Genomic DNA, 234,953 nt, shown 5'->3' with positions numbered 1-234,953 from the left:
TAGCGGTTTGATTGGCCAGCCGTTATCTCTTCTGCGTTATTGATTCATTATTTGTTGCCAAATTTTAACTTTCCCTTTTTATTTTTAAATCAAATCAATCCATTCAGAAATATTTCCTTTGATTATAAAATTGGATCACTTTGGCGGCACCCTCCAGCCTCCATACATCAATGCCGACATTCAACAGCGTAGTTGTCTTGGTTGGAGCGAACATTGCTTCCTGTAGGCGGAGCGGAGTGGCCCTCGGGCCGTCGGGTCACGATGTCACTCAGCTTCACCCCGAGTGTTTGTGTTACATGTTGCTGCTCGCGGAGTCGGTTCTTCGTCTGAATAACCCAATAGTTATTTAGCTGTGGATGTGGTCCTAGTTGGCCCACATTTACCCTCTTTCTGTGGAAATGTGGCTGCTGAGTTTTTCCAAAGGATCTGATGTGGTCGTGATCAGAGTTCCTGCTCGGCGACTTGTGACAAATGTGGGCCAATTTGGTTTTCTTCTCCGTCTCTGGGCAAACCATCAATCAGGTTTTTCTATGCTTCCAAACATCTGAAAAAAAAAAAACAACTTCAAAAACTTCTAGCAGAATAAATGTTTTATAATTCAACATTGGACCGCGGCTATATCTCTCCCTCTTCCCTCCGTGTCTTCCTTACTGTGTCTCCCATCCCCTTGTTAGTCTTATGGGATTCATTTTCTGTCTGTTTATACTTTCTCTCTCTATTCGTCACCAGTCTCTCTTTCAGTCCGTCTCTCTGCTGTTTGCTCCATTTCTCCTTGACATTTCTCACTCCATCTCATTCAGTGCATCTCTCTCTCTCCACTTCCCCTCGTCGCACCGATCCCTCTTTCACCCTGATTAGAAATGCAGATGAGATGAAACCTCTGTCGCTCTCCAGGGTTTTGATTTTTACACCTCTTTAACAACAGTCTCTCCATCCAGCTCACACTCTCTCTTCCTCTTTCTCCACCTCTCTCATCTCCAACTCGTGGAGATGAGAGAAAAGAAAGATGTGGTGTCAACTGGCTCTGGATCTGTGTGGCTTTCTCTAACTCGCTCTCTCTCAGGGTCCATTTGACCCAGTTTTCTCAACCGCGTATGCATGTGTGCTCGTGTCTCCCATGGATCATTTGGTAATGTGGCCTTGTCACAACTTAAGCCATTGTTTTCCCTAATTGACTCAGCTGTGTGTGTCTGTGTGTGGGGGAAAAAACCCAGCACAAGATATTCTTTATTTGGTTGTAGTTCACACCACTTGTACACTCCTGCTGTTTCGGAGATAGCACATTTCGTGGTGTTACCCCCGGCTCCGACTTGAACGTGTCACAGCTTGAGGGTTGCTCCACATAACAAAAATTTCAGACAGAAAAATTTAGCAGGGAACTGGAGGGAAGTAAGCAGCGTGTTCTCCCCAGAGTCTACCACGGGCGACAAGTTTTCTCGTCTTCATTGTAATCAGTGCTGATGTTTACAGCCGCTCCAAACACCCAAACTCCTCTGCTCCTTTTTTAATTTAAACACAGCAGTTGGGTGTATTCTCTCTCTAACCCCAAATTACAGCTTTTTACTCAAAATTATACACGGATTGTTTATGAAGACATCAGCTTGCTCTTTTACTTCCTCATGCGCTCAAAAGTTGTTTTTCTGCTATATCACCATCCTCTGATAATAGAAAATGCAAATGAGTCATTGATTGTGTGCCAATTCCATCCAATTTTAACCCAAAATATTTATTATTGATATGTTTACTATCATTTTCACCTATTTTTAATATAAAAGGGTACTGCAGAGATTTACTGAATCTCATACATACAGGGATCTTTAGTTCATGGTACAGGTCTGTAAAAGAAAAAGAAATGCTGGATCCTACATATCCCATAATGCAACTCTGTAGCATCTCTCATTCTATACATAACATTCAACCATCCAATAGTACATGTAAAAAATACAAGATCCTGAAATTTTGCACTGACATTCTTGGGATCTCGGTGATCTTTCCATTTTAATGTTTCACTCTTCAGTTATCCTGTCGAGTTTCTCAACATCCACACAACAGATTGTCACAAAATTATGACTTTGGTGATCAACGGCAGATGTCAGAAAACCGTGCCTTCTCACATGAAATGTATCACTCCGACACATTTAGACGTGAAATTCCCTCTGACATAGAGTTGATTTCCAAGAATTGAGATCTCAGTATTTCCTGGGAATTCTCACCAAAATCTGTTCCTGTTTCCCAGGGAACGACTTGGACATATTGAAACTTATGACGTTAAGAGGATACACTGAAAAACAGAGGCAACTAGTAGACTTTTATTTTTTTATGATTAATGTTCAGCAGATATGTGATTTAAAATGATCTTTAATCTTTAACCCTTCTCTGACCTTGGTTGCTCTGGGATGCGCAAAGTCCATTTCAGGTATTTCATGCACGGAATTGACTGCGTGCCAAAGCAGGAAACAGCAGACTAGTTTGACCGGTTACCTGCTGCACTGCTTATGAAACAGTCAGTATGCGTTTGCAACAGTGTCACGCACGTCCGATGTATACGCTTAGTGCTGCCGTTTGTGGTTATGCATTTACTGGGTCTTAATCTTTCTGGTTTACCACCAACTTTTTCAGCTGCAGGACCCTTTCCCCAACCATTTCCCAGCACACAGCTCAGCTCTGGAAAGGAGCTCAGCAGCTGTTTCCCTACAGGAGCATACAGCAGGCGTACTTGCTTGGGTGTGTCTGCAGTCAAGCAAATTCTACGTGATGATGAGCCCCTTCGAACCCAAACCGCAGAAACACCCAGAGCGTGTCCTTCCAACGCTCGGGATGCAGGCAGAGCGATTGGCCCTGCGGTGAGATCTCACTGACAGTGTCCATGTGGACGTGTTGCCCATCACCAGCAGCAGGAGGTCCACTTCAATTAACTTCCAACTCTGCAGCATGGAGAGGTGCAACAGACACTCTGCTCCCTCACACCAACTCTCATTTCTTCAGTTCCCCCGCAGGAGCTACAGCGTCTTCCATCCTGGCTGTCACTGGCGCAGCAGCTCCAAGTCATATGGAGCTGCTGCAAAGTGTTTTAAGATAATACGATGAAGTATTTACACAGGTTAAGACCCCTCAGCTCTTTAACTCGAGGCTGGGCTTGTGTGTATTTTTGTATGTGTGTCTGAAGCTTACCATTTCATAAGAGGTGTGTCTATAGTCTGGGTTTTATCAACCAATTTCCAGAGTCCTGAACACACAAATAATGAGAGCAGAGCAGCTTAAGCAGATTTTATTATTCTATTTTACAGAATAATAAAGTTCACAGCATCTAAAGGTATCAGTTACTGCTGTAGGAAAAGAGGGCCCCAAGGCCTATGGTAATCCTGCTTTGGGCCCCCAAATCTCCAGGACCAGGAAAGTAAATAAGAGTTTATTAAAACAACAACTAGTCTGATTGAAATGAAATGTATTGAGCACATTAATGCCCTCCAACAACCTTTCCCTCCAGTGCCCCCCTTTTGTTTAATTTTGTACAAAACATGTAGAAGACTGAGGGCAAAGTTCCATGACTCTTGCGATGGATATTCATACTTCATTTTGTGCCACCATTAGACCACGCCCCTGAGAGGGTGAACCCTGTTGACCCCAAGGTCTTTCCTCGCAACACGACAACCATGACCCATTTCCATGACTATTTGTTCACCAGACTTACACAACACATTGGCCTCTCATTGGTTGTTGCGTACCTGTGTGTCACGGATGGATGACAGAGAGAGTTTCCTTCATGAGCTGCATTTGGAAATGACCGTACCCGATTCTGAGGTGACAGGCAGAGCCGTTGATGTACCTGCACGCTGACGTAGATGTACATTTCATCTGCAAGTTAACCCCAAGTCACCGGAGTGAGGTGAAATGTAAAAGGACAGAAGCAAGGACAACGGACTGATCACATGTTGGGTATACGTCCTACCTACAGCACACTTTTTTTTTATTATGAAAGCAGCAGCAGTCAAATGTTGGCCTGGGAGAGCTGGGAGGGATTGTTAACTGACCCCCCCCAGAGTAAATGTTAATGTGTGTGAGAGAGAGCATGTGCTCAGGAATGCAGCGATGAATTGTCAACACCTTCCCCTCACCATGGAAACTATGTCAACACATGGGTGGGGGGATGGAGAGAGAAAGGGTGAGAGAGAGAGAGAGAGTGTATATATGGGATGTGGGGTGGCAGTGTGTGTGTGTCTGTGATTTATTATTAGGTAGAGGATATTTGACCTCACTTCTTCATAGATCTCTCTCTTGTGCTTTCACTCTCAATCTCTCTCTCTCTCTCTCTCTCTCTCTCTCTCTCTCACACACACACACACACACACACACACACACACACACACACACACACACACACACACACACACACACACACACACAGATGGACTTCAGAGCAGTTAGATCATTTTCAGAGTCACTTTCATCTCCTGCAGACTTTCATTCAGTTGATTTATAAAACATTCAAACACAGAAGCAGTAAGAGAGTAATACACACTCAGAGGGTGGGTCTTTCAGGAAGGCAACAACAAACAACATACATGTAATTTATCTTTTGTAATTTAGCTTATTTCCCAAACTGCCATAGCGGTGTTTTACAGATGCTAAATTAAACTTGCAAATTATGCCTCATTCTGAAATATCAGCCTCCACCTGGGATGAGCCGTCACCGGGCTGCAGCACGCACTCGCTCACCCTGCAGCGGTACCACCCTGCAGACACTCTGACCCTCCGGCGTGTCCTCTCCTTGTATGGTGCTGTGTCTTCAGCGTGGCACCGCTCCAGCTCTTCACCAGCCGCACATCCACATAATGCACGCACATCCAAGTATACACAAATAACTGGTTACTGTAAGTGTGACTCCACATTGTCTCTCTGCTCCTCTCCCTCTTCCCCCTCCTCTGTGGCATGATGCCAGTTAATATCTCCCCTGAAAGACCAGGCTGCAGCAACTGCTGTGCTCTGATGCTGCAGATACTGTTTACGTGTGATTCCAGATGGTAAAAAAAAAAAAAAAAAACCTCGGGGCTTGATGATGGTTTTACCATGAGGGAACGGTAGGAAGCCATATTAGGCAGCCAAAAGCCAAGGACCACTAAAAGGATCTCGTAATAAATATCCGTTACATGTACCTTCAAAATTATATACACAGATGAATCAAAGGAGGTTGATGTGGTAGAGGAGTTTTGGGGCTCCATATTAAATCTATTATAAAAGTGGATTATTATTATTATTAATGCATTGAAGTGTAAGTTGCATTTTAAAACAGTTGGATGAGGTGAAGGATTAAAGTGCACAGTCCCTTACCAATATGAAAGGTCTTATTGCAAAGACAAACACTCAGAGAAGAGCCATCGTGGAGGTAAAGAGTGGCTCCATGTTAGCTTTAGCCCCCCAAACCACAAAATCTGCTCCTCTGCACTCAAGTGTTGAAAATTTTTATGATCACAGCTCTTAAAATAGGCACAAAACAGCGATGATGGGTGCTCTAGACGCACACACTAATCACTAACAATGTGTATTGACATCATAGCTGTAATTCATGGCTGCGGGGATCTGAGCTAATGCTCCATGAGGGAGCATTAAAGCAAAAAGGGATGAGGGAAGTCAGAGAGACTTCGACATGTCTGTGTGTTTGAAGTTGTTTGAAGCTGTCAGGGCGCTACCACTGCAGTCGCTTTCTGCAGACTTTGGCTGCCCGTGCTCAGCTTCTTCACACTTCACACACGCACTCAGTGGGAACACATTTGAAGTCATGTCTTTTAACAATGCCCACAACAACCACACAGCCTGTGTGCACACTTACTGCTCGAATATGTGTACAGTTAAATGGAATTACCTTAAAATGATCCTGTTTAGATCCACGTCCACGTGATTATTCTGTCACTCCTGTTTTTGAAGGTCGACAAAACACAAAAGCAGAATGAAGTGAGTGATTTGAGCTGGCAGCCCAGAGGCAAACTGCGTCCATATCAGCTTACTGAGTTGTAAACTCGTGAAGCCCCAGCTCGGCCTTGTAATTTTCCGCCCGGACATAACCTCGATCACTTTAAAAGGCTCACAACTCATCGACCAGCACGTCCGGGCCTGGATTTACACAGAGCGTCACATTTGAAGTTTATAGGAAAGTCTCTGTTTTATTGGGGTCCATGCAGCAGTGCAGAGGTGTCGAACCGCTGCACTGAGGTCAGCATGGGGACATGAACTCATCACATCACTCATCACCTCCATGTGTGCTTTGAGCCCTCGTCCACTGACACACAGAACAGCCATTAATGGACATCTAACCTCCTGAAATTTAGTCTTGATGTATCAACACTGCAGGTGATCCGAGGCAGAGATGACGTTGTGTACATACAGTGATAGGAAAAGCCAAACCAAGTTGCTCTACTGCATACAAAGCATAAAACTGAAAGTAATATTGTGCACTTTCATATTAAAGGCACTGTGTATAGGATTTTAAAATGTCATACTTTGGCACTGAGAGCTGCAGCCTAATATTTTCCTTATTTGATCACTTGCTTGCTGTGAGCGAGCACAGTCTGCAAAGGCACCACAGTGAGAGTTAAGACATTAATTCTGAATCTGAAAACACAGATAAAACATACTCTCCCTCTCTCCCTCCCTCTCTCTCTGTACTCACTCCCTGCGCTCCTGCTAATGTCACAAACATTAGTTATGATGCGTGGTTGCAAACATCATTTGCGCTTGCTTTTGTGAAACGGTTCTTTGAAATGGAAATTCAATACAGAGTCTATACACTTTATGTACACTTTATTTTCACCATTAAGATCAAGTATTAGTCCAATAAATCACACTCCACTAGCTCACGGCTGATTTAAATAATCAACCATCTCGCCATATTTACGTTACAGACTGTTGCCTCTATCTGATCTCACAGGAATTGGGTTATATAAAAATCAGCCTTGATGCCGCCTTAGTCAGGTCAATTACTGACAAGTCGCTGTATTAATTGTAAGAATTATGGCTCATCAGAAGCAATGGAGGAAGTAGCAGGATGTAGCAGTTGCAGGATGCTGAGCCTCCACAGGGGGAGGATGTCAGGGCGGTAGCATTGGTCAATACAGCACTGGACTTCAACATGGCAGATCCCTCTGAATTTTTTTTTCTCCTCATTTGGAGGATGTGTTGTTCCCCTTTGATACAAAGGAGATTTCATCTGTGGTGCTCAAGGCACCGAAAAATTCGATTTAAAAGACATAACAGCAACTTGTCTTTCAGATAACCATCAATATATTAATGTTTGTGACCTTGCATGACCCAGATCTGCTGCCTCCGACACGTTTGTACAGCAGAGCGACGATGTGGGTCAAGTCATCTTGGAAGTGTGATGCGGTGTTTGTGTGCAAACACAGCCGACGCACCATCAATCACAGCATTTTCACGGTCACGGAAACCCTGAGAGCAGGGGAGTGGGGAGGACGGCGAGCGGAAAACATGTCACACTTCAAACACAATCACCAACCATTAAATACTGTGTGTCATCACACACACACACACACACTCCCTGTTCATGCATCACAGCGTACAGGGACGTCGGTCTTCTGCATATACAAACACATTCAGGCTCATGCATTAAGAAAATCTCATATCGTTCAAGTGTAACTTTATTGTCAAAACTACTGCAAACAGGTTATTTAAAGCTTTTTTACAAGTTTAATTCCAAACATTTTTGCAGCTGCACTTAATTTTATGACTCTGCTTTTAGCCCCATATTGTGTCTCTCATCAATACATCCTAGTTACAGCACAGCAACAACAATCAACACGGTTCTGCAGGTATTTCCACAGGCCACAATGACTCTGTTAGCTGGAGCCGGATACTGTAATTTCAAATATGATCTTATAATTTATTTCATGCTCATTAATAGTTTTTGAAGGTTTTGGAAATGCAAACCGTTGGATATGCTAATATTGGCTATGTAGCATATGTAACAAATAGCTCCTTAAATATAATAAAGCAAAAGTGAGTAATAGGTTGGACCCTAAAAATCAACTAGACTTGCACAATTAACTTTGGCACAGTCCTGAGCCCATTGTCTGTTTCACCAGTCACATTGTTTATACAAACTTTTCCTCCTCAGTGTAAAAACCTTCCAGTATCTCAGTTCATTTTAAATTTCTGGTGTTTCCTGTCACGATTTTTTTCATGCACTATTTGAAAAGAGTGCCGTGTTTTCACCTCATATCGAGACGATGTGAGTGTTAAAAACATCCGCACTGCAAAGAGAAGAAGAAAATGCATGAAGATATTATTTGAATACATTACAACACTTATATTCCCCACTGAATGTTTAGTTTTTTTTTTTTGGGAGGCTGCTCAGCTATACTTCCTTCATTTGCTCCAGTTTACACCTCACAGAACAGTTTATATGTATTACCATTCACACACAGTGTCAGATCCCATCATTATCATGCTGACCCTTCATTATTCTGGCTGTTATGATGCTCTGTGGATGCTCATATCCAGCCAGAGGCAAACTTACATTAACCTCTTTTCCACTAAGAGACACAGGCGGCCACTTGGGTTGTTTGACCCAGTCCGGCTTCTTCACATGATGAAGAGAGCAGGGTCCAGTCAAAAGTGAGTATCAGGGCGCCGCCTTGTGTACAGGCATCTTCCCGTCCACGTCGTTTATAAAAATGTAATTCTCAGCAGAAATTAAGTACTCCCTTGAAAAATATGTGTTTGTGTCACTGGGTGTCAGATTTATTTAACCCCACGGCCAGCTCTGCAATCTGATTGGTCGGTTGACATGAATGTCTGCAGGTTGTTAACATGAGAGTCTTTATCACCTCCCACATGAACACAGTATGATTCTAAGAGCCGTGTTTCCCATGTGTGGGAAAAGCAACTTAAGTCACTGAACTAAAGTATTTGTTGAACAAATCAGTGAACACATTTCAGAACTCAAGGCACACACTCTTCTCCATGCTGAAAGGAAGGTTATAGTAGTTCAATAATGTCAGCTCAACATGAATCTCAAGGACTGAATTAAAAATTTAAAAAACTGAGTTGAATGTTCTCCAGTTTGAAAAATGCCTGCATCTGTCGGCTGTTCAAACACAGATCAGAGAGCCTCTGCAGCATTTAATGAACCAATTTCAGCAGCCCTTTGTGTGAACTTAACCCTGGCTCAAACTGTATGGATGTTTTAAGAATCAGTGGATGTCTGTGTGGCTGTTCCCCCTCTTGGTTGAGTGTATTGATGTGCTAAAATGTGCTAATTAGTGCTGAGCGCAAAGTACAGCTGAGGCCAATATATTGGATGAATTTAAGTTTGATCGGATGATGATGCCAGGTGAAAAGTTTTTGCTTAACTTCACTCTGAACAAAATAACAACATGCTGGTGGTGCTAAATGTAAGGACAGGGGATGAGTCTCTTTGGAGATCATTAAAATTTAAAGGCGGGCCATCCAATATTTGTCGAGATATTTCACACTGGACCACAGTGGTTGGCCCACCAGCCAGCTGACATAGCTGCCAGAGCGCGGCCACCAGCCTGGCTACCAATACGCCAAAGTCCATTAAACCCACCTCAGAGACAGTACCAGCTCAGTGATATAGCTTTTTAAAGAATAGCTTGTCACTGACACAGTCTTCTTCTGCAAAACATCCAAAACAGAGGTAATGCATATAATTTAAACCAAAGACCATCCCTGTCTTTGTAGCAGCTCAATGTGCTGAAACTTTCTGTTAATGTTCCTGAAAGAACTGCATCGGGCATGACAATACTACAGCAATAGAAAAAAATAGTCTAACTCATTTGAAAAAGCCAACCTTAAAAATGTATGTCAGTGGCTTGTTGGCTGCAAATGATCAAGTGCAGCTTGGTGAATTGGCATGGATGGATTTTTTCTTTTGGGCCCCCCACACCAGAATAAAAGTCAAGCTGTGCCTCAGGGTACCAGATTCGCCGACCTCCTTTCTCCCACTAACATACATTCTCTGTGTCTGTGCTGCTTGAACTCCTCCTGTTCTCCTGGGTCATCTCCTCCAACACTGCACCAATACTGCCTACAGCTGCATTTCAAATGAAAGAGCAGCATTTCTTTTTTTTTCTTTTTCAGCATGCATCTGCTGTAACTGTGGGGCTTTATTCACCCCTTCAAGTCAGTTTGGGACAGTAGGCAATTTTGTTTGAAGACAGAGGTGGAAGAACAGCCTTATTATCAGACTTTATTGTTATTTTTCCAGATGGCACAGAAGTTGTACTAGTTGTAGCTAGTAACTGTGAACTTTGTCACAACAATTTAAGACATATCATACTTACATCATACAGTTTCAGTTTGCCACCTCCTTCTTGCTGCCCATAACTTTATTGTGAATATTGTGAAGATTGTTGTGAGATATTAGACACATACTGGTTTGAAACTCACAAGGCTGTTTTGATTTTATTTGTGCCTGCTGTAACCTGTGGCTGCATCCCTCCATTAATGACACCTTATGATTACTGATACTTAAGTGTGAGATTTGCTTTTGTTAACCATGTTCTTAGTAAATTGAACACGGCCTTCACTCAACAGTGAGGGCAAAGCAAGACATGTCATGATGCTTATTCCCTCTGTGATCAGTCCCTACAGGTCTGTGGACAAAGAGGAGAGATGTTAATGAATCTGCAGGGAGCATTGTGGTTTATACTGACTGCTCTCAATTCAAAGTTTTCATGTGGGTTATAATAAGAAGAGCCAGAGCCACTTCCTCCACAGTTCAGCCTTTCTCACCCTTATTTAACAGGCCGTGTATTTACAGCAATAGCCTGGGGCGGTAACTGCACGCACTCTCAAGTGGAGGCCGCCCAGTATAACCAGTCTTAGATACTGGCAGCTGAAGATTTGCTACAATTTTATCAATTTCCTGAAGGACCAGAGGGCATGTTCCAAACATAACTTTACCCTCAGTGATGCCGAGAGACTGGGGCGTCCATCCCAAAGCTCCCAGCGCCCGCTGCATTTCACTGGATATGAATCATTCAGACGCTGAACGCCAGCTTAATGTCTCCCTGTGGTGTGACTCACTAAAAGGTATTTCTACCGGGTGCTACGCTTAAAGGTTCTTCAGGAGCAAACTTCCACATTTAAACACATGTAGATATATGTACACCATATTAAAAGGCAAATCTGTTGGCAGAATGCTCCATCATTATTTTTCTATATATTATATTATTGTAACTAATATGACAACATGTTTGGCAGCATTTCAGTGTTGTTGCTGGTCTGGACTGTTGGGTAGTTGTACATGCACTAATGCAATGCACCATAATTTATATACAGATATAGGTTTTGCATAGAAAGTAGAATCTTAATTTGAAAAGTAAATAGAAACTATAGATGTCAATTGAATGTGGTAGGCTATTTCTCTAATCAATGTAGTGGAGAGGAAATTTAAAGCAGCAGCAATTGCACCTACTTAATTAAAGTTGTGCTTAAAGCAACATTGTGAACTTCTGAAAGATGAGAAAGCATTAAGTCGAACACATATGCTATAAAACACAACTTTCCTCAGCTCACTTGGGGTTTGGGACTTGGGTTTCAACCTTGTGTGAGGATAATTCGTTCTAGTTTTATGATACTGTAAACAATTGGCATCAGTTTCATCCACTGGAGAACATTCATTTAGCCTTTAAGCTATTGTAGCCTCGAAGATTCAGTACTGACTTAAAAAGGTTATGTGCCCATTTTCGATATTCAGTACTACATCAGTGCAGATGTGTGATTTAATGATGGGCTTTGAAGTGAAGTTGTGTACAAAATGAAAATACTTACTCCTGAAGTCTGGCAGAATTTGTCAAACTTTAAGTGATGATTTCATTTGTTTTAAGTTAAGTTTACAGTGTGTCTGAATCTATGTTTCTGCTAATGCCTGTAATAGTGATGAATGATGTATGGATGTTAAAATGTTCCACATTAGAGCCTGTCTGTTTATAGTAAAGTCAATATGTGTATTACCGAGAAGAAGCTTAACGGTGTGGCCCAGAGCTGCGGAGGAATTGATTCTGTTCATGAATAATAACGTGAGTTTGCAGCAGGAACAGGAGTTCATGGAGTTTGATGTGCGGCCTTGACATTTTACTTTCTCTTTATGTCCTCGATCTTTAATCCATGAATGTGAATGTGACTGCCCATACAGTCCACTGAGGCTGTGAGGTTATTTAAGTCCACGCACATTCAGAGTGACTGAGGTCAGGTTCTCTGCACACAGCAGCTGACTGCCCTTCATCACTCAGAGGGTCTAAATTACTGTCTGAACCCAGGACTCACTGGATTAACCTTCTACATATAAACACACACACTCACACATGGTGGGGTATCGGTCAGTGTTGTCATAAAGGCAGCTTGTTGGGTTTGCTCTTATCAATCCAAAGTGGGTGGCTCAGAAAGCCAAATAGGAGGGGAGGACAGTTCTACATTTCTGTGTTTTTTTTTTTTAGATGTTTTCCTTTCATCTCTATTTTTGCCTTGCATTTTCCATTTTAGATTATTTTTTACTTAAAACTGCATCAGCGTTTCTTTATTTGTTGGCCCCTTAGTTGCAGCAGAACAAGCCAAAGCAGCTTAGATAATATCACATTCTAAAGATAATATCACATTCTAAATATCACATTATATCAAGGAACATTAGCATTCACTTGACATTGTGTTTCTGTCTATGTGATGAATGTTAATCCAGTATTTGCCTGTGTTGGATCCATTCAGCCTTGATCAATATATCTGCTAATATAGACACTAGCTTGGCCTGTCTTTTGTTTGATGCTGACCAGTGCACAGTGGGTTTATGAAAATGTTTTTTTACCGGAAACAGCTGCTGGAAAACCAAAACCAAAACCAAAACAGTGTGCCGAAAGATACTAAAATGCAGACCTGGGAGATAATCGTCACCTTTTCTGTTTTCATTGGATGTTTTCAACAAAAAATTCTTCTTTTCTTTGGAAACTTAACACTGTGCTGAACATCTCTGTAGTAGAGTCAGAGATAATGTATTAACTATTTTATTTTTATTCATTCATTCTCCATTAATTTTCCTTGTGGGTGAAATTATCATCCATATATTTGAGCTGCTGGGTCATTAAAAAAGACATATTTCTACAACACAATTTGTTACCAGCAACAGCACAAGAGGAAAGACAAAAATCAGCCCTGCTGTGTAAAAATGTTAATGATTTAGAATAGGAATGAGCTTTTTATTGTATTTGCTCATAAAGGATTTCATTTCTAATTAAATTGCCACAGTATGAGCTGATGTGTTGAGACCCACATAACCACCTATTATTATTCTGAAGCTGAAATCAGACTCTGTTTGTGCTCCACCTGATGGGTCCCTCCTGCCAAGTTACATGGAAACAATCAGTACCAGAGCCACGCTGCCTGACAACAGGAGCTCCACAAGGCTCCGTCCTGGGACCCCTCCTTTTATCCCACTGAACATGAATACTTTGTGCTGTCAAGGCTCCTTTCTTCTGCCTAGGGCCCCAAAAATATTTGGGCTGGCCCCGATGAGGACATTTTCTGTTGGAAGTCTTAGAATCTCATATCTCTTCTAACACAACTGCATTTATCTGGGCACTGCACAAACTTACAGCATGAAGCGCAACTCCCATCTTCAAACACAAGTATGACCGATACTGGGAGCTTTTCTTTGTCATTCAGATGGTTTTATAATCTGCTTTTAATGAATCACAGTGTCCTTCAAGAAAAATGTTACCAAGTTAAATACATGTAAGCACACACACACACACACACACACAAGTTACATAAGAGTCCTGAGTGCTGGTTCACTGCATCAGTTATTACTTCAAAGAAAGAGAAAAAACAAAGAAAGAGGGAAAGGGAGAGGATGGGGTTTATTCCTCGTCATTCATCTGTCAAGTTTTCAATCTCGTTCTCCCGCGCTCTCTCTCTCGAAAAAGCTGAGCCAGCGTTTGGTGTCAGCATGTTTGCAAGTCTGTGTGTGTCAGTTTGTTCGTGTGTGAGCGGCTCAAATGTCCCCCAGACAATAAGACGCCCTCATTTAAAGAGAGAGAGAGCGAGACGGAGAGAAGGAGAAATCAAGGAATGAAGAGAGAGAGAGAGAGCCTCCCTCTCTCTCTCTGTCCATCTCCTTCTCTCTGTTTCTTTTCTTTCTCTGTGACTTTACATTGGACTGAATTCTAGACAAAACCCCTAATCCCACAGAAGAGAATAAGAATTAGAGAGGAAGTGAGATCAAGATTTGGTTTAACATTTAATCAAGGTTTTTTTTTTTTTTTTCTCAACCACATTCCCAAGTAAAAGCAATGCCAAAACATACAGCTCTTTTTATCCTATTGTATTCTACTTCCCATCAATCTTAAGGCCTGGTCACGCTATCAAATTTGTCTTTGTGTCTTCAAAAAATATGTGGGTCTGTAAACTTGGTGATGTGATGACTACTCGCAGGACTAGTTGGTGAACTCTTGTACCTGGTATGCAGCAATTTGCCTGTGTTCTCATATCTCAGCAATTATTTTAATGAGCACAGTGTAACCATAACTGATGCAAAACTTTGAAAACAGGACCCAAGTTGCAATAAACGGGCGTTATCATTTAAACATGCTGATCTCCGTACTGCACCGTCTTTATTCGCAGCTCTCAGATCAGCTCCAGCCACACTCAGCTAAAAGTGTGTCCTGAATCAGGGCTGCTGTGGCCATAAACATGTGACAGCCTCTTGAGTGTTTCTGTCTGAGGCCAGACAGCTGAAGATTAGAAAGAACCTTAATTTGAGTTAGTTCCAGTTTGTTGATGAGACCAAAACACTAACAGCTGGGTCCAGAGAGCTTCCTGGAAAACCTTTTCATACAGTATCCCTTATTTGGAGTGTCTCAATTATGTCCTTAAAGGATTCTGTAGAGAACTGGGAAAATATCTGCATATGAATCGAGGGAGGACAGTCAGAAACATTTGTATGACATTCTGCATCAAAGTATCTGAAAATATTGAAAAATGTTCATATTAACGGATTTTGTCTATTAAACTACAGTGCCCATAATTTGAGAGATTTGGGGACGTGAACAGGAAGTTGTCATAGAGTCAGTTACTTAGCTGTCTGCTACAACTTGATATTTGTTTACATTTTAACAAATTAGCATCATTAGAGGTATGCCGAATTAGCTAACAGCAGTTCCTGTTTGCGACCCACTCATGAATGCACAGGTAATGATCACTGGATTCCTTTGTTACCGAAGAAAACTTTAAAAAGTGATGATTCCCAGGCAAGTTCTGGAGTTTAAGGAACGTGTTTTCTTCTGTGGCTTCTAAGTGGATTCAGTTTACGTATGTTCAGTCACACTGAATCTAAAAACATGTGCATTATGGTTGTTTGTTCAGATTTAACTGACTCAGAGATGGAGGGAGGATTGTGACGCACCAGGGGTTTTAAATTACCTTAATTGCCTCCATGAGCTGTGCAACAGCAGGTTACCAAAGGAAACAAAAGCTGTTGACCTACAGTTTAACCGAGATTCGGCTGCACAGTATCTTTTTCATCTTTTTGCTCATCTGATATGCTACATTACCAACACTTGCAACTAATAATTGATTTGAGTTCAGTGAGAAATCGCTTTGTTCTTTGGATTTTATTTAAAAAAAAAAAACCTTTCTGTTGCAACCTAAGCATATCTCTCTCTTTTTCTCTGCCTCTTTAAATTTCGCTGTCTCTCTGACACACACGAGCTCACAGAGGAATCCTCAGACTGTCTGCTTCACGCTGTCAGGGGTGTGTTTGCTGAGGTCACAAAGTCATGTGTGTTCCTCAAGTTTCTCAGCCGCCTCTCCTCCACACACACACACACACACACACACACATGCACAGTGTGAAGCACGACACGCACCCCCTGCACTCACGTATCACTGTAGCAACAGATGTGAATGTACAGTTATTGCCATAGCAACATCAGACTGTGCATATGCATTAAGATTTCAGGGGTACTTTTGTTGTTGATACTTTTAATATAACATTTTTAAGTGTTTTTTGTGCAATGCTGCCAATGATTCAGTGGTTTCGTCTTCAGATGTGAAGATTTGGTGGGTTTCTTACTCTTCTATGATAATAAACAGAGTTTCTGGTGGCTTTGGACAAGCGTTCAGAAGATGTCACCTTGGGCTCTGGGAAACTGTGATGAGTATTTTTTCACTACTCTCTGACATTTTATAAACCATTAGTAGAGTAATTAATCTTCAGATTAATGAATAATGACAATAAATGATAATAAAAACATAATCTGGGCTGAAAATTCCCTCATGTATTTGAGGATAAGAAATAATTATGTAATATGATTAGAAAGAAACTGTGACATACATACATGCAGTATTTATCCAAAGATGTAGCATAGCATTGAGGTAAATTGGACATTATACAAAAATATACATAAACATACCCTCCTTCTTGTCAACATTGTTACAGAATATATTTTTCACATTACAGCTGAGGAACCTAACTTTCCATGTGTGATCACCATTCACTGAATTTACCCTCAGAAAACGCACAGATGCACAGTCTCAATGTAAGGCCTCCGTCTCCCATCAGTGTGACTGTTGGTGCTGGTGTTTTTCAAAAATTCAATCATATTTTTCATTAACCCCAGGGGAATCACCCCCCACCCCACACACCCACACACCCACACACATACACACACATGCACACTTCCTGATGATGATAAACATGCTGGAAGTGATTTTTCCTTCTGCCTTTCATTCCTTCCACCATCTGCCACCGCCAGCAACTCTGAACGCCGCAGCTCTGTTTGTGTCAGAGGAAGAATAGCGCCCTCCTCCTCCTCCTCCTCCTTCTCCTCCTCCTCCTCCTTCCTCTTCGTCAGTGTGCTGTAGGGAAATCTCTTTTTAAGCCCTGCAGATTCGGATATAGTGGCGCTAGGGCCCCTATTGACCCCCCCATCTCCTCCCAATCTGTGCACTGTATGTTGTCTGTCAGTAGCCATCAGACATGACTGCTTCATATACATTGTATTTTGCCCAGAAACTGGCCCACACTCCTTTTCTGGGATATTATTTGCTCATTATATCAACTGAATAAAAGGTTTTAAGATGAAGCCCCTTTACAAGACAGAGCCTTAAAGAAATGGGTCAACATTTTGGCAAACATGCTTATGTGTTTATTAGTGAGCTTTAGATTTAGCTAGTCGACAGATTTGCTTTGGATAGAGCCAGGGTAGCTGATTTCCATGTTTCCAGTTATTATGCTAAGCTACGCAGGGTGTCAGTCTTCTCACTTTGCTCTCAGCATGAAAGCAAATAAGCACTGATCCTAAAATGTCCTGATTGTTTTTAATTGATACTGTTCCTGAAAGAATAATTATTATTTTATGTAATATTTATTTGAATAGGGTCAAGTATTATAATATTGCTGAACCAGCGCCGGACACCACAGCATTTATAGCCTTTTACCAGCATTTATTATTGTCATCTGTGTTTATTTATGTATTTATGGAGATACATGTGTTAATTGGGATGATTTAAAAGGACTAATTGGTGTTCAAAGGATAAAAATGCTCATGTTTGTGTTGTAATTAGATACAGCTATTACAGTTGTACTAACTCACAAACTTATTTCAAGAGGACATTAATACAACGCTGGAGTCCACTCCAACAGAAAAACAATGAAACTACAATACAAATAAATCTATATAAAAACCTTTTCCTTGAGAAATAGATAAGTAAAAAGGGAATTGACTATATATATATATATATATACATGAACATCTCAGGATGTGGTGTGATTGGGTGAGACTGGTGTAACTTTTTAATATGTAATCTTGTTGAAGCCTGAGCAACATTAACAGCTTCAGAAATTCTGATTTAAAGCCAAAACGTCATGTTTAGCTGTTTGTCTGTGTCTGTCAATCAGTTGAACACAGGAACACAGAAGTGTCGTGCAACTCGCGGAGATGCTGAGGGATGAGATTAAATATAGTCTGGGAAAATTGTCTTTTATCTAATGTTTTTGGTTTTTTTCCTCAGCAGGGATACCCGTTTGTGTGGATTTGATTGACAGTGTGGGTTTTTGAAATTTTCAAGTCGGTATTTCACCACAAAAATGGTCCATTAAAATTTGACGGGTAAAGAAAAGAGCCTCGCTTCTCTTTCTTAGTCTTTGTGAAGAGAGATTTTAAGTTTGAAGAAAAGTGGGAAAGCAGAAAACAGTTTAGAGCAGTGATACAAGAACCAGAGATGAAGACTTGATAGAGGCTGAATTTGATATTTGATTTGATTCTGCTCGAAAATTGAGCATTTCATATCTCATATCCAAATATTTACATTGCTATAATACAGTAAGACCGTTTTATTATCACAGTGAGTGATGTAAAACTGTTCAAGGGCAGAGTCACTTCAGAGACATAAAACAGGAGCAGTCAGAGCAGAGCCAGTGGTGCTGTTTGTTCAGAAGAAGAGTGGCGCCATCTACAGCCTAAGACTGGAAACATCACATAGTTCCTCAGAAGATCAATAGCTCATGTGTACATCTGTAAATGAAAGAGAAAGGTGTCTTATTTGGATCAGAGCAGCTTCAGCGCTTCAAGGCATATGTTCTCCAGGTTTCTAGATCCTTTGCCGAACACCATCCCTGCCAGAGATGAAATGAAATGAGAGAAATGTTATTGCTCTGCTGTGGAGACGGGTGTCTGATGCTAACGGAGGCCAGGTGAAGCTGATGTCCACTAATCAGTGACCAGCAAAATTCACCTTGTGCTGCAACACGCACAGATGTTGCTCTGGATGAAGGTGAACAAATCCCTGCAGCAGCTCTTTGCTACATTTACTTGTGTCCAGCTTAATCTGGGGCACTTATATTCCAAATTTGTATTCATGTTCACATTCGTTGATGTTTTCTAGTGTTATGCTGTTGTATGGAGCTGGGATTTGCCTTGAGGGGGGGGGGGGGGGGGGGGGGGCAGTAAAATGTCTCATTGTATTTTCCTCCTCCTACAGTGGCAGGAGATCTGCCTTACAGCATCAACCGGTGGCTAAACAGAGCAACAGCAGCAATGTACGTCAAGGAGCATCAGAAGGCGAGGGCCCCGGTGATGTGAGGCCCCTGGGCACCAGCCTAATTATCACAGTGAGTAATACACACAAGCTTATCACCGCCCTCCTTCTGAGCCTGAACATTTGCTTTGAAAGTGCAAAGATGGCTCCGTTGATGCCACATTAACATCACTGCACCTGTTGCAAATGCTGTAAAACAACCGTCATAAAATTTGCTGTGTCTTTTAGCTTGTAGCTATTTCTTCCAATTTTTCCAATTTATGCAAAACAAATACATTGAACGTGACGTGAATGGAGAGTGAAAAACTCCTGCACCTCAAACTAGCTATTTTATCGTATTTCCTGTATTCATAATAGTTTTTAGGTCATTGATTAATTATCCACTTTTCAATCTTGGTTTTATTGTGTTGTTGTGATCTGACAAAAGCAGAAGTCATCGTGACTGTCTGCCCCCAGCGGCCCTCCACCTCAGCTTCAGTCAGTTTACGGCTTAAAGTTTATTAAAAGTGCAAAATCATTGTGTGTGTGCAGAAACAGCTCTTTCCTGTCACAGTAACACCTTATTACCCATTACACCCCTGACTCTGTAATGGGTAATAAGGTGTTCGTGGTCAATATGCACACAGCCACACACACACACACACACACACACACACACACACATACACATGCACACACACTAAGAAAGAAAATATTTTGCATGCATGTATGTGGGAGCTCAATAACATGAAGTCATGCAGGCGTAAATGCAAAGTTGCTTGTATACTTACAATCACACCCACACATACACAAAACAACACTCCTGCAGACACTTGTATCAGCACCGAGTCAGGCAGTGTCCACGTTCTCATAACTCACACATTGTCTAAACATGTGGGTTTATGAGTAACAGTGTGTGTTTGTGTGTCTCAGTATTTGGTGTGTGTGTGTGTGTGTGCGTGTGCAAATCTATACACACTGCATGCGTCTGCGTGCTGGATGCATGTGAGTTCCAACAAGCTGCATCGTGCAACAATACCCAACTTGTAGGTCATTACAACAAAGTGACAGGATGTTTGGTTTGTTGTTCGGGTCATGTGCTTAAACTAATAGACTGGAGCACAACAACATGACGAGTACAGTAACCAGTGCATCATGGGACAGTAAAAGCGGACACGATGCCACGCAGGATTATTAGAATTAAGAATAATAGGGAGTGACGAAGATTTAAGGAGTTATGTGCTAAAATCCAGTGGCTTTATTTACAATCTTGTCACAGCTAAACCGGCTTCTCCTGTTCACATATTTTAAATGAAATGTGTGGCTTATATTTGAGGTAGTCTGCGTATGAGATAGAAATACTTAATACAAGATGCTGTGGATATTTAATTGAGCTATTCAACAAATTCATCCCAGTCAGAACTGAATGCAATAACAGTGAAGTTCATGGCAGTTTTCCTTGTGCCAGCATCGAGTGGCTCTTCGAGTTACTGCAGCTGAAAACACATTTCTGACCATTTGACATGTTGCACTGAGCAGCTTGAAACTCTAAATCCACTCACCGTTGGAAATGGTGAAGTGGTGTTAAGAAAAGCACCTGAGCTCTCCTGTGATTTTTTTTTTTTTTTCTTTTGCTACAGAAATCAAAAAGTGGTTTGTGGTTTTCATAGGAACGGGGCATGTTGAATATATGTGTGTGTGTGTGTGTTTTAAGACTCACAGTTTAACCTTTAGTGTCATCTCACCTCACCTCAACACTGTCAACAATTCAGACGTGCCCAGTTCCTATGAAAACCGCAAACTACATGTTTTTTCTTTAGAAATCATCATCACACATTTCTATTTTTATTATATAAAATGGCAACACAATCATTTGCATATTATGCTTTTATTTATTTATTTATTTATTTATTTAAGAGCCTATCAAAGATGGCTGTTATTTCCATATTTGTCACCTTTTTTAATCTATATTCCTAAAAGGCCATGTGAACTTTATCCGTGCTCAGTGAGACATCCTTCACATTCAGTTAACTTCACCTGCACATCATCATCATCATCATCATCATCATCTGTGTGCTGCTGCTGCTGCTGCTGCTGCTGTGGGCGGGAGCTCCAGTCCCTCTTATTAGGCTGAGGACCCTGCAGCGATCAGCACTCCGGGTAAAAACCGGTCCGGCGGTGAACTCCTCACTTCAGACACAAACCGCGGGAGGAAACGTTTGAGAGGAAGCAGCGCGGCAGGTAAGCGTCAAGTCACTGAAAGGCTGAGCTTTTAAAATAGCGATAGACTGTGAGACGGGCGTGTTTCTAGTATTGAAATAGGTTGTTTATTATTATTATTATTATTATTATTATTATTATCAATTTGCTCATGTCCACAGGCACACCTCACTTCGCCATAGCCAATTGGCACACACTAAAAACTTATTGCAATATTATTAGAATATCACAGGAGTCACTGTGCAACACAACTGAATAATGATATAGATGGATATTATAGGGTTGTGTGTTAATTATGAAGTACCACAGAAAAGTACCTGAAGTGTTACAGAAATTCTAGATAAATCACATGAATTGTAAGAGTGTAACCTGAAATACAGAAACCGCATGATATTTGGTGCAGGTGCTTGTTTGACAGAGGTCTGCTAATAGAACTGACAAACCCTCTGTGTACCCAGCATTCCCTTCCAGACGTCTGTTAGCCTTGTATTCATTATTTAAGCTCAATATTGACTCTACTGCAAGTGGCATCTTATACTGGAAACTTACCGTTTTCCCTGGTGAGGAAGTTTCACTGATGCCATTGTTGCCATTCGTTGACACTGGTGGAACATTTTGCTGCTGCCTACACAGAGCTAAAATAAAGTGAATGGGGGGGGGGGGCTGTGTGGAGAGACTGTGATTTTCCGAAGACTGGTTGTCCTCCACAGACCAGGGCGCTCCACTCAGCAATAAGCATGGGAAACAAACACAAACACCAGCTCTGATGCAGGACCCTCATACTACAGTCCTGTAACACGGCTAGTGATAGCACTGCTGACAGAAACTGCAGCTTGTAATTACTAGAGAGCAGCTGAGATGTTCTAATTCAAATATCACTACACCAGCTTGTTACTTACACTTTAAAATAAATAGTATTGAGCTATTGGCCAAGGGTTCTTATAAAACCCGTTCCCCTTTAACGGCTCCGTTCTTGGTGACATCCAAGGTGCCCTGTCACTCTTAAAGGACAGCTTGGCAGAAAGGGTTAAGTGCTGACTGCTCCTCTTCTCTTAAACTGAGAACAAACAGCTGTCTGTCACTCCCAGCTTCCTCCACCCTCTGAAGAGGCCACAGACATGAGGGGAAAGTGGGCTTCATGAAAGTCTCTGCTGTGCAGGTGCATCGGAAAGACGGGACAGAAAAGAAAAGAAACATGTTTTCTGTGTTGACACAGCTTGCAGGGGTCTTGCTATAACCAGGGGTTGCATTAGTCAAGACTTTTCCTGTTATTTATCAAATTTTAATAGCATTCATTGCAGTATTATTATAAAAATAAACATAATTCAAAGGGAATGCTATAATAAATTTTAAATGTTTTTTTTTTTCAAAATAAGAGTTTCCCATGGACAACCTGTACAGTATTATTGAATTCTAAGAGCAAGGACACTTTTTTAAGTTAAAGGCCAAGTATCAATAAACCAATAAGGTTAAGTTTGTAACGGTGTAATGTGCAAACATGGTTCAACAGCTGAACACCACGAAAACTCTTCAGGTTTCAGGTTCACTCCATTGCCAGGGAATAAACATGAACCTAGTGTGATGTTGTTGCTTGTTGTGCGGCTTTTTGCAGTGTTATAAGGAAATTCAAATGCTGAAAAAGTCCACCCTCTTTTGACAGCTTATCTGCACTGGCTGTATGTACTAATCTTCTGTTGTAGTCTTAAGGTTAGTTTAAATCATTAATATACTACAGTGTTTCCCATTCATATTATATTTGCATTGCTTTGGAGTTAAGTTACATTTTATGTGTACGTTTCTGTGTGTTGCAGGATCCAGATGACTTTTTTCTCGTCTCTTGTGGCGCCCTCACACCTTCCCGTTATGACTGTGACAATGGGCAGATAAATGTATGTGATTAATTTGTTGCCCAGCTTCACCTACAAAGCACTGACTGGCCACTGTTTGACACCCAGGTCACATTTAAAAAGCAACTTCAATAACTGGAAAGAATATCTGCCCTTGCTTGTTATATGTGGTTTCAAAGTTAGGTACAAAGTGTGGAGATTATCAAGAAACAACAGTACTACCCTTCAAATAACTCAGAAGTTCACACAGTTTTGTTTAATAGCAACAAAAGTGTTCAAACATGGCCACTACTGCCACCATGGAAGTGGCAGACATCATTGTTGTAGTGATCTACTTCATCCTGGTGCTAGGGATTGGCTTTCTGGCTATGTGGAAAGCCAATCGGAGCACAGTGAGCGGCTACTTCCTCGCTGGTCGCTCCATGAACTGGGCGGCTGTAGGAGCCTCTCTATTTGTGAGCAACATAGGAAGTGAGCATTTTATTGGACTTGCTGGATCTGGTGCTGCTAGTGGGTTCAGCGTGGCTGCATGGGAGTTCAATGCCCTATTATTACTCCAGTTGTTAGGCTGGGTGTTTATCCCTGTCTATATTATGTCTGGAGTTTACACCATGCCAGAGTACCTGTCTAAACGGTACGGAGGGAGGCGGCTGAAGGTGTATTTTGCCGCGCTATCTCTCATCCTCTACATCTTCACCAAGTTATCCGTGGACCTCTATTCCGGTGCCTTGTTTATCAAGGAATCTTTAGGCTGGAACCTCTATTTGTCAATCATCCTGCTCATCACCATGACTGCTTTGCTGACAGTCACTGGAGGTCTGGTTGCCGTCATCTACACGGATACTCTCCAAGCATTCCTCATGATCGCGGGAGCCCTCTGTCTTACAGGCATCAGCCTCTTCAAAGTGGGAGGATTTGAAGGTCCTTTGTGCACTGAAGTTATACCATTTATATCATGTTATTTATCAAAGTACAATTTAATGTGCATTTGTTCCCTACGGTAAACCATGTCCTGCCATGTCCTTTTAAGCAATGAAGATCAAGTACATGGATGCCACTTCAAACATCACTGCCAACCTGACGTATTCTGAATCCTGCTACAGCCACCTCAACCCAAAGCCAGATGCGCTGAAGATCCTTCGAGGCCCAAGGGATCCAGACCTGCCCTGGCCTGGTTTTTTGCTTGGCCAGACTCCTGCCTCTATTTGGTACTTGTCTAAGTGTTTCCATGTAGATGTAATTTTTAACTGGTTCAGGTCTGTGTAGATTTATATACATGAATTTTCATGGTCCACAAAAGATATATCCTAAATCACCAGGTCTTTCTTGTTGTGCCAATATCTACTGTATGGACAGAGGGGTGCATTAACCTAAATGCTAACATCAACATGCTAATATTCTCACAGTGACAATGCTGGTACAATGGATTTCCAGTTACTAATTAGCAAAACATATCACTCAAAACGACAATGGTCAATCTCATTGTGGCACTAGTGAAAAAGTCAGGGGATCACCAAAGTCAGATTGATTCAACCTCAGGGGACCATGGATGTGTGTCTGTACCAAAATTTGTAATAATCCATCCAGTAGATTTTAAGATATTTCACTGGATTAAAGAAAACAATGAGCTGTCGGCGGTACCTGGTACTTTGTGGTCGACTAGTTGCCAACTCTAATAATCCTGACTGTGTGTTCCAGGTACTGGTGTACTGATCAAGTGATTGTACAGCGGGTTCTGGCAGCAAAGAACATCGCCCACGCCAAAGGCTCCACCATCATGGCTGGCTTCCTGAAAATCCTACCTATGTTTATCATCGTCATCCCAGGTAGCAACATTGATTGTTTTTTTGAGTGAATATCACTTAAAATCCTGACTGCAGACTCACTAAATACCTGATTTATTTATCATCATGATCCCAGGGATGATTTCCAGGATTTTATTTACTGATGAGTTGGCGTGTATCAGCCCGGAGCACTGCATGGATGTGTGTGGGTCTGCGGCCGGCTGTAGCAACGTGGCTTACCCGCGGCTCGTCATGTCGGTGATGCCTGTTGGTCTCCGTGGCCTGATGATGGCTGTCATGATCGCAGCTCTAATGAGCGACTTGGACTCCATCTTCAACTCAGCGAGCACCATCTTCACGCTGGATATTTACAAGATGCTACGGAAGCAGGTGTCGCCCAGAGAGCTGGTGATAGTCGGCAGACTGTTTGTGGTTTTTATGGTGATCATCAGCATTGCCTGGGTGCCAGTCATCATTGAGATGCAGGGGGGCCAGATGTTCTACTACATCCAAGAAGTATCAGATTATCTGACTCCACCCATAGCTGCTCTCTTCTTGCTTGGCGTCCTGTGCCGGCGTTGCAATGAAACGGGTGCCTTTTGGGGTGGGATGGTAGGGTTTGCCCTCGGAGCACTGCGTCTGGTGCTGGCGTTTGTTTACCGTGAACCGCACTGCAGCCAGCCTGATGAGCGTCCGTCTTTCATCAAAGACGTCCATTTTATGTATGTGGCGGCCATCTTGTTTTGGGTGTCAGCTTTGGTGACTGTTGGTGTGAGTCTCTGCACTCCTCCCCCCGCAAAAGAACAAATCAGAACAACTACTCTGTGGGGGTTAAACAAGAGAAAGAGGCTGAAACAGCAAGGAAAAGACAAAGCTGATGAAGACACCAACACTCTAAAGCCTCTTAACCATAGACCATTAAATGGAAACAGTGAGCTTGGTAAAGAAATGTGTCAAGAACACCCAAACAAGTTTCATAGCATTGAGGCCAATCATGAAAATCCCCAACCAAGCAATGGTCATGCGATCACAGCCACTAACACAGAAATCCCGCATCCAGTTCAGAACGGTTGCTATGCACCGATAACGGATCCCAACATGGTTGAAGAAGGAGAAGGGAGAGGAGTGAGGGATGGGGAGGAAGAGGAGGGCTGCTTTGGAGGAGGAGAAGTGGAGGATGGGAGATGTGTGAAGGTTTTACAGTGGTTCTGTGGTATCCAGGAGAAACCATCCAAAGCTCAGGTCATCACAGTTCAGGAACAGGAGAAGATTGTGGATGAGCTTCTCTATGAAACTCCACGAACCAGAATCATCCTGAACATAGGACTGGTGCTGATTTGCTCTATTGGGATCTTTCTGTTTATCTATTTCTCTGTATAGGCTCCATTAATTCCAGGCAAGAATAGTCTGCAGTTGAGTTTTTCTCAACTTTTCTCAAGCAGAGTATGGTGAACAGGAATACTGCTGTTTTGATTTGCTTCCTGTAGGAGAGGCCTGTGATGAAGGCAGTCTTTAACTAGATAGCCTATTGATGAGTTTCACTTTATGAAATAATGTATTTCTCTTTATGTAGGAGACTAAAGAGATGAGTGGAAATGTTTGGTGGCAGTATGGAACCAATAATTGGTGTAATGGTGGTGCGAGTTAACACCCAGTAAACACCCAGGAAAACCTGAGCGCGCCATCCACCATCTGCTGTGGTTAATCGTGCAATGTCGTCATTCCTTTGCTTGGTCTAGACAATCCACATGTCTGAATTGCAGCCCAAAACTGGCAAGCAAAGCATCCACTCAGATAAAAGTAACCGAAGGGGCTTTGGTATGGTCAGCTGGTCAGGCTACACCAACCAACTTCACTTTTATGGTGGAGACTTCAGGAAAATGTTAGATTATAGCACTTCTTTTTGTACGAGAACATACTGTGGTATTTTCCCTGTTACCTACACAACAAAAACATCATGTTACATATTTTGTTTGTTAAAGAAATACACAAAAACAGGATTGTCCCACTGGCATACAGTAGGCCTGTTATACAGAGCAACGCTTCCCTAAAATTGAAGGATATGGAGATCAAGTCATGGAAATGACAGCAAATAGAAACAAATTGAGACCCTTGTGATAACAAATTACAATTAAAAATTTGCCACTTGCAATGAACAGTTAAACATGAATCTTCAAAGCTAATGCTAATATTCCTGAATATTTCAGTCACATTTTACAGTTTTATGCAGGAAAGTAGTATGATAGTAATATGATAAAACAGCACTGTTTTGAATTTGCAAAGACCCCACATGTCAGCATTCAGCATGGTGTCACTGCTGGTAGTGTGCAGTATGCTAAGTGTTAGCACAGACAGGGGTGTATGGATTTTTTTGTGTCATTATTTAACACAAATTTAGGGATAAGAATGTCTTTGTGTATTTTCAAACATATGACACACTGTTCATGACACTGGTAAAATCACAACTGAATTTACATTTTATTGTGACATATGTCCTTTTGTTGTGTATCGATACAGTAATATAGTCTTGAATTTGTCCCCATGGGGATGTTTTCATGATATGGAAATTCATAGTGAATGTGAAATCTGCAGCGACTTTGCCTTAATTGTCATTTTGCTGGAAATGTGTAACATATCCTTTTATGTTTTCTTTTTCTTTTTTTAAAACATGCTCTAAGATGCACACAAGGATATCTTGTGAAAATTATCTTTTAATATAATTTTGTCATTTGTTTTGTTTGTTACTTTGTATAACTCAAATTGTGTCTTCCACTCAAGTAGTTTAAAGTTTTAGCAATGTTATTATGAATGATGTCATTATGTCTATTTGTAAGAACTGATTACAGATGTGAAGGGAAGGACTTTGCAATTAGAACCTATTCTATGCAAGAGAAACTGACTACATCGAGCCAAATAACATGACTGGCATTTCTGAATGTGGCTGTTGTGGATTTTCTCAGGAACAATCTGAGGTGTCTTCCCACATTTGAGTTCTTACACCATCTGTTTTGCACAATAAAACGAAGGATGAAACTACCAAGATCAGTCTCCTTTGAAGTCTGTCCAATCTAGTGTCTCAGTCCCTGCTGCTCACCTTGTTTACACCAAGAGTAAAGTTTCTATGGCTGCGAAGTGTCTGTACACTTTATGGGATTACTTTGCTTCAAAAGTTAGTTTTGAAGGGCATGAGATTAGAAATATGCTCTTGCTAACTAATTATCCTTTTATGTAATCGTTCTTTGTTGAACTTGACACCATTCAGCACTCACATGTCATCTTCTACTGGAAAACAAACATCAGACCAAACTGGTTGCTCTGCTCCGTTTAAAGGCCTCCACCAGGATCTGTGCATGAGGGCTATTGTATGTTAACAGTGTGCAGTGTTCAGAAACTACGTGCTCTGAGCTAATGTGCTCGACAGAGAATGAAAAAAATAAATAAAGTTTTTGTTTTTGTATTTTATAAGAGGGACATCCAGTAGTGCCACCAACTTAAACTCCAATCTGTAATTCTAGGGTCATGGAGTGTGCATTACTTTCCATATAGCTAGAGAGTGTCTGTAAATATCAAGTTTCAAGTATTGTGATTTAGTAACTCACTGGTAATGTAACTTGTAATATATAAGCTACAATAGGAAGGAAATAATTTCAAAGTAAAACTTGTGCTTCACAACAGAAGACATGAGGGAAGGACATATTGTGACAGACTTCACTCACCCTATTAAAAGGCATCATAACAAGGAAACATGCCACCACTCAGTCAGTGAAGAGGTCATTGACAACAGCCACAGCTGCAGTGGAAAGTTACAGACTGGAAGTGGAAAGTTACAAGGTAGACCCAGCCCACACAAGCTCACTGCAAAAAAATAAGAAGAAAGGTTAGAGTTTTTTATGTCTTTAATGTCTTCAAGTTCATAATCAATACTGGCTGCTGTTTTCAGGAAATGTAACTTTCTCTGAAAAAAAACCAAAACAGGAAACCTTCAGGCTGAATAAAGGTGCAAAAGGAATCAAAGCAGCTTTTAATTGTGCTGAAATAAGTAGTAAGAAAATAAATACTCTAACAAAATTCAAATACTTGGAAAATATGATAAGCAAAGGTATGTAAATGAGAGTTTAAATGCGTCTGTTAGGTATTTGCAGGCCCAGTAGTTTTGATAAATTATTCATGTCATTTGATCATTTTACCTTTATTTTTTTAAGTATAAATTCAACTGTGGAAATGTTCTATTCAAGTGACCCAGTAGGCCATGACAGTAACCTATAATGCACCATACCAGGACCCTAAAAATGAGCAGCTAAAGTGAACTCAGCCATCATTCATTTTATTATTTATATCAGTGCTTTTCCTGATGTTGGTGTATGATCATATATCGCAGACGAGTGTTGACAATCATGGCTAATCACACCTGCTCCCTTCATCCACTCTTGTTCCAAGATATTTCTTGTGCCACTCTGCCTTTATTGGATGGCAAAATGAGAAACACACAGGAAACATGGGAGGGAGACAGAGGGATTTGACACGCCGCAAATGTCCCTGCCAGCAATAACACAGGGCTAGCAAGGGCCCAACAACAAATTTTTGCCCTGGGGCTTTCTGACAACTTAATCCAGCCATGCTGGTAGCCTGGTCCTGTTGGATATCAGGAGAGGATGGCTGCCAGCTGACAGGCCTGAGGGAGTAAATTATGGAACTGCGTGGACCGTTTCCAGTACGTGTTATGTTAAATCATAACAAACTAGTGTGATGTGTGCAAGGGTGCAGAAGTTTGTGTGATTACTTTGCAATATATTTAGCATTTTAGCTTTCAACTTTGGTGATGTTTGACACACAAATCCGGGCTTTTGGGCATTAACAGAACATCTTGACAGTGCATAGTGTCGATGGAGAGTCCAAACTGCAGTAAGCGTTCAAATTATCTACAGTATATTGAATCTAAATGAACCTGCTCTTCTCAATGAGAACCCAGTAGAGCTTCTCTCTTTATTTCCAGTTAGATATGAATGAAATTTCTGATGTGATTGAGCACCTATACTGATATTTAGATAAGATGCATGATGAAGTTTGAGTCATTTTTCATGGACCTACGTAAACTGTGTAATCTAAATATTAATTTGCTCCTCAACAGCAGCTTATATTCAATTCGACTGAGCCACTGAATACGCATCCTGTGTTTGTGTGTGTGTGTGTGTGAGGGCTTGTTGTACTATATTCATGGGAACCAACTATACTTGTGTGGTCTGATGGCTTTGTGGTGATGTATAAAATTAGTAAGACAACGGGAACTGACTATAAACCACAAAAAACATGTATGTATGTGTGTGGAAAATGTTTATGGGTCACAATCTAAGCCCTGTAACCTCCTCAGAATTCTCTCACTACCACCTACTACTACGGTCAGCCAGTTGTTGACACAAATGCCAAAAGTAGAAATATTGCACACATTGTACTGCATCTAGGAAAACTGTGCAAACAAGCATCAGAGTGAGAGTTCTGGAGATGTGTCAGCACAACACAGCTTCCCCTTGAGCACAGTTAACCCACTTGATTTAAAAAAAAAAAAGGGGGGGGGATTAGCAGAGGATGAGATATCCTGACATTTAGCCCCAAAAACACTGGATACCACATTTTCCCATAATGCAACCTAGCTATCAGCCACCAGCATCATGAAGAAAGTTGGAGATGAATTAATTTCCATATGTCTATTAAAGCTGAGGTCATTTTAACCTAAAATAAGTCAGATTTGCACTGCTTTTTACCTGAGCTACATTATATGGATCAGAGGTTTTTGCATTTATACTTGGTATGAATAAGCATCCTTGTTATCTCAATTACACCCACTTTGTAAGAAGATCTGATATGCAAATCTGGTCTTGCCAGCCCGATCATAATTTGTTTGCTATACGTTCTGCCTGTATTTAAACCTCCATTAACACGTGTTTTACCTTTTCCAGATAAGATACAGATTGCGTGTTAATACCAGGTGTCAATGGGATCTTAGTGACACATACAAAGTGGTCCAGGTTAGAACTGAATATGTCATTCAGTGTAGAGGAAATGCAAGAGAGGAAGGAAATTCGCATTCAGAACCTTTTTACCTTAAGGTCTAAGTGTGACGTAGATGCAGTGTTACTTGAGGTTGATTAGATCATTTTTATCATCCATCTTAATAGTTCCTGGCAGTTGTCAAAATATGATGTGAACATGGATTTGTACATTCACCTCATGTACTTTTGGACTTGTCAAACATGCCAGCGGTCCCCTGAGCTGTGATCTTCTGAGACACAGGTATGCACGAACTCTGAGAGGCCTTTTATGCATGTGTGCGCTTGCCGTCAAACATGCCATGTGAACTGAATGTGAGCGTGTAGAGACAAAGACGGTGAAAAGAGGGGCGGGAAAGCAAATAAATAAATAACACAAGATTTAATCAGCAGAAGCAATTTTCATATTAGTCAGAAATATCCCTCTTTACGGTGGTTTCCTGTGATATGGAAACTATAATGGTGAAGTTTCAAATTTGACCTGTTTCCTGTTTGTGTTGTTTCCCAGAAAACACCTTGTAATTTTACTAAGAATTACACATCATGTATCATGCATTGCGTAAGGCCACCTACAGTTCCCATGATCCTGCTCAACATCCACTGCTACAACTATTATTACTGTTATTTTTATTATTAGTAGTAGTAGCAGTTGTGGTAGTATTATTATACATCTCTATGTGCAACTTGCAAGTGGTGAGTGGTAACTGTCATTACCTATTTCATCCACAAGTGGGAAGTCTTACTCCAAACCCACTGAACACCATTGAAAGTACCACTGAGTTCCCATTCATAAAGTAAATCATGCTGTGCAATAGATGGCTGCAACATGCTAGAAAAGCCTCAATCCACGTTTAGTGCAGACCCTAAATACTGTTAAACAACTATTAAACCACCAAAATGTTTCCAGATAGAAGTCCAATTTAAGAAACAATCAATATAATCAGCATTGACACTTTATTCCTTGCATTTGCTTAAATAGTATGAAGAGAGAGGAGCTGATGTCACTGGTAGCAAAGCACCCATATGCTCCAACACCAAAACACACACAAGCAAAAGAAAGGTTACAGTGCACCGAATTTCCACCACCATATGCCCGTAAGGCCTGTCTGAAAAATGGAGCTAAACTTTGAAAATATAACAACATATAGTTATAACAAAAGACTGGGGCCACCAGCACAGACGCCAACCAACCAAAATCACAAAAGAACCGAAAAGGAAACAAATAACAGCAAGGGAGCAGAGTTAAAGTACAAATCAAATGCTAAACAAACAAAACGATGATGCTGGCAAAGCAAAAATTACCAGCAAATCAGCAGTGATACAGTCTGGAAGAAGAAAACCACACCTGAGGGTAAGATATAATCCCTTGAGTCACTATCCTAAGCTAGTGCACTCTTCTCGTTTTCTCTTTTTAATATTTGTCTCTCAGGGTGAATTTCTGACAAAGACACTACCTGAATACAAAGCTGTTTTGCTGCTAGGAGTGATATATAAGTATGAATGAAATATGAATTCCAACTTTTTATGACCTTACTGACTGAACTGTATGAGGTGCCATCTAATAAACTCTGCTCTGTCAAGACCGGGATGGATTTTCGTTTACAAAAGTGGGCTATATGTTTGTTCAGCTCATCCTCACTGCCGTCTGGAATGTGTACACTTTTTCACATTAGTCCACTAAAATCTTTCTGTTGGATGTCTCCTATTAATAGACAGTTTACCTTTAAGTACTGTGGTAAGCACAGGTTTCCTGTCAACTTTGTCACAAGCCTGTTTAAGACTAGATCTCTTAAGCACATCATATTCATTACAAAGCAAACATTGCATGAATGGTGTATTGTATTATACAATGTATTATATTAAAATCTGACTGTAGCAGTAAGGGAACTCAGTGAAATGGATGTGTGAATTCTCATATATTTGTATATCAATGTATTAAAAAAGTTATTGAACAAAAATAATATGTCCTATCAATAATAATCAATAATACATATCAAAAACAATATCTGCACTGTTCTCATCTTTCGATATCGCGATAAATTTTGATTAAAATCTCGCGGGATCTGGATTAAAGATGAGTTAAGTCAAGTTAGCTAATGTTAGCACACGGAGATCCTGAAGTAAGTGAGTTGAAATTAAAGGTCGTTAATATTTTATTTACTTTATGTTGAGCATATATGACATGATTATAGCCAACCATAACTTTATGTGGAATGTGTAACATATGGTTAAGAATATATGCACTAACGTGTAATAGTTTCCCTTTAAATTGACTCGTCTTTTTAAGTTTTGGGCACTAAGACGAGCACAACAGAGTCACATTTGCTTAAGATGTTAGATTTTCGTTTAATACGACTATGGTTTATGTTATATTTGGTACATATCAACCAAAATATTACATTCACTCGTGTTTGTTGAGTGGCTTTTATTTTGGCACTACCGGATGTGATTTGTCCGTTTGCTCCAGGCTAACTTGACTAGCACATAACGGCTTCATCTCAGCTTCAGCTGGAGAGCTAATCGACATCAGCTGAGTTTGCATGAAGTGCAGTCCCTGCAGCTACAATACAGGAATTTATCATCACGTTAAATTCAACAATAGCGTTTTATAAAGTTGCTTATAACTGCTGTAAGCCAATGAAATAACTGTCATCTGTCGTAACCACAGAAACAGGGCAGAGGCAAAGGAGAAATAACATTACATCAAACCCGGCAAACAAAGAGGTCCTTTTTTCAACGACAACATTTTTCCTCCATATTCTATAGTTATGAGTCATGTGGCCGTCGAAAATGCCCACGGTCTAGAGCAGCAGGTAAGCCGCCTCAGTTTAATGTGTCTTGCAGCCTCAGTTGATGTAAAGTGTTATAACGGCGGGGGTAAATGTTAGCTTGCCGGCTAGCCGCTAACCAGATGCTATCGTGCTAGCTGGCGTTGGGTGCGCTTCAATTACGAACAGACAAGCTGCGGAGCGGGGAGCGGGCCGCACGACGTGGAAACCTTTTGGTTACCCTGCCACCTCAATATTGTATTATAGCTGTGTGTGTTACCTCCTGAGAGTTGTCCAAATGATTTAAAAAAAACCTGTGATGTTGTGGTAGCAAGCTTAGACTCCGGATAAGCTGGTAATTATACCGGGGAGCTTAATAACAAATGACGTCGGAGTGGCTCCGTCGGCTCTCCCGTGTGTGCATATGAAACGCACCTATCAACTATTATCTTCACTGCGTTTGTGTTGCAGCTTGATACAGTAATAAAATGGAGGTATGCGGGGATGGAGCTAGCGGGACTGACACACAAACAATGCGGCGTTTGACAGTGCATCCCACCGGCTGTCGGATGATACGCAGTGCTGCACGGTTTTCATGCTAGCCTTGACTGTGTCCCGCTTAAAAATGCTCATTTTATCTGCGTCACCAGCAACGTAGTTTATCTGTGTCTGACGGGCCAGACAGTTGGATGGCAACAGAAAAGTACTTTATGTTCTCAGTTGATATTTAGGAAATGTATAACTGGCAAAACGAGAGTTGGATGCACAACACTGACCGTATTTAAACAATTTAAACAGCCTCTGTCTTGGTTAGGATGGTTAAAAAAAACCTGCACTAGCATGGTTATCATGCAGAAATTAATTAACATTAGCTTAGTTCACTAAATGTTGCTGCTTTGTGGAAGAGCTTCTCAACCCAATGAAAGCATAAACTCCAAGTTGTTTCCTCAGTAGCAGTTAGGTTGCTAGAAGCTGGGTGCTCCTGCATCAAATCCTTTGCTTATCATCACTTTGCTATCCCTTGTTGTGAAGTATCAGCTGTTTGCTCACAGAACCCCAGTAGGATTTCTGTGTATTGAAGTTCAGACAGTTTCCAAACTAGTGTGCAGAGTTGTCTGGTACTGAAATGTGGAAAAAAAAAAAGCCAGAACCATTTCAGTGTCCTTTTACTTTGAATCTGGACTGTTCAATTTCTGTCTAGTGCTTGTAAGCAAAAACTTTCACACTGCTTATTATGACTGATAAACAAAAAAATATAGTTTTTTGCTGTAGTTTTCAAATAGGAAGCAGATTTTGGTGTCATCTGCTGTATACAGAGGTTTTCTGTAGCCTCAAACACAAGCAGAAACCTGACAGCTCCTACAGTGAAGACAATGGTTGATATTTTCCATCATCGAAACCTTTTACAGTGCAGTTTGGTGATCTGTAAGGGTTCAAAGCATTTTATACACATGACGGTGTGGGCCATGACTCAGTGAGCTCTTGTTTCAACTCACATTAAGTTAGTTTCCATCCATCTGTTTTTATGTTCATTTTTAATTTGCAGGGGGAAAAAAATCTTGCATGCAAGCAAGGAAATTTGGAGAAACAAAAGAAATACTCAATTTTTTGGGAAAAATTAACAGGGATGTTTTTGCAGTTCAGTGGAATAAAAGTGTCTGTATAGATGAAGAATTAGGGTAGACAGTTTGTTCTGCTGAAGATAACTCAGTGTATGTGGTATGTTTCTCTGACTGTTGGTCTCTGTTTCTCTAGCTTGCTGTCCTAGACTTGAGTGCAGCAGACGGACAAGGTGGAGGCACTAACAGTAAGCAGCCAAAAATGTTTTTGGTGGAAGCGTTAGAACTTTTCACTTTCTCTTACTAATTAATGTGCACGGACACTCACAAAGCTGAACATTTTACCTCCACAAATAAACCTTGGTAACAAGACCGGGGATATCATGAAGAGCAAATGAGAAAATGTTCCATGGAGAAAAAATTGTGAAGGACTGGAAAGTTGGGAGAATGCAAAACTGTTTCAAAAATGAAAACTATTGACTGATTATTTCAGTTCAGTACAATTTAAATGCATTTTTTGAGGCAGGACTAGATGATGACTTTTTGACTTTTTGTCTTCGGAGTTGCACCATAGATGACTGAAGGCAGCTTATCTATGGGTGCTTAAAGTGTTTAGATTAAAATCATCCTTTTACATTCAGTAACATTAAGTTGAGGAAGACCTGTATTTATAAGTCAGGTCTCCTGTGTCTCTCATAGTTGAATTCAGAACAGGACTTAGACTCTATAAAGATGCATGTTTGCAGTCATTTCCTGTTGTGCTTTTTCATTTTGTAGTTTCACAACCTGTAGTTGCCACAGCCACTCAGAATTAGGGTAGTTTTGGTGGCTTTGTGTCTTTATTCAAATTTTATATTATTATACATTCAGATTCTGAGACCTCTAAGGAAGGAAACTCAGTTACTGATGTTGTCTCTGTCTACAGGGCGATACATTCCTCCACATTTACGGAACAAAGACGCTTCCAAAAATGGTGAGTGGGGTCAAGTTAAAGCTGTCCTGTGGAGTTTTCCTGAAGACAATAAAATATAAGAATAAATAGGACAGTTATAGGACAGTTATATTTAATTTTAGCGATATTCACCAAACAACATTGTGTGAATCCTTATATTTTCTTCCTCATTGAAAAGCCAGTTTTGTGAATAATTTAGATCGTGCTCTGTTTCATCCCGGTTTATTAGCTTCCAGTTGTCCTCTTCTCTTTCTCTGATGGTACGGTGCTTCACACATTACAGCCAAAGTGTGAAACTGGTGGCAGGTTGTGAGCAAAAACATGGCTCTCTACATTGCTCATTGTGCCACTAGTGGTCAAAAACTCCACAAGGCACCTTTATTAACTGTATCTGTTAATGATAAAAACCACAACTGAAACACTTTCTTCCCATCCAGCAGGAAATGCCTTTGCTGCTGGTCGACAAGGTGTCTACGCCATGGCGCCTCCAGCCAACTGTAAGTTCATCATTTAGCTGTGTGCAGTCTTGTTGTTGTGGCAAATGAGCAGCAGCTGCCAAAGCAAGTGACCATACTGAAAACTATAATATGTCAAGCAGGTATTAATTAGCAGGGGGTCAGAACTTTTACAGTTTCAGGCATAGAAAGATTGCAAATACAACTTTTGAGTTTCACAATAGAGTTGACCCATTTTTAAAGTGGTATCTTACTGATGTCACTGTTAAAAGTGAAAGGGGTAATAAGTAATCTGTAATAAGTAATCTTGATCAATCTATTATTGGTAAGCAACAAGAACTGAAACTTTATCAGCAGTGATGAGTGATAACCCTGCAGATCAGCTGTTCTGTGACTCTGGGATCATCTTGTGTCCTTTCTCCCTCTGCAGATGGTTGGGATGGGGGGCGCAACAACTTTGTCAATGGCTACCATGACAACCGGATGACGGGCAACTCATTTAACCGGGGCCCACCTCGTATGGAGCGGGGCCGAGGTGGCGTCGGAGGAGGTGGTTACCGCGGCAACAGGGGAGGGTCCTTCAACCCCATCAACCCAGCGCAGCCAATGGGATTTGGTGGCTATGAAAACAAAGGTGGGATTTAGCACCGCCTTGTCCAACTTAACTTTCTCCCAGTGTGTAAATCTGCTCTATAACATACTTGGCTTGTGTTTAAGGGAAAAAATCTGCTCCTAAAATGATATTCATTTTTGAGACACAAGTCTGTGGATCTTAGTGCACATGATCTTTTTATTTCAAGAGGAAACTAGAGCAGAAATAATATGTAGAAGAAGGGTTCTTGTTTAAGTGAAAGAAATCTATAATGTGAACTATAGCAATTAAGTCAAAAGTTAAAAAAAAAATTACAACAACTACAACTAACCTTTCCTACAATATTTTTTAATGTCATTATAAAGGATTTGAGTCATATTGACATATGGATAGTCTTTACTGAACATGCAAAAATGTGTAATGTGTATCCAAAACTAGAACCAAAGGGAGGATTAAAATGCTACTGATGCTGCTTTGTGGAGCTGCTCTGGAACATTTGTTGATATGAAAGTCAGGAATTAAAACTCGGTGCCAGAAACACATCAAAATGTTTCACAGTAAACATCACCCATGTGTCTGTCCAAGGACCAGCTGTAGTTGTCTTCACTCCCTGCTGAAGACTGTTGTAATAATTCTGAATGTGTGAAATTGTCTTTTACTTTTGTGTCCATTCTCCTGTCAGATGCCAGCGGCTGGAACACAAACAAGGATGCCTACAGCAGTTTTGGAAACAATCGAGGAAAGTCTGCATTCTTCAATGACAGAGGCAATGCTAATAGAGGGAGGTAAGAGACACAGAGGCAGAGTGAATAACTCCTGTTAAAAGATTTTATTCTTATGTGACTGAACTGAAACAACTTCAGGTGCCATAGAAATCCCCATGTTTAATATCAAAGCAAAGGAGTCCACCTATGTCTTTGTTATATGCTCAGGTTCGAGCATGGTGGATTTGGTGGTGGAGGAGGAGGAGGAAACAGCCGCTGGGTGGAGGAGTCCAGAGATGATGGAGACTGGTCCAAACCAACATCACGTAATGAACGCCTTGAACAGTGAGTCTGTGCTTTTGCTTGTCATGACAGATGTAGTCCAGATAGGGGAAGTGATAGGGGTCATTGATTAGGAACAATATTAAATGAATAATGAAAGTTCCATCTCGATATTTCAGCTGGTCATGGGCGTTGACATTAGACATGGAAATTGTGCAGTTAGTCAGTATCATTAACAAGGGAAAAAAATCAGTCATTAGTAAAACTATGTTTTTTTTTAAGGCCGCTAGAAGCTGTGTGTATTCCTAAACTTACAAAATATGAGAATTATCAAAATGCTGCCGTCAAATAATTCAAGATTAATGAGTGAGTCTCCTTTATCTGAGTGAGTCTCCTTTATCTTAAAAAAAAAAAAAACACACAAGTTGCCTTCAAATGTCAGACATGTCATGGATTTTTATTTCTTTATGTGGAATTATTGCAAAGCATTAAACTCCATAAACCTCTAACCTGCGTTGTTTCTCCTTTTGTTGCTCCTCTGTAGTGAGCTGTTCTCTGGCAGTAACACTGGGATTAACTTTGAGAAATACGATGACATTCCTGTGGAGGCCACAGGACAGAACAGCCCTCACCACATTGAGAGTGTGAGTTACTGTTGTTAACCAGAAACCTTACAATGTGCATGATAACTTGTCACTGCGGTTTTTATAAATGTTTGTGTGTGTGTAGTTCCAGGATGTGGACATGGGTGAGATTATCATGGGTAACATAGCTCTGAGTCGCTACACCAGACCAACGCCTGTCCAGAAATATGCCATTCCTATTATCAAGTCAAAGAGAGACCTCATGGCCTGTGCACAGACAGGTAGACCATACACACACACATACATACATACAGTACATCACCTCTCCAGACACAAAACACACAATATACTGATGTTAGAGCATGTGAAGTGGACAGACAGTTTGATTTTGTGCCTGTAGGTTCTGGGAAGACTGCAGCCTTCCTGCTGCCGATTCTCAGCCAAATCTACACTGATGGACCAGGAGAAGCTCTTAATGCAGTAAAAGCTTCTGGACAGGTGAGCAAAAAATCTAAGCCCCTGAATAAAGGCACTTTATTTCCTCATTGTTCCTAAATGGACTAAAAGGAATGGATCAATTTCAAGGTGGAGAGCCTCTTTATTGAACTACAGTGAGTTGTCAATAAAGTATAATTTTTTTAGATCAGGTAGATTATTGTTAGGTATTCCCTGGTCAAACAAAAACGAGAACAAGCTTTTTTGGTAGATGATAGTAGACAGTACACAGAACTGCACAAGACAGTGGGTAGTTCCCCCTGAAGAGCATCCACCTTCTAATCTAGACATCTGCTACCACACATTGTTAGTGAGTGAACATGTAGTGCCACAGACAAACCACAGCTTTGTTTGTTTGTCATTGTCGGTCACTGATATTCTTGCTGACAAGGAGCAAAACCACTTTAGCTATAGAGAACAGTTGCTTTTGTCTATTTCAGAGATGCTACACTGCAGAAGTTTCACTACAGAATTAAAGCAAAGCTATGAGTCAGAGTATATTGTCTTTAATCATCTGTTAAATATACTTTCTCTAGGTTTCTGGATGGCTTAAGTGCTGAGAATAACAGTTTTCCTACCATTATGGACTATTGTCATTACAATATTTTTAAAAATACAACACAGGTTGACTCATTCACACATTAGCAAGAAGAAAAGTAAAACATTCATGATCACAGATGAAGCGAGTGTCCTGAAGTAATCCTCCACATTTTTTTGATTGATCGTGCTGTGCACCATACAAAGTGACATTGGACCTGAACTGCAATTTTCTCATCCTCCCATAACCACCTGACAATGTAACAGTGTTTGGCCACTTACCAAAATGTTTGTTTGGTTGGATGTCTGTAGCCACCATTCAGCTGACTGAGTTACCATAGCAAGTCGATTCCTCTCTCACTCTCGGTCCTCTCACATAGTCATTTTCTGTGACATTTTTCAGACTTTAGTCTTTTTGAGCTCATCATCTATGACACCTATAATTTTTGTTGTTTGAAAGATTTTCTCCTTGGTGCATTTCTGCAGTAAAGCTATCAAGAGATACGATGAACTTGTTTTCACTTGTCATGAATTTATTTCCTCTGTGGCAGTGAAACACATTACACCAGCCTTCAGAGACCCCTGCAGGTTAAACCGGACTAATGAAACACTTTTAAGGCAGATTAACTCTGAAAGACTCCATGTAGACGGACTTGAAAACACCCACTAGTCTAGCAACGTCAATAAAGCTACAAATAATCACAATGTAACACTCTGTAAAAGACCGTAGACCAGGTATTCTCTCAATTTAGAAAGAAGCAGCAAAAAAGCTCACATTAAAGTTGGCCATGGTGTCCATCCTGTGAATTCTTGGTTTCACAGAACTAACGTTTTGCTTGTGGTGTTGTTACTCTATTACAGGAGAACGGGAAGTATGGACGTCGTAAGCAGTACCCCATCTCTCTGGTACTGGCTCCAACCAGAGAACTGGCATTGCAAATATATGATGAAGCCAGGAAGGTATATACAAACATACAAAAATACATGCAAAAAAAGATTGGAAAACATTTACTCATGTACTTCTTCTTCCTTCTTGTTTTGTTAATAGTTTTCCTACCGGTCCAGAGTGCGTCCCTGTGTTGTGTATGGAGGAGCAGATATTGGTCAGCAGATCAGAGATCTGGAGAGAGGCTGCCACCTGCTGGTGGCCACACCAGGAAGACTGGTGGACATGATGGAGAGGGGCAAGATCGGACTGGACTACTGCAAGTAAGACATGGACAGGAGGAGGGAGTGATGGATAAATTGTAGTGTTTTTTTTACACATTGTTTTGGTTAAATGTTATCATTGGTCTTTTGGAAAAAGTTATATTTTATGTTTTTGTATTTTTATAAAGATGAGAATCTTGTTTTGAATGCTACAACCTTTTCCTCTTCCTTTGTGTCATCTTCACTTCAGCTACCTGGTCCTGGATGAGGCAGATCGGATGTTGGACATGGGCTTTGAACCACAGATAAGACGCATCGTCGAACAAGACACCATGCCGCATAAGGGCATCCGACAAACAATGATGTTCAGTGCTACCTTTCCCAAAGAGATCCAGGTTTGTTTGCAGTGACTCCAGTCCCTAGTTTAGCTCCTTAGATAAGTTCCTCTGGTTCCATAGTACCTTTCCATAGTTTTTGGTTGAAAAATGCTCTCATTAAGAGAAAAACAGATTTCTCCTCGTTAAAACAAGACTTGCGTTAGGATCAATGGGATGTGAATTTGAAACAGTAAAATTGCTGCACTTTTTGCCAGTCCAGTGCTGAACATCGTTCCCTTTGCAGATCCTGGCCAGGGATTTCCTGGAGGAGTACATTTTCCTGGCAGTGGGCAGGGTGGGTTCCACCTCAGAGAACATCACTCAGAAAGTGGTGTGGGTGGAAGAGAGCGATAAGAGGTCTTTCCTCCTGGACCTGCTCAGTGCTACAGGTGAGACAGTCACACAGGGATAACTCAAAACCTTCAGAGGTGCATCTGTGTCAAGCTGCAAACACACATATATACACAGCGCAGTTTTATTTCCCCTGTGTTTTTGCCATTGTCATATTGTCGTCTTCACATCTCAGCCAGTACATTACTACATGTCTCATGTTTAGCTCAGTGTAATTCCCATCAACACCTTGTCTGTCATCCATTTTGAAACATTTGGAAAAGCCTTGAACATTCACATAGTTATGTTTAGTTTTTCCTTTAATGAAAAAAACTTTTAAACCAGATAGTATTAAAAGGGGTTTCAAAATCCTAAACTTGCTGCCCAGATAAAGTCTGTCCACATTTTCTGTCTTTCTGGGGATTAGCAAGAGGCCTTGAGCAAGAAACATCTAGCAAGTTTTATAGATGACATTTCATCCAGTTATATTTTTTTTCTTGGCCTGAGGAAATCAATGGTGAGAATGTTCTATAAGACAAAATGTTATTCATACCACGAAGGGTTCAACAAATATTTTATTTTCCTTCAGTTTATAGTAAAAAGCTTTTAAAGACACATATGTGGTGTGGAAAATCAGCCTTTTTTCTCCCAGTAGTGAAACAGAATTTGTGAGCTGAGGCGAACGTTTGGTCCATCAGGAATATTAAACGTACAGAGTTGGTTTTTTTACTGGTGACTGAGTGCAGTTTACATGTTGGTGGTTTGGTGTGGTTTTATCCCAAGTCATCCCCAGCGAGGTACAGGACAATACTGGAGACAACATAGAGAAACCTGGTAAGATCCTCAATCAAGAAACCTCTATTTGTCATTCCATATTTTTAAATAATTTTGCTTGCCTTTTAATATTCTTCTCTGTGGTGGAGAATCCTGTGTTTAGTCTGTTATTTTTGGTTCTGTGTACCATTTCATGAGTCAGGTTTGCTCAGCTTAAACCAAACATGCCTGTTGTGTTTTCAAGAGTTTTTTTGGCATCTCTATGTACTGTATGTTGCCGTGGTGTCTTCAAGTCAGACCCAAATCCTTGATGGAGAGAGTCTGGTCATTCTGTAGTCTCACAAGTTAACACGTGGATTTATATGTTGGGCAATGGCCCTCACTTAATAATCAGGTGGTAATGTCATTGGAGCGGAAGCATTGAGAAATAACTGACCAAACTCTTTCCATCAGTGGCCCCAGTCACAGTGCTGCTATGTTAGCTATTTATTCTTGTACATTATTTTATTAATTCTTTTTGTTTTTAGTCACGCTGCACCCCCTGCTGCCTGTTGCACTATTCCATTTGTAGAGGAACATTATTGCAATGTGATATGAACTATTAACTACTTAAGGTGCATGTTGTTAAGATTTATGTATCACACCACCGACTGAAACAGCCCTACCAGTAGACGTATAACCTGCGAGTGGGGCTGAAAGAGTATGCTCAGTGACTGATATGATTTTATACACTGAAGGATTTACATTTCAAGATTGTCATTGTGATTTCTTTTTAAAAAATTAATGAAAGAAATGAAATGTGTCACAAAGCTACTTGCAAACTGACATCAGTATTTTGAGTATAGGGTTTGATGCTTGTTCTTTCAGGTATGGTTCTTTTACTGATACCCAGCATCTGACATTGATATCCATGGTGCCACCATCTATTACTTACGAGTCAAATCCACAACATGTAGTGAAATGGGAATGCTAATTAATCTTCCCTAAAAATGATTCCTAATTATTTTTCTTTTCTACTACTGTGGATTAAAAGTTAAGAGAAAAATTCAACCCACTTTTCCTCATTTATAAAATGTAATGGCTACAGCTTTGCTGTCTTCAAAATCTAAGGTTTGAGCACAGAAGAGTTACGCATCCACCACGATTATCTAATCACCTTTGACGATTAACCTTAAGGTGTCTTTTCTCTCGGTTGACCAGGTAAGGACTCGTTGACTCTGGTTTTTGTGGAGACCAAAAAAGGTGCCGATGCCTTGGAGGACTTCCTGTATCGGGAGGGTTACGCCTGCACTAGTATCCATGGTGACCGCTCCCAGAGAGACCGAGAGGAAGCTCTGAGCCAGTTCAGATCAGGAAAATGCCCCATTCTGGTGGCCACAGCGGTCAGTAAAAGTAAAATTCTGTTATGAACATTGATCATATTATAATATATAATCAGATATTATTAGATGTCTTCATGAAAATAGGAAACTTACTATAGCACATACTGTTTGTTACACACACATAATATCAGCAGAAAATATTGACTATTGATATTGTTTCTGCTCTTGTATTGTGTACTCAGGTAGCAGCTCGGGGTCTGGACATCTCCAATGTGAAACATGTTATTAACTTTGACCTGCCCAGCGACATTGAGGAGTACGTCCACCGTATTGGACGCACAGGACGAGTCGGAAACCTGGGTAAGACCATAAGTAATGTCAGTGGAAATACCCCATGACATATGACATGATCAAAAACGAGGAAAGTCTTCATGCTTTTTGAGCCACACCTCACAAAAAGCTGGGATTTACTTGTAAGATTACTTAATACTTTTTCACCTGTAGGACTGGCCACATCGTTCTTCAATGATAAGAATGGAAACATCACTAAAGACCTGCTGGACATCCTAGTAGAGGCCAAACAGGAAGTTCCCTCATGGCTTGAGAGCCTGGCCTATGAACACCAGCATAAGAGCAGCAACAGAGGACGCTCTAAGAGGTAAACATATGTCCTCAATTGTGTTAATGTGTGTTTTCTGCCAATATTTATGCCATTTAAGCAGCTAAAGTCATCAAGTTCTTCCATCAATAGAAATAATGTATTTGATCTCATCACCAGGTTCTCTGGAGGCTTTGGAGCACGTGATTATCGGCAGACAGCTGCTGGAGCCAACACTGGAGGCTTTGGAGGACGTGGAGGTCGCAACCAGACAGGACATGGAGGAACCCGTGGCTTTGGAGGAGGTGAGGATGTGTTTTTGTGATATAACTAGTTTGTTTAATAATGTTATACTTTATGTATTGTTGCTCTTCTTGTGCCAAGAATTTTTGTTTAACAGCTTAAGAAAGTTGTTGAGATATTTAACAACCAAAGCGCAGAATTACAGGATAGTTGAGCTTTAAAGGTTCCTTGTACCAACTTTGAACTGGGAAAGACTCATTTCTGGTGTTTGTGTGTAACCTTTGTTTAGTTAACGTTGAGTTTTCTTCACTCTCAGGTGGTTTCGGTAACTTCTACACCAGTGACGGCTACGGAGGCAACTACTCACACTCTCAAGTTGACTGGTGGGGCAATTAGGTTCCTCCTTCCTCCATCCCCTCTTCACTCATCCCTTTTTCTTCTTCTCACTTATCCTCTTTCCTTTCCCCACACTGTTGTCTGAACTCCATCTGTCTCCACCCTTCCATTAACCCCAAGAACCCATTTGCATGTTATTAAACTATTTACTTGTTTATATAGCCCTCCTTCCATCCCTATGCTATAAGATCTTTTAATTCTTAGATTTTTCTGGTCTTTTTCATCTCCACCCTCATCTTTACAGTTCGCCAAACTTTCTTTTTGATTTCTTAACTCCTGATAAATCTCACCTCTTAAAATAGGCGACAATTTAAAAGGATTCTTCAATTTTAGTTGGTTATTTTTTTAACACTGGCCACAGACTTACTTCCAGCTAGCAACATCCCTTGGTTTCAGTGAGGACTTTTTAAACTATTTGCCCTCTTTGACGTGTCTGAAGAAAAATAACCAATTGAATTGAAAGTACTAGGTGTTCTTTTAACCCCTTAAGATAGATGCACACAAAATATTTACAGTCTGTGGACTCCAAAACAGCTGTAGAAGACCAGGGGATATATCCATTTGTTTCCTTTAGATTTGATTTTTGGCTTCATTGTGTTTTTGTCTGTACTCACCCAAAGCCAGCCAGGCTTCCTGTGTACCCTCAAACGTCATCTTTGTATGTAACGCATGGCCATGTTGTAAATCACTGGCCAAAAATTTTTCTAAAATATTGCACAGAATTGGGCAAGGCGTCAGATCTGAGCAAAATATGTCTGCATATAAATTTCAAATAATGGGAACTGGCTGAGGTCTCCTTCACTTACATGACAGATTCTTAAAAGGGGCCACAGAAACAGCAAAATGTTTTTTTATTTTTTCACCTTTGAAAAACATTGAAGTCTTGATTTACCGAAGTCTGAGAAAGATGTCCGACAAGGGGCTGGGACGCTGGCAGACGTTGCCCATTAGCAATGATGCCAGCAAACAGAGTCTTTGGACTTGTGGTTGTTAATATCACAACTGCAAACAGCATTTCTTTGTATGAAACAAAACATAATGGAGGATCATTTGTTTCTGTACTGTGCCTTTCAGAATTTGAACTTTGTCTCTTATTTCCATTGTTTTTATTGCCACAATACGTAACTGGCTATAAGTATTGGCCAACTGTGACTGAAAAAATGTGTATTTAATGTCATGTATGGGTTCAAACATGTTCTCCTTTATTTCTATTTGGAAGGAAACAAACTAGGCTTGAACTAAATCAAACCTTGGCAAAAAAAAAAAAACCTAAACAAAAACTGTGATGAGGAACCTCATTACTGTTCCTTATCTATTTATTGGAGTTCAAATTCATCAGAAGGTCTCTGATGAGCTGATTCCCATCAGCATATTATCACTGTGACCATATTTCTAGACTTTTTTTAAATACACCTTCATCCAAAGCTAAAATTGGTTAAAAACATTACATTTCTTATTAAAAAATGGAAGTTGTATTAATACCAAAACAGACCTTATTGCTTAAAAAGGCTGTAAACAGATAATAGCAGTGGTTTTATGCTTTTGGGAAAGCGAGTCCTGCTCACTGACCTGTATGTCACATTTATAGCTCTGGTTTGAGCTTGAGCTTGGGTTTCTCAAAACCATTTTGTCACTAATTGTTGGGTTACTTGATGCCAGACGCAGAGTCACTGAGAGAGAATTTGTTGTAGCCGAGCAGCAGCAGCTATCTTATGTTGCTTTTCCCTCTCCTACTATTCAGATATGTGGTTGTAAATGTAGAGATGTTCCTCATAACTTACTGTAGTGAGAGGTCAAAGTCTGATGCCACTGTCAAGTTATTTTAGATTTACAGTAATTGCCAAAATGGTTCAATTTGCATCTTTCTACACGTTAGATTTGCATGTCGCAGTCTTTAAGTCTTTGGTGTCTCCCTGTGAGCATTGTGAATTACTGAAATGTTGTTTCCATAGCATAGTAATATCTAACAATGCAGTTATAAAAAATATTGGGTCTCTTGCACTCTTGACCACAAATGCCAAAGCAATGACATTTTTGAGATGTAAAAATTAGAACCACTACATTGCTGCTGCTGAAAGCAATGATTACCAGATTTTAGCAGTGGCCATGGCTCTGGCTGTTCAGCTAACTCTTAGTGTCACCATGCTCTTGGGAAACTGGCTCTGCTTCCACTACAAACATTGAAACCCTTGTTTGCCAAAAGCTTCTTTCAAGGGGGTACACAACCAAAAGGCTATAAGAGTTCAAAACTTTCTTGCTCACTCTATCCTGGAGAGTTACATGAAGAGTCTTCTCTAAAATAAGTCATTCCAGTTTATTTGTTAGGTCTTAAAGATTTGTTGAGGTCAGGGATAAAAGTAAAGAATTGGATAAGTTAGCCTAACCCATTTCACAGCAGAGACAGCTGGGGCTTCTGGAGGACTTAAGGCAACACCTCTATAGCCATGTCCTGTCTTTCTGTACTATGAGCAGATGTGAACAGGCACAGTTCCTACCATCGGTACTTAGCTCCTGTTTAAGATCGCAGGTGCTTCCTTTCCTATCCTTATACTCCATTGAACAGATATGAGTCTTATCATTTTCTTTTCCTCTCTTGTAATGAAGTCCATTTCTCCAAGTGCAATTTTTCAGAGTTATCATCTGACAAAGAAAGCACAGAAATTGCAACACATCAGTGGCGTATCATGTGCCTCACAGCCCCTGCATACATGTTTTTTTTTCCTCTACGCAAGCTTCACACCAGCAGCATCTTGGTCATTGCTGACTGTTCTTTTCTTTACTAGCACCAGAGTGCAACAGCTGTACTCTGACTCCTACTTAAAAAGATGGCTCAGCATAGTACAGCAAGATATAGGACAGATAAAGTGTGCTAGAGGGCAAGTGGCAAAACAAAACTGAAAGATTTGGCTACAAGATTGCATGAATTTCCTTGATGTAATCAATGCCAAAGACCTCGTTAGCCCTACTTTGCTCTGCTGTGGAACCAGGCTACAAGGGGCAGTTGACCTGCACCCTGGATGTTCACGTTTCACTCCTGTTTGAGCGTGTAGTATAAGTCCAATCCCCCACTGTGTCAATCAGTAGCAGAATAAGCCAAAAAAAAAAAAGCTCTGTTGCTGCCTGGTGGGGATAAATGTTAATTTTCATCAGGGTCTTAATTTGTTTTGTTTACATGAATAACTTTGGTGAAATGAAAATATTGATTAAATGTAAATAGTTCATCTCTTTAAAACTGAAAGAGAAGAATCTCCACAGAAAAAGAATGTGAATTAAAAGTGAAACAACACTTGATGTGTGGAAGATTACGTTTGATCACTCGACATTGGACCACGCAGTGTCTGGGAAGCTCAGTCAGTGGGCAATTTGAACAAGCCCGGCAGATTTATTCTTTGGAGATAGTACTTACAGAAAATACTTGTGTTTATACGTAAATAAACCAATAGGCGGAATTAATTTACCAATTAATGATCACAAGGCAGATTCCCTCAAATTGCCCACTGGCTTTGACAAATGACAGTGCTGGACCAGGACAACAAAACATATGCAAGTGTTGTTGTTTTTTTGGTCAAGGAGTTAAAAATGCCAAGCAGATAAATCTACAGCAGGCTTTAGTTATGTTGAAACTCTCTTTTTCCGTCTTCTATGATTTTTAGACAAATTTTTAATCAGAAGTCACGTTCGTATTAATCTAGTTCCCTCGATTACAGGTGATTAGGAGGTTTAGGAGACTAGTTGGCTTTAACACTAGTTTCAGGCTGAGTGATGCAGGAGGATTGAGGATTCAAGCAGACAGCAGGTCATGTACAAAACCGATGAACTAGATTTTAGCTTCTTGTTATCTCGGTGCAAAGACACCAGTCCCTTGTGTCAGAATTTGTAGTGGGAGAAATAAGTTCAGTGATACCTCCCACTAAACGTTTAAAGACAGTTGTCGCGTTAGGGTGAAAAAAATGAAGCTACTAGTAGAGAGCAGACACAACACACTCCACCACGTCAAACTTCCAAATTAGTTCACGTTTTCTTTTTGCTACTGTTGAATGTGGTTCAACTGTCAGATGAACCGTGATTGTAGCACAACACATTGCGTTCTCACTATGGTTCAGCTGGCCGTCGAATACAGGCTAAACTACGATGAGCGCTGGTTAAATTAAGTTGTTGACCAGAACTGTGTTTGAGGTGTCCCAATAAATGATTTTAGCACCTGCTAACCAAACCTCATGATATGAGTAACACACTTCAGTTTCTCCTGCAGCGATGATCTTAGATTTCTTACAAAAACTGTTAAGTTTGAAGGAATAAGCAGCAGGAAGATAGAAATCAGTAACATGACAATATGTTGCAAATAACAATGCAAATGACAATCAATTTTGAAGGATTTGCTTAGTTTAAAACTCACTTCACACATCAACAGAAGTCTTTAAGTTGCACTTTTCTTTGATAGTCTTGTGGACACCTTGAAATGCAGAGCCTTTCCTAACCAGCTGTCTTGTGGGCAGTTATTTGATAACTCTCTGGCCTCCATGTCGGAGGAGACTGAAGCTCATTACCTTGCAGTTGAAGCGACACACTCCTTACTGTTACATTAGCCAATAGTGTCCCTAAATCCCCATATTGTTGATGTTTTGGAGCTGTTTGGAGTCAGGACATCTGGACGCTGTGAGCACTGGTGCAAAATCAGGGTCTACCTTTTTAAATATTGACTGAATAACACAAGTTTAGCGCTCGACTGACACTGTCACATATTCCACGTGTGAGAGGGGATATTGTCAGCATTTGTTACTTGAATCCATGGCTGTTGCCAACCATGAACGTAATATGCAGCTAGTGTAGTCTCTTGTGTTTAATAAAAATGCTAAGCATACCTTTCAGAAGAATACATAGTGTCAGAGACGAAACACTTGAATGAATCTGGTTCAGTGTGTAGACTTTGCTGTGCCTTCTAACAGCCACTAGGGGGCAGATAGAGAACCCATGAAAAAAATGAAGGAGTGACTGAGCATTTTACATGCAGTGATACAGACGATAGGAACTGTTGTTTTGATACAAGCTCTGAGAATATTGTTGAATGCTGGTAGTGTAGATAGGAATTTTAAATTTTTGAGTTATACAGCAGGGAGTCATGGAAGGTGAAACTTCAGTTTACCTCACTTTTCATCTTGTTTATAGAGCAATCTTGTCAAGTAGTGATGTTCATAGTATGCACATAAATATGCAATGTATTTAGGTCTTTTTCTAGGGAAGACAGATTATATCTATCAGCTGTAATTACTTTTGAACTGTGTTGGAGCAACACTTAACTACCACTGTGCCCCAAAACCCTACCCTCATTAAAATGCCCCACCTCCAGGGCACTGAACTTCTACAGTAAGTGCAATAGAGATAAGTTACTTGTGGCTTGCTTTCACTTTGCCGTCACCAAGATTCATGAGTTTTGTTAGGGCTGTTTTCTGTCTGTGCTCTGTTTGTATTAAAGCACAAACTGACACAAGTGAAATCAGCTCAGATTCTGACATGTGCGCGGTGCCTTGAAATGACTGAATCACTGATTCACTAAAGACTGAAACCTGGTAGTTAGGGCTGGGTATTTTTCAATAGAGATGTAAAATCCAAACAAAAGTTAATGCATTATGCAGCAGTGGGTATGTGTGTGACATCACCACAGTCGTTCACACACACACAGCGTAACGGTGCAACAAAATGAAAAACACAATTAAAACATTGCTTCAAACATCGTGACAGCGTTTAACTGATGTTGTCACGCAAACAGATTCAGTAACATTTCAGGCAGAAGTTTTTACTGACTGATTTTTTTGTTTTTCTTAATGTAGTCACTATTTTGTGTCGTTAATGTTACTTGTTTGAGTTAATTTGTCCATCTTGACTTCCTTTTGTCAAATGGACCCCTCCCAGGTCCGTTGAGCAGTAGAGCTCTATGGATTTGAATATAGTTGACCTACTACTTTGGTCCAGACTGGAATTTGTTCTAGGATGAATCCTAATGACCCCTGTAGCATTTGTTTGGACCATCGGTCGTACTAAGTAGAAGTACAGCATGCTCAGTTTTATTTCCTGTCAAAAAAAAAAACCTCAATTGCAGCACTTTAGTTTTTGGTTTTTGAATATTTTCAAAACCTTTTGATGCCTTAAATTCTAGGGTGATACCCAGCCCTAATGGAGCAGATAGTGAAGTTGCTTACACTGTATACTGCATTACCACGGCAACAGATACACTGACAGTGTCACCATGGCAAATGATTCTGCGTCACGACGGAAACTTACTTACCAGCAGGAGTATTTTGATCGTCAGTGAACAATTAATGGTGCTATGCTCCCATTGCTGCGGCCTGCAGGCCCCTCTGTTGTAGAAAGACCCCAAGTTTTACAGGAAATACTTCAGTTACTTAGTTTAACCTTCAGCTAAAGTCTTCTGTAGCACATGTCCTTCAAAACCTCCGAGAGGTGTGTATGAGTGAGCGAGAGTGACTGAAGTGTAGCGCAGCCAAGTGTCAAAAAGAGAGGTTTGTCCATAGAATAGTGTGTGTGTGTGTGTGTGGACAGGTTCTTCCAGATATAAACAGTTTTTTTAACTTTAGTTAGTTTTTTGTTTTTAGTTGTTTTTTTTTTTTTTTCTGGGACCAGGTGGAGATCTAGTTAACAGCAACCGTAGGATTCAGCTGTTCGCACACAGAGTTCTCAAGTCTACTTTCGCTGCTAGTTTGTGTAATTTATCAAGCGTTTTTGAGAAATATTTATTTTTATAAGCCTAATACAAAAGTTGATATTTTACAAAGTGACTTGACCAAAAGACAGTAAACAAAAACACTGGCACTTGAATGTTGAATGTCATTGGTATGAGTGAAAATTTCTATTTTTCTGGGGTAGTGTGAGCTTTTTAATGTTAAAGATGCAGCGTGTAGGGATTTCTCTCTGGATATGTCACTGTAACAAGCTTTGATAATAACAAATGTAAAAAGGTTTTAAAAGTCCAAACCCAAAAATAACAATACTCTCACTGGTGCCAAAACACTAAAAATCCCAATACACCAGTTCTCTGCTAAAGGCCAGTACAAAGGTACTCACACCACATGCACATCTTTTTTTCTGCCTCTTACCACATGTATGTAGTCCAGCCCTGAAAACAGTGCAGTAGCGCTTCTTCTTACGCTACACATTTTTTGTTTGAACTGGTTTTTGTCCCAGAAAAGTCACGTTCCCCTACAGGATGAAGTGAAACATTTTGAATACTTTGGTTCATGACTTAATACCCACAACACTTTGCAGCTCAGCATTTCGCCCAAAGCACTGCTGCACTGTGTATCCCACAGAGTTGCTAGCATGGCACTAGGCTCTTAGTCTTATCATACATCTTCACTATAAAGAATCTTCTAACAGAAAAATATGTCATTTTGTTTTGTGATATCCACATATATTGTGGTTCACTGTAGTCTGGAAATTCAGTTTAGAAATCATTTGTACATAGAATAATTATTTGGGATTGGCTGTTTTTGGCTAATACAATAAAATAATTTTAAAATGTAATTGTACATTATCATATTAATGCCACAATTGCATTGATCCAATACCGCCATAAAGAGGGTCTGCGGATTAAGAGGGTTATGTACCACAATATAAAGTGGGAAAATCTGACAGTGGATAATTTTCGTTTTATTGCCTGTTGAAAAAATATTATCACTTCCTGTTTCTTGAAACAAAGGAATATTTTGGTTTAAAGTTGCATTCAACTTGTACTTCTCATTTGCTGTTGTTAAATGTTTTATTTTTGATGCAAAGTTTGAGAAAATCCGTCGGCGAGCACATCCGATGAGCATAACTGGGCTCTTCTGTCATTTCCAATGATATTAGAAGATGTGCACGTGGTGTCAGCTGTATTACAGTTAAAATGACTGTGACATATTAAGAGAAATATCCTACACGGGTTACCTTTAAAGTCACATTGGACTCAGTATCAGATCCATAAACCTGTTTGTGTGACAGGTTCCATTGACAATAATGAAAATCAACCATAAACAGCCATTTTTAATTGGCAAACAAAATTTGAGACAATATCACCATGTATGCCAAGGTTTGGATAAAAAAAATAAAAATAACAAAATGTTACGATCAAACACCATTTTGTAAAAAAAACCAAACAAACATGCAGTACAAAAAACAAGTGTCCAGATTCTCTCCAAGTCAATTGTTGTTTTTGTTTTTTTCTTTTCATTTGAGTCTTTACACTTTTCCTTCCCGTTAATACCCTTGATGTGAATGTCTGGCAAGTGGCGACCTTTAAAGTCTTCATAACACAGAATTAACTGTGGTTCTATTGCTATGTTGTTGTGATTTGCATATTTTCAGGCGTCAGTGTGTTAATGCTGTCACAGGGGAGCTACTGGCCAATCAGAAATGAGGATCCATCCTGCTGTCTTTTACATTGGAGTGACGTTCTTTTTTTTTTTTTGGTTTGTTTTTTTAATCACAACTTGCAGCTGATCCATGACTTTTCATCTGTCTCGCATGAAAACAATAATGTAATGAGATCCACTTTGCACAGACACTCAGCTATTCTCGGACAAATCTATTTGTCCACTGACAGTAGCCTCAGTGGACCAGAAGGCAATGGAGCCAAAGCAAAGTCACGATCATTGACAGATCAAACACATAGCGCACAGGTAAATAATCACATTTTACAGCTAAGGTTTTGTGACAATAAGTTCATGGCTCTTCTGCAGTTGTTTGTCAAACGGCACTCTGGGAAACAACATACACAAAAATACAAACACTTTGCGGCTTTATTTCACTTTCAGTATGAATAACTTTAGGTATGATTGCTGTTTAGAAACCGAGCTGAAATGAAATAGAGCCCAGTGTTGTCACCATTCATACTGATTGGCCAGACCCCCTTAATGTGGACACACAGCAGCACCGGCCTGGTAGTTAGTATTTGCTTTATGTATTAGTTTAGCAGTTGTGCACGAAGAGGAGCACTGCACGAAGAAAAAAAAACTGTGCATATATTCTGATTTTACCACAAATAAAGGTTTGGATTTGCAAATGTAACCGGTGTTTTGAGCTGTTTCTTCTTCTGTGTATGTGTGTTTCTGGTGTAGGGTTGTTTGATAACAGCATGGACAGAACCAGGTATTAAATATTAACTTTATTTGTAGTTAAATACATTCTACAGCATCATATGATAAAAAAAAAACATACAGACTGTGCAGTGTAAAAACACACCTGCCTGAGATGACTGGACATTGAATTAGCTGCTGTTCCCTTCTCAACCTTTTATTATAAGGCTGCTGTTACAACAAAGAAAAGTATAAAATGCCATAAAAGGTTCAACATCATGAATTTAAAATGTGAAGTTGCACCTTCAGTACAGCTGCTAAAAGTTGCAACACGTGCTGGATGTTAGCAGGAGCTGGGAAAATCTCGTGTCCTTCAGTACATTTGCAGTTTCACAGATGGTGTACAGTAGTGGAAAAAAAATATATAAAAATAGCTGCAGCCTTTACAAATGCAGCTGAGAAATGCCATTTTATAATCCACTTCACGCTGTGTTAATAGTTTAATGGAGCTCTTCGGTTTCTACATACTTCCAACGATTATGTTTAAACATCTAAACAATTAACAAAAACTGAACAAGCCCAGGTTGAGCAAAATAAGACCACTTATCAGCTGAATCAGTAATTAATATCAAGATAAAGTGCATTCATTTCCAGGTGAAAGTTTGCTTTGGTTGAAGGGAGGCTCTGCCTTCCTGTTGGCGGGCACTTCAGGGCCTGCTGGTCCAACGATCATTCAGAGACAGCTGAGAATAATGAAGTAGCAGCGTTCAGTAGTTGTTATTTGAGGATCTGTGCCACATAAATATCGTGATTTTTTTTTTTTTTTTTTTCATTATCACTGCATTTTGACTCTGTTCAGTCGGCATCCTTTCAGTCGAGATGCAGGGCACAGCTGAGCCCATTCATTTGTCGGGAGCTTTTTCAAGCTTGCTTCTGATTTGTCCTTGGTCCTCGCTCGCATCTGCCCAGAAGTCTGGGTTGTCTTGGTACCATTTGACTGTAAGACGGAATTAATATTCCACATTATAGTACGTCATGTAAAAATGTCTTGCATCTATTTATTTTTGGGTTAAAACATGAACCTACTGTGGATTTGGTCTTTAATGTAAGTGTGTGTGTGTGTTACTGTACCAGTCTGTCTGATGCCTTCAGCCCAGGACACCTCAGCTCTCCAGCCCAGCTGCTGCAGCTTCTCACATTTGATGGGGTAGCGCAGGTCGACCCGCGGCCTATAGAGCGTCAGCAGATTCAGATGTGTCTCTTGGTGTTATGTGAATGTGTTAGCATACTGTTAACATCTATAATTATTATTATTTTGCAAGAGTGAAAGGATGCGGCTATTTCCTGGAAGCATTACCTACCACTGCCTGGTAAATACTGAACTCAGAAAAGATGTGTACGTTCATTTTTGACTTTCTTGACGTACCTGTCAGGCACAAACTCAAGCCAGTCGTTCACCTCGGAGTCTGGCACACTCTTGACCTAAATAAAAAACAGACACAGTTTTAATAATTGTTTAATTAATAATTTTCTTAAAATTTGTTATCTCTCACTAAATGTTTGAATAGGAAAAAACTAAACACACCATCCTAATGAGCTCCCTGGCCAGTTGCATGATGGGAATCTCACAGCTTGTCCCCACATTGTAGATTTCACCCACAATCCCTTTCTCTAGAACCAGCAGGAAGGCACTGATGGCATCATTGACAAACAAGAAATGGCGCGATTTAGGAAGGGTTCCCTGAATGGTGCTGCGGTAAAGAGGAGAAAGAGAAACTGAAGTTGCTCTGCTGTGTTTTTCTCTAAATGAACCACATCAAACAAATACTACAGCTGAATTACAACTACAAGGTTTCTCAGGAAAACCTTTCAAAAATAAAAGCCAAGCAAACCCACCATTTCTTATTCATTTGCAAGAGGGTGAGAAACCTTGGAATGACCTGAAAGATAAAGATGAACATTTAATAATTGAGAAAAATTAAATCTAGCAGCAGTTGTTAGTCAGGATATTGTACCTTTTCGGTGTACTGCCTTGGTCCGTAGATGTTGTTGCTCCTGGTAATCATGATTGGAAACTGGAAACACAGACAGAGCAGGATTTAACATATAAAGAACCATGAGGAACAAAACTTCTTTCACTGTATCTGATTTTTTTAAAGTAGATTCAGAGTTGTGATAGAGTTATAATATATGTTTATTAAGGCCTTTGATTTATATAATGTCATTTACAAACTAAACCCCTGCCTTTGTGTGTGTGTGTGTGTACCTTATATTTGTCCCAGTAGGATCTGACCAGACACTCCGCAGCTGCTTTGGTGGCAGAATACGGGTTAGAGGGCCTCACTGGACTGTTCTCATCAAACACCTACAGGGAATAAAACACCCACTAATTAGATCAATAAATGACCCGTACACTCCACACATCCACCCAGCTCCTCGCTGACCTCATCCAGACTGGCTCCGTACACTTCATCTGTGCTGACGTAGATGAAGCGTTGAGGCTGGTGTCGGGCCTGTTGGGCAGCTCCCAGTAACACTCTGGTTCCATCGATGTTAACCCGCTGGAAACTAGACGGAGACTCGAAGGATGACTCTGAGGGAACAAATGACACAGCGCTTGGGAATTAAGAAACAGGGACGTCAGCCTGGTACCCAGCCTAACCTGTGTGTCAACAACTGCTGCCTACCGACGTGTGTTTTGGCTGCAAGGTGGAAGATCACATCGACGTTTGCTGTGTTAAAAATGTGGTTTACCAACCACGAGTTACACACATCTCCCTGTTGAAGAAAGCATTGGATTCAAATAGTTATAGCATTAGTTATCATTATAGTACAAATGTCACTGACTACTTTTGATAGAGTTTATCTGTAGTTGTAAAACATGATTATACAGCAGCTCTCACTCTGATAAAGGTGTAGTTGGCTCTGTCTTGAATGCTCTCCAGACTCCTGGGGCTGCAGCAGTAATCCAACTGGAAAAGATCAGACAAAGAGAATCACACTGACAACCTCACACATGAGGCCAACCCACTTTTTAGTTTCACAGATTAAAGAATTTAATCAATTACGGGACAGTCATTCAGCACTGAAACATATATGTCTTTATAACCTTTCATTCACACAGAAAGTAGAGACTTACATTATCCAGGTTAATAATTCTCCAGTCAGGGTGTCTGTTGACCAGTGAGCACACAAGATGGGATCCACTGGGAAGAGAGAGATGCTGTGCTGTGATTAAGTTTTAAAAAACTAGTAATTACCACTTAAAGTCAAAACCTGCATACTGGTTATTACAAACACCTCCCTAGAATAAACATGAATAATAAACATAAATATATTCATGAGAGGGGGGCAGGTTTTGTTGCTTTAGGAAGCTACAATTAACATGATGCGAATTATTTCCAATGTCTCTGAATTGATCATGAGCTCACATGAATCCAGAGCCCCCGGTCACCAGAACAGTCTTGTTCAAATCCATCCTCCGCTTTAATGTGTAATGTCAGTGCGCAGACATGGTCACAGTGTTGTTACTGTTTCACACCCAGTCGTGAAGCCCGCTGGTTGTCTTCCTGCGAGCACAGGACTTCTCTGTCTTCCTCCCGTGAAGCGGATTCGTTGTGTAGTGTGTGCGACAGTGGCGGGCTGTTTTACGGCAGTGTTGACACGTTGAAAATGGGCGGGGCGTTTAGCGCAAGTCCACCAGTTTCTGCTCTCTAATTGGTCATCTTCCGTGACGTGTTCAAGTAAGTGCGTTTTGATTGGCTGGATCTCCGATCAATCAAACTGTCAACGGCGCCGACCGGGCTGGGCAACGGCGTCAAATTAGCTATAATCAACATGTAACGTCCGGAAAGTCTTTTCAAAATAAGAGTGTTCTGCTTTTTTTCAAAGCACTATTACTAATATGTTTCATGTTTTACACCTGTTATTTAAGGTTGTTTGTCTTTGGTCAAGTCACATATTACTGTTTAAAACATTAAATATACTGAACCACGGTGTTAAAGTGTAGCAAAGTACATTTTAAAAATAATTTTAAAGTCACTTCAGTGTCTTAATGTTTTTGTGTCATTCTGTAATCAATAAATATACTTTCTACATAATTACTCCACAAATGTAACACGTATGAAGCTTTTATTTGAGGGCGGAAACACCTAACTTCCGGTCGTAACCCTAGCTAACTTCGAGTAACTTGACGCAGCTGTTTGACTTCTGGCTTCGTGGCTCATTGAATGGAAAAGCTGGCGTTTATTTGTGGATAGCGGTGATTTGCACGGGGGGGAAAATGTCGTATGTGCTGGTCACACTCGTGGCTGCGGCTCTGCTCAGCTCGGAGGCTTCGGGGAAAACCGTGACGGGACTTTTTAAGAGCGAAGCGGCGAGACAGCGGAGCGGCCAGTTCATCACTACATTCATGTACCGAGGTAACGATGCTGCAAACGTGTCACCTCAGCAGGGATTGTATTATCTGCTCACTGTAATATAGCCTGAAGACACTGTGTTGGTGCAATGTTCTGTTTTTGTTTGGTTTTATTTGTCACTGATGAATGGTGTGTCATCAATGCTTCATCATGAGCAGCAGCACTTTAAACAACAACTCTCTTTATTTGGGATTAATAGCTCATTTTCAGTGATTTGCCCCTGTCTGCTTCATGTGAGGTCAGAGGTCAGCTTCAGCAGGCTGCCTCTGAAGCCACTAAGGCCACAATGTGCAGGTTAGAGAGGAGCCACATGGTGTGTAGGTCCAATTAAATCTCACATCATTTCATTTTTTTTATTAGTAGTAATAGTAGGAGGCAAATGCTGTCACAATGTCCAGTTAATTTGATTTATTTAGGCCAATATCCCAGCGGCACAGCTAACAGATGGATGGATCAGTACCATAAGAGAAATGGTAGGAAACACCTGTCATGTTTGTTTCCCCACGACCCACCGATGCGACTCCCTTCTCCTGCCTCTGTCTTTCTGCAGGCGACAATGGTCTGTTGGTGTGCCGGCTGGACAACTCCGCCCTGGCCACAGAGAAGGAGTCCAGACTGCTGTTGTATCAGGATATGGATTCAGACCTGGACAACCTGAGCTGCACTGAGAGGCTCGCCAAAGCCCACTTCACCAGTAAGGACCAGCGAATACCAAGCGCTGACTTCTGATATGATGGATGAATTGCAGCTGTATAGATTCATTCTTCTTATCCCTCTGCTCCACATCTGCTTCAGTTTCCCTCAGTCAGGAAGAATTCAACCAGACGATCCCTCGTCAGTCCTCCCCTACAGCCTGGCAGGCCCTGTATGCTGACAGATACACCTGTCAGGTAATGTAACCGTTTTTATTTGTTATGCTGTTTTATACCTGAGTTAAACCAGAGATGGGGGGCTACATATGAGCATTATTGACTAGATGCTGAGAGCAGTCATTTATCCTCTCTTGTCCCTCCAGGAGAGTGCAGTGATTCCTTCTCACGCCGATCTCAGTTTTACCTTGTTGCTCTTCAACGCCGACTCGGCGGGAAATCCTCTGGAGCACTTCAGTGCAGAGGAGGCAGGTGAGGCATCCCGAAACCAAATAAAAGATGAGATTTTCTTCATAAATTTGAGCTTGGAGTTGCAGGATTGTGTCTATTTTCTGTCTAAGTAAAGATACCCCCCCCCCTCCCCGCAGTGCTTTATGCTTGTGTGGTTAAAAAAAGATGTTCGTGTTAAATATTTAAAGGACAGAAAGTACGTAATGGCCAAAAGCTGTGTCGAATCTTTGAGAGTGTTTCAGAATTGCACATATGTGACATTATAAACTGTGATATAACTACATGCTTTGATTTGTAGAGGTTGTAGGGATTGGTCCTGGGGGATCTGCATCGTCCAAAATGTTTCCTCTTGACTCGTTTCACTCTCTCTTACTCAGGTCTCCACAGTTTTTACTTCCTCCTGCTGCTGGCCTACTTCATCGCCTGCTGCATCTACTTCCAGCCTCTGTACCAGGCTCTGAGGAAAGGAGGTCCCATGAACACCGTCCTGAAAGTGCTCACCATGGCGCTGGCATTACAGGGCTGCTCCGCTCTCTGCAACTACATCCACCTGGCCAGGTAGGTCCAGCAGACGTTGGACTGCAGCTGCAGTTGGATCAGACTGTTGAATGCAGGTTTTCTCTGGGACCTCAGGAGCTGCTGACACTTTATATTACATGTCGGTGAATAAAAATATGAAATAAAGTCGCAGTGTTGTCTTTTCCCTCGTCCTGTGCTCTGCAGGTATTCTCGGGATGGTGTTGGTATTCCTCTGATGGGCAGCCTGGCTGAGTGTAAGTTCTTTTCACTTAAACATGTCTTTTCTTTCCATCTATATTTATATATGCTTCTTATTCTATGTACCCACCTTTCCTGTCCCTGTGCAGTCTGGGATATGGTGTCCCAGGTGTCCATGCTGTACATGTTACTGAGCCTGTGCATGGGCTGGACTCTGAGTCGAGGCAGGAAGCCTCAGTCCAGACCTCTGCAGTGGGAACAGTCTCCAGCCTCCACTGCCGTCGCTGTCGGTGGAGTCGTTGCACAGGTACGAAGGATTACACCAGGTATGAGTCACCTGACCACACCAGAGCTACCTGAGAGTGAATCCGTGTCATTTTCAGGCAGTGCTGCTGCTGTGGGAGCAGTATTCAGAGTCAGAGAGCGAACATCACAGCTACCACGCCCAGCAGAGCCTGGCGGGCGTCCTCCTCATCGTTCTGAGAGTGGGCCTGGCCCTCCTGCTGGCCTCCGTCCTCTACCAGATCATCTCCACTGAAAGGAGCACCCTGAAGAGGGACTTCTACCTCACCTTCGCCAAGGTAAACTACACAAAAGCACACAGGCCTGCAGCCTCCAGACGGACACAAATTCACCCCCAGCTCCTCATGTGGTGACGCGGCCTTTGTTGCAGGGATGCTTCCTGTGGTTCCTCTGTCACCCCGTCCTCGTCCTCATGTCTGCTATCTTCAACGAGCACCAGAGGGAGAAGGTTTGGACTCACGAGCAAACAACATTTTAGCAAAGCACAGCCATGAAGTGCCATGTGGTTGCCCTTTGGCACCTTATTGAAGGTCTACAGAAAGGTTCAGGTAAATGATGGCGTCTGTAACGCTCCACCTCGTCTTCCTTCTCTGTAGGTGGTGACTATCGGTGTGATCCTCTGCCAGTCCATCTCCATGGTGATCCTCTACCAGCTCTTCCTGTCTCGCTCTCTCTACTGGGAGGTCTCCTCTCTCTCCTCTGTGTCCCTGCCGCTCACCATGTCCAGGGCGAACCAAAGGGGGCGCTACTGAGCAAATCCACCGCCACGCTTTACCCGATCTGCGTCTCCCCCCTGAACCTCCCACCCTGTCGGAGGAGGGAGCACGGAGAAGCAAAGAAGACGAGGAGAGCTGTGACACCGCGGGGACTGCTCTCCTTTGCTGTGAACTGTTTCCTGGGAGCATAATCACCACTAGTACGTAAGTTACCAGGAAACAAAAGCACAGGTCAGAGAATGACCCGAGGACAATATTTACAGCAACGCCCTACCTCTAGTGACAGCTGATTTTTGACTGGACATTGCTGAGCAGAAGGACAGGTTGTTTATTGAAGGATCACCAAGAGAACAGACAGGTGGTGACCATGACATGCTGGATGTCCTCACTAAGACACAAGGACGGATGAAGACGGATAGATTGGCGACATCGGGATTTTTAGGATGCGTCTGCTGTTGAGGTAGAGGACAGGTGCAGAGGGTAGAGATGGTTGTTTGGACCTCGAGGAGACAGGATCATCATCTGGTGAGGTTTGTCATGTTCACGGCAACTTCTCTGAAAAACTGGACACAGATCTTTTAACCCAAAGAGAGAGATGGTTGAGGAAGATTTCAGAAAGACACAAAGAAAAAAGTTTCTTCTGTCTTAAAGGATACGGCTGGTTTTATTCTCTGTTTTTCTTATTGTCAGCTGATCCCAAGAAAAGAGCAAAACCAACAATGCAACTCTCTCAAATGATTTCTGACTTTCCTGCCTGGTCTGTGCAAATGTGTAGCTCCCATATGTAACCTAAAAAAAAAATAATAAAGGCTGAGTAATTTCCTAAAACAGCTGGGCGCTGTAGCTTTTAGCAAACATTCCTCAGACAGGAATAAATAGTGCATTTGTTGGGGACTAGTTTCAGCTGCGGATTAATACACATTTGGTCGTCAAGGGAGAGTTTATAGTTTCAAAAGCTGAACGAGTGTTTGTCATAATAAAGGAACAGATCAGGCCGTGCTGTCCGTTGTTCATTTTAATAGATTTTGGAGAATAATGGAGGAATAAGTTGAATCAGGCTCTGATACACTGTAGGATCATTTCATTGTCGGTTTTGTTCCTCTCGTTGGATTTCATGACAATTAGACTGACTGTGGATAAACAGACACCTGGATGGATAAAAGGTGGCAAATGCACAAGCTGGGACAGATGGATAAAGCATGTTACTGCTTAGACAGGTGAAAAAATGGGTTTTTAAATGGCTTAATATTAAGGATTGGTTTATTTTTGTTTTTGCATAGCCAAAGCGATGAATATGAGCCAAAAGATTGGTGTGTGTGTGTGTGTGTGTGTGTGTGTGTGTGTGTGTGTGTGTGTGTGTTCCCTGTGCTCACACATCGAGCTGTACTTTAAGTTATTTCCTCACCCTCGACATGAATTTATGAGCTGACAGCATGTGAGAACCGAACCTTTGAAATCATATAAGCTGCATGACTATTTTTTATGTTTAATGTAAAAAGCAGATCGGGACGAAACCAAAGTCAGGTCAAAAGATTCCAGTGTATAAATACGTTCCAGTGATGAACCCAGATACACATCTGCATTGTTTCTTTCTCAGATGATTCAGCTGTGGACACACTGTGACTTACGACTGTCGCAGTGAGGCTCAATAAAACTGACTCTTTATTAACGTCCTATAATATCCCAGTGGGAACAGGCCCGTATTTTCATTTAGGGAGCCGACACACTTCATCTGATGGAAATATGAGCATAGAGGCTGACACTCGCGCTGGAAACACAGAAAAATCCTCATATTGTAGAAAATGAAAGCCTCAAATTTTACTCATGATTAATTAATAATTAATTTTAAAAAAAGCAAATGATTAATTTTCTGTCAATGGATAAATTGACTAATTGTTTCCTATTTTTTCTGCTTAGTGTTTTCAGTTCCTTCAACTTGGAGGTACAGTCTGTGGCCCCACATGGTCCACGTCTCTTGTTTAATTTGTTAAAAAAAAAAAAAAAAAATTATTACACTTATGCATTGTTTCTCACCATACTGCAGTGTGTGTATCCTTTGACAGGATTGCCCCCCCCCCCCCCTCACGCTTGTGCAAAACAAAATATGGACCCACTCTTGCAAACATTCCTCAATACTGGTCAATAATTCCACACTTTCACCCGTAAATATTCAATGGAAAACAAAAAAAAATACATAAAAGAGCGCACACAAGCTGATTCTATTATAATATGTTTAAATATACTGTATGCTATAATCCTGTAATAAGTTATTGAATGTTTTCAACATGCTGAGCCATTGGGCTGACACAAATTAATTTAATCCGCATTAGTTTTGACATAATACTTGAATATTTTTCTTTGTGGTTTGTTATTCATAAAATGTGCAATCTGATCTCTTCCATTAGCTCCTGTTGTAGATTGGTTCGCATTGAAACTGAACGTGTTTCTTCTATATGTGGATGCAAGAGATTTCATACTGTGTATTTTATTTTGTCCCATAATGACAGTCGTATTCTAATTAGACAACAACAAAATATGAGGCCTCTGGTTGTATTTTGTGCTCTATATTTTATAATATTTCATCTTTAGATTGTTGCATTTCCATTTCTTTTTTTCCCTTGAGTTTCCATATGTTACATGTGTTTATTTTCTGTAACCTGTGGAAATACTGGCTCTGTGATCATGACAGCTGTAACAAGGTAAATGTAATAAAATGCATTTTAAAGAAAACCAGCAAACCCTGAACACTTATATCGTGACTTATGTCCTTAATGGTGCGGGGTCAACGAATGTGACTGTTGGATTGTTTGGTTAGTTACAGGATCAGCACATAAAACACCACAGTCGTCGGGACATTTGCTAAAAATACTGTTTTTCTTTTGGGATTTTATGCCCAGATCAGCCCTGATCTCAACATCCTGGAGTCAGTCTGGGATCACATGAAGAGACATAAGACACCGAGACTCTCTGAATCCACAGAAGAAATGTGGCAAGTTCTCCAAGATGCTGGAGCAACTTTGCACCCTGGAGAACAGCACAAGTTTAAAGGCAAAAGGGTGGTCGCTTCAGGCTTTTTCTGCTCACTGCACTTTGTATGAGATTCATTAATAAGTCAAAACTCTTTATTATTTGTGAAAGCATCCTCACTTTTAGTGCCTAAAACCTCTGCACAGTACTGTATTATATCTTCCATTTGTGAATAAAAAAAGCAACATAACTCTGCATCCCATCCATCTTGTCTAAAGGGGGAACCGTGTTGATTTAAAAAAAAAAAAAAAACATTTACATAATAATTTTGATGTAAAATATGTGTAGGAGAAATAAATTAAAGATCGTCACGAACAGGATTCGAACCTGTGCGGGGAAACCCCATTGGATTTCGAGTCCAACGCCTTAACCTCTCGGCCACCGTGACTACGTACGTTGCTTACGTAGAGCGGAAGTTTATATTATTATACCTCGATGCGTGTGAAAAGACAGTTAAATGTTCTTAAATGAGACTGAAGAGAAAAGAAAAAAGAGCCGAAAGTAGGAAAGGAGGTAGGTGTGGATTCTGAGGTAAAACCGTACAAGATAAATATCAACTCATTTCACGTTATTGCGATAAATTAACCGTTTTTATCAGACTTTATTTGGTTTGTATGCTAAGTAGGATGTGTGGTCCCTGAAACATGATTGGCTGCTGCCGCTGCTGGAGGCGGGGCCATGAGTTCGCTGGCTGAGTTCTGATTGGAGCGCCACCTAGTGGTGAAGCCCACCAATCACACAGTTGCAATTTGGAACCGAGGGTACAAAAGCCTGGCTAGCTTGTCGGCCTGTTCAGTTCATAAATACAGCCTGTTGAGGTACCTTTGGTTGTTCTCCAGCTTGTGTTGTTTGATGAATTAAGTCGCTAAACTTTGTATGTTATTATCTATATTATATTACAGACTATTTTAGTTCCACCAGGAACATGGTAGCTGTTTGGCTGTTATCTATGAAGGCATGAGTTTTATATTACACTGCATTAATAAACTGACCATGTACATTATTTTTTATTTTATTTTTAAGAAATACATTTTTAAAACGCCTGTCAAGAAAATGTTCTTTTTTTTTTTCTTTGCAACAGGCTCCAAAACATGCCAGTAAATAGTGAAAATGATAAAGTAGCCCTATGGGAAGGCCTAAATATATTTACTGGACTACTGGAAGTTTCAAGCAGGTGCCAGTCCGTCTTATACAAGACTGTCATGGGTAATGATGCATTCCAGATCTACAGGGAAAATCTGCTCACACAGGCAATAAGAAAACTTTTAAGAAATTAATTAAATTTTAAAACACAGTTCACGTCATCTTTAATACCTATATTCATATATATCAAGCTGAAGTGCGAAGTATTTTAATGCTAATTAAGGTCGAGCAACACTAATAAGAGAGACATTTGAGTGAGGGGTTGTTTTCCCTGTGAGCTTTGAACGCAGCACGGACTACGTCAAACAGTAACTGCATTTTGATTGGTCCTTCACGACAAGCCCCGCCTTATAAGATAGTCATAGCGCTCTGGCTGTTACAGTGAAAGCGAGAAGTCAACAATACAGAAGATAAAATGATCAACTGGAAGGTAAATAAGCCAAACTGTGACCTTTAAAGAGTTCAGTGGAAGGTTTTATTATTACTGTGCAGTTGCTGCTTCATTTTTGGCGTTTATTTTTTTCCATTATGTGTCTCAACCGTCTCTAGCATAATGCTAACGTTACTACAGCTGGCGTTACCTATTATACAGCTAACTTTGCATGAAGCTACATGGTGCAGTAAAGGGAAGGTTAAACAGTGCATGTGTTTGTCATGGCGTGTTTCTGTTTTGTTTGAGTATCCTTGAATTGTCAGATAATGCCTCAGATTCAGTTCAGGGCTCCCTGACAATGAAAAAGCGTATAATAGTGTAATATTAACCCTAGAAAGAGGATACAAGTGTTCTGTGGTGATTAGGGTTTTATTTCGATTAGTATATACCGAAACTTCATTAATAAAGTATCAACTTTATTAATGAAGTTGACCTGCTACAACTACAAGCCCATAATGCACATGGTGCGCAGCTGCTTCTCTCTCTCACACACTACCTCCCCTTTCTGTGACCAAATTAACTCCCACCTCCCATCTAGACAGCTGAGGCCTCTGGTGGATTAGAGGGGGGGTCTTCTCCAGGGTCCCTGCCTCTTCCAGAGCTTTCTTTCCCCTTCCTTCATTTCCTGTTGTGCAGTCACAACTTTGTCATCTGATCTTCCCTATCTAGGACTTTTCTGTGTCCTGAAGGTCTTATATCTGGAAGACAAATTGGACCACTATGAAATCAGAGCTAGTCTCAAGGCAGAAAATGCAAAGTCCACCTCAAACCTAAACTCTGTCTATCCTCAGGCTTTGGACAATGTTCCCGTCCTCCTGTACATCCTGGCCCTGAAGACGCTGCTGCTATGTTTGGCGTTCGCTGGGGTGAAGATCTACCAAAGTAAGAAAGCGGAGGAGGCCCTGAAGAAGCAGCAGGCCGAGAAGAGGAGGCTGGCCCGGCAGACGCAGGAGCTAATCGACAACTTGAAGGAAGACTGAGCAGAGGAGAGAAGCTGCTGCACACAGGTACAGCACTGCACCTGTGTAACAAAGAATATTTGATCAATTGATGTGAACTCCTTGCACTGTGAAAAGTTGCATTAATATGAATATTTAATGTACAATAAGTATAAATTAGACTCGACTTCGTGGTCATAGTGGTCACTTCCAAAGAGAACGCCCCTCTCAGAAAAATCTGAAGTTAATCAGTTGTATTGATATGTTATATCTCACAGTTTTCCTTTTATCTTCTTCAGGGAAACAGTCTACTGACCTGAGCGACAAGCCACTTTCTCCAAAATGAGCCAGATGTCTGATTGTCGGCAACAGGAGGGCTTTCCTGTTACTGTTCACCAGTCAGTTTTACCTCTCATGCGCATATGTCTGACTAAACCTGATTTTTATGAGATAAAATCACAGCAGGACTCCTGAGGTGAGACTGATCCGACCTCAGTCAAAGAAACGCAGCAGGCTCAGCATCAAGCTTGTCATTTGCCAAACACTCACTTCATTCTTGGCTCTGCTTCTCCAAACATCATCTGCCTTGTTCATGCTCATATCTGTGATTCAACTCCTCAGCTGAGGCTGTCATCCAGACTCAGAAAACAACCGTAACACTTGAATATATTTCACTTTGTGCACCACCATTACTATAAGGACTACTAACAAGGTAGTCTGTCAAATTTGCTTATTTATATAAATACAGCATGGTGTTTATTCTGTAATATTCCTTTTAAATCATGAACCAGCTTTTTGTCTAAGTTTTGTAATTATATTAAATAGTTTGTTCCACATGCTGCGATCCCAATGAATACTCATTTTCTGTCATTCAGCAAAAAAAACAAAACAAAACATATGATCAAATCTACAACCAAGGTGCTCTATCTTCTTTTGCAGTGCTGCATCTTTCCTCTGGGTGCTGGACTTCAATATCCACCTGAACTTAAAAGAGAGGCACTGGACAGAGGCTCAAAGGAAAGAGTCAAAAGGTCTAACAAAATCTTAGCAAATATGACTAGTTTGATAGCTCAAAGAGATAGATCTCTACTCTGTTGTTGGAGGTCCTGGGTTCAAATCCCACAGAGGGATGCAACTTTTAAACTTCATGGAACAGCACTCAAAGGAAACAGTCAAAAGGTCTAACAAAGTCTTGGCAACTATGGCTAGCTTGATAGCTCAAAGGGATAGACCTCTACCCTGTTGTTGGAGGTCCTGGGTTCAAATCCCACAGACAGCTGTGTCTTTTAAACTTCATGGGACAGCACTCAAAGGAAGGAGTGAAAAGGTCTAACAAAGTGTTAGAAACTATGGCTTGTTTGATAGCTCAAAGGGATAGACCTCTACCCTGTTGTTGGAGGTCCTGGGTTCAAATCCCACACAAACATATGACTTTTAAACTTCACAGTTTAAGTCCCACACCCAGAGAGTAGCTTCAAATACAAACCCAAAACTTCTCCTTTCAGGGAGGAACATGTGGTATAATGGTTTCGTTCCTCCCCACAATGTGGTCGCATGGGCGACAACCCCGTAGTCCCCGGTTCGATTCCAGCTAGTGTCCAAATGACAAAAACCCAATTCGGCAGTAGGGAATGGGTGAGGGGGCCGTGTCCCCTCCCCGAGGTTTGGAGAGATGAAAGCCCAGGGTTATATTACACAAAACAATATTAACCATCTAACTGTTTTACTAAAATAAATAGCAAACAAAGTTGTGCAGCCCCTCCACTTCAAGGCCCCCGCAGCAGGGGGTGTGTGTGCATGTGCGTGTTGGTAAGATACAAAATATTTGAAATGTTGACTTGTTGCTTAAAGGCCTGAGATAGGCGGCTTTAAGCAACAAGTCAACATTTCAAATATTTTGTATCTTACGTCCCAGCTGAAGCGCAGGAAGGCCGTCTCCTCCGTCCGTCTGTGGAGCGTCTGTGGTTCCCTCCAGGCACTGGACTGGTGCAGCATCTGAGTTAACGTACAACAAAGCTGACAGTCAAAAAGTGAACAATAATAAACTTTTGCACAATTTATAGCTGATAGTGAAATGTGGAGGTGAAAAATAGCATATTGTTGTGGATTTGGACTGACCTGAAGACTCCTTGTCAATGTGCCATTGTTCTGCAGCCATCTACAAAGCAAAAGAGAAAATAAGTGTTAATAAATTTCTTTTGGTGTTTTTTTTGAAGATTTTTGCAAAAAAAGTTGAATTTATGTTTTACTGTTGTGTAGTTTGAATAAAATGTACACAATGATGTGTGATATAGTGAGATAAGAAATAAAAGTAATATTAATGAGTAAACAGTAAAAGAAAAAACTAAACAGTGAGCCCTTGTGTCCTGTGTCTCACAGGTGGGATGTACATGTGTTTTTTTTAGACTTGAATGTGTTTTCTCATTTTAAAAGATGATTTGACATTTTCATAAGTGCACCTACAGCGCACTGTTGTTTATGCAGTTTAAGTGGAGGACATGATAGTTGCAATAATTAGTCTGTCTATGATGATATGTGTAGGGGACAGGGTTGATGCTCATACTGTCCTGATGCCACTGTGTGTAAAGTATGAGATAAAAGAGCCTTCCCCTTGCTATGTGACATGCACAATATGAGGATGAAACATAGAAACAGAGTAGAAGCTGAGAGGAGGAATACAAATGTGTGTCCACCTGCATGAATTTCCATCAGAGCTTGATGGGCTAACCCAAACCCTAAACGACAACAAAAGGAAGCAAAATGACAACAAAGAGACACAGACGACAAGAAAGAAGCACAAAAGGACAACAAACAGAAGCAAAGTGACAACAAAGAAGCACAAACAACAACAGAGAAGCACAAACGACAACAGAGAAGCACAAACGACAACAAACAGAAGCAAAGTGACTAAAATTTGATGCAAAATGACAATCAACAGATGCAAATTCACGAGCAATAAGAACTTAATAATGCACTGAATGTTGTTTCTAATGATCTTTGCAGACACAAAGAGCTCTCTTCATTCAAAGGCAGAAAAATAAGTAAAATGCCAGGATGCTAAATACAGAGTGATTACACAGAGATAGTTTTAATGTTGAAAGATGTGTCCGCTGGAGCAAAACTCACCTGTCATAGCTGAAAGCTGAACCCCCGTTTTTGTGTTCACCTTGTGTTGATTGATATCAGCGTGGACTGCGATGTTTTGGGCTCCATGGATGATATTTTCCAAAGTAAATAGTTCCTTCAGAAAACGTGTTTGTCTGAGAAGGCAAACACAGACAGCAACAGAGGGAGGAGGGGTCATCAGTGCACAATCAGCACACCTGAGGAGTTCTTCTTCTTCTGTGTGTTTGTTGGCGGCTGAGTGTATGTGAAAAGGTGGATATCGCCACCCAGTGTGTCAGAGTGTGCAGTGTCATGGCTTTAGATCAAGTGAATACTGAAGAAAAAGAATAAAAATAGCAAAAATATATTATTCCTAATACTGATACTGATGATGATGGTTACACCCTATTCCCTAATGCTGCCTGTATTATAAGACCTAGCAATCCCCTTGTGATTCCTCCTCTCTGCTTCTAAACTGTCTCTTACAGAAGACCTTTGTATCTTTGACTTTAACCAACAACAAATATTTTGTATCTTACATGGGAGCCTAAGCACAGGAACGGTGTCTTCTCTGTAGGTCTGTAGAACGCCTCTGGTCCCCTCCAGGCACTGGACTGGTGCAGCATCTGTGTGAACACCGCCTGAGAACCTGAGGCTGTCATTTCAATGAAATACCCAAAGTTTTTTCCAAAAAAATCCAGCCCTGCTGGCTCAAGGGGTTAAGTGCCTCACAGGGTAATTGAAGGACAAGGGTTCAAATCCCATCTGACTCAATCATTTTTGAAGGCCAGAACCCAGAGGGTAGTCTTCAGATTCCTCAAAGAAGCAGCTTCCAAAGAACTGATGTGATGGTTCACAGGGTTAGTGCTGTGCTTTGGAGTTTTGAGGTTGTGTGTTTGATTCTCAGTTAGGTTTTAAGTCAAACAAGCAGAGAAAAAGACTCACAACTTTACAATGAGACCTTTTCAATGCACCAACCCCAGTGGCTTATGGTGTTAGTGGGCTACTCTAGGAAATCACAGGTTATAAGTTCAAGTCCTGCTTACTTTTATTGCTTTAAACAGCCAACACCCAAGGACAGACTTGAAACCTTTAAAAAAGGTCATGTGGTTGTGTTAACCCCAGTGGCTCAGAGTGGTAGCGTGTTACACTGGAAAGTTGGAGTTTGTTGAGTTGTGGGTTAGCCATCAGTTTTTGATGCCCATAACTGGAAACCTTTAAGAATGAAAGTATAAAAGTGAATTTTGAAGTCCAATGCTCAATGAAAACATTCAAGGGCTCCAAGAAATAGTATTCACAGCTCTGGCTGTGAAAAGACTACCTAGTAGATCTGACTATGCAAGTTCAATTCTTAAAATGTTTAGTGACATTTTAAGTCCATACTGTGTAGTGTGTACTTTTCCTGTCACTTATCAGCTTTATGACCACAAGATCTCCAAGTCCTAAAAGACCAGATTGAAAAGTTTTGTTGAAAACACCGAGTCTGAGTGAATCTAACTGTTGTAGATACAAGCTGGTACCAAGAGAACATCTGCAACTTAGCTCTGTCCCTGCTTCAAAACTTTTTCTTACAGAAGATTTTGGTATCTTTGACTTCAACCAACAACTAATTATTTCAAATATTTTGTATCTTACATTAGAGCCTAAGCACAGGAACGGTGTCTTCTCCGTTGGTCTGTAGAACGCCTCTGGTCCCCTCCAGGCACCGGACTGGTGCAGCATCTGTGTTAACACCACCTGAGAGCTTGAGGCTGTCGGTTCAATGAAATGGCCAAAATTTTTTGGGAAAAACTCCAGCCCTGGTGGCTCAAGGTGTTAAGTGCCTCACAGGGTAACTGGAGGCCAAGGGTTCAAATCCCATCTGACTCAACTGTTTTTGAAGGCTAGAACCCAGAAGGTAGTCTTCAGATTGCTCAAAGAAGCAGCGTTCAAAAGCGTGATATGGTGGCTCACAGGATCAATGCTATGCTTTAGAGTTTTGAGGTTGTGTGTTTGATTCTCAGTTAGGTTTTAAGTCAAACAACCAGAGAAAAAAGACTCAAAACCTTACAATGAGACCTTCTCAATGTACTAATCCATGTGGCTTATGGTGTTAGTGGGCTACTTCAGAAATTTAAGGGTTATAAGTTCAAATCTTGCTTATTATTACATTTGGCATCCAACACCTAAGGACAGAGTTGATACCTTTAAAAAAGAGTGCATTGTTGTGTTAACCCCAGTGGTTCAGAGTGGTAGTGTGTTACACAAGAGAGTTGAAGGTTGTTGGTTCAACTCTTGGATAACATCATTTTTTGATGTCCAAAACTGGAAACCTTTTAAAAAAGACTTTTTATTTCTTAATTTGAACTAGTTCCAGAGCTCAGAGTGTTTGGGGGCTATTTTAGAACATTGGAAGTAACCTGTTGGCTGGTTTGCTCCAATACCTAGATGATAGAAAATGTCAAAGATCATTCTTTCTCATATCCAGCTTGGTAGCTCAAGGAGATAGAGTGCTCTTCTCCCGATCCTAAGGTTGGAGATTCAAATCCCACAGAGGGATATAACTTTTAAACTTCATGGGACAGCGCTCAAAGGAAAGAGTCAAATTGTCGAACAAAGGCTTGGCAACTACGGCTAGCTTGATAGCTCAAAGGGATAGACCTCCACCCTGTTGTTTGAGGTTATGGGCTCAAATCCCACACAAAGATGCAACTTTTAAACTTCATGGGACAGCACTCAAAGGAAAGAGTCAAATTGTCTGACAAAGTCTTGGCAACTATGGCTAGCTTGATAGCTCAAAGGGATAGATCTCCACCTGGTTGTTGGAGGTCCTGGGTTCAAATCCCACACAAAGATGCAACTTTTAAACTTCATGGGACAGCGCTCAAAGGAAAGAGTCAAATTGTCTGACAAAGTCTTGGCAACTATGGCTAGCTTGATAGCTCAAAGGGATAGACCTCTACCCTGTTGTTGGAGGTCCTGGGTTCAAATCCCACAGAAAGCTGTGTCTTTTAAACTTCATGGGACAGCACTCAAAGGAAGGAGTGAAAAGGTCTAACAAAGTGTTAGAAACTATGGCTAGTTTGATAGCTCAAAGGGATAGACCTCTACCCTGTTGTTGGAGGTCCTGGGTTCAAATCCCACAGAGGGATGTGACTTTTAAACTTCATGGGACAGCACTCAAAGGAAAGAGTCAAATTGTCTAACAAAGTCATGACAACTATGGCTACCTTGATAGCTCAAAGGGATAGACCTCCAACCTGTTGTTGGAGGTCCTGGGTTCAAATCCCACAGAAAGCTGTGTCTTTTAAACTTCATGGGACAGCGCTCAAAGGAAAGAGTCAAATTGTCTAACAAAGTCTTGGCAACTATGGCTAGCTTGATAGCTCAAAGGGATAGACCTCCACCTGGTTGTTGGAGGTCCTGGGTTCAAATCCCACACAAACATGCAACTTTTAAACTTCATGGGACAGCGCTCAAAGGAAAGAGTCAAATTGTCTGACAAAGTCTTGGCAACTATGGCTAGCTTGATAGCTCAAAGGGATAGACCTCTAACCTGTTGTTAGAGGTCCTGGGTTCAAATCCCACAGAGGGATGTGACTTTTAAACTTCATGGGACAGCACTCAAAGGAAAGAGTCAAATTGTCTAACAAAGTCTCGACAACTATGGCTAGCTTGATAGCTCAAAGGGATAGACCTCCAACCTGTTGTTGGAGGTCCTGGGTTCAAATCCCACACAAAGCTGTGTCTTTTAAACTTCATGGGACAGCACTCAAAGGAAGGAGTGAAAAGGTCTAACAAAGTGTTAGAAACTATGGCTTGTTTGATAGCTCAAAGGGATAGACCTCTACCCTGTTGTTGGAGGTCTTGGGTTCAAATCCCACACAAAGCTGTGTCTTTTAAACTTCATGGGACAGCACTCAAAGGAAGGAGTGAAAAGGTCTAACAAAGTGTTAGAAACTATGGCTTGTTTGATAGCTCAAAGGGATAGACCTCTACCCTGTTGTTGGAGGTCTTGGGTTCAAATCCCACACAAACATATGACTTTTAAACTTCACAGTTTAAGTCCCACACCCAGAGAGTAGCTTCAAATACAAACCCAAAACTTCTCCTTTCAGGGAGGAACATGTGGTATAATGGTTTCGTTCCTCCCCACAATGTGGTCGCATGGGCGACAACCCCGTAGTCCCCGGTTCGATTCCAGCTAGTGTCCAAATGACAAAAACCCAATTCGGCAGTAGGGAATGGGTGAGGGGGCCGTGTCCCCTCCCCGAGGTTTGGAGAGATGAAAGCCCAGGGTTATATTACACAAAACAATATTAACCATCTAACTGTTTTACTAAAATAAATAGCAAACAAAGTTGTGCAGCCCCTCCACTTCAAGGCCCCCGCAGCAGGGGGGGGGGGGGGGGGGCGTGTGCGTGTTGGTAAGATACAAAATATTTGAAATGTTGACTTGTTGCTTAAAGGCCTGAGATAGGCGGCTTTAAGCAACAAGTCAACATTTCAAATATTTTGTATCTTACGTCCCAGCTGAAGCGCAGGAAGGCCGTCTCCTCCGTCCGTCTGTGGAGCGTCTGTGGTTCCCTCCAGGCACTGGACTGGTGCAGCATCTGAGTTAACGTACAACAAAGCTGACAGTCAAAAGGTGAACAATAATAAACTTTTGCACAATTTATAGCTGATAGTGAAATGTTGAGGTGAAAAATAGCATATTGTTGTGGATTTGGACTGACCTGAAGACTCCTTGTCAATGTGCCATTGTTCTGCAGCCATCTACAAAGCAAAAGAGAAAATAAGTGTGAATAATATAAATTGTATCCACTCTTTTTTTTTCATCACTTTTGGAAAAAAAGTTGAATTTCTGTTGTGTAGTTTGAATAAAATGTACACAATGATTTGTGATATAGTGAGATAAGAAATAAAAGTAATATTAATGAGTAAACAGTAAAAGAAAAAACTAAACAGTGAGCCCTTGTGTCCTGTGTCTCACAGGTGGGATGTACATGTGTTTTTTTAGACTTGAATGTGTTTTCTCATTTCAAAACATTATTTGACATTTTCATAAGTGCACCTACAGCGCACTGTTAGTTATGCTCCAACATGTTTAAGTGGAGGACATGATAGTTGCAATAATTAGTCTGTCTATGATGATATGTGTAGGGGACAGGGTTGATGCTCATACTGTCCTGATGCCACTGTGTGTAAAGTATGAGATAAAAGAGCCTTCCCCTTGCTATGTGACATGCACAATATGAGGATGAAACATAGAGTAGAAGCTGAGAGGAGGAATAAAAATGCAAATGTATGATTTCCAGGTGGTAGTGTGTCCACCTGCATTAATTCCCATAACAGCTTGTTGGGCCAACACAAGAAGCGATGAGGCTGGAGCTGAGTCAGGCTGTGGAATTAGTAACTGCATAGAGATGCAAAATGAGCATTAATAGAGGCAGAGTGACTACAAAGATGTAAAACAACCACAAAGGGTGGCAGAATGACAAGAAAGTAGCACAAAACGACAACAAGCAGAAGCAAAATGACTACACAGAAGCACAAACAACAACAAGCAGAAGCAAAATGACTACACAGAAGCACAAACAACAACAAACAGAAGCAAAACGACTTCAAAGCTGAGTCAGGCTGTGGAATTAGTAACTGCATAGAGATGCAAAATGAGCATTAATAGAGGCAGAGTGACTACAAAGATGTAAATCAACCACAAAGGCTGGCAGAATGACAAGAAAGTAGCACAAAACGACAACAAGCAGAAGCAAAATGACTACAAAGAAGCACAAACAACAACAAGCAGAAGCAGAATGACTACACAGAAGCACAAACAACAACAACAAACAGAAGCAAAACGACTACAAAGAAGCACAAACAACAACAGAGAAGCACAAACGACAACAAACAGAAGCACTGTGACTAAAATTTGATGCAAAATGACAATCAACAGATGCAAATTCACGAGCAGTTTTAAGTGAATAATGTAGTGAATGTTGTTCCTAATGATCTTTGCAGACACAAAGAGCTCTCTTCATTCAAAGGCAGAAAAATAAGTAAAATGCCAGGATGCTAAATACAAAGTGATTACACAGAGATAGTTTTAATGTTGAAAGATGTGTCCGCTGGAGCAAAACTCACCTGTCATAGCTGAAAGCTGAACCCCCGTTTTTGTGTTCACCTTGTGTTGATTGATATCAGCGTGGACTGCGATGTTTTGGGCTCCATGGATGATATTTTCCAAAGTAAATAGTTCCTTCAGAAAACGTGTTTGTCTGAGAAGGCAAACACAGACAGCAACAGAGGGAGGAGGGGTCATCAGTGCACAATCAGCACACCTGAGGAGTTCTTCTTCTTCTGTGTGTTTGTTGGCGGCTGAGTGTATGTGAAAAGGTGGATATCGCCACCCAGTGTGTCAGAGTGTGTAGTGTCATGGCTTTAGATCAAGTGAATACTGAAGAAAAAGAATAAAAATAGCAAAAATATATTATTCCTAATACTGATACTGATGATGATGGTTACACCCTATTCCCTAATGCTGCCTGTATTATAAGACCTAGCAATCCCCTTGTGATTCCTCCTCTCTGCTTCTAAACTGTCTCTTACAGAAGATTTTGGTATCTTTGACTTTAACCAACAACAAATATTTTGTATCTTACATGGGAGCCTAAGCACAGGAACGGTGTCTTCTCTGTAGGTCTGTCGAACGCCTCTGGTCCCCTCCAGGCACTGGACTGGTGCAGCATCTGTGTGAACACCGCCTGAGAACCTGAGGCTGTCATTTCAATGAAATACCCAAAGTTTTTTCCAAAAAAATCCAGCCCTGCTGGCTCAAGGGGTTAAGTACCTCACAGGGTAATTGAAGGACAAGGGTTCAAATCCCATCTGACTCAATCATTTTTGAAGGCCAGAACCCAGAGGGTAGTCTTCAGATTGCTCAAAGAAGCAGCTTCCAAAGAACTGATGTGATGGTTCACAGGGTTAGTGCTGTGCTTTGGAGTTTTGAGGTTGTGTGTTTGATTCTCAGTTAGGTTTTAAGTCAAACAAGCAGAGAAAAAGACTCACAACTTTACAATGAGACTTTTTCAATGCACCAACCCCAGTGGCTTATGGTGTTAGTGGGCTACTCTAGGAAATCACAGGTTATAAGTTCAAGTCCTGCTTACTTTTATTGCTTTAAACAGCCAACACCCAAGGACAGACTTGAAACCTTTAAAAAAGGTCATGTGGTTGTGTTAACCCCAGTGGCTCAGAGTGGTAGCGTGTTACACTGGAAAGTTGGAGTTTGTTGAGTTGTGGGTTAGCCATCAGTTTTTGATGCCCATAACTGGAAACCTTTAAGAATGAAAGTATAAAAGTGAATTTTGAAGTCCAATGCTCAATGAAAACATTCAAGGGCTCCAAGAAATAGTATTCACAGCTCTGGCTGTGAAAAGACTACCTAGTAGATCTGACTATGCAAGTTCAATTCTTAAAATGTTTAGTGACATTTTAAGTCCATACTGTGTAGTGTGTACTTTTCCTGTCACTTATCAGCTTTATGACCACAAGATCTCCAAGTCCTAAAAGACCAGATTGAAAAGTTTTGTTGAAAACACCGAGTCTGAGTGAATCTAACTGTTGTAGATACAAGCTGGTACCAAGAGAACATCTGCAACTTAGCTCTGTCCCTGCTTCAAAACTTTTTCTTACAGAAGATTTTGGTATCTTTGACTTCAACCAACAACTAATTATTTCAAATATTTTGTATCTTACATTAGAGCCTAAGCACAGGAACGGTGTCTTCTCCGTTGGTCTGTAGAACGCCTCTGGTCCCCTCCAGGCACCGGACTGGTGCAGCATCTGTGTTAACACCACCTGAGAGCTTGAGGCTGTCGGTTCAATGAAATGGCCAAAATTTTTTGGGAAAAACTCCAGCCCTGGTGGCTCAAGGTGTTAAGTGCCTCACAGGGTAACTGGAGGCCAAGGGTTCAAATCCCATCTGACTCAACCATTTTTGAAGGCTAGAACCCAGAAGGTAGTCTTCAGATTGCTCAAAGAAGCAGCGTTCAAAAGAGTGATATGGTGGCTCACAGGATCAATGCTATGCTTTAGAGTTTTGAGGTTGTGGGTTCAATTCTCAGTTAGGTTTTAAGTCAAACAACCAGAGAAAAAAGACTCAAAACCTTACAATGAGACCTTCTCAATGTACTAATCCATGTGGCTTATGGTGTTAGTGGGCTACTTCAGAAATTTAAGGGTTATAAGTTCAAATCTTGCTTATTATTACATTTGGCATCCAACACCTAAGGACAGAGTTGATACCTTTAAAAAAGAGTGTGCTGTTGTGTTAACCCCAGTGGTTCAGAGTGGTAGTGTGTTACACAAGAGAGTTGAAGGTTGTTGGTTCAACTCTTGGATAACATCATTTTTTGATGTCCAAAACTGGAAACCTTTTAAAAAAGACTTTTTATTTCTTAATTTGAACTAGTTCCAGAGCTCAGAGTGTTTAGGGGCTATTTTAGAACATTGGAAGTAACCTGTTGGCTGGTTTGCTCCAATACCTAGATGATAGAAAATGTCAAAGATCATTCTTTCTCATATCCAGCTTGGTAGCTCAAGGAGATAGAGTGCTCTTCTCCTGATCCTAAGGTTGGAGATTCAAATCCCACAGAGGGATACAACTTTTAAACTTCATGGGACAGCGCTCAAAAGAAAGAGTCAAATTGTCTAACAAAGTCTTGACAACTATGGCTAGTTTGATAGCTCAAAGGGATAGACCTCCAACCTGTTGTTGGAGGTCCTGGGTTCAAATCCCACAAAAGGATGTGACTTTTAAACTTCATGGGACAGCGCTCAAAGGAAAGAGTCAAATTGTCGAACAAAGGCTTGGCAACTATGGCTAGTTTGATAGCTCAAAGGGATAGACCTCCCCTCTGTTGTTGGAGGTCCTGGGTTCAAATCCCACAGAAAGCTGTGTCTTTTAAACTTCATGGGACAGCACTCAAAGGAAGGAGTGAAAAGGTCTAACAAAGTGTTAGAAACTATGGCTTGTTTGATAGCTCAAAGGGATAGACCTCTACCCTGTTGTTGGAGGTCTTGGGTTCAAATCCCACACAAACATAAGACTTTTAAACCTCACAGTTTAAGTCCCACACCCAGAGAGTAGCTTCAAATACAAACCCAAAACTTCTCCTTTCAGGGAGGAACATGTGGTATAATGGTTTCGTTCCTCCCCACAATGTGGTCGCATGGGCGACAACCCCGTAGTCCCCGGTTCGATTCCAGCTAGTGTCCAAATGACAAAAACCCAATTCGGCAGTAGGGAATGGGTGAGGGGGCCGTGTCCCCTCCCCGAGGTTTGGAGAGATGAAAGCCCAGGGTTATATTACACAAAACAATATTAACCATCTAACTGTTTTACTAAAATAAATATCAAACAAAGTTGTGCAGCCCCTCCACTTCAAGGCCCCCGCAGCAGGGGGGGGGGGGGGGGGGGGGGCCTGTGCGTGTTGGTAAGATACAAAATATTTGAAATGTTGACTTGTTGCTTAAAGGCCTGAGATAGGCGGCTTTAAGCAACAAGTCAACATTTCAAATATTTTGTATCTTACGTCCCAGCTGAAGCGCAGGAACGCCGTCTCCTCCGTCCGTCTGTGGAGCGTCTGTGGTCCCCTCCAGGCACTGGACTGGTGCAGCATCTGAGTTAACGTACAACAAAGCTGACAGTCAAAAGGTGAACAATAATAAACTTTTGCACAATTTATAGCTGATAGTGAAATGTTGAGGTGAAAAATAGCATATTGTTGTGGATTTGGACTGACCTGAAGACTCCTTGTCAATGTGCCATTGTTCTGCAGCCATCTACAAAGCAAAAGAGAAAATAAGTGTTAACAATATAAATTGTATCCACTCTTTTTTTTTCATCATTTTTGGAAAAAAAGTTGAATTTCTGTTGTGTAGTTTGAATAAAATGTACACAATGATTTGTGATATAGTGAGATAAGAAATAAAAGTAATATTAATGAGTAAACAGTAAAAGAAAAAACTAAACAGTGAGCCCTTGTGTCCTGTGTCTCACAGGTGGGATGTACATGTGTTTTTTTTAGACTTGAATGTGTTTTCTCATTTTAAAAGATGATTTGACATTTTCATAAGTGCACCTACAGCGCACTGTTAGTTATGCTCCAACATGTTTAAGTGGAGGACATGATAGTTGCAATAATTAGTCTGTCTATGATGATATGTGTAGGGGACAGGGTTGATGCTCATACTGTCCTGATGCCACTGTGTGTAAAGTATGAGATAAAAGAGCCTTCCCCTTGCTATGTGACATGCACAATATGAGGATGAAACATAGAGTAGAAGCTGAGAGGAGGAATAGAAATGCAAATGTATGATTTCCAGGTGGTAGTGTGTCCACCTGCATTAATTCCCATAACAGCTTGTTGGGCCAACACAAGAAGCGATGAGGCTGGAGCTGAGTCAGGCTGTGGAATTAGTAACTGCATAGAGATGCAAAATGAGCATTAATAGAGGCAGAGTGACTACAAAGATGTAAAACAACCACAAAGGGTGGCAGAATGACAAGAAAGTAGCACAAAACGACAACAAGCAGAAGCAAAATGACTACAAAGAAGCACAAACAACAACAAGCAGAAGCAAAATGACTACACAGAAGCACAAACAACAACAACAAACAGAAGCAAAACGACTTCAAAGCTGAGTCAGGCTGTGGAATTAGTAACTGCATAGAGATGCAAAATGAGCATTAATAGAGGCAGAGTGACTACAAAGATGTAAATCAACCACAAAGGCTGGCAGAATGACAAGAAAGTAGCACAAAACGACAACAAGCAGAAGCAAAATGACTACAAAGAAGCACAAACAACAAGGAAGAAGCACAAAATGACAACAAACAAGCAAAATGACTACAAAGAAGCACAAACGACAAGGAAGAAGCACAAATGACAACAAATAAGCACAAAACAACAACAAACAGAAGCAAAATGCTAAAATGCCAACATGCTAAATACAAAGTGATTACATAGAGATAGTTTTAATGTTGAAAGATGTGTCCACTGGACCAAAACTCACCCGTCATAGCTGAAAGCTGAACCCCCCCCCCCGTTGAATCCATCTAGCGAGTGTGCTTTTCTCCGTCCTCTTGGATTTTTTAATGACGTCCAGAAGCTGATTCCCAACAGCAACAAGAAGGTGAGCATCATTGTCAGACCTGGTAAATGGAGACATTGTGGATTATTTTCTAGTGAATATAAGATCAGGTAATTGCATGCAAGTTATCAAGATACACTGAGCTAAAAACAGGGACTGAAAGGATAAATCCAGGGTTGAATGCCCAGTGAAATAGAGGAATGCAGTTTATGATAAAAACGTAAGCAAGCTGCTGCAGCCAAACTTCCTGTCTACCACTTAACCCCCCCCCCTTCAAAAAAAAGACTGGGACCAGAGCAGCTCAAAGCCAACTTAAGGTCAGAGGCCGCAGATTTAATTATGTGTTTTCTCCAAACATGCAGACATAACCAGAGTCACAAGTATTGTGTTAACACAGCTCTGAGTCAATAAACTCACAATACAAAACTGTCCTTGACATATTTCTGTTCACAGTAGTTCCCTTGTCTTCATTGATATCAGCGTGGACTGAGATTTTTTGGGCTCCACGGATGATATTTTTCAAACTAAATTGTTCCTTCAGAAAATGTCTTTGTCCAAGAAGGCAAACACGGACAGCAACAGAGGGAGGAGGGGTCATCAGTGCACAATCAGCACACCTGAAGGGTTGAGGCAGAGCGCGCGCGCACACACACACACACACACAGAGGATGCAATATACTCAAGGATAGCATTAAGCAGAGTACATTTGCAATAGATTATCAAACTGTTAGATCCTGAGGCCAAAAAACTCCTCACAATAACAATAAAACCACATGAATTCCTTTTTTTTAAAAGACAGACAACAAATTCAAGCGGAACAACAAAGTGATGCACTTCACTGTGAGAGTACCAAGAGCATGAATCCATGGAGTGGAAGGAAAGCACACAGATGCTGCTGCAGATGCTGCAAATGTCTTGCATGATCCCAACTTCAATTTCCAGCAAATGTTTTGCAACATGTTTGGCAGGCTGCCGTCAGAGGGAGGATGGGTCCAGGACGGAGGCGGACTACAAATCCCTCCTGGTTTTATGGGAAGGGGCTGTAGCTCTCAATTTTAACTACAAAGAGGACAGTTTTCCAGATTGAAGGTGGGTAAGTTGTCACTTCTTGTTTTTTACCCTGTATCTTAACTGTATATGTGTACAGAGGTAGAAACAGGGTAGATAAAATTCTATTGTTTGTCTCCCAGCTGCAGAATGAAATGTGTGGTTTTTGTTTTTTTATGTGGAATAGACTTGTAATGGATTATTTTTACACTGTTGTATTGCTGCTTTACTTATAGAAAAGATTTGAATATGTTTTCCATCACTGTCTGATGAGTTTGTAAAACTATCTGACCAGACTGTTATGTTATGTCTTTGAGGAACATCTTCCATAGTGCAGTGGTACAAACCCTGCAGCCACAATGTTCCTGGTTTGATTCCCACAAGGTTTTTTTGTTGTTGCATTGGACCTGTTGCTCCATGACCAATCTCTCAGGAGTAAGAAAAGCTGAACAGTTTACAGGAAATAGGTGGAGTGGATATGTCGTTCCCACACATATAAACTGGACTCATGCCACTGCAACTAATTATATTGCACAAGCACTGTTTTCTGCACAACCACAAAATATCGTGGTGTTTGTCTCTTGAGACACCGAGAGATGGAGACATATATGATGTCCACTCCTTGACTCTTTCTCAGTATAATGGAGGCAATGAAGAGCCTAAAGCTGGGTTTCCTGAGCAGGCTGATCTTCAAATGGCAATCACAGGCAACCCTTGTTGGTAACTTTCACTACATTTCCTTCATTTTTAACATTGCAATATTCAGTGTTTTTGGATTAATATGAATCATAATGGAGATCTATTTCTCTCAGGTAAAGCGATGCTGCCTGTGCTGCTGCTCGTCAGACTGGTGACACTGGGAGCTGCGGTGCAGGCAGCCTGGCTGGATGATGAGAAGGAGTTTATTTGTAACAGCCGTCAGCCAGGCTGTGACGTGTACTGTTTCAATGAGGCCACACCTCTCTCTGCTGCACGTCTGTGGACACTACAGGTGGAGCCATTTATCAACTTTTTGACTTTTTTATTATGTATTTCATATTCACATAAAAGATCTGTTTTTGTTTCAATCTAATGATGTCAAATTTACCCTTTTTTGAAAGATTCCAAAATCTAACATGGCGGTGAAAACTGTAGCTCGAGTTCAACCCTAATGTAAATGTGGATTTTGAAACTTGGCAACACTGTTGGAGATTGAAATGTTTGGTGAAAGTCTGAACCCCATGGTCTTAGGAGGCTAGTTAAGTTTTAATCTTTTTATATACAGTGTATGGTTTCAATGCTGTGGCTTCATACCTGATCCTGTAGCTCGACCTGTTCTGGGGTTAATCCTGAGTCAATCACTAAGATTTAAAGTTAGAATCTGCTGAAGATTGAAAACCCACTGCCACTATATTGACCCCATGACTCACCCTGTTTGGCAGCCTGAAGGTTGTGGGTTCAATCCTCAGTCTGTCAGTTTCAAAAGCCGTTACTCGGAGCACACAGAGAAGATCTCTGAGTGTGAAGGGGCCCAGTGATGTGATGGTCGGCACGGTCTGCAGTTGCATCTGAGGATGAGAGGTGGCTGGTTTGATTCCCTCCCCTCCATCAGCTCCTGAAAGTAGACAGTTACAGTTAAACCATATCAAGGCTCTATCAACTAAAAACCAAACAACAAACCAAGCTATTACAATTTGTATATCATTCACCACGCAACCCTCTGGGACACGTGAAGCAAGGTTATAAGTACCACAGGTAAATGTTGTTGCTGTGTCCCCTTCTGTCCTCAGAGCATTTAAACCTCTCCTCTGTGTGGCAGCTTTTAAAACTGACTGACAGATTGAGGATGAAATCCATCAGGGTAACTGTCCAACATGAGACTGAGATTTAAATTAGGTTCATATGAACAAAAATCTTCCTCTTTTCCCTCACCTTTTGTACTGTACATACTAAACAATGTGCTAAGGAATTATAATAATTTTATAAATAATTTCTCCTCAGCTGCTTCTGGTTTTGGCTTCTGGTCTTGTTTTCCTCTGCTACCTGATCCACCTCACCAACCAGGAAATCCAGGTGAGGAAACGACTTATGTCAAATGGAAGGACAGTAATGTCTAAAACTCGCGGATGAAGCTGAGATGATGATGTTTGACAGGCACATACACATACAGTCAAATATTACATGATTACATTCAACAGTCTCTCTGTTCCCTTTAAGGTGAGGACAAGAGATGGAGAGGTCAAAGGTCACATTCTGGGGGTGTACCTGGCCTGCATGGCTTTTGTCATACTGGTAGAGGTGAGACATACACACACAGACACACACACTTACAAAACAAGTTAACATTAAAATGGAGTAATAAAGGAAAATAAAGACTCTTAGCAATTGCTTTTGTAGCAGTGATAAATTTGAAATTAAGCCACTACACTGCTTAGAAGTACTTTACTAAAAGAGGTTACTATTGTATACAAAAATGAAAAAAATAAATAAAATGATTTGAACAACATACAGAATATCAGAAGGTTTGATTTTGGGATTTAAATGCTTTTCCAGATGTTCTACTTTGATTAGAAGCTTAATTTCTCTCAAGATCATTTATGTGGCCTAGGCTGTGCACAAAAAGCACTTTGCTTTTGAGTTGGCTAATTTAGCTATTTGTTGTTTTGATAAATAAAAGACTAGAAAACATAATTAACTTTAAACTTTACTGTTCTTGACTTCAGGTTTTTTGTAGTTGTTGCTTTCTGCATTTGTAGAGCAGTGCAGATGATGTTAATGATTAATAATGATGTTAATAATTGTTGTTTATAAGTACAGAATTTGATCAAAATAACAAATTAAATATGATGTTAAAGTGACATTGTCATGTTAAGTAAATCCAAACAATGTTCTAATTTAATGTAAAAGGGGGCAGATATGATTGGCACAAGAGAGAAAACATCTGCCTTTAACATTTAAAAATCATTTTAGTTATCAAGTTGCTTCACATCCAACAGCAAGATAAACTTTAATGGATTATGCTTCCATTGCAGGTTGGATTTGTCGTGGCACAGACACTACTCTATGGTTTCTGGGTAGATACTCAGTATGTATGTCGAGTGTCTGCATGTATTGCCACGACAGAGTGTACCATTCCCCATGCATGGGAGAAGACAGTGTTCCTGGTTATAATGTTTACAGCATCCTGCGTCTCCCTCCTGCTGAGTGTGGTGGAGGTGGTTTGTGTGTTGCTGAGAGCCAGGGCGAGACACGGACAGGAAGATGGTGCAAAGGGCCTTCAGTCAGGGTCAGAGGTCGAGGAGAGTTGGTGTTTCCTGAGTCAGCTGCTGGCCCTGTGGCATTCCCATGCTGGTCTCTTAGGTACTGAAAGGAAATAACAAGCAAAACAATGTGTTTAATACAATCAATGAGTTAATAACAACACATAAAAGATGACAATAAATGTAATTAAGAATATTAAGATCCAAATAAAAAGTGAAAATGTTTAACTTCACCACAAAACAATCAGCATAGAGATCAAGTGCAGTAAATTTACATAATATCCAGAATGTGCAATGCAATACAAATGTAATACAATTATGTACATAAAGGGCAACATGCATGAAGACCAAGTACAATGAGTTTACGTTGTCTCTCACTTCAACACTTAATATCTAAGACTAAGACTCAAAGGGTTTGTTTGTCACATGCTCATACAGTTGTAGTGAGAGGCGAGGGGCACAAAAATCTAAATGATCAAATAATTATCATGCTAAACATAACCTCATTCAGCTTTTGATATTTATATGTAGTGGTATATGCAGTATGACTCTGTTTCTGTCTCTCAGGTAAAACCGTCCTCCCAGTGCTGCAGTTGATCCGGCTTGTTATTGTCGGGGCAGCGGTGCAGCCAGTCTGGCATGGAGACTTAGGAGACTTTGTTTGTGACACTGAGCAACCAGGCTGCAAACAAGCTGCGTTTAATGAAATCTTTCCCTTCTCCTTGCGAAATTATTGGACACTGCAGGTATCAGTGTTTTTCAGAACAATTTTTCAGACCAAAAACAATGAAGTAAAGCTTTGTTCTCTTTTAGTACTATAACATATTTCTATGCATATTCAAACTCTGCTGTTCTGTAGTTTCATGAAACATTTTCTGTATACAAAAGCTTTGTTCAGATTGTATTTATTATTATTTACTTCATTTCCAGGTGCTTCTTGTTTTGGCTCCTGGTCTGATTTTCTTCTGCTACTTGGTATACATCATCTTCATGGAAGAAAAGGTGAATAACATTAGATGTTTGTTAGAGTAATACCCTCAAATAAAATCAGTGGTTGGTGTGAAACCTGATAAAGTTTAATCTCAAATGAAAGTAGCCTGTGTCCTCTGTAAACCCTCTGATCAACTCAAACATGGTTTTCTTGTAAGACCATGTGGACCTTTTCTGTTGCTGCTGTTTACTTAAATTTTTATCTGCCTGTTAATGAACCATCTGTGGTTTTACTCTAACTGTGAGGATGTTCTTCTCTCTGCTGCTTTCCTGCCAGAGCGGCCCTGGAATGTGGGTTAAAGGTCATATACTGGGGGCGTATTTGGGCCTGTTGACAGCTGTTGTTCTGCTGGAGGTGAATCTGTGCACACAACACAATGTACACAACTGTAATTAATTTGCATTATTCAACTAGTTCAGGTGATTTTGACTAGATCACATGATACATTTATCCCACATTTTACATGTACCCATATTTTTATAAGTAACAAGATACTTAAATGTAAATCCCATAAGAAACAAAAACCAACTAGAACTGCAAGCAGTACAAGCCCCCCACGCAGGTTGTCCCCCATGCCCCACAGGCTCCGACATTTTCTTGGACAAAGATTTGCCATAATAATATTTGTTTTTAGGTTGTTAAAAATATTTTTGTGCTCATAATTCTTGTGATAACTTTTAATCAGGCACGTGTGGAGATGTTATGTGCAAATTTTCAGGCAGATCAGGCTTAAACTGTAGGAGGAGTTCAAAAAAGTAAGTTTTGCATATGTAACGACTTGTCAAAAAAACTAAATGGAGGAAGTGGGCGTGTCCTGTCATACAATTCAGCCCCATTCAGGGAATGCAATGAGTTTTTTGAACATATCACCAAAAATGTGGGAGAAAAATGCGTTTACCTTGATTATGGTGCCCCCTGGTGACACACAGTTGTAATTTTTTTTGCTTTTGAGTAACATTGACTAGACTAGAATCTAAATTGTCTATTTCAAAGAAATTAAGATATATATCTATGACCAGTTTTTAAAGTGAAATACATAACATAGTGAGCCTAAAAACAGGGCCTGACTTTGTAATATTTATAACTTTTCAATGTGTGTATGTGAACATGAACCTGTATATATAATAAATGTGTTGTTGGCATTAAGTGTCACAATAACAGCATGTTTATGCTCTGCATTTCTCTATCTCCAGGTGGGATTTGCAGTGGGACAGGCTTCGATTTTCGGTGTCTCTGTGTCTACCTCCTCTACCTCCACAGTGTGTGCCAGCAGAGTTGTATGTCACACTTCCCAGGCAGCAGAGAAGACCGTGTTCATGGTCATCATGTTCTCTGTGGCGTGTCTGTCAGGCCTGCTGACCCTGGTGGAGATGGTGAGTTCACTGTCCTAAAAACATGAAATTATGCACTTTGATCAAGATTTCTGTGTATTGCAACAAAGTCTCAGGTTAAGAGGAGGAAAAGGAGCACAACCTCACATTAAAAGATACCCTTGCATAGAAACTGTGGAGCTCATAGTTTTTCTAATGTATATCACACAACTGAGTTAATTCTTCTCTTTGAACTAGTAAATGATTAGTACAAATTAAAACAAAGACACATAGCTTCAGGGGAATTAAAAAAAGCATGCTAAACTTTTTGATTCCTATCCAATAGTACATGGTGTTGAAGCATGAGAGGCCGTGGAGAAAGAGCCAAAACAAGATGTCAGAGGCCTCAGGCTTCCAGATGTTGCCCGTCAAGGAGAAAGCAGAAACTAAGGAGGACAATGAAAGCAACACTAAACTCAACATCTAAAATTCACTAACATGGACTGTGGGTGGTCCCTCTCTTGTGGCATGACATCAGACACATCAGCTTTGATTTTTACTCTCTTTACACTTAATACTGAATGTGCTCTGAGATGTCCAGCACTCACTGCCAAATTTATTTAGGGGCAAAAAGACACATTTTTTTAAATGTGTATGTGGTTGTTATACTAATACTCATTACAGAAGCTTATTTTTGCTGTTGTCTGGCTCACCTGCCTTTATATGGATTTTTTCAGTAAGAAAGCCAAAGACAACAAATGTAGATTTCTCAGTGGATTAAAACAATTTTCACAAATGCAAATAAAGATTTAAAATTTGCACCTCACTATAAATATCAAGTCTTTCAATAATCAAAGCAAATGGCAGAATCGCAGTGACAATTCTGCTTATACTGATCTGTATGAACTTGTGTGGATGTTGTAAATAAAGAACTAAAGAAAATGTGCATTCATGACTTTATTATTTTAATTAGCTCATATGACATTTCAAAGTCAATGTCAAGAAGAGGCTAAATGAAAAATCAACACGTTAAGTGCATTGACAGACAAATAAATTGTCTACAAAATAAACTTTATTTTTCTCAAACATACAGCATCCAGTGTGAAGACCTTAAAGCTCCAGGATCCCACACACATGCACATCTCAAACCGCACTTTAAAGCGTGATCAAGTAAACAAACAGCAGCAGCAGCCACACTGAAATATTTAATTATTCCTTCATCAGCTTGATATGTTCGGCACTTTTCTCAAGGCCACTCTGGACAACACATGTAGCAGATAATGGACACATCAGCTTTTCCAGTGACCAGATGAGAGTTTGGATTTGCAGGACACCCTGTAACCACAACATCATCTGCTACTCCAGAATAAATAAGTTGCTCCTGTTCGGATAATTGAGATGTAAGCAAAACAGTTAATTACAATAAACACTCAGGATCCGTCTCCAGTTTGGAGGCAAAAGGGCAGACAGGATGACAGCCGGTATCTTCTAGCAGCAGACTGGTCTGGTATAGCTTGGAGTCGAGTAGATCGGCCTGTACCTGAGTTTGGACTAGCCTGGACTGGCCTGGCATAGCCTGGTCCACTCATGACAAATGGAGGCATCGGGTCAGACCCATCAACGCTCTCCACAGGAGAAGAAGTGGATCCAGCCTGTGCAAGGTGTCGTCTGTCCTGGACTGACTTCTGCTCTTGCCCTGCATCATCCAGTGGTCTAAAGGAGCAGCTGATGCTCGTCTGTGATTGGCCAGCTTCTGTTTCTGACTGTTGGACTGAGGTCACCAGCCAGTGGTGCTGACTGTGTTCACTGGTCTGACAATGTGACGGGTGCACAGGAGAGTAGCTGTCAGAGGTGGAGCTGAAAAGGACAGAGAAGCCATATTTTACAAGTCTTAGTTTTAACATTGCAGAATGTGGAGCCAAAATAAATGTTTACAATGACAAATAATTTTTATTAGTAATGTATACTAGTGATTCTTCTTCACAAATTCAGCTTTCCTGTCTGTGTGCATGTTTCCTCAAACACCTTTCCAATTGCAATTTTACATTATGTTGCATCATGAACGAATACATCAGCAATTCAGGCAGCAGCTACAGTGAAGCAGAACTACAAAGATGGCTACTGAAGTCACAAGTGTGTCAAATATCAACAGTAAATACCTACTTTGAAGAGATCTAACAATCTCCACATTAATTTGTATAAATGACAAACACTTGATAATGTAATTTGACAGGGGAAAAGTCCCTACTGAGGTAAATAAGTCTGCAGTCACTATTTGACAATTTACAGCATTTTTTTCTCCAAGTTAAACTCACCTGTTGAATGATGTCTGAAGCGAAGAGGAAGGGGATGAGTAGGGAGGACAGTGGCGTTTATGTGGGCTCGTCATGGTCACATAGTCATCTTGAGGCAAGACAGATGAAGTGCGGCTGACTTGCGGGGACATCATCATGTACCCCACTGCTTCCTCCTCCTCTCCCAGCTCCCAGCCCTCCATCCTGCAGGCTGCATCACTGCAGTGCTTCATCTTCATTTCCATGTAGCTGGTCGCCTCAGGCACAGGGCTCTGCTGGGGTCTGAAAGGGCTGAGACCTGAGGTGAGACTCCGAGTAGATTCAGGCTCTGTTTTGTTTGGTTCGCGGGGCTCTAGGTAACACTGCACTGGACTTGTCTGGATGCCAGTGTTTCTGGGGGCCAGAAGAGAACTAGGTGGCCTCACATTAACCAGCTTGTCTCTGTAGTTGGGTCTGGTGCGTTTTGAGACCAGAAGTGCTTGAGGCAGATTGTGGTTGGAGGTTGGTGACCGGCTGAAGTCAGGAAGAGCTCTTAGTGCCCGTACTGTCTCCCGAACTACCTCATGAATGTGCTGAGCAATTCCTGGGTTTCCTGTACAGAACAGACATAATGAGAAGGGGTCACAGTACAATGGTATGGCAGTACTAAGATCAATACAGCCTTTATTCTTAATTACCTTGGTCTCTTGCTTCCATCCAGATCTCTCCAGGACCATCAGGTGCTGACCTGCCAAGCTCCAAGAAGAACGAGCCATCCAAGTGGCCAAAGCGGCGAACACTCAATAAAGGTATAGTAACCGACGGCAAATCACTGCACGCGCCCATTCTGACCAAGATGAGTGAGGTAGCTGTGAGGCAGAGCCGGGTCTCTCCTGTGAGGGACTTGGAACGGCCCAGACCTCTGGGCTTCACTGAGACCGGCCAGACCTTAGACGAAGGTGAAGGGTACAGGAGCAAAAATCGGGCAGGGATATTTCTATTTCTAATCAAGGGCTGGCGCTGGAAAATGTCTTATTTTAATTTAGAATTGTAGTTATTTTTAAGTATTAAATTCTGTTGTGAGAGAGCAAACACTTCCTGGAAGTATAAGTTGAGGCAAAATACTGTATTTAGATGAGCAAATGAGCTCAGTATCAGAAGAAACTCAAACCTTCAATTTCTTTTTTACTTTTGGTGGTTTTAGTGATAATAAAAATGTAGTTTAGATTGTAACTCAAATGTGTCATTTTAAGAAACACACTTTAAATAAACTTCAATTCACTTTTCTTAAATTTATATCAGTGTTTTGTTTGTGACACAAGAAATGTAATCTGGTCTAACCTCTTTGAAGAAAGCAGCAGGGGGCAGAGTGCAATACCCATCATCCTCTTCATCAAACCCTTCTCCATGCTCTTCATCCTTCTGCTCTTCCTCCATCAGTTTCTTGATGGCCAGATACCACTCCTCTTGTTCCTGTTGGTCCTCCACCACCAGCACCATGGTCTGATCCTTGGCATACAACGCCACTGTGTGGCCTTTCTTGGAACTGCCAGTCCTGCTCACACCAAGACAGCACCTCAGGTAAATCACCCTGAGGAGGAGGAATTAATTGAATTCATTAGACTGTAATGTCTCCTCGGTTACCTTAAATAGTATTATTAAAGTACCATTAGACATTAGTACCTTTGACATTAGACAAAGCAACTTAAACTTCAGGGTGTCCAACAAAGTACTTAGGACAATGATCATTAATTATAGATAAGAATTTATCAACATTCGGATGATGATGAATTAATGTGAAGCCCCACTTAAACCCTTTACCCAGTTTAAAGATTTTACTTTTACCAACCCTTGCTTGCTTGACCCAAACAGCACAGCTTTACCAGAAGACTTCTCCATTGCTGTGAACTTCTCCTGGTTCTTGTACCACTCAAGTCTGCTTGGCCCAGTGTGGCTTCCTGCTCTCAGGACAAAATATCTTCGGTGGTTTCGCTCCAGTTTCCCCAGGTAACCTTGTTTCACCACATCGCTCTGTGGCCCAGAGGAGTTTATGAGGACACCAGCCAGAGGGACCAGAGGGTCAGAAGTCTGGGTAGTACAGAAGAGTTCTTCGTAGAAAGGAGATGAAGGAAGTTCACTCATCTGCATCCCAATATGATGGTCTCCAGAGTCCTCATCCTGCTCCATTTGATGATCATTCATCCAGGGAGGCCGCAGGGGAGATTCAACTAGCAACCATGTTTGGGTGGAGCTGCAGCAGGGAGACGGCAGAGGGGAGCTGGAAGCACGTGGCGATCTCCTTAGGTTGTCACACTTGTCACGTCCTTCAGCCATCTCATTCACTTCAAGATGAAAACCTGCCACATGCACACAGAGGAAGAAGAATTAGAAACTGGCCTGAAGATGCATGAGAGGTTCAACCAAAATGAAAAAGCAGAGATTGAAACTCCTTCTCCTCAAAGTCTAAGTTAACATACTGTCTGTGTACTATGGCTTTATTATTGTTTAGTTGCTCTTGTGCTTTTTTAATTTTACCTCAGTGATTACTGAAGTATTGTAGTGCAGCTTGTCAGTGCTATTCAAAGTGCAATAACCCATTCTTTCAAATTACCCATTGTAAGGATAGAGTATATTTCCACTAAAAAGTTTAATCAGTCAAACTTTATTGTCTCTTGGCACAAAGACAGACAGACATCACTTTGATCTGCATACCCAGAAGAAAACATAATCATAAATCTACATCTATAACAACAATAATAATAAATATAAATGATATAAATATAAGAAGAAGAAGATGGAGGTGCAGATACCTCAAGATTAATATACAATAAAATACAAATAAAATATTTAGAAAAATATTAGTTAAACAGACCAAATTTAATATTAAGTACCAACTTTTTAAATTTAATGTTTGTGAGTTTTATTTTATCACCTTAGACTCTGGGGAAGATTATAAAAACAGGATGCTTCAATGCAGCTCTCCATAATAAACTACACCGTCTTATTAAACTAATTAGCACTAGCTAATAGCCTGTAGCTTGCTAACGTTAGCTAGGTCGGGTTTTCCAAAAGTTTCGACTAATTTGCTTGATAAAAACTTACCTGTGGCGGTCAAGTATAAACATTACACCCGGAAACACACACAGTGTCGACTGCTTTTCATTTCAGGCAGCCTGTAGACGGCGAACAATGATTTCCAAACTCATTTTCGACAACTTTCCCGTTTTTAGTGACAGTTTAGCCGCTCAGGTGCATCAGCTGCCAATCACTGAGGCGTTCAGGATCCCCTCGTAAAACTCAACTCTCCGTCATAGAAATGTTGGACAAGTCGCTCATTCAAGTTATTGGGAAGGAAATAAAGACACAAAAATAAACCTGCTATGAAAAAAAACTTGATATTTACAGTTCAGAGTACAGAATAATTTTATTTAAAATAAGCAATTATGTGACATGTAAGCAGAACTATTACATACAGTATTTACAGTAGTTGCAGTATTTTGCACTGCATAAGAATGCAACCAAATGCAACAGACTTATTAATTAATTTAATACAACTCTACAACTTATAGCCCAGATATGATATGTCTGCCAAAATCTGTGCAAAACTAAATGCACTGACATGAATGTCATATCTGCTCGTAAGGATTACAGCAGCAGTTCTTCCTGTTGAAATAATCGCAGTTACGGGTGGAACCGGTTTGTTGCGTTTCAACATCAGTAACTTCTCATTGTGAACACAACTGCTGTCAGAGCCTGGATGAGCTTCAAGCAACAGGATGTCTCTCCTCCAGGGTGTCCTCTCTCTGGTCCTCTGCTGGGCTGGCCTCTGTCAGGCCCTATTTGTGGTCAGTACGGGACTGGTTGCGGTGGTTGCAGTTTGGACAGTGAAGTTGTTGGTCCGTCATGCCTGGTACACACACAGACTGTCTTGTTTCAGCAAGCCACCTGCAGGCTCTTGGCTGATGGGCCACATGGGCCAGGTAGGACACACACACACACACACACCAAGGCTGGAGAAACACACACTAACATGCATGAATAGCCGAATTTGTCAGTTCCTATGTTGTGGTAAAATTTGCCATATTTATGATCTGTAAATGTTGCCAAATTGTAATTATGGTGAAAGGACACATCAGGAAATCTAACTGTAGATTTCTCACTGTAATACAGGAAGTTCACTCTGTTACTCAATATTATTACTACATTTCCTCCTTGGGATAAATCCTTTAAATATTGTGTGGGAAATTAGAAAATCTACCACAACTTACTTTACTCACATTTTAATTTAAAAGACAGCACTTATCCAACTTTATAGGACCTTTAGATTTCTTTAAATTAAAACCTCAGAACCAATTGTAATCTTTTGTTTTAGGATAAAACACAACTGATATTTTTTGTGCCTCAGATGCAGAGCACGGAGGAGGGCCTCCTCCAGGTGGATGACCTGGTGCACACGTACAAACACTCCTGCTGCTGGTTCCTCGGTCCTTTCTATCACCTGGTCAGAGTCTTCCACCCTGACTACGTCAAACCTCTACTAATGGCACCTGGTAGAGTTACACACTATCAGTAAAATTAAACGTGATGTATTTGCACAATTGCTGAAAACAAATACACTTTTTTTCACACCAGTGGAAGTGTTAATGGAGCTACCTCAATATTAAAACCGCATTTCCCAAAGCTTCTATTAATGCTTAATGCTCTTTTCTCTTTCCAATACATCCTCACTCCTTTATTCCTTCAAGCCAGCATTACAGTGAAAGATGAGCTCATCTATGGCCATCTGCGTCCATGGCTTGGTGAGTCCAATAGCTCATGTTGCTTCGATGTTTTTTTTTTTTTTTATTTATTTGTCAGGGACCATGTACAATAGACATTAAACTCAGTTGAGAAAAGATGTATTGCACCAGATTTGAGCTTATTAGCTAATTTCCATCTGCAAGTAGCTTTCAGAAGAATTTTCAACATGTCAGCTGTGATCAGCATCGCTTCCACGTTTCATAACTCAAGAGGATGACAAAGCCAAGTTGAGTAATTTCAAAGTCTATGGTAACCAAACTAGGTTTTTTTCTTTGATGAAGGTCAGGTTTCACATCATTGAATAAGGATTCAGGAAGTGATTATAATTTTCTGTCATCATCATTTCCAAACAATGTCTCTCTTATTTCCCAGGACAGAGCCTGTTGATAAGCAACGGGGCGGTGTGGTCTCGCAGGAGGCGGCTGCTGACTCCAGCTTTTCATTTTGATATTCTGAAGAACTACGTCGTCATGTTTAACACCTCAGCTAACACCATGCATGTGAGACACACACAGCCACAGAATACACACAACTGCTGTCATGTACAAATAAGTTACAGATTCAGTTACATATGCTTTCTGTTGTCTGGTCGATACTGATGTTGTACATTTGTGACAGTGTAAAATGTGTGCATCTCTATGTTTGCACTGGTGGATTCATTACAATTATTTATTTCATTTTGTTCATCCTCATATTTCAAGAGCGAGCTATGCACAAGAGGAAAGATTTACAGCGCATTAAGCATGGCTAAAGCATTCAAAACCAGGGGTTCAAGGCTTAGTTTGAGCATACAGTAATTTAAATGTCCTGTGACCTGATTTTATAATATATAATTAATTATTAGTAATTAATATAGTTAGATGTGACCAGGGAGTACTGGGGGTTTCACAGTTTTAGCTGATATGGGTCCAGCAGCTCTCTCACCGTGTTTCTGTGTCTTTCAGGATAAATGGCGCCGCCTTCTGGCAGAGGGCAAGACCAATTTTGAGATGTTTGACCACATTACTCTGATGACACTGGACAGCTTACTGAAATGTGCCTTTAGCTACAACAGCAACTGTCAGGAGTGAGGACCCTACATTTGACCGCTTTCCACTCGCAGATTCAACTTGTGTTGTATTTTACTATTTTTAAAAAATGCTCTCTCTCTCCAGGTCTACCAGTGAGTACGTGTCAGCCATAGTGGAGCTCAGTGACCTGATAATAGATCGTCGCCAAAAGATTTTACACCACTGGGACTGCATTTACTGGAGAACACAGCAGGGAAAACAATTCAAAAAGGCCTTAAGTGTTGTACACAGGTACGGTACATGCACAGGTGTGACCTATCTTATTTCACTGCTTTATATTTTATCATACAGAAAGATATATTGCATCTTATCATAACATAAGGAATACAGCATGTTATACACATGATAGTAGCACAGTGTTATAGTATTCTGTAGGAACATATTGTAATGTCTAATGTTCTGTAGTAACATATGGTATGGTGTCATTTTCTATTAAATCCTATAGTGATGTGTATTTTATTCTCTGATGTTCTGTGTTTGGGTAAAACCTGGTGTTCGCAGTTTCACACGGGAAGTGGTTCAGAAGCGCCGTGCCCTCATTAGCCAACAGAAGGAGACAGAAGCTGATTCCACCAAAGCACCTCAGAGGAGGAAAGATTTTGTGGACATCATACTGCTGTCAAAGGTCTGACAGATGAAGAAAGAAGCGTGAATGAATGAGAAATAAAGATGCAGAGCTTTAAAATATGTAGGACTGTAAATTACTTCTGTATTACTGATGTACTTTGTTTAAGAAGACGTGTGTGTGTGTGTGTGTGTGTGTGTGTGTGTGTGTGTGTGTGTGTGTGTGTGTGTTGCAGGATGAGGACGGACAAGGCCTAACAGATGAGGAGATACAGGCAGAGGCCAACACCTTCATGTTTGCCGGTAAAGCAAGAATGTACTGAGTGTACTGATCTGTTTGTTCCATTGGTCTAAAAATGTTCATATAACTAAAAAATATAAATCACAATTTGATTTGACACTTAAAAATTAAAATAAATTCCTCCTACTTTTTCCACAGGTCACGATACAACAGCCAGTGCGATTTGCTGGACGCTGTATAATTTGGCACGCCATGCCGACTATCAGGAAAAATGCAGGCAGGAAGTGATGGATCTAATGGAGGGACGAGACAGACATGACATAGAGTGGTCAGAAAACACACACGACTTTTATTTCCTTTGCCCTTTAACAGGTGGAAATCTTGACGCTCAAAATTTTTTATGTTTGAATAAGGCAGAAACGAAGTATTTAGGTGTGAATATGTAAGTGCGTGCATTCACTTATCTCTTTCTTTGAAGGGAGGATCTGACCAACCTGACCTTCACCACCATGTGCATCAGAGAAAGCCTGAGACTCCACTCTCCTGTGCAGGCTGTAACAAGGAAATACACCCAGGACATGGTGCTGCCGGGCCATCGGACAGTACCAAAGGGTGAGAGGAAGAGACTCTTGTCTTACCTCTTTTTTTATTTAATGTCATAAACCCACTTCAAACCACTTGCAGTGCCTTAGTTGCGGAAAATGTTTTTTGGGGGGATTCCCACTGGAGAAAATTTTACAATTTCCCATCTCCCACTGGGAAGTGAAACACCTGATCAGGGTATTTTGTCGGGCTGTGATAACCTTCAAGAGTTAAGCAGTGAAGATAAACTGAGTGGTTCTCTCTTCCTATAAACCTCCCGCAGGTACTATTTGCTTGGTCAGTATTTATGGAACACACCACAACCCCACTGTCTGGACAAACCCAAATGTAAGAAACTAAAAATACTCTTAGTTTCATTTTCACTTTCACACAGCTCTGCCATATTTAACATGTATGATTTACTGTCTTCTAGGAGTTCGAGCCTGAGCGTTTTGACCCAACCAACACAGAAAGCCGGTCCTCTCATGGCTTCATCCCCTTTTCTTCAGGCCCCAGGTACAATGTCCTCACTTGACATTTAGGACCAAGCCAAATAAAACCGGACACAGCTGAGAATGTGTTGGTAAAGAAGTGAATCTGTGTGTGTTCACAGGAACTGCATCGGTCAGAAATTCGCTCTGGCAGAGCTCCGGGTCGTTGTGGCGCTGACCCTGCTCAGGTTTCGTCTGACCCCGGGGGTGAACCCTGAGCTCGGGTCCAGCCCTGGAGGCGTTCGACGTCTCCCCCAGCTCGTCCTGCGTGCTGAGGGAGGCCTGTGGCTGCAGCTGGAGCCTCTGACTACACCCAACATGGCAGAACCGCAGTCGGATTGACCCAACAAGACGACTCCTTCGCCTGTTTTATGATATAACAACAAAACCCAAAAGCTCTGGCCTCACGCCATGGAGTTTAATATGCTCTTGTCGCTGTATTTATGCCCACTTTATTGTTTCTAGATGCATTTGCAACCTTTGTTTTCTACAAAGTTCTTTGTTAGGCCACATGTTTCTTTTATCAGTTTAAAATTGAATGAAGTTTTGCAATAACAGAATAGATTTGGGTCAGAATTGGAAAATCAATATCTTGTCCATGCATTACTGTATAAATAAAATAGAGAAAAGCTCAGGTTGTTCCAAACCTCTTCTATTAAATTATAATGGAGGCTCTTCAAACCTTTTTGAATATGTAGTGTCTGAATATTTATGTCAATGTGATATTTCACTTTTTCGACTTGAATAAATTTGCAAAAAAAATCTAAAATGATGTTTTCACTTTGTCATCATGGGGTGCTGACTGTAGTGAGCTGAATTTTCCAGTTGGTGGTGAGAGATATCAGTGGGGTGGGGACTGAACTGGTTCAGTGGGTTTCAATTACTTTCACTTTGGAGCTTCCTCTGTCTGTCGCCTCCGCCTCTCACAGTAGACTAACTTTTTAAGATAGCATAGTTAGGCTGTATTTTTTTTTTTTTTTAGCTTTTAAATAAAAATGACTTGACATGTTTACACGGCTTCAGAGCAGAAGCAGTTTGGATTTGCCCTCCTACCGAGGAAGAGGAAAGATGTGGCCGACTGTGTGGCTGGCCATGTTGGCTGGTTGGTCCTGTTTTCCTCCGACTGTCAAGTCCCAACAGCCCGGTAAGTTCACCCCAGCCTCTGGTTTAACATCTAATCTCTAACTTTTATATGAGGTGTGGAAAAATACCGGTTTGCGGGTTGTATTGTTGTTGCTGTGCAGGATGTGTCGCAGCATTGTGAGTTTCCACACTTGTGGCCCCACCCTGTGCAAATCTGCATTCACACAAAATGTTTTTCTGAAAGTTATGTTCAGGGAGGTGATGTCTACTGTCAACATAATCACCAAAAACGTCATATTAACGAGATCCTGATCTCACAAATACGTGGTGATGTAATGCAATATACGAATAGGACAGGAAAAGGAGCGCTTCAGAACTTCATTGGGATTCATCAGGTTTTTAAGTTTTCTTCAGTATCAAAGTGCTTCACTGATAGTTTTCAGTAAATCCAAGGGTGCATAGCTAAAAGGAACTGTTAATGGCAAATTCGGCCTGCTTAATTTTCCTGAACTCACTGAATCCATGGAAACATTATACTTCCTGTTTCTTGGGGAAGTCTACATCCGTCCTCACAAGTGAAGACTTTGATCATTTCATGTAGCATTCTCCAAAATATTTTGTTGTAAAAAATATTATGTTGATAATTAAGCTCATGTTCATTGCAGAAATATGTAGAACAGACAAAAAACCCTCTCATGATAATAATAATCATAATAATAATAATAATAATAATACCATCCTCCTTACTCATTTTCATTCATATCCCCCAGTGTCTCAAATCAAGGAGGAAATAAAGAAAGATTAAATCAGCCTTCTCAAATAGTAATGATCAATAACAACATTAAAGTTTTCTCGAAATCAGGATCTTGTAAACATGAGATCTGGAGAACAAAAGAAAATGAGAATAACAGTATGGAATAAAGTGAAATTGAATAGGAAATATTTTTGAAATAAGTAGATGAGTACAAGAAAGAAGTAACAATGGCTTAAGTAGATTGGCATACAGAATATTGTAACAAATACTTGTGAATTAGTTTAGAGTTAAATCTAAAACCTTTCCTAAAGCAATCACCTATAATAAGACCAGAGTGCAGTGAATAAAATGCCAATTTAAAAGGTGTTTAGATAAATAAAAATGACACACTGAGCTTCTTTCTTTTTGTCCTTGCAGCAATTACACGCTACGTAAAGGTGGGTGATAACGTTGTCCTCGAACCAAACGTCACCGTGACTCAGCCCATAACCAGCATCAAGTGGAAGGATGGTCCTAACATTGCCATCCTGTGGGAAGACTCTGACCCAGAGCCCGTTATTTATCGTCATTTTAAAGGTACTGACCCTGGTTCACCTTTTTCTGTCTATGGGTGTTTTTTTTTTCTCCAAGGTTAAAGCTACATGGTATAATAGTTAAATTTTTAATGATTTGTGAGACTACTGTAACACGCTCCACGTTTGTTTAAAGGGTGCTCCAGCCTGAACATTTCAAGTGGGGTGGTGACAATCACAGGAGTGACGCGGGATTTCAGCGTAGCCTACACACCAGAAATCAACGACATTAAGGGCACTCAGATTGATCTCAGAGTCATATGTAAGTGGATAAATTACACACAGTTCAGTGATCAAGTTTAGCAGCATGGAGACTTGTCACCTTGACCTTTTCTCATTTTCCCCTTCAATGACAACAGCTCCCGTCCCTGTACCCACCGTTACTCAATCGTGTGATGAGGCGTTGACCAGCTGTACCTTGACCTGTGAAGGCAACACCGCAGACGCTGAAGCCGTCACCTATAAATGGAAGTCCGATAACACAGAGTTGGCAGTTTCATCCAAGGAGCACCATATTAAAAAGGTGTCGTTGATATTTTGTATGAGAAGTTTTGTCTGTGTCTGTGTTTTGTCTGTGTCTGCGTTTTGTCTGTGTCTGTGGACACATAGGAAAAATTATGATGGGCCATTTCACTATTTTCTTTAAATAGCAAACGATTAAGTGAGAAAATAAGCATAAGAACAGCCCTGGCTTCCATTATAATCTGCTCTTATCATTGACTCTGGTTGTTGGGAAATCTGAACATGCTGAAGGCAAAGGCACAAAGTCAACAAACTCTTTGCATGGGATTGATAACACTTACTGTTTCACACATCTCTCAGGAGGAAAGTGAAAAAATAGGGGAGTTCAGCTGTGAGCTGAGTAATCCGGTCAGTTTGGAGACCAGCAAACCCATCAACAACCCTTTCATCAGTGAGTTATCGTGAAACATTCCTGTTATATCCTAGAGAAAAATACACACAACCACAATACATCATGGCAAAAAAGACTTTAAGGTGTAAGTGTTTCCTCTTATTGCTATTGTTGTCATTTTACAGCACTGAAGTCGGGTCTGAACATTAACTCGGGACTCACAGTCTTCATCTGTCTGCTGACGCTTGTAGTCCTGCTGGTTCTTATACACAGATGGAAAGCAGGGATGTGGTTCTTCAATAAAGGTGAGAAAGCAATTTTAAAACCACAACACAGCATTCCCTCATGCCGCGCTGAGTAGATACAGACGTATGTGATGTGTTTGTTAACAACTGGAAGTGTGTTTGCTTTTGCTGAATATCTGCTAACGTGTTCGCTGCTGTAATTCTCCCCCTGCAGAATCCCTGCCTTGGGAAGCAGGTCAGTAACTCAAGTTATTTATACCTTTTAAATTCAGAGTGTTGCTGACAGATGTAACAGTGGACTCTGTTTCTTCTCTTTGTGTCTTCCTTTTTGTCTAACATAACATGACAGACTTCTGGAGAAGGAATGCAAACCCACGTAAGTTGAAGTCACAGCTCGTTTTCTTAATTTTTGTCCCAATTTTTTTTTTTAATGGTAATTAAAAGTAGAAATCTATATGTCCATATCATTCATTCAGGGAGAGATGCTGTTGGATCTAATGGCGTCACGGCTCATCAAGAGCAGAGACAAGGAGACGGTAAGATAGAAAACAGTCACCTGCTTCTATCAGTCAATACTGTGCATATATATATCACATATATGCACAGAATTTAATTACAGTTCAGGTACACATTCAGGTGTGTGACTCTTCTTCTTTCCTTGTGTCATTTGGCAGAGGAAACACCGATGACAGATGCCAAACAACGCTAAGTCAGGACCCGTCTGGAGTAAAAGAAGACGGTCCAGAGTGAAGCTGAAACGATTTTACGAAATCCACAAATGCAGGAAGCACGTATCTAAACAACACCCCGGAGTCTGGGATCAGTCTGTTTCACCGCAGAGTGTTTTTTCTTGCAGTATATGTGTCTGTGCTGTGTTTACAGTACATGCATTACTGGAAATCCCATAATAGTCGTATCGGCGCTGAAGAAAAATGCAAAGTTGTCCTCAGCTACTTTCAAAAAGTATGTTTTTGACATTTTATCACGGCTTTTTAAGCCACACAAGCGACCAAATGTCAGAATCAAGTCATGTTCAAGACTCCTCTTTTATGCCACATGTTGCTGGGGAACAGATTTAATCAGATGTATTGAAAAAAAAAAGAAAAGTTTTTGCCGCTTGTTTTAAACAGAACACATCAGCTATCACCTGCACCTACTTTAAGTCACATGCATTAAAACAGCATTTAAATGACATAATAAAGCAAATCAGAATAAAATAGACAAAAAGACTGCAGTGCAGAGATGAGTAACCCAGATTTTCAAACCAGGAAACCCAGTTAAGTGTGCCTTCCTGTGACGGACAGCATATCTGACACTAACTGGTACCTCGAGCTCATTAAATCAACGGCTGAGAATGATCTGAGGCGGGCCCGGTGCGGATTCATGCGGCCTCACGGCACAAGAGTACAGCTCGGACTTTGTGGGGAGGAACTGGACGGACAACACGTGGGGGGGAAAAGGGACGCCATTGTCTGGTCTGGGCCGCCAGCACAACCAACAATCCAGGCTTTGTACAGGACTTTACTGCTGACTGACTCCTCAGCAACAGCATGTGTGTGTGTGTGTGTGTGTGTGTGTGTGTGTGTGTGTTGTGTGTGTGTGAAGCATGCAAAAATGTTACATTTTAAGCTCAAACGAAGTCAATCAATTATTTTTTCTCATTTTCTTTGAATGTTCAATATTACCTGAAACAGTTAGAAAACTGATCTCATTTAACTCTTCGTCTTTACTGTTGAAAAGTTTTGTCCGTATTTATCTTTTAATTGTCGAGGGCACATTTTGAAATGTTCAGTTCTTCTGCTTCACTGCCTTCAAAAGAGTCTTGTCCTTAGTTTTTTTTTTCTTGTAGTTTTAAAGAAGTTACACTTGACAGTTTCAAGTATTAGACATGTTTAATGATCTAAGCATTATCATATGCTAACAGATTATTTTTTGAACTGACAAAGGAGCACTAATGAATTGAAAGTCTTTGCAGACAAAGGGCACTGAGTTATTCACACACTGTGAGCTGGTTATTTTTAGTGGTTTGTTGCAGTGTTGATGTAAATGTCTAAGTGTTTTTATAAGGGCTATATTTAATAAAACCGACAAAAACCCACACATCAGCCTCTGTTGACCTGGTTTTAATTGACATGTCTCCAGTCTTTTTTTTTTTCTTTTCTCTTTTTTTTTACAACAGTAAGATAAACTTTATTTAAAATGAGATGGTCTGACATTGAACCACATGAGGGCAGCAAGTTCACACAATTTGCTCACTGTTAACGGACCGAGTCATGTGTTTTCAAGATTTCATCACTGTCGTGAAGCGGCCCGTGTGAAAAAGCAGCTCACAGTGTTTCTCTCATAAACAGCCTCTGTGCAGAAGAATTGTTGTTGGTTTGCTCGTAGCATTTTGTTTGTGTTATCTGCAGATACATGGTGTGTTTTAGTGGCAACAGGCAGGTGGAGGCTACATGAGCAGAACAGAACAAGTTTGTTACAAAGGGAAACCAGAGCCTCAGTGCTTTCACATTGCTGTTGTGCATGTAAGGCCTGTGGATCGTTATTTTATGTATGTTCTCTCCCCTTGCAAGCTTAGCAGACAGGCCAGGTGCTTATTGTATATATATTCTCAAAGTCCATGATATTACTGGTTAAAGGTAGTTTTAATTTGATTTAAGGTTAAACAATAGGAGTAAAAACTGGCTTCTCTTCCTGAGCGATCCTTGTGTTTTCTATGATGTGAAGTGGCTCAAACCTCTGCAGATTCAGGGTTGAAATATTCATAGACGGTTAATTTAACACTGAATATGTTAATGCAACACTGAATGTTGTGAGCTGCTGAGTCATTGCTTACTCAAAGGACTACGGCTCTAGGCCAAGACGGCCGACTCTCCCACAGCAAACAAGGAGACATAACTTTAACTCAGATGGCTCCACTTTGCTTACAGTCTCCCATGTTTCCTTCCTGTGAGATCCGTCGATCCTAAACCACAACCAGTTTTCACCAAGAAGGGGAAACCACATCTTGCTAATGTCAGATTTCATCACATCTCTGAGCTCAGCTGTAGAAACAGTGGAGAGAAAAAACAGCTGAACTCCTGCCAAGAAATGCAGAAAAACAAATAAGAATCACAAAGCTCTTGATCTTCATGCTGTGAGCATGACTGCAGCTGCCCAAACAGCTCTCATGGACATGTTGCATCTACAATCCAAGTCAGTCTAGTAAATCAGACGGTTATTATGATTATTATTAACTCTGATTTCTTGTATAATTCTATGCTGAACAGATAACTCATTAAAAAACCTATATAAATGTAGTTAGAAGGATTTCAGCTGCAAAAACCCTTGAAATCAACAATTTATCAGCACAATTCAATATCAAGGAAAAGATGAATAATATACACATAGGATTCTATATAGGATTGTTGTAAAATACATTGATAGTTTTTCCTCTTCTTTCCTCTAAACCATTTCAAATCAAGCAATCTGAGATGGGAACATCACAAATAAGAGACACAAAAACAGACAAGGAGTCACAGGAAAACATTTGCCTTCAAAGGGCCACCGAGCAAGACACTTAGAGGGTTTCGGTAAATTGTTAATGATGAACAACAAAGTGTGGTTTACTCCAGAGTCCAGAAAAATGATCGAGGAGCTCCATATCCAGCAAAGGTAATTTATTTGAGAATACAAAATAAACATCTGATTAAAGTCAGTTGTCCTTTGTACAGCATTCAGACAGGTTCACAGTTACGTCATTTCTCAACTATTTCAATTACAATTTTAAAAAAAAATTCATTCTGAATGTAAAATGTAATCAAACTCAAAACTCTGTTAACATGACAAATAGAAACTACTACTCTAAGTACCTCCAGATCTCTACACTTGACTACTGTTTCTGTGGAAAGTAACTTTATGGACATTTCTTTAAAAAAAAAACAAAACAAACAAAAAAAACAAACTATTGAATTTTTGTAGAACCTGTCGCATCAAATAACACTACATTCCTATGTTTTCTACAGTGCTTCCAGCAGATTCAGTATGAATATACAAGCAGCTGTGCTTTGACCCAAAATGAAGACAACCTGGTTTTAGGAGTTGGAGCCCTTCTTGGTGTTTGATTGGCGCTCAGACAAACTCATGAGCAACAGGCAGAGAATTAGCAGCAAGATTTTTGCCTGAAATTTAGCTTAACACAGAAATATCTCATAGTTAAATAACCAAATTAAATTATATGTATTTAGAATAATAGCCAAATAAGCATATATCTTTGTAATGATGTCTATTAACATTAACACATTGTTTAAATGTATGATATAAGAATAATTTCAAATACCCTGATGCTGCTGCTTCTACATTACACATGGTCTTCAAAGAGCAACTTTAACTGTATCGAAACAACAATTAAATCATTTTTTTAAAAACCACATCACAACTGCACCGATCTGCAGTTTTTAGCTTCAGATAATAAACTGACACAATGGCTCATTCATAATCTGATTTTACAACAATGTGATGTGAAAATTTTATAATCAAGACAAAAAAAAAAATATAAAAAGCAATTACACTGATGTGGTCAATTTCTCTTCAAATGGCACTAACACACAGTAATCGTAACATTAAGTGCAATAGGAGTGTCGATTATAAATCTAGTGATGGCATCTGTCGAGCCACGAAATGCAGCATATTCTAAAGCTTAGACAGTGACCGTGAACCTTTGATCGAAGAGCAAACCGCCAACAGTTCACTGTGTTAAACCTGCAAATTCTCCGTATTTGATTCCTGTACAGAAAAGCTAAATATTGGCCATTACATTAATGGTCCCTCACTGTATGCAAGATGTTTTTCCACAATACTGAAGTATAGTGCCACTTAGTGCTTTACATTTAAAAAAGATGTAAGATTTCATCACCTTCTAACAGTTACAACAAATCACATCTGATCCTGAAAAACAAAAACAAAACACTCCCAAGACGTCAGACACAAGATGCCTGCAGCCTGTCAGGCTCGTGTCGAGCAGATGAGGCACTTCTGTAATTAATGCTCAGCAGCAAACACTGAACGAACCTCTGAATCAACAACAGAGGGTTAAAACGATTGATCCTGCTGAGTCTGAGGAGTTTAACCCTAACCCTAACACTTGGGTCTAGATTAAGATAACGTGGATGGAGAATAGTTTAAGGCGAGACACGTTTCTTGACGTTATGCTCTGGCATTTTTGCCGTTGGACAGAGGTTCTGCCTCCGAATTTACTGCCACGAGACTGAGCTCTGTGGGCGTGGCCTGGTCCTTGGCCCCACCTCCTGCGCTGGGCTGGTTTCTACAGTGACGGATGATGACCACAGCAGCACCAACAAAGTAGGCGACAGTAAGAATAATGAAGTAAATGAAGTAAACCAGGAACTGTAAAAGGAAAAAAAAAGAAATATATCTTCAGGCAAATATTAAATAAATATAATTAAAACATAGACAGGACAGTAATTATACTGACTGGGAGAACACTAAGCTAACTATCACAAGATGACTGGTAAAAGCTCTACTTTGCTGTGACAACAATCTTTTCTGAGCCTCACTGGACAAACCTGATTCTTGCTGTGTTGTCATCATTCAGGTTTCCATCCAAATTTTACCCAAATTTCCAGAAAACCAGCAAAAGAAAACACAAAATAATTTGGCTTTCTATCCACTACCTCACGTAACTATTAGAAGTTGTCCAGTCAGGTTTCATTAAATCACATCAGGAGAAGAGTGCGACATAATTAAACCTCAAGTGATGGAAAACAATGTAGAAATCATGATGGAAATATGGCGTTTGTTTTCTCACAAGCTTCAATCATGTCACTTTTTTATGCTAGTCTTGAAAAACTCTATTAGAAAACATTATTATCCAATATACTGTCCATCTTTAACAAACTCACACAGTGAAATGTTTGTCTTTTCCTGTGCCTGACAGTGGGGCCAAATATAGGAATTTTTGGGGTCACTTCTTTAGGCTGCGTGTTGTTTTGTTTTCTGAATAAGTCTTAAAAGCACTGGAAGCCTCAGAGCTCTCTCGTTTCTTTATTGTTCCCTGAAGAATCAGATTTTTTGCAGCAGATCTTATGACTCAACAAGGCAGGAAAGTCACAGGTGAAGCTAATCAGCACAGTCCACATTAACGATGGCCCCGGTTCAGCAATGACTGCAGTTAAAGCAGTAATTAGTGTTAATCATTACACCTGTGTCTGTCTGCTGTAAAAATGATCTATTCAACGTTCACTCTGTATGTTCCCCCTTGTTAAAAACATAATTTCTTTCCATGTAAATCCCTTTGAAAATGGGATATATGTGTACAGGCATAATCGTGGGATGAAATACATCCAGGGGAGGACACAGCCACTTGCACACTGTATCTTCAAAGGTATGAAATGACTGTTTTACCTGAGAGTGCACATCCAATGCCAGGCCCCTCTTGTCAGAAAATATCAGGCTGATGATGCTCTTCAGTATGGTCCCCAAGAAGGTGTTGATGCCGAATACCAGCGCACACAGCTCCTTGGTGAGTGACGAGGCTATCTGGAAACTGCAGAGAGACAATTAAAAAAAAAAAAATTAAAGTCACCACAGACCAATTTATATCTGTTGCAACTACACAATCACATGCTGAAACAGTTGGACTGAAACTTAGCACATCAGTAGGTAAATAACTAAGTGCTTGCAACAGGTTAGGTATGTGTTTACAGCTCCTACAGGGTTATGTAGGAGTTAAGTTTAGGAACTTTTGTCCTTCAAGTTTGTGAACTAATTTCGGTTCCCCTTTTTTCACAGTCACGTCTCCTGATCTGTTAATGCTGTAATCACACAATAACTATGGATTTTGCTGAGCCTCTGATCCTATTCATAGAGGATGCAACTTTTTTTTTTTTAGCACTCACGTGGCAATGGGAACCAGGAACTGGTAGAAGGCTCTGAAGAGGACGTAGGCGGTGTAGCAGACCCAAATGTTGCCTGTGGTGCGCATGAGGAGCAGCAGACCCGCCTGCAGCGCCGTGATGATACCGATGACCAGCTCAGACCAGACGTTCCACCGAATTTTAACAAAGCCCGCCGTGAAGGAAGCCATTGCACCTGGATAAAGAAACACATCACTCACTGCTCCATACTGATAGAAGTTGAGAAATTCTACAACTTGATCTGGGTTGCTTAAAACAAGAGACTTGTACAGAGATACTGTGTCAAACAGGCACTTAAACACAACTCTGCAAATAATAATGCCATTTTTCCACTGTTAAAGTACCAACTTGGGTGTAGAAGCTTGTTTTGATTTGCTTTTAATGTAACAATATCCAGATTTCTTTAAATCAGTGAATCAGAGGTCAATCTGTTCTCCTGTCATCAATGTATAACTAACAGCTAAGTAACCAAGACTATGACGAGAACATTTTTTGTCTGTTCATTTACCTACTATCAGTTTTTGGACGTAGCATTTACTGCACTGTCTAGGTTATTTAAACAAGTTGCAACCTTTGTGCTTTACAGCTGATTAAAGGGCAATTATGACTAAACATGATGTAATCACTTCAGAGTAAGGGTTTGATATTGATTATACAACCACATAATGCTGTTTGCATTGTTCACAATTTTTGTTTATGCGCAATTATGATGCTCTTCTCAGACCTGTATCTCTGGTTCTGACCCAGTTTTGAGATTTTGGTGCATAACATTAACACCATAAACTGTCAATGAAGTGTTCAGTTAATCATTATTCCTATTTTCATATTAGAACCAATTATCAATTTTATGTCCTGAATAATGCATCGAACTGCAAAACTCAAAATCTGACTCCTAAGAGGAATCAGGTGTCCTTGTCCTGACCTGAATTTCAGTTGGGCACTCGGCCTCAAAACTGATGCAATATTGGATTTTTTTTCATCACAATATATTCAGAAAAAAAAGCAGCACTCCAGGTTTAAAGCAGGGGAGTCACAGGTGGAACTAATAATATTATTGATGGCTCTGATCCAGCAGTTACTGCAATGAAACAGAGTAATTAATAATGAGAGTTATATCTGTGTTAAATGCAGTAAATAAAGTAAAGTAAATAAAATGAAGTGGTTCTTTCACTTATTTTCTTTTTTACACAGGTAGAGTGCTCACTATTCTGTTAATGCAAAGCTAAACACGTCCTTTTGGCCTTGAACTGGAATGCTTTTGATATTTTGATGTTGTTGAGGACAGACGAGTTGTCCCCTTTATTTGAATCTAAATTTAGCAACCATGTGAATAAAACCATGGAGGACACTGAAACTAACACCCAACAACTGTGTGTGCTAAATTAGCACAGAGCATAAAACAGAGATTAGACTTCGAAAACCCAGTGCTGTTCTTATAAAACCGAGATTCTGTATCTCTAAAAATGTCTCACTCAGTAAGGTAGAAGCTGCCTCCACTCCCCCGTTGTAAACATTCTTGTTCTCAGCGGCCGGGTAGACATTGTACCACAGGATGTGGACGTAGAACAACACCAGGTAGTACCCGGTGGAGTTGAACACCCACCAAATGGACCAGAGCCTCAGGTTCGGCCTCCTGATCACGTTTCTCACCTCCAGCAGCATCTGCACAAAGACAGAATCCTTCCAGCGAGATGCAGAGCACACAGGGGCAGCAGAGGACTCCCCGCTCTCTTTCGGTTTCATTTTGTCCAGTTCTGATTTGGTGGCTCCTGATGCAGCCAGTTCCTTTTGCTCCTGATTCCTCATCTGGTTGAAAAACAGGGAGCGTTTAGGCCACGGCAGACACACTGCGAGCAGCAGACCAAAGCTGACGAAACCCAAAGATATAGCGTTGAGGTTGTAGAAGCTGATGTTGCCCAGAGACATGCAGAGCTGACCCAGCACCGAGCTGGTGAACACCCCCAAGAGGACTGAGGTGCGCGAGTATCCGGCCACGCGCTGGTAGAGCACCGGGCTGACCAGGGAAAAGATGTAGGAGGAGTAGGCCACGCGGCAGGCCATGGTGATGCCGTAGAAGAACTCCATCATCTGCATCTCAAGAAGGCTGGTGCCCAGGAGCAGGATGAGCCAAATGGAAACCTGACTGATGCCCTGGACAATCAGGACCGGCTTGTAGCGCAGAAGATCAGTCAGCAGGAAGGCTGGCACCAGCACGGCCATGTAGGAGTACGTCAGCACAGGAGTGATCTCATTGGTCACCTGGAAATGACAATAAAGCCCAAATCAAGATGAGAGATCAGTGAGGTGGATGAAAGCTCTACTCTCGTCTATGATGTTGGATAATCAGAGTCCCAAACATGACTGGGAGATAATCAGCACAGTCACAACTCAGTTTAATAACATTCAAGGGCCTATATCAACTATTATAACCACCTCTTGATGTACATCTGTTTGATTGTTTAATAAACTAGTTTGTATACACAAGCCTTATTATAATATTAATACACCTAATGTACAGAATACTGAGGGGTATTAAGGCAAACTTATCATTATCATGATTAAGAAACAGATGATGACAAACAAGTTTAAACTACTAAGAGCAGCTCTGTTGTCGTCCTCATCTTCTAGTGACCTCACTTATTTTCCTGGCTGATGACCTTTGGTACTGATGATTGTAAACGTTACCATGAGCAATTTGGTGGCATGATCAGTAAATCTGAACTCTTATCTCTTAATTCCTAAATAATTAACTCGGGCTGCATGATAGAGAAGTAAATAAACATCACAGCAACCAGGAGCTCTTAGGTATCAACATACAACATAGGGCGGTGTGACATGACCGTAATAAATTAGTATTATTTAATTTACTGTGCTTCACAGTGATGCTCAGCTGCCAATAACACTTATTTCCATTATTGAATAATCTACTGATTTTTTTCACGCATAGTCATTTTTGTATGTAAAAAGTCAGGAAACTGTGAAAAATTTCCATCAGTTTCTCAGAGTCCAAGATAATAAAGAGTCTTCAAATGTCATGTTTTGTCAATTGAATATCACCAAGGGAAGCTCTGAGCATGTAGTTGTGTATGATGTAGATGATGAAGGATGGTTTAAATCGGGGGAAACTTATTCCCTGCAGTCAGGTACAAGCAGGAATTTGTGGATTATGTCAATAACACTGCTTCAACTATAAACAGACATTGAGGTGAAGGATGTGCTCAACAGAACACATCTGTCAGCAAGAAGCAGCTCAGATACTACACTGATATAAAGAGTGTTTTTCCACTCACACCATCATAGCCAGTTTGACAAACAGGTAACAAACTCTTGGTACGTGGTTATGATTGATTCAGGAAGAAAAAAGGCAAAGTAGTGATCCCATGCCATTCTACTAATCCTTTACCTTCCATTCCTTGATTATAAACTTTCACCAACCTACCACATTGACCCAGTTCTGAAGAATGTGAACTTTGACCTCAGAGGGAGGGGATCAGCAAACTCCCCACAGGGCCTTCATTAATTCTACTGTGTAATGACTGCTTAACTGCACAGAGGAAAAGGTTAAAGAGTCTTAGAGAGTTTAGCTTTTAGTCTGTACTTTTGTGGATGACTGAGATGTCCTCTCTTTCACTATTGACTTTGGAGATATTCTAAATGTGGCTGAACTAGTTTTCTTTTCTTTCACACATAGACAAACATACCTGTACGAACACCAACACTGTGGACACTACTAACCTGTTTCCTGGTGAAGTTCTTCTCAGGGCTGAGCAGATACGGTGTAATGAAGGGCTCCCCGGGCTTTATCGATGACATAAACCCATAGAAACACAAGAATATCACGGCCCACTTCCACTTTCTGGGCTGCCCAGCTTCCCCTGGGAGACCCTCGGAGACAGATGGGGGCTCAGAAGCAGAGACAGCCATCTCTACATCTCCATCTTCTACGTGTCCATCAGTGTTTTCAGATGCAAGCACTTTCATGTCGAGCTCGTTCTCGTCTTCTGACCTGTCCCCACTCGCTGTTGCGTCATCTTCTACCATTTTGTTGGCTGGTTTGTGGACCACACAGTGATACAAACTGTAGCTTTTTTTTTTTGTTGTGTCAAATCAGCATGCGAGGACTTGTTTTGACCAAAAATGCTGCCAACTTCCTCCTTAAATGAACAAACAAAATGTAGAAACCCGACTGTTTGAGTTGAAAACTTCAGTCAATCTCAGGTTTCCCTTCAACTCGTCCACTTCTCCACGCCAGAGAAGACTGAAATACTGAAAATCAACCATTTAACAGGGTGACAACAAGGTAGTTAAAATGCTACATGCTGTGGTTTGCATGTAAGAGAAAATGTTGACCTTTGCTTCATTCCACTCTGTGACATTGTCTGACAGCAAGCTACCCAGCAGCTGAGTCTGGTGTCATTGTTGACCTGAAATGATAACAATGTTAGTTAGTCAGACTGTTTTGACACTGTGCAGACACTGCAGCCAACATAACAGCACAGCTGCGATTAAAACACAGATCGTAACATGTTGATGTAACTCAAACAGGGCTGCAACTAAATCTTATTCTCATTATCAATGTATGTAAATGTAAATGTAAATAAAACAGTGAACATGGCTCCCAGAGTACTTGTTTTGTCTGACCTGCAACTATTCTGATCAATACATTTTTTAACACGCAAGCAAAAATGCCAAATATTCACTGTCTCATCAGATGTAAAGATTTGCTGCTTTCTTTGGTACATACAACAGAAACAGCTGTTTGCTATTTTCTGGCATTTGATCAACAAAACAATTTATGAGCTTATTGAGAACATATCTGGCATATTAATCAATAATTAACTAATCATGTTTACTATGATATTTGGATAAGATTATTTATTAGTTATTTTGTTTGTTTTGTTTGAGCAACAGCCCAAAAGATATTTAGTTTAGCGTAATATAAAACTGAGAAAAACACAACATCTTCCCATTTCAGAGGCTCAATACAGCAATTATTTGGGAGACATGCTTGAAATTTAAAATCTTCATTATCTGATTCATTAATTGAATTATTGTTGCAGCTCTAATGACAAGCACATATTCATATTGGAGGTGCCAGTGAATTTTTGGCATTTAATGATTATGATTATCCAAAGTGCTACCAATTAAAGTTTCTGTCGATAGATAGACAGAATAGTTGACTATTTATTTCAGCTCGAAAGTCAGACATGTAAGATTGTATCTGCTGGGACACATGATGCACCCCATTTATGTTTTCAGTTAAATTTATAATTATAATTCAATTAAAGTGGTGGTACTTCCTAATGAGTTACATAAAAGTGAAAACTAGACAAAGGAATGAAGCTCAGTTATGTGCCAGGAGAAATGCAAACAAGTTACACAAGCCCTTCAGTGGGTAACACTGTGTTAGCATACCAATGCTCCACAAACCAGCACACAGAGGCATAAAAGCCCGACTTTCTGTTACCTTAGCTGCTAATGTGCTAACAATTGCTCTGTGTGTGTTGTCTGTGGACAACGAATCACTTCAGCTCACAATTTATTTATAATTTATTATAATTTATTTATTTAGGCACGAAGTTACAGCTAGCTAGCAAGGTGGCCAACGATATTTCAGTATAAAAACTACATATTCCTGCAGTTTTTTCCTGGCACAAATTCATCACATAATATTTAAAGCGAGCAAATTGACAGCCACTTTAACACAACAACAAGCTGGCTTTCCGTTAAGAAAGCATAATTTACTTATTTGTCGTATTTAGGTATATAAAATCGAGTTAACGCTTCTTACCTCATGAGCTACATATAACGCCGCAGAGCCAACCAACTGCTTTATTTTTCACCGTGTTGATTTCTGGGAAATGAAGTTCCACTGTCTATTTTCTGCGACAAAGCCGGAAAAACTTTATTTAACCTGAGACTTGGAACAAAAAATTGACAAATTTTTAGCTTGTTTTTTTTTTTTATAGAGATTGAGATCGATTTACTAAGATGGCCCAAGGTAAAGACAGGAGAGTTCTCACAACTGATTTTTTTTTCTTATTTTATTTCACATATTTAGTTTTAGTATGAGCTTTGTGACTCAGCTTCGCTATCTGCTGGACAAATACTGCTACAGCGTATTTGTACAAATACACAAAAACACTAACTAATAATAATTATAATAATAAACAGATAAATAAACTAATAATTATTATTATTATTGTTATAATTACTATGTATTCCATGTATTGCTATATTATTACTATTATTACTATAATATAGTAATACATGGACCATACAGCTGGTCCACAATGTTGCAGTTGTTTGCTGTATAAATATGACATTTGTTAGAATTTTTACTTTACACAAAATGTAAATTTCAATCATATTTTGTATCCGTGTTCAGGTGACTACTGTATAGCTACATATATAAGTATTAACACTGAAAAAGTTGATTTCAAAACAATCTCACCACCCTAGGCGTTATTAGTTGTCCTGGGGTTTTTGATCATACCACATGAGAAGCCTGTGAATATAGACCAACCACATATCTGCAGGAATAAATCACTTCAGGGAAGCTTGCAAAGCTTTTTACTTTGACTGAGAAAGACAGCAATATATACAGACTTTACAGGTATGAATTCAAACCATATATAAATAAACAGAGACATAGAACATAGGTCTGCTGTATATACATTGCATACAAAGCATACAGATCCACAATATATGTCACCATTCAAAGGCTGATGCACTCTTAAGCAACAAAAACATTTAATGAAAATATATTAAACACAGACTTGATCAAATCAAAGGCTTTAAACACAAGTTTTCAATGGTGGATATAGGCCTACTATATGTAGATGACAGTGAGCTCAATAGATGGCAGCAGTGTATCATATAATCCAAAGGTAGAATGAAAGAGACAGCAATGTAGGTATACTGAAATATCATATACAGGGCTATCAAACATTATTGAATTTCAAATGGAAATTTGGGACCTATACTGATTTTATTTTAAACCTCATAAGTAACCTACCATTTTCCCTGGCTGGTTTGTTCAGCTCCATGACGCTGGCTGTGTCTTGAAGATCAATTTATCATCTATTGCACTGGCTGAAGGGAGAATTTACAGTAGTCTATGTGGAGACTAAACCTTGTACATAACTTTATTTTTCAAGAGTGGGATTTGAGAGAGCATCTTTCTTTCTGGACTAAGACGCCTTATTAAATATGAAGGTACTGTGTACATAAAAAAAAAAAAAAAAGGTTTCAGAGAACAGCTCCTTTTCCTTCTGAAGTCTGAGATGTCGACCTGCTGTACCTTGACCCTGACATCCTATCCTGTCTGAGTTTCCTCTGTAAAAGCAGCCCCATATTTTTCCTGAACTTCTCTCCCACGAATGCATAGAGCACAGGGTTGATGCAGCTGTGGAGCAGAGCCACACCGTTGGTTGCAACCAAAGCCACGTTCACTGACCTCCTCACAGCACAGTCAAACGGGAGCATATCAGTCCTCAGGATTGTGTCTGCTATCATGGTTAGATGGTATGGCGACCAGCAAAGCACAAACGCGATCACCACGGCTATGATGACCTTCATGGCCCGGTGCTTCTGGAAACCACGAGTACGCAGCAGCCTTGCAATGGTGATACAGTAGCAGGTAATCATGACAGTCAGAGGGAGCAAAAAGCCAAAGATATGGCGGAATATACGAGTGGCAAACCTCCAGGAGGTGGCACTGCCGATGTCAAAGTTTTCAGAGCAAAGCATCCTGTCTGAGTCGCTGTCGAGCTTGGCAACTTCGTTGAAAAGTGCAGGAAGACTTAGGGCCCCGCCAAGGACCCAGACTGCTGCACAGATGAGCCAGCTGCACATCCTCTGCCGACTCCTGAGAGTCTCACTGGCGTGCACAATCACAAGGTAACGATCGATGCTGATACAGGCCAGGAAGATGATGCTGGTGTAGAAGTTTGCATCAAAAATGAGGTTGAGAAACTTGCACATGAAGTCTCCAAAGAGCCATCCCTTGACCACTGCTACGGCCCAGAATGGGAGGGTAAGGGCAATCAGACCATCTGCTATGGTCAGGTGAAACAAGTACACATCCGATGGAGTCAGGGGCTGTCTGCTGGTGCCGATCACCAACCCCACCAACACGTTTCCTGGTATTGCCAGTAAAAAGATGACTATGAGGGCAAGACACAGGGTCAGAGCTGCTGCAGGCTCCAGTGGTTTTGTCTCACATGGCAATGTCTTTGGATCAATGATGAGTGTTTGATTGATGGAGCTGGTTTCATTCAGTTGGTAAAAGAAATCGTCAGTGAAGACATAGGTGATCGCCATGACTATGGATGGAAAAGAGGTCAATAACAGTACACTATCAGTGATTCGGCTTCTGCCATGTTTACAGTGTTTCAGATTTTAAGTTGCAGTAAGCAAGTACAATTTGAAACCTGTATTTTCTCCTTTGTTGTTCAGTGTTGACATTGTAAAAAAAAAAAAAAATTAAAAAAAAAAAAAATCTGGACAAAATTATAAACAAAAGAAAGATCCTGAATTATTTTTTATCATCATGAGCTGCTGGTCATACCAGACCATGTAAGACTGCAGCAGCAAAATCACTCAGTGTCTTAACTTGAGCAAGGCTGCATTTTATTGTTTATGAATTCAGTTTTTTATTTGAATAAAGAAGACTGGGTTATTTCATTTTTCAAACGTTACATAGTCTCACTTTAATACTCACAAATTTATCCCCCTAGTTTTCACCTATAGGAATAAACTAGTTCAGATACTCACCTCCTGCAGTGGCTTGGTCTTAGCTTTCAAAGATGAAATTCAGCTTGACAAACAAGGTTCTGCTGAAGAACATCCTTTTATGAGTGACAAAATATGGGGTTTTTTGATGGAGAGATGACCCAATTTCCTGCTTGCATCCTCAGTATGTTACTGCACGAATCTGTGTCGTCAAATACAGCAACAGGACTTTCTGAGACGCTTTTGCACATCACAGTAGGAAAAGTACAGGTGTAAAAGACTAAAAACTAAAGATGGCTGGGTTTCATTTAACTGCCTCGGCTTCGGGGTCCTGTTATTGTTCATGCCGGTTCACGGTCACATTATCCTGATTTACACATATTTAACACCTTTGCTTTTTCTGCTTTTTCTGACAAGTCAAAATGTCTGCTGTGAAAAACACCTATCTTGTCACCTTATGATTGAAAGATTGAAAAAAAACAAGAAGATGCCATAAGACAAAAGGAAGATAGTATTTCCTGAATATATCTGTGATCATTTGCTTTATAAAATCACAATATGTAACCTTATTATTAGGAGATAAAAACCTGAGTAATTTCTTTTTAAAATAGAAGTTAGGCCCACTCATTAAGGAGTTAGACACATTATTACATTTACAGATTCAGTTTATTCATCCATAAAAACGTGGAAATAACAGTACTTTCATCCTAATCAACCAACACTGATTCACAAAACAACTAATAAATACCCATCAATTAAAAACATAAATGAAAACAACATGAAAATATATCCCATAATATATTTTTAAGGCAAAATTTGCACAAACTTCACACTCAGTATGTCTCTAATTAGTTTATTCCAAAATAAAACACCCAAGCCCTGAAAGAAAGAGATTTCTAAATGATCAGAATAGTAAATAATCCTTAATGGCCCTTATACGCAATATTTCACATATAAAGTAATTTATACACTCAACTAAGTATCTTTCTGTCCTAAATACATATTTTGGAATAACTAGTTGTAACTCATGCTAACACGATGCCTTACACACTGTGGTCTGACCCCGTTGGATGAACTCATTGGGCAATCAGTGGTGTGCTGTAAGGTGCATTTACAAATCAACTGGTCAGGATGTCAGCTGTGACACTTTCTGGAACTTAAATGCCGTAATGTTCTCGCTCTGGCTGTTGCAAAAGTCTGATGTTGTTCCCCCGATTTGATCCCACACTGTGTCTACTATTAACCTCTGAAACAAGTCCGTTTTTTTTCATTTCTTATTAATGAATAAAATTGCAATCGTTCTAAACCTGCTTGATGAGGAGGAGCAGGAAGAGGAAGGTGGGGAATGAGAGCTGTTTTTTATGAGTTATTTTGTATGTGTTTATTTCTACAATTAGTTGACTAGATCACTGTCATTTCTGAGGTTTTGTTGAGCCAAGTCTGTATTTATGTGCGTTACATGCATGATGAATGACAACCCCATGTCTGTAATGACAGTTGAGTCCCTCTTCCCTCCCTCCCCTCTGTCTCCATAAATCACTCCATTTGAGTTTTGTTAGGTAAAACGTGCAATAATCAACATAGCAGTGTGTTGCATCGCTGCCATCGCTCCTACAACTGTCACATATCTGTAAGCAAATGGAGCTCTAATGACAGCTCTGTCCCGCTGCCAGCCTCCATCAGGAAGCAGGGCAGCCCCCTAACCAGAATGGCCTGTTTTTAGTTTCTGGTTACTTTGGCAAACACTGGGTCAACAGTGTGTGCGTGTGTGCGTGTGTGTTTGTGTGTGTCCACATGTACACAATTGGGGACTTCATATTTCAGTTGAGCGAAGACACGTAACTGCTATGGTTGAGGTTATTAAAAAGTGAGAAATATGAGCAGAAGGAAAGTAATCTGACTAAAAGATGATGATAATAACAGCATGAAACAGAAGGAAACATAGTTGCATCTCTTCTCTCTTGCTCTTTTGTTTGAGTCTCAGGTAAAAAGAAGAGGATTCATGACTTGAATTATACAATTTCTCTACAAACATATCCAGCATCCCTGTTCTGATCTTGTACCATACTTTGAAGACAATTATCCATGAGACATCTGAAACTAAATAATCATGAAAAAAACATTTGGATTAGAAATAAAAAAGGGTCAAAACAACACAAATTGCATGAGCGTTATTGTTATTATCTAGAACTATACATAAAGTCAGATGTCGTACAGTTCCTGAAAGAATCCAACCAAGCTGGAATCCACTCTGACCACTGGGACCTGCATGTTTGTTATGCCACCTGCTCCACATCTGAATTTCGCCTCGTGAACATACCAGATTGTGTACTTTATCTCTCTTTCAACAGCACATATAAACAATGATGTGACGCCAGACCTGGCAGAGACCTTATCTTCTTGGGAATCTCAGATACAGTCCCCTTCTCTGGAAGTGCTTGATTGGCATCAGGGTTATATTTCATCCTCTTCCAATGAAGAGGAAAGACAGACTGTCCTTTTCATTCCATAAAAGAGCCGAGGTCAGAGGCTGTAAACATTGTATACAACTCCATCATCTCATCTAATGTTACACTGGAAACTGGAGATGATTCCCGTTCACATTTCCAACTATGTCTGGAATTTAGTTTATGTTGGGAGTGTGACAGTATCCACGCATCTTTCCATAAGATAGCACTTTTTATGAGTTTCACTGTTTTACAAGGCACTTACAATGTGACATTATTTGCTGTCACCACCTCAATGTCCACTCAGCTCTGTTTTCTATCAGTTTTGTTTTCTATATGGATACAAGATACAATTTTATGACATCTTTCCTCTTTTCTGATATTGGCTTTGTCAACTGCAACAGTAAAGTGACACATACATTAATGCATTTATTATTAGAAATCAATAATATTATTATTCTGCAATCTACAATTCCACATAGTAAGTGCTCTAACTTTTGGTATTTTCTATGACAAACAAATGCCATTGTATTCATCTCTGTTGTTTAGTGGTGACAGCTATCTCACAGATTAACATCTTACAGCCTCAGCAGTGGCATCTTCACGGTTAAATAATCAGATGGCATTAAGTGGATAAATAAACTTTTTTTTTGTTTGTTGATTTTGTAATTTGGGTGAAGGATTCCTTTGAAATAGTCTTTGGCTCAGTGCTGCAAAATTCCAGTTGGCGTCCTCAATAAGAAAAGCTTTTATTTCTAATAATTGCACAGAGCTCCTATCTGGATTGGTGCACATATATAAATACATATGTTGTTGTTTCATGAATAAAAAATGAAAACAGCCTCTGAATTCTGCACTGGAAATGCAAGCATCTGAGCTGAGACCCACTATTATTGTCCCTCAAAGTAAAAGACAAGGAAAATAACCATAAGAGAGAAGAACACAAAGGAGGGAGGAAGCAAAGAGAAGTGGTTCATTCTTCAAAGCACACAAAGGCATGCTTTGAATACATGAGATCAGATCTTCCTTAAGGCAGTTATTTTTCTGTGGCCCTCTGTTCCTTCAGTTTCACATCAAGAATGGAATCTGACATGGCCACTAATCTCTTGTCACAATATACTTCACTTCACAAGAAGGAACACCTGATCAGGTTTAGTTTTACCAGAGCTCACACCGGGTAATAAGACCAAGCCTGAACGGCACTGGCCACATTTGATCTACCGTTTATTTGTGTTGCTCCAGCAAAAATCCATCAAATAAAACAAATAAATGCAAAGATAATTTCACCTAAATTATATTTTTTATTATTCATTCATATTCAAATGTCTTGTTTTGTCAAATCAACAATACAAACCCAAAGATACGGATTTTTTTTTTATTTATTTAAAACAGAAAAAAGCAGCAAAGCCTCACATCCTCAATCTTAAACAATTGATTGATTATACTGTTGATTAATCTTTTAATCAATTATTAAATCTCTTCTGAAAATGTAAAAAGGTTAAAAATGTTACTAATACTAATAAGAAATTGAACACTGCATTAATACATGAGCTGTTGTCTGTCACCTGTTGGGACTGAATTCTGGCTTTGTCCCTTCATTAATGTTTTCATTATTAGTATTATTATTATTATTATTATTATTATTATTATTGGTGTAAACACTTTTATTGCATTCTTGAACATTCTTCTTTCCCCAAACCACTGAACAGAAAAGTTCAAAATTACTGGATAATGAGCTGTGACCTGTCAGTAAAAACATCCTGTATTGTGTTCGCATTGACAGCATCTACTGCTCACAATTATTTTGACATACCTTGTAATTTGACTGACGCCTGTATTTTGTTTTACTGCCACTTATCTCATCATGTGAAAGGCAAATATATGTCTTTGTTGCTGTCTTTCTGTCTTGTTTAACAGATGAGAAACACAGTTATCTATCTGTATCAGGACATCTAATATGAATAAACCTTACACACTCAGTAGGCAGTTTGACAATGGTCCAAATCCATTTTTTATTTTTTATTTTTGGGCAATTAGTTGCATAACCAATAATACAAATTCCAAGAATACAAAAAAAAAAAAGTTTTGCTTCGTTCAACTAATGGTACAAAACCCCAAAATATTAAATTTACAATTATAGAAGGATTATAGAAGAAAACCATCAATATTTATAATTTGGAAGATGGAACCTGTTGGGATTTTAGCTTTAAAAAAACTTTAACAATTTATTCATTATCAAATTAGTTGCAGGTTAATTAATTCACTTTAATTTTATTTCACTTTATTTGTGGATAATCCCTTATTTAAAAAAATGCAATTAATCAAATTGCTAAAACACAACTGATAAACCATTGGCTTTGGGGGCCTCTAAGGACCTGGAGCACCAGGGCAGGTGTCTGCTTTGCTTGCAGTTTGCAGTTTGCTCTGATTTGGGATTCACTCTAATTATTTTACAAACTGTGGGGAAGCTTGTGAACACCCACAACCAACCCTTAAAAGCTTATCTTGTAATGTAAATTTGAATATTTGCCTCTGAATTATAGTGGAGTAAATTAGCATAAAATGGAAATACTCAAATAAAGTACCTTGAGTAAACATATTATATTCCACTCCTCCAGAATTGTCATTGCGAATTTCTTACAGGCAATATCGCGGGCGTCCTCTGCTTATCGGGGTCCTGAGTGTAAAATACGCGGAAGCGACAGGCGGAAGAAGCCTCGACGGAAACGGTTTAGTCTGTCAAGGGAGGAAAAATTTGCAGAAATTGACACAAAGAGGTTAATCCCACCTCATAGCTCCATCTGATCATTCCCCCCTTTTCCTCGACACCTGCGGCCCGCTGCGATGATCCTGTTAGAAATCAATAACCGTATTATAGAGGAGACGCTGACGTTGAAGTTCGACGGCGCATCCAACGGGTGAGAAATCATTGTTACACCTGGCTAGCAATGCTAACGCTAGCTAGCTTCCCCTTTAGCGTTTCACCGAAGATGACGGCTGCATTAAATGTAGCAGCTGCTCAACGACTACAGCTTTGCATACGTCTGCTAGGTGGTCTTTTATTTTGGGGGTAAGGATAAAATAAAGATAAATACAGAGTGAGTTAGCTCACCCAGCCGCTGTGACTGGTTTGCCTGAAGCTGGGGTGTGTCTGCACGGCCGGTGTTGTGCCAAAAAATGTCACCCCAATAAATTAAAGCTGCCCTGGTGGAAATGAAATACCAAAACATTCCAGCTTATTTTGCAATCGATGCCCTTCCTAATATTAATGGAAATACTTTGAATAGTTTTATGATTGTAAACCGTAAATAGTCGCTGGCCGAGCGCAGTAGAGCTAATGTTTGTAGCTAATTTATTAAATAACGGAAGAATTCATGTCAAAGCACAAACGACTCTTTATTAAAGACATTTCACCCGCATCTGGAGAGGTATTAAAGCAGCTTTCAACGACAGGAAAACGCACGAAAAACACATTTTTAAAGAGTTTTAGACACAATAATATAAAAGAAACCGCTCGTTTCCGTCATTTACCACTCTCTTGCAACATAAGGATACTTATATCACATTGAACTTGGTGTCTCACCTAAAAAAAAAAATCTGATTTATTTGCTTTGCATAGAAGCAAGCTCAGTGGCTACTTGTGAGCGAACCATCGGCCCTCTCCCCAGCTTCCGCATTCCGGTATTCAAGCTGAGTCAAGTCTGTCCACAGCTGAGCTGCAGCTGCCTGGAGCAGGCATACTATGCAGCCTGGACAAGTTGCTGCAGCATCCACCTTAGATAAGGGTTATTTGTTACTGTGCATCCCCCAAATAGTGTTTTGCTCCTTAAAAAAAGACCACATTGTCAAGGTGTTTAAATAAAAGTAGAAAATACCAGTGTTTTGGACATAAAGATTAATATTAACAAACATAGACTGTCTTAGCTTTAAAGCTGCAACTAACACTTATTAAGTTATTTTACTGATTACTTGACCTGTTGGTCTATAAAATGCCAGAACAGTTTTTGATAACTGTTTATGTAAATTGATGGGCTTAACAAATTTGACTATTCTCTTTATGCCTCATGAATATCTTAACTTTGTCTTCTTGCAGAACCAAACCAGAGGCCGTCGATGTGACGTTTGCAGGTGAGACTATATGGCATCTTATGCAACAGCTTGCTACATGCTGTGTGTCGCTTCTGTGAAAGCCCTTGTTTAGGTCTGACCACACAAGTTGCTAAACAGCATGGTTGTATACATTGAGTTATGCGAGGGCAGCACATTGTCAGTGGAGTGCCCATTGTAGTTTAGATCATTCCTTTAAAATCAGTAGTTCACGTGTTTGACAGCTGGGTAGTTGTGCATCAAGAAACCTGCATCACAGCTGTCCTTTGGTGGTTTCCTGTAATTTTGTGCAGCAGCTTATTGTATTTTGCAAAATATCCTGCTAGTGCTTTTTGTAACACTTGTGGAAAGAGGTGTATCAGCTGTTGTGGTCAGTAGCTTTATGTGTGGGTTAGCACAACCTCATCAGCACGTTTGTGGCATGTTACAGCAAATATTTCTGCTTGATCAACATCTTAAACAGACAATCAAAACTGTGCCATATCTTTCAAACACTGTGAATACCATGTATGTGCCTCTTTCTGCTTTCATCCTCCCAGTCACCTTCCTATGATGCAATTGACCTGTTGCACATGTTCAGCCCTGCCAGTAATCGCTGCTAAATGACACAAAGTGTTAGTTCTCACATGTGAAATTAACTGAAATAATCTTATGTTCCAGCATGAATTGAGGTTACTCATTAAAGGTGGCGCATTCGTCCAAGTTCAAAATGTGTCAGTGCATCAAGTTGTTAGTATTATTTTAGTGGATTGCCACATTTTCTATGTTCAGAAGCTGCAAGTAAAGGGTCAGGAGTTTGTCTGGTACCAATCACCCAGTGCTCCTCTCTGCTGCAGATTTCGATGGCGTCTTGTACCACATCTCCAACCCGAATGGGGACAAGACCAAAGTGATGGTCAGCATCTCCCTGAAGTTCTACAAGGAGCTGCAGGAGCATGGAGCTGATGAGGTACACCACGTGCACACACACACACACACACACACACACACACAGATGAAGAGGAAGAGGGAGAGGGAGGAACATAAACAAAATGTCTGGAAAATGTTTCTCTGAGCCTGCCTAGACACAAATGGGGCCTCACCAGCAGTCAGTTCTTTCACATCCTTAAACACATGTGCACCTGCTCAAAATTCACATCTAAAATAACCCAGGGTGTCTGCAAGTCCTGGAAAAACCCTGAAATCTCTGAAACTTGAGTGTAAAACAGTTTAAAATGCAGTTGTGGCTTTCTGACACATTGTTCCTCTGGTGCAAAAATAAACCAGCGATCTTCCGAGAGGTCAGCAGTTGCTTTTCATGGCTTACTTTTGATTTCAGCAGTGATATTCCTTTGAGCTGCAGGTGAGCCGTTAAAAACTGCAGCCACCCTGCAAACAAAGACTGCAACTGCTGCAGAAACATTGTCATTAATGAGTCATGGATGCATTTAAGTTGGTGTCAGTCTTATTTTAAAAAGTATCCCAAAAAAAATCTGAATGAGGTCATGATTGGTGTCTGAACACACACGCACACACACACACACACACACACACACACACACACACCTCTCTACCATAAAGAGCCTTGTTGCCATGTAAGGAAGAAAGCGGCTGCTGAGGCTTCTGGTAGAAACAGGAAGTGAGTTTGTGTGACTCACCCCAGGCGAGGAAGTGCTGACTGCGAGCAGCAGCCACTGTGTATGAGCGTCTTGGCTGCCGTCCAGCTGACTTCCTCATTGTTCCTTAAAAACTCCAGAGCGGAGGGATAAGCAAGCAGTCAGTTACTGTGCCTGTGAGGAGTCTAGTTGGGAAGCACTGGAGCGTTTGAAGCGTGTGTGTCAAGGGTTTGTTTATCCTCACACACTGCTCAGATTAAAATCAGGAAGAACATAGTACACTACAGTTTACTGATCTATACGTGTACATTATCATCATTCCTCAGCTTGATTTGCATAGTCGACCTCAGCTCATTCCACAATGACAGGTATCCATTACAGAGGGGGCCCCTGTGTTATGAATGTAACCCCTTCATTTAGCTCCTGACAACACACCTCCTTCCTGCTACATCTTGTCTTTTGTTGCACGGCGAGTTTGTTTAGCTCTCTCTCTCGCTCTCTCTCTCTGCTTTTGTTGCTGTTGACATTTATGCGCCTTTCTTCTCTTCTCTCAAACCACCTGCTGAGTCTCGGAGGATTCCCACAGGCTATGAAAATCACTCGAGTGTTGGCAATTTTGAGAATCAAAGTGTGGATTTGAAAGTACCTGTTCTATATTTTTCAATCAAAAGCATGTAAATCATCAGTCTCCTCAACTATCTGGGGACCTAGCATCAAAGTAGCAGCACCAAGGCCTATTTAAAAGCTTGGTCTTGCATAATATACATGATTCTAAGTGATTTTCCGAATATTTGAAAAGATTTTCCTGTATTAATGATTTTTTTTCTTTCCTGTGACCTGAGATTTTTCATTTTTCTTTAAGCTTTGTTTCTTGCTTCTTCTGTGAAGTGCTTCTTTTGAAAACTGCATTTAGAGAAGTGCAATCTGAATAAAGATCACATTTTTTAATTTCAGCTGCTCAAGAGGGTCTATGGGAATTTCCTGGTCTCACCAGAGTCTGGTAAGTTCTCAGAAAGTTACTCATCTTCTTTTTACAAATCAGTGACAGCCTCTGAATTATGGTTTGAGACTATTAGACACATCAGCTCAGATTTAAGATTTTAAGACCAACAGGAACCTCTGATACAGTATGTAAAACTTAGTTCTGCTGCCATGAAGCAGTCTTAAATGTCAACTTTGTTCCTCATTTCGAGAGCATTTATGTATTAGAGCAGTGTTGAGTAGTTTGTGGCGGCTCACATGCTCCTATAATAGAAAAGTGTGAAAGTAAATATGGCAGCTGATAATAATCTGTAACCCTCATCGCTCCGTCTTCCTCCCAGGCTACAACGTGTCCCTCCTCTACGACCTGGACGCACTACCAGCCAATAAAGATGAGGTTGTCCACCAGGCAGGGATGCTCAAGAGGAACTGCTTCGCCTCAGTGTTTGAAAAGTACTTCAAGTTCCAGGAAGAGGGCAAAGAGGGCGAGAAGAGGGCCGTGGTCCACTACAGAGACGATGAGTCCATGTACGTGTGGGGGAGAGTTTGACAGCTTTCAGTTTCAGATGTCTCATAAAGGAAAGGGGGAGGAGCTTGGTTTTTAAAGAGTCTAATTCCTTAATGGGGCTTTAGTTTCTGGTCTGGTTGTGAGAAACCTTTTAAAATGCAGAAAAAGTTTAAAGAAAGGTTTTGAAAATTATACAAAAGATATTACATAATATTATTATTATATATAAAGAGAGATTAAACTGGGATATGTGACAAAATTTGCTGGAGCAGGTCTCCAAGTATGGGGAAAATTCATTGGGTTCTACTCTGAACGACAAAGAAAACATATGTTGGGTCTTGTTACCATTTTTTATGTCAATCCTCTTTCCGCTGGCGGTGAGTAACCTCTGACACGTCGGGCGTGTTGCGTTGTGTCTTCTCAGGTATTTGGAGGCCAAGAAGGACAGAGTGACGGTTGTGTTCAGCACAGTATTCAAAGATGACGACGACGTCATCATCGGCAAAGTCTTCATGCAGGTTTGTGAGGCCAGATGACCGTAGAAGTCAGTCATCTTTTTTTAGTATACTTAGTTATCCAGTGTGTGCACAAAACCTGCTCAGAATTATGCCACATAAATGTCATATTGTTCAGACTTTAATTACAGGTAGCTGAGTGTGGAAAAAAAGCTCTAATGTCTGACATCTAGTTGTTATTCTGAATCTAAGATACGCTCACTCTTTTTTTTTTTTTTTTTTTTTTTCGGTGTAGGAGTTCAAAGAGGGTCGGCGAGCCAGCCACACGGCCCCGCAGGTGCTGTTCAGCCACAGGGAGCCGCCGCTGGAGCTGAAGGACACAGACGCCGCCGTCGGGGACAACATTGGATACATCACCTTCGGTCAGCATCCACCGAGTTCAAACATGTCCGCCATACATCTCCCTCTACCTTTTCCCCTTTCGCACAGCTGCACCGGTTACATGATTGTTGTTGTGACTCTTTTTTCCTTTCAGTCCTGTTCCCCCGTCACACCAATGCCAATGCCAGAGACAACACCATCAACCTCATCCACACCTTCAGGGACTACCTGCACTACCACATAAAGTGCTCCAAGGTCGGTTCAATGAACTCACTCATGAGCTTTTTCAAATGGAGTCTGCCGAGCAAATGCACAACAGAAACAAACCATTTATTTCCTGAAATTCAAATCATACTTTTTCTTTTTTTTCTTGTCATGAGAAATGCTTGTTTTTGGAGTATTTATAGCTTCCGCTCTTGTTTTTTAGGGATATTTTGAGGCTCTAGTCTGAGCTCTAAGTTCTAATGAGAAGTTTTGGCCTCAGTTACTGGTTTCTTAGGTCCTCCATAGCTGAATCAATATTAAGAAAGCGCCAGATGAACAGGCGTCAGGCTGAAAGTCTGCTTTAATTACAGTCATTAGTCGTCTCCTGTAATAGTTGGTTCCATTCTTCATTGTAGTAAAGCGCCGTCGCCTCAATATAAAGTCCAGTCACAGGCGAGATCAAAGGAAGGCACCGATTCAGGACGACTTGTTCTACCACCCTCAGTGATCATACAGGTTTTCAGGGCCGTGTGTGGGCGTTTGTGTGCAAATGACACACAAAATTTTTGGCATTTCAGAGGCATTATGTAGTTTTGTAAGCATCTGGTGCCCTGACTACAGATAATGGAACTGGATGCTTTTGCCCCAGACCAGGGGAGTCAGTGTGGGCAACATGAGAGATGGATTTATGGCCAGGTGTAGTTAGGCTAAGCTTGAAAATTGTGGGAATTCTCAAAATATATCATCACTATGTGACCCATGTCTCTGCTCCGCACCGTGTTTAAGGTTCTGCATCTGACTATGTCGAAGCCAACGGAGCCCGTCATTATCTTGCCTCCCTTTTAAGATGCAGCCCACGATAAGATGAAGACTTATGATTGGTGTTTTGCACCTGTGAATACCTGATGAGAATCTCCATCATTCATGTCTACGTGTCTTTGCTGCAGGCCTACATTCACACACGCATGAGGGCCAAGACGTCAGACTTCCTCAAGGTGCTGAACCGCGCTCGGCCCGACGCAGAGAAGAAGGAGATGAAGACCATCTCGTAAGTAGCCTCTGCGCTCCTCGTCTTACTGTTTGATGGAAGAAGAGCAAGATAAGCATCTGTGCTGTTAAGAAACAACAATCAAATAAGTGTTTTGTTTTGTTTTTTTCATGCCATGAAAAAATTTTAGTATTTCGATTCCAACTTTTAGTTTATTGTATAGATCCTTAACCAAAATGTTTAGGCCTCCTCGCTGCCTGTTTCTCTGCTCAGATCTTAAATGAAGACCCACAGCAGTTTTCATGAATCATGCAGGGTCTTCGTGGGAGATGATTCATGAATGGTTTTCAAAGCCGAATACAACCAGAGTCAGTCTGGAGATACATTATCTCTTGATGGAAGTGTTTTGGTTTTTTTTTTCTGCCTTTATGGGTTGACTGCAGTCCGCAGCTTTGTATCATTGTGTGTTTTTGAGGTGTGTGGCAGTGAGTCAGGAATTTAAACAGCTCTCCATTTGGCTAAAAGCTCCTAACAGAAACAAACACACTGTTAGCCTCGCAGCTTCTCTGAAATAATTGGGGAATGTATACTGTCCTAGCACAGAAAGTCTTTGTTCTGCAGTTAATGTGTAACTGGAATAAGCAGGTAACCCCCACGGCTGCCATCTTTGTGAGTTTCAAAGAAGGATTAAAATGTCACGAGTCAAAAGTTTAAAAAAAACAAACTTCACAAACTAGAGATCAAAGAAATTCTTAAGGATATAGAAGCAGAGTGGAAGTGTCAATCACACTGTTAAACCCCATTGGAGAGAAATGCATACCACAAATATCCTGCAATTATCAGTTTCAGGTTCACTCACCAATATTTTCCGGTTGCTATCAGCGCACTCAGAACTGCAGTCCAAAAACAACAAACATACAGTCATTTGTTGGCTGTTTGACACATTTTTTTTTTAAGAGGTAAATGAGAAGATTAACACCACTCATGTGTGGTAACTATGAAGCTACAGTCAGCAGCCGGTTAGCTTAGCATAAAGGCTGGAAACAGCATTTTAGATATAGTTAAAGCAGCTAATAAAGCTGGATGTTGTTGTGATGTCCATCTAAGTCTTGGATTTCTTTTTTTTTTTTCCTCCTCAGTGGAAAGACCTTCTCCCGCTGAGGCTGACCCCCCCCCCAATCAGAGAAATCCAAACCCCCGTGGACACGCTCAAACGCGCCACACTGAGACTCAACGCCACATCAGACAGGACTCCAGGATGCCTCGAAATGCCCCCGCCCAGCCCCAAAAATGTGTCCAGTCCAGTGTCCAGTTTCTTTTTTTGAATAATAATGATGGCTGTACTTAGGGAAAGCCAAGGCTCAAGATAAATGGAAAAAAGGGCATTCCTTGCTTTGCATAGTTAAAGAGAATTATTAGTCCTATATAAATATATATATGAAAAAATTTTTGATACGATATCTTTTACTCCATTTGGTACTCTTGCTTGCCCCTCAACCCTCACCATGCAATATACATGTACTGGATGATTTCAATCGCCCCCTTCCTCCCTCCCTCCCTGTGCTTTCATGTCGTCTGTACCATTGTCATTTGAAAAAAATAAATCACTCTTACAAAAAAAGCATCTCTCTGGCAGTGATGTGTCTGTGTTGACTGTGTTACGTCTCTGTTGTCTCTAACATTTCCTTTTTTTACATTTTTTTTATTTTATCAATCGATATTTGTTTCATATGTTTCAGGCTTTTTCTCTTTCAACAGGTTTGGTCAAGTTTACACTCATGCATCATACTCAGATTAACAGAAGCTGTTTGACTTATCTGCTCACTTCCTGTCTAACTCTCATTCGCTCTGTCTCACAGGTTGCTGGGAGGCATGTTATCTGCAGATGGGCAATGGTAGCTTAAATTTTTACTGGTTTTTGTGACAATAAATATACGACACAATGGGGCTAAAACAAGTTATTGAATAATTGATTTGTTGACTGAGAGAAAATGATCATTTTAAGTCATTTTTCAAGCAAAAATGCCAAACATTTGATGTTTTTAGTTTCTCAAATGTGATCATTTTTAATTCTATAAAGCAAAAAGGGGCCGAGAAAATAATCGTCAGATGAACAGAAAATGAAAAATAATCATTGCTTACGGCCTCACAACAATCTGTTGAAAAGGAGCCTTATTTATTTATTTGCCAAACACAACTACAATTATATGTGTATTTTATTTTATCACATCGTAATTTCTGCTTTTTCAAAGTCAAGTGTTAAAAAGCCAAAAAACGACAGATAATTTTCTGTTGGAATCAAATGTATTTATTTACTGATGCCTGAGAAAATACACTTGAAAAACCTCATTTCAGGTTTGACAGCAACAACAGGAGAAGGTTTAATATGATACTTGGCAGAAAGAGCAGGAAAAAAAAAAAAGCTTTTAAAGATCAAGCTTTGGCGACTTCACCCTCATTCTTGGGCTTTTCGCCTTCCTTCTCAGAATCAGAGGAGGAAGAGGAAGATGAGGAAGAAGAGGAGGAGGAGGATGAGGAGGAGGAAGAGGATGAACCCTTCTTAGTTTTGGTCTTGGGTTTTTTCTTTTTAATGGCGCCGTTGTTTGGCTCATTTTGAGCTGCCGCATCATCGGCAGGATCTACTATCATGGTCATGATGTCTAACTCCACCACTTTAAGGGGTTTGTCTTCTTCATCAGTGGCGTCCTCAAGGGGGGCGAATTCATTAGGGGGGGCGCTGTCTTGCTTCAGAAGGGCTTCTTCTTTCACTTCCTCCTGCTGCTCGGGCACCTTGTTGTTAGACTTTTGCTGATCTGGAAACAAGAAGATGAATCCGATTTTACAGGTTTCACTCATATCAGTGTTTTATCATCCTTCAGCTTTCCTTACAGCTGCAGGTGCCTCTGCTGGGGCCAACAAGTGGCCACAGTTTGTTTAAAACACAAGACAAATGATTGATATTTTCTGTTTTTGGATTGGTTTTCTTGTCAAAATCATTATATTTATGATTATAAGTGTGTAGTGTTAGAATTGGGTGTGATTGCATGCAGTTACTGGGTGCAATGTGACAACAACGCTTTAGTGCAGTTTAGTGAAGCGACTAACTGTGAAGGAACAGTTCACCATTATGTGAAATATGCAGAATTGCTGGATGAGAAGATTAATTCCACTGGCATGTTAGAAAAACAGGGACAGAGCCAGCATGGCTATGTTCAATAATCACTAAGTCTGTATTTACCATACAGACACGAGTGTGGTATCAATCTTCTCATCGAACTCCTGGTAGGAAAGCCAACACACGTATTTCACATAACTATTCCTTCAATCAGAAGTGATGTGAGGGTTAAAGGTCAAGCTGATCGCCACACGCACCGCTGCTAAGTCTCCTGCTGATTTGGTCCACAACTTACCGCTGCACACCGCATCCTCTAAAGAAAACTCCATGCTGTCAGGGAAGAAGAGGATAAGCAGACTAACGTACAGAGTGGGAAACAGGTTCACCATGTTCAGGATGTGTTTATGCTATTCTTTTAAATCCTCTGAAGAACTTATAGTTTGACATTTTTCAGTTAGGTGGGAAAATGCTAGAGTTAACAGCCGTGGAGAGAGACTGAAAACACTGGGAAACAGCATAAAAGCATTAGTGGTGTCAATCTTCTCATCTGATTTATGGACTGGAGACAACCCATCTCTATTATATGACAAAAAAGACAAGAGAGGAAAATAGGATAAACCTCTGACATCATACACAACCATCCTGAAGTTTATCTGACCATCCTCACCTTTCAGCATCAGCGGTCATCCCATTGATCAGTTGCTGGTAGCTATTGATTTCCGACTCCAGCTTCATCTTGACACACAGCAGGTTCTTGTTGGTTTCTACCTGGTTCTCCACCTGAGACCTCACCTTCTCCAGCTCTGATGCCAGGTCCAGTATCACCTTGTTGAGAGGGGCCAGCTGTTGACCGTACTCAACTTCGGTGTTTCTCACCGTGTCCTCCAGATTTCGGATCTGAAAGGAAAACGTAAGGTGATTTTTGGCTTCCCGTTCTTTTTTGGGATCTTACCATGAAATCTCTTCATGCTTGGATAATAGACCACAGGGACCTGAGAAGACCTTAAAACAACACAAAATCACTCTGACTTCTCAGGAGCCATGACCCATGCAAGAGCAAGTCCAGGCGCCTTGTCAAACTGCAGTGAGACAGGTCAAGAATTTGCCTGGTGTAGAGCAGCAGGTTTACAGTATAATGACAGGGTAGTCAGGAATGCTTGTGAAAACGCCAGGTCGACTGACAGCCCTGTGGGTGGTTATATCAGTCCTGACATGATAAAAGAAAGATTTTGGTGAATATTTTGTTCTGTAAACCTCCTGAAGGTTTGCTTCAGGGGTTTTAGGACTTTGCTCAAGACCTGAGTGAACCTACTGTATCTCAGATGTCACTGAGTTATGCAAAAGCTGCAGTGCGATTATGTAAAAACAAGGGCTTCTGTGTCAAAACAAGGCATTTCCAAACTTGCCTTGAGAATGAGGTTGTGGTTCCAGGTAGTTTCACTTTGTTGTTTTATTTTATGGCAGTGTGACAAGTGTTTACGTGTGTGTGGTTACCGTGCTCTGCACAGTCTGGATCTTAATTTCCAGAATTTGCTTCTGTTTGAGCAGATCCTTGAGCTCCGTCTTTCCAGAGGACAAGACCTCGACGTTTTGGGCCTCCACCACCTTGATGTTTTCAAACTGGAGAGGGAAAAACAAGATGAAAATGGTGAGGAGAGGGAGGAGAGAGAAAGAGAAGAAAAAACAAAGGAAGCAAGAGTCCTGCAGGTAATGTGTGTACCTTGCTCTGGTACCACTCGTCAGTCTCCCTCAGGTTCTTCCTCGCCAGTTCATCGTACTGGCCGCGGATCTTGATGAGCATCTCGTTCAGGTTGGAGTTCTTGGAGTCAACCTCCACCTTCACCTCGGACTCCTTGATCTTCTCACGCAGGACATCCACCTCCTACAAGAGTCACAGTTACAACGTCGCCTCAGATGTCACACAATGCATTTTCGGTGATCTTAAAGTGTGTGTTTCTGCGATTTGTGTGTTGGTTTCCAGCCTCACATCCTTGTGTTCCTGCCTGACGCGAGCGAGCTCGTCCTTCACCAGTTCAGTCTCTTTCTTCGTCTGCTCGCAGTTCAGCTTGGTGTCCTCGATGGTCTTCTTCAGAATCTCCAGGTCTTTTTCTAACTCCTTGCGGGCCTTTGTCTCCTCGTCCAGCCTGCAAACATGAGGGAGGAACCCAACAATGATCCACACAAACACGACTGAGTGTTTCATTTTCATCTAAATTGTCATCTGAATAAACCATAAAGGTTATGCCTATATTGCCAAACTATGTTTCATTTCCTGAGCCTCATTTTTCAAAATAATGTTTTTTGTTTGTTTTGTTAATTTTTTTTTTTTTTTTTTGGTGCAGACTGCATGAAACTCACTTGTTCTTGAAGTCATCATTGGCCAGTTTGGTGTTGTCAATCTGAAGCAGCAGCTTGGCATTGTCCATGGTGATGTCTTTGATCTAAGGAGAAAAATGCTTGATATATATGACCAGGAATATTTTAAGACTTAGTTTCATTATTTAAATATATTTGTTATATTTTAGGAGCAAATGCATGAATGAAAAAATATATAAATATTCTGCAGTGTGAAATGTGAAAGTCCCAAAGTTATTTCATTCCATGTTTTTCTGAATAAATCTGATGACAGACCTTGTTCTTGAGGTCATCCAGGGGTTTCTCGGTCTCATCCCAGTCGCGTCCCTCAGGCGCCTTCCTCTTGGCCAAAATCTCATCAATCTGCTTCTCCAGATTGTCGTTCTCCTCCTTCAGCTGCTTCACCCTGTCCAGGTAGCCGGACAGCCGATCATTCAGACCCCGCAGTGTGTGCTTGTCGTCCGCGGGGGCTGCAGGAGGGGCTGGGGAAGCGGCAGGTGCTGGTGCGGGAGCGGGAGCCGGCGAGGAGTCCTTGTCCGGCTCGTTGCGCATCACGTTACGCAGCCCCTCCAGGCTGGACACGGACGCCCTGGAGCCTCTTCCCCCGGCTCCACCAAACATGCTGGCTGCGGTGTTTGAAGGCATGGTTGTAGTTGGAGGAGAGTGAGCTGACGGTGCACACAGAGTACTTTACAGCTTAGAGAGTCGCCTGATGGATGCAAAGGACACAGGTGGGTTTTATACCTGGTTTTTACGCACGAATCCGCCCCCAGATCCAATTGGCTCCTGGTGCCCGGCACCACTCCTGGACAAACTGGTCCAGAGTCGAAATTCAAGTATTTCATGTTGACTTTTTCATTTTTCTCACTGTAATATTGCACTTGTCCTCTTTTCATTGGTCGCAAGCAGAGTAGCGGAGGGGTGATGGGTGGTCCTTGTCTACCTTAAAAGCAGGTGATCTGGAGGGCTGTGGGTGCCTTCACCGCTCACCTGTCCGGCTCCTAGACTTCGTGTTGCAGTTCCGAGCTTCAATATGTCTAAACCAAGAGATTACAGCAGCCAGTCCTACTCCCCCGGCAGCACGGGACCCACCAAAAGCCAGCCGACCAACAACAAACTGGACTCCAAGGGCAAATCCAGGGAGAAGGACGACATGGTTGGACTCAATGACAAGTTCGTCCAGTTAATTGACAAGGTTTGTAAATTACATCATTATTTTTTCTGCAAGGGTCTGGTTAAATCAGTTAATAATAATAATAATAATAATAGTAATAATAATTTTTTTCATGTTGTAGTTTTGGTCTATTGACTTTTTTTTATTCACTCATTTGAACCAATATTCGATATTCAGCTCAAGATCAAAGTCAAAGCAAACCCTGTCTTGCTTTGCTGTCTTGCTGTCTGCCCTTATTTATACAGATCCTGGAGCAGGTTTCCTTCGACTAATTCTGTAACCTGGGGCCATGGATTGTGTTTTTCTGTGCCCCACAGCCTGTAAACTATGTTGGTGGTGCATGTAGGACGCCCTCTTGTGGAGAATTAGAAAACTTAAAGTTAAGGGTCATCACTCAGGAACTATAACCAGAAATATCTGAGGGTTTAAGGGACACTGCTACTTTCAGACTAAAACTAACAGAACTATATACATTTGATATATAGACTGAACACTTCTCCTCAATCTCTTTATTCCTTTTTTTCCCAACAAACATGATAATAGGCTACACATACATGTTTTGAATGTGAAGTAACATCCTCGCCTGTTATTATCAACATGAACCACATAATAATAAGGTGTAAAACTTGGCATCCAGCTACAGCAGATATGACATTCCTCCGATTTTGCGGCTTATTTTCTCCCACACGTTCTCCTTTATGTTTACTTCCCCCTCTGCCTTCGTCTCTCCGTGCCTCAGGTGAAACACCTGGAGGACGAGAACAAAAAGCTCGACACCAAGCTGAAGATCCTCAAGGAGCAGGAGGACTACGAGGGGAACGTCGACGACATCGTGAAGCAGCTGCAGAACGAGCTGGAGCAGCAGATCGAACGCTTGCTCCGCGACCAAGACAAGCTGCAGGCCGAGCTGCTCAAGAACCAGGAGGAGGTGGAGGACACCAAGCAGAGGTCAGCAGCTTCACACTAGACCTCCATCGAGTTTGAATCTGTTGTTTCTACACTTCTTGTTTAATAAAAAAACATCATTATCATCACAAATTAAACTTTCACCCTTTGTTTTTGGTCGCAGGTATGAGGATGAGTTGCACAAGAAAGCTGAACTGGAGAATGATTTTGTCGTCACCAAAAAGGTACTGTGAGCTTCTTCTTCTGCTTATTTATTCGGCCATTTAGAGACATAATAGAAACTCTTTCAATGAATTTCAGTGATGTTCAATATGTTGTTGTGCTGCGTTTAACGTGTGTGTAACAGGATGTAGACGAAGGTCACTTGGAGGCAGTGAATCTGGTCCTGGAGCTGGAGGACCTGATGGGAAAGCTGGACTTCCTCAGGGTTGGCTATGATGAGGTAATGATTCAGTCGTCTCGACTGACATCACAATAATAAGAGACGCTGTAACACCGCAGTGTCCAGCTTCTGCCTCTGCACATCCCACCAACTCTTCTCCTCATGTCTGCCCCCTGCAGGAGATCAAGGAGCTGGAGTCGCAAATCCAGAACAAGACTGTGATCATACCCGACAACAGCAAACGGACCCTGGACATGGACGAGATCATCCAGAACGTCAAGATTCAGTACGCCAAGATGGCTGCCCGCACCAGGGACGAGGCCGAGCAGTGGAACCAGAGAAAGGTCAGAAGGAGAACACTGAATAGATATAACCGATTTTAGATCTTAAACCAGCGCTGCACATTCAAAGAGAGTATTTTAGAGTATTTATTCCACATCCTAGCCCCCCTTTAAAGTGTTATTTCATTTTATTTTTGTACATTATGTGAGGCCAGATACTGTTCTCACATTATTCACCTTTTGCCCCCGCTCAGATGGATGCCATGGTGTTAAACGCAGGACAACGTGAGCAGGAAGTGCGTGATTTAAAGAGGGACATCTCAGACATGGTGCGGCTTATCCAGAGGCTCACTGGGGAGCTGGAAGCTCTCATCAGGAAGGTTTGGATCACATAGATGCACACTCACATATTTAACGCCCTCTCCATCCAACCAGTCTCTGATCATCTCGTCTTCTTCTTCGTCTTCTCTTCTGCAGGAAGAGTCCCTGAAGAAGGAAATCAGAGAGGTTAGGACAGACGGCGACGACAAGCTGGAGAAGGCCCGGGAGGACATCGCCAAGCTGGAGGAGGCCCTGAGGCGGGCTAAGCAGGACTTGGCTGGACAGATCCGCGAGCACCAAGAGCTGATGAACCTGAAGCTGGCCCTGGACATCGAGATCGCCACCTACCGCAAGCTGCTGGAGGGCGAGGAGGAGAGGTATGCCAGCAGAGGGGATGCAGGGGGATGATCACATGGATGCTTTTATTTGATGTATTCACTCCACTGATGCTTTCACTAACAACTGTCTCTGCTTCATCTCTGTGAAGGATGAGGGACCTCATGCGCAACGCAGGTGAGAACATTTCTTTTACTTTTCCTGAAATCAGCAGCCATAAAAACTCTTCTGATGTGGGTTATTTTGCTGCACGTTGGTGTATTTTTCTTTATTTCACTAATTCCTGACATAAAGTTTGGTCAAAATATATCAAATGAGCAAAAACAGTGGTAACCAACCTTTTTTTTAAAACATGTTTCATATGGATTTTATGTGAAAAACCTAGAACGACGTCTGAAAAACAAGTAAAATAAAGATAATACAGTGTAGGTGACGTAGAGGTAGACAAGGAAAGTGGAGAGGCAAAAAAGATTCCTATAATTATAAATAAAATTGTAAGAAAAATCTGATTCAAAAGAATAATAAAAATGGACACACTAGCAAAAACAAAATCAAAACCTGCATCCATTTCATTCATGCCAGATTTCTCATGACTGCTTCCTGTTTTGTGTCCCACTAAAATCAAACCTCTCTTTCGCTCAGATTTCTAAAAACAAACCAACCAATCCAAGTCCTTACTTGCACGCAGACGTTCACCTGCCGTCCCTGCGGGGGCCGCCAGAACCCACCGTCGTCACGGCAACCACCTTTATCCCGGCAGACACCGTTATCCCGCCAGCGTACCCCACCTCCAAGAAACGCCTGCTGATCCGGGTGGAAGTGGAGGCAGGCAGAGTGGTGTCGGAAAGCTCCCAGTACACTGACTAAGAGTGTGCACCAACTTTACAGTATATCCGCATAATGTGAATTCATAAACTTCAAATTAAGTTAAATTTATTACTTTTAATGCAATAATTAGTCTTTTGAGTGCTTTCTGGTAACAACAGCTTCTCGGCAGGTTGAACGTTGTTTTTTTTTTTGTGCTTTAAGTTTGAGACTTTTGGTTGTTTATGTTGAGCAGTGTTTTTTCGAAAGGGTTTTCTTATCTTGTGGTGTTCCTGGTACCATCAGTGTGTTTTTCGGCTTTTCTTCAGCTGTTTCTCTCCTTACTGTGTGAGCTAAAGAGGGTTTTTGTCTTGGTGAAGCAGAAAACCATCTGTAAAGGTTCTGTTGATCCACTTCTTGTTCGTATCGGGGAGGAAATACACAGAGATAATGTTCCCTGGGAATCACAAGAGGTCACGTTAAGGGGGACTGCGTGCCTGAAGTGGCTTTTCATGTTCTGTATACAAAGACACCCATCAATAAAGACAAGTCTTTGTTGTCTGTGCTTCACTGATGCTTTACTGTAAAGTTCTCTCAAATGTATCTGAACCTTCATGTGAACCTCAAGTAATCATGAGAAAATCAGAAGACATTACAAAAGTGGGTGACAAGTATTTGCAATGGAAAACACTTTTTAAATAAAGCGACACAACCTGCACTATGTCTGCTCTCTTTTTCTTTCAAAAAACACATACACAGATTAGCAATTAGCATTTTGGGTAATATGCATGTTTGTTTCCTTGCTGAGTGATTGATACAACCCATGTTTGTAGAGTAAATATTGGCTTAGCTTATCTTAGCGTAAAGCCTGGAGAGAGAGGGAAACAGATTGTGCAGAGGTTTGCTACTTGATGCAGGAGCTGGAGCCCAACAGTCTCATAGTGTCTTAGTTTTTCCCTCCTCCTCCTCCTCCTCTTCTCCCGGTTCCTGTCTGTCTTCCTGACACACACACATACATGATATTTGGATATGGAAAACATACTGTTACATGGCTTAGCAATGCAACAGAAGCAAGAGACGTATAGATGGTGTACCCTGACCACGTGATGATATCCCATATCTCCTAATGTCCGCAATAGTTCAGACCTTGTTTGGCCTTTAATTTGATTAAAGTCTGCTTTTCCTCCTCAGCTCATTTGCTGTCTGTCTCCGCCCCACCCACGTACTGTATGCACACATTTAAAAGCACATTTTGTTTGCGGAAACAAAAAGCACGACATATATTCAGTGTTTATTCAAGTCTCAAATAAAATCCCATTTCCTGTGAACGGACCGTCCTCAGCAAATGAGACCTGCAGTCTTATTGCCGTCTGCTTCGAACATTCCTGCAACATTTCATCTAAATATGGCAGAAACTGGAAACTCAAAGCAAACTTTCAATTCTTTCTAAAGGCCTAATCTCCTCATGTCTTGTAGATATATTAGGAACTGTGGATGCATCCCTCTCCCCTCTTCAGCTTGCATACCACTTTGTAGATAAACACTGGCGAGGGAAGTAGGAGTAAACATTGCAGGCAGGAGGGTGACAGATGGAGAAAATCTACGACCAGTTATAGTACTGATGCGAGAGCAGGCAGCACTATGAGAAATGAGGATACACTGTGCGTCTTTGAACTATATTTATAGCATGTGCAGCACTCATACATGGGTCGTTTGATATATCCTTCCTTCATGATGAAATTTGCATTTCAGCTTTCACATTCAGCTTGTTGTTCTGCTTTTTTGAAATTAGCTCAGTGAGAAATTTGACAGTGGAGGATGTGGAAAATGTTTTTGTTGATCTGATAGACAGATACATTTCAACACCAACTTATAGGCCTATTTTGAAATGAATGTGACGATGGAAAACTTAAAGCCATTCAGAGAGCAAAGTCTGTAGTGAATGCTTTTCGGTAGCCGTGTAGAATATCTATTACAGACTCCATCCTGTAAATTTCTAAATGATTAAAATGATGTCCATTACTTATTCTTCATCTTATATGTCTCCTGAAACAGTACTATTGTTAGCTGAAGTATGAAATGAGTAAACTTTCAGCAATGAAGACAAAATATTTATCTCCAAACCCAGTGCAGTAGTGGTAAAACAACAGTTGGCCATTTTTTAATGGCATGGATACAAATGGCAACAAATGTCAAACAACATACGCCAGACTTCAGAGAAAAAAGTGTTTAAATTTATAGTAAATGATCTGGATCTGCCGCAAAATTGAGTGATTTCCTCCCTTGTCCGTGCCCCATCCCTCCAACAATTTTGGTGCAGATCAGTTCATTGCTTTATCCATAATCCTGCTCATAAATAAACAGACACAGGTGAAAACAACCTCCTTGGAGGAGATAAATATTCAGTTTCAACAGTTTTTTTTCTCAGACTGCTGCCTCCTCTGATTCCTGAGACCTCCGCCACCACCTGTCTCTGAGTTTCCGGAGAAGTTTGTTTGCTGGTTCTGTGTACTGCTTGTTGGCCAGGCCGAGCACCAGCGGCACCACGGCCATGCTTCCGATTCCAGTGCAAGACAGCACGATGTGAGTGGTGGAGCTCCACTTGGTGTCACTGATCAGGAACGCTATGCAGACGTGCATGTAAATGAGGTAGGGAACCCAGCACGCGAGAAAGGTCAGCGACACGGCCACCACGCAGCGAGTGTACCGCAGGTTCAGCCTCTGCTCCCGGTCTGAGGCCTGACTTCCCCGCTCCACCGAACGATGGAGGCGACAAATGTCCTTGAGCTGGCCTCGGGTGATCCACAGAACACGGCCAGTCATGCCAGCAATGGTAAGAATAGCAGGTAGGACAAGTCCATACACCTCCAAGTAGATAAAAGCATTGGGGAATACTCGCCTGTACGAGCAGCAGGTGGTTCCATTAGTTGAACAGTTTGAAAGTGGAGGAAACCTTTGGCTGCTTGAACAACAGCAGCCGTTCCAATCTGGTCCTGCCCAGTTATTCCACCCAAAAGCAGGTAGACATGCATACAGAAGCGGCGGCACCCACACCACGAGCAATGCTAGAGGAAAACTGCGGTGCATCCACAGGTTATTATAATGCAGGGGGTCTACGATGCAGATGAAGCGCTCATAGTGGACCATTACAAGGTTGAAAAGAAACGCCAAGAAGAGGAAATTCGGGAAAACGTGAGCCACCAAACAGGAACTAAAACTCAACTCCCGGTTTAGGCCCATTAATGGTATGAAGGGCAGCGCCACGCCCGTGCACATGTCGGCCACTAGCAGGCTGAGGAAGAAGTAGTTGGGCGTGTTGTGGAGCTGGCGGTTACAGGCGATGCCCAGGATGATGACGAGGTTGGCCAGGATGATGGAGGTGGACAGCGGTATGGTGATGGTGTAGATGAGCTGCTCCCCGGAGAGAAAAGCGTAGGAGTCGTTGTAGTCCATCGTAGGTGAAATCTGGAGACTTCCTCCCATTTGAAACCCGGCTCCTCTCCCATCAAGGTACAGCTACCCTGCAGAGAAGGTCAAACCTAGTTAAAGTAGTGGTACAGGTAGGATTAGGGCTTGGTTTATGGAAGCCACATGTATCATGTCAAGGCAAATGAGAGCAATTCCTATTTGATTGAACTAGTTTAATACTATTACTCAACAAGCTTAAACATTCTTGCAGAGGAAATGCAATGAATTGACTAATACAATGTGTCATGCCACAGTTATGGGAAGCTCTAGGGAGTCAGTTTAAGCTCAAGTATGTTAACTTCAAGTTAAAGTAACATTGAGTCAGTGGATTTCAAGCTACGTAATGATTTCAGGAATCAGCTGAAAGTGGCTATCGTTGGTAATAAATGAAGAAAGACCCGGATTGTTGACAGAAAGGGAGCACGCTCCCAGGGAGAGAGTAATGCTCAGTCTCAAAAACGAACGGTTTTTGACCAGATGTCAGACGGTGGAAAGAAGGAGATTTTAGATGGTATATTCTCAATTCACGTAGAGAAATAAGAAAGGGAGTGTCAAGGTCAAGGAATTATAATCTACATGACTCAAGTTCATCCAGGAACCTATTCAGAAAAAGGACACGCTGTAGAAAGATGAAAGTGACCACATTCCACTTAGACTAAAGTTGGAGAGATGGAGGTGGAAGAAATGGAGGAAGGAAATCAAGGAATATTTCTATTTCATTTTAGAAATACACATCGTCAATGGTGGATGCTTATTTGCAATTTTTGTGGCAAGAGCAGACTGATTCAGGGACTAAGTTTTAGCCTTGTACTCTCTAAGCCGTCTCTTTGTATGACAGAGAGATTTGCAGGCAGCCAGTAAAGAAAGACGTTAACACCAACAACTGCAGCTTGCAATGCCGCTTCTTCCTGTCTCCCCTTGACCACTGAAACAGAGTTAACCTCTTTGTTAGCTAACAGCCGAGAGCGCATGTTAATGGACGTGAGGCTGCTGTCATTCAATAATTCATCAGCTGGGACTCTGGAGTTACACCTCCCTTTGTATCTATTATATTCTAGAAAGTGATACATGTCCTCAAGATAATTTAACACTGTTTATAGTGGTTTATAGTCAGTGGGGTAAATGTTCACAGACTCTCACCGTAAACTATAGCATATAACACCTATATATTACACAGTTTTATGTCTATATGTTTTATGATGCTCCTTTATTACATCTCCCTTTTTATGTCAGTGTAAGTTCTTCAAAATAAATGTCTACCGTAACTCTTCAAAATCTGCAACAGTGCAACAATCAATTTTGAACCAACCATCCACATTATATATGATAATAACATTAAAAATGAATATTGTAACTTGTCAGTATTTCCAATGTGCATGTACATGTGAACAACACGCACCAATTTGCGAGCAAACAAGCTCAATGAAGGGAATTTTATGGTATCAAAGTCCTGTCACAGTTTCAGCAAAGACTGTCTTTTATAAGGTGAATACACAGAAACAAATTGGTTTTTCAACACAACAGCTTAAATGCAGCCTGGCGTAATTTATTTATTTATTTATTTATTTCTTATGTCAGATTTATCTGTAGCTTTGAGGGCTTTTTCTTAAATTGATTTTGAAGCCATTTCCCAGAGTTTTCTTCAAATAAGAGGTGCCTGTAAAAAAAAAAAAAAAAGACAGTTTTGACGAAATAAAATGGTGTTTCAAAGTACACCTTGTTGAAATAACATGTAATCCTGCAATCTGATCACTATCAATGATATGATTAAAAGGATATCAGCAGTAATACATGATAATAAGTTCATTTATTTATGAACTTTTTGAAACAAAAAGCAACAAACTGGTAATATTTTTACCTTCTGGGGATGAATGGTCCAGACATGTATCCTTTGCCAAAGGAAACTCAAATAATATAGAGTTTCTTACGACTCTCCTGATAACTTCAAGCCTGTTCCCCGGCATGCCATATCCACAGCCAGGAGCACTAACAAGGTGCAGAACGATACAATAAAATACAGGAGCTTCTTTATCCTTTCAGATCCTATCGGTCCAGCAGCCGTTTCACAACCTCACCGCAAACAGAGCAGCCAAGTGTCCGGCTGTTCTGCTCAGATACTTTAAAGGGGAAGTGCAAACTGCAGGAGGAGGAGGAGGAGGAGGAGGGAGGAGGACAGAACAGTCATACTGTACGTCTGTCTTTTCCTAAGGTAGGTTGCCAGTCATGCTGGGGATGTGGCCATTGACCTACTAACTCATTTTTTGCACTCTGTCGTTTTCTCTTACATCCGTTGGCCCCTTTTCTCGCCACAGTCCAGGACTGAAGTGCACAACCATGAATGGAAAAGGATGGAGAGCCGTTATCACCACAGCCTAAGAATGATAAGAACATTCCAGGTTAACATCAGTAGGCAAGGCATGTGGTTTGTCTTCACACCCTCCATCATGGCCCCCAGACGCTTCAAGAAAGCTCCTGCAGCATGTATCATAGATATTTATGATCTTCAACCAAAGGCTCGGTCAGATAATCAAGGAATGGCCATACGCAGTCTTCATCTCACAGGAAAGCATGTCTAAATTGAACAATAAAAATGTCTCTAAATCCTCAAAGCTAGAAATTAGGGTTGTAATTGCTTTTTCTTTTTTTCTTTTTTAGCCTTTTTGTGTGAAATATATGTTTTTTTTTGGTTGTATAACTATATAAATAAATAAGGAAACAAATGGATGAACAGAAATGAACTGTTATTTTACAATAATAGCCGAGCTGCTGTTTTTATTGCTGCTTACACTCAACCTTAGAGCCGCCTTTCATGTAATCGTGTTACATTTACTGTATGTTCTTTTCTGCTGTTAAAAGTCATTTCAGTAAATATGATGGCGCCAATGTACTTGACACTTTCTGTAAAGCGTGAGTCTCGGCCAAACCATACCCCCATGCAGGTTAAAACAAATCAAAGATGTATTCGCTCCTTTCATTTGGCCCTGTACTGCCCTAAACATATGCAAACAATATGTGTATGTCTGAATTCATAACAGCTGTCATGCACGTCTCATATTTAAACACAGCGTTGGATGGAAGGCCGGTGGTGACCTGCTTTGTTAGCCAAACACGGAAGACTCCTTCACTGATAGTTTGGAGCAGACCTGGTGCTGGCAGAGATGGACGAGCTCCAGTAAGATAATGGTTTTAAACAGAAACGTTCCTGAGCCGGAGAGCGTCTGGAAAGACACTACACAGGGAGGACAGGCTGGACATGAAACCACAACATCTTCACATTACAAAGGAGGAGATGGAGCATCTTAGCTTCCCTGGAACACCAGGCCCTGCACAACAGTAAATCAATGATCTAATCTGGTATATTTTTATACACAATGGAAAAATGAAATGTGATATGATTGATTAAAGGTGCAGGGAGTCATCTGCAGACTTCAGCTTGCAAAAGAATAGATACAATTTACACGTCTCTAAAATGGTTTCAACTAAAACGGAACTTTTTTTGAACTTTCTTCTATGTTGCAGGACTTTTGTATTAGACTCCATTAGCTTCAGCGACGTGTGCTTAATAAACTGGCAGCGTTTAATATTTCAAGTGTTTCAGGTCTTGTCTTTGTCTTTGAACAACAACAAAAAAAACTTCCACTGTTCATAATTTACTGCATTCGCTTTCAATGCTGACACTTGGATTTTTACTGACACAAGGTTTAAAATGTTTAGGCTTCAAAATTTTGGCACACATTAATTTTATATAGAAAAAAAATTGCATTTTGTGGTTTATTTAATGTAATGACATTTTGTGATCAGTAATTGTCCTGATCTCTGCACATGCTGTTTTCTCTCGTCTCAGTTTTCATGAAACAGATGTGTTGTTAATGTGTTTGTCGCTTGCCTCCTCTTCCTCCAGACGTGTTTACCTTGGCAGCGGCACCTGTCTCTCTCCGCTCAGCCGATTTGTTTGGCATCTGTTGTCAGCGGCCTGCAGAGAATATGAGTTGAAATTTAATAGATCAGGCTTTAGCCTCGTCAAGGTCTAAAGGTGATACTCCTTCAGGCCACTCCTAGCCTTTGTCTCCACTCAGGCTGACCTTTGAGGCTGAACACACTGCCGTGACAAATGAGGAAAATATCCTGCAGGTGTTATTTTCCCCTGATTGCCAGCTGAGCTCCTGTCCAGCTGTGTTGCTGCTGAAACACTGTTGGGTGATACACGTGTTTTACTGTGTGTCAGTTTTAAACCGCATATTTGCTCTCAAACTGCCGATTTCAGGAAAACATTGACTTCGTAAAAGGGTCAGTGAAGAAGAAATGTAGAATAATCCAACTGTGGAGTCACCTTGTTAAAATGACTCCGGACGAGAACTGAAATTTCATCGTCTGAAAAACAACCTATAAGACCGAGCAATGCTCACACAAAGTCTTCAAGATATGCAAAACCATGTTTGTGCATGCAAGCGTCTTACTGCCTGTTTGTGTGCGTTCGTGAGTTGTGCATGTACACATGTGCACCGTCGGGCACATACAATGACTGCGTGTGCTGAGAATCCAGGTATCCAAGGAAGAAGCACTTGTGCACAGGATACCAACTGACAGTTGTTTTTCCTGACTGTGGCGGACGGCCGAGAGGAGAGGAACCAGACGGCAGAAAAAAAAAAAACAAAACAACAATAGAGTTAGAGGAATAGAACAGGCTTTGGCCTTTAGAAAAATTGTAAGGAGGAGCTGGAAGGACTGTTGCAGTGGTGTTCGGAAGCCATAGGTTAGACTGAATCACAGGCAGTTTCCTTTGTTAAGTCAGCTTGGTTAAGTCTGGTCTTTATCAGGGTCTGAGTAACCAATCAAAGCTGCGACTGCTCATCCCTGAATCTCATATCCATTAATACGAGTAATTATACACTGGACTGTGAAGTATGCTTTGCAGTGAATCACTGCTGAGGTGTTTTTTTTTTCCACCAGAAGCAAACCAGTAATGTGCACCAGTGATGTGACCTTTACATTTAACAGGTTCTCTTCCTTAAGCACACACAGATACCAATGTATACGTGGGAAACGCAGTAATATGAACGCGCAGTGCATTCTGTATTAGTGCTCTGACGTAGCAACAAGCGACAAAGTGGCTGATGAGCTCATGCATTTCCTGATAATTTGAAACAAGGGTCAGAGCAGTAAAAGTCATGATGGGCTTTCTACCCACTCATAGAAAGTTTCCCAGATAGATCTCAAGAAGCAGTAATGAAGGAAAAACCATAAACACATCACTGACCACTCATTTCAAAGTAAAGGTCAGCCCAGTGTTTTGATGAACTGATTCATGCGATCAGGTTAGAGGTGAACATTTGAAAAGCTCTATGAAACTGACAGTAATCTCTGCATTACAGCTCTTCTGTTCTTAAAGCTCAAGGAAATTTCATATTATTTTACTGCATTTTGTCAGTTTTGGGCAGACATATTCAAAAAAAGATGCACATACATACTGTCTTAAGCATTTTATGTGTTTTCTTCGCCTGTGAAACTCAATTATACCTAAAAAAAAAAAAAAAAAACCAGGGCAGAGGACCGATCAAACTAATGTTTTCCAAACATGATCATGTTAAAAATATGTCTCTGGTTGGTCCATTTTAAAGGTTATTACCCAAAGTAGACAGATATAGTCATTGTAGAGAGGACACAGAACTATTTGGGCGTGCGTCAGCAAGTAATACTGTACTCACAACTCCCACAGTGGCAATTTCCTATCTTTAATCATATCTACGCTGTGGTTTTCGGAACATCTGCTTCCTTAAGGGTCCTGTCATCTCCAAACTGACTCATTTCCTTTCCTTACTCATATCTGATAAAACAGATAAAACCAGATCTGAGTTAAAACCGAATCAAATGATAGTCTAAACAAACCAAGACACCACTTGAATTCAGAAAGCTGTTGCACCAGGATGCATCTTTTTCCCAGCTTCCCACGTCACTATGATACACATAATGACCACTTTTGTCTGGAAGCATGAGCTAAACGGATATACACAGACAAAAATAGTATAAAAGTATACATTGTTTTCTCAGATTTTGACTGTAAGTGTTTTAATGGACATTAGTGAGAAACAACACAGGCCTTGGTTGAAAATGAATTTTAATAGTTACCTAGAAGGAGGTATATTATTTATTATTTTGTATTTACACTTAAGTTTACATGAACATTTAGTGAGATAATTTGACCGAACGATCTGTCCGAAAGCTGGAAGACCACACATGCCCTCAAAAGGAAAAACCGGGACTATGAGAAATGTAGTCCTGACATTTAGCGAAACAAAAAAATCCAATTATGGGAAAAAAAATAATCATCAAGACCAAAGGAAATTTTTATCTCGAAAACATTTTAGAGGACAGAACATTAAGTGCGATGTCGAAGACAGGACACTATAATGTATCATTCACTGTTTAGTCTCTTACAGAAACAGAGATACTTAAAAAGAAATGAGAACAGTTTGTTTTAAAGAATCACACTGGAAACTTCTGTGAAGACAAGAAGTTCTGCTCTCTGTCATTCAAACCAGACTATAAACTCCTCTTTTCTCTCAGTTACTTTGCTTAAATTGGCTTTAACGTCTGCCAATTAAGCTCCATTGAAGTACCGATGAACGCAGAAAGCAGCCCTGCTAAAGCAGGTCAGATAAGATGGTGAGACCACACAAGAGAGATTCTGAAATCCTGAAGAGAAGGGAAACATGTTCTCCGGTCAAAGAGAACAAAAAGTCTGATCAAGCCTATGTCTCTGCTGTTTCTCCAAAAATATTTCCGCTCTTCTTCTTCTTCTTCTCTTCCAGCTCGGTTTACCGGTCAGGTCTTTGGAGGCAGAAGACTTTCGCCTGATTGTCTCCTGAGGCGGTTATTGCGAGAGACGCCTCCCTGATAGGAGAGATTGAGAGAGACAGCCAGGATGAGATGAAGAGAGAAATCATATCAATCAAAGCATCAGACCTGCTGAAGTGTCCTTCAGCAAAGCATCTCGGTCTCTGCCGCTGCACAGTTTGACCTCAGGGAAATGTGGCGGGCGATAACCCATCTGTCGTACCTGTTTATGGCGAAGTCGAGGATCTCGGCAGTGTGGCCGCGGTACTCGGACACCATGTTGCCAGAACGAGCGTCCCATAAGCGCAGGGCTCCATCTAAACTGCAGGTGGACACCACAGAAGAAGACTCCTCCCACTGCAGGTGCACGATGCCAGCCTGGAGGAACAGGGAGAGTTTTAGGTGACAACAGCAGCAATCAACAGTTGACATTTCTATTTCTAAACCCATATTTCCTGACAGTCTCCATCTTATTTTTAGCATCTTTTGTCATCATTTACCTGGTTTGAAATGAAGCTAACAATGCTAACGTTGACTAGAGACTTGTATTAGTGGCTTGAAAGTGCAGGATCTTTGTGGCTTCAGCCCAAATATGGACACAGAATTTTTATTTTTTTCCCCATTTCTAGAATTGATTTATGATTTGTGTGTTAGTTTTTCTTCATGTCTCACTTCATTTCTCACGAAGCTGAGGACTGAGGGAAACTTGCGCCACACTGTCCACTGATCAGCAACTTGCTTCCTTAACGGGATGTTCTCCTTCAGGTGTCTCTGTATGTTTATGCTAAACGCAACATTAACTCAACTGGACCTCCCTGACGGCACCAGAAGTGGTTGCTAGGAGATTTGTGATATAACTGCAAAGCCCCCGTGAAGTATATATAGTTAAGACAAGTGAGAATGCATGGCGGCGTGCATGGGGAACTAAACTAAACATGCATGTGCACATAAACCCTCCCTCTTTCTGCTGCCGGTTACCTCGTGTTGGCACCTGTGCCTCAGGACCTGTGTCGAGAGGTCATATATGGCCAGAGTCCCGTCTAGGTACGCCACAGCTACGAGAGGCAGGCTGGAGAGGACAGGAGACAGGAAAACGTTTCAGGAACTGAAGCAGAGCTGAGAAACTGATAAGATTCAAACCTAAGATTTGTACAGCTGTACGAGTTCATATTTTTAGCCTACCAGGTCAGTTTTTCTTATCAAGGGATTCAAATAAAACAGCAAACACTTGCTCCTCTTGCCCTGATCTAGAGCTAATGACACTTGAGCTACACATCTACGAACAGCTTTTATAAGCACTAAATTGCCTTTTTTATACTCTGAATTGTGATGAAGCATTACAGATGCTTGGTTTAGAAAAATACAGCCTTGTTCATCACACACCAACGCTTCAGGACTTCAGGAAATAAAATAGGTGACAGATGAGTTCCTGATTCAAGTTCCTAATTCAGCTGTGATCTACATAACCATTAATTCTGTTAAATCAGACATACAGCTAGGAGCCCAGACGAGGTTAGGCTTATTTTGTCAGACCAAAAATTCAGCATTTGATTTGTGGTCATACGAGGCAGAAAAAAAGTGGAAAAACAAAGTAGCTGTATGAAGACCTTGTGTTTTCTGAAGAAACTGTGCAGGTCTTCTTAACTACGCTGGGCTGACTTTACACAACTCACATGTTACAGAATCCCACAGATTCGACAGAGTTGGAGTCTTCCTCGTCCTTCGATCCTTTCGCTTTGCCTCCCTCCACAGAGAATGCTCCAACCACCTTCACACACACACACACACACACACACACACACACACACACACACACACACACACACACAATACAACAAAGAAGATATTGTCTTAAAAAGAATACAAAACCAACAGGACAATGATTCCAGGGTGCAACATTTGTCAGGGCTAATCCTACTGTAGCACTAATATATATATATGTTGATATCGTGTTTGCGGAGCTGTGATTTCGTTTTACTATATTCTCTGCTTTGCTATATGTTTAATCATTTGTGTGTAATAAGCAAACGTGTCTTAGTCTTTATCATACTAATTATAATAATCCCTAAATACACCTGCATAATATGCAACACAAGCCTGTATTTCCTCTCATTGTGTTGTCATGACACCCACCTTGCCCGTGGTGGTGTTGATGAGCTTGGCGCAGCCGTCCACTGAACCCGTCAGCACCAGAGAGCCGTCCTTGTTGCACGCCAGGCAGGTCAGCGCCCCCTGGTGTCCTTCCTGACCTGTCAAAGACAAAACATTTCCCCCACTTACAGACATGTGTTGAACATGATGATCAGTATATGCACATCAGAACGCTTTATATTGTCTAACCGCTTTAATGTCAGAGTTAAAGACCGTGATATTTGGGACATAACCTCTTGTGTGGTCTCTCTATGAAGTCACCTACATGATAGAAACCTACCTAAAGCATCAGATGTAAAAGTAACAGCAGGATGAGGCTACAGGGTAGAGATGCCAGACTCACCTTTGATGACGTGGATGGCGTTGCCCTGCTTCAAATCCCACACACGGACTGTCCCATCCTCATAACCCACTACAGCCCGTTTACCTGCGGCCAAATAAAAACATATACACACTTAAATACACACAGAAGGTTAAACTACCCTATTTCTAATTACACATTTAACACATTGTTCTGGATTTTAAATGTTGCTATGTGGCCTTTAATGGTACTTTTAACTCCTGTGAAGAATCCCTGTGACTTTAGGTCTTGTTTCCTCATCTCTCACCGTCAGGCAGGACTTTTCCGCTGGTGGCCTGGCATGCAGAACTCTGGAAGGTTTTACAGTCTCCTGAAGGGATCTTCCACATCCACACGTTGCCGTCGTCTGTTCCCGCCAGCAGCACCGGAGCGCAGGGATGCCACTCCAACCACTGAGGAGGAAGCAGGGCAGACGGCCACGAATTAAAAGCTACTTTACACACCGATCACATCCCTCTGATTTCCACTGCTGTTTTCTACCAATGGCAAACGAGCTGGTCTTGTAATTATGATGGGTTGTGTGCCTTGTTTAAGAGCAACTCAGCAGTCGTGGTTGAGTAAAGGGAGAAATGTCTGATCACTCACTTCCACCGTGAGACCACAAATTCTCAGCCTGAGCGGTCATCCTCTCTTGTTTCCTCATAAATTCCTTCAGTCCCAATAAAAGACTTTACAAGTGCTTACAGATGCACAAACTAAACAGACACACATTCAGGCTGATGCAGTGTTTTTGGATTAGACTCTTAAACACACGGTCCCTGCACCGAAGCCCTTTACCTCCAGATCTCCCACTTCGAAAGACCAGATCTCCTCTTTGGTTTCCACTTTCCAAACTTTAATCATGCCGCTCATGTCACCGGAAGCCACCAGCTTGGAGTCGTGGCTGAACACGGCACATGTCACAGAGTCTTTGTGACCTGTGGAGAATAAAGGAGAAGTCATAGGAAAACTTTAAAAGCTGCTTATTTTGATGAAAAAACAGGTTCAGTTTTCTAGCACAGATTAACCCTTACAGTTCAGATTATGTTCCCACTCTTATCAAACAGCACCACAGAAGGCTTGGCAGAGGGCTGAGTGTTTCATTAAGATGGCTAAGTATGAAATGTGTATCTTAATATCTACATCTGCTATTTTGATACTTGACTACTTTGCTGTGGAAACGGCAACTTGTTCTCTTAATCCTCTTTTACATCAAGGTAGCTTTGGGCTTTGGAGTGATGGTTAGAGTTATACTCCATGTACACTTTGTCTAACCACAGGCTTCAGTCTGCCATGAACACTCACCTGTGCACTCCATCAGGACCTCTCCATCGCTCACCCTCCAAACATAGGCCTTGTCATCCTGTCCTCCTGTCACAGCCAAACTATTTGTCACAGGATCCAAACTCACGCAAAACACTGAGCCTGGACAAAAGAAGGGAGGACCAAATCAAACTTTTGGCAGACTGAAGTTGTTTGATAGTAGCAGCACAAATGTGATACACGCTTTTACCAGTGTGTTTGGAGAAGGTGAGCTCGCTGTCATCCTGCTCTGACTCAGCTTCCATCTCATCCTCCGTCTCCCAGCCTTCATTGTCATCATCATCTGCGTTTCCAGCATCTTCAAAGTCAACGTCCTCCAAGTCATTAGCCAAATCATCTTATAGAGACAGAGAAAGACAGAAAATTAATCAACACTGAGTGGAAAGTGGTGATTATAGCGTCCCTTCAGCTGGAAAACAAATCATCAGCTACGCCCTGAACTTCTCTAAGAAATGAAATGTCAATTATGGATCAAGTTGATTGACCTTTTCTGTCTAATTACAGTTACCAAAAACAAATATAAACAACACAGGCACTGGTTATCACAGGTGAACATTGCCAAAGGTGATCACAGGAGTTGTACACAATTTTTCTACCCACCAGGGCCTTGCTCTGCCTCGTTTAGGTCGATTACTTCAATAATTTCCTCATCTCCGTGGAGCTCAATCGCATTTTCCTCCGTGTTGTCCATGCTGTTAGCGGGCTACAAGCTAGTAAAACAACCGAAAAGCAACCGTGCGAGAAAACCTAGCTAACCGGACTTTAGGCTACCACACTTTCAGCTACTTACAGAGTCAAGACGTGGAGTGAATAGTTAAACAAATGTCGCTTTTAATGTTTTGTGAATTTACGTGAGGAGTAGTTACATGTCAGAGCAACTGCCTCTCCATGTTTTCTTCACATGTTGCGGCAGCTGGGAGACACAGACGCACAATGATGACGACAGAAACATAGTTCCGCCTTTGCCGTTGTTTACCGTTGGGTCCACAAGATGGCGGTCTTATACAAAAAAGAGCACATCACGAAGAGCTCAAAAATACGGTATGACCAGTTTTAAAGTGTGTTTTAATAGCTGGAGCTGATGTCTAAAGATGCTTCAACCTCTCATAGCTTTTTTGTCATTAATAGTAAACTAAAATATTTTTGTATAAACCTTTTGTTTTCTAGGTCTCATATAAAAAACCGCTAATACTATTACATGGTGGAGGTAAAAAGTAGGAATACCACGGTGTAGAAATGCTACAAGTAAAAGTTCTACATTCAAAACTGTATTTTAGTAAATGTATGAACGTATTAACATCAAAATATACTAAAAATACCAGGAGTAAAAGTAAAAAAATGATGTGGAAGCATCACTAACGCTGCACTTCGTAAAGGTGGAGCTAATTTTAACTTCTGTAATACATCATACTTTATTAGTTGATCATATTTTGTAATTATAGTCTGCAAAGGAACTAAAGAAGTCAAATAAATGTAGTGGAGTAAAATGAACCATATCTTCCTCTGAAATGCAGTTGGTTTATGAGCATAAAGTAACATAACTATGTAAAGTAGGGCCAACAAGTATAGACAGCATCAACATCATCATACAGATGATGTTTTGGGTGTTTTTTCGTGCTGGTTTATTTTTGTATTTTCTCCAGGAAGCAAAAGTCCTTACATGTGCAAGAATGCCTTGGTCAGTTACTCTCTCCTGAAATATAATCATGAAGAGTTCCTCATTGTGTGTAACACGCTCCTCTCTGTCTGATTGTGATCATTCTTTTCTCCTACAAAGTGATTATGTTCTGCTCATTCTTGTTATAACAGATATTTGGCATCGTTCCCTTCCACTCATTCATTCCCTGCATGTTTAACACTCATGCTCATTCATTTCTCTGCAGTGAGCTGTTGACTGATTCAGTTCAGACACTTATGAATCATCATTATCCGGCTTCACCACTGATCAGTATAGTGTCACAAAACTGTAATTTACATGTCTTTTATTACAGGAGCAAAGGTGGAGCAACGCACTGTGTTGTTTCAAACTTGAAAAGATGTACCTGCTTTGACGCCTTCCATTTTCGTTCCATTATTGAGACCACTGGAGTCCATAAATCACAGTAAGTGTACAGCAAGGAAGCAAATAAGGAGAGATTTCATACACAGCTAGTGTTATATTTTTGAGTGCTCTACTTAAATTTAATTATTTTTTATTTCACTTCATCTTTAAGTGCTACTACATCCCATGAATAAAAAAACGTTCTGCTTGGTCAATGAAACTGATGCTATCTTTGAATTTTAACCTGCAATTGTCTAATTTATATAAATTAAGAAAATAGTTACAATAAGTTCAGTTCTTTGCTCTTCTACTACTGTCTGACCTTTGACCTCTGTGTGCAGAGGGAATAAAAGGGGAAGGCACAGATCTGACAGCCCATACAGTTGTTCATATCAATATATGTATTCATTAAACTGCAGTAATCCACTGAAATAACAATAAGCTAAGCAGTAATAAATTTTAAAAGTAGCTCTCCTCTCTTTTTAACCCCTCCATCAAACATCCCCAGGCCAGAGATATTTTACAAACACTTAACACAGTTTGTCTACATCAGGTTCTTTGGTTGAGATTTTATGTCTCTCGCTATATGCTGCTGGCTGGGCTCACAGACTGCATGCCCAAATAAGTTTTACTGGCTGCTGGGGCCCTCCATTTCAAACCTTCCCTGGAAAAATACAACCATCTCATGATGTGGTGAGATGTGGAAACATCAGGGTGTACGTTATTTAGGCGTTTTAAATCTGCAGTGAGTGAGAGATTTATAAACTCTCCGTTTGGTCATGAGAAACGCTGGAAGAGGCTGTTGAACTTTAACTCTGGAAAGTTAGATGACATTAGTTACGATGCTGGTTACAGCCGCTTTATTTCATCAATCTATTTCTGCAGTCCATCGTTTTTTCTGGCTGTTGTGCTGGCAAAGGACTTCATTCAGCTCCTAGTCACATAAGTTAAATTTGGGCATATGAATCACGTTTTGTGACATTTTTACTAGAGTGGGTAGCCGTTGATTTTGCAGGATGATACAAACTGATCCAAGAGCTGATATTTTCCCATATAATTAAATTAAGTCATTTTCATACCAAAACATGGCAAGTAGTCACTGTTTTCCCTAGAAAAAGCCTTTCATACAGAAGTTAGTCCATCATGAGACACTCACAGTCATTAAAACCCAGACTTAGGAAATTCTTTCAGGCTTAGCAGCTCCTTAAGGCAGTGTGGTCCACAAATAAAATTCAGAAAATGTCTCCAAAAATAAAAATAAAAATTGACTGGTCACATCAAAGATTGTCAACATGGCTGAATAAAGACAGAGAAGGCGCCTTAATCTTCCTCACAGAGCATTGACTGTATATACGGTCTCTGGTTGGGAGTTACGGGAAAAAGCATACAGTATGTAACCGTGAACATGAGTTGGTTTGACCTTGTGATTCAGTCCTCAACCATGAAATGTAACGAAACCTCACTCACGGGTAAAAGTAAATTATTTCACCCCTCTCAGTTAATTAGTTTGTCTTTTCCTGTGTTCTTAGAAAATCTTGTGAGGTTTTAAACTGTATTTCCATAAAATTTTGGTCACAGATTGTTTGAATTAGCAGGTTTTTGGTTGTGAACTTTCCGGACTCTAACGTTAGCAGTGGTGCAAATTCACTCAAGTGCTGTACTTGCACCACATTGTTCTACTTTACACTTCCACTTCACCACACTTCTGTGGGAAATATTGTAGTTTTTACTCCACTACATTGATCTAGAAGCCAGTGGTTTACAATCTTTTTGGCTCCTTTTTCTTACTCAAAGAAGTAAAACTATCCAATACTTCCAGCAGATATAAAATTAATCCAGATTTGCTTTAACCTATTGCACATTTTAAGATGATAAGAACGATGCCTGTGGGCGTAGCAGCTAAGCACTGGTGGAGGTTTTCTTGTTCCGAGAGCTTTCCAGTTCGGTTTTGTCTTAGTCTTCTCAATCTGCCTATTTTTACCCAGGCGCTCTGGAAAAGCACATTGGGTGGGCTTCTCTCTGCCGTCATCAGGAGAGCAGAGACCAGGGGCGACCCGTCATAACAACATTTCTCGGTTTATCACTCCTGCAAGCTGGTTTGTGTCTGAAAAGCAGGACACTCCAGGGTGCTGCTACTTTATAGGCACACACACATGGAAACACACACTATGCCTGACCAGGACATGGGGGCATATTCATCTACTTTGCCTGTGTGTGTGCTGCACATGCACCTTTAAACACGCTCTCACACACACACACACACACATGCACGTACACACAAACAGTATCAGTAATAAGGCCTGGGAGCTGTTGCTGTGTGAGAGGTAATTACTCCATGCAGCTCAGCGAGGCTTTGATGGAAAGTTTTAGACTAACTGGCTCGACTGTAAGAAGCCTTGACTCTGCTTCTTTTTAACAAGAACTCTTTATGGCTCCTTTTTGCTCTCTTTTCTCTCTTAAACACTACAGTTTCATGGCACCCTGGAAAGGTTTTATGTCTCGTTTCTAAATAAGCGCAAACTAACATTGTAGAAAAGGGCTTAATTCACATAATCCCATTGATTCATTTTGGAGGCTGTTACTGCACGGTTCCATCACATGCTGTCAAATGCACTGTGAGATGTTTAGACATGTTTTCTTTCTTGGTGGCAAAGCAAAGCCTCTTTATGACGCTGAGGTCTGCCTCCTTTGTCTGCACACTGCATCTAACTCATGTGGGACGGTGTTGGGTGAGACGACAGCTTCCCTTCTGAAACCACTAACAGCCAGTTCTGTGTGTATTGCAAGTGGTCTGGTCCACAGCCTGTGTGTGATGTGTCTGCTGTGGTAGCAGAACGGTAGTTTGCGCAGGCCCTACACGCTCGCCTGTTGACTTTCTAGCCTGATTTGTGCTCCTCTTCCAGCCGCTGGCCAAAAACATGGGGTATTTTTGGAACATCATTACTCAGGATCCGTGTTTTTAGCCAGAGCCATGTAAGGTACTTTGGCACAGATGCTTTTAAAGGCATCATACTCCAAATAAGAAGACTTATATGAAACTCACAATGGCAATAAACCTGAAGTGGAAGGAGGTGATGGCTACTCCACTGGATGCAGAATAGTTAAACTAACATAATCAGCGATTTGGCAAACCCGAGTGATGTTCACTGAATTGCAAATGTGCTGCTCCGGGCAATATAAGCCAATCTAATCCCTGCTTTGACATCACTGCTCTGGACACACTCACTCACACACACACATATACACACATTTGAGTGTTTTATGCATGTCTGCGTCAGCAAAAGCCCTTAGAGAAAACAATACAGATGCAGATGTCCAAGAGCAATTTGTGCTCCCTGACAGCACGAGTAAAAAGTCTCTGAAACAGTGACGTAGATAAAATCTTTCTGAAAATAATGAGAGAATTGTTTAAGTTGCTTATCAATTTGCAATTTATCTGCAAAGAATCATAGAAACATAAGTCTTCACATTAAGAACATATTTCATAACTTTTTATTGGTTACATTTGCCAAGAAACAGCAACAATTAACAACAAAGTGTTTAGTTTTTATTTATTTATTTATTTTTTAGCCACATTAGCACTGTCCACCACTGTAGACTGAAATATCTCTACAACTAGTGCATTGATTGGCATTAAATTTACTGCAGACACTACTTGTACTCATAGGATGAATCCTAAAAACTTTGGTGATCCACTGACCTTTTCTCTTGCATAAACATGAGGTTGACATTTGTGGTTTATAAGTGCTGATTTTGTACAGTGCAGAATTCAGCACAGATATTCTTCCTGTTCCCCTCAGGATGAATTACAACAAGTTTGTTGATCCCTTAGCTTTTCATCTGGTCAAAAATGTTGACTCTGTTCAATAAAAAATTCCCATCAGCCTCAGCTGTACTTCCTGTTTGGTACTAATGAACTGCGGTTAGCATGCTAACAGGCTCAACATTATACGTAACATTAGTATGGTAGCATACTGTAATTGACATTGTGAGCATGTTAGCATGCTGATGTTAGCATATAGCTTAAAGTTCTGCTGTTCATAAAAGTTGCTAACATGTTATGTTCTATTAGCCTTTGTCTTTTCTGACAAGTTTTCAGTGCAGGTTTGGTAGTTTGCATTTAGTCACTGTCATAGCTTTAGCATTTTTGCTAAAGGAGGAAATAGTTTTAAAGGTAGAAATGATTAGTTTTGAGGGCAGGTCCTCACAATCTAAACCAAAATAAGCACTAGAAACAACATCATGAATTCTGTTTTTTGAAGTGGTATTCCCCCATTAAATTATTTAAAATGAATGGATGTAAACAGAAGGAATTTAAAGGGCCCATGCCCTCTCAGATGTGTTTTTTTAATGTTTGTATTTATACACAGCAAACACAGAGGAAGACGGTTTGCAGTCACACAGCTCTGAGGTTTTAGCCCTAAAGAGCTTACTCAAGCACAACATCAGATGCCTCCAAGACAGACTGCCTTACGTAACCGATGCTCCGTAACTCATCCACAGAAATTATAATCCTCTGTTGCTATGGATACGGCTGTCCCAGCCGGCTTCCCTTGTACTCTAAATGAGGAGCGACCTCGATTAATAAATCCAAGTTGTCGGCAAGCAGCACAAAGCTAGGACCGATTTGAGAATCATTTTAAAAGAGAGGTCTCTTGGTGTTAGTGACAGCGGTGACAGTGACAGACAGAAGGTCAGGGCTCATGAAAGCAGCAAAGCATCTGCCCTGCTGAGGCGTCCTTGAGCAAGATGAGGAATTGCTGGTGGACTCTGACCTCTGATGGTATTTGCCTTCATGCAGCAGGAATTTAAAGTAATGACTAAAAGGTGACTGTCTTGAATAAACGGTTGACATAGATAGAAAGTGAAAGTAACATTTTCCTCTCAGCTAACAAAAATATTTCAAATGATGCTGAGGAGGAACTTTATGTGTTCATTGTTTGTCAAAGCTTTTTTTTCCCCCTTTGCTGAATGGCACCCTGGCATAAATGTGGGCAGTGATGAAGCTCAGTCATGTTTCAACAACTTCCTCTCTTTGGTGTGTTGGTTCATCCAGGGCCAGAATCTAATCCTTCCTAAATTTCACTGTGAACTTCACTGAGCCGTCAAAGGAGCCTGGGGGTATGAAAGAGAGGAACCAGAGAGAGCAGCCTTAACTCATAGTAGAGCTGTGTCGTCTGACTACACTTCGTGAATAATACCTCTGTGTCCTCATGCAGATGTAGCTGATATACAAACTGGTTAGCATATTCCAGTAATCAAGTCAGCTAAACCAGGCAGTGCTGTTGCACTTTTGCCTGTGGGTGGCTGCTGAGATGCAAAATCAAATATAAAGTAATGGAAATAAAAGCATATTGGATTAGAGAAGGCAGTGGGGAAGGCGTTTCATGTTGCAATGAGCGAGAATTGGATAAAAATGTTTGTTTCATTTTGCCATTACTGGTTATGGAAAATGTTGAATAATGGAAGGAAGATTAGCAAGGTTATAGATCTGAGGCAGCAAACTGCTCTCAGTCATTGATAATTACATCACAAATGCTGTAATGTGAAATGTGCATTATTTTATTGGTTAATAACATAATTATTTTGTTGTTGGGCTTATCACTGGCTTCTATAAATACACATCTATAGATTAATATCAGTTTTACATTGCAGTACATTTGCAATAAAATCACTGCAGGAGCTTTTGTCATGACAGGAGATTTAACACATCATATAGGTGTTTTTGGTGAAACTGATACAAAAATCAATTTTAGAGTACATAATATAAGATATATAATCTATTGGACTACTGCAGGAATATTCTGGCAATGTAATGACAATGCAGCAGATAAACCCATCATAAATTAGGATAAGATTATAACAAACACATCACTGACACACACAGACCATCTGTAAATGATGTGTAACTATGTTATGGGGATCTAAAAGTTGGGGAAAAGTTGTAATGAACTCACTATTAACACAAAATACAGGATAATATGAATAATGTGGCATGATTTAAACAAGAGATAAAATCCAGTAAATTAGGATAGATGTTTTATAAACTCGCTATGTAGTTGCACTATAATAACACTATAATGATGCCGGAAAAATTTATTATTGTGCACCTCAGACATACATGCTACTATATGGATATAACAGAGCAATTACAGGAGATTGAAAACACCATAAAGTGTGATAAAGTTATTAAAAAATGAAGTATTGACAACATTAGACTCAGGAACTGCATGTTGGGATATTACAGTAATATTTCTGACAATACAGACCACGCCCAGAGTCTTTTTTTCCTTATAAATGACACTGCCATAATCACAACCTTTCACACACACACACACACACACACATATCCCGCTGCATGCTAGTAGATCATCACATTTTCATCGGGCTAACCCCGCCTCTGGTAAATGCAGGGGCGCTCCATGTGACGCTGCTGGGGCTGTAACAAAAATCCAGTATGGCGGAATCTGTCAGGAGATGATTTTTTTTTTTTGCTCCCCCCCCCCCTTACACCTCCTGGCGCTGAGAAAAACCCCACAGTCTAACATGGGAGAGAAATAAAAGCCCTGTGGGACACATGCAGGGACGGCTGGCCTGCTCCTGGCCCTCGTAGGTGAGCTGCTGGTGTGTTCGAGTCCTCTCGGGATGAATGTGTAGCCGAGCTGCGCCGCTTTGATGTTGATATTCAGGCAGGGATGCGATGCACAGACAGGATTCATCAAAACAATGTCCGGCTGAAGTTTTCACTCCGCTCCGCTTCCACTTCGGCTTCCCGGTTGTTTTTTCACGGCTGCTGTTAAACCCGAGCCGTGCCTAAATCTGGTAGGAGTGATTTCACATCTTAAAACCATGCAGCTAAGATTTTCCGGACGGTTTATTGCACTGTAGCGGGCGGGAAGTGTGCGGGGGGGGGGGGAATGGACGGGCGATGTTTATTATGCCGATTGTTGCTGAGCTATTTTTAGTGCACAGCCGAGCCTTGGGCTTTAATGCAACATACACTTTGTCAACACGTCCCTGTAGCCGTATAGACGTGTTATAGACGAGAAAAATGCGTAAAACGAAGGTACAGGCCTGCGTAAGTGTGTGTTTGAGTGTGTGTGAATGGTTCGGGATGGGCGGTGGTAATTCTCTGCATGCGTCAATCCTTTTTTTTTTTTGTGAATGGGGGCGTACGGGTTGTTGGAGCTGTTAAAGCTACATCAAAACAGCATATTAGAGCCGCTTTAAAGTGTGGCTAAGCTCACGAAACGCTTTGCAGCAGCAAATATTAGTCAGACATGCTCTGTTTTTGTCGGTAGGTGTGTTTGGGAGTTTGAGTTTGGGCTGGAGTGCAGGGTGAGGCTAACTGAGTGTACCCACCTTTTTTGAGACAGTCATTTAGCAGCCAGTGTTGTAATTAATGCAAGTTGTTTGCTTATAGGATGTTACTTGATGCATGGGTGGAGAAATACAGCTATCTTTTTTTATTCTCCACTGTAACTCTGGTTTAAACCTATTTTCCAAGTCTGTGTTTTTATTATTTCTTCACTTTGGGCTTCAGGGCTTGTCTCCCCAGATCTGTCACCCTGCATCAAGCAAGCTCATTTTAGGGACAATGGCCTAGGACCCCCCCCCCCCCCCCCCCCACACACACACACTCACCCCTCCTGAGACAGATGAGATGCCCTGGGAGAATGGTGTTGCATGAAGCCCCCCTGGAGTGTCAGCTACACACGCGTTCATAACCTCCACCCGCCCCTCCTTGCCTTGCTTTTCCATCACAAAGCGCAGGAGTGCGTGCACTGTGCAGTGACCGACTTTTTTTAGGGCAATTTGTCCTGCGGCTGTACTGTCTGGCTCTCTTGTCTTGAGACCCACCCCCCTAAATGCGCGCACACACACACACACACACACGCACTCACACACACACACACACACACACACACACATGCATCCATCCTGCTACTGAGGACCTCTGAGACCTCTGCCAACACACACACAAGGGCGTGAGCAAGCACACTACCCCCCATGCCTACGCCGCGCCCCCTCCCCACCCATCCACCCACCTCGTCCTCGGGCAGTTTTACCCCTTTCTATTTGTGGTGGTAAAGTCGACTTGATGCTTTGGGCTCAAGCCGTGATTACATCTGACACTCCTGCTCCAGGCTCAAGGAATTCAGGCTATCCTCTGAAAACAAAGAAAAGAACAATCATTTATTTCCAGAAACAACAAATCGACCAATCACTTACTTCCAAAAACAAAGAAAAGAGCATCTGTTCCTAAAACAAACAGAAGAACCAGAGGTTTCTGTTGTGTCAAATTCATGTTCATGAAACTAATGGGACTTTTCCACCCATGTCTAGAGTGAAAGTAATACATCTTACTTTTTCCATATTATTTCTTAATCTTGGAGCACCCTAGTCAAAAAGAAACTATGTCTGGAACAAGCAATTTATTGCCCTATTGGTTTACAGCTTCATGCAGTGTAAGCACGAGGTCGAACTTGAGGTCGCGTTTAGTTTTCGATGGTGGCCTTGGATAAGCGTGGAAACTGTATTTTACTGTTTTTAAAAAGCGGTATTCTATAATTGGCCAGAAAGAAAAAAACATAAATATACACCTTAAAAATGTTAAAGAAAATAAATACTCAGTTTTAAGTGATACTTTCTACTGTCTAATCTCATAGGATGATGTTTAAAGTCTGTGGTTTCTTATTTTGGTACACAGTTTCCATTTAAATAATCTATTTTTGTGTCTGTATTGAAAAACTATTTTATCAAGTATAATGCTTGGTTTTACACATTTAAAACTGAAATGTAATTTCTTTGATGGACTTGAAACTGCCAGAGTTCTTCAAACAATTACAGACGGCCAAGCCATGTTGGCTCTGTGCTGTAAGTGGAATCCAAGACTTCAGTCAACAGTTGTCTCCAAATTAATGTCACTGAAAAATCAATACTATAAATGGAAACTCGAGCTGTGTGTGCGAGACATTAATAGGGACACACCTATCCAGCCTTTTCTGTCCTGATACAGATTCTGATCCTTCAGCTCAGGCAGTGACACAACCTGATATCTTTTTCACAAATTTAAAATCTACATTCTTCTTTTTATGAAATGAAACCATTAAAAATAAAAGCCTTCAAATATCAGATGAAAACTGGTATTACCACATAAGAAACTAGAGATTATTCTTTAAGAAACTAGAGGTTATTCTTTCAAGAAAAATAATGATATGGTGCTTTTTATTCCTCTCTGTTAGGTTGGTACTGGTGCAAGACATCGAGCTGCGGCTCTGATTGGAGTAACCAAATCAAAAGCCTCATGGGGATTGGCTGCTGCTGGACGTCTGCTTCCTGTTTCCAGCCTTAAGGGATTCTTGAGGGAGCGTCCTGAGTGTTGGATCAGCCTGAAAACACACACACACACACACACACACACACACACACACACACACACACACACACACCCATCATCCACATCCAGAGTTTTGGCAGGATAAATCCTGTAAATCACATCTGCATTTACACAAACACACACACACACAAACACACATCTCCTCTGCAATACACAAACTGAGCTGGGTGCTCACTCGCTCTACTGCGTGACTGTACCTGACTGACCAGTCAGCGATGACATCACACACCCACCAAGGTAAGAGCTTTGTCACTGCTATTACACATGTTTGTTTTGAACCAAGTGAAAATTAAAAAGACACAGTTCGGATAAAGGTACAATATCATAGTTTTTTGGCGTCATTTAAAGTCTTATGTAACCTCAAATAGCAAAGGTTAGACCGATGCACCCAGCTGATATCCACAGTTTAGAAAAAAAAGGTCTAAATCTACTGTTTGGTTACATTTGGGTTGTTCATTCATGTTTTTGGAAGGTGGAGTTCGTCTTCTTAATTTAAGAAGCAGCTAATTGTAGTGAAGATTTTTTGCATCCCAGGATGTTTTAAATTCTGGGGGAAACTAACTGCTTGTGGGAAGTCGACACAAAAATGATCCAAGTGAAAGTTTCAGTGCACATCTACCAGTGTAGGATAAAAATATAAGAGATTAAGTTGAAAAAAAAAATCAATTTTCTTGTAAGGAGGGTTTTAAAAGCAACAGAGAGGCAGACAGTCTGAAATTTTAGCAGCATCTTCTCGGCGTCTGCACCGAAGAAACAGCGATCCATCACTGCTGCATGCTGGGAATCTTCAATGGAGTTGGTAACTGTCGTGTGGAGTAATGAGAATTTAGCTCCTCAGTACAGTCACATTAAGGGAAATCTCTGTGCTGCTACATCTGCCGCGCTGATATATATGAAGATTTTGATTAGGAACACAGACAGATAGCTGCTCACTAAAATGCAATAAAACATTTTAATCTGGGCTTATGGCTGTTAATTTGCCTGATTCAATATGAAAGTGCTCCAGAGGGCGAGGGGGGAAAAAAAAAAAGCCCACAACACCCACTCATTAAGAGAGTCTGCTTTCCTCTTTGACACCTAATCAAGCTCAGTTTAGAAGCTTTGGCTCCTGTTTTAGCGAGCTGATAAATAATTCGGTAAGCAGCTAGCAGATGAAAAGGTTAGCTTCCTGTCTAGGTCGTTGTGGTACCTGACAGTGTCGACCATGTTTGCTTTGTACACCTGGGAGTGTGTGCACTATAAATACCACAGCCGAGCTAACCACCGGGTCCCAAGGGATATGAACGGGCTGCAACCTCAGTCGGCGCCCTCAGCCCTCCAACATCTCCATCACTGACACACTGAAGTGGGTGGTGGGGATATATGTGACTCTGGTGCACACGTGTATGCCGTTTACTGCAGACCTACCTCCCAGAGATGACATCTTGCCGTGGTGTCAGCTCACTTTACCAAGCCTATTATATTGTTAGATCAACCTTGGATTAGTGCGGCTCAGCAGCAGTCATTAGATAGCCCTTTCTAATTCCTCCACACATTCACTCGGCTCCATCACAGCCAACGCTGGCAAATGAGTTTTGACGCTGACATCCGCACAGTGACATGTTAAATAGTCAAAAATAAGCGTTGATGCTCTTTTAGTTTTCTGGGAAACTTCCATTCTTTGTCTTGAGTGTAGAAGAATAAAAGAAAATAAAACCAGTCAGAGAAATTTGAATAAATATATACAATATATATAATATATACTATAAAATATCCAATTGAGCTAATTTGCTAATTTGCTATTTAATTTTCAGGTTATATATTTTTAGAAATGTCTCAAAAATAAAATTCAACCAGACATCCAGATTTTGAACTCATTTAGTAATACATTTTATTTAGTATTTATTTACATACAGTTCTCTTGGGTGCACATGGTTTTGAAAGGTTTTGAGATATATTTATTATGTTTAAATTCAAGGCTGTTAATTTGTTTCTGGGCTGTCAGTTTTTAGAAATGTCTTAAAAATGATATCAAACTGTTCATGCAGACGGTCACAGTTATCCCCTAATTTCTTTCTGAGCTCATTAAACAGAAGTATTTTAATTAAGGGGGTCTTGAAAGCTTTGAGAAGTCCTAAGATAGAGTTATGATATCTAAAATTATGGCTGTGAATGGACTTGAAGTTGGAGTAGTTTACATCATTAAGTTTTAATTTATTAGTCTTACACTTCTATGAAGGGGACTCTCAAGGAAATGGTTAAAATTGAAGCTGCAGAGATTGAAATATCCTGACTTCTAGTCTCTAGTGTGGATCCAGCACTGGACCCCACATTTCCCTCAAAGTGTAAACTGAACTTCATGTGCGAAAATGGCAGATCAATAACTGCTTTTATTTTCTATAATTTTGTGCAATAAAACAGTTCCTCTATCATTATTTTATCACAATACGATTGTGTTGGAACAGTGATATTGAATCAATGCCCAGGTCTGAACACAGCCAAGGCAGGAAACTTCATTCTTTTCTGCCCATTGGCTGCAGCAGCCGGCAGCAGATAAACTAACCAGCTCCTGTCAAAATATAACAAGATTTAGCCATTTTTAAATTCCCACCCTGCTCTCTGCTGCCTCTCATCCCCACAGTTGGCTTCCCACTGGAGGGGCCTACCCAGGATCTCCCTCATGTTAACTCACCTCTCACCAAAACAAGACTAGCTGTGATCTTTTCGTGTGAGTCCGGGAGAGACTACTCATACCTGCAGCTGCTGTTTCTCACTGTCTTGTTTGCCTCTGAAAAGCCTTCAGAGGAGACAATCTCGGCCCTCAGAGCGCTGCCAAGTGTGGGCGTCAATTTGAGGTGTTGCTTCTCTTGTTTGAATGACAGCTTAGAGACAGTCTTGTTGGATGTCGGCGCACAGAGAGAGACAGAAACAGGCAGCCAAGACGCATTTAAAGACATGAAATGTGAAGAATGTGCAGCATTCTGGCCTTGTGGCGCTTGTCAGGCTCGTCCTGTGGCTTCTTTTTTCACTGAAATGTTGATGGTGGGGAAGTGAGAATGTGCAGGGTGAGGAATCTGTTCTGTTTTATGAAATGCCTCAGTTTGATTTTTCTCTCATAACTGTCCTTTTCAGAAATAGATATGAAGACATTGATCCATTGGCTTCAGGTTGCATCAGGATCGTCTGCTACTGCCACTGTTAAATTGAATTTGTTTTACATTGAGTGCAATTAGACAACATTGGCTTTGTTCTCAGGGTGAACAATGAAACTTTCAGATCCACAGCTTTGTTGTACTCTGTATTTGCAGTGTAATTCAAAGCTGCCAACTTTTTTTTTTTTTCTGAGCTTGCTTTGCACTTATTTCCAATCATCTCCCAGAGTGTGTGTGTCTGTGTTCACCCTCATGCAGCAGCTCTGGCGGGTGTTTTGCGAGCGTGCCTGCCTGCTTGTGTGCCATTTTTGTAATCTGTAAATGAGCTTACCAGCACGCGTGTTTTTGATCCAGGACTTACTCATTTTCTTTATTACAGCAGCAGTGGGATTTTTAGATTAAATATCATTTACCATAAATCTCTTCCTAGAAAAGTGAAATGCTTTGTCGGGTTTATGGTTCCCAGAACAAAAGGGGGTCAGGCTGATAAGGCCTGCACATTAGTCTTTTTGCGGGTGTTTCTGCAAAGAGCCGTGACAGAGTGTTTGCACAGGAGTGATTACTCTGTGTACCGAAAGCTTTAGCATATTAGCCGACGGCATTTGTTTTACGCTTGTGCTTAGCATTGAGCTAACATGTCGTCCATATTTGGTTGAACAGGGTGGTTTCCGTCTGATTTGCACTCGTCGATAGCAGTTAGGCCAAATATGGAGTTAAAAACTAACGCAGGCTTCAGCGCATAAACAGATTTAAATCATAAGCAAAAATTGTAGGCTAACGATCAGTCGAAGAACCCAGAAATTTATATTAAGTGCTCAAATCACGGTAGCTTAGAAGCCAAATAACACATTTGTTGTGTTTCTCTGGTTACCACCAGTTTAATTTTTGTTCGTTCTTGTTTGGTCAGTATCTTTTGTAAAAGTACTGCACTCATATAGCTCTTTTCTTCTCTTGTCGAACACTCAAAGCGTTTTACACTATGGGCCACATTCACACACACTCATACATTGATGGGACAGTCATCAGAGGAAATTTTGGGGTTTAGTATCCTGCCCAAGAGGACCGGGGGAGCTGGTTCATCTTGAGCTTTTTTCTCATAATTTTCTGGGGCACTTCTGTGGTTGTTGTCTCATGCTGAGGACCCTTATCAGTTCCTGTGATACTCTTGGTTTCTGCCTATCCAGATAGAAAGGGAGACTGCGGCAGACCACATTTGTGTGGGTTTAGACCACATCCAAGCAAAAAAGAAGGACAGTGACAAGAACAAATGCAAGCTAATAACATACAGATGGCTGGATGTTAAGGAGAATCTAAGGAAATAAGCGTGGAAACATAATGAATGCGGGCGCTTCCATACGGGACACAAGTCACGAATGATTGAATAAAAAGGAAAATGGTTTGAATCATCTGCTTTGACCAGATCTCGACTCAAGTGAAAACCTCTGGGAGATGTCAGAGCGACATGTCAGACAGCGCTCTCCACCACCATCATCAAAAGGCAACAATGGCGTCCATCTCTTCCACAGTTCAGAGACTTGGACAATCAGTGACGATGACCACTCAAGCTGTTATAGTGTGTTATTAAGACACTTTAGAGCCACACACACAGTGGTTCAGGACACACCACTGTCTCATTAACCAGCATCAATGATTGTTAACTCAACCAACAATTTGAACGCATTTGCTCCTCAGATCGATTACATTGACGACTTGATTGCTACTTCTGTCCGTTCGCCCTTCAAGTGATATCCCATGACGTGGCAAATCTCTGTTGCACTTTTATGTTGTATTTCCTTTTAATCAAAAATTTTTTTTAACTTGATTGCACACGATTCTTTATTGTGAACCACACAGAGACCCACTTCCTGTCAGATGCTCTGCTGTGAGTGTGGTGCAACTGTGAGTGAAAATGAACAGATAAGTTTGAAAAGAGCATCCGGCGTCCTGAGGTGTTAGTGTCTTCTTAAAGAGGGAAGGTGATGCCACTCGCTGCCAAGGATTTGTTTTTTATCTGCCTTAGTCAGAAGTGCACCGGCTTTCCAGGAAAGTCTGCAGTGTTTACCACTGGAGCAAGAACTGGGTCTGCACATGAGTCATACACACACACACACACAGAGGCCAGTAAGTGGTTGGTAAGTAAGTGCCAGGTATAGTAAGTGATTATTTGTGAATGAGAGATTTGAACTGTACAATATTATATGCAAAAAATTTAAAAATTAACATCTTCCACGAACACAAATCAAAAGCATGTCTACAGCAGGATATAAACTGCACTCAGATGAGATTTTTACTGCTTTATTTTGCTGTGTCTGTGTGGGTGTGAGCACCTTTTATGGCTCTGAACTGGTGAACTTGACACAGTGCTCCTTTTCCTCGAAGGCTCAGCAGTATCTAGGTTACAAGCGCAACAGCTTCTATATGGCTTTGAAGCACAACAAAAACAGTGAGGGAAATAAAATAAAGTAAAATAAACACTAATGAGCTGGGTCAGGATCTTCCATCATTTTAGCTTGAACCCAAGATTAGATAAGACATTTCATGCCTTCATCACCTGTAGATCACCTGCATATACAGATTTATGACTTATTCAAACGTGTCAAGTTTTGTTTGTATTAGTCAAGATTTGATTGACGCACGCAGGAAATACAGTTATTTTTGTGCACCTGACAGTCTCCATGATAATATTTTAATTACCTGCAGTTTCTTTACTCTGTTGGTTTTGGTTTCTTAGCACAAATACAAATACAAAATATAGAGTATGAGCTGACACTCACGCTTGTATGGCCACATGTTTTTAAGAGTTTATTTCCTGGTCAGTGATTTGACGGTAAGATATGAAAACACAAACTCGCACCAGTGCATATGCAAATAGTGAGTATACAACCGTTCAAAGGCAGAGAGCAGTAACTACGTTTAGACAAAGAATGGTTAAAGGTTATAAGGTTGGGTGGCCAGCCGTGCAACAGACAGATAATTATCTAATATGTGCTTTAAAGTGCATATAGCTACTATATGACTAAAGGCCAAATATATGCATTTTGTTTATTGGCCTCTAAAGAAAATTGTCATGGACATAGATCCTAAGTCCACGCTGCCTCTGCACAATCTTCATGGTGAAGGAAAACATAATGTGTATTTTCAACTTTTCTGTCCATTTGAGTAAATCTATTAGATGCGACTTTCTCACCAGCTAACGCTAGCGCTATCTTAACGTAGCCTTTGATTTCGCTGTTTGGCAACTTCTTGGCTATAAGTCATGGCAAACTTAAGTGGTAAAACATGTCAAAAATTAAATTCTGGTCTTAACTCATGTCTTCATGTTTCACAGACCTATTCAGTTCAATTCAAACCTTTATTTATACAGGGAAAGCCATTGAGAACAAGCGCTCTTTTTCAAGGACACCCTGAAACAAAATATACAATATAAGAAATAATAACCCAGAATAATACCACTCTCATGTCTGTATGGTATGGTATGACTACTGATTATTGTCTGTGTGTGTAATTGTGACTTCACTTTTAATGTCTGATCAGTACAGAGTTTTGGCAGGGATGTCAAGGGACTGCCGCTGACGTAAACAGTACTAAAGACAGGGTAGTGACACACGTGTATGTTCCCTGATGTTAGGTTGCTTCCCTTGCTGTTGTGGGAAAATTGACATAAGGGACTGAGAACGTACTGCACAGTAGCAGCATGCATTTACTGACAAATAGACACAGTTTTTAACTGATGACACCTTTAAGAGTTGTGTCTCATACTGTAGGTGTCATAGTGTTAAACGCTCGCACCCTGATGGTCTTGGATTGAATTCTCTGCTCCTGCTGTGTTGTGCCCGCCTGTTGTCACTGTCCTATCTAAAGTGTTGATTAAAAAAAAATCCCATAGGCAGTGTCTAGCTTTCTCTCTCCGGGTTCTCATACTTTAAAGGTAATTGTTGTCGTGATGAAAATCTAATCTTGTAGGTTTATTAGGGCAAGTTCTAATAAAACTCAGGCTCCCGCACTATTACCCTGCTGCTTGTATTTACTTTTATAATAAATGGTAGAGACTGAAAAACATTTTCTCTCAGGGATGTATTTTTTTTTCTCTTTAGGATTTTGAATTGTCATTTTTGCCAACCAGCAGCTTTGGATGCTAATCTCCCCAGAATAATTTGATGGCCCATTTTTGCCTCATGTGGACCATCTCTGGGTCTGAAGCCTATCTTTGATAAACATTGCAGCACAGTACACACACAGATCTCTGGATGGCTATAAGTCTATATTATGGATTTACTTTTTATTACACCTGCCAGATACCATTAACAGGGCAGCAGTGGCGAAGAGATTTAAGGAACAGACCTGGGACAGGAAGATCACTGGCTGGTGAATGAGGAGCACATTCCCTTTCCCCAGTAAGAGTAAGTGAGGAAACTGAGGTGCCCTTGAGCAAGACACGTAATTCATAACTGGTCCAATAGAGCTGCCACAGTAAGGCGGTGTTGTTGTGTTGCACATGCCAGATATACTGTGAAAAACGAAGCTTCCTAATCAGTCATCTTTTCAAAAGTTTAGAATAAAGTAAAATAAAAGTAAAAGCCTCTCTGCAGTGGTTGTATATAGAGATGTGAATATGAGGCCAAAGTGTATAGGTGGTTCGTGCATTAAATCTACATTTCTCTCATCCTACTTTCAATTCTAGACCCATTCAGCGACCCCTTTTCATCCTCCTCTCCAAATGCATGCAATCACACATCAGGCTGCTTAAATCCAGGGGTGAAGGGGTTAAAAGCTTTCACTGCAATAAAGAGGGCCCGGCTTATCCCTGAGTCTATTTTTAGAATGCACACACACAAGATATGTGCACGTGCATTCATGGCGAACAAACAATCATTATTTTTGGTCTCCCGTGTTGATTCTCCTCTCTACGATTGAGCGGCTTGTCGCCATGTGTTGTGCAGCTAAAAATGGAGCGCGGGACGAGTGCGTGCATGACACAACTGCTGCCTCTTTTGTGCGGCGGTCATTGTGATACGAGCATGAGCCTCATCAAGGGTAATTTTCAAGCCGTACTGTCACGTTTGCCTGCTGTCCACTTGTGCTGACATGTTGTTTCTATGCTACACAACCACATTACGAAATTGTGGCAGATTGCAAAATGCACTTGAGCGGCGTGTTCCCACAGTGCCGCACCCTCCCTCCCTTTGCCGAACCCGGTGAACAGCGATGAGTTTCCTGCCAGCCAGGCAGTTCGTCAGTTCTGACCACCCATGTGCCACCAACTTGGCCGAACATGACCAACAATCCATCCCAGAACAAAACCAGGGGTCTCTTGTGCAACGTCTGACACCCCACATGCGTGAGCTCTGCTTTGTCCTTGTGCAAATAGGGTGCAGCACCCACCTCGTCTCACTGCACCCACCCCCCTCGAAAAACAAACACCTAATCATGGCTTTCGTGCTGGGTGGATGTCCTGGTATGCTAGGAAAACTGTTTTAATTGGTAGTAGGACAGAGACAGCAAAGAGGGAACATAAGCTAATGAAAGGAATGGGACGCATCTTTTGTCCCTGTGTCTTTTGTGCCGTCCCAGCTGAGAAACTGGATACACTGTGTTCTGCCAACGAGCTGTCAGTGGCAATTACGGTTTACACTGCTGCCTCAGAGCCCTATCCTTGTGCCTTTTGACATGGCACTCCACAGGGCTTGACAAGAAGCACGGATGTTTGGCTTGGGCATCAACCGTTATGCAAGTGGATCAAAGTATGATCTGTGCTGGGACTTGAAACATACGAACGCTTGAAAAAGTGAAGAAGAATATAACAAGTATTAAACGGTGCACCTGTTACTCTGTATGCATAGTAGCTGCAGAGCAATTGTCATCTCACATATTGTGGGTGTTTGTTGTTGTAAGGCATTAGGCCCAGCAACCAAGGCTTTACAGTTGCATCACAAATCTCCTAGCAACCAAGTGTAGCACCATCATGGATGTCCATTAAGAATGGACTGTGTGGAAATAATAAAAATAAAAATATATGAAACCTCTTTGGATAAAGAGAGAGCGTACATGAAAAGTGCCACATGCAGGTCAGGTCAATAATTCATGCATCTGTGTATTTCCTATATTTTTGCTACACAGGGTGACAATTTATCCCAGAATGCACTGGGAAAAGGTCAGGGAAGCATCCCTCACAGATCTACTTGTATGCCCAGAATGCATTTCTATGAACTTGGTCTTCAATAGCTTTGGACTTCCAATATGGCTGCAAGAAAGTGTTGCAACAGCCTTTACATAGTTTTCTGGCATAGTTTAATAATGTTGCATGGTCACTACCAGCATCCGTCATGTTGTGCACTGAAATCTTATCAAAAGATTTAGTTTATTTAAACGGCAAGAACACACCATTCAGAAGTCTCATTGTTAAAGTTGTAATTCAGCTTCACTGGTCTGTCTTATATAAATAAAATTGTGTTCTTTAATCAGGGACAAAAGGAATCAGTATAGTAGAGGGTGTTTAGTTTCCACAAACTTGTTCAAGTCCCATCAAACAAATTAAAGGTGTCAGGGTCTCTGTAGGTTTCATCCACTTCCAGTTTGCTTTGACTGTCTTCTCTTAATCAAGCTGCAGCTTACGCCCATAAATTTGCTGCTTTTTGAACAGTAGTTCTAAACTTGCACTCCTTAAATTTTGAATGAGCTAACAAATCACAGAGAGACCTTATCCAACAGTCACAGTCATATTAAATTCATAAATCTGAGCTGCAGATATAACACAGACATTACCATCACCAACACTTAAATTCTGAAGTTTATTCCCATGCATCTTAGTTTTTGTGACTTAGTGAACACATTTCTAGCTCCAACCTCTCTGCAGTTTTCCACTGGTCTGCTGACCTCATGACTTAAATAAGTTTTGGACATGCAACAGACACCCACAGTCTAATTACCAATTCCCAACTAATTTGTGATTTTATATCAAATGACTGCATTCACCAAGAAGCACAAAGAAGCACAAAGACACCACGCCAAATTACATTACCGCTGTGTTTCTACGAGTCTACAAGCATGAAATGAGGGTCAGATGGTTGTTTCCCAACTGTTCGTGGGATGCAAACTGGTGGCGGCCCACACAGGGGTCACCCATTCTCTGTTATCAGTCGCCATGACGTCAACCGGTGCCCTCGGGAAGCAAATTTGCGACCCAGAGGAAAAGGCTCTTCAAGGAGAGGCGTGTTTGATTAATCGTATTGTTCCTGTCTGGATCACCTTGCTCACTGGAGTCACCCTGGACGAAGCAGCCAGAACGGAAGTGCACTGAATGTAATGAGGCTGGAGCATCCTTCCTCTGTTTCTCTGTCACTGTCTCTCTTTGTCAACGCCACAGTAGCACAGACAGACATCTCATTCTCATTCTCCAACATAACAAAGGCCTCTGTCAACATACAGTGTGCACTCCAGGGTCAAGCTCGCCTGTCCCTCTGTGCTTTCACAAAACTACATTTAGCAATGCAGCGGACAGAGCTCTCTGTCATTTCTTTAGCTCATTACTCCTGCATCCTTCCCCCATTTACAGCACCGATCACAACATGCATGTTTTTGACGAGCGGTAGCTGCATTAGCTTGAGTTGACTGACTCTCTGCCTGAGGCTAGCCGAAGCTATTTATAGCTCTCCGTCTCCCAATGCGTGCCCAGTGGGACCGAGAAGAGAGGAGGATGGAGAGAAAGAGAGAAAGAAGGGGAGGGAGGGAAGAGGGAGCTGGAGGGAGGAGGGGGCTGCTGGGTAACTAGGCTACATTCAAGATTGATGGACCCTGTTGCCAAGGTATAGGGCACTTCTCCTCTGCAAGTGTGTGGTGCTTGTGTATGTGGTTTGTTGCTTCATTACGATGCTGTCCGTCTCAGTCGTGTACACCTGTGCTCCCTCCACGAGCGTCTCAGGTATCACCGGTGCGGTTTGGACTGAAAGCGTACGCACTTTGTGTAACTAACCACAGATAAAGACGTCCGTCCATCCCCTAATAGCCCACACTTAAGTCCCAGATGTAAAGCTGCTACCAGCGATTTGTGCAAAAACAGGCGTAGAATTACTCCAAGCCACAGGTGTCATCACACACAGATGCACCTCATTTCCATTGCAAAATGCAGCAGCGTGTGTGCCATTTGAATAGGCTCATCAAGAGATATCAACTATCATTGATGTGGATCTGTTTGTTTTGGAGAGACAGGGACGTGTGAGGCGGTGTGACCACCTGTCTGTGTTTGCAGTATTTCCTCACCTTTTACATAAAGCCTGACGCCGCGTACGTATGTGAGACCGCAGATTTGACCTGTGCACCCCCCCTCCCCGTGCCTTGCAAAAGTTTGAATCCGAATTTGAATGGCACCTGTTTTGAGGTTTGTTTTTTAAAATCACAAAACGCCAGGCAGGCAGCGATATCTGGCAGCCGCTGGTGAGAGGATTTAGGCAAATAAACCTGTGTGTGTTGAGATTCGTTTGAACAGGACCAAACGTGACGAGTCCACACCCAAGTCCTCACAGAGACTGGTGCATCGGGGGCGCAGCCATTCATGCAAGGTAGTGTGAGACGAATACACACACACATAATCAGCGTGTGATGCATCCTCCAGCTTCATGGCTAATTAAGTGTGTGTGTGTGCCTTTGCCAGTCTGGTCCAGGGAGAATTCCAGAAATAGATCACGCACAGTGAGACGCTCTACTGTTTTCGTCTCTTTTATTCCTCCAAAGGGATTTTACATGGGTTTTTATCTCCCATCCAAAGGAATAATTGCGTGTTTGTGTGCTTCAGATGTCTTTAAGCCTTGTGCACAGAATATATATGGCTCAGGTGCTTATGGGTACTAAAAATACATTCATATATCGAGAATGTGTGTGTCAGTAGTCTCAGATTTGTGTGCAGTCGCGATGCATGTCAATTCCTCCTCCCTTTTTTTTCGCCGTTTCGTTGTTTTTTCCTCCATCTTTCCATCGCCGCCTCCTCCTCCTCCTCCTCCTCCTCTCTCTCCCCTCCTTACCTCTGTCTTCCCCCTCTCCCCCGATACGTCCTCCTCCTCCTCCTCCTCTTCCTCCTCCTCCTCCTCCTCCTCCTCCTCCACCAACCCTCTCTGTCGCTCTGCTTTTTATAGCCATGTCTTCCCAGGGCTCGGCAGCTACAAAAGCCTTTTCATGTTGCCACTATAATTACAGCCTACACACTTGCACACACACACCCACGGACACGCATGCATACATACACACACACACACACACACAGGAGAGGAGCGCAGCAACACCACTGTGTCTTTGTGTCTGCATGTGCGTGCGCGTTGTGTGTGTGTGCGTGCTCCGCATGTGCTGTTATACACAAAAGGGTGAGCTATTTTTACCTCTCTCCCTCCCTCTCCTCCTCTCTCCGCTAACCCCCCCACCACCACCCCACCATCCCTCTCTGCCACTGCTGCCAGCCACATTTGCTATGCTGAGCACAGGCAGTATCAGTCGAGCCCCAACATCCCTCCTCTCGCACACTGAACTCACACACAAGCACACACGAGCCGATGAAGGCTGCTCCCTCGGCATCCCTCCGATCTCCAGCGTATGTTAGAGCACCTCCGCAGCCAAGCGTCTCCGCAAAAAAATCACAGCCATGGATCAGGCGGTCGCTCAGGTGGCAGTAGCGGCGCCGCGGCATGCACTCGCCGCCGTGCAGATGACCTGAAGCCCGCTCTTCTTGGACTTAACTGCCTGGTTAGCAGGTTTGTTGCTGGAAGCCTGTCTCAATGTTGCGGACCATATTTGAAGCGGAGTGTTCTCTCTCTCCCACAGAGGGGATCCTGGGAAAGGAGCAGCCGCTGGAGGTTCTGAAGACATCGGCGCTCAACCACATCCCAACAGGTTGGTCTGTGTGTGTCTGTGTGTGTTTGTTTGGACGTGTGTTTGTGTGTGTGCATGCATGAGCTTCTATAAACCAAAGCCTGTGTGAGTGCACCTACGTGATTTCACTATTAACCACATCCTGTGCGACTTTGCATGCATAGGTGTTCTTCCTTGGATGTGTCCAGTTGCCGTCCAATTATAATTTAATTGTTTTTGAAATGACCTCACTTCAAACTGCTCTTTTGCAGCAGCAAAAGTAAAACATGCTTTATGCAATTGATAGTTTATAGGTTTCTAGAAGTCTTGAGTTTAGTCCATGCTGGCCCGTTTGTTCAGTTTATGCACTTATCTCACAGTGCCATTTTGTTGAATGGGAATCCAGCGCCCTGAACGTAGACGCTCTGTTTGTGAGCTTATGTGAAACTGTTGTTGGATGTCTCAAGAGGAACGGCTTCCAAAAATACACAGCAGAGCAAGCTACTGTGCATCTCGGTGATGCGTTCGCTGCAAGTTCCTGACACAGTTAAACAGTCCCAAAACAAATCAGAGCTTTTTTTTTTTTTTTTTTTGAGCTGCCTCTTGGGCATTGAAAATATTGAGAAAATGGGTTTTCGTCTCTGAATCCCCAACTGCTGCAAGTATTGTCTCTTGTGTTAGAGCACAATCAAAACATCACCAAGTCCTGTTCTGTATTTACAGCAGCTTCCTCTATCTCCAGTGAAAATGGAGATACAAATCATAGGGAAAGAGGAAGAGGAAGGAGCAGAGATGAAGCAGCACAGAGGGAGGTGAGAGTATAGAAATGAAAGGGGCAGATGGAAGATGAGGTAATCTGAAGGAGAAATGAGTCTGAAGTAATATATGCATAATGCATTATCTGATTTCATAATGGGGGAGCTTAAATGGTTCATTTTATACCACAGAGAACAATTTGGATTTTCCCCTTAAAAAATAATGAAAATAGTAAAAGGATGATTCATAATTTACTCCCTATGCTGCTCTGTAGAGTTGTATGATTTCACAGAGCAGCACTAAGCAGGTAGGTGCAGTCAGCTCAGCCAGCCTGTTGCTGTAGGAGGACAAAAAAAAAACGAAAAAACAACTAAGTTTCATCTTTACTTTGACCCAGCACATCTCTCTCTTGTCCTAAACCTTCACAGGCTTCACACGTTCTCTCATGTTGTTGTTGGGGTTATTTTCTGCGTGCCTCCGGCTAGGCTGATAAAATATTGAAATTCACTGGAGTGACTTCATCACATATTCTCGAAATCTGTTGTCTTGGATACGGAGCTGCCGGGGCCTCCACGTTGGTAGCGTGTGTGTGACCCGCGCCGTTTGGATCTGCCTCCTCGCAGGATGAGGAGAGTGCACCTGTCTAAGAGCATTTGCGGTGCACTCTCCGACGCAGCCTGGAGTATTTTTCTCATAGAAAATGCGAAATGGTGTTGTTATATTGTTAAAGTCCTGAAAGCTTTGTCGTCTAACCTGAGTGTAATCAGATGCTGGTGGATGCACTGAAGCAGACACTAGCAGTGCTTTTTTTTTTTTTTTTTAAAGGATGCAAAGCAGTGGTTGTTGCACCTGCAGGTCAAGTTACATGACTCAAAGTAAACTCCTGTGTGTTGGGTTCACTCAAAGCAGCACTGCCTGTTTTAAAGTGAACTTCAACTTTTGTTGTGATTCAATCAACTTTTGTTGTGATTCATGTCACCAATAATTTGACCTCATGCCAGAAGCTTAAATTATAGCTGAAACAATAAATATATCAGATAGAAAATTAATCAGCAACTATTCTGTTAATTGAATAATCTTTAAAGTCATTCTCCAGTTCCGGCTTCTTATCTGTGACGACTTCCTGTTTTCCTTGTCTTATGTAATCATAAACAAAGTATTTTTGGGTTGTGACAAGTCAAGCTATTGCAAGATGTCAACATGGGTTTTAGGAAGTCTCGGACATGTTTTGCTATTTTCCAAGCAAACGATTAATCGATTGATTGAGAAAATAGCTGGCAGATTAACTAATAAAGAGAATAATGGTTAGTTGCAGCCCCTGCCTAAATAGATATTTCTATTTGACATAGTGCAGAAATGTTTAGTTGGAAAATTGTTGGTGGACTAACAATCAAAAATGAATCAACAACCATTTTGGTTTAAAAAAAAAAAAGTATGTCATTGTAAATGGAATATTTCAATATTTTGGACTGTTATCAGACAGAACAAGCAGTTTTTCACTATTTTCTTTCTTAAAAAAATAGTTCTCTGTATTGAATTTTCCAAGTTATCTACAAAATAAAACCTTAACAGAAAAAGATGTAAAAGTATGTCTGCAATCTGAAAAACCAGCTCTCCTACTACAACAAAACATTACAAAATTACAAAATAAGAGTAAGGAAATAATATGTTGATACAGTTGATCCAGCTCTTATCTTACACATACAGGCAGATATGAGGCATTGTTAGTGTTGCAATTTTTTCATCTTAATTTTTCTAGGAATTGAAAACTGCCGTTATTATTAATTATGAACAGATTGGTTGATCTATACTCTATAATATATACTGAGGATGTTATCACTGCTTTGCATAAAAAGTGTTCATTATCCGTGATATCAGGATTGACCCAGGCAGTGATACGTGACACAAGTCCTGGTCCAGCGTCCTGCATCCTGAGATGCACGTACTGCACCTCACCCTTGACACGTCGTCCCCCTATGTGTCTCGTGTGTTATGTCTCTGCCCCACATTCACCCATCTCCTTCCTCTTAAGCTGCGATGCTGCAGACCGCTCTATGATGTCATTGAGACCGCGACAAGCCTGAGCTTGCTTTTGGCAGAAAGAAGACTCGCTGCACCTCGACACTTCCCTCCGTCACACCCTCCCTGTACCTTTCCTTCTCCTGTCAGAACTACGTCTTGTTTTTTTTGTTTTTTTTTGTTTTGTTTTTTTAAAGAGGTCACCGTGCCATTTTGGAGCGAGATTACAATCAGTCCTTGCCTATAACCAAGAAGAGTCTTATCGTCTTCAAGAGTTTGAGCATCTATGGAGACAAAATTCAGAGCAGCTGAGAGAGTCGTAAGGTAGGCTGATGTTCACCCAACCCACCCTCTGAGACCAATCCGCAAGCCGACTGCTGCGTTTTTCTACCATCAACAGATGTGCTACTTGTTGCCTCTCATCTCGCCCTGCTGCTAAATTCACTGTGAAAACCTTTACAGAATATTTCCTCCTTCGTTTTTTAAAAAAAAGATCTCAGGCACATTTCACTAAGGCCAGTCTAAACAGCTCTGCTCGGCTCAGTATGACATCTATTAAGCCTAACGAGTGTGGAGCTCAGGCAGTCAGACCGTGGGATATACACTCGGTGAACCGAGTCTCAAATCAGAGACGCCAGTCCTCTGCATTGTCTGGTATAAATAGATCTGCAATTGGAGCCAGAAGAGTTGTTGAGGGTGCCCAAGGGGATGTAAACAGATTGTGATTTGTTGCGGGGAGATGGAGGGAAGAAAGGTGGGAGGGAGCTACTGAGTGGAGAAGGACGCTGAGAAGGGCTGGAGGATAGGGCGAGAAGAAGGAGAATGGAGGGTAGAGACACCGGGAACCTGCTGAAAGAGAAGGTGGTGAAGCGGTTCACAGGAGAGAAAATAGTTCCATGTTGGAATAACCTGTAGTAATGCCATGAAAGGACAGTCCTACGGACACTTCTGCTCTGACATGTTTAGATTATGCCACCGTGGAGATTCCCCCTCATGCTTAAAAAATGTTCCGTATCAAACTTGAGGAAACTGTAAATGCTCAAAGGAAAGAAGAGAACAGGGAAAGAAATGCAAGGTCTTTACTCTTTGACGTCTGTGCTGAATCAGGCCTCAGATGCTAGAGAAAAACTTCCTTTAGAGAAAACACCACTAGAATTGGAATGAAATCTTCGCTCTTGTCAAACTTGCGCTGATCCAGGTGAAGTTGGCAGTTGTGTAAGAGACCCGGAAGCTCCTCTGCTCTCGCCCGAGACGGCACGTTGGTCTTTGTTTTGCTTTTCTCCGATTGCCCCATATTGTCCTCTATCAGTCACACATCAGTAAACTGAGGTACGTGTTTGACGTCACTGCTTGTATACAAAGATGTGCTGATATCAGAGTTTATCTTAGTCCAGTGGCAGCCAACATAGTCTGATGGGTTTCTCATTGGCCATCAATGCTCTTTAATACCTGCCTGTATGTGCACCACCGTGCATGTTTCTGGTCAGTTATGTGTTTGTAATGAACTGTTGTGCATTTTATTGAGCTTGACCTGTTACAGGGCTGCAACTAATTAATAATTTTACCAATTTCTCATAAAGTGATTGGTCTGAAAATGTCTCAAAGTGACATTCAGATGCTTAAATGTGTCCAACCGACAGTCCAAAACCAAAAGACATTCAGTTTACTATCATTTAAGGCAAGAAAAATCATCAGAAAATCATCCCTTTTGAGAATTGTCAATCAACTAATGAATGAACCAAGTTGCTATTTCAGCTCTAACTTGATATAGATCCAAAATGCAGATAACCTACTATTGCCAAAGACTTTCTTGAAATCTATACAGCAAAAGATTGTAACTGTAAAAGTTTGCAGGATTAGAAGTTTTTAGAAGTTAAGTTTTTTTTTAATTTTATTTGCACACACATATACAGCAGCATAAAACCAGATGATATACATAAAAACAGATGTGACAGGAGAAGGTGAGAAAAGGGATTAAAAAAAAGGCTAAACTTATAAATACAACATGAAAATACAAAAAGAAGGCAATAAAAACGCAAAGGGAACAGAAGAGTTCAAATCAGCAGACAATAATCACAGGCAATAAAAAGAAAAAGATACATATGCAAATGTAGAAACCTCCTTGACCCTTAACACGTCCATCCAATTGTGCACATGCATGCACACACATAAACAATTACACAGAACGTCTGTGAATTAAAAGCAGCAAGCTGTCCAAATAAGAGCCCTGTACAGGACTTGGATAAAACAGCAAAGACGACAATGAATCAGGACATTAATGTGTTTAAAAAGTAACAATAGCAAGTAATAATCCTTAATACTAAATACTTAATACTAATGGCTAATTAACATTATGATCCCCCAGAATTTAAACATCCGAGGAGCCTCCCTGCGGGGAAAGTCCTTACTCGGCTTCACCTGAAACCATTTTGTGGTTTTATTTGTTTGGGAGATGCTGGCAAATTCCAGGCCAGGAATTTGAGCACACAGTATTAAACCGCACGAGAGAAAGAGAGCGAGAGAGAGGGAGAGAGAGAGAGAGAGGTGGTTATTATGCTGTAAGTAGAGGAGGGAGGAGGGGGGGCATGCAGCCGAATGGGACGTCTGCAAGTGAGTTGGAGAAGGAGGCAGAGACATTTGAAGCACTACAAACCGGCGTGGAGGGTTTTCCTTGGCTTTAGAAGCAAGGAAAGCAGGTCGAGCGGGGAAAAGAGCAGAGAGGGTAAGGAGAGGGAGAGACAGAGCGAGTGAGAGAGTGTGCTGTGTGTGTGTGCGTGTGTGTGTGACGTTGGTTCCTGGAAAAGCAGAGGGCTGCAGAATAAACAGGCTGCATGCCTGAGACTGCCCTGTGATGTCACCACTGGGCAAACGAGGGACGAGGGGAGGAGAGAGAAAGGAGTAGAGAGCGAGAGCGAGAGAGAGAGAGAGAGGGAGGGAAGGAGAGAAAGAGAGAGAGACGCCCATCAGGTTAAAACAGGAGAGGGGATGAACGAACAGCCAAAAGTGACGGAGGTGGAGAGCAAGAAGAGAAGTCAGATGAACAAGAAAGGGAGCATACTGTCATTCCCTGGAAGAGACTGAAGGAAGAAGGGAGGAGGAGGAGGTGCAGTGATAAGGAGGAGAGGACGAGGAGAGAAGGCTGCTGAAAAAAAGGAAGAGGAGGAGGAGGAGAGCACTGATGGGTAACGACAGCACACATTCCCACCTCTTTCTCTCTCTTTGTATCTCCCTCTTTTGTGTGGTGAGCAATTAGCGCTGCCGGTGTGACAGAGATGCCATATGAGGTGTGTTTCTGCATTTGCGTGTGTCACTATCAATAAGTGTGTGAGGTTTGTTTGTGTTTGTGTCAGGGACTCAATATCTGTGGAGGAACATTTTGTACAAGGGGAGTGTGTGTGCACGCGTTTGTGTGTATGAGTTATGGATTTGCGTTAGCCAAGATTGGAGCCGCAGTGCTTTGACAAGTGCAGTTTTCAGTCATAATCACATCCCTCCTCTCCTGTCTTTCTTTCTTTCCACTGCTAATATAGAAATTAGCTCGCTCCAGTGTTAGTGAAATTGAAGATTATATAAAAAAAAGGGCAAAAACATTGAAAATTAAGCCTTTTATCACCTGGATGTCACTGGTTACAGTGTATGTTTACCTTTGACGTCAGTTTGCAACTGACCCTGAAGACTTAATATGGAGTCTCCACTGCTTTCAGCCAAGACTCCTTAATAGTCAGGAAGACATTGACTCAGGTTCTCACCCTGAAGTGGCTCAAACACATCCAGATAAAACCATGACATAACTACAAGAACTTTTTTGGCAAAACAAAGAAGAGCAACGTCCAAAAATTGAAACATCACTGTAAATAAGAAGTTTCGATTCGTTTTCAGATCCGACGGAAATTCACTGACGCAAATACAGACTGATTCACGATTGGAGGAGTTAGTCTTTTCCTAACAAGCCCTCTCTCTCTCCTTCTCTTCTCATCTCATCAGCTGGCACACCGTTACCGTTGTCGCTTGTCTGAAATGAAAAAGGCCAGAAAATGTCCCAAAAAAATGAGTGCGTAGCTGCATTTAATTAAATATCGAGAACCTTGTTAGACCGATTCAAAAATGGCAAAAATCTTGTAGCTCCTTTTCTCTGAGAGAGATTGACAGTGGAAGAAAGGAGACTGAGGTAAAAAGGGGAATGAACGAAGAAGGCTTATGATGGGGAAATGTCAAACCTCGCGTCCTGCGGCTCGAAACAAATAAGACTAATTTCCACTTTGGACGGGTTGTAAGCAGATTACTGACTCATATGTTGTTGTCATCCCACTCATGACAGCAGTCCTTAAGGACCTGTTGCATGTTGTTGCTCTGTTCTCCCGTGGCATGGATGACAATTGGTGCAAGGGTGCGTTTCACCTGCAGCACGAAAACACAAAAGAGGAAGTGGAACAGCGCCAAACAATAAGGGATAATGTGGCTGCCGTTAGTCTGCACAAAGAATGATGTGCAGAAGACGAAGGAAAAAAAAAAAAGCTCTTTCCAAGCTTCTTCTATGAGTGCTTTATGGCTTTATTTTTCAAACGTGGCACATCTGAGAGAGTGATGTATCGTTGATCAAATCTGGAGAGAGTGCGTCTCTTTTGGGGCCTGACAAATGCCGGATATTTGGTTCCCGTCTCGAAAGTTAAAGTAGAAATGAAAATATATCAGCAGTGCTCCAATAATGATGCTTCTAGGAAGAGAAATACGTCTGATTCTTGTCTGACACCCCTCAAATCAGTCAGTTGCAGTGGGCCTGAGTAGCTGTTTGACAAGTAAAGTGTATTTATGATCACCGGAGCCTTCTTAAAGGTTTTTTCACACTTCACTTTATGTGATTTTGTTCAAGGCCTGAGTGCAACTCTGACAACCTAAAAATAATCATGAGATATCTCTCTCTGGGTTTTAGCCGTCTGCGGCTCAAGTGTAAATTCACCACTTGATAATACTCGCAATGCATTTCCTCATGTAAGTGGCTGCATAAGTGTATCTGTGCGTTCGTTTGTGGCTCTGTAACCCTGCTATTAAGTGTGCAGAGTGGTGGCGTGTTTGCCTCTTTATTAACACAAAGTTCCAGGCAAGTATCTCTGGCTCTTGCTGCACTCTCAGTAAACATGTAGGTAAATAATCAGCCAATCGACTCCTATTTATTCAGATTTAATGGGGAGGAAGCTGCGTGATTGGAAGGCTTCCTGTGCAGTGATTTGTGGGTGGCTGGTCCGACTCAAGGCCTGCACCTCGCCGGGTCAATGCAATCTTTGTCAACTGTTGCCGGGCTTCATTTGTAACTGCAGCATCAGTCATAGGTAGAATGTATGCAGCAGTTTGTTTTTTTTCTTCTTGGTGTATACAGAGGAGATGAGGAAAAAAGGCGTCAATGCTCTGTTATCACTTCTTTCACAAGGAGGTCAAAGGTTGGGGTTAGCTGCTGAAAAACACTGGTATGCTTTCAAAAAGCAAAGATAGTCACCAACATTGGGACTTACTGCTGCTGCTGTGAGCACAAAACCACCTTTAAGTATAAGCTAATACAGAGAACTGATTGATTACTTTTGACAGATATTAAAGATCCAGACCTTTTGTTTGGGACCGCTGGTCAAATAACAATCAATACTTCTCAATTACAGGCATCTATCATCTCACACATGGCTATAAAGGTTTTTTTTTTATTATTGAGTGAAACTCTACTAATTTGATTTATCACCCTGCTATATGATATTCATGGTTTAGGTGAGCCTGTTGGTTGAGTTTTGATTTGAAAGCACATTTTCAGTAATTTCACTACATGTCATGTTTCTAAATGTGCAATGTTGTAATTCTTTCACTGGTATTACAGAAAAGCTTTAGAAAATAAATCACAAAGCTGTGAATCACTGTCAAAACCACTTGGTGCCTCAGAATTGGCTTTTTTTCACCTTTTATTTTTAATCCTCTAATTCTGTATCTCTGAGCAGGTACACACATTAAATAACAGTTTGAAGAGCTTTGATTTAACCCCTTTCAGCTGCACAGTGTCTCCCCTTGCAGTTTTACTAACTGTGCAAACACCAGTGTGCCATGGAGGATCAATGTGACGCACATGGACGTGTTGCAGTGATTTCCTTTGGCCTTGCACCTTGTTTTCATCCTTGTTTTTGCATCTAAATGTAGCTGAACATAGGAGATTTAGCTCTTTGATCACCAGTTGATCAAATAAGTCACTAAATTTCTAAAAAAATGTGATGATTATCTGTCCTTCAGTATTTTAAAAAGCTGTGTTGAGGTGACAGTAATGAAATTCTGAGTTTTCTTCACTTTGACGTCTGTCGAACCAAGAATCAACTTGCTGCCGTTGAGTTGACATGACCACCTGTCAGGATCAAACCATTTAAACTAACAAGATGAAAAGGACCCAAGCACCTTCCACAAACTGTCCCGTGTGATTAAAACCTCCATTCAAACGTCTTTCTTCCTCTCTCTCAGTGGACATCAACTCGGCGCTGCCCCTGCGTCTCCCTCCGGCCGCCATCCCCATGGACCTGCGTGTGGACCATCACCAGCAACAGCAGCAGCAGCAGGTGTCCTCGCTCTCCCCGCCCGGTCAGCAGTCGCCCGGCCCCCTCGGAGGCACGGGCCAGGCCGGCGGGGGCGTGGTGGCGGCCTCGGTGCGCGAGCAGCAGCTGCAGCAGGAGCTGCTGGCCCTGAAGCAGAAGCAGCAGATCCAGCGGCAGATCCTCATCGCAGAGTTCCAGCGGCAGCACGAGCAGCTGTCCCGCCAGCACGAGGCTCAGCTCCAGGAACACATTAAGGTATCTCACTTATAACTCTGAAGGGTTAGGTTAGGTAAGGTTGTTCAAACTCAAATTATTCCTGTGACCAGACTCCTCAAATATATCATTAACCATTAAAGCTGCAACAAATACAATTAAAGCTGTGCAAAAGAACAAGAGTACAATTTTATTTAAGTCCTCCAAGAAACAACAATCTATAATCAGCCCAGGAGGAGACTTGTCTCCCAAACCTATTTAAAATTTTACTAAACAAAGCAGACACAGCTCTTAATTTAGCCTCGGCCAAAGGATTCTTCATTAACAGACTAAACTCAGAGCAGCTCCGTCAGCTTCACATCCTTCACATCGCTTCGTTCTGAGCAGAGAACAACGAGCCATTTTATTTACCTCAGGGATGGATAACAGCACTTTAAGGATATGTTTAGATTCAGAGAAAAGTGTGAAACTCGGACTTTTGTAACACTGCTGGTGTTGCATAACTAAACCTCTGTGCACCAGACCTCTTGTAGCCTCACTTTAAACATGAGCATCCAGGAACACATAAGAAGCAGGAAAACGGAGGGACAGCGGATCGTATTTGCTTTTCAGAGAATAAACTTTGAGTCTTTACGTGTCGAACAGTACGTGACATATAACAGATCGAGCTCGGATCTCGCGCCCGTACCGTAGTGACCTGGAAATACAAAGTGAATCTAGATCAGCACGCCCACACTCTGAAGCTTTAATACATCGGGGCCCATGAGAGCAGCGCAGCGCTCCTGTGGGGCTGAAATGTCATATAAAAATATTCCAGTGTTTGTTCTTTTTCGCTGTAACATGAATTGTAACACACATCTGAACGACTTCATTCTTCAGAATAAAGGTGATGGAGGGAGCCGGAGATTCACTAATGATTTTTAGTTCTCATGTGTAAGTTGGTTCAAAGAGGAGGTCTGTCTTTCCTCACTTTTTCTTTTCTTCATTTTTTCACTCTCTGTCTTCCTTGTCTTCGTCTGTCCTTCTTTCTTCTTTTTCTTTTTTCTTCTTTCTCTTCTCTCCTTTCTTCCTCCTTTTCTTATATCCTGTCGCACCTTTTTATCTTTTTTCCTTTCCTGCTTCTTCCCTCCCTTCCTTCCTTATGTCCTTATGACTTCCTTCTGTTCCTTCTTAGCTCTCTCCCTCTCTCCATTATTTCTTCTTTTCCCCCTCCATGTTCTTTCCTTACTTCCTTCTCTTCTCTTCTCTTCTCTTCTCTTCTCTTCTCTTCTCTTCTCTTCTCTTCTCTTCTCTTCTCTTCTCTTCCTTTCTTTCTTTCTTTCTTTCTTTCTTTCTTTCTTTGTCAGTGTCTTCTTGTCTGTTTGTTATCATTAGTCTTTTCCTTCTTCATCTCTTCCTTCCTGTCTTTGCCCCTTCCTTCCTTCCACCCTTCTTTCCTTCCATCCTTCCTTCCTGTCTCATTTCCTCTCTTCCTGTCTTTGTGTTGTCTTTTTCCTTCCACCTCAGGGTGTTTGTTTGACACCTCTGTTAGCACCTCTGAAGAGCATCTGTCGTAAATCAAAATCTATACAGGAAATAATTGCGGATGCTTCTGGTCTGACACACTCCTGCAGGTGAACAGTATTAAGACTCGTTGTTTGCTGCTTTTCCTCTTGTGCGATTGTTGTTGTTTCCACTGTCGGGTCGTTTTGTGATGCTGAGGGATGAAGGATGCTGTCTGCGGGGCTGTCTGGCCTGTGGTGGGGCTGCAGGACCACTCAGGTGGAGGCCAGTGACGCACAGCCTGAGCAGGGAGGCCTGGCCTCAATCAGCCCCATTCACAGCCCCTGTGTACACACACACACACGCATTAAAACATACACATCCTCTCAAATGTCAGCAAACACACTGTCACACATGCCCAGTTTGATTCCACATTAGGGGCAGCAACACTTGCACATTCAAATATCTGCACACACACTTTTTTTTTTGCATGTTAACAACAGGAAGCTCATGAAGTGAGAGATATCCTGATGCTCTTGAGAGGATTAGTCAAAAAGGAAAAAGGGAAAGTTTGTGTGTAGATCTCTGGTCTATTGAGCCACAGGGATTTTGGGTGTGTGTGTCTGTGTGTGTGTGGGTGGGGAGGTTACTTTGAGCCTTCCCACCTACTCAATCCCCGATCCCTAACCTTGATTGAAAGGCAAAAAAAAAAAAAAGGATTGAGGCTTCAGGCTGGAAGTGGGCCAGCCACAGAGCCGATGGTGCTTTTCTCACGCCTCACCTTCCTCTCACCTTCAGCCACTAATTTATTCACAGACTCGTCTCAAACATTTGATTCACCCTCACGGCAAACACAAGCGCATGTCCCGGCTACTGAGTGTCTATTTACAGGGTTTTAAAACGCCATCAGAAGTTGATTACCTGCAGTTACAGTAACTGATCAAATATTGCCATTGGGTGTGCGATGGTGAGGGGGTGAGGAGGGCCGCGTGTCGATTCCTTGGCACGTCAGAGAGAGGTCATTATGTGGCTGGCTGAGTGAAAACACAGACAGCTTGCCTATTTATTGTATATTACAGAGACATTAAAGAGTAATTGAGACTCTTGATTCGGTGCCTCAGGTCCTCCAAATGCATTAAAGCTCCAAAGATGGTGAAAGCATGTTTCACTGGGCATTTAACTGATGCTCTCACCCTCAGTGACTCACACTGAGTTCTGGGTCTCATTCAAGGACACTTCAGTGGATTTTATTTTTTATTTTCACTTTTATTTTTGACCTTTTGGTGACAGGACAAACCATCAAGTGTGTTTCTTCAGTACAAAGGCCTGAGGATGGAAGATCTTCACATTTAAAGCATTTAACAGATGCTCGTCTCTCTCTTTTCTGGAGTGACGAGGATGTGAGCAGATTGGATTGTGTGTCTTGCTAAAGCCTCATCCCCAGTTAAAGAGTTTATATTTATTTAAAAGCTTAAGCTTGTGGCCTCAGGTTTTTATAGTATTGCAATGGTTTGATTTTATTGCTTGAAACACCTGTTGGACTTAATTATTCCTGACGGTGACTGAAGCAGACCAGGAGTGGAATGTAAAGCACCTGCTCAAGGATGAGAAATGAATGAGTTGATTGCATTTATAAGGGAAAACAAAAGTGCCCTTTGTCGGGTGATGGTATCTTATGTTCCAGCTAATAGAGCTTAAGAAGTGGTTTGCAAAAACTTTTAAAATGCACTCGACTCTGTCAGGAACGTGCAGTTGGAAGTATTTATCAGGCGGTCATCTTCCTCACAGTCTGTCTGAATGCATACAAGGCTGCGAGCATCAGACGTTACTGACGTGATCCTGATGTTTCCTCCCACAGCAGCAGCAGGAGCTGCTGGCATTGAAGCACCAGCAGGAGCTGCTGGAGCACCAGAGGAAGATGGAGAACCATCGTCTGGAGCAGGAGCTGGAGAAACAGCAGAGGGAGCAGAAACTGCTGCTGCTGAAGAACAAGGAGAGAGGACAAGAGAGTAAGTTAAATATCAAACCTGTTTTCTTCTCACTTATGAGAGAACTTACTCAAGTCCAAATATGACCTGAAAACACATTTATGGCTGAAATTTAACATCTTAAAAATGCTACATACAGAGCAGCATGAAAGAAAATCGGAATAGCATCCACTTTCACTCTTGTGCACAGAAATCTAGACACTTGTAAGTTCCACTGTGACTGTTAAACATCAGGTTTTAAATCTGAAACTGCTTCTTCATGTGAATATTTTTGGGACCCCCGGACACTGCTGATGATAGACAAAAATGTTAGCTTCCTGTCTTGACAATCAGCCTGTTTGGTTGCATGTTTGCATGGGGTCTGAACAGCTCCAAGTCTAGAAACAGCCGTTGAGATCAGGATTCACAGAGTGTGTTTCTGTGCATGCAAACGTGTGTGTGTGTGTGTGTGTGTGTGTTTGCATGTCTGTGTATTTCCATTTTACTTGGAGAACCTGTGTATTTACTGTGGTGAGTTGTATTAGCCGGTGGCCTTGGCGGTGGCTAAGCTGAGTTATTACCGCTGCCTGCTGGATGTCTCTCAACAGTTCATTGAAAGAGAGTGGACAGGAGTCCTTGAGAGCAGTTTACACACTATATGGAAAGTGGTTACAGATCGAGGCTGCCTCCGTGCAGTCCGGTGAATGTGTGTGAGAGAGAGGCAGAGAGGGATTTCATCTCATGTGTACATGCGCAGTCTCTTGCATGGTTTTCATGTCTTTTTCCTGTGTTCTGGTCCCACTCCTCTGGTTGTGATGATCCAGCTCCAGGCCTTTCAGAAAGCCTAAGATTCATTATGGGATGAGGGTATAGCTGCAACAAATAATTACTTTCAATATCAATTAATTATTAATTGTTTCAGGACATAGTGAATCATCATAATTTCCTAAAGCCTGAAGGTGACATCTTGAAACTGCTTTTGTCGCCCAAAACCCAAATGTATTTGATTTACCATTATATAAAACAAGAAGATGTTTGGTCAAAATCGTTGAAGATTGATTTTCTGCCAGTCGACTAATTGATTAATTGACTAATCGTTCATGCTCCAGCAGTGGACATCATCATGTGCTGCACTTGTAAGAATTTAGATTCAACAAATCAACTTTAAATGGACTCTACGTCTTACTTTTGAGTCATTTCCATAATTAGTCGTCTCAAACTGCAAGATTATGGTAGAATCAGTGCATGCTGGGACAAGCAGGTGGCCCAGACATTTCATGTGTAATCGTAAATGTTGAATCCAGACAGGGACATATCATCCTGTAGCTCTGGCCTTTCATGTCCTGCTGTCTATGATGTAATAATGGAAAAAATGCCTCAAAAAAAAGATCTATGTTTCTCTCAAATTATTAAAAACCTCTTAAACCTGACTGAACCGCTGGTGGGTCATTACAGATCCATGCAGTGCAGCCAAACTGAGTGGAAATCAAAGGCAAATGTTCACTAAAATACCAAACATGTCAATTAAGCATTTTGGGGGGACTGTGTCTAAAAATATACATAAAATAATAATCTAGAAGATTTCCATTTGAACATCATGCAACCTCAATGAATAGTTGGACCAAGGTAAATATATGCAGGACATGATAAACAGTCAGACACAGAGGAACAGCAGGATTTGTTTCAAACTGAAAGAAAAATAAAAAGGGGAAACTGACTGCTAAGATAAAAATGAATCGTTTTTGGTATAATTGTGGCAAGACATTTTAATCTTTGCTGCAGACTACAACATAACATGTGCCAGCTTGGCCTATTTTTCACACTCCGGCGCAGACTTTCTACAAGGTCTTCATAATCACTTGATGCGGCCAATTTGTGATGCTAGTTGGAAATTTTTCTCCCAGCTTATAACAGAACAAACGTTCACTCTCAATATAATAATGTTGTTATATTTCCTTATCAGGTGCCGTAGCCAGTACGGAGGTGAAGATGCGTCTCCAGGAGTTCGTCCTGAACAAGAAGAAGGCGCTGGCCCAGCGGAGCCTCAACCAGGGAGGCCTCCCCAACGACGCTCCCTACTGGTACCGGTGAGGAACAGAGTCAGACAAGTGGAATAGCTGCATATAGCTCTACGTGGCGATCACAGGATGCAGCTAACCCAGCCAGTGTTATGTGTTATACAGTAAAGCAGAGACCTGATGGCCTGTTTTGACATCATCACCTGTCTCACATGGAAAAATCTATATCAACTCTGGCAGTTTGCGAGATGGAAAACAATTAAATATAAGTTTGGAGGGTATATCTCCCTCTGACAGCAGATGAATAATGTATTGGACTGTGTCTTAATCCATCAGCAAGCTTCCCCTCTCCCTCACCTGCCACACTATATGAGCCTGACTGAGAGATGGAACAAGCAGGGTTGTAAAACAAAGATGGGACTACACGTGCACGCTCACACACATACAGTACACGTGAGAGCAGGATATTGGAACCTGATGATAGGGGCTCTTACACTGAAGGCTTGGCCTTGAATGTTTATTGTAGCATCTCTGGAGCCCTTTGCAGGTGTGTACACTTGCTGTTTCCTCTTTGCTGTGGTAGTCGCCCGTCACATACATTCACTGTCTGTAGGGTAACCGACACGGTCCTGCAAACCTAAGAATTCATTATGCAAATTAAAATGTCAACTTTTGTTTTTTAATTAACAAACAAAAATAATCCATCACAAGTAAAGGTCCTGCATTCAAAATATTACTAAAGTAAAAGTACAGAAATATTATCAGTGAGAGTAGAAGTACTCATTATTTCATGATGTTATACTGTAAACTGTATATTCTAGTATTATTATTACAGATATATTAATATGTGAGCAGCATTTTGTTGGAGGTGGCTGTGGTGCTACTTGAACAGCTAGTTTAAAAATCAGAACTGCAGTATTATGAAGCCATTTTTGTCTCTAGCGGGGTCCTAAATGTTATTTTTAATTGAAACAACCTTCTTTAAAAAAACAAGAAAGAACAACAGCATGAGAAGCAGAGTTAGAATTATGTAAAAACTTAATTTAGAAAATTCTTTTAACACTTTTTATGAGAAAATAGTACTCAATTCCACACTAAAATGAACTTATTGAGTTTTCACAAGGATATAAACAGAACATCAACACAAAAAAATTAATAACAGTGGAGTTTTATGGAAATATTTCAATAATTTATGACTATTTTAATTAGGCCTTCATTTAGTTGGTGTTGGTGTATAAATTTTTCCATTTCTTTTTAAGTGTATTCTCAAAAGATATGTCAACTTCTCCATTTATTATAGCTGCTGCATAAATGTAGTAGAGGACAAAAAAACAGTATTACCCTCTGAAATGTACAGTGCAAAGTTCACTACTTGAGTTAATATTCTGGTTTGGAACATCAGCTTACACAGCCATAAAATATTTAAACATTGAAGCTGAGAGCTTGGCATAATTTCCAAATTATGTTCTGCATGATTATATTTTTCATTTTGACACAATAAGAGCACTAAAACCATAAAATGCAAACACATAACCAAATAAATAACGTTACATAATCTTGATGTGTGACCCAGTGAAACACCCACAAGTGTTGACTTTCAGCAGCTCAGTGATACACAGCGTCTCTTTCTATTTCCCGTCTCCCTCCTTTTCTGAGCCTTTCTCTCCCTAATGTAAATTTTTCTCCACTCGCTGGACTCTCAGCCCCCTCACTTTTTCAGGAGATGAGCGTGTGTACATCCGCTTGTCAGGAACATGCATTTGGGCCGAGGCCAGCTCGGCTTAACTTTGCCTACAAACACCACCTTATTCTGTAGGCAGCGAACAGATGGCTGCACATGTCTGCAGCCCTTCCAGGGCATTTGCACAATGCTTTAATCATACAGATCTATGACAGCCATGAAGTTAGTTACTTTGTTGGGATTATCACTCATTCAGTCACATGTTCACACAGTCATCAGTGTCTGGCCTTGTTTCTCATGATTTAGTGACATTGGTGGCATCTTTAACACTGTGTGTGTTTGTTCTACAGCAAAACCCAGCACAGCTCTCTGGACCAGAGCTCGCCTCCACAGACTGGTGTTTCCACCTACAACCACCCAGTGCTCGGCGTCTACAACCCCCGGGATGACTTCCCACTGCGAAAAACTGGTATATCACACACAAACATGCTTACACCCTTAGTTTTGGCAGTGCAGACAACAGTGCTGTCTATGTACAGGCTCACATTTAGAGAAGATTACACACACACACACACACACATTTTGGAACTGTAATGTCCAGTAGCTGCTATGCAGACTCACGTCGAGCATAATTTAGATGGCATCAGAGCTGTGCACCATTAATCACATCCACATTAGGCTGTCAGGGTCTCCGAGCAGCCCCCACATGAGAGTGTTAGAGAGCATGTAAGCGTAGGTGGTTGAAGAGTTCAGCAGAATGAGAGTTCAATAGAGTGAGAGAGATTTTTACCATTTTAGCACCTGATGTTTCATTAGATTTTAATAGTTCCTTCACCTCAGGGGTTGTTTTGAATCAGATGTTGTTCTGCAGTGTCTGAAGAAACCTGTGCTTATTGCTGACAGTCTTAATAATCACAATATGATCTTTTTTAAGCCACGATTTAGAACAGGCAGCTCAGATTCTTTTCAGGTTGTTTAAGGTTGTCACTGATATTTGGACCTTTCTGCTGCCTTTAATTTATTTGATAATTGCATATCAAAACTAAGTGGCTCTGACAGATTTTACTTGCGGGCTAGGTCAATTGGGAACATCTCCTCCTGCAGTGCAACAATTAGTTTTGGGGTTCCCCAGGGCTCGATTCTTAGCCCTTTATTGTTTGCAATTTATGTGCTACCTCTGGGTCAAGAAATTCACAACAGCAATATTTCTTCTCACTGTAATGGTGATGAGACACACAGTAAACCCATCAGACCTCTCCTCTGTGTACTCACTCATAACCTTGCAGACAACAAGGCAGTAGTTTACTGGTGTTAAATGCTGATAGGTTTTAGTCTTTGTGCATAAAGCAAATAGGCTCCGGTCCAACTGGGCTTACACTGCAAACAGAAAGCCAAAACTCTTGGGGGGATTTTTTTTATTGAATTTAAATTTCACAAAACATTTCACATAACAAATCTGTCAACTCTCGACATCTTTCCAAGAAATTAATTGACCTCTTTCAGCTCACAGCTGGCTCATTCAGCCGGTTTCTGGTCCAGCTGTAACAGCAGGCCATACGTAGATTTTTGAGTAGTTTTTGACCCAAATTTCACAAAACATTTTCAGCCATCTGCGTTCAGTATTTGCAATACTAGAAAGCTAGTCGGCAGGGTAATCACAACGAAATTTAAGCATATTTTGTCAATTTTGGCCACCTTATACCGATTACCTGCATCCTTAGTAGTTTAAATTAGTTAATTCTGCTTTAACTTCCTTGTTGGTTATTATGTGCGGTTCATTATGTATAATAAACCTAATTGTCCTTTGTTCTTCTTGCTTTGTAAACTTGTTTTTGGAAAAGCTATTGAAATAAAGATTATTAGAAGACTGCACTTGAACACAGAGGAGGTTTTTAGAAAGAGTCGTTTCTTTTTAATGGGTGACAAACCCTGTCAAAAGTCATTACAAGTGCTGAAACTCTGCAGAGCGCACCGCTGGAAAAATAGTTTCCTCGTGGTTTACAATCTAACGTTTTCAGGCTTCAGCGCTCAAAGTACAGAAGCCCTCACAGAGTAAAACCAGCTGTTTGCAGTGTCTTTTCGTCAGGTGTGTGTGTGTGCAGCTTTGTGTGTGTCTGTAAAGTGTGAGTGGTGTGTGTGGTGGTGTAGCCGTGAAGCGGCGGTCGTCTTACAGTCCAATTATTCACTTAGTGCGGCGGCAGGCGGCTACAGCCAGCGCTCCAGCCCTGTTGACTCTGAGCCTTCAGGCTGCTGGATACGACAGCAGATAGACCACAGTTGACACTGGCCCACACAGCCACATTCCACCCTGGGAGAGCTGAAGAAGGAGAAGAAGAAGAAAAAGGGAGGGAGGGAGAGAGAAAGGAGGAGAAATAGAGGAGTGAAGACAAGGCGAGATGATGAGGTGAAAGAAGAAGAGCAGGGAGATGGAGAGAGAAAGATTAGTGGAGAAGCTTTTGGTGGCATCACTGACATTTAAAAGACCTCAACACACTTTTTTCCTCGTCAAGAAAAATATTTGCGGTGAAGGATGGAGGGAGTGTTCAAAAGCGGAGAAATGGGAGATGAGAGCACAGAAAGTGAGGGCTGGGTTTCAACTTAATCCAGCAAACGGCACAGCGATGCCACACTCCTAAAAAAAAAAACTGCCTCACGTCGAGTAAAGAAAAAAGGCGGGAAGATGGCAGGGGGTGAAAAGATCGTCCCTGGAGTGTCAGCCCGTCTCTTGATTTCTATAAGGCTGAGGATTGTGCTCGGCTGCAGAGAGAGGAGGGGACCTGTGCCACCCTGATATTTGCCCACAGCGATGACGTGCTTTGCGGGGTTTACTTATGGTAATGCCAGCTAGGGAGAGGTTAGAGGCCCTTTTATATCACCGCCTGGCCATAAAGTAGAAGACTGGCACCCAGGGCTCCCAGCAACGGTCAAAGGTAGCAACAGCACTCTTTTGTGCATATGCCATCTCCCCTTTTACATTTCGAAAACTTAATGCAGCTGATACTCTCGTTCACAAAAGAATAAGCTACAAATTGTTTATGACCAATAATGTAAAGGTCTTAAAGTGGGAATCCTAAAGATTTCAGCCCTGGTGACTGTGGTTACCGTGGTAACCGTGGTAACAGCTACAGAAGGGCAATCGGTGTTTGTTTACAGTGCAGCCGTACAAACTCATGACGTTTTAATAAAGATGTCAGTCAAAAATACTTGTTTTGCATTTATAGACATAATTGCGTAATTGAGTATAAATACATTAAATGGCTATTTCTGAATATTGCTTATAAGTCTAATGATGCTTTTTATTACAAGTTGTGTGACAATAACTTCCTGAAAACCTGAGCATCAGCATTCTTCTTATACATTACTAGTTTAGGGGTGAGAGAGCATCACATAAACATACAGTATGGCTTGTGTGACGCATGTTCTCAAGTTGTGGGAAAGTTTGAGGCCCTGTGGTTCACTGTGCTCTTTGATAGGGGCTGAGCAAGGCATACTGTTCCTGTCTTTTCACTGATGAGCAAACGTGTTTTTGTGGCCTAACTGGGGCACCCCGTCCTTCACATGGACACAATGGCACATAGGCAGACTGGTGCTGTACAGTGCAGTTGATAACCAGACTGCGCTGCTCGCCCATGAATAGAAAGCACCATGTTGCTGTCTGAATACAGGATGCCACTCGCTGAATACACAGCCTTTCTCCTCTGTTCTGAGGCCCATTTTAACAGGGCAACAATGCACCATTTGTGCATTGATATCATTTGTTTTTGTATACTCTCATGCTTCCCTAAGATGTATAACAAAAGCTTTAAATTTTTAGGAAAAAGTAAAAAAAAAAATACCAGTATCTTTTTAGCACTATGTATAATTCACAAATATAAACTATGTCAGTGGTCATGCAAGTTGTCACGCAATCTCTTTAAATGTAATTGTTAATGTGTATTTTTGCCGCTGCATTTCTCAAAGAGCAGAGAAAACCTCTTTTTACAGGTATTTGCTTTTCCTCCGCTGATTCTACTCGGCTTTGACTACACCTTTATTTTAGATCCTGTCATTCTGGATCATTCACCTTTTGAAATTTGCTTTCACTCTGTAGGAACCAGAAACCTAATTACTGCTTCAACAGGCTAATTACTGTCCTTTTTTTTTTTTTTTCTCGTGCAGTGCTTTTGTTTAGTATTCCTGGCTAACAGACGCTGTCCTCAGATCTAATTCTGACAAAACAAGTCCTGTCATGAGTCTTTGAAGCTGTAAATGACGTGCCGTGGCTTTGTACGGTTTGTTACATCATTTCAAATCATCATGGTCATATTCAGGCTCGATCATGACTAGAAAATGCGTAACTAAACTTTTCCCTTGAAGTATTTAAACAAAATCAGATTAAAAGAGTCTCTTGTCATTCTTGAAAATAAGCTTAACCACAGAGGACATTTGGCTCTGGCTCACCTTCATGGACGTAGCCTCAGCTTTTATTCAATGTACCGAGTGGAGGGATGGTCAATAAGGGATGATTTCTCAAACTTTTCAAGCAGCAGTGTTTTATTTTAAAATCCAAGAGCATCGTTTCACAGAAGCAGATGGCAGTAACTACAACAACAGTGAAGAAGCTGAGAAAAAAGGGTTTTGAAGTTTGAAGGCTACTTAGCTAAAAGTGTTTTACGTCTGCGTAAGTTGGAAAACCTTGAAGCTTGAAATGTTTCTTTTTTTTTTAGGATGAATAAAGCAGTAACTGTCAGCTAACAGCAGATACCATACTCTGTGTTTGGAGCTGGACGTGTTTATCTGAGTTACTTTTTCTCCATTGAGATTATATTTAGCTCCTGTCTTGTTTATGTGGCATAAAAGACGTAATTAAATGTTGGAGCATCAAAATTGATTTTCCAATAACAGAAAGTAGGTTGGGAAGAGTTAGTAGATTAGCTTCAGCTTATGCTAGTTCTGGAGTGCTGTGATTTTTATCTTTGTTTTCTGGCTCCTGCAAATTCGACGTGCTGTTTCTTTTTTTAAATCAAAAGTTACACATTTTTATACTTGACATTTTATATCCATTGACCAAATATTTAGTTTATCTGTTTTGGCTTTTTTTTTTTTTTGGGAGATATTTTCCGTTACACCCTGCTGAAATAGATTTTTGAAGCCTTTGCAGTTTTTCTTTTGCAGAATACTTAAATTTTCATTGCTACCAAAGATCTAAAAATCTGATCCAGGAACAGGAAACCTCAGAAATTCTAATTAGAAATAAATTGGCTCCACAAACTCCCATCAACATAAACTGGTTTGCCTCCATCTGGACTCAGCTCACCCTCCCACTTTGTACCTTCACACTTTATAATTCACACTTCACTCATTTCCACACATTTATTTTTACCTGACACTTAATGGGAACGAGTTCATTTTTGATAATTGTTTCCTAAAAGGAGTTTGCTCTGGGGACAGTGGATTTTCAGTGTTTGTCCCTGTACCTTCAGTCAAATAAAAGAGACAGAGGACCAGATTAATCTGGTTGTGTAATAATCGCGGTTAGTTGTGTTCCACTTTTGGATTTAGCTCCCCTTTGATGATTAAAAATTAGATAATGAATAGTGAAATTATCTAACACTGCTGATTGGCAGGGCAGAGTAAACAGAGCATTAGCCATCGTGGCCGAAGCCAAGGTGACATGCTGTTTTCCTCGCCCTGTCTCCATTCACAAGTCTGTGACAGCGATTACAAAAGACCAAAAGGCCTCTAGGCAATCAGACATTGCTCCCAAATTAGAGCTAATTGCTTTTTAGCTGCAAGAAATCATCTGAATAGGAGGCAGGAATGACAGATCAATGAACGGCTCCCAGTTTAAGCCGAAAGCCTGTGAGACTGTAGCTCAGGTAACTCTCCCACCCTTTTGATTGATCTGTCCAAAGCTGCACAGCCGCCAGTTATCTGTTTAGCATCACAGACGCTGACAGGGGGTGCTGGCGTCTGGAGCTGGAGTTGGCAAGAAGAACAAAAATTGCCCAGTTTGAATTCGTAGAAACGGATGAAGATGTTGAAGTTTAATGCTTTAATGAAACACTGCGGTTCAAGGTGCCGCCCAGAGGAGTGAACTCAAAACAGACCCGTGTTTGACCTTTCCCAGGATACAACAAGAGCCAGTGACACAACAGATAATCAGACACAAGTTGATGGAACAACAAATGACAATAAATTGGCTTTACTCTCTACTCTGACTTCTTAGACTTAAAAACACCGGGCAATGCGTATATATAGATCAAATGATGCATAAACAGTGCTATAAATGATGGGAAAGAAAGAATTACCACAGTGTAGCTATTTTTTTATACCTTGTGTCCTTCATTAAGGTATTTGTGCTCATCTTACGACATGGGATTAGAGCTGGATTCTACAAGGTAGCAGTTGGGCTACCAGAGTATGAACGAATGAATCAGTTATTTTTGGTTCATCTCTCTCCTTCTTTCAGCCTCGGAGCCCAACCTGAAGCTGCGTTCCCGCCTGAAGCAGAAGGTAAGCGAGCGGAGGAGCAGTCCGCTGCTGCGTCGTCGAGACAGCCCCATCACCACGGCCAAGAAACGCTCACTCGACATGGCAGGTAAGAGATGTACAAACACACAGCCGTCTGGTGTTCAAAGTTTGGTTTTTTTGTTTGTTTTTTTTAACGTGCTGTATTTTCTTGTGACTGTGTATTTGATTTGTGTGTATGTGTTTGTGTGTGTTTCAGACTCTGCGTGTAGCAGCGCCCCCGGCTCAGGCCCTAGCTCCCCAAATAACAGCTCCAACAACATCCCAAATGAAAACGGCATCACTGTGTCAGTCTCCAACAACACAGAGGTAACACACACACACACACACACACACACACACACACACACACACACACAGAACTACTAAACTCAAGCATTTTGTGCAATTTATACAGATTATTTTTTACTTTTGACTTTGTTATTTTATTAAAGGCAGTTCTGCAGTACATCTCTAACCCTGAAGCTAGAAGCCATCTTTTATCTTTAACTAGTGACAAGTGTTTTAGCATCAAATGAAGTCCAGGATGCTGAAGATTTATGTCTTCCCTGCAAAAAATGAAATCACTTGGGAGCACTAAATATTTGTTATTTTTTGTTTGAAACTTTCACTGTGTTTAAAGTTTATATATCAGACAGTCTGAGTTTAAAAGGCTTCATATAAGATGAACCATAATAGGCACAACATTATAACTGCGGAAGTATACATTACAACATGTGCACATAACCTAGAAAACTTAAAATAAATTATGCAGCCTTTTGCTGCCAGAGTAGCTTTGCTCTTTTGTGTGGACTCTGGGCCACAGGTGCTAGTTATTGGCTTTTCAACCATAGCAGGCTGAAGCATTACAAAGGCTCTGAGTGAGGGATGCTCTGGTGATGGGTCAGCGGAGGAGGTGATCAGCCGAGGAGCTGGCAGGATGTTATTTGTGGCAGCCATTAAGAGCACTCTGGTAGTGTTGAGGAAGCTTGTGGCTGTGATGATTTAAACCGCTGGTTGTCTTTTCCCCATGCGTGGATGTACGGTGTACTGCTGTAGCGTCTGCTTTAGTTTTTTCATGATGCAAACACAGATGCAACATTTAAATGTGCTTCCCAGGCATCTTTGGCCCAGAGGCTGTGCAGCGGCGCTGAGCGGGGCTCTGTTAACCAGCTGTCCCTCTACACTTCGCCATCCTTACCCAACATCACCCTGGGGCTGCCCGCCACTGCCACAGCCACTGCTGCTTCCAATGTAAGAAGGAAACTGATTGACTGTGCATCTATTTAACTGACACTTTGTTTATTTGTGGTGTATCATCTGACAGTTTATTAAAAATCAGCCCTCCTATCTTTCCTTTCCAGGTGACCTCGGCCCAGCAGGATGGAGGCCTGCAGCCGGCCCTCTCCCTCAGCCCTCCCTTCCTCTCTGGTGGCCACCTGTCGCCTTACCTGACTGAGGCGGGGGCGGGAACAGGCGGACACGGTGCACACAGTCCGCTGCTCCAGCACATGGTGCTAATGGAGCAGAGCCCGGCACAGAGCCCCCTGGTGACAGGTGAGAGTAAAGTTTCACTAAAGTTAGTGGTGATAAATGGTGACGCAAGTCTCTCTATCAGTGGTCAGCAAATCGAATGTAACTGTGACTAAAAGTGAAATTATTCAGTTTTGCCCCTGACAAAAAGAAAACCACATCCACACTCACAGAGATGTGTGTCCGTGGTACACTGTGTGCCCCCTCACACTGACAGGCGTCCATTCATTAGCTCAAACTAATGAGCTCCTTTCATATGTCAGCTTATGCTCGAGAGAGTGTGACACGGCTGCATTGTGCACCCTTTCCCATCGGCTCATTCACTGGCTTACAACATTGCTGCTATTTTCAGCAGGACATTAGCAGTGAATGGGCAGTGACGCACATACAGGCTCATGTACGTGTGTCTCCGAACACAAAAACGTACAGACAAGGACATGTGCAGGCCCACGCACAGGCCAGGAGCATAGAGTGAATTTTTACAGCCCAGATGCAATAAATTACTTCTCAGTCCAGACAAGGGAAAAGTCATGTTTTTAGCCATCGAATAAAAAACCTCTCCATATCCAAGTACCACAAACTTTCAGCTCCTACTTTATTCTAACTCCGCAGGCTTTTTCGGAAGCGGTTTGAAAACACTGTGGTAATCATTTTCTCCGATATTTGCACAGTAATCAAGCTTCTCAGATCATTTCCCAGGCGCGACTCGGGTCTGTTTTCCTACTTTTCTCATCCGGATGGTACGCTGCAAACACACTGTTCACTTTTCCTGGCTGGTATCATCACAATAGAAGAATCACAGTATGGCAGCACAGATGGTAGTTTTTATTTGGTTCACAAATACATCTGCTAACTGATCTTAGGTCCAACACCCATAAGAGTAAAATTAGGAATCCATGTGTTGATGTGTGTGTATCGTATATTTATCTTATATTTTAGGAATTTAGCTCGAGGTCTCATCAATGCAGCTTTTCCTCAGCTCCCCTTCAGTCAGACGTGAACAACATAAACCTTTCCTCTCTGCTTTGGACTTTTAATCTGGAAAAACATGGCGGCTGTTCTGGAAAAGCTGTCATATTTCCCCTAAACCAGCCACCAAAATAGACCATGCAGTCACACAACTATGAATCATTATGACACCTAGTCTAAATAGTACCGCTTAAGGTTCTGGTACTTGGAGACACATCATCATTTAAACATTTGCCATAGTTCACCATAGCTTTTCCGAAAGTGACGTCGTTGTTGTGCCTGTGACTATACCTCGTGCAAATATACCGCAGTTCTTCAGGTGTTGGTGTCCTGGAGTTCAAACTAAGCTTGCAAGGAAGGAAGGAAGGAAGGAAAGTTGTTAGATGGTCATTAGACCTTTAACATAACAGATCCGGTGAAAGATGACTTCTCCAGAGGCAAACACTGCAGTGTATATACTGTACGTCGTACATGATACAGCAGCGAAAGCACGAGTCCAAAGGAAAATGGTAAAAATGGAAAATTAATGAAAACATCTTAGAAATGCCAAAATTCAACCAAAGAACAACAGATCATGTCACTGTAAAGTACAAAGTACCAGACAGATATCTTCTCTGTCGTTTTGGGTTTCTGCTCCTCATGTAACCAAAGTCTTCCTTGTTTGTGTCCCAGGCGTGAGCGGCCTGTCCATGTCGCCGGCAGCATCCATGGCCAAGCTGCAGCGGCAGCACCGGCCCCTGGGGAGGACCCAGTCGGCCCCGCTGCCCCAGGGGAGCGCCGCCCAGGCTCATGCCCAGGCCCTGGCCCTGCAGCAGCTGGTGGTCCAGCAGCAGCACCAGCAGTTCCTGGAGAAGCACAAGCAGCAGTTCCAGCAGCAGCAGCTCCACCTCAACAAGGTGAGGAGTGAGGACATTGAGATTCAGTTTTTCTTATGCTCATTTCCCCTCTTTTTTTCCATCCTTACCTCCACAGTCTTTAAACAAACATTTAATTGCGATTTCCATTATTTCCTTAACTCCCCAGTTTCTGCTTTCTGTCCATCAAGTTGTCCATGCTATTATCAGTATTGTTATATAACATATCATAAGCAGTTGGATAGAAGCGGCCACAGATCTGAACTAATAATTAATTAGGCCTGTAAGCCACAGCGGGCCTGCAGGAGCTGTAGTGTAGTTGTTTGTGTAGGCGGCAGCCAGTAACACAGCCAATAATGTGTTGTAGCTGTGTGTGTGTGTGTGTGTGTGTGTGTGTGTGTGTGTGTGTGTGTGTGTGTGAAGTCCTTGATTTTATTCAGCCCCTCTCTTTCTCTCTCTGCTTCTCCTTCTGTAGTATTTTTGTTTGCGTGTAGGCGGAGGCAGGTATGGGTTAACATGTATAGGAGTGTGTGTCTGTTTGTGTGTGTGTGTGTGAGAATGTTTGCATCCACGTCTCTGTGTGACTGTGGCTGAGACAGTTGCCACGGGCTGCGAGGTAACTGCACGCAGCCATGGCAACAGAGCGGAAGCCTTTGCCGAATATGGTCAGGGAGGAAGTGAGCAGCCGCTACTCTGGATGGTTTTACCTATTCGAGCAGAGTAGTCGCTGGAGGAGAGGTGGGTGGATGAAACAAGGGATTTCCTCTCCTCCTCCTCCACCTTCCCCGCTTTCTCTCTCTCTCTCTCACTCTCTCTCAGTCCCTCCATATGTTTCAGAGCTCTCGAGTGGCAGCTTTTCACACAAACATCTCTATAACAGCCTCTGGCAGGACAAAGATGGATTCTGCAGGAGTTTTGGCTAAAATGAAAATGTCCTCATTGAGTTTTGTTTCAGTCTTTAGAGTTAATCAGAGGTAACATGGTGTGTCTGTTTGTTTAACCTGTGCAAAAGCTAAAGTTTAAGAAAACGACAAGTTGCAGTTTTACAGGGGTTTATGTGTGATTATGTGGCAGATGATTTCTTGGCTGGGTGCTGTGACTCATTGGGATCATTCCACAGCTACCAGGCTGTAGCTGTTACACATAACTTATATATATCTGGAGATATTTGTACATATTTTGATTATATTATTTAAAGCAGTTAATGAGATTGTGTTGCAACAAAATTTTGCATAATTTGGCTGAACAACAGCATCACAGTCGATATGAATCTAACAGATCAGTCTTGTACATCACAAAATCCAAATGTATCGGTTTTGGCCTGTCATTCGGATCAAATATACAATTTGAAGACAAGAATTGTGATAATAATTGGTTACACTTTTCTCCCAGCTGCAGCCTTAAATGTGATCAATTCAAAGATCTGAAACTATTTTGATTATAGATTAATCGTCTCAGTCATTTTCTTTCACACATACCAAACGTTTACTTGTTCAGTTTTGATTTGCTGATTTTCTTTGTCGAATTTGATAATAAACTGAATATTTCTGAGTTTTGAACTGTTGCTCAGACAAAAAAAGCCATTCTGATAAATTGTTATGGGCATTTTTTTCATTATTTTCTGACATTTTATCGACCAAGTGATTAATCACATAATCAAGAATCAGTTTGCTTGAAGCTTTTCACATTATCTGTCTTCGTCAGAAATTTCAGACTTCTTTTATGATGGATCAACAGAAACCCACTGCATTTGTGATTGGAGAGGAAGTGGATATATATCAGTCTGAAGCAGACGAAGAGGAGGTTTGAGGGAAAGTGGAGCAAAGAGGAGGTGGGAGGGAGGAGGTGAAAAATGAGGGGGGAGTTTGTTTAGAGGCAAAAAAAAGAGAGTAGAACATTAGAGCGTGGGGGGGGGGGCTGAATGAGAGCTGGTAAATGCACTGACGTCAATGCTGTCCCCTGGCACAGAGCCAGGGGACCCAGAGGCTTGCAGCTCTGGGAAACACACACACACACACGTACACCCCCTCCTACACACACCTGTAGATATAGCCCACTCCTGAGACTTCCAGCTAACACTCATTCTCTTCATCTCCACATAATACAAACTCACAAACAAGGAGGCGACTCCTCTGCAGCCTTGAATGGCACTTTGAATTGTTCATGTCAGTGACAGTGAATGAATAGACAATTGAGTCACTGCTCAGTTAACAGCAGGCCCCAGAATGAGGCGGTGAAAAGTGGCACGACGGGGAGTGTGGAATGTCTCTGTTCGACGAGACACATTTTGCCCTGGAGTACAGTCGGCAGAGCGGCCACTCACATTCAATTAAAACGGATAGGTTTGAAATGAGCAAGACACCAATCTGACTGAGTAATCCAAATTAAGCTTGTTAAAAGAAGAATGCTCCAGAGAAAGGAAGAAATTTGCCAGGAATTTGATTCAGAGAAGAGCAAGCTTGTTTGTCTGAATGTAGCCTCACACATCGGAGGGGATTTGTCACATCCTGCTTTTCGATTGTGAAATAAATTTCATATGGGAGAATCACCACCCCCCTCCCTCTCCCTCCTCCTCCTCTTCTTCTTCCTCTGTATCTCATAGATGATGGCCAAGCCCAGCGAGTCACCTGTGGGGCGTCAGCACCAGAGCCACCCCGAGGAGACAGAGGAGGAGCTGAGAGAGCACCAGGACGGGGGAGCTCTGCCGCCGGGGGTCACCATCAAGCAGGAGCCCCTTGACCCGCAGGAGCTGCAGGAAGAGGCCATGCAGCAGCACAGGGAGCGGGAGCGGGAGAGGCAGGCGGAGCAGGAGCTGCTCTTCAGACAGGTAGAGGATGGAGAGTAGAGGGGAAAAAAAAGACATAAAACAACGTAGGCTGAGAGAATCAATATGATGTTTCAGAGGATTGATTCCATCTCTGCGCAGCACTGCTGTGGTGCAGGTGGAAGTCCTGGAGAGGTGGAAACTCCAAAAAATCAGACACAAATGTGATTTAGGCTGTGAAAATGTTGCTCTGTGTCTGATGGCATGCATGTGATTAAATGCAGAGGGAAAATCGAAACTTGTTTTGTCTGCCATCTTTTGGCCATAAGTTGTACTTGCAATATAAAATATATCAAAGTGACTTTCCTCCCTTTAGTCCTCTAATGCATTTACATATTTGCATTAAAACAACTTGAGAATCGCAGCTGGAGACTTCATCTTCTTTACTTGTGTCTAATTTTTTACTTTCACTCTTGTACATGTGTGTGAGCAGCAGGCTTTGTTGTTGGAGCAGCAGCGGATTCACCAGCTGAGAAACTACCAGGCCTCCATGGAGGCTGCCGGCTTGTCCATCTCCTTCCCGGGACACCGCCCCCTGTCCAGGGCCCAGTCATCTCCAGCCTCTGCTTCCTCTTTTCCAATCAGCGTCCCTGCCCCTGATCCTCCCGTCAAACCTCGATTCACCACAGGTCAGCATCGCCACACTCCATCTCTGAGCTTTCTGAGTATCCCTTTAACATCTTAAATCAGAGTCTAGCTGCCAGTAGTGATGGTAGCCTCCCTGCGGTTTGCCTCAGGCATTCATTTGAGAAGATTTTGGCTCCGAGTTTCACTTCCTCCCTCATGCACGTAGGACTTCAGAGTGAAATAAGCAGGTGAATTGGCCCGAAAATGGTTTAATGGGTCTGGTCTGCATCTAACAGCAGTTATAATGACAAGATGACTGAATCGCTTCTGAGGAAAGAATGAAGCTCTTACCAGCAGCAGACATTTGCGCTGATAAGCCTTATCACATGAAGCCGCTAAATATTTTGACAGTGTCTGCATGCGCTCCAGAGAAAAATCTAGAGAAAAAAAAGGGGGCGTGAGAATGAGAATATCTTGCTGTAAAGTTTTACATTTCAGTCATTGTTTCATATTGTTGTGCACTGTCAAAGTAAAAGATCTAACTGTTCTGCATCTGTAAAGTGAAACAAAAAAAGCTGTTATAGATTGCAGCTTTAGGGCAACAATACTTCACTTTGAAAACATGTTTCATAATCTGATGAGGAAAACAAAGTAAAATAAAATAAAAGAAAGTACAGGATATGAATTGTATGTGTGTGTGTGTGTTTCCTCAGGTCTGGTGTACGACTCTTTGATGCAGAAGCACCAGTGTATGTGTGGAAACACCAACAGCCACCCGGAGCACGCAGGACGGATTCAGAGCATTTGGTCCCGGCTGCAGGAGACTGGGCTCAGAGCGCAGTGTGAGGTACGGTGAAAGTGGAAATATCTCTGCTCCAAACATCACGCAAAGTAGTAAACTGCATATGAGAGTTGTATTCCTCTGTGTGTGTGTGTGTGCGTGTGTAGTGTATCCGTGGGAGGAAGGCCACTCTGGAAGAGCTGCAGACGGTTCACTCTGAAGCCCACGTCCTTCTGTATGGAACCAACCCTCTCCGACAGAAACTCGATTGTAAGCTCACACACACAGACACACACACACACACACACTACATGAGCAGTCCTCACAATCTCATTTGTATTCACTAAGTAATTTAGTGTTCGTTTCCTGATCACCAGGTTCAATCACTCCCATGTTTGTACGGCTACCGTGCGGAGGGGTGGGGGTAAGTCCAGCTTTATACACAAGTTTGCAGCATGATAGAAAACTAACGCACAGGTTTTTAATACATACAGAAAAGCTATTGTTTGACAGAGAGAGTATGAAGGACGGCTAGTTTATCTGTGCAGCACCTCTCACACACAGAGGCACTTCATATGTTTTCCATAAGGGATAATTCATTGGAGCATTTACAAAACACACATTCAATTTAAGTGGAATTAAATAAATTAAAAAGAAACAAAGACAAAAAAATGAATTAATTACAGTTGCAGTGTAGAACATTCGCAGAAAATATATCAATATGAATAAATGACTTGAAATACATTAACATTAGGAGGAAAGGAAAGTAATAAAGTGTGTGTGTTGACAGGTGAACCTGCACTTTTCTCTGTTGGTTTAAAACAGGAAGTTTTTCCTTTCCACTGTCACCAAGTGCTTGCTCACAGTGTAAATTATTGGGTTTCTGTAAATAATATTATAAAGAGTACGGTCTAGACCTGGTGTCCTGAGATTTGGTGCCATATGTATAAATATCAATTTCCTTCCCTGTCCTTCCATACTGTTGATTTATCTAACTGTATGTGTTGTGTCTCCAGGTGGACAGCGACACCATTTGGAACGAGGTCCACTCCTCCAGCGCGGCTCGCCTCGCTGTCGGCTCCGTGGTGGAGCTTGTTTTCAAAGTGGCTACCGGAGAGCTTAAGGTAACTATGGTCACACTCGTCTGGTCTCAATCTACATTGTCAAAATAAAAGCATATGTGTTGCCTGAAGCACTTTTCTTCACGCCCTGAGCAGATGAAAATGTTTCCACTGGAAATTATTGTCTTGACAATAATTTTCATTCTCTATTAATCGGTTGAGAACATTATGGGTTTATTTGAATTAACTGATTAATTATTTGGCCTATAGAAGGGTTGTGAACACTTCCTATGACTTTGTATTGTTGTCTGAGGTTTAATGACACATTGGTGCTGCAGCTCTAACAGCTGTGCTCCTCTTGCTAAAACAGCTTTTGAGTCTGATAATCTCCCATTCAGAAGCAGCATTTCTAAACATTGCAGTCACCCCTCTTTGTGTTTGGCTAAATGGCTGTGTTTTTAGCTGTGGTTCACCACTACTTAGTGATCGCAGAGGAAACACTGAGTGCTGATCAGTGCCTGTCTGTCTTTCCAGAATGGTTTCGCTGTGGTCCGCCCTCCTGGACACCACGCGGAGGAAAGCACTCCCATGTAAGGCCACAGCCGTCACCACACTCAGTTGGAGACACTTAATCTATGCATATACAAATACCAACGTCTGGAATAGAAATTACATAAACCATTGAGTTTATTTGCACATAAAGTACTGAGTGCCTTTATTCTTCCAGCTGTTTCCAGGAGTGCTCTATTTATTTTTCATATCCTTCTTGCAACGTGTTTAAAGTGCACTATAAAAACATGAAAATGGAGCAGGAAAGTGCTTTGGCACAGCTGACTTTCATAACAAACAGGACGACTCAGCCCTCCCTCTGTCTGCTGCTGTTTCAGGGGTTTCTGCTACTTCAACTCTGTGGCCATCGCAGCCAAACTGCTGCAGCAGAGACTCAGCGTCAACAAGATCCTCATCGTGGACTGGGTCAGTCTCTTGAGTTAGCGATCAGTTTGTATTAAACAGGAGCAGCGAGATTTTTATTTGTTGTTTTTAAGTTGAAGGGCTCGGTGGTTATATCATGTGTACTGTCTACCCTCAGGACGTTCACCATGGCAACGGCACCCAGCAAGCATTCTACGATGACCCTAATGTCCTTTACCTGTCTATTCATCGCTATGATGACGGCAACTTCTTTCCTGGAAGCGGGGCACCTGACGAAGTGAGTGTGTGTGTGTGCGTGTGCGTGTGTGTATTTTGTTACAGTAACTGTCGCCAGATGTGAACAAAACATCAGCTTAACAAGTAACACATTAAAATGGGAAAACTGTTACATAACAGTATTGTTAATGCAGTAACGTTCGATGCTGTGGTGTTAGTTTTAAATCTGTAACTTATGATCGATTAAACTGTTCAATGAGTTGATTAATTATTGAGTATGAAATAGTGAAAAAAGGTGACAACTTCTAGGTTTTTGTTTTGTCCAACCAGTTAAAAAGTTCAAAATGCAAACATATTTAATTTACATGGATAAATATAAAGAGAAACCCACATTTCAGAAACAGACGCCATTTTATTTGATAAAATGCATTAAACAATAGATGGTTTTCCACAGATACTTTAAATGTGTTGGATTATTTTGTATTGAAAACCAACTATCCTCAGTTTAACTCAAGCCAAACTGAACAGCTAACAACACGTACATTTGTATAGTCATACATGTGCTTCTCTCTGCAGGTGGGCAGTGGTCCTGGAGTCGGGTTCAACGTCAATGTTGCCTTTACCGGAGGCCTTGACCCCCCCATGGGAGATGCAGAGTACCTGGCTGCCTTCAGGTACCAGATCCAATCTAGCCAAGTCACACACAGACAAACCAGTTCTGCTTCAGTCTGAGAGTTAATCCAGCTGGGCTTTCCAGCTCTTGTCAGAATTACACTTACCACTCACTTCAACGCCAACATCAGAATCATTGTTTAAATGTGGAAAAAAAAGGATAAGAGTGTTTAAATCCACTAAGTGACATTATTTTTTCACCTCGTTTAAGTTTGCCTGTTTCTCCTTTTCTCCTGGTAGATTTCTGTTTGATTATTAGATTTAGATTATTAGATATTTAGTTTATGAGCTCATAAGACAAATGAAACAAAGAAATTGGGTAGCATTTGGTATATTTATATGAATAATGATGAGAAAAGTGGCCAGAATGAATCCTCCTCTTGGTGAAATGTTTTCTGGGTCATAGAATAGATAATAATCTAATTTTTATTCTGTTTGAGTATCTCCTCCATTCTCATTGAAAAACTGGCTGTTACAGCGCATAATCTTTATTCTCCACCCTCCTGCCCTCAGGTCAGTGGTGATGCCCATAGCCAATGAGTTTGCTCCGGACATCGTGCTGGTCTCCTCAGGCTTCGACGCCGTGGAGGGACACCCTCCACCACTGGGCGGCTACAATCTAACGTCCAAATGTGAGTAAAAGATTATCTGAAGTGTGTTTCTTATCTCCCGCTCCAGCAGTTGACCACATAAAGCAAACACAAGTTGGAGACAAACTGCTGAAATGTAAATTAAATTCAACTCCTGACGCACAGCACAGGCTCATTTACATACACTCACCGCTTTCCTGTAACCTTTCTCCAGGTTTTGGATATCTGACCAGGCAGCTGATGACCCTCGCTGGAGGCCGGGTGGTCCTGGCTCTGGAGGGGGGTCACGACCTCACCGCCATCTGTGACGCCTCCGAGGCCTGCGTGGCCGCCCTGCTCGGCCAGGAGGTAAGGAGATCACTTTGCCAACATGCAAGATCAGAATCCTGATTAATGTTCATTACAATCAATCAAAGGGTTGAAGCTGGAAATAAAATGAATGGGACAAAGCGGAGCACGGGATTCTGGTTGTTGTACAATAAAGAGATATACAGAGATCTCGTGTTGAATCTGGCTCACAAACCTACATGAAGTCATTTTAACAAGTAGATATTTCATTTTTTTAATCTCATGTTAATCTGCTGTGTTGGAAATGGAAGAAAAACAAAAACACATTTAAAAAACAGCTACAATATCATATTGTGGTGAAGACAAAGCTGCACGTATATGCAAATGTATCGTTGCTCCAGCTGTGGTTTGATCACCTACTTCTTCCAGATGTGTGATAATATATGGAGACAGTGGTGAAGTAGGCTTTATAAAATGAAGTTACTTTATTTTATACTTTTCAGTGTTTTTTGTGCTTTCTTTTTTTTTTTACTTTATTTCAATTTTACTTAGTCGAGTCAGAAAGTGACAGATTCTACTGTAAACTACGAGGGGATCTTGTGTGAGTCATTAGACAAACAAATTAAGTTAGAAGTCAGGCTGACAGAGGAAGGAACTGATGTTTCATGGTGCATCATCTTCAGGTCGACTCCTTGTGGAAGATGTTGGAAATGCAGCCTGTTACTCGCTGGTGTTTACATTTTCTGTGTGTGTTTTTGTCCTGTGCAGCTGGACCCACTGCCAAAGGCTGTCCTCGAGCAGAGGCCCAACCCCAACGCTGTGCGCTCCCTGGAGAAGGTTTTAGAGACCCACAGTGAGTTCACCCTCAGTAACATGATACTGACTAATACACAGGGACACAGACTTCAGGTTTTTTACACTTAATTGTATATTTTTCACAGGTTACTGACATTTTGAGTGAGTTGTTCTAAAGAGGCAGTACTCACAAAAAAATGAATACAACCTCTATCATTACTTTTAATCTTTTGCTATTCTAATATCTAAAAGAAATCATACAAAAACATCTCTGAAGTGAAAATCGACTGCATGTTTATAAGAGAAGTGTTTTTTTTTTTAACTTGTGGGCCCTTTGTAAAAACAGTAAATTCTTTTTTCTTTCTTTTTGTAAATGATTTAACACACACCTGAGGCAAACCTCATTTATCTGAAGACTTTACCTTCAAGTGCAGACATCCCTCATGCAGACATCCCTTCCCTCTGTTTTCTTTTGTCTTTTCATCTTCCCCCACCGCTCTCTCCTCTCAGGTAAGTACTGGCGCTCGGTGCACCGCTACTCGCCGCGCCTGGGGTTTTCCCTGCTGGAGGCCAAGCGAGGAGACTCAGAAGAGGCTGAGGCCGTCAGCGCCATGGCCTCTCTGTCCGTGGCCAACACCAACGCCATGGATCAGAGGTAAAGGACCCAAGATCACTGCAGCAGACAGGGAGAGAGAGACAGGGAAAATGAATGAAGTTGGAAAAATCTTATATACAGGGAATCATCCATAAATAAGTAAGATAACTAGTCACACTGCAACAAATAAAGGTCATTGGTTTATTTCTGTAAATGCACCAGTTAGACAAAAAGGCTGATATTTTATGCCTTATATATAATTTCTAAGCATGCAGCACATATAGGACAAAATTACACAACATTGCCAGCTTATTGAAATATGCAGCACAGATACACATAATAGTAGACCATTCAAATTGTGATGAAGTGTGTGAAAGGTGAAGAAGAGAGAATATTTCTGAGTTAGCATACGTGCTCGACAAATAAACAGCGGGTTGTGAGTCCCAAGTCCATGAGGGTCAGGAGGTTATCTGAATGTGAAGCATGGCTGCAGCGCAAGATGCCAGTTTACAGGTGGTTTGGAGGAAGTATGTTGGACAGCCCGAGGTTTAATATCTGATCTCTGTGTCTGTTTATTTTCCCATCAGGCCGGAGGAGGAGCCAATGGAAGAGGAGGAACCACTGTAACGGCGGGAAACGAGGGTGTCACACTGTTACTATTGACCTCTCCGGAGAACGCCTCTTTGAGCTGCGAAGAGTCTCGACTGATCCCTTCATTTAGTCCCCCTAACCCCACTCACCACGTCAGTCACCTTGATTGGCGGCCCCTCAGCCAAAATGAGGGAGAGGGGGTGGGCTCAGCCTCAGAGAAGGGAGCCAATCAGGAGACAGAGGACTGAATTGGGAAAAAAAAATATTAAACATAACAGCGCTGCTTTGGCGGCACTCGCTCAGAGACACTCGTTTTTTTTTCTGTCAGTCTTCGCACCCCTACGTTAGCCCACAGCGGCTAACCGAGTGACCGAGGCAGCGGGCGGGTGTATTTGCAGCAGGGGGGCGAGATCAGGTCTCGCCTTAGAAAGGTGTGATAACACTTCTGTGCAGAAACATACGGTGCTTTACACAGCTGCCCTCTGACCACACACAGTATGGACACCAGGGACAGCAGACGTCCCCGGCTGTCAAACGCAGCTCGGGGATTTTCTTTTCTCTTTTCTCAACTATTTTTCCCTACAAAATAAGGGCATCGCGGCAACTGAGATAATATTTTACAAGATGCATTCACTGTGGACTTTGGTTCGGCCGAAGTTTGAGTAGGCTTTTACAAAGATTTGATGGTGAGACTGTCACCGTGCTGGACCAGCCTGTCGTCGAAGGTTGATGAGTGAGAGGAGTGCCTTGGGGAGGGTCCGCTGGATTTCAGGATTGTTCAGGAAAAGATTGCCTTAAGTTAAAAGATTTTTCTCGCTGAGGAAATCCGTGCGAGGGCGGGAGACTGAGAGTTTCAAGTCCTTTCGGGGGACGAGAGCGACAAAAATAAAGCAAACAATCTTTCAGCATGTTTACTTGGATTGTGATGAAGACAACGTTTATGTCTCTCACAGCCTCTCTTGAAGAGTTACTTTACTTTTGGATGGATCTATTTTTCTGTAAAAAAAAAAGAAAAAAAAAAAAGTTAACGCTTTGTAAAGGTAGTTGCCAGCTTCATTAGGAAAAGGTGCAAACATGGAGACCTTCAAACAAGGAAATTAGATTGAACACTGTCAAAAAGGTTTAGCCTTTAATGTAGCTTCCCTTTAACCGGAGTCATTGCTTTGTAAAACACATAAAGCATGCGTTTGAGCAGAGAGACCAGACATTTTTGCAAGATTTTTGAATGTTATCCAAAAACAGAAAGCCAAGCAAGAAAAGCCAAAGCATGAGTTTGCATATACAGTAGTACTTTCACTCCATTTAGCTGGCAAGTCGACAAACATTTCTCGTATTGGCCCTTTCAGATAAGGCTCCCAGTACCCAGTTCAATGTTTACTAATTTAATCCTTCACAGATCAAGTGAGCATCTCTTTACATGTGCCGATCGACCTACCATGCTTTGCCGGTTGGCAACTACCTTGGTTACTGGTGTGAGCTAAACATTAGTCATGTATATTGAATTGAATATATTTTGAGAGGCAGTAATCGAGTATTGCCTGTTTGTATCTACATGTATGATTTCCACATCAAGTTGTCGATTTACAATATCAAAAATGTGTTTGGTAAGCGTGTCCACTTTTTATTTTTTATTGTACAAGATTATTTTTCTAACTTTTTTCATCCATAGATTTTGTTCTGTGTTTTTATCCGTTTTCTGGATAGTTATAGGGCTGCCATTCACATACTTAGTACTATTGTCACTTCTCGTTCAAGACTTTCTTTCTTTCTTTCTTGTATTTATCAAAAATAAGGAGCAACACTTTCTTTCTTTCTACGGCTCTCTAAGCCCTTTTGCATTTTCATCACTTGTGTATTTATAACATGTACTGTTTATAGGAGATTTGTATATGGAAAATTTATAAATGTACTCTAACTAATGACAGCTATGATATTGTGAGCGGAAAACAGTATGGTGTATGATATTACTCCATGAACTTAAAAAAAAAAAAAAGCAGCCTATTTAACTCGTCATCAACTGCACTGTTGCCCTTAACTGAAACGTGGTCATTATATGGCACTGCAATTGACTTTTTAACAACCTTCAGAGTAAGACATTTGATCACTTTGTTGCCTAATTGATACATTTTCCTCTTGTGCATGGGTGATATGCACTTAACCTTTAGACTGTGACAACATCACGCATCCAAAAAAAAAAAAAAAGAAAAGAAAAAAAAAAGAGGTTTAGAGGCCGTTTTATGTAGCTACGTTTTTCCTCGGCGGGAAAAGAAAAGAAGGAGACACAGATGTGAAGAAAAGTGGAATTTGAACCAGTTCTGGATAGAAAACATCAGCTTTCTGAGCATGTTGCACTGTCACGTTTGGCTGTCCATGACATCAGTGCTTTCCTCTTCGCTTTTCCTGCTTGAATTCCACTGACCTGACACTACTAGTAGATCAAATTACACTCAAATTAACCCCCATCTGTCAACTGCTTTGTTAAACACCTGATTAAAGACGACTATCATGATTATTTTAAGTTGATATCATTTTATAAACTTGTAAAATTTGAGATTAAGTTGATATTTTTTCATGTTCTAACAAAACATTCCACTTGTTACTCGTTTAATTTGGCCTAACATTTTTTTTTATTATTATTTAAAGATGAATTTGAGGTTTTTTGTAGAAACTTTATTACTACTCTTTCTTTTTTTGCCGTCTGCTCGCGCCAACTTTAACTCTTTGCATGGTTTGTGAGTCAGCATGCCTGCTTGTCTATGTAATAAAAATGTATTTGCACAATAGAAGAAGAACACTGGAGGACTTAAAAAACAAAAACCTCCCACGGCAACTCCCCAAGAGCACCAGGCGGGACGGTTTTCTTCCTCTCTGGTGTTCAAACAATTCAAAAGACTTTTGTCCAAATGACTCCATTGAGAAACATTTGATATTGTTCTTATTGAATATCGTTTCCAATAAGTGATTTTAACGAGAATCAGCACTTAACAACATGTATGGACTGTGTTTAAGAGAAATGTGCTCTGCCAAACCTCTGCTACATCCACACCTTAAAAAGACTCTCCCAAAGAATGTTCCTCTTTCAAAGGTTTTTTTTAAACGGGCACTATTAACGGTAGAGAAATGACGGATATCAGTTCTTGAAAAGGTTTGGACAAAAAGGGCATCGTCGTTTGATTGTCACACCCACCTCGGCCAGTTCTCTATATATATAACCACTGTGGCTCAAGAGCAATTCTTGGTTTACATGTAAATGGATTAAAAAGTTATTTTTTGTTTGTTGTTTGTCTCTATTGATGAAAAATGTTATCTTTCTTTGGGACCTACGCTTTGGACATTTCATCTCTGACATCATCTATAAAATATATTTCTGAAAAATACAAGCATCTGTGTTTGTATTGGCTTTTTTGCATGAAATTAATGTACATAAAAGCTGTTCAGGGGTTAAATAAGGTCAAGACTCGAGAACCTTTGAGGCCATTTCAGGAATCTTTCACATCAATAATGAGACGTCTGGACAGAATCAATTCACCAGATCCTCTTATCACTTGTGAGGACATTTAAACTGTAGTATCTGCTTTTAATTCCTCATAAGATAAAACTTCATATTATCTGGCTGATGACACAAAGTGAGATAATCAGATGACAGAAAACCTAACCTAAAGAAAAGCTTTTCTTTTTCTTTGTGCTTTTATCAACTCAGTGAAATGATTACTCAAAGTCCATGTTAGTCCAGTCTGAGTGCAGATAATCAATAGTGCTGGTTGTAGTGGAATTCCTGAAATTTATTTTAAAAATACAAGACAGCTGAGAAACCATCGTCATTCCTTGTTGGCTATTTCCAGTGTCCCTACCAGTCTAATTCTACAAGCTTCAGTAATTAGCTGCCCAGCACATGACAGTAATGATGGTAGAAAGTATGTCACCAGAGTGAAGAAGGCAGGTCTTTGGTTTGAGGAGACATATGAGGAGCACAAAGTCTCAGCTGACTTCTCTCTGAGTGGAGAATCTAATTACGAGACCCAATATCACAAGTGTGCACGCTGGGTTGAAGGCAAAGTCCAAAGCTGCAGCTATCAGGCGACCTCCTCCTTTGTTTGTCTGTATGTGTGGAACATATTTGATTGATTTCTTGGGCTGCAAGAGTGTGGTGGAATTTTCTGTTATAACCTAAAGGCTGCAAATGAACTATTATCATTATTGGTTCAATGTCTGGTTTATGAAATGTCACCAAATAGTGAAAAATTCCCTTTAATATTTCAAAGATTCCCCTCATCTGGCCAATCCCAAAGATATTAAGCAGAGCCAGCAGAAAAATGTCTTTTAATAAGATGGAAACAGGAGTTTTTTGATTAAAAAAAATGACTACTAAATTAAATTTGGAGTATTGCAACAGGCTATTTCATAAAAGAATAAACTGAAGATGTAGGCATCACATGTACAAGATAATAACAATATGAGAAAAGGCTTTAATGAAGGAATTAATTTAATTAACAGGCAAATTTAAAAAGAAAAGCTAATATGTGTCTGTCTCTCTTGTGATTAATAATAGTTGTACAATTAGAAAAGAATAGAACAAACAATTAGTTTTGGAGGGTTTTTACAAGCCTGCATCTTGACAGCTTAACAAATGGGAGAGTTTTATTTTGGTAAGATGCTCATACAGTTTGAAAAATGAAACCAAGTGGTTTCAGGTGAAAGAACAACTCAGTATAAAACATTATAAAGCATAAAGCATCATCACTTTTCAAACAGTCTTTGGTATTCTGAGAAATCGTGGCTTTTATGCAGTGAGTGTTCATGTGTCAGTGGGAATACTACACTGTCCAATGAGGGGAGGGCACTTCCCTTTTACCACGCAAATACTGATGTGATATTTCCTCTCTGCCGACGGTCCCCAGCTGCTGCACCAGTGCAATGCTTCGGCTGCAACATTAGCAAGCTCATTTTCCCATTTTTTGTAACCCTCAAGTGGGGATACACATCGTATTCTTTCTCCCCCCCCTCCCCACCCCCAATTTTCTTTCCTTTTTTTTTTTTTGTTGTTGTTGGAGCAAACCGATCCGGATTTTCCGACATGCCTAACATCGTGCTTTTTAGCGGGAGCTCTCACCACGACCTGTCCCAGAAAGTGGCCGACCGGCTGGGGCTGGAGCTGGGCAAAGTGATCACGAAGAAATTCAGCAACCAGGAGACATGGTGAGTAGACTCTGAATCTTGGGATGTTTTTTTTTTTGTTTTTTTTGTCGGTGAAGCCCATTTTGCTCCAGCTCCGGTGCCCCATGTGGGTATGCTAGCTTGAAGCTAACAATAGTTTACTACACGTGACTAAGCTAGCCACATGTAAACACACCAGGCTAGCGCTTGTAGCTAAGCTAACATCAGCGTATCCAACATCGGGTTTCATGTCAGATAATTTATTTAATGGTTAAAATAAACTAAACCGACGGAAACGGTGAAGTTGTAACGTTACGTAACGCTTTTATTTCGTTGCGCGTTGAGCTAACGGCGCTAACGTTAAACTGTGTCTGTTTCCCGTGTTACGGACGAATATGGAGGAGGACAAATGTTGTACCTGTGGTGCAAAGTCTTCCCCAAAGCCCAACTCTCACGGGCTGAACTATGTTTGAACAACCCTGTGTTTAAAACGGCGATAGCTGCTTGTTTTGTGGCCCCGTTAAAATGCTAACTCTGGGCCACAAAGGTGCTACTTTTTAAAGTGGAACCAGATTGTTACGGGTGTACAAAATTTGACGTAACACCTGAACGCATTCACCTAGCTGGATGGCTAGTGTTAGCTGGCTGTGTCCCCGAAACTTGAATATTACAAATATATATCTTGATATTGTATAATTCATACGGAGATCGGTACAACTGCAGTTTAGATACTGATATTGTTAGATGCAGATGATGTTTGTTTGTTTTATTTTTTGCGGAATAGAAGCACAGTTCTGTCCGATAATGGATGCTGGCTAACTTACTTTCGTTTGACGTGGATTTACGTTAACTGGCTAACTACAGACGATAACGTAGCTCACTGCAATTGCAAGCATCAAACCTCAGCTATTGCGCTGGCTCGTGGGTATTGAATGTCAAATATTGCCTATGAACTAATATGATAGTTTGCAGGAGCCCTATAGTTACACAAGAATAAAGTTTAGATTGCTGTGGTTGCTGCCTGTTGAGCAAAGGGAAGCTAAATTAACTGTCCAGTGCTTAAATCACATGCATTTGATTTGTGCACATTTCCAAAGCAGCCCAGTTAACCTTCAGTGTCTGCACGCTGCAGTTTAACAGTGGCATTACATAGGACTTTTATTGCTTTGAGTGCCTTTGTTGCTGCCTGGCCTTGAAATAGTTAGTTAAGGTCATGAAGCTTGTTTGAAGTCTTCTGCAGGATGACCTTTTGGCTTCACGCTGGCCTGTTTGCTGAACTCTGTTTTAATGCATCTGTGGCTGAGGTTATAGTCCTTCAGCTTTCCAGCCATCTCATCCCGTCAAGTGCATTTTATCCTCTCTGATTCAGTAATGGGAAAACCATGCACTGCGTTAATGTGCTTTGTGATGCGGTGGATTTCATTCCCATTGGATTCACTCACTGATGCTCTCAAAGTACTGTAATGCACTCTGGATAAAAGCACCCTGCATCCACCAAACTGCGTAGGTTGTTTTGTAATCTTCCCTTTGCATTCCAACACTGTTGTTTCCTGGATTTAACAGGTGCCATGGCCTCTTTATCTCCGTATAAGACCCTCTCTGCTGGTGATGTTTCCACCCACAACTCTTAAAATCCAGTGAAATCTCTGATTATCCGTGCTGCGGTTTCTCTCTAGGGAACTGCAGCTGTTTGGGCGACACAAAGTGCAAAACAACCATTTTCTCATCCTCGCACACTAACAGGGAGGTGAGAAGAGGACACTGATAGCAGCTCTTCTCATAGCTCCAGTGCAGGTTTTGTCAGGTGACTTACAGAGGTCACATACCAGTGCAGAGGGAGTGGATTCCTGGGAACGAAATTGTTTGTTTTACAGGAAGGAATATCCAAATAAAGATTGTATTATTTGTATGTGTAGCTGCTTGGTGTTAGAACATAATTACTCTAATATAGGGCAGACTCAAAGTACACATTTTATTCTAAGATGGCAAGGACGGGGATTCTTAAACTTTTAGATGAACTGATGAGGAGCAGTACATTAATGAAGATGGACAACATTAAAGAGAAAGACGGCTGCTGTGTCAATAAGTGGTTCTTCTCGCTGTCTTTTGTCTGCATGAAAAAGGCGGCTTTTTGTGTCCCCTGTTGTGTCACCTTGACTGCAGTTTAATTTTAGTGGCATCTTTGGCAGGAAATGCTCAGCTCAAGGTGGCGTTGGCGGCGGGCGACCTTCCTTATTGCCTGAACATGTTGTTGGCTCGCTCTTTCTGTCAAATTTTAATCGTGTGCATGTGTGAAACTGATCAGGAAATGTTTAGAGGATGGCAGTGCAGAGCTGACGTTTGCACTGGTGTTTGCTGTTATTAGGAGACTAGATTAGTGTAATGTTATAGTGCAGTTTGTGCTGATGTGAATAAAATACAGCTGCACTTAACTATTATATTAACCATCAGTTAATCCCCTGATCATGTTTCAGTTGGTCTCTAATTTAATCAGGTTTTATACTATTCAGATCCCAAAGATATTCAATTTACAGTGATATGAAATGGAATAAAACTTGAATAGATTCAGTTTACTCACATGTAACATGTAATTAATTCTCCAAATAGTTGCAGATTCATTTTCTGTTGATTAGATCCATCAAAGTTTTAGCAGCAGAATAAAATCTTTTTTTGTGTGCGTCTATTGGGCAGAGGAAGTTGCCATCATTCGTCTTAGTAATCTTATTTACTTGTTCTTTCATGAGCTAGTTCCTGAATTCAGTCTACATTTAGCCATTTTTAGACAGGTTTTATTTAGTAGTTAGGTTTTTGTCATCTGCTCATGTTTTAAACTTGAATGTTTAAGAACTTCTTTTATAAAACAAGAAAAAAGGAGTTTTGTAGAAAAAGCTTGTTATATTTCTCAGAGTAAGGCGTTGAAGAAGTGCAGCTCTGCTATAGCTACTGAAACTTTTGATACTTGTCAAGAGTATTGAAACGTTTCAACAGCCAGCTGTGTTGCTGCTGTATTTTTTTTTTGGTTTTGGCTTTGGTCCCAATAGAAATGAACTTTCCACCTTGACTTTGTCAGATGGTTTTGGTTTTTTCCTGCTATGATAAGAGTTCTGATCTGTCAGTGCTGGCCTCTCTTAAAAAAACTCTCCAGCCCACAAGACGAGTCTGTGCTGGCCCCACTCTCACCCCAATCAGCTGTATATGTTCATTGATCACATGACCGAGGTCCGGATGGACCTGGTTGTCTCCAACAGAGGAATGTTTCATACACATGCTGCCTGCGCTGAGTTCAGGGTCTCCGACAGGTTCACGCTGCATGTATGCGTGTGTGTGTCTGTGTGTGTGTGCACGTGTGTCTTTTCAGTCATCCTCACATCAGCACAGGGACTTGGCCCAAACCTGTTAAATAATCAAGGCTGCTCTGTAATAAAGTGTACGACATTTAATTCTGGAAAGGGTTTTTTCAAAAAATGTCAGTGCCTGTTAAAGAGTTGGTGAAGTTTCATGTAAATCCACATTTGAAACATTTCACATCATCTTAACATTTTCAGTTTAGATTTTTACTCCGAAGCTGACATGTCCCTGTTGTAAAATGTGCTCTTCTCTTTGTCCGTTTCCTCTGACAGCGTGGAAATCGGGGAAAGCGTGCGAGGCGAGGATGTGTACATCGTGCAGAGCGGTTGTGGCGAGATCAACGACAACCTGATGGAGCTGCTAATCATGATCAACGCCTGCAAGATCGCCTCCTCGTCCCGCGTCACGGCCGTCATCCCCTGCTTCCCCTACGCCCGGCAGGACAAGAAGGACAAGGTAGACACACACACACACACACACACACACGTTATCGGTCCTAAATCTAGTTGTGATATTTTCTGCAGTCTGATTAGTTGCATCCTTTTCTGACTTAGTTGACTTGAAATTCCAAGAAGTCATGAATCTTTTTAAAAAATGAGGTCACTGCAGCTTCACCTTCTAATGAAAGCTGAATGTCATTATTTCCCTGCGGCACTGCAGGTTGACTTGTTAACTCATTTTACAGTCATGTATTAATGAGAAACTCCACATCGGTGTTACTGCTGCTCTCGGAAAGTCAGCAAGGAGAGAAACTGGTTCATGCAGCCTCCTTATCGTGTAAATCATTATCTTGCATTGCCTCAGTTGTTAATGTAACTGCAGCAGCAAATCAGGTGAAGCAGAAAAAGCAAAGCTGCGACTTTCAATTTCAACTTGTTTGCACTTAGAGGGTTTTCCGATGAATTATTTTCAAGTCCGTCCCTCCTCCTTCCTCCACTCTGCCTGCACATGCAATTGGCTGCAGCCGCACAGTATGTTCCAGAGAAGTGTCTCCTTTCACTCACATGACGGTGTTACATGTGAGGGTCAAAGCTCTGCAAACACTTGGGCTTACCTCATCCACATGTTGACTTCAAGGGCAGATTTCATTTTGTGAAACGTGCCGATCACAGGCTTCACAAAATGCTCCACTCCCAAAAATATAACCTGTTGTATGAATATGCAGATGGTGCCGATATGCATATTTTACATATGAAAGACTGAACTCTATTTTTTTATTTATTTTTTGCTTCAAATGGACAGTTTAAATGATCCTGAAATGACACTTTGGACTCAGCTGCTCAGCATGAATCTTCAAAAGCTGCATTTTCTCTGAGCACTCACGCAAACATCATTTCCAGGTAGACGAGTGTTTTGTCAACAAGCCCTGCAGCGCCGATGCCTGATGTGTGCATCGACACAGTTGTTGGATTTTTTTTTTTTCTTAAGTGAACACATCGGGTAAACAGAACAAGCCCGGGGAGGCAGCAGGGCCTAGATTTTTAGTAGAAGTTTGGCCGACAGTCTCAAGTCCTGCCGGTGTGTCATTGAAGCTGCTTCAATTTATCAAATAATCAAAATCTTCAAGTTTAGATGTAAAGCCGGGAGGCACATGCTTGAAGTCAACAAATGCCTCCATCCACATGTTGATACAGGAACCACCAATTTATTGAAACCCAAATATTGGGTGACAAGAAGAGGATGTTTTTATGGTAGCTCCAGATTTGTTTCAGAAATATTCAAAAGATGATTCCTGAAGGGGAACGCAGGCTGGCTGCAAACCACTTGATGTCAAATGCAGACGAATCAAGAGACCATGAGTGAGATTTCTCCCTGAGATAAAATCACAGCTTCTCGATGAATTTCCAACATTGCAGAAAAAAGAATAAAAAAAATAAAAATCCCCCGGTGAACAGTGTTTTAAAGTGCTGACATTTTCTTCTTACTCACTCACCTCAAGCGACTGTGTCTTGATGCTTGTCCCAGAGTCGCGCACCCATATCGGCCAAGCTGGTGGCAAACATGTTGTCTGTGGCCGGCGCCGACCACATCATCACCATGGACCTCCACGCCTCACAGATCCAGGTCAGTACACAAAGTCTTAGTCAGCACGCCATATCACTGTCGCGCTGTGTTACAGAACTGAGTGTGTAAATGAGTAAAGAAGAAGATCTTAGCCTGTGGGGAACTGCCTTACCTCTTTTAAAGAGCAGCTACAGACGCTAGCAGTGGTTTTGAGCGGTGTTTCTATTTGTGTCACCCCAAACTACACAGGGCGCCTTTTATATGAATAACTTTTATGCAGGTTGTATTGTGTCACTTTAAAGAACAACTTACATAAGCTAGTTTAGCTTAGCTTATTTTAGCTTAGCTTAGCTTTGCTTGGCAAGGCTTCAGCAGATACAGAGGTGGACGCTGACATGCAAATTACAGCCGCATACAATCCACACTGGTGATGGTGAATTTCTATATATGTATGAGTCAGGGACTGAGGGGGGATCTGGATTTGTGCTACATGTCTGTGTTTCCTCGACTGATTTTTGTTGAAACCTTTTATTTTTTTTTTTTTAAAGGGGTTTTTCGACATCGCTGTAGACAACCTGTACGCAGAGCCTGCTGTTCTGCAGTGGATCAGAGAAAACATTCCTGAGTGGAAAAACTGTATCATTGTGTCTCCAGATGCCGGCGGAGCAAAACGGTAAGATACAGTGACAACTGACGGCATTTCACGTGCATCCAAGATCGAATGGGTCAAATAGCATTACATTGTTATTGCAGGGTAGTTTGCCGTCCTCCATATTGTAATCTGAATAAGTTGCGGTCAGTTAATGTGCATCATGACTCTGATTTAAAGCCTCGTATTCAGTTCTGAGACGTGCAGAAGTTTCTTCTGATCTGCTCAGTTTGCTCGTTGGAAATCGATCCAGTTCTCTGCACGATCGAGGTCTTTCCCTGAAGGTTACAATGATCTATTAAAATCCACTTGTTAGACGAGCAGTCAAAGGTTCAGTGTCAGTGGCGCTCACGCCCTCCTTCCTGTTCTCTGTCCAGCGTGACGTCCATCGCCGACCGCCTGAACGTGGAGTTCGCTCTCATCCACAAAGAGAGGAAGAAGGCCAATGAGGTGGACCGCATGGTGCTGGTGGGCGACGTCAAGGACCGCGTGGCCATCCTGGTGGACGACATGGCCGACACCTGTGGCACCATCTGCCACGCTGCCGACAAGTCAGTACCAATTAAATGCTTTTATTTTGGTGTGATGGGCAAACACTGCAGAACGAGAGCAGAGATTTTATCTGAATTCAAACTGGGATCAAGCTCAGCATCAAATACTGTTCAGACCTTTGCACAAGAATGTGGTCACACCTTCATATTGACATTAAACTGATAAGGTGCTTTTATCAATTTCGATATTACGACACAAGTTTGCGTAACACCTTTGATTCACTGAAGAGAAGATCTACACAGAAAGTTGATATTAGTAGAATAAATTGTGTGCAGAGAGAATTTCATCTCCTGAACTGTTTTTGTTTTTTCTTCTACTTCCAGGCTCATCGACGCAGGAGCGTTAAAGGTCTACGCCATCCTCACACACGGCATTTTCTCCGGTCCAGCCATCTCTCGCATCAACAACGCCCCGTTCGAGGCCGTGGTGGTGACCAACACCATCCCACAGGAAGAGAAGATGAAGGCGTGCCCGAAAATACAGGTACACAGTCACTTCTCACCCTTTGATACGTGGTAATGCTTTTCTCTTCTTTCCAAGGCTGTACCAACACTCGAGCAGCTGCCTTATTACGAATTACAGCAGCTAGTTATTTTAGTGTGACATTGGCATGTGACACACGTTATCTACTGTTTGTTAAACTGATCTCAGCTTGATCTCTTTCAGAGAAGCACCGCAGCAGCGTGTCTCCTTCTCTAGGAGACATGTGACGTGGACAGAAATGACATTATGGAGAAACAGTTTTATTTTCCCCACATGACAGATTTACTATCCCCCTCAGGTCATCGACATCTCCATGATCCTGGCGGAGGCGATCAGAAGAACCCACAACGGCGAGTCTGTCTCCTACCTCTTCAGCCACGTACCTTTGTAAAGAACAAGAGAGGGTGACGGCCCCCGGCGCTCTCTCCTTTCCCACCGCCCCTCCACCCTCTCCCCCGGTCAGGTCACTCAGCCGGCACTTTTGGCCCCATATCCTCCAGAAAGGCCAGAGAAAAGGGCCTGATGGTTTTTGGCCAACCGTGTGTCTGTTTAACAGTCACTCCCACACATTTTCTTTGACATTTTCACCCAGGAGACAGCGAAATATCACTTCCTTCTCAGAAGACCAAGTTTGTATTTATGACTATCTTTTTTTCTTTCTCACTGTTTATTTTTTATTTCTCTTGTTCCAGATTCACTTTCACCAACCTTGAATAGCAGAGGCCTGGCCTTCACTTTAACCAAAGGGTCCATTATGTAACATTACGTATTATTTGAACCTCACCGAAAAAGACACATTCCACTTTGTCATGTGATTTCAAATATTTTGGCCCTTTCTGCTTTGCAAAATAATAAAAGTTGTGAAAAAAAATGTGAAAATGTGCACCTTTCCCCGCAAGTGTTTGCTTTAACAGCTGCTAAAAGTATTAAAAAATAAAGTTCTAGCCTAACCCTCAACTAGCTAAAGCTCTATGGACTTTGATTGTAATAATAGTTTATGCTTAGCGCTATCATCAGGTCCATAACAGGACCTCAAATTGTGTTGATGTGACCACAGACAAAAAAACAGTAAAATTAGAGGAACGAACAGACTTAATTTACACACATTTTCTTGAGTGAGCTGTACCGAATGTGCTGTTGCATCCTCTGCAGTGTCATCTCTCCCAACAAGCTGCTGTCACCCAGTGGTGGCACATCTGTATAACATCCTTCTCCTTCAGTACCTTTTTTTAAATTGTGCTAAAAATATATAAAATTCAGTAGCAACTTTCCAAACTCTCTGATGGGTCTGTTGTTGGTGTTTTGGGTGCTTTGCCCGTTTTTCAAAAGGTCATGAAAGGTAATTGAGCCCAAAGCTTGGTTATAGTATTAAGAGTTCAAACATGATTTGTCATAAAGATAGTGTAATTGTCACAGCTTTTGTCTGATCAGGCAGGTTTCACTGTTTGTCCTCAGATGGACAAAAAGTTGGTTAAAAAGCGTGATTTAATTTTTTTTTTTTTTTATATATGTAACACTTCAAGCTGTTTCTTTGACAATAAAGCTTTGACAATGGCTTACACACACGCTGTCCTGCTCGTCTTTGCCTGTGTATTTAATTGTGCATTAGAATTAAATGTCAGATTTGAAGCAGTAGAGGATGAAGGATCCTGACGTTCAGGCTGTATCCTACACCTCCCATAATGCAGCTGAATAACGTCTCTGCACATGTGCAAACCCAAGCTGAGATATCTCTGATGGCATCATTATGACATCATCATCCCCTGATTTAACACATGGTAATTAATCTGATCTCAGGGTTCATAATAAAACAAAGAGGTGTGGCTGAAAGCTCTGGTAAAATTCCAGTAAGTGGACCTCATGCAAAGAATGGTTTGTCTTTTGTGAGTTCTTTGAGAACACTGTTTATTCAAGTACTATATTTAAAACATTTTTTTTAGCTACTTGTACTTGAATATTTCCATTTTCTGCTGCTGCTGCATTTAAAATTGTGTATTTTTTTTATATATCCAACAGCTGGAGTTGTTTCCTTTTTAAATTTGAACTTTAAATAAAGCAAACTCCAAGCTCCCTGGGACCCTGTCATGTTTTAATGCATCTGACTTGTTACCATGAGATATTTCCCTTCTTAATTTCTATGAAATGATCCAATATGTAACAAAGATTCAAGAACAGTCAGAAAAATGAACACACGTTCGTCACACGTTCATCTCAGCCCTCAGATTTCTCCTGCATCCCTTTGAACAAGCCCAAACCATCCACCTGTACTGAGAGCAGCTCCATCTCCACCTTTAAATCAAACCTGATCTATTAGAAGATAACAATAGAGGCCTTGCATCTGCTGAAAAATGAAAGGAGTGATGGAGGGAGAATGGCAAAGCGCCACCAGGAGGCGCCCTTTGTGCATGAATGTGCAGCCACAGGCAGATGAAAGTAGTGGGCAAGGACACATTTTGTGCACTTTAACTCACAAGAGGGACATTTTCAGCAGAATGCAGAGGAACTAGTGATATTTTAGAAGTAAAACAGTTGTGTTGGTGCTAAACAGAAAATCTAGGGGCTGACAACACCTGCTGATATAAACTAGTGATAAAATAAGAGATTGGGTGGTGATTGGGTTCAGCACCATGCGGCTGACACCAGGACGCACATATATTTCCATTTCTCTCCTCTGGGAAATAACGTGAAGCTCTTTCCGGGGGGGGGTCAGTCTTTTGCTTCTTGCTTTCAGCATGAGGTTGCAGGTTTTGAGTCTCTCCAGCAGGGGGACACGGGAGGCTGGATGAGGGCCGGTGATGTCAGCGTCATTAGCATATTTCTGACTATATCTGATGCTTGCGCAAAGACGCGCCACTACTGCTGCAACGCACTGACCAGAGACCTTCCAGCGATCCCGTCAGCCAACGCTTCGGTAAGACCTGGTCACCAGCTCGTTTTTTTTTTTGGTTTTTTTTTTACTTCTTTGTGCTTTAACTGGCCGCAGCTTTTAGGAGAGTGAAGCTGTGAGATGAATGTGAGAAATGTGGTCAGGGCGCTTGGGAGAGATGTTGTGCCAAAACAGGACAAAACATGAGATGATGTGATTTTTTTTTTTTTTTCTTTTTCAATGAACGCAGCTTGTTTTTGTGTCTTAAAAAGCTCAGAGTGTGACATGACACCGGGGCAGGCGTGTGCGGGTTGTCTTTGTCTCAAGTGCACACATTCACGCACATCAGCCTGTTTCCTTTGTTGCCGTTGCATGCGTCTGGTCCCGTTATTTAAAACGACGCCTTTTACGCGTTCACGGCGCTTTTATTGGAGCACGTTTTTGGTTGTTGTTGTTGTTGTTGTTTTTTTGTTTTTTTGAGTGTATGTTGAAATTTGTGGAGTTGAACTTGGGATTTATTAGGACCAAGATGAGTGAGCAAAATGCCAATCTGGGCGGTGGTTCCTACAGATTGCGCCCCAAGGGGAGAAGTACGTGACAAGTGAATGCGGATGTTGCACAGCTTCCATGTGGAAAGCCCCTGAGTGGACACTCAGAAAGCAATCATTTACCTCCAAAATCCGATCTTCTCTTTATTATAGTGTTATTTTTTTAAAAAGAAAATTTGCACATAAGCAGCAGTCTTTATCTTTTTTTATTTTTTTTAATTTTCTTGCTCTGCCCAGCATGGGAACTCCTATTGTTATGTAAATGTCGGATTTGAACGCCTTGAGCTGGCTTCATTGTCTGGAGCAGCCGGTCCCCTGTGCGCAGCATCCCCGGGCTGTGCGTTGGACAACGGGGCTGGATGTTCAGTGAAACCGCGCTGGGCAGAGCCGCAGGCGAACAAAAGGAGGCGGACGCAGCCGCGCACATTAGAGGGGGAAGCAGTCTGCGGTTGCGCATGTAGTTAAACTGGACAAATGATTTTTGGCCACTGAGATTTTTAGGCAACGCCCTTCGACTGATCCAGAGTCAGCGTGGACCACATGCCTGGGTGGTTTTTTACCTTTTTTTTTTTTTAAAAAAACGTCATTAAGATTTTAACACCCCTTTGATTTCTACATTAGATATATGTATTTTTATGGAATCACCCTCCCTAGTTTCTATCAGAGCATTTCAGGTGACCAGCACCTGTAGTTTGCACATGAATGCTTGTGTGGGAGCGGCTGTAAGAGGACCGAGGGTCTCTGAAAAACTGTCTGCTTCCTTCCAGACTCTCTGCAACCATGAGTGACAACAAGCCCGACATCTCAGAGGTGACCAGCTTCGACAAGACCAAGCTGAAGAAGACAGAGACGCAGGAGAAGAATCCCCTGCCTTCAAAAGAAAGTAAGGCTCCTGCAGCTAAAGGCTGTGTGTGTGTGTGTGTGTGTGTGTGTGTGTGTGTGTGTGTGTGTGTGTGTGTGTGTGTGTGTGTGTGTGTGTGTGTGTGAGAGATGCATTACATCACACTTCTTTAACTGTTTCTGTGCTGTGAACCAACACCGCAATATTTTTGCAGTGGTAGGGGTTTTCATCCAGTGTTGCCTCACATCTCCTCTCCTCTCTTCTCCTCCCCAGCCATCGAACAGGAGAAGGCAGCGGCGACGTCGTGAAGCCCCTCCCTCCCGTCATGCACTGTACACCCCCCCCTCCTCCCGCATTGCCTTGTTTTCAGTCACTTCTTTTAGCTGTATAACTTTGTAACCGAAATTATGAAACGACAAACATAACCAAGCTGCACAGCCTGTGGACGGATGATGCCTTCGACAGGGCAGTTGGGGGCCCCCCCCTCGTCCAACACCCCACCCCCCCCTCAGCGAACGCCACCTTCACGCTTGTCTTTCTGTCGGGGGAGATGAGGAAGATTCGTCCGAGACGGAGCGGGGGAGGTGGGGGGGACTGCAGAAGACAGTCCTGAAGGTGCACGTCTCTTCTTCAACACCACCTTGACGACCAACATCGACGTGCAGCAGAGAGGCCCGAGGGACGGGGCGTGGCCTGCGTCCCAGGAAGCTCATCATCGTCTCCCCAAAACCACCGACACCCAACTTCCTGTGTGGCTGCTTTTACGCCAAAGCTGAGGCGTCAAGCTTATTTTTTGTTTGTTTATATTGTTTTTTCGTCTTCTAATTTTCGGAAATGCACAACTTTGTTTGTTCGCTGGCCAAATTGTAAATGCCCCAAAAATTGATACTGTTGTCTGTCACAATGTTTTTTCTTTTGTATGTACACGAGGATTAAAAACAAAAAGTGTAACGGATTCCACCTAGATCTGGGAGATGCTCAAATGGACCTTATTTACGGTTAAATTGTACCATACTTCGGCCCTTTTTGTCAGAGTTATTCGGGATAGCTTTTGTGTTGCAATCTGTCTCTGAATTGTCTCAAATGAGGAAAAGGAGAAAAAAAAAAAAATACTGGCAATTGATTCCATGTGTTTGCTTTCAACCGTAGATCAAAATTCTTTGGAGTTTTGTAAAATCCCAGCAGTCATGTTACTCTGCCACAAATCATTACCAGAAATGGAAAACCGTGAAATGTTGTAATAAAAAAGAATTTGTTACTAAAGAAGTGTACTGCCGAGTGTTTCCTCAAGACATTTATCCACGCTTCGGCTTCTCACTGAACCAACGCCGCTGCTCTTTTATCACAATCCGCGCACTTTAAAGGTGCAGTTGGCCTCTTTTTACACTCACAAACACACTCACTGTGTAATATTGTTGTAGCTTGGTCTTAGTCTAACCCACTTTTCACACTATCTAACATTCAGGTGCCAAACAATCCTTTAGCATTACTTAAGGGATGAGGCTGTGCTCTACTGAAGGGCTTAAACGTGACCACAGTGAGCCTCGCAGGGATTTACCAGCACAGGAGATGAATTTTGTGTGTGTGGAGAGGACAGGAAATGAAAGTTGTTAAACCACCTGTCATGGAGGTCTCCTCCTGAGGAACCCATGAACACCACCGTCAGCACAAAGCTCACTTTTAAAACCGGTGATTATTGCAGAGAAGCTCAAACCATGGAGCAAATTGCCCTGCAATCCAGGAAGTAGACCGTGCCTATTTAGGAACTTTGATCATTTCAGGCTTTCTCAAGCTAAACTAAAGGCACAAAGGCTCTCAGGCTACCAGTGTGTGTGTGTGTTATCAGCTGTCAGCTGCTTTGATGCATAGGTGAGCAGTGGCTTATGGGACAGCGTGCCATGACCCAGAATCGGGCGTAGCCTCAGTGAGAGATTTACTCAGGCCTTCATCCTGAACTGCCTTCGTCCTAAATTAGCCACCGCCTCCAAAGCCTTAATGTCATTAGCATGACGAGGCTGACATTTCCTGTAAATGGCATGCGTTTTGAAGTACCTACATGTAATTGTGCAGTGTCATTTTATCCAACTGAAACGTGACCGGGTTTTGAAGGAGGAAATTCCCCATAGGGTTAGTCAGCACGGATGGGGAGATGATCCAGTCTGAATGCTCACGCTGTCGGATGGGAGTGTGATCGCGTGGGACGTGAATCGACATTTAGATGCATCTTTGTTACAGATGTTTCCTGTGGTGCTACATTCATGCATAAAATGTATCTTCATGTACGTGGAGCGGAGACATCACAAGAGTACATGACTATTTCAACCCGGGCCGATGGTGTGATTGATCTCAGGCTACGTAATACTGCAGATCTTAACATGTTAGTGTAAGTGGATTGGTGTTAAGTCAGTTGCTCTTAATAAGGCATTAATCTGCATCCAGGAGGAGGAGGAGGAGGGGGTGGGGGGTGTGGAGGTTAGTAGGCTAGTGCAGGGTGACGAGGCCAAAACCTTGCAGGTCCTCACACAGATGGGATTAACACCTCCCGTCTCCCCCCCCCCACCTCTCCTCTGCCATGCTGCATGGCTCCACGCAGGCCTGCAGCAGAGCCCTTCAGGAAAGTGACGGAGGATTTTTTAGGTGGAGCAGCAGGAGGGGTGGAGTCGCTGTCCAGGGAGAGGAGTGATTGGGGGGGGGGGGGGGGGGGGGGGGGGTTGAGAGGGGGGGGGGGGGGGGGGGGTGACCGTCACATGTGTCAGCACCAAGCTTGTTGAGATCCTACGGGTGTCCTGCCCGCCTGGTAACCCATGGCAACAGCTGCTGCTGAGTCACTTCCCGGGGTTGGGCGGTCGGATGCTTGTTATCCCGGTGGAGTGTTTCTCCCCGGCACGCTCTCCTCATCAGCCTGTCCTGTTGGCATGTTTTGAGTGCTCGGGAGATTATGATGTTATTTAGATATATTTCACCATCTGTCTCCTGCAGCCTTGTCCAGTCTTTGAATCTGGCCTGATTAACAGTGGATCCGTGGATACTGAATGCACATGTGCCATTGCTGAAGCAGCATCGCCTGTGGACCTTTGTGTCTGTGCACTGAGGTAACTGAAGGTGAGGAGGCGAATAGCTGAGCAGTGACCCGATGACTTTTCATCGAGCGTCACTCTGAGCTTTACATTTTCGATTTTTGGTTTGATGGTTTTCCACAGAGCCGACCGACTGACTCAATTATCTTTCTATCACACGCACGCACTGACAAACACTGAGTGCGCTGCAGATTTCCATGGCAACTACCCACCCAGGAGCTACATCACCATCGACCACGCATCAACACCTAACCATTTTCTTTAATATGCTGAGAAATAGCCACTGTGTCTTTGGCCGCTGCAGAGAATGGGGAGTAAACAGGAAACCCATGTTTGTGTGCAGCATGTTTGTGTCATTGTCATGGTTTCCTGTCCAAACCATATCTCTCTAGATTGTCTGTGGTCTTATTTTTGCATGCTGGCTGTCTCAGCTGTTGGCAGACCAATGATAAGTAAAAGAATATAAAGGGACAGCTCAGGTTTGCTGCACCCTGAAAATATGCAACATTTGTTCCCTCACTGCTGTGTTAGAGGTCCTCAAATACAAACGCTCACCACTGGTGTTTTTTTTGTCGACATATGGTGATGACAAGCATATGAGGAATGAGCAGCCACGCATTGAGGGTCAAGGGCCGTGTGTGTGTATGTGTGTGTGTGTGTGTGTGTGTGTGTGTGTGTGTGTGTGTGTGTGTATGTGTGTGTGTGTTAGCTCATAGGATGTGACTTCAGAGTGTAATTTAATACAGCTATGAACACCACAGAGTCATATGGGGGAAACTGAAGCTGCCTGAAGTCCTTCAACTAAATAAGGTTTGATTATTTTAGGGAGATTTTCTGGTGATGTTCATAACAGAGTATTAACCATAATGCACAAGTCAGTGGTGTTCATTATCACCACTTTTACTTTCTTAGGTGGTAGGAGTGCAAAAAAGAAAAACAACCCTGTTGTTTATAATATTTTTTTTCAGATAATCGGGTGTGTTTGTCAGTGGCGTTTGGCTTAACAAACAACTCTTAATCTCCCAGTTTATCAGGTGAATTCAAAATCACCTAATTTGGAGATATATGGTTTCTACTGGACAGCTACATGAACTAAATCTAACATTAATATCTCTCAGCTCAGGATGATTCTTGTCAAGTGTGGATCTGTGAATCCCCTTCAGACAGTTAATAGATTGACATTTAGACATTTGCAACTTGACATGAAACATTAAAGACAGAGAAGTGTGGCAGCATGTCGTCGCTTCATTCAAGAAAATGTGTTAAATTATCTCTGTATGTGCATATTTTTTAATATACTGTATCTACATATATTACATGTTTTTTGTGCAACACATCAGGCCTCAAAGTGTCTCACCAGTCATGTCCTCTTTGTGCAAAGTGTTTACAGATAAGTGCTGTTCTGCGTCCGGTGTTAGCAGGAAAGCAGGAACTAACTTTTTCTGGCACTTTTCTAAACAAAGACACAAAGTGCTGAGAAATAAAAGGGAGCACACAAGCCAACACTCCGATGTAAGAAAGAGCAGACATGTAGTGTTGGCTACAGGAAGCACAGTAACCAATGTCAGTGCTAGCTCTGTTGTTGCATAAATGATAATTACATAAGATCCTGCGCATTGGTAAAAGTCCGTTAAACAGTTGTATGACCACTAATTACACCATCAAAGTGATGCATGAAAGCACAGCAGCTTATTAAGAATCAGAGAGCGGGTGTGGTCCTGTGTTACAGACAGGCAGAGGGTTTTTCAGCAGCAGGCAGAGCTGCCTGTCTATAGCTTTGGTTGATTATCCCAGACATGCTCTATTAGTCTGGCCCCAGGTGGGGCCCCCGATCAATGGTGTCTAAATGGTGTTGACGTTCCCCATTGCTTGTAAATGCATTAGCCAAAGCACTGCACAGAATCAATGCAGCTGCATAGACAGCAGAGCTCAGCGCAGCACTTCACAGAGTGTCAGGTCGACTCACTCAACTGGACGAGGTGCTCGTGGAAAACATTCACCCTGAGGTGCTGGCCGAGAGTGAGTGTGAGCAAAAGAGTGAGTGTGACTTCTGCAGCTGTGCATGCGTGTAGGGAACGCATGATCACATGAACTGATGCTTCTGCGACTCACTCCCATGCGTCAGCTTGGTGCATCCGTACAGTGTAAACACGCAGAGGCTTTCGGTGGCTGCTCTCCTGAGGGCTCATACAGAGTGACAGC

The 234,953-nt window shown here is 41.4% G+C and overlaps 18 protein-coding genes, 1 long non-coding RNA gene and 1 other non-coding gene across 51 annotated transcripts; 11 read left to right on the top strand and 9 right to left on the bottom strand.

Moving 5' to 3' along the window:
• The first annotated feature begins 19,072 nt into the window (after positions 1–19,072).
• LOC139609841 (sodium/myo-inositol cotransporter-like) lies at positions 19,073–27,932 on the top strand. Of its 3 annotated transcripts, XM_071464835.1 has the most exons (7): positions 19,073–19,135; positions 21,022–21,282; positions 22,922–22,968; positions 23,073–24,029; positions 24,139–24,316; positions 24,807–24,934; positions 25,029–27,932. In XM_071464835.1, the coding sequence occupies exons 4-7, from the start codon at positions 23,390–23,392 to the stop codon at positions 26,270–26,272; spliced, it is 2,190 nt and encodes a 729-aa protein (XP_071320936.1). In that variant the 5' UTR covers positions 19,073–19,135; positions 21,022–21,282; positions 22,922–22,968; positions 23,073–23,389; the 3' UTR covers positions 26,273–27,932. The 3 variants fall into 3 exon arrangements, with proteins under 3 accessions (XP_071320936.1, XP_071320938.1, XP_071320937.1); XM_071464837.1 differs by lacking the exon at positions 22,922–22,968; XM_071464836.1 differs by lacking the exon at positions 19,073–19,135 and having other exon boundaries at positions 20,737–21,282.
• A 5,459-nt stretch (positions 27,933–33,391) lies between these two features.
• On the top strand, positions 33,392–54,113 carry LOC139609685 (ATP-dependent RNA helicase DDX3X-like). Of its 4 annotated transcripts, none has more exons than XM_071464546.1 (19): positions 33,392–33,749; positions 35,460–35,511; positions 36,189–36,236; positions 36,656–36,712; positions 37,101–37,304; positions 37,945–38,047; positions 38,195–38,311; positions 38,793–38,892; positions 38,978–39,113; positions 39,233–39,330; positions 40,726–40,824; positions 40,913–41,073; positions 41,264–41,408; positions 41,635–41,779; positions 43,695–43,876; positions 44,059–44,176; positions 44,321–44,474; positions 44,595–44,719; positions 44,974–54,113. In XM_071464546.1, exons 1-19 carry the CDS (start codon positions 33,705–33,707, stop codon positions 45,051–45,053), a joined length of 2,169 nt encoding a protein of 722 aa, XP_071320647.1. In that variant the 5' UTR covers positions 33,392–33,704; the 3' UTR covers positions 45,054–54,113. The 4 variants fall into 4 exon arrangements, with proteins under 4 accessions (XP_071320647.1, XP_071320645.1, XP_071320649.1 ...); XM_071464544.1 differs by having other exon boundaries at positions 36,653–36,712; XM_071464548.1 differs by lacking the exon at positions 36,189–36,236.
• Positions 54,114–54,192: 79 nt separating this feature from the next.
• On the bottom strand, positions 54,193–57,765 carry LOC139609689 (dTDP-D-glucose 4,6-dehydratase-like). Of its 2 annotated transcripts, none has more exons than XM_071464555.1 (12): positions 57,553–57,765; positions 57,261–57,327; positions 57,025–57,093; positions 56,809–56,899; positions 56,566–56,714; positions 56,388–56,486; positions 56,137–56,196; positions 56,018–56,061; positions 55,707–55,812; positions 55,548–55,603; positions 55,253–55,350; positions 54,193–55,118 (listed from the first exon to the last, which is right to left on the bottom strand). In XM_071464555.1, exons 1-12 carry the CDS (start codon positions 57,597–57,599, stop codon positions 55,024–55,026), a joined length of 981 nt encoding a protein of 326 aa, XP_071320656.1. In that variant the 5' UTR covers positions 57,600–57,765; the 3' UTR covers positions 54,193–55,023. The 2 variants fall into 2 exon arrangements, with proteins under 2 accessions (XP_071320656.1, XP_071320655.1); XM_071464554.1 differs by having other exon boundaries at positions 55,707–55,872; positions 57,553–57,763.
• Positions 57,766–58,275: 510 nt separating this feature from the next.
• Positions 58,276–61,436, top strand: gpr180 (G protein-coupled receptor 180). The gene is made up of 10 exons (XM_071464553.1): positions 58,276–58,542; positions 59,090–59,233; positions 59,335–59,429; positions 59,555–59,660; positions 60,017–60,197; positions 60,363–60,412; positions 60,506–60,663; positions 60,740–60,937; positions 61,030–61,107; positions 61,256–61,436. The coding sequence occupies exons 1-10, from the start codon at positions 58,404–58,406 to the stop codon at positions 61,409–61,411; spliced, it is 1,305 nt and encodes a 434-aa protein (XP_071320654.1). The 5' UTR covers positions 58,276–58,403; the 3' UTR covers positions 61,412–61,436.
• A 3,272-nt stretch (positions 61,437–64,708) lies between these two features.
• On the bottom strand, positions 64,709–64,790 carry trnas-cga (transfer RNA serine (anticodon CGA)). Its single transcript has one exon. It is a non-coding gene; the product is annotated as a tRNA-Ser (tRNA).
• Positions 64,791–65,839: 1,049 nt separating this feature from the next.
• On the top strand, positions 65,840–67,752 carry LOC139609690 (small integral membrane protein 11-like). The gene is made up of 3 exons (XM_071464556.1): positions 65,840–65,975; positions 66,770–66,985; positions 67,216–67,752. The coding sequence occupies exons 1-2, from the start codon at positions 65,961–65,963 to the stop codon at positions 66,956–66,958; spliced, it is 204 nt and encodes a 67-aa protein (XP_071320657.1). The 5' UTR covers positions 65,840–65,960; the 3' UTR covers positions 66,959–66,985; positions 67,216–67,752.
• Positions 67,055–93,310, bottom strand: LOC139609686 (insulin receptor substrate 2-A-like). 19 transcript variants are annotated; one of them, XR_011685320.1, is made up of 15 exons: positions 93,120–93,309; positions 91,867–92,374; positions 91,359–91,608; positions 85,362–85,546; positions 83,614–83,798; positions 81,080–81,218; positions 79,807–80,487; positions 76,663–79,683; positions 76,145–76,278; positions 75,335–75,416; positions 74,737–74,776; positions 70,561–74,613; positions 70,043–70,176; positions 69,035–69,074; positions 67,055–68,911 (listed from the first exon to the last, which is right to left on the bottom strand). XR_011685320.1 is itself a non-coding variant. In XM_071464549.1 (6 exons), exons 2-6 carry the CDS (start codon positions 92,349–92,351, stop codon positions 89,175–89,177), a joined length of 1,983 nt encoding a protein of 660 aa, XP_071320650.1. In that variant the 5' UTR covers positions 92,352–92,374; positions 93,120–93,310; the 3' UTR covers positions 88,779–89,174. The 19 variants fall into 19 exon arrangements, 4 of the variants coding, with proteins under 4 accessions (XP_071320653.1, XP_071320652.1, XP_071320650.1 ...); XR_011685322.1 differs by having other exon boundaries at positions 75,335–75,401; XR_011685319.1 differs by lacking the exon at positions 75,335–75,416 and having other exon boundaries at positions 70,561–70,647; positions 71,657–74,613.
• Positions 81,792–98,489, top strand: cyp4f3 (cytochrome P450, family 4, subfamily F, polypeptide 3). Its single transcript, XM_071464558.1, has 19 exons — positions 81,792–82,246; positions 82,842–82,924; positions 83,017–83,195; positions 84,185–84,256; positions 84,401–84,481; positions 85,216–85,407; positions 93,908–93,997; positions 94,423–94,567; positions 94,763–94,816; positions 95,190–95,317; positions 95,762–95,883; positions 95,972–96,118; positions 96,389–96,512; positions 96,688–96,754; positions 96,891–97,020; positions 97,171–97,304; positions 97,558–97,622; positions 97,708–97,790; positions 97,888–98,489. The coding sequence occupies exons 2-19, from the start codon at positions 82,846–82,848 to the stop codon at positions 98,105–98,107; spliced, it is 2,112 nt and encodes a 703-aa protein (XP_071320659.1). The 5' UTR covers positions 81,792–82,246; positions 82,842–82,845; the 3' UTR covers positions 98,108–98,489.
• Positions 98,490–98,633: 144 nt separating this feature from the next.
• On the top strand, positions 98,634–103,372 carry LOC139609501 (uncharacterized). Its single transcript, XM_071464195.1, has 10 exons — positions 98,634–98,909; positions 100,020–100,178; positions 100,311–100,436; positions 100,534–100,697; positions 100,997–101,087; positions 101,213–101,332; positions 101,487–101,507; positions 101,622–101,648; positions 101,749–101,808; positions 101,947–103,372. Exons 1-10 carry the CDS (start codon positions 98,771–98,773, stop codon positions 101,979–101,981), a joined length of 942 nt encoding a protein of 313 aa, XP_071320296.1. The 5' UTR covers positions 98,634–98,770; the 3' UTR covers positions 101,982–103,372.
• Positions 103,373–104,916: 1,544 nt separating this feature from the next.
• On the bottom strand, positions 104,917–114,112 carry slc19a1 (solute carrier family 19 member 1). Its single transcript, XM_071464193.1, has 6 exons — positions 113,978–114,112; positions 111,922–112,610; positions 109,659–110,445; positions 108,169–108,361; positions 107,675–107,816; positions 104,917–106,657 (listed from the first exon to the last, which is right to left on the bottom strand). The coding sequence occupies exons 2-6, from the start codon at positions 112,225–112,227 to the stop codon at positions 106,457–106,459; spliced, it is 1,629 nt and encodes a 542-aa protein (XP_071320294.1). The 5' UTR covers positions 112,228–112,610; positions 113,978–114,112; the 3' UTR covers positions 104,917–106,456.
• Positions 114,113–114,742: 630 nt separating this feature from the next.
• On the bottom strand, positions 114,743–117,101 carry LOC139609500 (C-X-C chemokine receptor type 2-like). The gene is made up of 2 exons (XM_071464194.1): positions 116,965–117,101; positions 114,743–116,513 (listed from the first exon to the last, which is right to left on the bottom strand). The coding sequence occupies exon 2, from the start codon at positions 116,509–116,511 to the stop codon at positions 115,438–115,440; it is 1,074 nt and encodes a 357-aa protein (XP_071320295.1). The 5' UTR covers positions 116,512–116,513; positions 116,965–117,101; the 3' UTR covers positions 114,743–115,437.
• A 4,960-nt stretch (positions 117,102–122,061) lies between these two features.
• On the top strand, positions 122,062–130,212 carry arpc2 (actin related protein 2/3 complex, subunit 2). The gene is made up of 10 exons (XM_071464787.1): positions 122,062–122,287; positions 123,463–123,497; positions 124,313–124,425; positions 126,026–126,071; positions 126,394–126,580; positions 126,985–127,078; positions 127,311–127,437; positions 127,551–127,651; positions 128,548–128,648; positions 129,728–130,212. The coding sequence occupies exons 1-10, from the start codon at positions 122,214–122,216 to the stop codon at positions 129,747–129,749; spliced, it is 900 nt and encodes a 299-aa protein (XP_071320888.1). The 5' UTR covers positions 122,062–122,213; the 3' UTR covers positions 129,750–130,212.
• Positions 130,213–130,870: 658 nt separating this feature from the next.
• On the bottom strand, positions 130,871–134,782 carry LOC139609844 (keratin, type I cytoskeletal 18-like). Of its 2 annotated transcripts, XM_071464840.1 has the most exons (8): positions 134,335–134,782; positions 134,062–134,144; positions 133,691–133,847; positions 133,424–133,585; positions 133,198–133,323; positions 132,371–132,600; positions 131,999–132,033; positions 130,871–131,401 (listed from the first exon to the last, which is right to left on the bottom strand). In XM_071464840.1, exons 1-8 carry the CDS (start codon positions 134,701–134,703, stop codon positions 131,022–131,024), a joined length of 1,542 nt encoding a protein of 513 aa, XP_071320941.1. In that variant the 5' UTR covers positions 134,704–134,782; the 3' UTR covers positions 130,871–131,021. The 2 variants fall into 2 exon arrangements, with proteins under 2 accessions (XP_071320941.1, XP_071320942.1); XM_071464841.1 differs by lacking the exon at positions 131,999–132,033.
• Positions 134,783–134,977: 195 nt separating this feature from the next.
• LOC139609846 (intermediate filament protein ON3-like) lies at positions 134,978–138,980 on the top strand. Its single transcript, XM_071464842.1, has 9 exons — positions 134,978–135,253; positions 135,972–136,180; positions 136,302–136,362; positions 136,485–136,580; positions 136,700–136,864; positions 137,056–137,181; positions 137,279–137,499; positions 137,610–137,635; positions 138,101–138,980. The coding sequence occupies exons 1-9, from the start codon at positions 135,092–135,094 to the stop codon at positions 138,106–138,108; spliced, it is 1,074 nt and encodes a 357-aa protein (XP_071320943.1). The 5' UTR covers positions 134,978–135,091; the 3' UTR covers positions 138,109–138,980.
• LOC139609847 (G-protein coupled bile acid receptor 1-like) lies at positions 138,824–143,827 on the bottom strand. Of its 2 annotated transcripts, none has more exons than XM_071464844.1 (2): positions 143,589–143,827; positions 138,824–141,783 (listed from the first exon to the last, which is right to left on the bottom strand). In XM_071464844.1, the coding sequence occupies exon 2, from the start codon at positions 141,743–141,745 to the stop codon at positions 140,687–140,689; it is 1,059 nt and encodes a 352-aa protein (XP_071320945.1). In that variant the 5' UTR covers positions 141,746–141,783; positions 143,589–143,827; the 3' UTR covers positions 138,824–140,686. The 2 variants fall into 2 exon arrangements, with proteins under 2 accessions (XP_071320945.1, XP_071320944.1); XM_071464843.1 differs by having other exon boundaries at positions 140,551–141,778; positions 143,589–143,683.
• A 4,001-nt stretch (positions 143,828–147,828) lies between these two features.
• aamp (angio-associated, migratory cell protein) lies at positions 147,829–153,295 on the bottom strand. Its single transcript, XM_071463808.1, has 11 exons — positions 152,979–153,295; positions 152,569–152,715; positions 152,361–152,480; positions 151,854–151,993; positions 151,324–151,468; positions 151,059–151,142; positions 150,698–150,813; positions 150,238–150,332; positions 149,543–149,633; positions 148,788–148,942; positions 147,829–148,621 (listed from the first exon to the last, which is right to left on the bottom strand). The coding sequence occupies exons 1-11, from the start codon at positions 153,067–153,069 to the stop codon at positions 148,546–148,548; spliced, it is 1,260 nt and encodes a 419-aa protein (XP_071319909.1). The 5' UTR covers positions 153,070–153,295; the 3' UTR covers positions 147,829–148,545.
• Positions 153,296–153,325: 30 nt separating this feature from the next.
• On the top strand, positions 153,326–216,501 carry LOC139609369 (histone deacetylase 4-like). 6 transcript variants are annotated; one of them, XM_071463801.1, is made up of 28 exons: positions 153,326–153,419; positions 154,370–154,480; positions 163,665–164,056; positions 176,755–176,823; positions 186,040–186,365; positions 189,664–189,814; positions 191,736–191,859; positions 193,822–193,940; positions 199,923–200,051; positions 200,181–200,290; positions 201,080–201,214; positions 201,325–201,517; positions 203,135–203,358; positions 205,919–206,143; positions 206,574–206,769; positions 207,421–207,554; positions 207,656–207,758; positions 207,866–207,912; positions 208,505–208,612; positions 209,084–209,139; positions 209,437–209,524; positions 209,640–209,759; positions 210,275–210,372; positions 210,884–211,002; positions 211,175–211,308; positions 212,017–212,101; positions 212,554–212,698; positions 213,226–216,501. In XM_071463801.1, the coding sequence occupies exons 3-28, from the start codon at positions 164,035–164,037 to the stop codon at positions 213,263–213,265; spliced, it is 3,300 nt and encodes a 1,099-aa protein (XP_071319902.1). In that variant the 5' UTR covers positions 153,326–153,419; positions 154,370–154,480; positions 163,665–164,034; the 3' UTR covers positions 213,266–216,501. The 6 variants fall into 6 exon arrangements, with proteins under 6 accessions (XP_071319902.1, XP_071319903.1, XP_071319904.1 ...); XM_071463802.1 differs by lacking the exons at positions 153,326–153,419; positions 154,370–154,480 and adding an exon at positions 160,882–161,032; XM_071463803.1 differs by lacking the exons at positions 153,326–153,419; positions 154,370–154,480 and adding an exon at positions 160,948–161,241.
• On the bottom strand, positions 209,780–213,219 carry LOC139609371 (uncharacterized). Its single transcript, XR_011685212.1, has 4 exons — positions 213,050–213,219; positions 212,466–212,716; positions 211,151–212,076; positions 209,780–210,386 (listed from the first exon to the last, which is right to left on the bottom strand). It is a non-coding gene; the product is annotated as an uncharacterized lncRNA (long non-coding RNA).
• A 1,589-nt stretch (positions 216,502–218,090) lies between the features above and the next one.
• On the top strand, positions 218,091–226,980 carry LOC139609442 (ribose-phosphate pyrophosphokinase 2). The gene is made up of 7 exons (XM_071464000.1): positions 218,091–218,425; positions 222,004–222,187; positions 223,697–223,795; positions 224,284–224,408; positions 224,762–224,935; positions 225,260–225,419; positions 225,718–226,980. The coding sequence occupies exons 1-7, from the start codon at positions 218,304–218,306 to the stop codon at positions 225,808–225,810; spliced, it is 957 nt and encodes a 318-aa protein (XP_071320101.1). The 5' UTR covers positions 218,091–218,303; the 3' UTR covers positions 225,811–226,980.
• A 1,136-nt stretch (positions 226,981–228,116) lies between these two features.
• LOC139609443 (thymosin beta-12) lies at positions 228,117–230,940 on the top strand. The gene is made up of 3 exons (XM_071464002.1): positions 228,117–228,330; positions 229,601–229,716; positions 229,948–230,940. The coding sequence occupies exons 2-3, from the start codon at positions 229,614–229,616 to the stop codon at positions 229,980–229,982; spliced, it is 138 nt and encodes a 45-aa protein (XP_071320103.1). The 5' UTR covers positions 228,117–228,330; positions 229,601–229,613; the 3' UTR covers positions 229,983–230,940.
• Positions 230,941–234,953: the final 4,013 nt, after the last annotated feature.

This window comes from Trachinotus anak, unplaced genomic scaffold, assembly GCF_046630095.1.
Source record: "Trachinotus anak isolate AG129_WGS33_773 ecotype Australia unplaced genomic scaffold, CSIRO_AGI_Tana_v1 ptg000026l, whole genome shotgun sequence".
Classification (NCBI taxonomy): Eukaryota; Metazoa; Chordata; class Actinopteri; order Carangiformes; family Carangidae; genus Trachinotus; species Trachinotus anak.
Note: the sequence above shows the minus strand (reverse complement) of the source record. Positions and strands in the feature narration are given on the sequence as shown.

Bases quoted from the DNA above. Each gene is read 5' to 3' on its own strand.
- LOC139609841 (XM_071464837.1), top strand. From the start codon at position 23,390: ATGGCCACTACTGCCACCATGGAAGTGGCAGACATCATTGTTGTAGTG. The intron at 24,030-24,138 runs GTCCTTTGTGCA...TGTCCTTTTAAG, and splicing joins CAAAGTGGGAGGATTTGAAG to CAATGAAGATCAAGTACATG. The intron at 24,935-25,028 runs GTAGCAACATTG...TCATGATCCCAG, and splicing joins GTTTATCATCGTCATCCCAG to GGATGATTTCCAGGATTTTA.
- LOC139609685 (XM_071464544.1), top strand. From the start codon at position 33,705: ATGAGTCATGTGGCCGTCGAAAATGCCCACGGTCTAGAGCAGCAG. The intron at 38,893-38,977 runs GTGAGTTACTGT...GTGTGTGTGTAG, and splicing joins GCCCTCACCACATTGAGAGT to TTCCAGGATGTGGACATGGG. The intron at 41,074-41,263 runs GTAAGACATGGA...TCTTCACTTCAG, and splicing joins ATCGGACTGGACTACTGCAA to CTACCTGGTCCTGGATGAGG.
- LOC139609689 (XM_071464554.1), bottom strand. From the start codon at position 57,599: ATGGATTTGAACAAGACTGTTCTGGTGACCGGGGGCTCTGGATTCAT. The intron at 56,197-56,387 runs GTACACACACAC...CTGTGTTTCCAG, and splicing joins CCTACTGGGACAAATATAAG to TTTCCAATCATGATTACCAG. The intron at 55,351-55,547 runs GTACGTCAAGAA...GACGCTCTATAG, and splicing joins CTTGAGTTTGTGCCTGACAG to GCCGCGGGTCGACCTGCGCT.
- gpr180 (XM_071464553.1), top strand. From the start codon at position 58,404: ATGTCGTATGTGCTGGTCACACTCGTGGCTGCGGCTCTGCTCAGCTCG. The intron at 59,234-59,334 runs GTAAGGACCAGC...CATCTGCTTCAG, and splicing joins CGCCAAAGCCCACTTCACCA to TTTCCCTCAGTCAGGAAGAA. The intron at 60,664-60,739 runs GTACGAAGGATT...TGTCATTTTCAG, and splicing joins TCGGTGGAGTCGTTGCACAG to GCAGTGCTGCTGCTGTGGGA.
- cyp4f3 (XM_071464558.1), top strand. From the start codon at position 82,846: ATGGAGGCAATGAAGAGCCTAAAGCTGGGTTTCCTGAGCAGGCTGATC. The intron at 84,257-84,400 runs GTGAGGAAACGA...GTTCCCTTTAAG, and splicing joins TCACCAACCAGGAAATCCAG to GTGAGGACAAGAGATGGAGA. The intron at 97,791-97,887 runs GTACAATGTCCT...GTGTGTTCACAG, and splicing joins CCCTTTTCTTCAGGCCCCAG to GAACTGCATCGGTCAGAAAT.
- LOC139609686 (XM_071464549.1), bottom strand. From the start codon at position 92,351: ATGGCTGAAGGACGTGACAAGTGTGACAACCTAAGGAGATCGCCACGT. The intron at 91,609-91,866 runs GTTGGTAAAAGT...CCTCCTCCTCAG, and splicing joins TTTGGGTCAAGCAAGCAAGG to GGTGATTTACCTGAGGTGCT. The intron at 90,631-90,715 runs GTAATTAAGAAT...TGTTCTGTACAG, and splicing joins GATGGAAGCAAGAGACCAAG to GAAACCCAGGAATTGCTCAG.
- LOC139609501 (XM_071464195.1), top strand. From the start codon at position 98,771: ATGTTTACACGGCTTCAGAGCAGAAGCAGTTTGGATTTGCCCTCCTAC. The intron at 98,910-100,019 runs GTAAGTTCACCC...TTGTCCTTGCAG, and splicing joins TGTCAAGTCCCAACAGCCCG to CAATTACACGCTACGTAAAG. The intron at 101,508-101,621 runs GTCAGTAACTCA...ATAACATGACAG, and splicing joins ATCCCTGCCTTGGGAAGCAG to ACTTCTGGAGAAGGAATGCA.
- slc19a1 (XM_071464193.1), bottom strand. From the start codon at position 112,227: ATGGTAGAAGATGACGCAACAGCGAGTGGGGACAGGTCAGAAGACGAG. The intron at 107,817-108,168 runs GTGAGTGCTAAA...GTCTCTCTGCAG, and splicing joins TTCCTGGTTCCCATTGCCAC to TTTCCAGATAGCCTCGTCAC. The intron at 106,658-107,674 runs GTAAAACAGTCA...TTCCTTTTACAG, and splicing joins CATTGGATGTGCACTCTCAG to TTCCTGGTTTACTTCATTTA.
- LOC139609500 (XM_071464194.1), bottom strand. From the start codon at position 116,511: ATGGCGATCACCTATGTCTTCACTGACGATTTCTTTTACCAACTGAAT.
- arpc2 (XM_071464787.1), top strand. From the start codon at position 122,214: ATGATCCTGTTAGAAATCAATAACCGTATTATAGAGGAGACGCTGACG. The intron at 126,581-126,984 runs GTACGTGTGGGG...GTGTCTTCTCAG, and splicing joins TACAGAGACGATGAGTCCAT to GTATTTGGAGGCCAAGAAGG. The intron at 127,652-128,547 runs GTCGGTTCAATG...TCTTTGCTGCAG, and splicing joins ACCACATAAAGTGCTCCAAG to GCCTACATTCACACACGCAT.
- LOC139609844 (XM_071464840.1), bottom strand. From the start codon at position 134,703: ATGCCTTCAAACACCGCAGCCAGCATGTTTGGTGGAGCCGGGGGAAGA. The intron at 132,034-132,370 runs GTGAGGATGGTC...CTTCCCTGACAG, and splicing joins ATGACCGCTGATGCTGAAAG to CATGGAGTTTTCTTTAGAGG. The intron at 131,402-131,998 runs GTAAGTTGTGGA...TCTTGTTTCCAG, and splicing joins AGAGGATGCGGTGTGCAGCG to ATCAGCAAAAGTCTAACAAC.
- LOC139609846 (XM_071464842.1), top strand. From the start codon at position 135,092: ATGTCTAAACCAAGAGATTACAGCAGCCAGTCCTACTCCCCCGGCAGC. The intron at 136,181-136,301 runs GTCAGCAGCTTC...TTTTGGTCGCAG, and splicing joins GTGGAGGACACCAAGCAGAG to GTATGAGGATGAGTTGCACA. The intron at 137,182-137,278 runs GTTTGGATCACA...TCTCTTCTGCAG, and splicing joins TGGAAGCTCTCATCAGGAAG to GAAGAGTCCCTGAAGAAGGA.
- LOC139609847 (XM_071464844.1), bottom strand. From the start codon at position 141,745: ATGGGAGGAAGTCTCCAGATTTCACCTACGATGGACTACAACGACTCC.
- aamp (XM_071463808.1), bottom strand. From the start codon at position 153,069: ATGGACAACACGGAGGAAAATGCGATTGAGCTCCACGGAGATGAGGAA. The intron at 152,716-152,978 runs GTGGGTAGAAAA...TGTCTCTATAAG, and splicing joins CGAGGCAGAGCAAGGCCCTG to ATGATTTGGCTAATGACTTG. The intron at 148,943-149,542 runs GTAACCGGCAGC...CTGTTCCTCCAG, and splicing joins GGCACAGGTGCCAACACGAG to GCTGGCATCGTGCACCTGCA.
- LOC139609369 (XM_071463801.1), top strand. From the start codon at position 164,035: ATGACATCACACACCCACCAAG. The intron at 200,052-200,180 runs GTAAGAGATGTA...TGTGTGTTTCAG, and splicing joins ACGCTCACTCGACATGGCAG to ACTCTGCGTGTAGCAGCGCC. The intron at 209,525-209,639 runs GTCAGTCTCTTG...GTCTACCCTCAG, and splicing joins AGATCCTCATCGTGGACTGG to GACGTTCACCATGGCAACGG.
- LOC139609442 (XM_071464000.1), top strand. From the start codon at position 218,304: ATGCCTAACATCGTGCTTTTTAGCGGGAGCTCTCACCACGACCTGTCC. The intron at 223,796-224,283 runs GTCAGTACACAA...TTTTTTTTAAAG, and splicing joins TCCACGCCTCACAGATCCAG to GGGTTTTTCGACATCGCTGT. The intron at 224,409-224,761 runs GTAAGATACAGT...TTCTCTGTCCAG, and splicing joins GATGCCGGCGGAGCAAAACG to CGTGACGTCCATCGCCGACC.
- LOC139609443 (XM_071464002.1), top strand. From the start codon at position 229,614: ATGAGTGACAACAAGCCCGACATCTCAGAGGTGACCAGCTTCGACAAG. The intron at 229,717-229,947 runs GTAAGGCTCCTG...TCTCCTCCCCAG, and splicing joins TCCCCTGCCTTCAAAAGAAA to CCATCGAACAGGAGAAGGCA.